Here is a 278200-nt window from a genome sequence, read left to right as displayed (position 1 = left end):
CAGAATGCTGCACTAATTTACATCTCCACTAGCAGTGTTTGAGATGTTTTCCAGAGCACTTGTCTATCTTGCCTACTAGTGGAGTTAATACCAATTATTTTTCCAAGAGAGTCAAAAAGATAATTTTAAAGCCTTATTTATTACTTGATAAGACATTTTAATTTACATTTTGGAGACCTATTTTCTTGTAAAAGGAGTAAAGGTAAACACAAGCAACTATTTTTGTGACCTTTCTTCCTTCAATTGTTCTTTGTCCATGGCTAAGTGAACATCCCATAGGATTTGTTCAGCTGAGGTATCATTTATTGACATCAAACATTTTACGGAAGCACTTGGAAGTCTTTATAACATCTTATTAGATTCACTGATGAGTTTTTTTATTTTTTGCAAAGCCCTTCGTGCTTTTCAAATGCTTTTCTGTACAGCATCATGTCCCTCATTCAACAGACAGGGAAACTAAAATTTAAGAAACTTTGATTAATGTAATTAGGCCTTTGGTTTTTAATATGCAAGAGTTCTCCAGAGCATCAGATTATTTCTATAACTCTGTAGAGATCTCAGAATAAATTTGTAAGTGACTCTCATTTGCTTGAGCTTCATAAACAAATTCAAGGAAGATAGACTTTCAGAGGCTGTAAAGATGCCTGCAGGGAACACCCTTCTCTCTTTCTAGTTGTATCAGCAATACTTGCTAAGGATCTACCAAGATTCTGTACTTAATGGGGGCTGAGAGCAGAGTTCAGGCGTGGGTGGGTGGGTGGGTGGTGTGTGTGTGTGTGTGTGTGTGTGTGTGAGAGAGAGAGAGAGAGAGAGAGAAACCACAGGGCCAAAGGAGAGGGGATGCTAAGAAGTAAGTGAGAGCGAGTCCTGGGAGGGTCTTGCTTTCCCATTGCATTCACAGTGTAATGTGGTAAGTGCTCAGTTGATTAAATGAGGTTTGTAGGAAAATAATGAGCATGATAGTCATGCTTGAGCATCCTAAAGTAACTTCAAATTCCAAAAGAACTCTTCTTAAATTCTCAAAATATTCTCCCTTCATCAAATATCTTTTAAACGCCTTTTGCATCTTATATTCTTTTTACACCACTTAGTATAAGATGTTGGGCTTCCCAGGTGGCGCTAGCAGTCGAGTCCACCTACCAGTGTAGGTGAGGCAGGTTCAATCCCTGGATTGGGAAAATACTCTGAAGTAGATGACAACCTGCCCCAGTATTCTTGCTTGGAAAATTCCACGGACAGAGGAGCCTGGAGGGCTGCAATCCACAGGGCCGCAAAGAGTCAGACATGACTAAGTGCACGCACACACACACACAGTGTAAAATGTGGGACACCTGGTTTTAGCAGTTTCTGACCCCAGTGGACTGTAGAACAAGGACTTTAGCCTCCCTGGTTACCGGTTTCCTCAACAGTCAAAGGAAGATTTTTGTATGAGACTTAACATGATATGATAAATGGAAAAACATGGTAAAGACACGATCTATTAATTTAGCAGTGTGGGGCTAATGGCAGGGGATCAGGCAAACCGAGGCTGGGCTGTTAAAACATCAGAGTTCTGGCAAGCATTGCCCAAGCAACCCCAGGAGGACAGTGCTCCATCCATTTCCTTAAATAAAGTCAGAGGTGGAGCATCTATACTGGTAATGAATTCCATGTTCTCAAGTGAAGTTTTTCTCTCATTGCAATCTCAGTACAAATGGAAACCATCTATTCGCTGTCCGCAGGAACTCCCTTCTTCATCTTAGAAAGCTTCTCAGGCAAATAGAGGTGTCACCTTCTATAATCTGGGTAGATAAAATCTCTGTATAGTTTATCTTGCAGAGGTGATATAAATGTTTGAAAAAATATCTTTTAAACCTAAAGGAATGATGATGCTATACTTGAAACTGGAAATCATGGCTACACATTCAATTTCAAAATATTTATTTCCTGGAACGAGGGTAAAGTCTCTAGAGAACCACTACTAGTTATTAGCTCATTTCTTTGCAATGTACTGGAAGAAGTCTGCTACAATGCCAGCATAGTTCTGACCCGCAGAATTTCATCTTTGGTTGAAACTCCTCCAAGCGAGACCATGTACAATTCTTAATTCATCATTTATCTTTCAGAACATGGTCTGGCACTTTTTATGACAATGATCAAAACATGTGTCAGGAGCCTTGATGGGCAAAGATGGCCTCACAGACTCCTAAGCTGAGCATGGTACTTGCAGGAGATCAGTATTGGAAGGAAGGTGAGAGAGGAACCAGGAAAATTCTCAAAAGACATAGATCCTACCCGCGTTCTCAGTAGAGTGGAAAGAGAGAGACTGTGGTGCAACTAAGTGGAGGCTGCCCCAGTCTGCAGGGACTTCATAGGTTCTGAGCAGCGTCCCGAGCTCACATAGGGCAGGGGGACAAGGTGCCAGGCAGCAAAGAGGGCAGAGTTGAGGTGGAGCCGAACCAGCTCAGGGACAGCAGATCAGAGGCAAAGTTGCTGCCTCTCTGTGTCACTTGCCTGCTGGAGTTCTTCCCTGAGAGCAGACTTCTGGCCTCGGTGAAACATGAGTTTATTCTGATCATGGGCTTGTGTGGAAACTGCATGCGTTGCCCAGAACTACAGAAACCTAAATAATACAGACAAAATCAGGACAGAGGAAAGCATTGCAAAGACTTTGAAGTCATATAGCTTGAAATCCTGGTTTTGCCACACCCTACTGGTATGACAAGGGCTTCGCTTGTGGCTCAGCTGGTAAAGAATCCGCCTGCAGTGCAGGAGGCCTGGGTTCGATCCCTGGGTTGGGAAGGTCCCCTGGAGAAGGGAAAGGCTGCCCACTCCAGTATTCTGGCCTGGACAATTCCATGGGCTGTGTAGTTTATAGGGTTGCAAATAGTTGGACACGACTGAACAACTTTCACTTTAGGCTTCCCTGGTGCCTCAGACGGTAAAGCTGCCTACAATGTGGGAGACCCGGGTTCCATCCCGAAGGGAAGATCCTCTGGAGAAGGAAATGGCGACCCACTCCAGTACTCTTGCTTGGAAAATCCCATGGATGGAGAAGCCTGGTAGGCTACAGTCTATGGGGTCGCAAAGAGTCGGAGAGGACTGAGCAATTTCACTTTCACTGGTATGACTGTGGGCAAATTACTAAACTGTTCTGTGCCTTTTGCATAAAACAGAATAATAATAGTGCTATTCTCAAATGATTATTATGGAGTCAATAAGACAAGGCCTGGAAGTGCTTAGCAAGGTGTCTGGTGCATAGTAAAGCCTGAATAAAAAAGTGAAGTGAAGTGTTAGTTGTTCAGTCATATCTGACTCTTTACAACCCCATAAACTTTAGCCCACCAGGCTCCTCTGTCCGTGGAATTCTCCGGGTAAGTATACTGGAGTGGGTAGCCATTCCCTTCTCCAGGGGATCTTCCTGACACAGGGAATCAAGCTGGTGTCTCCTGCATTGCAGGCAGATTCTTTACCGTCTGAGTCACCAGGGAAGCCCAAAACCTGAATAGGATCTATTAAATAATATTTTGGGGTAAACTCTTATCATTAGAGAAGGAAAATGCCACCAACCTTCACATTAGCCTTCCCTCTCCCTTCTCTTTTGCTCTTTCACTATCTATTAACTGTTCATCTTGCAGGACCCATCCCACGCATCATCTCCTCCAGGAAGCCTTCCCTGTCTGTTCTACATCCCCTCCCAGTGTGGGTCAGTTGCCCCGTCTCTGTTCACGTCATTTCCTCAAAATATCTCTAAGCGTCACACATTTTATTTTAAGTTTGTCTCAAGACTAGACGTTGAGAAACACCAGAGTAATGACATCTTAACATCTCTAGAACCTAGCAAAGGGCACTGACAGAGCAAGCTCTTTATCAAGGATTCACTACATCTGCCAGCTTGAGGTGGGCTTCTGGGGACAGCCTTCCCCTGCTGGCTCCTCAGCCTGGGCTGCACCATGGCCCAGGAAAGGTCCCTGACTCAGATGTACCTGTTTCTTGTTCTCTTCAACTAAGTAAAGCAGATAGTTGGGCCCTTATCGGGTTCAGGTAAGAGAAATCATCCAAAGCACATGTTTTTATCAGAGTTACCCAAATTGACTCCCTAGCCTGCAGTTACAGAGTAATTGCTAAATGTGGCCACAGAGTTGCTTCATTTCTGTTAAGTGGCTCCTCCCCTCCTGAACCTAGTACAGCTTAAAGCATAAAATTTACCTTTTGCCATGCCCTTAGTGGGCTCCCCTGGTGGCTCAGATGGTAAAGAATCTACCTGCAATGCAAGAGACTCGGGTTTGATCCCTGGAGAAGGGAACAGCTACCCACTCCAATATTCTTGCCTGGAGAATTCCATGGACAGAGGAGCCTGGCAGGCTATAGTCCATAGGGTCACAGAGTCAGAAATGACTTAGTGATATTCACACTTTTTCTCTTTCATGCCCTTAGTAGCTATACTAAACTTCAGCTGACCTTGCTGTAGTAGTCTTCACAGTAGGTTAAAACATTTGGACAGAGGGTTCAGAATTGTTTTTAAATCTATGTTCTGGATAATCTGCTGTCAACTCTCCTCTTGTTCCGTATGTGGAACGAAGAGCTGTGGGCATGCAGGAGACACACAGGAGACAAAACTCGTGCACAACTCAGTCATGAGTTTTACATGCTAGAAACTGTAATTTGGTTCTCAGGTTCAGGATATCCCTTTCTTAGGAATGAGTGGCATGGCTCCCTGTAGTTGGAGAAAGATTGCTGGGTTTGGTGTCAGAGCCTTGTTCCAACGCCAGCCTAGTGCAGCCTTACTACCTATATGTGACCTTGGGGATATCACCTACCAATTCATCACATACTTTTACACTTGGACTGTCTCTAGAATCCACTCACTTCCCTATGTATTTACTACTCACATCTAGTGCAAGCCACATCTCACATCTGGACTGTTAAAATATATACACAACTATTTTCCTGGTTTTTGCCCTTTTTCCCCTAACATACAGATCTAGTTAAGACCCAGATTAGTGCTTCTCTGCTCAAAACCCTCCAGTGGCTTCTTTTCATATTCAGAAGAAAATCCAATATCCTTCATGGATACCCAGAGCCTTGGAGGATACTTATCAGGTAGCCATCCCTACCCCATCACTTTTTAACCTTATTTCCAATCCTTGCTCCACTTGCTTACTCACTTCCAGCCACACGGGCCTCCTGGGCTGTGGAAAAGTAGATGTGATAAAATTGTGCTTAGAGTTTTGTAATAGTGCATATCAGGTCTGCCACTTTCTGACCATATGACTCTGAGAAAGTTGCTTAATCTCATGGATCCTGTTTTTCTCTTCTATGGATGCGAACACCACCCAACTCCCTGCAGGTTTACTGTGAAGACTAAATGAGATAGAAAATATTTAGCAGTTAGCCCCATGTCTGGCATGCCGTTGGCTCTAGATCAAGAATAGGGGGTGGTGGCTCCTGGAGTGAGGGGTGAGGCAGGGTGGAGGTGAAGGAGAGAGGGTGCTCCCAAGTGGGAAAGCATCAGTAGGTTTCCCCTAAAACACTAAAACAGGGTAACCCTCTCCCTCACCACCAGATCTTCAATTTCAGGCCCAATTTCTGCAGAAGTCCACCCTAATTTTCTTAATAAGAAGGACTGACCCTTTGATCAATTCCTTTTGATCTTCTTAGCAGCAGCAATATTTACACTCCTAACTATCACTTAGCCATCTAAATGCACTGTCAATCTCTCCTGTACAGCTGCCCTCCCAGCCCAGGACTCGATCACCAAACCATCAAAGAGTGTATTCCTCTGAAGCCTGACTGATCCCTGATCCTGATTGCTTTTTGTGGCCCTTCTCCAAGTTCTGCGTATCACCACTTAGCTGTGGGGCCCATTTAATAAAGGCTCCACTAATGCTGAAGGGGAGCTCCCGGCCTTTGCCAGTGAAATTGGCTCACTTTTCAGGATTCGTGGTGCTTCCCTGGTGTCACCGCTAGAGGAACACTGGTAGGCTGACAGCTCTGCCAACTCTGTGTTTGCTTTTTCAGCAGATACTCCAGGGCTACACTTACATTGCCAAAGAAGTGGCTAGTATTTGCTGTTCAGACTCTCACCTTCATACTGACATGGATCCATACCAGCCCAGTGTTTCATGGCTGCTAAATAATTTTTCTCTATGCAACTCTAAGTTCAAGACTTCAGTGATCCTAGTTCTTTTGTGCTATGGCATCTAAGAGCAAGTGGATTTTAGACCAGGTATCGTCTACATAATTAGAAGTTTATTAACCAAGCGAAATGAGCAAATAATATAAAATTGTGTTTAATAGCCCAGGGAATTGGGTAAATGCTGCCTATTGGACCTAAATAATAGCCCAGAATTATTCAGATAGTGAGTAAATCAAGAAAAAATAAAAAACTTCCCTCCAAACTACCTTGACTAGTTTTTAACTTCCCCCAATTAACCATATTAACTAATCTTTCAGAGATTAGAAAGGCCCTCAGGAGTCAGGAAATGCGAAGAGTGCTTTAAAATCATTGAAACTTATAACTCATCTAGTTCTTTACAAACCCATGACTAAAAGAAATCATGTGCTTAAACTAGTGCTCTAATTCAGTGGTTCTCAAATTTTATCATACTAGACAGTCATCTGAAGACTAAGGAGGCGTCAGAAATGACGATTCCCAGGGATTCCAATTCACCACAGCTGGGATCAGGACCAGAAATCTCTTTTATTTGCATCCTGAGGGATTCTGCAGCACATGGTCAGAGATCACACTTTTGAGAAACCCTGGGACAGTAAGAGAGACTTTAAGCAGCAGTTTCCTGATGAGTGATTCTGCCTCTGCGGGTGTTAATTTACAGTAGCTCTTATTAAGCTACTATTTATTTATGGAGAGTCTGCTGTGAGGGGCAGCTTGAGGAACATTATGTTTAGTCCTCACAACAACGGTACAGGGTGAACTATTCTCATTCCCGCTTTATCGATGATGCAGTTGAGGTGGCCAGAAAACTTTCCTAGGAGGCTAGTATTTGAACCCAGTTTTTAGATTTTTTTTTTTTCCTTCACCGCACACGTTACAGCAAAGGTTGAGGAAGAGAGGCAGGTGTCCAGGGAGCAAACCAACCAAGGCACACAGAGCGAAATCAGCCCTGGGGGCTCAAAAAGTTATAACCGATTGGGTCTGCTTTGTTTACACCAAAATTTCCTCTTACTGACTTTTTAGAGTTCCATGGAATCTTTGACCAAGATGCTATTTGGCATTCCCCAGTTGCCAGAATGTGAGTCAGTCCTCTGGATGAATGTACTTGGTACCCCACATCCGCATATTTTCAAATATTCAGACATTTTGGCGAGTCACAGAGACACTGGCTTGTGCCTAGTTTTGTAATTTTCAGGTCGGAAATCTGAGTCACTAAGTGACCTAGAGGCAGGGCTTGGTTTTTTTGGGGGGAGGGGGAGAGGCGTGGTATATTTTCTCTATCTGGTGTGCTAACTTGTAGGGGTATAACTGCTTCTTCCAAAATGGTAAGGAACCAGTATACTTGGTGTTGTTGGAGGTCATTGTCACATAAGAATCTCTTTCCCAGAGAGACTGACAACTGGAGATAAAGGGAATCCTTGTTAACAAGCATGCTCTCTGTGCCTCAAGAAAAGATTGCCCAAGCTGGAATCATAACATGAATGCTTTGACTTTTTTTGAATTGTGCTGTGCTTTTAAAATGGTAAAGTTTGGTGTAAGTAGAAAGGCTTCCTAGGTGGCTCAGGTGGTAACGAATCTGCCTGCAATGAAGGAGATGTAAGAGACCTGGGTTTGATCCCTGGGTCAGGAAGATCCCCTGGAGAAGGGCATGGCAACACACTCTAGCACACTTGCCTGGAGAATCCCATGAACAGAGGCGCCTGGTGGCTGTGGTCCACAGGGTCACAAAAGTCAGACACTACTGAAGCGATTAGCACGCACACAGAAAGACAGCACTAGGGAAAGACTGCTGTCTTGTGTCAGATTTCAGTTGATGCCTTAGAAGACTTCTCTTCCTTTCTTTTCTTTCCTCCAAAGAAAGAATGATAAGCAGGGTGACAAAGCCATTAGCGACTGAATGGCTAAGAGAGAATGAGCCTGGTAAGGCTGAAGCTTTGCTGATGGGCCTAATAGAGTGGCTTCAGCTCCTGCGTTGGATGTCGAGCCAACATCTTGGCAGATTGTTGTTTGTGTAGGGCAGCAGATCCTGGACTAGAAACTTTAGGGATGCTCTGGTAGAATAATAGCAAAGAGATTTGTTCAGCAGCTGCTTCTCTCATCCCTGGACTTGCCAAAGCTTCCCCATCTTTCATCTCTTGGAGCATAAAAATTCCTCTCTTGCAGCCGTACTTTAATTCTTTTTTAATATCTTTATCCATCAAATGGAGTTTTGCAGTCTAATTTTATTGCCTTACAGTGCACAAGCTATACTGCATATCACAACTATTTGTTGTGGACTGCTTTTTAGAGACACAAGTGACCGTTACGTTAGTCCTAAGATCTTCTGACAGTCACATGCGATTGGCCAAAAAGTTTGTTCGGGTTTATCTGGAACAGCTTATGGAAAAGACCCAAATGAATTTTTTGGCTATCCCAATATTTCATGAATTATTTTGTAATTCTTGGCCTAAACTGTTGCTCAAATGGGAGATTTCAAAACAGAGTAGGAGATAATTTGATTGTAGCTACTGTTGAACTTGTCCATCCAAATTTTTAAGGCTTCCTTTAACAGAACATAACTTTTAGCCATGGTGAAATGAGGAGAGATTGGCTAGATAAAAAAGCCTGTCTCTGCTGGTGTTTTTCCGCCAACTTTATGTGCTTCATTTTTACCCCCCATAACTCCATGTATGAAAGTCCCATCATTTCCCTTACTGAGGTATTCTGAGGCTCAGCAGGAATTTGGTGGGAACATCTTTTCCTGAGCATCTGCCTGAATTCCCTGCCTTGAATATTTTTTAATCTAACTACTTTTTGTCATGCTTGCAGGCTCCATGCCTACAGAATGCTGGAACAGTCTTTAGAGATCATGTCATCCGATACCCTCATTTAACTCTGAATCCAAATTCCTCTCCTTTCCAGCTTCTCCTTAGAGATGGAAACAAAAGTTATCTAGTTTGGGGCTCCCACGTGATTCTCAGAGAAACATCCGGGTCCTGCTAAATGATGTGCTTGCAAATGAGGCTTCTGTGGGATCACTGAGCTGCTCCCAGGTCTTCATGACACCATCTTCTCTACCTCAAATAGCCCTCAGCTGGAAACCCTAAAAGCAAACCTTGAATTCTGGCATTCTGTTTCTTTTTAGCTCGGTCTCTTTCTTTTGAACAAGGAGTTCCATCATTAAGAGTGGATTGTGAGCATGCTCAGTCTTTTCTGGGAACCCTTTGGGAGCTTCCATTTCCCCTGGGGAAAGCAAGATCTCTCAGGAAAAAAACCAAGACAATACTACTACCTGACAGAGAATTCCCCACCAGTTCAGTGGTTAAGACTCCGTGTTCCCATTGCAGGGGGTATGGATACAGTCCCTGGTTGGGAACTAAGATCCCACATGCCATGAGGCACAACCGGAAAAAAAAAAGTTACTGCCTGACATTTAGTGAACATTTATTAGGTGTCAGGCACCATAGGTGGGAACTTTCTTCAATCCTCCCTGCATCCTGTGAGTTAGTTATTACCATCCTGATTTCACCTTTGAGGAGACTGAAGCCTCACTCACAGTGCTTATAAGTGATAGAACCAGGATTTAAATCCAGGCAATTTAGCCTCAGAATATATATTCTTAATCATTATGTTATCCTGTCTCTAAAATACTGAGGTGTAAAGAAGAAGCCGTCTCAACTTATCAATTCAGGGAATTCGAAAAAAGGATCTGATCTTTTAAATATTCTACTCAAATAACTCTAATACCTCATCCTAACTCCAACAGGTGTGTCCTTCTCCCTATCATGGTAGCTTCTAGAATCTCAGTTATACTTCCTCAGCCTAAGGAGTTTTCTATTAGTATGGCTCTGGAGAGAGAACACTTTTTGTTTGGTTGAAAACTCCCATTCTTTTGGCTGTTGTGCCATTTGATGTCAAGGAAACACTGATGGTCTAGTGATTTGGTCATGAACCCCTATCCCCAGCCTGGCAGTCCTGGAACCCGGCACAACCCCTGGACACTGAAGAAGGACAGTGACATCAGGCCCCTACTTCTGTCCCTGGTGCAGCTGGGGTTCTCGCAGTATAGAGAAGATGCCTCTCTTCTGATGCCCCACTCTGGGTGCATTGTAGACTCGCCTTGCCCCCATAAACCCAGGTCCTCAATAATTTCATATGCTTTGTTCTGTGGCTTCTCTATTTCATGCATTTTCTCTCTTCCCCCTCTCCCTCTGTTTCTCTCTCACTCATACGCACATACAACCCAAAGCCATTTTTTCCCAAGACTACCTGCAAGGGCTTGGAGCCCGGAGCCAGCTCCTGCCCCTAGCTGTGCACTCCAGCCATGAAAAATCAGCCTCGAAATCTACCCTGTTTCCTGTTTCAGAATAAAAGACATCTCATCTAAAGAAATCCCCCCACCTTTACCGCCAACAACTCCATATTCAAAGTAGGACTTGAGAAAGTGCTACACTGCTTGGTAGCAGATGGAATGTCTTTACCATTCCTGATTCAACCCCCTGAGAAAACCATTCCCGGTTTTCATGTGAAGGAACTTTTCTACACTCTTCGGTCCAATTGCCCCACTGTTTATTCCCCCACTACAGAAATCAAGGCACTAGATGAATGAGGTTAGGAGAGTGCTGGGGATGGTTTTCCCTTGAGATCCAGCTGCCCTCAGCGAAGGGGTATTCTGCTCTGCTATCATTAGAGAATTTGGCTTATGTATGCGACAGCAACAGGGTTCCTAGTGATAAGCTCCAGAATTAGAATGGGCCCCTCATCCACAGGTGGCATTGGAAAGCTATATCCCTCCCCGATGTGGGGCTGCTCCTGTACATATGCTGCATGAGGCAGTAAAAGCTATGTTGTTTTTTAGTCATGTCCTACTCTCTGCAACCCAAGGACTGCAACACACCAGGCTTCCCTGGCCTTCATTATCTCCTAGAGTTTGCTCAAACTCATGTGCATCGAGTCAGTGATGACATTCATCCATCCCATCCTGTCACCCCCTTCTCCTTCTGCCATCAATTTTTCCCAGCATCAGGGTATTTTCCAGTGAGTTGGCTCTCTGCATCAGGTGGCCAAAGTATTAGAGTTTTAGCTTCAGCATCAGTCCTTCCAATGAATCTTCAGGGCTGATTTCCTTTAGGCTGGGTTGGTTTAATCTCCTTGCATTCCACGGGACTCTCTAGAGTCTTCTCCAACACCACAGTTCAAAAGCATCAATTCTTCAGCACTCAGCTTTCTATATGGTCCAACTCTCACAACTATACATGACTGATAGTAAAACTGTAGCTTTGACAATGTGGACCTTTGTTAGCAAATTGATGTCTCTGCCTTTTAATATCTGTCTAGGTTTGTACATAGTGCTGTAGTTGTCATTTATCGAATGCATCCCCAAGATCTGTGCATTATATTACCCAATCCTCAAAACATTCCTGAAGAAAATACTCCTCCTGTTTCCACATTAAAGACAAGGGAGTTGGAGCTTAGATGAGTCAAGTGATTCACCAAAGTCACACAGCTAGTGTCTTCACCCAGATCTTTAGGAAATAAAACTTACATGTCAACATTATTGGGGAATGAGATACAATTCCAGGGAATCACAAATGCAGGAAAAGAAGGAATAGACAAGGACAGAGGGGAAGCAAATTCAAAGTGGTGCATTACTGTGAGCTTTTCTTCAGAGCTGTCTGCTTGGTCACATGTGATTCTTCGAAGAGTCTGGACATCGTGCAGAACCACTGAATCCCATCATGAAGAGGGAGAGCATGCAGTTGATTTGCAGACTTCTCTTATCAAGATCTTTTTATCAATTTCTGTCCCATGTGACATTAATTTTCCTGCACTTACAGCTTGTCATCTGTCCCCTCTTGGCAACCATTGTGAAAAAGCAGAATTTCATGGATCCCACAGTTGGTCTGCAGCCACTGAGACTTCTACCACAAAGGGTTCAATGCACTTAGATACCACAGGTAGTGTCAGAGGAAATGACCTAGGTGAATGTGCTAAGCTGCTAAGAAGGTTGCAGAGCTGAGCACAAAAGATGAGCCTCATACAGTAGTAAGTGGCAGGGCAAAGTCAAGCCCAGAGCAGTGTTTTTCCACATAGAGCTCAATCTTGTGGCCACTTATACTCTAGCTCATGTTCAAGGGATAACCAACCCATTTAAGAAAATTCAGTTCAACCCTGTGCTTGGTGGACACTGTGAGGAGTACCAAGATGGAATCTTTGTCAGGGTTCTTCAGAGAAACAGCCAGTAGGATATATAGAAATACATAGAAAGAATTATTTTAAGGAACTTGCATACATGATTGTGGAGGCTGGCAAGTCTGAAATCTATAGCAGAGGCCAACAGTTTGGAAATTTAAGAGTTGATATTTCAGACTTGAGTCTGAAATCTTCAGGGCAGGCAGGCAGGCTAGAAACTAATGCAGGGTTTCTGTGTTGCTGTTCTGAGACTGAATTTCTTTTTTTATAGGAAATTTCAGTTTTTGCTCTTAAGGCCTTCAATTTATTAGATGAGGCCCACCACATTATAGAGGCTTATCTGCTTTATTTAAAGTCTACTGATTAAATGATAATCACATGTAAAAATATTTTCACAGCAACATTGAACCAAACAACAAGTACCATAGCCTGGAAAAGCTGATGAATGAAATTAACCATCACAGGATCCATCCTTCATCTGGAAATTGTGATACTGGGAATTATTCCCAATGAGCACTAAGAGATGTTAGAAGTTAGTAGACTAGAGGTGACTGCAATTTCCAAGAAGAATTACATAAGTTATTCATTCTTTTGTTATCATAAAGCTTCTTCCCAGTGTCTTGTGGCAGGTCTACATTCAGACTGAGAAGGACATTTTTAGGACTATCCAGGAATGAGGTTTCCTCATGTTTATATTTAGGTTTAGCTGCCCAGATGGGCTTTTTATGCCTGTACCCATAATAAAAGCTCCAAGGAAACTCTTAGATGTTTAAACTTTTCACTTAGAGAGTAGAAGGAAATGGTTTAAAAGGACATTGTGTCCTCTTGACACAGCCATCATCAGAGCAAAGTTCTTCAAACTGGTGACATAGTAGAGGATGTAACCATGGGAGCATGGCATAGTATCTTCCAAGGCAGCTTTGAACGTTCGTACAGCTGTGATGTTCTGAGTCTCAACAATGATTGTGATTATCACATCAGGCACTTGACATATAGGACTCAAAACAATACTAACTGGCGTTTAACAGATGATAAAATTTAGATATACAAAATTTCAGTTACTCACCCAAATTCCTCCAGTGAGTAAATGGCTGAACTAAAAAGAGGCATTTTCCATTGGAATTCCCTGGTAGCTCAGATGGTAAAGAATCTGCCTGCAATGCAGGAGACCTGGGTTCATTCACTGGGTCGGGAAGATCCCCTGGAGAAGGGAATGGCTATCCACTCAAGTATTCTTCCCTGTAGAATTCCATGGACTGAGGAGCCTGGTGGGCTACAGTCCCTGGGGTCACGAAGTCTGACACAACTGAGTGACACACTTTTTTTTCACTTTCACTGGAATTAAAAGCTGCTGGTTAACCGTTACAGCAGTTCTGGATGCCTCGAATCAGGGTAAATCTGCCTAGATTGTTATCTTGTTTAGAGTAGGCAAGAAAGCTAAGCAGTGAAGAATTGATGCCTTTGAACTGTGGTGTTGGAGAAGACTCTTAAGAGTTCCCTTGGACTGCAAGGAGATCAAACCAGTCAATCCTAAAGAAAATTAGTCCTGAATACTCCTTGGAAGGACTGATGCTGAACTTGAAACTCCAATACTTTAGCCACCTGATGCAAAGAACTGACTCATTGGAAAAAGACCCTGATGCTGGGAAAGATTGAAGGCAGGAGGACAAGGGGATGACAGAGGATGAGGTGATTGGATGGCATCACTGATTGGAGTTGGTGATAGACAAGCCTGGCATGCTGCAGTCCATGGGGTCACAATGAGTCAGACATGACTGAGCGACTGAACTAGAGTAGGCAAGTGAGTGAATGTCGCCAGTCAAGGCATTTTTACTGCACAAACAGCATTTTATTTGATTGAAGTCATTGAAATCTTCCCTGGAAGGGGGAATGGCAAACCCACTCCAGGATTCGTGCCTGGAGAATCCCATGGACAGAGGAGTTTGTCCATGGGGTCACAGAGAGTTGGACATGACTGAGCGACTTAACACCACACAGTGAAATCTTACACAAAAACTCAACATATGAGGAACATAATAGTGGAGCTGCTGCAGTTGACTTGAGGGTGGAGGAACCAGAGCACCAAGTGAGACATTGTTCTTATCTGTACCTACAGTCCCAGCTCAGCATGAGAAATAGTGTACTATTTATGTGAAAAAGTCCTCCTTTGGATAATAGGGTATTAACATGAACTCTTCCTATTTCAGTTTTGGTTGATGATAAATAGCAAATTCCAAATGAGACAGACCACTATGACTGAGAAATTGTTTTTGGTTTGGCTAAAACGTTCTTTTGAGTTTTCCCATAATATCTTGGGCTTCCCTGGTTGCTCAGACAATACAGAATCCGACTGCAATTCAGGAGACCCTGGCTCAACCCCTGGGTCAGGAAGATTCCCTGGTGAAGGGAATGACTACTTCTTCCAGTATTCTTGCCTGGGAAATCCTGTAGACAGAGAAGCCTGGTGAGCTACAGTCCATAGGGTCACAAAGAGTCAGATACAACCGAGCGACTAAGTGCACATACACAACATCTTACAGAGAAACCCAAGCTAACTTTTTGGTCAACCCAATGGAAGACTTATCTGCAATATATAGAATGCAGTAAAAGAGTCAAGCTGCTGGAGATTGGAAATGATCTTGTGAGGCAAAGGTTGGAGAGTCCCTTCCTTACTACTATCTCAATTCAAGGGCAAGAGGCTTCCTTTGGAGAGCTGGATGCTTGCCTTCTCTCCTTGGTGGGCACAGGGAACCAAGGCAGGATGAAGGGAGAGAACTCTTGGCCAGCTGCTGGCCAGGGCTTGTACTTCCCAATTATGAATATATAAAAGCAAGCACTAGTGGGGGTTTTCTTAGATTTTGTTCAGTGGCCACGCAAAGGGCACTGAAGCCTCAGTAGAAGAGAGACTGGAGGAAATTTTTCTAGGGTCATAGCAGAAAGTCACCGTCAGACTAGCTTGCATTCATCCAGGTCAAGAACTGCAGACATGAGACCACATGACAGAGAAACCAAGTACGACATTTCCTTCTCTACTTATCTTTTCTTCCTTCCTTTGCGTCTACCTGGAAAGGTCAGAAGTCATGGTAAGCAAACTGGGAGAGGAGACGCAACAAGGAGCAGGGAAACAAAGAAGGGCCACCCCCTTCAGTATCTGTGTCATCTGGTTTGAGGCTTTGTTTTTACTTTAAGTAGCTATGTGATTGTGCTGTTCAGTTGCTAAGTTGTGTCTGACTCATTGTGACCCCATGGACTGCAGCACACCAGGCTTCCCTGTCCTCCACAGTCTCCCACAGTTTGCTCAGGTTCATGTCCATGAACTTGTTCATGTCTAAGTAGTTATAGAACTTTCTTAAGAGAAAACAGAAAATCATGGGCTTGCCCCAGTTCTCATCCAGGATAAGGAAAGACTACTCTCAAAGAGCAGGTTTAAAGAGACAGCGTGAGAAAAAGTCAGCCTTTGTCTGTGTTTATACCCCCACAGTTGGCTTATCCAACATATTGGCTTTACTTATCTTCAGATGAATTATACTCTTTGTGACTTTTCCTTATGGATTCAAGCCCAGCCTGCAGGAACTCACAGACCAAGACTTTCCACATGACAGATCTTAAAACATTTGACTGAGGCTTGTCTAATCTCCCTTGAACTTCTTATCTCCATGACACTTTCTTGTGGAGCAGAGCTTCCCTCTAGTCTGGGCCCCCTCCCCTGGAACTGCTGCCATCTGACTTGCCGCTCATCCATTTGGAGCCCCAGCCTAGGTCCAGCACTTCATATGTGGAGGCTTTATTCCTTTTTGGTGACCGTGAGAAGAATTCTTAATGTTCTTTAATGGAAGATCAATCAAGGTAGAGTGACCCAGCTCCAAGCAGGTGAGGACTTCTGAGCTTTGCTTTCTCTTCTTTCCATCACTGAGCTAACATTCCCTATCCTCTGTTATAAAAACATTGGCTAAGATCTGGGTACCAGTGCCTGTGGCCACAGGTTTCAACTTTCAGCCCCCAGTACGAGACAGTTTTACCAATCCCCCTTTCAATGCACTATGAACATTGCCTGCTTCTCAGCATCTTCAGAATCTTTCTTTCCTCCTTCAAAGAGGATCTTACTTTCCTGTCTACTTATTTTGCATTGACTTTGGCATGTATAGCACTAACCATTCTTGACATCTTGGCCTGTTCTTTAGAAAACCCTCCTGCAACATTTCAACAGGAACTACCCTCCAGAAATGATGTCAGATAACATCTGCCAGTGTAGACAGCACCATTGCTATTTCCCAAGATATCTTTATGGGAAACAGCTGACTCCTGCCTGCACCATCTGACAGATAAATGGCGTTATCAAGACATGAGCAAGTTTCTTCTTCCTTGAAGGAAACAAAATACTGTATCATACAAATCATGATGCTTTCTTTTCTCTTGTTTTCTTATATTTAATCAAATTTCTAAAGAGATTGTTTACCATCAAAATTTCAATGATCTGAGTAGCCAAGAAAGCCATTAATTTATAAAAATATTATCAAAAATATAATTCAAGCCTTAAAGAGGAATCAACTAGCAGGTCATTCTATTGATCCCAGTACAAGTGGCACATGCAGCTGGTGTGTACAATGCAATTTATGGATGAAGTATCAGAAGCAAGTTTTCATTGTCAAGGCCATCAAACTCCAACTTTCCAGAGATTTTCAAATTTCACTGGAATTTGTAGGATAAATAGTATGAGATCTTGTCTGACTCTTTGCAACCCAATGAACTGTGGCCTGCCAGGATCCTCTGTCCATGGAATTCTCCAGGCAAGAATACTGGGGTGGGTTGCCCTTCCCTTCTCCAGGGAATCATCCCAACCCAGGGATTGAACCCAAGTCTTCTGCACTGCAGACAGTAAGCCATCTGAGCCACCAGGGAAACAACCCCCCCTTTTCTTTATAATTCAGTTCCGTTCAGTTCAGTTGCTCAGTGGTATTCAACTCTTTGTGACCCCATGAATTGCAGTATGCCAGGCCTCCCTGTCCATCACCAACTCCGGGAGTTCACTCAAACTCATGTCCATCGAGTCGGTGATGCCATCCAGCCATCTCATCCTCTGTTGTCCCCTTCTTCTCCTGCCCTCAGTCCCTCCCAGCATCAGAGTCTTTTCCAATGAGTCAACTCTTCGCATAAGGGGGCCAAATTATTGGAGTTTCAGCTTTAGCATCAGTCCTTCCAATGAACACCCAGGACTGATTTCCTTTAGGATGGATTGGTTGAACCTCCTTGCAGTCCAAGGGACTCTCAAGAGCCTTCTCCAACACCACAGTTCAAAAGCATCAATTCTTCGGCACTCAGCTTTCTTCACAGTCCAACTCTCACATCCATACATGACCACTGGAAAAACCATAGCCTTGACTAAACGGACCTTTGTTGGCAAAGTAATGTCTCTGCTTTTGAATATGCTGTCTCGGTTGGTCATAACTTTTCTTCCAAGGAGTAAGAGTCTTTTAATTTCATGGCTGCAATCACAATTTTTTATAATTACATTCATGTAAATTTAATTTAGTGCCAAATTCCAGTATATAACAAAAATACAAGTGAAACGCCCTCCAGTGATTCAACTTTGTTTTTTCTCCCCTCTGCAACTCCCCTGAGAGGTCTTCCTTGTCTACTAATGGCCTGTTAGAAAGCCTCATTTATCCTGTTGCTGATAACTTTTCTAAATGATGTATTCTCAAACTGAAAGTTTCTTAAAGCTTTGAGAATGAGTTATAATTTCCTCTAAATGTAACTGTGGTAGAGATTCCTAACTCGAATTGGGCTACTCACGTTATCTACCATGGACACTGTGGATAACATCAAGATGTATCTCAAAATTCTCCCACAAAAATTCAAAGAATGAATGTAAAGCTAAGTGTCATTTGGATTTTCCCACCACTCTCCTCTTTCTCCCAAGTAAGTTGCAGTGAAACAAGAATTAATGGAAAGAAAATCTAGAACAAATTTGTTATCCTCTGTCTTCAAAGTAGATCTTCTCAGTCAGTTCAGTTCAGTCGCTCGGTTGTGTCTGTCTCTTTACCATCCCTTGGACTGCAGCACTCCAGGCCTCCCTGTCCATCACCAACTCCCAGAGCTTGTTCAAACTCTTGTCCATTGCATCAGTGATGACATCCAACCATCTCAACCTCCATTGTCCCCTTCTCCTCCCGCCTTCAGTCTTTCCCAGCATCAGGGTCTTTTCCAGTGAGTCAGTTCTTCATATCAGATGGCCAAACTATAGGAGTTTCAGATTCAACATCAGTCCTTCCAATGAATATTCAAGACTGATTTCCTTTAGGATTGACTGGTTTGATCTCCTTGCACTCAAAAGTCTCCAACACCACAGTTCAAAAGCATCAATTCTCCAGTGCTCAGCTTTCTTTATAGTCCAACTCTCACATCCATACATGACTATTGGAAAAACCATAGCTTTGAATAGATGGACCTTTGTTGGCAAAGTAATGTCTCTGTTTTTTAATATGTTGTTTAGGTTCATCATAACTTTTCTTCCAAGGAACAAGTGACTTTTAATTTCATGGCTGCACTCACCATCTGCAGTGATTTTGGAGCCCCCCTAAATAAAGTCTGTTACTGTTTCCATTGCTTCCTCATCTATTTGCCATGAAGTGATGGGACTGGATGACATGATCTTAGTTTTCTGAATGTTAAGTTTTAAGCCAACTGTTCCACTCTCCTGTTTCACTTTCATCAAGAGGCTCTTTAGTTCTTCGCTTTCTGCCATAAGGGTGGTGTCATCTGTGTATCTGAGGTTATTGATATTTCTCCCAGATTGATTCTCCCAAGTTATTGATTCCAGCTTGTGCTTCATCCAGCCTGGCATCTCTCATGATGTACTCTGCATATAAGTTTAATAAGCAGGGTGACAATATACAGCCTTGATGTATTCCTTTCCTGATTTGGAACCAGTATGTTGTTCCATATCCAGTTCTATCTGTTGCTTCTTGACCTGCATACAGATTTCTCAAGAGGCAGGTCAGGTGGTCTGGTATTCTCATCTCTTTCAGAATTTTCCACAGTTTGTTGTGATCCACACAGTCAAAAGCTTTGGTATAGTCAATAAAGCAGAGTAGATGTGTTTTGGAACTCTCTTGCTTTTTCTGTAATTCAGCAGATGTTGGCAGTTTGATCTCTGGTTCCTTTGCCTTTTCTAAATCCATCTTGAACATCTGGAAGTTCACGGTTCACGTATTGCTGAAGCCTGGCTTGGAGAATTTTGAGCATTACTTTGCTAGCATGTGAGATGAGTGCAACTGTGCAGTAGTTTGAACATTCTTTGGCATTGTCTTACTTTGGGATTGAAATGTAAACTGACCTTTTCCAGTCCTGTGGCCACTGCTGAATTTTCCAAATTAGCTAGCATATTGAGTGTAGCACTTTCACAGCATCATCTTTTAGGATTTGAAATAGCTCAATTAGATTCCATTACCTCCAACCAGCTTTGTTCGTAGTGATGCTTCCTAAGGACCACTTAATTTGACATTCCAGGATGTCTGGCTCTAGGTGAGTGATCACACCCTCATGGTTATCTGAGTTGTGAAGATCTTTTTTGTATAGTTCTTCTGTGTATTGTTGCCACCTATTCTTAATATCTTCTGCTTTGTTAGGTCCATTCCATTTCTGTCCTTTATTGTGCCCATCTTTCAACAGCCAACCATTCAATATCACAGTAATCCAAGTCTATGCCCCAACTAGTAATGCTGAAGAAGCTGAAGGTGAATGGTTCTATGAAGACCTACAAGACCTTCTAGAACTAACACCCAAAATAGATGTCCTTTGCATCATAGGGGACTGGAATGCAAAAGTAGAAAATCAAGAGATACCTGAAGTGACAGGCAAATTTGATCTTGGAGTACAAAATGAAGCAGGGCAAAGGCTAACAGGGTTTTGCCAAGAGAACACACTGGTCATCGCAAACACCCTCTTCCAACAACACAAGACTCTACACGTGGACATCACCAGATGGTCAATAGTGAAATCAGATTGATTATATTCTTTGCATCCAAAGATGGAGAAGCTCTATACAGTCAGCAAGAACAAGACCGGGAGTTGACTGTGGCTCAGATCATGAACTCCCTATTGCCAAATTCAAACTTAAACTGAAGAAAGTAGGGAAAAATACTAGACCATTAATCTGTGACCTAAATCAAATCCCTTATGATTATATAGTGGACATGACAAATAGATTCAAGGGATTAGACCTGAGACAGAGTGGCTGAAGAACTATGGACAGAAGTTCATGACATTGTACAGGAGGCAGTGATCAAGACCATCCCCAAGAAAAAGAAATGCGAAAAGGCAAAATGGTTGTCTGTGGAGGCCGTACAAATAGCTGAGAAAAGAAAAGAAGATAAAGGCAAAGGAGAAAAGAAAAGATATACCCATTTGAATGCAGAGTTCCAAAGAAAAGCAAGGAGAGATAAGAAAGCCTTCCTCAGTGATCAATGCAAAGAAATAGAGGATAACAATTGAATGGGAAAGACTAGAGGTCTCTTCAAGAAAATTAGAGATACCAAGGGATCATGTCATGAAAAGATGGGCACAATAAAGGACAGATCTTCTTCTCAGATCCCCTAATTATATTAGTTGGGCCACTGTGCCTAACAGAGGAAGTACTCACTAAATCTTCCTTTACTGGAATTGTGCAATGTGTCTGAAATTTGCAACATCATTGATTTATTAGGTTTTACAGTTATTATCTAGTTCTCACAATGTCCCTTTTAGAGCTCTTTATACAGGAAGAGAGAGACTTAATATTTAAGGATACAGAGTTGTTTATTGGTAGATCTGGAGTTAGAACTATTAACATCATCTATGAACTAAAGTCATAATTTTCTTTTTAGATTCCAGTAATATGGCTCAGGTAGTAAAGAATCTGCCTGCAATGCAGGAGACCCAGGTTCGGTCCCTGGGTCAGAAAGATCCCCTGGAGAAGGGAATGGCAACCTACTCCTGTATTCTTGCCTAGAGAAATCCATGGACAGAGGAGCCTAGTAAGCTACACAGTCCATGGGGTCACATAGAGTCGGACACTACTGAGCAACTGACACACACAATATTATACATATATATAAGTAAAATTACATGTAGTAGTGTGTTTATATATGTTGGCTTCCCTGGTGGCTTAGATGGTAAAACATCCGCCTGCAATGCGGGAGACCCAGGTTCAATCCCTGAGTCGGAAAGATCCCCTGGAAAAGAAAATGGCAACCCACTCCAGTACTCTTGCCTGGAAAATCCCATGGACGGAGGAGCCTGGGAGGCTGCATTCCATGGGGTCGCAAAGAGTCAGACATGTCTGAGCGTTTATATTTGTTAATAACTTAAATAAAGAAAACCCAAGATATAAGAACACTCATATATTTTCTTTTTTTATTCATATAAGTTTACATGTTAGTAACTTAAGAAAACTTTTATATAAGTTAGTAACTTAAGAAAACCCAAGAAATAAGAATACTCATATATTTTCTTTTTTCTTTTATTGAAGTATAGTTGCTTTACAATGTTGTATTAATTTCTGCTGTACAACAAAGTGAATTTGCCACACGTATACATATATCTCCTCTTCCATGGGTTTCCTTGACGTTTAGGTCACAACAGAGCATTGAGTAGAGTTTCCTGGACTGTACTGTCCTCATTAGTAAGCTGTTTTCTACATAGAGTATATATGCCAATCCAAATCTTGCACTCCATCCTACCCCTTCTTTCCTCCTTGGTATCCATGTGTTTGTTCTCTATGCCAGTGTCTCTATTCCTGCTTTGCAGATGAGTTCATCTATACCTGTTTTCTAGATTCCACATATATACATTAATAGATGATATCTATTTTTCTTTTTTGGACTTACTTCACTCTGTATAACAGTCTTTAGGTCCACCCACATCTCTGCAAATAGTACACTTTTCATTCCTTTTTATGGCTGGCTAATATTCCATTGTATATATGTACCATATCTTTTTCATCCATTCCTCTGTCGATGAACATTTAGGTTGCTTCCAAGTCCTGGCTATTGTAAATAATGCTGAAATGAATATTGGGGTGTGTATATCTTTTTGAATTACGGTTTTCTCTGGGTATATGCCCAGGAGTGGCATACGCCACTGGATCATGCTGTTGGGTCAAGGAGTAGTTCTGTTTTCAGTCTTTAAAGGAACCTCCATACTGTTCTCTACAGTGATTGTACCAATTTACATTCCCACCAACAATGTAGGAGGGTTCCTTTCTCTCTATAGTCTCTCAGCATTTCTTATTTGTGGAATTTTTCATGATGGCCATTCTGACTGGGATTGGATTGAAAACTGACCTTTTCTAGTCCTGTGGTCAGTTTTTATTCCAGTCTCAAAGAAAGGCAATGCCAGAGAATGCTCAAACTACCACACAATTGCACTCATCTCACACACTAGCAAAGTAATGCTCAAAATTCTCCAAGCCACGCTTCAACAGCTTGTGAGCCGTGAGCTTCCAGATGTTCAAGGTAGATTTAGAAAAGACAGAGGAACCAGAGATCAAATTACCAACATCCATTGGATCATCGAAAAAGCAAGAGAGTTCCAGAAAAACATCTACTTCTGCTTTATTGACTATGCCAAAGCCTTTGACTGCGTGGATCACAAAAACTGTGGAAAATTCTGGAAGAGATGAGAATACCAAACCACCTGACCTATCTCCTGATAAATCTGTATGCAGGTCAAGAAGCAATAGTTAGAACTGGACATGGAACAACATACTAGTTCCAAATCAGGAAAGGAGTTCATGAAGGCTGTCTATTGTCACCCTGCTTATTTAACTTATATGCAGAGTACATCATGAAAAATGCTGGGCTGGATAAAGCACAAGCTGGAATCAAGATTGCTGGGAGAAATATCAATAACCTTAGATATGCAGATGACACCACCCTTATGGCAGAAAGTGAAGAAGAACTAAAAAGCCTCTTGATGAAAGTGAAAGAGGAGAGGGAAAAAGTTGGCTTAAAGCTCAACATTCAGAAAACTAAGATCATGGCATCCGGTCCCATCACTTCATGGCAAATAGATGAGGAAGCAATGGAAACAGTGATAGACTTTATTTTGGGGGGCTCCAAAATTACTGCAGATGGTGAGTGCAGCCATGAAATTAAAAGACGCTTGTTCCTCGGACGAAAAGTTATGACCATCCTAGACAGCATATTAAGAAGCAGAGACATTACTCTGCCAACAAAGGTCCGTCTATTCAAAGCTATGGTTTTTCTAGTAGTCATGTATGGATGTGAGAGCTGGACTATAAAGAAAGCTGTGCACTGAAGAATTGATGCTCTTGAACTGTGATGTTGGAGAAGACTCTTGTGAGTCCCTTGAACATTCAGTCCATCCTAAAGGAAATCAGTCCTGACTATTCATTGGAAGGACTGATGTTGAAGCTGAAACTCCAATCCTTTGGCCACCTGATGTGAAGAACAAACTCATTTGAAAAGACCCTGATGCTGGGCGGGATTGAAGACAGGAGGAAAAGGGGACCACAGAGGATGAGATGGTTGGATGTCATCACCAACTCAATGGACATGAGTTTGAGTAAGCTCCAGGTGTTGGGAATCCTGGCGTGCTGCAGTCCATGGGTTTGCAAAAAGTTAGATACAACTGAGTAACTGAACTGAACTGATTCTGACTGGTGTGAAGTGATACCTCATTGTAGTTTTGATTTTCGTTCCTCTGCTAATGAGTGATGTTGAGCATCTTTTCATGTGTTTATTGGCCATTTGTATGTCTTCTTTGGAAAAATGTCTATTTAGGTCTTCTGCCCATTTTTTCAATTGAGTTGTTTGTTTTTCTGATATTGAGCTGCATAAGCTTTTTGTACATTTTGTAGATTAATCCTTTGTCAGTTGCTTTGTTAGCAAATATTTTCTTCCATTCTGTGGGTTGTCTTTTAATCTTGTTTATGGTTTCCTTTGCTGTGCAAAAAAAAATGCTCATATTTTCTAGTTATGTTGATGTCATAGTTAATAGCCCTTTGCTGAAACTGAAGTCTCACCACAGTAATATCAAATATTAATAGTATAATAAAAATAATAATGGAACTATAATAGCTGACTTAATTTAAAATGCATTATGTCAATTAAGAAAAACATCCTCTCTAAATTGATGACATTTTTTATTCCCTCATCAGATTGTAAGTTCTCTGAGGGCAAACAGCAGGGTGTGTTTGTTCATCATTATATCTTTAGCACAGTGCTATGCTAGGGAACAGTGCTGAATGGGTATGAATACTGACCATTTAACCAACTGCTCAATGATATTTATCCATTTACTTTTCACTCATTAAAAGTGAGCTCCTTGCCAGTCCCCTATCAAAATAGGGGTGAATATGACATGGAATTCACAACTGAAGGAGGAAGACAGACTTAAAAACAGATATTTGTGACACAAAAAGTTCAGTGCTGTAGGCTTCCTAGGTGGCTCAGTGGTAAGAAATCTGCTTGCCAGTTCAGGAGATGCAGGAGATGTGGGTTCGATCCCTGGGTTGGGGAGATCCCCTTGGAGAAGGAAATGGCAACCCACTCCAGTATTCTTGCCTGGAAAATCTCATGGACAGAGGAGCCTGGCAGGCTGCAGTCCATAGGGTTGCAGAGTTGGACACACCTGAGTGACTGAGCGCACACCCACACTAGGAGCTGTTCAGCTGAACACAGCCAAGACTAGTAGCTTCACTCTGGGGAATGAGAAAGACTTTTCAGGGAAGGATTCCTTTCAGTTGCATCTTGAAGAATGAGAGGCCAGAGAAATGGATGGACTATGAAAAACCTCTTCAATAAAAAAAATATATATATTTTTACTCAAGAATTCAAAAGTCGAGACTGTCTAAATTGAGTTTGCTCTGTTTTGTCATTCAGGATCGTACAATTCAGTTCAGTTTAGTCTTTCAGTCATGTCCGACTCTTTGCGACCCCATGAATTGCAGCACGCCAGGCCTCCCTGTCCATCACCAACTCCCGGAGTTCACTCAGGCTCACGCCCATCGAGTCCGTGATGCCATCCAACCATCTCATCCTCTGTCAGCCCCTTCTCCTCCTGCCTCCAGTCCCTCCTAGCATCAGAGTCTTTTCCAATGAGTCAACTCTTCGCATGAGGTGGCCAAAGTACTGGAGTTTCAGCTTTAGCATCATTCCTTCCAAAGAAATCCCAGGGCTGATCTCCTTCAGAATGGACTGGTTGGATCTCCTTGCAGTCCAAGGGACTCTCAAGAGTCTTCTCCAACACTACAGTTCAAAAGCATCAATTCTTCAGTGCTCAGCCTTCTTCACAGTCCAACTCTCACATGCATACATGACTGCTGGAAAAACCATAGCCTTGACTAGATGGACCTTAGTCAGCAAAGTAATGTCTCTGCTTTTGAATATGCTATCTAGGTTGGTCATAACTTTTCTTCTAAGGAGTAAGCATCTTTTAATTTCATGGCTGCAGTCACCATCTGCAGTGATTTTGGAGCCCAAGAAAATAAAGTCTGACACTGTTCTATTTGCAATGAAGTGATGGGACCGGATGCCATGATCTTTGTTTTCTGAATGTTGAGCATTAAGCCAACTTTTTCACTCTCCTCTTTTACTTTTATCAAGAGGCTTTTGAGTTCCTCTTCACTTTCTGCCACAAGGGTGGTGTCATCTGCATATCCGAGGTGATTGATATTTCTCCTGGCAATCTTGATTCCAGCATGTGTTTCTTCCAGTCCAGTGTTTCTCATGATGTACTCTGCATATAAGTTAAATAAGCAGGGTGACAATGTACAGCCTTGACGTACTCTTTTTCCTATTTGGAACCAGTCTCTTGTTCCATGTCCAGTTCTAACTCTTGCTTCCTGACCTGCATACAGATTTCTCAAGAGGCAGGTCAGGTGTTCTGGTATTCCCATCTCTTTCAGAATTTTCTGCAGTTTATTGTGATGCACATAGTCAAAGGCTTTGGCATAGTCAATAAAGCAGAAATAGATGTTTTTCTGGAACTCTCTTCCTTTTTCCATGATCCAGCAGATGTTGGCAATTTGATCTCTGGTTCTTCTGCCTTTTCTAAAACCAGCTTGAACATCAATAATTTCACGGTTCACATATTGCTGAAGCCTGGCTTGGAGAATTTTGAGCATTACTTTACTAGCATGTGAGATGAGTGCAATCATGCAGTAGTTTGAGAATTGCCTTTCTTTGGGATTGGAATGAAAACTGATCTTTTCCAGTCCTGTGGCCACTGCTGAGTTTTCCAAATTTGTTGGCATATTGAGTGCAGCACTTTCACAGCATCATCTTTTAGGATTTGAAATAGCTCAACTGGAATTCCATCACCTCCACTAGCTTTGTTCGTAGTGATGCTTCCTAAGGCCCACTTGACTTCACATTCCAGGATGTCTGGCTCTAGATGAGTGATCACACCATCATGATTATCTGGGTCGTGAAGATCTTTTTTGTACACTTCTTCTGTGTATTCTTGCCACCTCTTCTTAATATCTTCTGCTTCTGTTAGGTCCATACCATTTCTGTCCTTTATTGAGCCCATCTTTGCATGAAATGTTCCCTTGGTATCTCTAATTTTCTTGAAGAGATCTCTAGTCTTTCCCATTCTGTTGTTTTCCTCTATTTCTTTGCATTGATCGCTGAAGAAGGCTTTCTTATCTCTTCTTGCTATTCTCTGGAACTCTGCATTCATATGCTTATATCTTTCCTTTTCTCCTTTGCTTTTTGCTTCTCTTCTTTTGACAGCTATTTGTAAGGCCTCCCCAGACAGCCATTTTGCTTTTTTGCATTTCTTTTCCATGGGGATGGCCTTGATCCCTGTCTCCTGTACAATGTCACGAACCTCATTCCATAGTTCATCAGGCACTCTATCTATCAGATCTAGGCCCTTAAATCTATTTCTCACTTCCACTGTATAATCATAAGGGATTTGATTTAGGTCATACCTGAATGGTCTAGTGGTTTTCCCTACTTTCTTCAATTTAAGTCTGAATTTGGTAATAAGGTGTTGATGATCTGAGCCACAGTCAGCTCCTGGTCTTGTTTTTGTTGACTGTATAGAGCTTGTCCATTTTTGGCTGCAAAGAATATAATCAATCTGATTTTGGTGTTGACCATCTGGTGATGTCCATGTGTAGAGTCTTCTCTTGTGTTGTTGGAAGATGGTGTTCGCTATGACCAGTGCATTTTCTTGGCAAAACTCTATTAGTCTTTGCCCTGCTTCATTTCACATTCCAAGGCCAAATTTGCCTGTTACTCCAGGTGTTTCTTGACTTCCTACTTTTGCATTCCAGTCCCCTATAATGAAAAGAACATCTTTTTTGGGTGTTAGTTCAAAAAGGTCTTGTATGTCTTCATAGAATTGTTCAACTTCAGCTTCTTCAGCGTTACTGGTTGGGGCATAGAGTTTGATTACTGTGATATTGAATGGTTTGCCTTGGAAACAAACAGAGATCATTCTGTCGTTTTTGAGACTGCATCCAAGTACTGCATTTCGGACTCTTTTGTTGACCATGATGGCTACTCCATTTCTTCTGAGGATTCCTGCCCGCGGTAGTAGATATAATGGTCATCTGAGTTAAATTCACCCTTTCCAGTCCATTTTAGTTCACTGATTCCTAGAATATTGACGTTCACTCTTGCCACCTCTTGTTTGACCACTTCCAATTTGCCTTGATTCATGGACCTGACATTCCAGGTTCCTATGCAGTATTGCTCTTTACAGTATCGAACCTTGCTTCTATCACCAGTCACATCCACAACTGGGTACTGTTTTTGCTTTGGCTCCATCCCTTCATTCTTTCTGGAGTTATTTCTCCACTGATCTCCAGCAGCATATTGGGCACCTAATGACCTGGGGAGTTCCTCTTTTGGTATCCTATCATTTTGCCTTTTCATACTGTTCATGGGGTTCTCAAGGCAAGAATACTGAAGTGGTTTGCCATTCCCTTCTCCAGTGGACCACATTCTGTCAGACCTCTCCACCATGACCAGCCTGTCTTGGGTTGCCCTGCAGGCATGGCTTAGTTTCATTGAGTTAGACAAGGGTGTGGTCCTAGTGTGATTAGATTGACTAGTTTTCTGTGAGTATGGTTTCAGTGTGTCTGCCCTCTGATGCCCTCTGGCAACACCTATCATCTTACTTGGGTTTCTGTTACCTTGGGCATGGGATATCTCTTCATGGCTGCTCCAGCAAAGGGCAGCCGCTGCTCCTTACCTTGGATGAGGGGTATCTCCACACCACCGTCCTTCCTAACCTTCAGGGTGGGATATCTCCTCTAGGCCCTCCTGCGCCCACGCAGCCACAGCTTCAACCTACTATTACCTCTTCTTCATTAATTAGATTCTTTTTTTTTTCTTGTATATTTTTGGCTCTGAACACAAAGCTGCAGACAGATTGTTCCCTTTAGCCACTTTCTCCCATGATTATGGCTTTTCCCCAAATCTGGAAATTGTGATTTGAAGTGATAGTCAAGCTTGACTCCATTTGTGTCCCTCTGCTTATTATGTTTTCACAACATTTCTCTCCACTTTGAAATGTAAATATCATTTCTCAACCAGATATCATTTATTTATCCGGCCCTAAATAAATAACTGCTCAAATGAAGTAATAAAATCAAGATTCTTTAAGATCAACCATCAAAACATTATTCATACTAGTCCAAAGGGAAGAAAGAAATTTAAAGATACACTTGGTAGAATCAGTTGTATTAGACCATGAAAATGTTGATCTTGTTCATTTATATTTGTATATTCAAGAACTGGAAGTTTCTCTTAGAGATAAACAAAGTACTACAATGTTTCAAATGTCTTAATCAATAATATAATCCTCTTTAGGAAAAAAGTCACCACGTTTTGTGCCAATAATAGTTCAACTGAGTTATACGAAGTATTAACATGTTTACTTAATATTTTGTTCAGTGAGTTGGATTTAAAAAAAAGAAAAGAACTGATTATGATGACAATTACATGACTTTACACATGTGTTAAAATTCATGGAATCATACATTTAAAAGGCTGATTTTATTGTATATAAATTTTAAAACTTATATTAAAAATTCTTTTCATGGGAAGAAAAGAACTGAGAGGGAAGGAGGACAGAAAACAGACTTTCAGTTTTATCATTTGGAGAAGATTTAACTTTGATCCCTTCCCTGACACTACTTTTGACTCCATTCCAGAAGAGGAACACTTGGTACATTTCAAGCAAAAAAAAAGAAAAAGAAAAATTAAAATTAATCACCCTTCCAGCCAGGCCAAGAATGAAAAGCAGAAAAGTTGGGATTTGACAAGAAGAAAAGAGATCTAAGACAGGAAATTGACTTGGTCAGACATGTGGAAAAATCAGGGCAACTCACAAGGCCATTAATGAAGGTCTCCATAAGACAGCCTCTGCCTCTGTACCCCGCCCTCAGCCCAGGCTCCCTCCAGCTGGGAGGATTTATTTCAGAGGAGCTGTGCCAGTATCTTCCAAGAGAAACAATCAGAGCACGTTTTCCCAAATGATGCTACAAAGGAGGTGCAGGTGGCCTACTGGAAGCATCTTCCTCTGGATGGAGAAAGGAAGCTAACCTTAGCCAGTGCCCCTGGTTTCTATCTAAGGAAACTGAACTCCATTGGACAAATACCCCAGACCCAAAGCTGAAAAGAGAAAACCCACTATGAAGGCTTCATCTTTTGAAAACAATAGAAGCAGTGTCTTTTTTTGCCTCCTATTACTAAAAGACATTGAGAGGCAAACTCATTAGGATGGTCATTAGACATGACCTAAAGATAATGAGACTGAAAAGCATTAAAAAGGATATGGAAGTGGACTAAAATCATTGGGTAGAAGCCAGTGTTAGATCAAAACTGCACGAGGATTAGTCAAAGAGAATATAGACTAATGCATTACCCTAAGCCAAGCACTTCTGTTAGCTCAACAGTCTCTGGGCAGCGTTAGAACTGATTCTCACAGAGAGATCTATCATTTTACATGAAAAGGAGGAAAAATACATATGGCTAACCTTCCAATACAAAAATAAAAAATTATTGCCTGTTTAAATCCTAGCTCTACCAATAACTAGCAATGTGACATCAGGTGGGTTATTTGTTTTATTCATGCCTCAGTTTCTTCATGTGGAAAATGATTAGTGCCTCTTTCATGCTAGTTGTTGTAGTAAGTGAGCTAATATATATGTGAGGTACTTGGAAAAGTGCCTGGTGCATAGTGAGTCTATAAAAATGCTAGTTAATATGGTTGTCATATAAAAAACATTCCAGATTAGAACTGGTCTTGCTATGCCAATACTAAGTATATTCTGAAATAACCCTGAAACCTGATCCAGGTTTATGGACCATGCAAAGAGACTTATTTATAAAATTTCTGAAGTTTACTTGCTAAGCCATTTTCTAAGACTTCCTTTGATTCTTTCATGATTTCTAGCATAACTTCCTTGAGCCCAGTTCCTCTATTCCTAGTTCCCAAGGCCTCTATTATTAGAATAATAGTGAAGTGGAATAGCCCTGTGTTGGGAGTCACATAACTCCCTGACTATTTAGCTGAGTTGTTTTTTTTTTTTTTTTCTGAGTCACCTATCAAAGTCACTTTCCCTTCCTGGGCTCACAATTCCTACTCTCATAGGAGAAGATTCAACTAGATAACTCGTGTTTCCTTTGAGTTGTGAAATCTTTTTCAATGCCAGCACTTTAGGTGTTTTATTACATTTCTTATTTGAATGTTTTTGGTACTGAGGCAAAGTTCAAGAGGTACTGAGGCAAAGTTCAAGAGGTACTGAGGCAAAGTTCAAGGGACTTTGCCTGTGATCTAATCTACTTCTCTAAATGCCTTCTGGGCATCTCTACTTGGATTCTCCCTGAAGGCTCCTTGACTTCTAGATGTGAAGGCAGGTTTTCTCCTTTCCTGTCATCTCATGCACCCTGCATTCTTTTCCTCCTGACATTCCTCAACATGACCCCACCATCCTCTCAGTCCCAGTGCAAAGTTTCAGATGTCCTGGCTGTCCTGAGGTGCGTTGCCTCCCCACATCTCTCTTCCCTATCGCCTCCCTGTCATTTTTGAGCAGCCTCCTGTGTTCAGGCTCTTCTCTGCCCTCCTTGGATGAGTTGGTCTATATTTTAATGCACATGCAGATTTGGATTCCGTAGGTCTGGGACAGCCAAAGATTCCACATTTGTAGCAAGTTGCCAGGTGCCAAAACTTCTGGTCCCCTACCACACTTTCCAAAGCAGGGCAAGTAGTCTTCTAGTGAGAGCCCTGAAGTGCAGATGTTTTCCTTCCTAATTCAATTTTCAGATTAGTATTCCTAAACTTTGATCCTTGTCTTCCTTGCTAAAATATTATGACTTACATAATTTGGTAGTAAATAAAACTCTTCACAATTAAACTTCAACCTGTGTTTCTGCCGTAACTCCTACAATCCCTAGCCTACCTTTAATCTAATTTATCTAACTAGTCTACATTTAATCTAACTAGTTGCCTTCGGAATGTGTTTTTGCTTTCTACCTTCATGCCTTGCTCAGGTTTTATACTTGGCCATCTTCCTCCTTTTATTTTTTCTGTTACTCAAGATCTTATAACTCCTTAAAGATCTAACACAAATAACACTCAGTCCTTGAAACAGTTCCATTTTCCTGGAAGTCATCCTCTCCTTTATTTTTTTTAATTTTTATTTTTACTTTATTTTGCTTTACAATACTGTATTGGTTTTGCCATTCATTGACATGAATCAGCCACGGGTGTACATGAGTTCCCAATCCTGAACCCCCCTTCCACCTCCCACCCCATATCATCTCTCTGGATCATCCCCGTGCACCAGCCCCAAGGAAAAGGGAACCCTCTTACACTGTTGGTGGGAATGCAAACTAGTACAGCCACTATGGAGAACAGTGTGGAGATTCCTTTAAAAAATGCGAACAGAACATCCTCTCCTTTAAATGTCCGTGGTGCTTTTTTTTCTTTTAATTTACATTCTGCTTTATAATTTACATTTATGCATCTGCCACCTCTCCCATCTGACCCAGGGTTCCTTTAGGAAATGCTTCATAGCAAGAATGAACTATTTAGAACAAATGAACAGAAGCATTCCATCGCTAATTATCCATAATTATTCAGGCTGAAAGTATGAAACAAATTCAAAAAAGGATCAAATAGTTTTGTACAGCATTGATCTGTTAGCTATTATTGAGAGTGATTAGGACTTTTGGGGCTTCCCTGGGTGGCTCAGATGGTAAACAGTCTGCCTGCAATGCAGGAGATCCAGGTTCAATTCCTGGGCCAGGAAGATCCCCTGGAGAAAGGAATGGCAATCCACTCCAGTATTCTTGCCTAGAGAATCCCCATGGATAGAGGGGCCTGGCTAGCTGCAGTCCATGATGGTGTGGAAAAGAGTTGGACACAACTGAACAACTAACATTAGACTCTCTCTCCATTAGGTCTTTTGGGGGATCCTTCCCACCTTTCATTCATTTACTCAACATTTGTTGAGGGCCGCCTCTGTGTAAAACCACAGGTGAAAGCTGTGACAGGGTCCACGGAATAAGGCAGTATCCTGAAGGCCCTTGCTCTCTGGCGGTAGTGACGTGGTGGAGTGGAGGGGGTGTGCAAGTGGCTGCTGACGGCTTCCACTAGGAGTTGCTTGGGTCCCTGCCTGAGGCAGAGTCTGAGACAAGAGAAGCTGCAAGTCTGGCCTGTGACATAATTATTATGCTCTGAAAGCCTATAGCTCTGGAGATAGCATAGTTATTAAACAAACACCATGAGGATTTGCCTAGAAATGTGCTTTCAATGTAATTCCATCTCTGCATTTGATAGCCTCCCTTTCCAACATTTATAGCCACCACCTGTGCATTCATTATTCACCCCAGTGTCTCCATCTGAGGCCAACACACTAACTTTACGGTTCCTCAAAGGAAAACAGGGAATTTCTCTCATGGACTTAAACCCCTCCATTCACTCATGAGTGACTCTCTTAAGAATTGTCTCACAGACACATCCATGACCCGAGTGAGGAAGATCAGAAAGTGTCATAGCTAATCATCAAGCTAAGTGGTGACTAGCCGGCTCGTGACTTCTGCCTCTCCTGAACAATTACATTGTTAAAAATCTTAAGTATGTGATTCCCAAACATTCCTCTTTATAATCTGAGAACTAGAGAATTTTAGCACTTGAAGGTAGTTTAGAGATAGACCTACTCATTCCTTCATGTCTTCCTTAATGAGGAAACTGAGGCCTATGGTCACGCATGAGCTTAGTGCCAGAGAAAGTGAAAATGTTAGTCGCTCAGTTGTGTTCAACTCTCTGCTACCCCATGGACTATAGCCCACCAGATTCCTCTGTCCATGGGGTTCTCCAGGCAAGAACATTGGAGTGGATTGCCATGTCCTTCTCCAGGGGATCTCCCCGACCCAGGAATCAAACCCAGGTTCCCTGCATTGCAAGCAGATTCTTTACTGTCTGAACTACCAGGAAGCCCTTAGTGCCAGAGAGAGGCCTTCTATGTAAGTCTTCTGAGCCTAGGGCTAAGTGCTAAATGGGCAAAAAAAAAAAAAAAAAAAAAGTATATGTATCTCCTTTGTGATGTGTCAGGCACTGTTTGGTGCTTTAGATGATATATCACATTAAAATTGGATATTACCACCCCAATTGCAAGAGGCAGGTATCACCCCAGTTTTAGAGATGAAAAAGTTGAGTTTCAGAGAGGTGAAGTAACTTGTCAAAGAGAACATAGCAAAGCTGTGGATGGTGCTCCATGCCCCTGAGCCTTTTCTCAAGGGAAGACTCTACCTGATGGTGAACAGCAAGGGACCCCACCAGCTGGTAGAATGAGAGAGAGGAGAAGAAAATGGTCTTTAACCTTAGAGGATAAAGGTATTCTTATTCCACCTTTTGGTGTGTCTCTGTCTCTCTCTTCTGATCTCTGAATCTTTTTGCTCTGTCCTTAAGGACACCCACAAAGGACCTTCCCCAGCCTTCATGCCTCCTGGTTGTTATCTTTTCTTTGAGATGGTATCTACTTCTGGAGCTTCCATTGTCCCCCTGCCTCAAACATTTGATATACTATATGTCAAGCCCCAGCTGTAGTCACCCATCAAAAGTTGCCTGCTGCTTCTGCCCCAACAGCGCACAAACTGACATTCGAAATACGGGACTCATTTTTCTTCCTATCCACCTCCCTTTCAGAATTCCCATTTCCTGATATTTTTAATATCTTTGTTTTTTTTTCAGTATCTTATGCCTACCTTCAATATCCTTCCAAAGACCATGTAAGTCCTACCTATTTGAAGACCTCACCTAACTCATTCACTTATTAAAGAAGCATTTAATGAGCACCTACTATACGACAGGCCCCAGATACAGTTGAGAATAAGACAGAGTCTGTGCCCTCATGGTGCTCACAGTCTAGTGGAGGGAGTAAGTAAGTAACTGGCATTTGAATGATCACTCTGAAGAGAAAGCATAGAGCAGGGACAAGCTATTATACTTTTAAAGCTTCCACACTGCCACCCATCCAGAAAGAGTTTAGTAACTATCTAGTTGATTTTTTTTTCCATATCTGAGAGAAAATCTGGAGACAGAATCTATTAGTGTGGCTTTGCACCTGTGAGTACCATTGCCAGTACTCTGGAGTCTTGATGAACTGGGACATCTCATAGGTGGTTGATAGTCAAATGGTCAGTCTCAGGTGGGAAAAATTTTTGGAGCCATTCTGCACAGATGGAAGCACAGCATGGATCAAGCAGCTGCTTCTTCAGGGACTGACTGGGTGGTACTGGCAGGAAATCCAATTCTCTGGAGCTTGAATGAAATGAACATGGCACACTTTAATGTAAATTTAGCTAAAAGCTGGCAGGGGAACAAATGACAGCCAAATAGCTTGCACTGCCATTGTTGTAAATCTTCTTTTTGAAGATTGTATCTCCAAGAGGTCTTCCCTTCAGTATCAGCATGTTGTAAACCTGATGAGGGCACTCAGTGTCTTGGGGAAATATAGCAGAATGTAATGGGAAACACTTTTGATCAGCTCTTATTTCTGTTCTTAATATTAAGGTAATTTTGGTATCTGGCTCAGGGTCTTATAAGGAGATAGTGATTGTTTTCCTGTTTCTAAGATAGTTTCCATATATGGGCACTTACTGTGTACTCTGCTGTGTGCTGGGCACACACACCACCCCACCTTCCTGACACACATGCCTTTGCACCTCTGTAATGGTGCAGGTACGCGCACTGCAGGTACAGTGCTTTGAGGCAATCAGGGCCCATCAAGAGTCCTCCCTACTTGTGGTTTATTTTCTGCTTTTAAATTCCATCAAGTACCATTGGAGAGTGACTATTACATAATGGCCCACATTTGGTAAAACGAGTTCAAGAGCAATTTATATGCCCAAGACAAAAATATGCAAAACAGCAACAACAAGGACGGCAAATTGTGTTGGGAGCAAACCAAAATTATTTTAAAAAGGAGTTCTGAATAGCAGCAAAAATAAATCAACTTTGTTTTTCAAAATAGGTTAACTTTAAAAACTCAAGAAATCATCTCATTTAAATGTAATAAATTAGGAAAACACAAGAATATTGTTAATATTAAAAGTTTAGTGTATTTTGTACAAGTTTTTGTTCCTTTATCTTTTTTTTTTTTTATTATTATATGCGTTCCCAAACATGAACCCCTCTCCCACCTCCCTCCCCATAACATCTCTCTGGGTCATCACCATGTACCAGCCCCAAGCATGCTGTATCCTGCGTCGGACATAGACTGGCAATTCGATTCTTACATGATAGTATACATGTTACAATGCCTTTCTCCCAAATCATCCCACCCTCTCCCTCTCCCTCAGAGTCCAAAAGTCCGTTATACACATCTGTGTCTTTTTTGCTGTCTTGCATACAAGGTCGTCATTGCCATCTTTCTAAATTCCATATATATGTGTTAGTATACTGTATTGGTGTTTTTCTTTCTGGCTTACTTCACTCTGTATAATCGGCCCCAGTTTCATCCATCTCATCAGAACTGATTCAAATGTATTCTTTTTAATGGCTGAGTAATACTCCATTGTGTATATGTACCACAGCTTTCTTATCCATTCATCTGCTGATGGACATCTAGGTTGTTTCCATGTCCTGGCTATTATAAACAGTGCTGTGATGAACACTGGGGTACATGTGTCTCTTTCAATTCTGGTTTCCTCGGTGTGTATACCCAGCAGTGGGATTGGGTAGTTCCAAATGTAAGGTAGTGGAACTTACATTTCTATTTGCAATTTTTTAAGGAATCTCCACACTGTTCTCCAAAGTGGCTGTACTAGTTTGCATTCCCACCAACAGTGTAGGAGGGTTCCCTTTTCTCCACACCCTCTCCAGCATTTATTGCTTGCAGATTTTTGGATCACAGACATTCTGACTGATGTGAAGTGGTACCTCATTGTGGTTTTGATTTGCATTTCTCTAATAATGAGTGATGTTGAGCATCTTTTCATGTGTTTGTTAGCCATCCGTATGTCTTCTTTGGAGAAATGTCTATTTAGTTCTTTGGCCCATTTTTTGATTGGGTCGTTTATTTTTCTGGAATTGAGCTGCATAACTTGCTTGTATATTTTTGAGATTAGTTGTTTGTCAGTTGCTTCATTTGCTATTATTTTCTCCCATTCAGAAGGCTGTCTTTTCACCTTGCTTATATTTTCCTTTGTTGTGCAGAAGCTTTTAATTTTAATTAGATCCCATTTGTTTATTTTTGCTTTTATTTCCAGTATTCTGGGAGGTGGATCATAGAGGATCCTGCTATGATGTATGTCGGAGAGTGTTTTGCCTATATTCTCCTCTAGGAGTTTTATAGTTTCTGGTCTTATGTTTAGATGTTTAATCCATTTTGAGTTTATTTTTGTGTGCGGTGTTAGAAAGTGATCTAGTTTCATTCTTTTACAAGTGGTTGACCAGTTTTCCCAGCACCACTTGTTTAAGAGATTGTCTTTACTCCATTGTATATTCTTGCCTCCTTTGTCAAAGATAAGGTGTCCATATGTGTGTGGATTTATCTCTGGGCTTTCTATTTTGTTCCATTGATCTATATGTCTGTCTTTGTACCAGTACCATCCTGTCTTGATGACTGTGGCTTTGTAGTAGAGCCTGAAGTCAGGCAAGTTGATTCCTCCAGTTCCATTCTTCTTTCTCAAGATTGCTTTGGCTATTCGAGGTTTTTTGTATTTACATATAAATCTTGAAATTATTTGTTCTAGTTCTGTGAAAAATATGGCTGGTAGCTTGATAGGGATTGCATTGAATTTGTAAATTGCTTTGGGTAGTATGCTCATTTTCACTATATTGATTCTTCCGATCCATGAACATGGTATATTTCTCCATCTATTAGTGTCCTCTTTGATTTCTTTCATCAGTGTTTTATAATTTTCTATATATAGGTCTTTAGTTTCTTTAGGTAGATATATTCCTAAGTATTTTATTATTTTCGTTGCAATGGTGAATGGAATTGTTTCCTTAATTTCGTTTTCTACTTTCTTATTATTAGTGTATAGGAATGCAAGGGATTTCTGTGTGTTGATTTTATATCCTGCAACTTTACTATATTCATTGATGAGCTCTAGTAATTTTCTGGTGGAGTCTTTAGGGTTTTCTATGTAGAGGATCATGTCATCTGCAAACAGTGAAAGTTTTGCTTCTTCTTTTCCAATTTGGATTCCTTTTATTTCTTTTTCTGCTCTGATTGATGTGGCCAAAACTTCCAGAACGATGTTGAACAGTAGCGGTGAAAGTGGGCACCCTTGTCTTGTTCCTGACTTTAGGGGAAATGCTTTCAATTTTTCACCATTGAGGATAATGTTTGCTGTGGGTTTGTCATATATAGCTTTTATTATGTTGAGGCATGTTCCTTCTATTCCTGCTTTCTGGAGAGTTTTTATCATAAATGGATGTTGAATTTTGTCAAAGGCCTTCTCTGCATCTATTGAGATAATCATATGGTTTTTATTTTCAATTTGTTAATGTGGTGAATTACACTGATTGATTTGCGGATATTGAAGAATCCTTGCATCCCTGGGATAAAGCCCACTTGGTCATGGTGTATGATCTTTTTAATGTGTTGTTGGATTCTGATTGCTAGAATTTTGTTGAGGATTTTTGCATCTATGTTCATCAGTGATATTGGCCTGTAGTTTTCTTTTTTTGTAGTATCTTTGTCAGGTTTTGGTATTAGGGTGATGGTGGCCTCATAGAATGAGTTTGGAAGTTTACCTTCCTCTGCAATTTTCTGGAAGAGTTTGAGTAGGATAGGTGTTAGCTCTTCTCGAAATGTTTGGTAGAATTCCGCTGTGAAGCCGTCCAGACGGCTGGGCTTTTGTTTGCTGGAAGATTTCTGATTACAGTTTCAATTTCCGTGCTTGTGATGGGTCTGTTAAGATTTTCTATTTCTTCCTGGTTCAGTTTTGGAAAATTGTACTTTTCTAAGAATTTGTCCATTTCTTCCACGTTGTCCATTTTATTGGCATATAATTGCTGATAGTAGTCTCTTATGATCCTTTGTATTTCTGTGTTGTCTGTTGTGATCTCTCCATTTTCATTTCTAATTTTATTGATTTGATTTTTCTCTCTTTGCTTCTTGATGAGTCTGGCTAATGGTTTGTCAATTTTATTTATCTTTTCAAAGAACCAGCTTTTTGCTTTGTTGATTTTTGCTATGGTCTCTTTTGTTTCTTTTGCATTTATTTCTGTCCTAGTTTTTAAGATTTCTTTCCTTCTACTAACTCTGGGGTTCTCCAATTCTTCCTTTTCTAGTTGCTTTAGTTGTAGAGTTAGTTTATTTATTTGACTTTTTTCTTGTTTCTTGAAGTATGCCTGTAGTGCTGTGAACTTTCCTCTTAGCACTGCTTTTATAGTGTCCCACAGGTTTTGGGTTGTTGTGTTTTCATTTTCAATCGTTTCTATGCATATTTTGATTTCTTTTTTGATTTCTTCTGTGATTTGTTGGTTATTCAGAAGCGTGTTGTTCAACCTCCATAGGTTGGAATTTTTAATAGTTTTTCTCCTGTAATTGAGATTTAATCTTAATGCATTATGGTCAGAAAAGATGCTTGAAATGATTTCGATTTTTTTGAATTTATCAAGGTTAGATTTATGGCCCAGGATGTGATCTATCCTGGAGAAGGTTCCATGAGCACTTGAGAAAAAGGTGAAATTCATTGTTTTGGGGTGAAATGTCATATAGATATCAATTAGGTCTAACTGGTCTAATGTATCATTCAAAGTTTGCATTTCTTTGTTGATTTTCTGTTTAGTTGATTTGTCCATGGGTGTGAGTGGGGTATTAAAGTCTCCCACTATTATTGTGTTATTGTTGATTTCCCCTTTCATACTTGTTAGCATTTGTCTTACATATTGCGGTGCTCCTATATTGGGTGCATATATATTTATAATTGTTATATCTTCTTCTTGTTCCTTTATCTTAACATCTACTTTTTGTATAAGCTGGGAAATATGCTGTGTGCTCCGATATTCTCTGTCTCTTTTTATCACAAATGCTAAATTAGCAATCTGAAAATATCCCTATGCTCCAAGCAAACCAAAAAAAAAAAAAAAAAAAAAAACCACAAAAAACTTTAATTCCTAAAATCTTTTACTAGTTTGATTTCTCTTGACCCCACCTACCAAAACACAGTGATATTTCAGGTTTCATATTATAGATGGCAAAATGATTCTATTCATCATTTCATCTAAATTATTCATCAGCTTACCTGGTGAGTTGAAATAAATACTGTAAGTATTTAAATGACATGGCATAAAATGATTTCTAGCCATTCCTTTCTTCTCTCTTTTATGGCCACCCAAAATTAATTAGGACCCACCAAAAGAAAGGGAATACTTGCTACTTTAAGTATGGTTTCTTCTCTGCTGATTGTATTTAAGATTGGTGGAACCATCTTGTTCTGTCTCAGTAAAACAGGAAGCCTCATAGAGGCTGAAACAGTCTTAAAGAAAGGCCTAAAGCCTGCAGTTTATCCAAGGCTTCCTGCCTGGAAAACTAGTGTAGGGATGTAGAAGGAAAGAAATCTTTTAACAGACATACAAAGACTTGTAGAGCAAGGTCTGCAGAGAAAAGCTACCACTCAGAAATAGAAAGTACAAATCCATGGGCTTAAATTTTGAAGGCTCCAGTTGTGCAAAATTGAATTTAAATGTTATTCAGTTTTCAGAATTACTTAGAGAACAAGTAAAGGTTAAGGGACTATAGAAATGCCATATGGTTTGCCAACTTCTCATATGTGGTTTATTGCCAAAATTTAAAATAAAAGAAGGTCATAGGAAGTATAAATCAGAACTGAAACATCAGTGGAATTTCCTTGGCTATTCAAAAGGGGGTCTGTCATGAGTGCCCCAACAACTCCAGCTTTGCTAAAGAAATCTTATGTGGGATTTGGAATGAAGCTCCAAGAAAGGAATGAGAGCCATCCATGTTCTGAAGACATTGACCCTGGCCTGGCATGAGAGTGGTGGTGGGAAGGCATTCCCACTTCTAGCATACATGCGCTTTACTGGCTTGTCAGAGAGGCCCACTTTAGCTGCCTGCTGCATAGCAGGGGAGTAAATTAAACCATCAATGGCACCGATAGTCCTCAGCCAAGAGAACACACTGTTAGTGGCTACCAGGTCTCTCTTTACCAGGTCCTAAAAAACAGGCACAAAGCACAAGCTCTCATAGCCTCTTCCTGGTAGCATTGTGAGGAGGAGGTTAGTTTCATTCTTAAGCAGAAAAAGTTCAGCCTTGAGCAGAAAAGCAGAACCTCAGAATAGTTCAATACTTTGCCCATGGTCACACAGTAACAGAGTGACTTGAAATCAAAACTTACCTGGTCTGGTTCAAAACCCCAACCTAATGCCTTTATGCTGTCTCTACTCCTGTGTTCTATCACTTTCCTGCTGCCCTAGTGTGGGTTCAGAATCCACACCTTCAACCTGTGCCACTCCATAGTGCAAACCAAGCTGTAGTTAGGGTCTTCATTATCATTCTTCCTTTACTTCTTGCCCCTCCATTTCCTCCCAAAGACCTTATTAGAGCCTTGATTTCTAATAAGCAAGGGAAAATGAGATTTAAAAAAAAGAGACTGAAATTGATATTTCAATGATATTTCAGGTTTCATATTATAGATGGCAAAATGATTCTATTCATCATTTCATCTAAATTATTCATCAGTTTATCAGGTGAGTTGAAATAAATACTATAAGTATTTAAATGACATGGCATAAAATGATTTCTAGCCATTCCTTTCTTCTCTCTTTTATGGCCACCCAAAACTAATTAGGAACTTAAAAAAGCTCAAAAGTGAATGGATCTTAATAGTTGTAAGGAAAAGGGAAGAAATACATGAGCTCATCAAGACAGCAAAGCTTTGACTGACATATAAGAACACTTACAAGAAGGGCAAATGTTTCTTTTTTGAGAAAATAATTTTAATCAAGGTGTAGCTGATTTACAGTTTATATTACTTTCAGTGGTACACCATAGTTAATTCAGTATTTCTATAGCTTGTAATCTATTTACATTTATTATAAAACAATGGCTGTATTGTATAGCGCCATACAATATATCCTTGTTGCTTATCTATTTAATACATAGTAATTTGTATTCCTTAATTCCAAACCCCTATCTTGTCCCTCCTCTTTCCCCACTGGTGACTATGTTTTCTATGTATGTGAGTCTGTTTCTTTTTTGCCATATACAATTTGTTTTATTTTTTACATTCCACATATAAGTTATATCACATGATATTTATCTTTCTCTGTCTGACTTATTTCACTTAGCATAATACCCTTGCCATGCAGTTCAAAGGGTAACGAATCTGCCTGAAATGCGGGAGACCTGGGTTCAATCTCTGGGTCAGGAAGATCCCCTGGAGGAGGGCATTCTACTGTGGTATTTTCCCCTGGGAAATCCCATGGACAGAGGAGCATAGAGGGCTATAGTCAAAAGGATCGCAAAGAGTTGGACACGACTGAGAAACTACTACCTAATACCCTTCAGGTCCATCCATATTGGTACAAATGGCACAATTTCATTCTTTTTACAGCTGAGTAATATTCCATTGTACATCCACTACATCTTCTTTATCATTCATCTGATGATTAACACTTAGATTGCTTCCATGTTTTGGCTGTTGTAAATAGTGCTGCTATGAACATTCGGGTGCATGTATCTTTTCACATTAGTATTTTATATTTTTGCAGTTATATACCCAGTAGTGGAATTGCTGGATTATATCATAGTTCTGTTTTTAATTTTTTAAGGAACTTCTGTAATGTTTTCCACAGTGACTGCACCAGTGTACATTCCCACCAATAGGGTACAAGGTTTCCTTTCTCCACATCCTAACTAACATTTATTATTTGAAGGCTTTTTAATGAAAGCCATTTTGATAGGTGTTAAGTGATATTGTTATTTTTATTTGCATTTTTCTATTAACAATGTTGAGGATATTTTCTTGTGCCTGTTAGCCATCTGTATGACTGAATGTATGTTCAGGACTTCTGCCAATTTTTTTGACTGGGTTGTTTACTTTTTTGATATTGAGTTAGGTGGGCTGTTTATATATTTTGGGTATTAACCCCTTGTTTGTCATATCATTTGGAAATATTTTCTACCAAATAGGCTGTCTTTTAGTTTTGTCAATGGTTCCTTTGTTATGCAAAAGTTTTTAAGTTTGATTAGAAGTGTTAGTTGCTCAGTCGTGTCCAACTCCTTGCGACCCCATGGACTGTAGCCCATCAGGTTCCTCTGTCCGTAGGATTTTCCAGGCAAGAATACTGGAGTGGGTTGTCATTGCCTTCTCCAGGGGATCTTCCCAACCCAGGGATCAAACCTGAATCTCCTGAGTCTTCTGCACTGCAGGCAGATTCTTTACACGCTGAGCCATTGGGGAAGCCCAAGTTTGATTAGGTCTCATTTTTAAAATTAAAAAAAAAAATTTCTTTGAGGGATAGTTGCTTTACAGACTTTTGTTGTTTTCTGTCAAACGTCAAAATGAGTCAGGCATAGTATATGTATGTCACCTCCCTTTTGAACCTTCCTCCCATCTCCCTCCCCATCCCACCCCTCTAGGTTGATGCAGAACTCCTATTTGAGTTTCCTGAGCCATATAGCAAATTCCCATTGGCTATCTATTTACATATGGTAATGTATGTTTCCAACTTACTCTTTCCATACATCTCACCCTCTCCTCCCCTCTCCCCATGTCCATAAGGCTATTTTCTATGTCTGTTTCTCCACTGCTGCCCTTTAAATAAATTCTTCAGTACCATTTTTCTAGATTCTGTATATATGCATTAGAATATGATATTTATATTTCTCTTTCTGACTTACTTCCTTTTCATGTCTGAGTAGTATTCCATTGTGTATATGTACCACAACTTCTTTATCCATTCATCTGTCAATGGACATCTAGTTTGTTTCCATGTTCTAGCTATTGTAAATAGCGCTGCAATGAACAATGGGATACATGTGTCTTTTACAATTTTTCTTTCCTCAGGGTATATGCCTAGGAGTGGGATTGCTGGGTCATATGGTGGTTTTATTCATAGTTTTTAAAGAAATCTCCATACTGTCTTCCATAGTGGCTATATCAATTTACATGCCTACCAACAGTGCAAGAGTGTTCCCTTTTTTCCAGCATTTATTGTTTTTAGACTTTTTGATGATGGCCATTCTGACTGGTGTGATGTGATATCTCATTGTAGCTTTGATTTGCATTTCTCTAATAAAAAGCAACGTTGAACATCTTTTCATGTGTTTGTTAGCCATCTGTATGTCTTCTTTAGAGAAATGTCTGTTTAGGTCTTTTCCCCACTTTTTAATTGGGTTGTTTTTCTGGTATTCAGTTCTATGAGCTGCATATATATTTTGGAAATTAATCCTTTGTCAGTTGTTTCATTTGCTGTTATTTTCTCCCATTCTGAGGGTTTTGTCTTTTCGCCTTGCTTTAGTTTCCTTTGCTGTGCAAAAGCTTTTAAGTTTAATCAGGCCCTACTTGTTTACTTTAGTTTTTATTTCTGTTACTCTAGGAAGTGGGTCATAGAAGATCTTGCTTTGATTTATGTCATCGAGTGTTCTGCCTATGTTTTCCTCTAAAAGTTTTATAGTTTCTGGCCTTACATTTAGGTTTTTAATCCATTTTGAATTTACCTTTGTATATGGTGTTAGGAAGTGTTCTAACTTCATTCTCTTACATGGAGCTGTCCAGTTTTCCCAGCACCATTGATTGAAGAGGCTATCTTGGCCCCATTGTATATTTTTACCTCCTTTGTCAAAAATTAGGTACCCATAGGTGCATAGGTTTATTTATGGACTTTCTATCTTGTTCCATTGGTCTATATTTCTGTTTTTGTACCAGTATCATACTGTCTTGATAGTATACTCTAAAGTATACCATACTGTAGCTTTGTAGTATAATCTGAAGTCAGGAAGGTTGATTCCTCCAGCTCCATTCTTCTTTCTCAATACTGCTTTGGCTATTCAGGGTCTTTTGTGTTTCCATATGAATTGTGAAATTTTTTGTTCTAGTTCTGTGAAAAATGTCATTGGTAATTTTATAGGGATCACATTGAATCTGTAGATTGCATTTGGTAGCATAGTCATTTTTGTAATATTGATTCTTGCCTGGAGAATCAATTGTTCTTGCCTGGAGAATCCCAGGGATGGGGGAGCCTGGTGGGCTGCCATCTCTGGGGTCGCACAGAGTCGGACACGACTGAAGCGACTTAGCAGCAACAGCAGCAGCAGGCATTAGCTCTTCTCTAAATGATTGATAGAATTCTCCTGTGAAGCCATATGGTCCTGGGCTTTTGTTTTTCGGGAGATTTTTGATCACAGCTTCAATTTCAGTGCTTGTAATTGTGTTGTTTATAATTTCTATTTCTTCCTGGTTCAGTCTTGGAAGATTGAACTTTTCTAAGAATCTATCCATTTCTTCCAGGTTATCCATTTTATTGCCATATAATTGTTCATAATGGTCTCTTATAATCCTTTGTATTTCTGCTTTGTCTGTGATTTGTTGATTTGATTCTTCTCTCTTTTTTCCTTGATGAGTCTGGCTAAAGGTTTATCAATTTTGTTTATCTTCTCAAAGAACCAGCTTTTAGTTTTATTAATCTTTACTATTATTTTTTTTTCATTTATTTCTGCTCAGATCTTTATGATTTCTTTCCTTCTACTAATTATGGGTTTTTTTTGTTGTTGTTGTTCTTTTCCCAGTTGTTTAGGTGTAAAGTTAGGTTGTCTATTTGATGTTTTTCTTGTTTCTTGAGGTAGGATTGTATTGCTATAAACTTCCCTCTTAGAACTGCTTTTGCCGTGTCCCATAGGTTTTGAGTTGTGTTTTTGTTGTCATTTGTTTCTAGAAATTTTTTGATTTCCCTTTTGATTTCTTCAGTAACATGTTGGTTATTTAGAAACGTGTTGTTTAATCTCCATGTGTTTGTGTTTCTTACACTTTTTTTTGTAATTGATATTTAGTCTCATAGCGTTGTGATTGGAGAAGATACTTGATACAATTTCAGTTTTCTGAAATTTACTGAGGTTTGATTTGTGACCCAAGATGTGGTTTATCCTGGAGAATGTTCCATGTGCACTTGAGAAGAAGGTGTATTCTTCTGCATTTGGATGGATGTCCTGAAGATATCAATGAGATCCATCTTATCTAATATAAGACTTGTGTTTCCTTATTAATTTTATTTTTTGATGATCTGTCCATTGGTGTGAGTGGAGTGTTAAAGTCTCCTAGTATTATGTTATTGTCAGTTCCTCCTTTTATGTCTGTTAGTGTTTGTCTTATGTGTTGAGGTGCTCCTATGCTGTGTGCATAGACATTTACAATTGTTATCTCTTCCTCTTGGATTGATCCCTTGATCATTATGTAGTGTCCTTCCTTATCTCTTATAATCTTCTTTATTTTAAGGTCTATTTTGTCTGATATGAGGGTTGCTACTCCAGCTTTCTTCTGCTTTCCATTTGTGAATATATTTTTCCATCCTCTCACTTTCAGTCTATATGTGTTTTTATGTCTGAAGTGGGTATAGACAACATGTATATGGGTCTTGTTTTGTATCCATCCAGGCAGTCTGTGTCTTTTGGTTGGAACATTTAATTCATTTACATTTAAAGTAATTATTGATATATATGTTCCTATTGCCATTTTCATTGTTTGGGGTTGATTTTGTAGATCTTTTTTTTTTTTTTTCTTTTGTATTTCTTGACTATATAAATCCCTTTAACATTTGTTGTAAAGCTGGTTTGGTGGTACTGAATTCTCTTAACTTTTGCTTGGCTGAAAAGCTTTTGATTTCTCCATTAATGTTGGATGAGATCCTTGCCAGATACAGTAATCTTGGTTGGAGATTTTTCCCTTTCAGTACTTTAAATATATCTTTCCATTCCCTTCTGGCCTCCAGAGTTTCTGCTGAAAGATCAGCTGTTAAGCATATGAGGTTTCCCTTGTATTTTGCTTGTTGCTTCTCCCTTGCTGCTTTTAATATTATTTCTTTGTGTTTAGTCTTTGTTAGTTTGATTAATATGTGTCTTATTTTTTGGTATCATTTTCAAATTCCTTCATCAGTGTTTTATACTTTTCAGTGTAGAAATTTTTTACATTCTTTGTTAAGTTTATTCCAATGTATTTTATTCTTTCTTATGCAGTTTTAAATGGAATTTTCTGCTTTCTCTTCCTGATATTTTATTGTTGTCCAGTTGCTCGCTGAGTTGTGTCTGACTGTTTGTGACCCCATGGAATACCCCATGGACTACCACACCAGGATTCCCTGTTCTTCACTATCTCCTTGCTCAAACTCATGTCCACTGAGTCAGTGATACTATCTAAACATCTCATCCTATGCTCTCCTCTTCAACATTTTCCTTCACTGTTTCCCAGCATCAGGGTCTTCTCCAGTGAGTCAGCTTTTTGGATCAGGTGGCCGAAGTATTGGAGCTTCAGCACCTGTCCTTCCAATGAATATTCAGGACTGATTTCTTTTAGGATGGACTGGTTTGGTCTCTTTGCAGTCCAAGGGACTCTCAAGAGTCTTCTCCAACACCACAGTTAAAAAGCATCAGTTCTTTGGTGCTCAGCCTTCTTTATGGTCCAGCTCTCACATCCATACATGACTACTGGAAAAACCATGGCTTTGACTATATGGGCCTTTGTCAGCAAAGTAACATCTCTGCTTTTTAATATGCTGTCTAGGCTTCTCATACCTTTTCTTCCAAGGAGCAAGCTTCTTTTCATTTCATGGCTGTAGTCACCATCCACAGTGATTGTGGAGCCAAAGAAAATAAAATCTATCTTTATTTCCACTTTTCCCCTATTTGTTTGCCATGAAGTGATGGGACTGGATGCCATGATCTTAGTTTTTGAATGTTTCGTTTTAAGCCAGCTTTTTCACTTTACTCTTTCACTGCCGCCAAGAGGCTCTTTAGTTCCTCTTCATTTTCTGCCATTAGAGTGGTATCATCTACATATCTCAAGCAATTTATATGTCTCCTGGCAATCTTAATCATAGCTTCTGATTCATCCAGACTGGCATTTCACATGATGTACTCTGCATATAAGTTAAATAAGCAGGGTGCAATATACAGCCATGTCATATTACTTCCCCAATTTTGAACCAGTCAGTTGTTCCATGTCCAGTTCTCACTGCTGCTTCTTGACTTGCATACAGGTTTCTCAGGAGACAGGTAAGGAGGTTTGGTATTCCCATCTCTTTAATAATTTCCAAAAGTTTGTTGTGACCCACACAGTCAAAGGCTTCAGTGTAGACAATGAAGTAGATATTTTACTGGAATCCCGTTGCTTTCTCTATGATCCAATGAATGTTAACAATTTGATCTCTGGTTCCTCTGCGTTTTCTAAACCCAGCTTATGCATCTGGAAGTTCTCTTTTCACATACTACTGAAGCCTAGCTTGAAGGATTTTGAGCATAACCTTATTAGCATGTGAAATGAGTGCAATTATCCAGTTCAGTTCAATTCAGTCATTCAGTCATGTCCTATTCTTTGTGACCCCATGGACTGCAGCACGCCAGGCTTCCCTGTCCATCACCAGTTCCCAGAACTTGCTCAGACTCATGTCCATTGAGTCAGTGATTCCATCCAACCATCTCTGCCAGGGTCCAGGCCCGGTGGATCCAGGGTGACTCGAAGGTGGGGACAGAGTCAGCGTCCTTGGAAATAACTTATTTAATTACAAATAGAGAGGGATTAGAAAATTAGCAGAGAAAAAGAGGCTGAATAACTTGGTTTACATGGAATACCAATCACCACCTATGTAGGTCGCAGGCGTCTTCCCGTTCTCCCGAAGGAGAGGAGGCACTGAGGGCCCCCCAGTCCGATCTTAGAAGCCCAGGCAAAATTAGCAGGCTTGGTGGGTACTCATGCACCAGATGAGAATTCAGCCAGAAGATAGTAGGAGAGAAAAAGAGGCTGAATAACTTGGTTTACATGGGATACCAATAAAATTCCAAGACAAGGAATTTGCACCATCTGCATTGGGCCGCTGGCACCACTTGAATATCGATCGGAAGGTGCCCCTCCTTGGGCTCCTTCTTGAGTGGGCTTGAAAGCCGGGACAAGTAAGTAGACATGGCGAGCACCCATGCTCCAGATGGGAATTCAGCCAGAAAAACGGGGAGCAGAAAAGAACATGAGAGAATCAGTCTTTCTGGAAACTGATCTGATTTCTTTATTTTTGGTTTTGCTTATATACCTTTTGTTACACATAGGGATGAATACAGAGTCACGTGGGGGTCAGCAGTCCTGACCTTTATCAAAATCAGGTGCTTTACATAAAAAAAAGATCTTAGGGGTTTTACATCATCTTCTGGCCATGAGGCCTGCTGACATTTTATGACCCTTTCTTTCTGATAACAAAAAAACTTATTTTTTCCAAGGGTGTTTTTTCTTAAACCAGGCATCACCCTCCAAATAAAGTTGCATTCCTATAGGGTGAGGGTGTAGTGAGTTACAATCAGGAAAGGAATTTATTTAACCTAAGGTTAACATGATTAATCTTAAAGGTTAATACTTATTTCTCCTATATGCTAGTTGTATTCATTATAAGAGAAGGGAATATGGAGATTTAGCAGCAAACATCTGCCCAACAAATGAAAACCCTTTACCAATGTTCCCCTTAAGATGTATTTAGTCTTAAGATAGTGATAAAGTTACATTTTTACATAGCAAGGACACAGTGATTTATAACAAAGTACAGTGATCTATAACAAAAGAGAAAATTCATTAACTCAAAAAGTCTAGTATTGCTAACCTTAAAAACTACTATATTTCCTTTTCTATATTCCAAATACATTGATTAATATATTCCCAGGTGCCTAAGGATATGGAGGCCTGGTGGCAATCATTGACTCAACAATGAGAAAAGCCCTATGCTAATTAAGACTCTCAAAATACTCCAAACTCTGTGTTGTTTATAGTTGAGAGGTAGTAAAGAATCATGTGTGTAGTGGCAGCAGTATGGCTAATCCTGTCACACAAGCTAGTTTGCCAGCAGAGAGGTTTGACCTGAGACACCCTTGTCACACCCAGGGCAGGGAATTAGCAGCAATTATTGGCACAACAAATGAAAAACCCTTCACCAACATAATTCCTAACCAACCCACTATACTAATAATTTCTAACTTCACAAAAGAATTTGCCTTTAGTAAGTCTAAAACATCTCGTGCCTCTCAGGTTGGGAGGCTGTAAACAATCACATGTGGCTGGATGAACCTGCACAGGCAGGCTAGATAACCTTCAGAGGAGTCCGTAAGTTGAAACACTCTTGTCATGCCCAGGAATTTTTATTGACTTGGAGCTGCACGTTTACTCCTTCTCCGAGAGAACCAGTGGGGAACAGCCCCCCATAAAGTCAGAGGTGTAGGCGAGAGCATGAAACAGTAAAGAGAAATATCAAAAACCTCAGATATGCAGATGACACCACCCTTATGGCAGAAAGTGAAGAGGAACTAAAAAGCCTCTTGATGAAAGTGAAAGTGGAGAGTGAAAAAGCTGGCTTAAAACTCAACATTCAGAAAACGAAGATCATGGCATCCGGTCCCATCACTTCATGGGAAATAGATGGGGAAACAGTGGAAACAGTATCAGACTTTATTTTGGAGGGGCTCCAAAATCACTGCAGATGGTGATTGCAGCCATGAAATTAAAAGACACTTACTCCTTGGAAGAAAAGTTATGACCAACCTAGACAGCATATTGAAAAGCAGAGACATTACTTTGCTGACTTAAGTCCATCTAGTCAAGGCTATGGTTTTTCCAGTAGTCATGTATGGATGTGAGAGTTGGACTGTGAAGAAGGCTGAACGCTGAAGAATTGATGCTTTTGAACTGTGATGTTGAAGAAGACTCTTGAGTGTCCCTTGGACTGCAAGGAGATCCAACCAGTCCATTCTGAAGGAGATCAGCCCTGGGATTTCTTTGGAAGGAATGATGTTAAAGTTGAAACTCCAATACTTTGGCCACCTCATGCAAAGAGTTGACTCACTGGGAAAGAGTCTGATGCTGGGAGGGATTGGGGGAGGGAGGAGAAGGGGACGACCGAGGATGAGATGGCTGGATGGCATCACCTACTCAATGGACATGAGTCTGAGTGAACTCCAGGAGTTGATGATGGACAGGGAGGCCTGGCATGCTGCAATTCATGGGGTCACAGGGAGTTGGACACGACTGAGTGACTGAACTGAACTGAGTTGATGGGCTTCCTGGGTGGCTCAGTGGTAAAGAATCCACATGCCAATGTAGGAGATGTGGGTTCAATTCCTGGATGGAGAAGTTCCCCTTGGAGAAGCAAATGGCTACCCACTCCAGTATTCTTGCTTGGAGAATCACATGGACACAGGAGCTTGGCAGGCTACAGTCCATGGAGTCGCAAAGTGTTGTACACAACTGAGTGACTAAGCACACATTTATGATATATTTTGGTGTGCATTTGTTTGGGTTCATCTTGTTTAAGACCCTCTGTGCTTGTGGTACCTGGATAGGCTTCCTTTATCAGGTTCAGGTTGTTTTCTGCCATAATTTCATCAAATGCATCTTGGCCCATTTTTCTCTCTTCCACTTTCAGGACCCTATAATGTGAATGTTAATATACTTGATTTTGTCCTATAAGTCCCTTAAACTATTCTCATTTTTTGTTTGTTCTGATTGGGTGAATTCCATTATTCCATCTTCCAGATCATTGGTGCATTCTTTTGTATCACCTTGTCTGCTGTTAATTCCTTTTAGTGTCTTTTTCATTTCAGTTATTCTTCAATTCTGACTAGATCTTTTTCTTATATTTTCTAGTTCCTTGTTAAAATTCTCATGGTGTTCATATATTCTTCTCCTGAATTTGGTTAGTAATACTTTGAACTCTATCTGGTCAATTGTTTATTTCTGTTTTATTACTTTGTTTTCCTGGGTTTTTCTCTTATTCTTTCAGTTAAAACAATTTCCTCTGTCTCTATGAAATTAGGTGAAAGAGTTAGTTACCAATTGCAGTCTTGAAGGAGAGTCCTTGTGTGGTAGATTCCCTAATACAGGTTATGTGTGCTCCATTGCTTTGGTGGGAGAACAGGATCTCATATGAGCATCAGTTATGTTTTCCCCCAGTGTGTGCTGGAAGCTTTCACTTTGGTAGAAGGCAGGGCTGGAGATGGGATTCCTTGGTGGCTCAGAGGGTAAAGAGTCTGCCTGCAATGTGGGAAATGTGAGTTCAATCCCTGAGTCGGGAAGATACCCTGGAGAAGAAAATAACAACCCACTCCAGTATTCTTGCCTCGAAAATCCCATGGACGGAGGAGCCTGGCAGGCTACAGTCCATAGGGTCTCGAAGAGTTGAACACGACTGAGTGACTTCACTTGCACTTTCAGGGCTGGAGATGGAGAGACGCCGGCCAGATCCAGGTGTGAGTCAGAGCTTATCCTCTGCTCAGTGGTCAGCACCACCCTACTGGGGCTGGAGGTAGATTCCAAGGTGCTGGAACAGAAACCCTGAGGTTCAGGTCTGAGTTGACCCCATTCCTTCTAAGTGTGTGCTCTCCCCACACCCAGAACCTTCACTTTGGCCCCAGAGGGGAGTAGTGGTGCAACAAGAGGGACTGGTCTGGGCACTCACCTTACATCTGGGCACAAGCTATATTGGCCCTAGCCAGTCAACAACCGAGACTGCTTCTGATGCTCTGCCTGTGTAAGCACCATAATGGCTGCCCCGGCCCACTTGAATGCCTGTCTGGGTCTGACCTACCTTTGTCCCTCATAACTGAGTTCTCTTGGCCACTGCAGCACTCACTCTAGTGCTAGTGTGGATTTGTGCTGTAGATCCAGTGGGGATCCAGTGGTGCAGTGCTTGGCATGGGTCAGGGTGCGGGCTGTGGCAGCCCTAGGTGCAGAGACTTGGAAGACCTCTGATGCTATGCCTGTGTCAGCACCAGTAATGGCTGCCCTCACCCCACTCAGATGCTGTTCCAGGTCTGAGTCACTTCCGTTCCTCACAGCTGAGACCTCACCTCAGCTACAGCAGCTCTCACCCTAGGGTAGAGCTGTGTCATGAAGCAAGTAGATCCGGAGTGGGTGCTAAGTTCAGGCTGGGGCCCACACCAGCCATTGGGAGAAACCAGCCAGTGTTCCATGTAGCTTTCATCTGCATTCTCTGCCCTGTTTTGGGAGGAAGGGATCTGCATGGTACTCATGAATTGGCTTCTTACAGCCTTCCTGTTAGTCCTACTGGTCTCCACCCAGTCAAGGGGACTCATTTTCCCAGTGTCTGACCCCAGGGATGGGGTGCCCAATATGTGGTTTTAAACATTCATTCCTTAGGAATGATCTCTGCCCTGTAATCTCCCTCTTCTCAGTTCGCTCTAAAGGGCACAGGTCCCAGAATGATGTCTTCATTTCCTACAGGATTCCATGTAGATCTTTTTTTACAGGCTTGGTTGTACAGTATTCTTTCTGTCAGTTTCCAATTAGTTTTCAGTGAGAATTTTTCCCACATGTAGATGTATTTCTGATGGGTTCATGGAGTGGGAGGGGGTGAATTCTCTATCCTCATATTCTTCCATCTTTATATCTTCCCCAGACAGATGTTTTTTAATCCCTTAATCATAAATCATGTTGGAACATCATTCTTTTTTGTTTTGGCTAAATACATCTATGTGATAGTTTTATTTTAACACAGTCTGCTTCAATGCTTTTTACTTGTTGTTCTTGTTCAGTTGCTAAGTCATGTCTAACTCTTTGTAACCCCATGGAATGCAGCACGCCAGGCTTCCCTGTCCTTCACCATCTCCCAGAGTCTGCGCAAATCCATGTCCATTGATTTGGTGATGCCATCCAACCATCTCATCCTCTTTTGTCTCCTCTTTCAGCCCTTGGTCTTTCTCAACATCAGGATCTTTTCCAGTGAGTTGGCTCTTTGCATCAGATGGCCAAAGTATTGGAGCTTCAGCTTCAGCATCAGTCTTTCCAATGAATATTCAGGGTTGATTTCCTTTAGGATTGATTGGTTGGATCTCCTTGCAGTCCAAGGGACTCTCAAGAGTATTCTCCAGCACCACAGCTTGAAAGCATCAGTTCTTTGGCACTCAGCCTTCTTTATGGTCCAACTCTCACATCTGTACATGACTACTGGAAAAACCATAGCTTTGACTATATGGACCTTTGTTGGTGAAGTGATTTTTCTGCTTTTTAATATGCTGTCTAGGTTTGTCATAGCTTTTCTTCCAAGGAGCAAATGTCTTTTAATTTCATGGCTACAGTCACCATCTGCAGTGATTGTGGAGCCCAAGAAAGTAAAATCTGTCATTGCTTCCACTTTTTTCTCCATCTATTTGCCATGAAGTGATAGGACCAGATAGCATGATCTTAGTTTTTGAATGTTGAGTTTTAAGCTGGCTTTTTCACTCTCCTCTTTCACCCTCATCAAGAGGCTCTTTCGTTCCTCTTCATTTTCTACCGTTAGGGTGGTATAATCTGCATATCTGAGGTTGTTGATATTCTCCCAGGAATCTTGATTCCAGCTTGTGGTTCATGCAGCCTGGTATTTTGCTTGATGTATTCTGCATATAAGTTAAATAAGCAGGGTGATAATATATAGACTTGTCATACTCCTTTCCCAATTTAGACCAGTCTGTTGTTCCATGTCCAGTAACTGTTACTTCTTGACTTGCATACAGGTTTCTCAGGAGACAGTTAAGGTGGTCTGATATTCCCATCTCTTTAAGAATTTTCCAGTTTGATGTGATCCACACAGTCAAAGGCTTTAGCGAAGTCAATTAAGTAGATGTTTTTCTGGAATTCCCTTGTTTTGTCTATGGCCCAGTGGATGTTGGCAATTTGATCTCTGGTTCCTCTGCATTTTCTAAACCCAGCTTGTACACCTGGAAGTTCTTGGTTCATGTACTGTTGAAGCAAAGCTTAAAGGACTTTGAGCATTACCTTGCTAGCATGTGAGCATTACCATGCTAGCTAGCCGAATTGTAGGGTAGTTTGAACATTCTTTGGCATTGCCCTTCTTTGGTATTGGAATGAAAACTGACCTTGAGTCCTGTTTCTACTGGTGGGTTTTCCAAATCTGCTAGCATATTGAGTGCAACACTTTAACAGCATCATTTTTAGGATTTAAAATAGCTCAGATACTGGAAAATTGAAAAATGTTTTTAATTACTGACTTCAAATCTGTTAGAGTTTCCTTTTTTGAATAGATTTTTGAATTGCTTTCAGAAGGTACCCCACTTTCTGTAACATTGCGCTCTTAGATGCTGTTAGAGGTATGTTTTTCTATATCCTCAACTATTCCTGTTCTCTCCTTGGATGCCAATGCTTTCCCCAATGTTTTCCCTTCATTTCCTTCTTTCTGTGCACTGCAGACACATATGCACCCTTCCATTTGGGTGGAAGAATATGGAGATTTCAGGATTAATCTAACAATGAATTAAGTCCAGGCTCACTTTAATTTATATGCAGAATGGAAACTTCTTTTCATTTGATAAGCCTCTCCCATCTTTGTTAAAATGTGGTGCTCTTAGTACCATGTATAGTAAAGGGCCAGAGTATGAAGATGTCCATATTTTCAAGTCAGCAGTAGATGGGCATTTTACTTCATTCACAAGATTGTTTTTTCCATTTGCTTATTCTGAATCATACAGTAGAAAAAAGGACTGTAAAAAAAGATCTGAGGTGTTAAAAAAAATAGTGACTTCAAATAGTAAAATTGAATTGATTGCTTTTAAATGTGTCACATAACAGCCCTCATTCTTCCCAGCATAGAAACCATTAGAGAAGATATTGCCAGTTTATATGCTGTTTCATTTTAAGCAATTGGAAAGTCATAAATGGGGAGAAGAGAACAGTTCAGTTTGGCCTGATAAATTTTAAGAGGGTCCGTGACTGTGACATCATCCTGATGCCCAAGGCTTGCATAAAGTGATACAGTTTTCATGAGTAAATGAATTTGTTTGTTTTAATGGGGGTTGGCTTTGTTTTGGGGTTATGATTGATTCACTAAGGACCGGAAGTAACTCAGTTAGGTTCTGAGAAGTTGTCAATACCCATTTTAGCACTAAGAGTAGAAACATAGTATATGAGAAGTAACTTTGGAGAAGTAATTTATTCCTACTATATTGGTAAGGTATTTCATCAATGATTTATTGAATTGTATTCTTATAATTATATTTTAAAACAAATATTTGCAAACATCTAAGAATAATATTTGCAAGAAACTGGAAAAAAATGTCAAGACACAATTTCATATCCATGGTCTGCAATAATGATTTTAGTTCAGTTTTGTCCCCATATCTTCTGCCAATAAAGACTGATTTATAAAGCATGTTCCTCAGTCCAGAACCAGATAATACTGAAGATAATTGCCATGCCTGGTTAGAGTTTAAGAGCAATTTCCTGAGACACCACTTGTAAAAGTGAAAGAACATACATTGGAATGAATGCTGGTCAGCTATACAGTAAAAGAAAATAAGGAACTGTTGCATGAAGTCTGCTTTCCAATATAAGTTTAAATAATAACTGCATTATACCTGATGATCTCACAGAACTTTTAATACTGTCAATTTACTGTGTGGAGTCACAATCTCGTTTTAAACTTTCTAGGCACATAGAAAAATCCTATCAGTCATTGTCCAATTTCAAACAATGTATTTACATATGTGATCAGTACTTTATCACCTAAAAGTGGGAGTTATTATTAAAATATAAAGCAGGATTTGGATTTCTTCTGGAAATCAAATGACTTTTTTTAAAAAAAATACAAAAAGAACCATTAGTATATTAACAAGCATGTTATTAGATACAGGACATCTTAAAATAACCCTGAGAACTGCAATATTATTTTATATTTTCATTTAAAGAAACCCATTAAATTTTAAAGAATAGTTAAGTTTGAAGATTTAATATATAATTCAATTTTAGAATAGACTCATACATTTGATAAGGAATATCTGAACCTAAGAAAAATTTTAGCTTGAGTTAAGCCAGTGATAGTGATGTTTAATATCACCTTAGAAAACTATTGTTAATTTGTGTTCACATTCTTTACACTATGTAAACTTATCCCTGCCTTTAAACTAATGAGATTTGCTTCTTATGAAACTGGCCAAAACCAAAAGAGGGACTGAGAAAACCTTTTGCAAATTAAAAAACGAACTAATTTAGGCCATTGTTTGGGTTAAAAAAAAAATCTATTTCTTCTCCATTTATCTTTGACTTACTTACTTTGCATAAATTATCAGCATCAGTTATTTGGTTTGGCAATCAACGCACAGCTAGAAAAAGTGAAAAACCATTTTAAAGATAAATCTAGACTTTAAAAGAAATCAAGATATTTGATACAGAGGAAATCTTGTCCTGGTAGGTGTGTTCCTCTAGCTTAAAGAAATGAAAATGCAGAGAGTTTTTTTCTTATCTAAATCTTTATTAGAAGAAAAAAACAGATTTAAAACAATGAGTAACAACATATCTCAGTAAATATTAAACACTTCAGTTATCAAAGCTGTTTAGACAATAGGTCCCTAATATTTCTGCATAGCAGAAGCACACTGATTACAGAGCTCAGACTGTCATGTGCTCATGTGAGTTCGTTTTTGGCATAAAAGAATATCCAAAGTCACAGTTAACTATGATAGTAGATAAACTGCTAGTAACTTACACAGTTGATTCTCAAAGCTTTCACAACTTATCACTGTGTGATTGACATTCCCTTAGGGTGATTGTTTTATGGACTCTTTCTATAACACTGAGTAACAAATTGAATTCATTTTCTTTCAAGTTAGCAGTACTAATAAAATTATTTAAAACTGAATTAGAAATTATTTTCCTGTTCATATTAGCACAATAAAAAAGTATCGTAAGTAAACTGATTAGTTCATATCAAAAGTTAGAGAATGGAAATAACATACTTAGTACACTCATGGACAATAAATCAATTGAAAATGGAACTATTCAGTACACGATATCTGTGAGCACCGTTTTTAAGGGGGTAAAGTTTCCCTTTGTGATTTCTTAAAGTTTCCCTTTCCAATCTGTGTAAAACACTGATAAATGTAGTCTTGTACCTATTTTATTTTCAAAGATCATAGAAAAGATTACATTTTAAATTCACTTTTAGTAAAAAAAGCAAACAAACCCAACAATTGTTCTTTCAGGTTTTTTTCTTGCGTGTAGTACACATTCATGAACGTCCACTAGGCGCGAGGGAAATTGTTTATGTTGCAAAATGTAGTCTATATAGTGAGACTATCAAACATAGCGAAATAACAAATGGTTTCCAACCAGTAAGCTAAGAGGAAAACGAATGCAAGAAGACTTGTTTTAATCACTAAACACTGCAGGATTTTTTTTTTTTAAACAATGTTTGTAAACTTGCCCACAAAAGCTGGGTGATATTAAACAGCCAGTAAGGCACTTTGTCAGAGAGGACGAAGTAGTAAAGGCTGGATGACTGACAGTTTGTTTAATAGGAAACAGTCTATACTTACAGCAGAATCTGGAGTGGAGTGCTCCTTTTACCGATTTACTGTCAAATGGGAGTGGGGAAAACTTTAAAATCTTCTCTTTCACTTTGCTTACCAATTTCCCCTGCAGAAGTCTTTTAGTTGTAATTTAAAAAATATATTAGGAGCTATTAGTTTAAATAATGTATCATTTTCAATCTAATATTTAAAACAATATTAACATATTCACTAGCATTTTCAAAACATCCAAGCCATTCTCTTTAAAAATGAATTACCAAACAGAAGATCTTAGTATAAAAAATGTTTCGTGTTATTAACAATTCCCTTGCAACTTCTGATGGCTTCACATATTACAATATAAGCTTTGGTATAAAACATGCAAATCAAAGCCAACAAGGTGGTGAATACAGGGTTCCGCACTTAGAGCGCTTATGGGAGAAGTGCAGCACAGACGCAGGAGATGAGCAAAGGTGACGCCGCTGTAGGATGGCCCGAGTTTGCACTTCTACTGCTTCTTGGTTTCTACATTTCGCCTGTTCATAATCTTCATCAGAGACTGACTCATGTAATAGGGTTTTTCGGCAGAACCATCGTTTCTTTCTAAATCTTCCACTAGGAGGAAGAATGGCACAGGGTAAATATCAAAGCACAAGTGTAAGAGAAGTAACATCGCCATCTGCTGTATACTTGCTTTACAGCAGCTCAAAATGTTATTTAAAAAAACGGCATAGTTTGGCATCAACGTTACTGTAAACATAACTATGAGAAAACAATCAGCCCTTGTTTTTATGTCAGTAAGATAGTATCTCATTCTGTGTACCAGGTCTGATTCTGCCAATAGCACCTGCCTCTCAGCTGCACAACTGAGAAAACAAGTTTTCTCTTCTTTTAGAGAGGAAACGTAATTATACAAAAATCAAGAGATATATGAGGAATTTTAAAATTCACCTTCACTTTCCTAAAACGTATTAGGTATTGAATTTGCCTTCTAACTTACTGTATTAATTCAAAATTGCTTTTGTGTTTCAAGCAACAATTTAAGCAGTCTAGTTTTCTAAAAAGATTTGTAAATTTTCAGTATATTTTAAGTCCTTGAACTGCAAATTTTGAGACGTATTGCATCATTTTCTCCATTTTTTCAGTTATTTAATTTCTTTCTAAGTGGCTTCCAAAGTTTTCTCAAAAACAACACCCATTTTTCTCTAAATATTTCAATTACACAGAGGTAATTGATGAAAAATACTTTTCTAACTAGATTAAGCACATAATATGGGTTAAAACTTTTCTGCTTAGAGCTTTCTAATTATTAAAAAATTATTAAGAAATACTGAACCAAACAACATTCCTTTTCCTATGATTTTGCACCCAAGAGTTATATTCTTATAGTCAAGTTTAGAATGTATCTCCATACTGTTCAATGAATACTTTTACTGTGGCGAGTCTTCTGGTCTAATCAGCAGTTTTAATGTTAAGCATTTAATACATGGGTCCCATCTAGTACCAAGAATCTAAAAATAGAAGTTTTGACTGCTAGCAATCTCCAAATGAATCTCCTTTGTCTTTCATAATTTTCTAATTCCTAGAATAGCCAAGAATATAAGTAGAAAATAAGCAACTAATTTCCCACACATTGATTTATGTTTTATTTATTTCTCAACTTTTATGTGCATCAGAATCACTAGAGAATTTTTTAATAATTCACAAGCTGCCCCACACAAAAATACTTACATCAGAGTCTCTTGGGGTGGGGAGCACAGGTAGCAATATTTATAACAAATTCTCAGAGTGATTCTGATACATAACAGAAAATTAAAAATCGTTTTGTTTCATCATTATGAATTTTTCAACTACTCCTAAAAGGGGACTTACTCCTTATAATTTTCAGCACTTAAGATAGAGGTAACTATTTTACTAGATTTTTGTTGTGAACCTTGTATTTCTTTTTAATTTTTTATTTTAAATTGGAGTATAGCCAATTAACAATGTTGTGATAGTTTTATGCACACAGACGAGGGACTCAGCCGTACATATGCATGTATCCATTCTCCCCCAAACTCCCCTCTCATCCGGGTATATTATTGAATAAAATAATAATAACAACTATCTAGAAATATAGGTTGTCACTCTTCTCTGAATTATACCTCAAGGAGCATAAGAGTGAAGAAGGCTTTTGCCAAGATATGAAGCCAAATGATGCTTTTGATTACAATCATAAAAGAAAGTAAGCCAAGAATAAGATGGGGGCCATATAAGGACCAATATTTTGAAACTCTCCCCTATTCATTGGCTTCTTGTTATTAAGCTGGTGGAAAGTCAATGACCCCACATTTCAGGGTTGTTAAATAAATTACTAGTCATGTTAATTTATAACACAGTTTTACATTTCTAACTCTCTTCTTGGATAGATGGATTATATCCAGATCATACTCCTTTTTGTCAAGACATAAATAATCCTTATACACAAACTTAGTGTAAAAGCCAAAAGGACACTGTTGACCCAGTACTCCTTTGGGGTACATTTTCACACTGTTCGCCATATCTTATGCTCTTGTACACAGGAGATGGATAGACAAGGTACGTGGGTGTCTGATTCATGCTTTGCTCCACCATGCAAAAGACTAAGGCATGGCTGACAGAGCCTGGTTTGTTGGTCTGGTCAGCAGAGGTGGAAGAATAACCTCCCTCCTGAACCCTTCAGGAAGAGATCTAATCCACAGTATGCCCCTTGTAAAGGTACCAGCTGAGGTACCTATGGAGGGCTAATGTTTCCTTAGGGTAAAATCTGAAGTCTTACTTATCTTTTCTCTTTTTTCACTGAAAGTTAAGCTAAAATTAAACCTTTTATAGAACAAACCCACATGATCTCTTTAATCTAGAAAACCAGGCATGCTCATAAAAGATTTAATCACTCTCTGAAACACATCCATACCCATTTCTTATATGATGGGCATAAAGATTAATCTCTATTTGGGTTATAGACAAAGGGTGCGAGTTATGTGGCCATCTCAGTTCTGCTCAGAATATTTTCATGGTGGCCTCTGGTTCATATCATTAAAGATGATATTCTAGAACTCAGATTCAACTTTAATTTCATGACAACAAAATGGCCTATGAAGGTTCCATGGTAATTTTTACCTAGTAATGCTCTCTGTGGAACCTGTATAACCTTAGCATCTATATGTTCATTATGGTCTTGAATCACTTACTGAAATATACTTCCCAGGGAACCATTAATATAAGTTTAATCACAGTTTAGGATGTTGTCCACTTGCTTGAACAGTATAAATATAACCATAGCACCACATTTACAAATTTAGTACCATATGCTGGTTAACTATAAATCAACCTGTTTATGGCTAATTGATTATACATTTATAGTGCTTTCAAAAATTTCCTGAATATCTTTTACAAATATACATTTGTAAAAAGAAAGGTCGTCAAACTGCTGCAATGGAAAACAGCATGCCAAGTTATAAAAGTTTGGAAACACTTTCAGCTATAGACTTTAAGAAAACGTGTGACGTTTACAGCTTGCTCTTCAGCTGGAACCACAGTCTATAAAGTATCCTAGTTCACAGAGGCTACTGTCCTCAACAGCCTGATACCTCAGACGGTACCAGGTTCTTGCTTTTCAGGAATAGGTACTGAAATTTCACATTACTTAAAAGCATCATTTTCCAATACAAATGACCTAATTTACAAAACTTCTACTTAAAAGTAAATGGCACTGTTGGAAGCTTTTCTACTTTTTCTGCTTCTGGGGAACTAGTTGCTTCTTGTTCAGAATTCCGTGCAGGGTAGGGGTTATGAAGTAGGGTTTTTCTGTTGATCCATCATTTCTTTCCAGATCTTCACCTGTATATGCAGCAGCCAAAGCAGGCAAAAGCAGCAAGCAGCGGCAGAATAATTATATGCATTTTTAGAATTTGGAGAGTTGAACAGGGAAAAACCAGAGAAAGCAGTGTTAGAAAGTCAAATATAAGACAAATTAGTGCAGTTAAGTAGCCAATGCTAGTCAAAGTTAGAAGCTTCAACTTCTGCCAGGAAGCACTAAAACTTCGTAAACCCCACCCACTCCCAAAGAGGTTTATTTTGATAGTTTAAAGGTTAATAAGATCTTTAATGTCCTTTCAAAGGTGTTATCTTTAAATTCTGCAACTGTTCAGTTCATAAAGGTAAACTGCCCTATCCTCTGAGATGAAGCTGAATAAAAAGTATGGCATGATACATGTAGAGAATACTTGAATTTCAGAGTTCAAAGTTGCTCTTAATGGTAATTCACACCCTAATGTTACAGATGAAGAAACTGAGACCCAGGGATGTCAAATGATTCTCCTAAAGTTGAAAGCTCTGGGGCAATCAGGATGAGGTGAGGACCCAGTTTCTAGACACCTACTTCAGATCTCATGCTGCTAACTAAAAGGTGCCCTGTCCTAAATCCTTGCAGTTTGCCTCAGATTACATTCAAAAGCTAATGCAATGTCTTATGACTTTTGTAATATATGAGTTTATATTCCTGCTTTGCTTAGGCTAATAGTAAGATGATGGGTATTCACTGAGCACACATCTGCTGGGTAGTTGGGGGAAAGGATCAGAATGATGCTGAGAAGCAAGGAGAAGTTTACATAGAATTAAATTTCTTGCAGATACATATAATTCACAACTGATAATACCTCAATAAATATATAAATGCAACTTGATTCTGTTTTTACTAGTATATTAAAATATTATATTATTTTTAGCCTTTATTTATTATGAAATAAAAGATAAGAAATATTATATAAAACCATATAGCATAATCACTTAGAATATTTCTAAGTTATTTTTCACCATACTCTCTTAGGAATGGTTGGATTATTGGTTTATCAGATTTTTACAATGGACCTCACAGTGACTCTCCTCAGCTACAAAATGAAAAGCTAAGGAGGAAACATCATAGACGCTGAACATTTTTGTTCTTTTTTCCTTAATCATATTTCTATATCACATATTTTTATATCATTATTACTTTTGAGGAATGGGTAGGAACTATAGTATCAATCACATAATAATGATAATAATCATTTACAAGTATTGTTTTCTCCTATCTTGGGGTCAGAATTCTCATTTCTTTGTAATGTTGAAAGGATGCTAAGTTACTATAAAATAGAGTATTTGCAAGTGGTTCGCATTTTTAAACATACCAGTTTTCTGGCAGTCAAGATAATAGGTATAAAGAGGTATGCAGAAACAACAACAACAACAACAAAAGGTACAGTTCCACACAATCAGAATTTGGTTTGGAATATCATTTAAGGAGAATATTTTCCAAAGTTAGATGTTGCCCAAAGTAACAGCTGGAGAGGGAAGAGAAACACAATTTAGTTTCTCTTGTTCTTTATTATCAATGACAAGAATATTGAAGAAAAAAAAAGTTCACGTTCAACACACGATGTTTTGAACAAGGCTGAAATTATACCTGCTTTTTAAGAACTTGGCAATATAGATGAGTAGAATATAGTAATATTGACAAGTGCCAAACATTTCTTCATTCTCAAATTTAGAATCCACTGTCAAAATTAAAATCTACAAGACTTGCCACAGCTTCCAAAGACTGGAAACTGGTAGGTTCTAGACATTTCCTTGGATACATTTTGAGAAAACTTTTCAGTTAAAAAAATGGGGAAGATCCCGGTGGGCTCTCCCAGTTTGACTCCCATAATTAGCATTTGAGATGAAAGCTTTCTGAACATTTGAAAGCTCTGTCTCTTCTATGTCTTAAGCTACCTCATTCCCGTGTTCCTTCTTCAATCTCATACCTGAGCTGAAGTTTGTTCATGTGGTATTTTGTAGATGGCTTTCCCTGACAAACCACTGGGGTGCTAGGAAAAGATTAAACATTCCCGTTCCATTTAACGCCAAAGGAAGAGCTTTGTGCACAAAGTTCTCCTGATTTCTTTGTCCAGTTATTGAAAATTGATTTGTAAATTTTCAGAAAGGAAAAAGATCCAACCATTTTCTAGAAGATTTTTTCCTTCAATATAACTCCCTATGAAATATATATACGTATATGTGTGTGTGTGTGTATGTGTGCGTGTGTGTGTGCTTAGCCGCTCAGTTGTGTTTGACGCCTTATCACACCATGGACTGTAGGCTTCTCTGTCCATGGGATTCTCAAGGCAAGAATACTAGAGTGGGTTGCCATGCCCCGCTCCAGGGGATGCTTCCAACTCAGGGATTGGACCCAGGTGTCCCGCATTGCAGGTGGTACACACACACACACACATACATTATCTCCTATCCTGACCCCAGTATGCAGTTGGTGCTATGAGTTATACCAAAAAACCCACTAAACTGTTCATTTTAAACAGGTGGATCACTCAGTAATGCACCATAATAGAATGTTTTCTCTGCTTCTCTTAAGAGGAATGTGCCAGAGAAATAATCTCTCAGAGGGTATTAGCTGTAGGGATAACAAGCTCTGTTCTTTCATCTGTTGACCTTACTTTATCTAGGCTGAAGATGACAACAGATCAAGCTCCTGATGGGCACTAGATTCCCCAGGGCTTTTAAGATGAGGTACTAATAGAAAACATACCCATTCTGTGTATGTGAGTAGCACATGCTCCATAGAGGCACAGTGCAGAAGTCAGTGATGAAAGCCCTAATGAAATATTTTAACGATCAGCATCAGAGTTCATCTAAACATTTCCAAGACATGCCTCTCTATTAATCCTATCTAACTGTCCTTGTGTTACCTAGTGTGAATTGGCTCCATGTATCTTTGAAATCGTTGCCAGATTGGCTTTATCAGAAACTAGAATGGCTCTCCTCAAGAGTTCCCAAAGCCCAGCCTCAAAGCCCAGTTAAGTCTTCAGGTGTTAACGAAGCATAACAGAAGCCAATCATTACTACAAATTTGAAAACATTTTCAGAAATTAAAAAATAATTTCATGCTAACACCATGCCATGATGCCTGACTCTCCTGTGCTTTGCAAATATCATCTCTCAGCTGTTAAGTTTTAAAAATCTACTAGACAGTGTCTCTTTCCAAATAAACACTGTTTTGTAGTTGCAGCCAGGTCATAGCAAATCCACAGCCAGCTAAAGACATGGGTGTAAACCTTTTCATCTTTCGGTTATCCACTGAAGACGGAAAACACATATACTGAAAACTTACAGAAGCAGATGAAAATTGTTTCAATACACATTGCATAGACGCTGAAGAATCCATGTGCAATTATGTAAGATCCAACAATCACTGTCTGTAAATGAGTAGAGAAAAGAATGAAGATGTCGTAAATTTGTCCAAAAGAACAATACTGCAGTTTTAAATGAAATCATGATAAGGAAGCTTTGAAGAACTCTTTGATGGAAAAGATTTCAATATAGAAATGTAAAAGATTCAATGATAATCTTTTGAGTGTATTTGAACTGAGATTTAAACAAAATGTACTAGATGGTCTGCCAGTTTTCTTTTCACTAGCCCTAATGCCTACCGAAAGCATCCCAGATCTAGGATCCTGCATACTGAGGCAGTAAAGCAGAGTTTTTTGTTTTGTTTCATCTTTACATGGAATAATCCTATTCTGTTTAAAATATTCATTTATTTTTGGCTGTGCTATGTCTTCATTGCCGCATATGGGCTTTCTCTAGTTGTGACAAGTGGGGGCTACTCTCTAGCTGTAGTGGGGCTTCTCACTGGGGTGGCTCCTCTTCTTGCAGAGTACAGGTTTTAGGTGCACGAGCTTCCATAGTTGTGGCTCACGGGCTTAGTTGCCCCATGGCATGTGGAATCTTTTCAGATCAGGGATTGAACCAGTGTCTCCTGCATTGGCAGGTAGATTTTTTTTTTTTAACCACTGAGCCACCCAGGGAGGCCCAACAGGTAGACTCTTAACTACTGGACCACCAGGGAAGTCCAGAGCATAGGAGTTAAAAGCACACACTGCCTAGGTTCAATCACAGCTCAGGCACTCATTCAACAAGTCACTTCATCTCTCTGTGCTTCCTATGGAAGATTGTTGGTGGGGAAGCAGAGAATGTAACAATGGTGTTTATGACACATGGATTGAGTGAGTTATTAATAATATACTGTAAAAGATCCCACAGGGTTCCTTCCAGGTCCTCTCCAGTTGCCACATCTATCTCCCAGTTGTTGGGAATGTAGGCAGGCAGCTGATGACTCAGCTGTTTTGTTCCACAGGACTTGCTTTTGCAGGGAACTGCCTCACTCAGGTTACACCATCATTCAGAGGGCAACCCTTGGCCAACGGCTGCCCGGTGCAGTATATGGAGGCCTAGCGCCTGTGTCAGAAATTCCTATAATTATGTCTGAGGCTTCAACTGTAATCGCAGCATGGATCAGCTTCTTTTTTTTTGCCCAGCCCTGTCCTCCTCACTTCCTTTCCAGTGTATCTCCGGAGAGCACTTCATAATAAGCCCTCTGCTTGCAATCCTCTGTCTCAGGGGTTGTTTCCAAGGAACCCAAGCTTCACAGCAGAATGAAGCTGGGCACAAAGTAAGACTAATCATGTTAGCTATCATTATTTCTCCTATTCCTTTTTGGTTTTTTATTTTGCCATCTCTCATAAATCAGAATCAATATTGCCCAGTGGCTATGGAATGAATTGTGTCCCCTCAAAATTCCTACGTGGAAACCTAATCCCCAGTGTGATGGCATCTGGGCGTGGGGCCTTTGGGAGGCAATGAGGAAACAAGGATGGAGACCTCATGAATGGTTAGTGCCCTTATAGGAGAAGATGAGAGAGGATCTCTCTTTCTACCCTGTTAGGATACAGCAAGAAGGTATGCCTTTGCAAATTAGGAAGGAAGCTCTGACTACGGACTGAATCTGTGGGCACCTTGATCTTGGACTTCTCAGTCTTCAAAACTGTGAGGAATAAACCCCTGTTGTTTAAGCCACCCAGTCTATGGTATTTTTACTGTAGCAGCCCAAACTTACTATCAGCTCTTACCAGCAAAGGTACCCAGTAGTAATTTAAAGATGTTGGTCCTTCTATAATCACTGGGAGTCTTTCGGTGAAAAGTAGAAAGGCCAGGACACCTGGAGCAAACGAATATAGCTTTTTGTCACAAAGAAGTTTTTCTTTTTTTTTTAATTTAAATTTATTTATTTTAATTGGAGGCTAATTACGTTACAATATTGTATTGGTTTTGCCACACATCAACATGAATCCACCACAGGTATACACGTGTTCCCCATCCTGAACCCCCCTCCTTCCTCCCTACCCGTACCATCCCTCTGGGTCATCCCAGTGCACCAGCCCCAAGCATCCTGTATCCTGCATCGAACCTAGACTGGCGATTCGTTTCTTATATGATATTATACATGTTTCAATGCCATTCTCCCAAATCATCCCACCCTCTCCCTCCCCCACAGAGTCAAAAAGACTGTTCTATATATCTGTGTCTCTTTTGCTGTCTTGCATACAGGGTTATCGTCTAAGCACCTGTTAAATTAAAAAAAAAAGCCTTCATTGTTGTTGTTATTGTTATTATTATTACTACTACTACTTACCTATACAGCCAGCAACTAGAATCTTTCCCAGGATTAGTACAAAGTCTGTCACTCTATCCATAACTGCAATTCTAAGAATCAGAAAAAAAAGTATAATTTTGTGTTTAACTTAGATTTGTTACTAGAAATTTATGAAAGTAAATAATGCATGAATTCATTTTGATGTGTCTCTGCTGAAATCTTACTTAGCATTTATTAAATGCAAGAAATGAAGGAACCCAGGCATGAAATTCTGACTTATTTATAAGGAAGTAAACAGAAAATGGCATTATAGGGCTGTCAGGTGCTTTTGGTGGTGTCAGCCTCTCTCACTCTAATTTGAGGACTATAGACACCCTGCATCCTGGGGATGGCTGCACTGGTTCTCTGATTTTGTTCACTCAGACTCTGTCAATTTTGGGAGAAAAGAAAAGTCAGAAATGTGATGATAGTGTTTGTGTGGGGAATTTCTTGAGCACAGGGTATAATAAAGATGAGTGAGTGCCAGTGGGTATAAAGGTATAGATGGATGATGGGAGCAACAATTCAAAGACATACAAAGAAACTAAAGGTATAAAGGAGAAGATTTAAATCTTTTAAAATAAAAGAAGATTCATGTCTAATAAAACCACCAACATGTGAAGTATAAATGCTCAAGATTCACCAAACCATCCACTGCAATGCTCAACCTGCTTACTTACTTTAAAATATTTCTCATCAGCAGATTGAAAGCATCTCTTGCTGACTTGCAGAAGTTTTTGCCGTATATTGCCATCTGAGGAAGACAGTTGATATTATTCTGATAACTTAACAAGACCAACAGACAATCCAATGACAGGAACATTAATTAATTCTCTGTCACCCATACAGTTACTCTCATTCATCTTTCCAACCTTAAGGCGTATGGGAGGCTGGGGAACCATGTATCCTCAATTCTGCACAACTCTTAGAGTCATTGACAATAAGGTATATTTCAGTTGCTATTTTCTCTTAATTCCATGGGAAATACACAAATTTAAACAGAGGTTCAGTTCAGTCCCTCAGTCATGTCCACGTCTTCGTGACTCCATGAACCACAGCACGCCAGGCCTCCCTGTCTATCACCAACTCTCGGAGTCCACCCAAACCCATGTCCATCGAGTCGGTGATGCCATCCAACCATCTCATCCTCTGTTGTCCCCTTCTCCTCCCGTCCTCAATCCTTCCCAGGATGAGCATCTTTTCAAATGAGTGAGCTCTTCTCATCATGTGGCCAAAGTAAACAGAGGAAGGTCTTCTCAAATCCCAGGTCACAGCTTGTCTTTGAAGCATTTGGCTATGATGTGTTGCTGAATAGGTGAAATGTTGTAGCATTCACATTAAAAATTCCTCTCAGGAAACCCTGTGCTTCCAATACACACTGGCTTTATTGATTAAGAGGCTCAATAAAATATTCTCACTGGAGTTATATAAATGACTCTTTGAATATCCATAACTATTTGAATCACACCATCAGACCCTATATCACTGTGATAATCAAGTGTTAATAAGGTTGTAGTTGCTAAATTTTAGAACAATATTTTTGGATCCCCTATTTTTTTAAAAAAATCTCTTTAGAAGCCTCCATATTCCTATTGGAAATAAGTAACAAATTCAGTTACATTATCAATTCCCACACATTTCAAAATAAGAATCATAGAAAGAAACAGACCCTTCCTTAAAAATGTGTAAAACCCAGAATTAGAAGAATATTTTCTTTTCATTGTGAAATCTAAACTAATTAAGCTTCCCTCCCATGGAAGTATGTCAAAGACAAATAATATTATTTTCAATCTAGCACATTTTTATATTCCTAAGGGAAATAATGAGCTTCCCAGATGGTGCAGTGGTAAAGAATCTGCCTGCCAATGCAGGAGATACAGGTTTGATCTCTGGGTCAGGAAGATCCCCTGGAGGAGGAAATGGCAACTCACTCCAATATTCTTGACTGGAGTATTCCATGGACGGAGGAGCCTGGAGGGCTACAGTCCATGGGGTTGCAAAGAGTCAGACATGACTGAGGGTATACACACACAAGGGAAATAATATTTTCCCTCTCCATAAAGGTATTGAAGGTAATAATGAAGTACAGTTAAGTTACTATCTCAGCTAGGAAAGCATAGCCCTGAATCATGCATTGGAGTCACAAATTCTTGTATCAACATGGTGATAAATTCAACTGCTTGATGTACAGTGCTTTTGAGATGGAAATACAGACATTGGGTTCGGGTGTGCAAAGAAGTTTAGTAAATAAAAATAATCTACTTACCATAACATAGGCATTTCTGTTCAAAAACTTTACTGCTTTTTCCAAACACCAGAAACAGCATCTCAGGCAGCATTTTAGGAATTTAGAAATGTTGCTCTGGGCCTCTATGAGAAGGAGATATTTAAACCTATTAATTATTTGTAGACTCTATAAATAAAAATAATAGTAAAATTTTAATTGGGCTTTTCGATTTAACTGTAGTAAAATATATATATAATTTACCATTTTAACCATATTTAAGTGTACAACTCAGTAGCATTAAGTACATTCACAGTATTGTGAAACTGCCATCACTATCAATTTCCAGAACTTTTCATCATCTCATAGAAACTCTGTACCCATTAAAACAATAACTCCTCATTCTCCCCTCCTCCAAGTCCCTGGTAACCTCTATCATACTTCTGTTTGTATGAATTTGCATCTTCTGGATACGTTATATAAGTGGAATCTTACAATATTTAACCTTTTGTGTTTTGCTTATTTCACTTAACATTAAATTATGAGGATCCATCTATTACATTTATTTTTGGAGCTGAATAATATTCTGTTGTACATATGTATGTGTGTGTATATGTGTGTGTGCGTGTGTATATATATATATACACACACATACAGTTTTGTTTTTTCTTTTACCTGTTAATGGAAATTTGGGTTCTTTCTATCTTTTGGCTGTTGTGAATAATGCTGCTATGAATACTGGTGCCCAGGTATTTATTTGAGTCCCTGCTTTCAATCTTTTTGAGTATATATCTAGAAGTGGAAATGCTGGCATATGGCAATCATATTTTTAACTTTTTAAAGTTAAAACAGTTCAACTGTTTTCCACAGCGGCAATGTGATTTTACATTCTTACCAGCAATACACAGGTGTTCCAATTTATCCTCAACCTACAAACATATTATTTTTCATTTTTTGATAGTAGCCATTCTATTGGGTATGAAGTGATAGCTCATTATGTTTTTGATTTGCATTTCCAAAATGACTAATATTGAGCATCCTTTCATATATTTATTCACCACTTATATACTTTCTTCAGAGTGATATCTAGGCAAATCATTTGCAGGAGGGACAAAGATGGCAACAAGGAGGTTCCTGAACTTCCTTCCTCTCACAGATGAACCAAACGTATAACTACACTGGGAGCTATTTCCTCTGAGAGAAATCCAGAAACAAGCTGAGTGACTCCTTCACATCAGGCAACTTAAAAACTCTAACAGTGAAATTGTAGGAAAGGCTGAGACACACTCACCATAAACCCTACCCCTGGCACAATGCCATACTACCAGGACAATACCCCCAACTCTCAGCTTCTCCCTGAGGAGTAAAGGGTTTGAGCAGCACATCAAGGATTCCAACTTTCCCACCCAAGAGACAGAGATTCCCACCCAAGAGACAGACTTCCCAAAACATTTAGCTCTGAAGCCAAAGAGGCTTATGGCCACAGTTCTATGGGACTATAAAAAACAACTATAGCAATCACAGAGACTAGCAAAGAGAAAGCAAGCAAAAATGCCCATCTTCCAGTCTTTTCCTGGGAAGGGACTGAGTGCATACTTTACAACACCCTGCCTAAAAGTTGAATTTCTAATTTGCATATTCTGGATCTACCTGTGGTCCTACAAGGAGCTAGGGGGAGCAGGTCACCAACTTCTCTTTGGCAGGAGTTTGTACACATGCCTGGTGACCCAGCTTTGTGTAGCTCTAGATAGGGCTTGTACTTATGAGTCTCACAGGACTGTAGAAAACAAAGAATCAGGTTTTAAATGGTTAAGGAGTGCCCTACCACCACTAACCACTACCATGGTTATGTATCCTGGTTGAGTGCTGAGGAAGCAGGCAAAAGCTTCCCTCCCAGTTTCTCCCTGAAAGGGGCTTAACTACACACTTTTCCAGCTGATGTCTGAGGGTTTAGCTTCTAATCAGCCTTGTCTAGGTTCTGACTGTGACTCTTCCCTTTGAGACACCGACAGGTCTAGTTACACTTTCAACTACTAAGAGCTACTTAACTATGATGGCTAGGACAATCACAAAGATTTGAGAGAATAAGAAGCTTGGGCTGGGCTGATTAATGAAGCTCATCTCCTATAGGAAACTAGTCTGTCAAATTGGGAAAAATGGCTGCTTTATCTAACGCACAGAAACAAATACAGAGAGTGAAGGAAAAAAATGAAGAAACAAAGGAATATGTCCCAAAGAAACAAACAAGATATATTTCCAAAACTGGTATTTATGAAACAGAGATCATTGACTTACCCAATACAGAATTCAAAATTATGGTCATAAAGATGCTTACCATGGTCAGGGAGCAATGAATGAACAAAATGAGAACGTCAGTAAAGAGAGAGAAAATTTCTAAAAATCAAACCGAATTTATAGAGCTCAAAATTACAATAATTGGACTGAAAAATTAAATAAAGGAATTCAACAGCAGACTAGATCTAGCGAAAGAAAGGATCAGTGAATTCAAAGACAATGCAGTGGGGTTTATCCGTTAAAGAAAGCATGAAGCTGTAAGAGACTAATGCGACACCATCAAGCAGACCATTATATACATTACAGAGGCCCCAGAGGGAGAAGAGAGAGCACAAAGGGGCAGAAAACATATACAAAGAAATAATGACGGAAAATTTCCCTAGCCTGGAGAAACAGACATCCAGATCCAGGAAGTTCAAAGAATACCAGTCTAAAGAGATCCACACTGAATCACATCAAGTTAATTTTCAAAAGTCAGGTAAAGGCATCAGGAAAGAAGAACTTCTTATATACAAGGAAATCCCCATAAGAAGATATTTTTCAGCAGAAACTTTGCAGGCCAGAATGAAGTTGAATAATATATTAAAAGTGTTGAAAGGAAAATCTGCCAACCAAGAAACTATCTATGTGGCAAAGTTATCCTTCAATATTGAAGAAAAGGTAAGAGTTTTCCAGACAAACAAAGGCTAAGAGTTCATCACCAGTAGAATAGCCTTACAATAAATATTAAAGGGAGTTTTTCAAGCTGAAACAAAAGGATGCTAATTAGTAACATGAAAATATATGAAAGCATAAAACTCACAGTAAAGGTAAATATACACTTCAATTCAAAATGCTCTAAAATTTTAATGGTAGTAGGTAAATCACTTAGAACTATAGTATAAAGGTTAAAGACAAGGTATTAAAAGGACTTTTTTATGTAAACTAAATAACTTGTTAATGGATCCACAACATAAAAAGATGTAAATTGTGATATCAAAAACATTGTAGCATAAAATATATGTGCATCGGGGATATAAAAAGGTAGAGCTTTTGTATGTATTACTAATTCACTTGTTATCAGCTGTAAGATATTTTAACTATAAGGTCAGTCAGTCAGTCAGTCAGTTCAGTTGCTCAGTAGTGTCCGACGATTTGCGACCCCATGAATCGCAGCACGCCAGGCCTCCCTGTCCATCACCAACTCCCGGAGTTCACTCAGACTCACGTCCATTGTGTCCGTGATGGCATCCAGCCAACTCATCCTCTGTCGTCCCCTTCTCCTCCTGCCCCCAGTCTCTCCCAGCATCAGAGTGTTTTCCAATGAGTCAACTCTTTGCATGAGGTGGCCAAAGTACTGGGGTTTCAGCTTTAGCATCATTCCTTCCAAAGAAATCCCAGGGCTGATCTCCTTCAGAATGGACTGGTTGGATCTCCTTGCAGTCCAAGGGACTCTCAAGAGTCTTCTCCAACACCACCGTTCAAAAGCATCAATTCTTCGGCGCTCAGCTTTCTTCACAGTCCAACTCTCACATCCATACATGACCACTGGAAAAACCATAGCCTTGACTAGATGGACCTTTGTTGGCAAAGTAATGTCTCTGCTTTTCAGTATGCTATCTAGGTTGGTCATAACTATTTAGTTATTTTACTGCTGGTGTGCTCAGTCATGGCTGAGTCTTTGTGACCCCATGGACTGTAGCCCTCCAGGTTCCTCTGTCCATGGAATTTTCCAGGCAAGAATACTGGAGTGGGTTGCTACTTCCTTCTCCTTTAGTTATTATAACTATAATATATTTTACATAAGCCTTACGATAACCACAGGGTAGATACAAGAAAGGAATAAAAAGATACCACATATAAAATGATAAAATCACAAAGAAAGAGAAGAAAAAACAAACAACTTTAAAACAGCCAGAAAACAGTTCAGTTCAGTTCAGTTAACAAGATAGAAATAAGCAAGTCTATAATTTTCAATAATTACAACTATGTAAATGAACTAAATTTTCCGGTCAAAAGACTGAGTGGCTGAATGGAAATTTTTTTAAAAGATTCAAGTATATGCTACCTACAGGAGCCTCATTTCACCTTTAAAGACATACTTAGACCAAAAGTGAAATATTAGAAAAAGATTTTTCCATGAAAATGGAAGCCAAAAGAAATCAGGTGTACCTATATTTGTATCAATCAAAAGAGACTTTAAATCAAAAGCTGAAACAAGGCACAAAGCTCATTCAGTTCAGTTCAGTCTATCAGTCATGTCCAACTCTCTATGACCCCATGGACTGCAGCACACCAGGCCTCCCTGTCCATCACCAACTCCTGGAGTCCACTCAAACTCATGTCCATTGACTCAGTGATGCCATCCAACCATCTCATCCTTTTTCTCATCCTCTTTCATCCCTTCTCCTCCTGCCTTCAATCTTTCCCAGCATCAGGGTCTTTTCCAATGAGTCAGTTCTTTATATCAGGTGGCCAAAGTATTGGAGTTTCAGCTTCAGCATCAGTCCTTCCAATGAATATTCAGGACTGATTTCCTTTAGGATGGACTGGTTGGATCTCCTTGCAGCCCAAGGGACTCTCAAGAATCTTCTCCAAAACTACAGTTCTAAAGCATCAGTGTTTTGGCACTCAGCTTTCTTTATAGTCCAACTCTCACATCCATACATGACTACTGGAAAAACCATAGCCTTGACTAGATGGACCTTTGTTGGCAAAGTAATGTTTCTCCTTTTTAATATGCTGTCCAGGTTGGTCATAACTTTTCTTCCAAGGAGTAAGCATCTTTAAATTTCATGGCTGCAGTCACCATCTGCAGTGATTTTGGAGCCCCCCAAAATAAAGTCTGTCACTGTTTCCACTGTTTCCCCATCTATTTCCCATGAAGTGATGGGACTGGATGCCATGACCTTAGTTTTCTGAATGTTGAGTTTTAAGCCAACTTTTTCACTCTCCTCATTCACTTTCATCAAGAGGCTCTTTAGTTCTTCACTTTCTGCCATAAGAGTGGTGTCATCTGCATATCTGAGGTTATTGATATTTCTCCTGGCAATCTTGATTCCAGCTTGTGCTTCTTCCAGCGCAGTGTTTCTCATGATGTACTCTGCATATAAGTTAAATAAGCAGGGTGACAATATACAGCCTTGACGTACTCCTTTCCCTATTTGGAACCAGTCTATTGTTCCATGTCCAGTTCAAACTATTGCTTCCTTACCTGCATAGATTTCTCAAGAGGCAGGTCAGGTGGTCTGGTATTCCCATCTCTTTAAGAATTTTCCACAGTTTGTTGTGATACAAAGCTCATTATACGATGAAAAAAACGTCCATTTGTGAAGAGTAGATAGAAATTATAAATATTTATGCACCTAACATTGGAGCACCTAAATACATAAAGTAGATATAAATAGATATGAAGGAAGAAATATTTAGCAATATAATAATAGCATACATTTTCAAAATTCCATTTTTATCAATGGGTTGTCCAGATAGAAAATCAAAAAGGAAGCATTGGACTTAAGTACATATTAACAAATGTTAAGATGGACTTAACATTTATAGTACTTTCCATCCAACCACAGCAGAATACTCATTCTTCTCAAGTATACATGGAGCATTCTCCAGGATAGATCATGTTAGGTCACAAAACAAGTACTAATAAATGCAAGACGTCTGAAATCATATCAAGCCTCTTTTCTAAAGACAATAGTATGAAACTAGAGGTCAATTACAAGAACAAAACTGGAAAATTCACTAATGTGTGGAGATTAAACAACATGCCACTGAATAATCAAGAGATGAAAGAATAAATCAAAAGTGAAATCAAAGAGTAACCTGAAACACAGGAAATAGAAACACAACAGATCAAAGCATACAGAATGCAGCAAAGCAGTTCTAAGAGGTAAGGTCACAGCAATAAACACTTATGTTATTAAAAGGGATCTCACACAACCTAACCTCACACCTCAAGGAATTAGAAAAAAAAAGAAACCAAGTACAAATTTAGTATAAGAAAGGAAATAGTAAAGCTCAGACTGGAAATAAATGAAAGAGACTGAAAAAACAATCAAAAAGATATATGAAAATACCAGCTGTTTTTTTGCAAGCATAGAATTGACAAACCTTTCACTAGATTAATTGATAAAAAAGGAGAGAATACTTAAATATTAATAAATTCAGAAATGAAACAAACATTATGACTGATATGTAAAGGATCATAACTGACTACTATGACTACATATGACTACTATTTTACACCGACAAATGTGACTACCTAGAAGAAGTGAATAAATTTGTAGAATCATATAACTTGCTGAACTGAATCATGAAGGAAATGAAAATCTGAACAGATCAATTTCTACTAAAGATTTTGAATCAGTAATCAAAAAACTCCCAACAAAGCAAAGTCCAGGATCAAATGGCTTTACTGGTGAAATTTTACCAAACATTCAAAGATAAATATAAATATAACTCTTCTCAAACTCTCAAACCACAGAGTTGGAGAGAACATTTACAAACTCATTTTATGAGGTCAGCATGACCCTGATACCAAACCCACACAAGGACACTGCAAGAAAAGAAAATTACAGGCCGGTATCCCTGATAAATATAAATGCAAAGATTCTCAACAAAATATTAGCAAATTGAATTCAATATGAAATTAGAAGAATCACATGCCAAAATCAAGTAGGATTTATACCAGGATGCAAGGATGGTTCACCATATGCAAATTAATAATATGTTCCACATTAACAAAAACATCTATTTCTGCTTTATTGACTATGCCAAAGCCTTTGACTATGTGGATCACAATAAACTGTGGAAAATTCTTCAAGAGATGGGAATACCAGACCACCTGACCTGCCTCTTGAGAAACCTGTATGCAGGTCAGGAAGCAACAATTAGAACTGGACATGGAACAACAGACTGGTTCCAAATAGGAAAAGGAGTATGTCAAGGCTGTATGTTGTCACCCTGCTTATTTAACTTATTCACAGAGTACATCATGAGAAAGGCTGGGCTGGTTGAAGCACAAGCTGGAATCAAGATTGCTGGGAGAAATATCAATAACCTTAGATATGCAGATGACACAACCCTTATGGCAGAAAGTGAAGAAGAACCAAAGACCCTCTTGATGAAAGTGAAAGAGGAGAGTGAAAAAGTTGGCTTAAAACTCAACATTCAGAAAACTAAGGTCATGGCATCCAGTCCCATCACTTCATGGCAAATAGATGGAGAAACAGTGGAAACAGTGGCTGACTTTATTTTGGGGGGCTCCAAAATCACTGCAGATGGTGATTGCAGCCATGAAATGAAAAGATGCTTACTCCTTGGAAGGAAAGTTATGACCAACCTAGATACCATATTAAAAAGCACAGACATTTCTTGGTCAATGAAGGTCCATCTAGTGAAGGCTATGGTTTTTCCAGTAGTCATGTATGGATGTGAAAGTTGGATGATAAAGAAAGCTGAGCACTGATGAATTGATGCTTTTGAACTGCAGTGTTAGAGAAGTCTCTTGAAAGTCCCTTGGACTGCAAGGAGATCCAACCGGGCCATCCTAAAGGAGATCAGTCCTGGGTGTTCATTGGAAGGAACTGAAACTGGAATTGAAGGAAAGAAGGAATTGAAGCTGAAACTCCAATACTTTGGCCACCTGATGCAAAGAGCTGACTCGTTTGAAAAGACCCTGATGCTGGGAAAGATTGAGGGCAGGAGAAGAAGGGGACAACAGAGGATGAGATGGTTAGATGGCATCCCTGACTCAGTGGACATGAGTTTGAGTGGACTCCTGGAGTCGGTGATGGACAGGGAGGCCTGGTGTGCTGTGGTTCATGGGGTTGCAAAGAATCGGACACAACTGAGTGAGTGAACTAAACTGAACATTAACAAAATGAAGGTGAAAAATCATATGATTATCTCAATAGATGCAGAAAAATTACTTGACAAAACTCAACCTCCTTTTGTAATAAAATTTCTCAGTAAACTGGTTAGGGAAGGCTTGAAGATAACCGAGACCATTTCTTACAAACCCACAGCTAATATCATACTCAATGGTAAAAAGCTGAAAGCTTTTCCTCTAATAATAGGTACAAGACAAGGATGCCCACTAATGCCACATTTTTTCAGTTTAGAACTTGGAACTCTCAGTCAGAGGAATTAGGCAAGTAAAAGAAATAAAAGGTATTCAAATCAGAAAGGAAGAAGATTGTCTCTGTTTGCAGATCACATGATATTACATAAGAAAACTCTACAGTCTCCACCAAAAAAACAATTAAAGCTAATACATGAAATCAGTAGAGTTTCAGGTAATGAAATCAATATACAAAAATCAGTTGTTTTTCTGTATACCAACAACTAATTATTGGAAACAGAAGTTGAGTACAACTTCATTTATAATTAACACAATAAAATAACTAGAAATAACTAGAAATGAAGAAGAGAAATACTTGTATATTAAAATTGTGAGCTATTGACAAAAAAGAATGAAGAAACAAATAAATTGAAAATATTCCATGTTCATGGATTGAAAGAATTAATATTGTTAAAATGTAATTTAATGTACATTTAAAATGTAATTCTTGAGCTTCCCTGGTGGCTCAGACGGTAACGAATCTGCCTGCAATGCGGGAGACCTGGCTTCGATCCCTGGGTTGGGAAGATCCCCTGGAGGAGGGTATGGCAACCCACTCCAGTACTCTTGCCTGGAGAATTTCCATGGACAGAGCAGCCTGATGGGCTACAGTCCATGGGGTCGCAAAGAGTTGGACCTGACTGAGTAATTAAGCACCACACAGCACAAAATGTATATAGTACCCAAAGCAATCTAAAACTTTCATACAATTCCTATCAAAATTTCAATGCCATTTTTCACAGAAACAGGAAAAGCAATCCTAAAATTTGTATAACATCACAAGAGATCCAAATAACCAAAGCAGTTAAGAAAGAGTAACAAAGCTAAAGGTCTTATACTTTCTGGTTTCAAACTCTTTTACAAAGTTAAAGTAATCAAAACAGTATGGTACTGGCATAAAAAAAGGGAGCCCAGAAATAACCCATGCATCTATGGTCAATTTTTGACAAAGAAGTCAAGAATATACAATGGGAAAAAGACAGTTTCTTTAATAAATGGTGTTAGGAAAAACAGATAACCACATGCAAAAGAATGAAATTAGACCCTTATCTTATACCACACAGAATAATCAATGCAAAATGGATTAAAGACTTGAATGTAAAACCTGAAACCATAAAATCCTACAAGAGTTTATAGTGGTAAGTTCCTTGACATTGGCCTTGGCAATGACTTTTTAGATTTTACACCCAAAAAAGGCAAATGCAACAAAAGCAAAACTAAACAAGTAGGCTACATTAAACTAAAAAGCTTCTGCACAGCAAGAAAACCATCAGAAAAGTGAAAAGGCAACCTACTGAATGGGAGAAAATATTTGCAAACCACATGTGATAAAGGGTTAATATTCAAAATATACAAAGACTTTATAGAATCCAACAGTAAAAAACAAATAACCAAATTAAAAATGTGTAAAGAACCAGAATAGATGTTTTGAAGAATACATACAAATGGCCAGTAGGTGCATGAAAAGGTGTCCAACATTACTTATATCAGAGATATGCAAATCAAAACCTCAATGAGATGTCACCTCATACCTGTTTACATATCTGTTATCAAAAATACAAGAGATACCAAGTATTGGTAAGAATGTAGTGAAAAGGGAACCCTTGTACGCTGTTTGTACGAATGTTAATGTTAATTGATGTATCCACTATGGAAAACAGTATGGAAGTCCCTTAAGAAATTAAAAATAGGACTGCCATATGATCCAGCAATTCTAATTCTGTATATAATTGAAGGAAACAAAATCACTATCTTGAAGAGATAATTGTACTCCAGTGTTCATTGCAGCATTATTTACAGTATCCAGTGTATGGAAACAACCTAAGTGCTATTCAGTTCAGTTCAGTTCAGCTGAGTTGCTCAGTCGTGTCCGACTCTTTGCAACCCCATGAATCACAGCATGCCAGGCCTCCCTGTCCATCACTAACTGCCGGAGTTCACCCAAACTCATGTCCATCGAGTCAGTGATGCCACCCAGCCATCTCATCCTCTGTCATCCCCTTCTCCTCCTGCCCCCAATCCCTCCCAGCATCAGGGTGTTTGCTAATGAGTCAGCTCTTCGCATCAGGTGGCCAAAGTATTAGAGTTTCAGCTTCAGCATCAGTCCTTCCAATGAACATCCAGGACTGATCTCCTTTAGGATGGACTGGTTGGATCTCCTTGCAGTCCAAGGGAATCTCAAGAGTCTTCTCCAACACCACAGTTCAATAGCATCAATTCTTCGGCACTCAGCCTTCTTCACAGTCCAACTCTCACATCCATACATGACCACTGGAAAACCATAGCCTTGACTAGATGGACCTTAGTCGGCAAAGTAATGTCTCTGCTTTTTAATATGCTATCTAGGTTGGTCATAGCTTTCCTTCCAAGGAGTAAGCATCTTTTAATTTCATGGCTGCAATCACCATCTGCAGTGATTTTGGAGCCCCCCCAAAATAAAGTCTGACATCTATTTCCCATGAAGTGATGGGACCAGATGCCATGATCTTAGTTTATTAGGTACATCAATCAATAAAGTATAGTATATATACACAATGGAATATTATTCAGCCATAAAAAAGAAAGAAATCTTACTTTTGCAATAACATGGATGAACCTGAAGGGCATTATGCTAAGAGAGGTAAGCCAGACAAAAACAAATATGCATGGTATTGCTTATACATGGGGGAAAGATTGTAATGCATGTAAACTGAATAGAATGTCGTTATCACATGCTGGGCATGGAAGAAATTGGGAGAGGCTTATAAACTTTTAGCTATAAGATGAGTAGGTTTTAGAATATAATGTAAAACATGATTACAGTTGATAATACTGCATTATATATTGAAATTTTCTAGGAGAGTAGAACCTAAGCATGCTCACCAAAAAAAGGAAAAAATGTCCCACCTTAAATGTGGGGATCCTTTCACAATGTATATATGCATTAAATCATCATTTGTACACTTAAAAATTACAATTTTATTTGTCAGTTATACCTCAAGCTGAAAAAATTTTACTTAAAAAATCCTTTGCCCATATTGAATTAGGTTGTTTATTTTTGAGTTGTAGGAGTTATTTATACATTCTAAATATTAGTTGCTTATCTGGTATATGACTTGCAAGTATTTTTTCCCATTCTGTGGGTTGTCTTTTTACTTTTTGATAATGTCCTTTGATGTACAAGCATTTAAAAAATATTGATGAAGTGTAATTTATCTGTTTTTTCTTTTGTTTCCTTTGTGTTGTTAGTATCATATCTAAGAAATCATCTTTAAATCCAGTGTTAAGAAGATTTATTCCTATACTTTCTTCTGAGACTTTTATAGTTTTAGCTTTTATGTTTGTCTTTGATCCATTTTGAGTTAATTCATGTATATGGTGTAAGGCAAGGGTTCATTCTTTTGCATGTAGATATCCAGTTTTGTTACATTAGTTGAAAGAAACTCTCCCACATTGAATAGTCTTTTTGTAAGCATTTATTTTAGGGCTCTCTAGTCTATCTCAGATCTATATGTCTGTTGTTATACCAGTGCCACACTGTATTGATTACTGTAGGTTTATATTTAGTTTTGAAATCAGGAACTGTATGTTTTCCAACTTTGTTGTTCTGTTTCAAGAGTATTTTGACAATTAATGATAAAATCTTTTAAAGTACATTCTAAACAGCTTATTTTTTGTAAACTGTATGTGTCATGTATGAGCAAATGACATCCACAATTTATATTTTAAGCCTGTGCTGTCTTGAACTCTAGACTAAAGATTTTAAAATTTAAAAATAAATAAATAAATAAACAGTTAGGAATTATAAAAAAAAAAAAGAGCTGCCTGACATTCCCACCATGCTTCTCAATAGTAACCTGTCAAAAACACACATTTTAATCTCTTTTTTGAATTGTGTTCCTTCTGGCTTCCATAATTTAGTAAGTAACATCACACACTTTTGAAGAAGGAAATGGCAACACACTCCAGTATTCTTGCCTGGAGAATCCCATGGACAGAGGAGGCTGGTAGGCTACAGTCCATGGGGTCACAAAGAGTCGGACACAACTGAGCAGCTTTCAGTATCACATACTTCTTCTCTTTTCTTTACCACTGCTCCTATCCCCACCCCCTCAACAAGTCCTGTTGGCTTTTCCTTCTAAACATCTCCCCAATCTGACCACATCCATCCCTATTACTGTATCCAAGTTACAGTCATTATGTCCCTCCAATCCCTGATCCAGTCTACTCTATTCACAGAAGTCAGGAAGTCTGAGAAAAGATGAATTCTAGAATCTTACTTTGAAGACGTTTGTCCAAGTATTCTAGGATTAATCTGAACATTTGAATTATTGCAAGAATTAAAGATCCAAATGCTAGGGATCCTGTGTGATATCTGGACAAAGATAAAATGAGAATAAAGGTTAAAATATTGTTACTAAGAACACAAAGGATGTTAGTTAATTTTTATTGTTAAAAGCGTTGATAGAAAAGAACTTCTACTCTCTTATTCAGATTGACAAAGGTTTCCATAGAGGCCTTTAAACCATATATATCCATTTTGTACTTCATCTACAAAAATGATACCAATAGCCTATCATTTTATATTGATTTTATGTTTGAGCTGAGCAATGAAGAAAGACAAGTTCATCCTTAATCTTTAATTTAGTGACCTCCCCTACTTTTTCACTCCAGTAACCTTTTAGAAGGATTGGCCTGAGTAGGGGTTAAAAATAAAATGATGGCTATAAAACCAAACAAAGCCATGGACATTCATGAATCTTGAATTATACCTTTGACCTCAAGTACTTTGCCACTTGAATTATAAGCACACTAATCATAACTGGGAAGATAGATATAGTGTTCAATGTGAAACTTACCTTATGGCTCGTCCAAATGCAGTAAAAAGTGGATAGGGTGGGATGTCATCAGGTTTTTTCAAGGCCCAATAATAAGAAGCAAAGGCACCAGCAAGGGCACACTGACCCAATGCAATGACAAAGTTTATAAGCCAGAGAAAGACGAATAGATTGAGTAACTGGAAGGTAGTGATGTATTGATGATATAGGCTCTTTCCACCATAGAAAGCAAAATGACACTGAGCCCCAGGGCAAGCTTTGGCAATTTCAGTTGTATTAAAACCCTGCACTCAGAAAAAAGAAACCAACAAGGATAATATGATAATAATATTCCAAGACAATGCCTTCCCTGCATTCTCTTGTGTAGCCCCCAACTGCTTGCCCTGCTCTTCTATTAGCTTCTGCTGTTATTTCTATTTTCTATAACATTACTTTGTACAGTTCTTTCTTGAGTTATGGAAAAGTATCTCATTTTACCATGACATGTTCATTAATCTGCATCTACTATAATTTTACCTGTATTAGTGTGGTTGTTGACTGTACATGCTTCCTAGGTATACGACACAAGTGAGCTCAGGCGATAGCAGTGTTTTCTCTCTGTTCTACTCACTGTTTTCGGTACTCTTCAGCTAACACCTGACTCACTCTCCCCTTCTCTACAGTGATCCTCATCAGTGCACAGGGTCCCTGTTACAGGATTATTCCTACAACAATTGTTGGATGAAACGTAGTAGAGTTCCTTATTAAAGTAAATAAAAGAATTTCTTTTACTTACCACTGGGTCACAGGTTTTATTTTCATGTTCACATTGCCCTTGTGGGGCTATGACTTTATATATAGGTGCCCCTGATGTAGCCAAGTAACTGAGTGAACTCTATTAAGGTTAAATTATTTGCTGGCAGATTGAAAATAAATGGACAAGAAAATAATGTGTGAATAACCCAAAAGTGTACTGAAAGACTAATTTCAAAAAACTTATAATCTAATAATTCATTCATTTTAAGACCCAGAGTAATATAACATGGGTCAGCTACACTGAGTGGCCCCTTAAAAACAATGAAATATAAAAGAGTTTTTTTCTTTTTAGGTATTGCAAAGGAGAAGTACCATATGTGAAGATAAAATAAAATCTACCATGTGACCTATTTGAGGGGAAATTCAGTTGGTTCACTTTTTTAGAGCTTAGCAGTCATCACCACCATCATCATCATCATTTCAATTATATCTTTAGGATGTTTCTGGTCTTTCCAGGATGGAAAGGCATATGAACTCCCAGGTTCTGAGAAATAGTATGGACCTGAGGTTTAAATAAGTCAATTAACAAAGGATACAGTGCTACCACAGCCCAGTAGGAAATGCAGACTGAGAGGAAAAAGAAAGTTAAAGCTGGATAAATTAAAGTACTAGGGATGTATCCAATGGCTCTGAAATAAAACAAATAGTTGAAATTCAAAATGATACAGTTACAATTTCTCAATTAAAATTTGATCTTTTAGAACTAGACTGAATTCATTCAAAGAACAGTGGTAATAACCATTGACTCTTGTTTGCTGGTATTAAGTAATAGTTAGTTTTAATTTTTATTTATTTATTAAATTAATAGCATTCTTTCAGTGCTCATGTTTGATTCCTGCCAAAACTTCTCCAAACCTTCTCCTCTTTGGTTATTTCTGTCTAACTCAGAAAGACTTCATGCATTATAATCATGGTATTTCTCCCTTTTGTTTAGACATTTAAAATTGCAGAGGATCTTGACAATCATATGATCAAATGTGAGAATCCATCTCTAATTCAAGAATCCCTTCTGAACTGTCTTCAGAACATGTTTCTTAGTCTCATATGACACAGTTTATTCTATTTTCTTAACAACCAAAGTATTAGGAAGTTCTCCTCCTGCCTGTAATTCACATCCACTACCTTCTGGAGAAGAAATGACCACCTTTTCCATACAGCAACCCTTCAAGTAACTCGTTCATTTTCCAAGATAAATGATTATTTTGAAATTTCCTCCTAAGATATGCTTTCTAAAATATTCACATCCTAGTTACTCTATTACTACTTTTGAATAATTTTTTAGCATATGACACTAAATTAACTCTGTGTTGTTTGATGTACCCACTGAGAACTACAATAGAACTATTTCCACTCCCAATGCATTGACACACTTTCTTCTTCAGTCACCCCATGGGGCATGCATAATCTTAGTTCCTGGACCAGCTGATGGGACCCTTGCCCGCTACCGTGGAAGTGCAGAGCCCTAACCACTGGACCACTAGGGAATTCCCACACTGACACATTTTAGATTCATTTTTTTATTTGTTACCTTCTCCACCTCACTATTTAGACTGTACTATTCTCTCTTTCCTCCAGACACTGATGTGAGTGAAATACTGGGCATCCCTATGATTACCTTGTATTCTCACGCCAATTTATTCCAGCTCTTATTTTCCTTTGAAAAAAAAATCTTTAATCTGTCACAGTAGTAACTGCTCTTTAACATGCACATGCATACACACACATTTAGAGGCATAGCAGTTGGATAAGTGAATTGTACAATATCATATTATTTAAGGAATAACCCAGCAAATCAGTAGCTTTCAGTGGCTAATGACAGGGCTTCAGTTATTGTGGGAAGAACAGATTTAATTTAGCAAATTGCTTGTTAACTATTTCAAACACTGGCTCTAGGTGGCACTATTATTATTATAGATGACGATTTTGTTAAAACAATCCTTAAAGACTGTTTAAAATAATTTGGTCCTTGGTCATTAACAACCCAGTTTCCATTGTTCTTAACAAAGGACATGATCTGTTGGCTTTTAGTAATACTTTCTTTATTGTTTCCATGCATTATTCAGAAGTTTAATGTATTATCTTCAAGTGACCTTTTGGAATAGTTTAGAAACTGTAGGTGTTATTACCTCACACCATGAATTTTATGAAAAATTGTGTTTATTTTGTAGCATTTTAAAATAAAAATGACTCTGGGTATACAATGTTCTTGAATTGAGGGCTGTAGATACAAAAACCTATAGTCTGGTGCTGCTAAGACCAATTACTCTGTCTACTGGCAAATTTTGTTACTTATACAAAACCAGCAAGAGCATATAATTGACTTCATAGAATTACAGTGATCTACAGTTCTACAAATGATCTCAACCATCAGTATTAATATATGACTCAGTATGGGAGTAATACAACATATAATGTAACTAACTTTTATTAACAGTCTATCATTTACTTTCATATAAGCTATTCTCCTAACATATATTTGGTGTTTTAAAAAAGTGCCAGTGCACAGACTACATGGGTTTTAGCTTTATTTTGCTCTAAGATAATCGACGTTTGGGGATTTTGAAAGACTTGTTAGTGTGAACTTTTTTAAATGTGGTAAAGTCTGAACTTGAACAAGTTTTCTTGAATGGAAAGCAGATTTAACAAGCCATCTTAAAGGGAAAAGAGTCTGGGGCATCTACAAATAAGCAGTGACTGATATGAAAGACAGATATACATTATGCGAGTCTCTCCATCAAGGCCTTACTTGCTCCCCTCCTTCAGCAGGGCGATGGAGATACGGATTCGGGTCCTGAGGAAGATCAGCATGAGGATGATGAACAGTTCAAGGAGGCAGAGTATTATCACTTTAAACAGGAAAAAAATATTAGTGTGCGATGCAAATCAAACCAAAGAGCAAACTTTCTGTGCAAACATTAGACTGATCTTCATGATGATTTCTGCCAGCTCTGACACTTCATGATTTAAGTAGTGCTGCCTCTCTCCAAAGATGCCAGTTTTAGAAATTCACTTTTAAAACCTCTGAGAAATGCTTTAAAAAAATTCCTGGATTAAAACTTTTAGCTAGAATTTAAACAACTGTGTTGGACAGGCTTCATTTTATCTATGGAAACATTTCACACCACTTGTAGAAATGAGAAAATAGGCATAGAAGAAAAGGAAGAGCTGCTTTAGACAACTCTATGTTAGATGTTTTCACTTGTAAACTTCCTTGAATAAGAGAATCATTACAGAACAAAGCTTTTGAGCTGCTGCCAGGCTCACAATGCCTCTTAACTGATCCTACTGACGGACGGGGTGAGGTTCTGGGATACCACAGTTTTAGTTTGTGACCCCACATTTTTAGTTTGTGCCTTGATAAAATCAGAGTGTAATGCCAACCCAAGCTGTGTAATAGTCTGAGAGTTAGAATTAAGGGACTCTAGTTCCGTTTTTTTTCCTGCTGTACCATCGTGAATCACTGTAAGTGTACATATAACCCCTCCCTCGTGAGCCTCTCTCTCACCCCTCAATCCACTCCTTTCTGTCTAGTTTGGTTTTGAATTGATGCTTGTGTGCCTCTTGAACTAAGAGTTATACACATTAACTGTGTCAAAACCACATTTATGTAAGGTAAGTGAACCTGCCAAGAAAGAATAAAATGTACGAGTGTAAAGAAAGAGAGCAAGGAGAGGAAACCTTGGCTCCATTTTGGCTTTTTGTTTCCTAGATCCAGGTCCACTTGGAAGTCCAGCTGCTTTTCTGCTATTTTGAGTTTGGTGAGACACTTCTCTGTTCTTAGAATAAATGCCTCTGCCTTGCCTCCAGCTTTGTTTGTTTTTACTTTAAGCCAAACAGCCCTAATTATTATATTCCTCAATTCTATGACATACCTTTAATTTAGTAATAACCTTTGAGGAAAAGTAAAAAATCCTTTATTAAATGTCTGTCTATTGATTATAAAATGCATCCTGACCTCAAAGATGTTAAAAAGTGAAAAGACGTGGAGTCTAAATTAAGGAATATAATATGGCTAATAACAGATTCTGAAATCATGAGAGAAACTTAACGAAAAGTTAAATTCCTACCCATGAAAAGATCCACTCTATAACATTCCTGTTAGTTATTCTGCTCATGTCTGAACACTTCCAATCACAGGACACTCATTTTATTCTATTGTTATACCACTAAGATTCAGATGTTTATCATACCTCTGTTAGTATCTCCAAGTGAGGAGAAACCAGTTAACCCAGAGATGTGGGAGGTTCTCAGTAATGTAACATCTCCCTGCTACATCTTCTTTTATTTCAACTGTGTATTTATGTTTTTATGCATAACTGATTCTTTCAAAGCTCCACTGAGCCCAAAACTGTGGAGTGTAGCCATATTAAACTAAAATCATTATCATCTTTGGATAAACTTAAGAATATAAATTGTGTCAGTCACTTTATGTTCCAAAATCTCATTGTAAAAGAACACTGAATATTAAATTTGTGCTTTTACAAAATTATATTATTTTAAATGGTTATATTAAAGAAATTTAGCACCTCTTTGAATTTATATATTCCCTCCTTTTGTTTAACAAAAAATAGAAACATATTTTTCGAGACCCTACAGAGAAGCTGGTATAAATCTAACCTTATCAAGGAGGCTGGGATAATTAATAGAAATGAAAATAGAACCATCTTCTAATACAATCCAAGACCCATAAAATGATAATTTTTATGTGTATTACTCCACATATTTTTAGTGTTTCTGTCAATAAGTATAATTTCACATGTATACCCTTGTCACTGATGCTGAGAATTATAAGCACAGAGCAAATAATGTCTGATATTATTTCATAATGGATTATGAAAGTTAACACTCATTTGAGGAAAGATAAGTATTCCTAGACTTGAAAATAAAAGCAAGCTCTGCATTTTCTTCAAAGTACCTCTCTTAACTTTTCCAATGGCATATTCTAATCATCTCAATGATTTTGTGTCAAAGATCCTTAAAAGACAGCAGTGGGGTGCCCATAGAACCTGTAACTAACATCCATCTGAGAGTAAAACTAGAGGTTTCAGTACATAATGGATGAGATTTGTCATCTTCAGAAATGATAGGTAACAGTATGTGGACTGCTGAGGGATATAGAATCACTCAAATTCAGGGAAAGGGATGAGGATATAAGTCCCAAGATGCTTGATTTTTATAGTCAAAAAAAAGAAAAAGAAATGGCTATCAATGAAGTTCTTCTGAAACATATTTGAAAAAACTAATGTGTTATATTATTAAAGGGAATTAGCTGCATGAGAGCTAGAAATGGGAACCCAAAGAGCAAAAATTTGGCACTTTGAGTTAGCACTATCCAAGGCACAGAGAAACACTGAATATAGCAGACACAGGAATCTGGCGGGGGCTTCTGTGCAGCCGGGGTAGGTCATCCAGCTTGGCATGAGCCTGAAGAAAACACCTCTCAAGACTATCCAAGGGTCTCTGCTAAAAAAACTTTCTCATTAGTAATCTTATTCGCCATGTGCCTTGAGCCCAGGAAAGCAGTGTCCTAGGTGGGCTATGTCTGCGTTCCGAGAGATTATCCTAATAGTGTAAACAAATACAGTGGCACTCTGGTGACATGCTGTGAGCCTGTCCCTGAAAGCTACCCAAATGACTTCTGGGTGAAATGGCAAAATTAAGTTTTCAGATTTATGTTAAGGGATCCATTCTGGAATCATGATGCTCTCCAAGAAGTTTTCAGATTTATGTTGAGGGATCCATTCTGGAATCATGATGCTCTCCAAGAAGTTTTCAGATTTATGTTAAGGGATCCATTCTGGAATCATGATGCTCTCCAAGATACTGCCCTCCTCTTAGGCTGTCTGGGCTCCTTACCAGGCTTCCTCAAGCTCGTCTTGTCTGGCTCTCTAACTTCAACAATATAGGAAGATTAATTTGTTTTTTAAAGCACCATGTAATTAGAGATCATTTTAAAAATATTGATTAAAGAACATGAATCTCTGTAAAGAACAAGGAATAGTATAATAAAAACTATTAAAGCCATCTACCTTTCAAAATTCTGTTACCCTTAACTAACTCAATCTAAATAAACACTAAAAATTGTAAATTTGTAAAAATTACTTATTATTCCAATTCTATCACAAGTAGTTTAAAAGTCCTGTCATGAAAAACTTGTTTCTTCATTTTCTTTTTTCTTTTTCTGTTTTTAAATACAAGTTTGAAATATCAAGCATTTTGTCCTTTTAAAATACCTTTCTTAGACATTAGATTAATGGCTATAAATGTCTATATCTGACTCATATTAAGTTGAAGGCAAATAGCTTGAGATCATTGTACAGTAATATTTTTTTAGATTATATAATAAATTCCCCTCATTGACTTTCCATTTACTATGGCTAGTAGTATTATAGATACTTATTTTAATGATGTTACTAATAGATGTATTTAACAAGTTATACCAACCCAAGTTTTCTTTACACGAAAAGATGCATTCTTATTACAGTTTTAACAAAGCAAATTTTTAAAATCCACTCACTAAGTGCGAACCATGTTTGTTTCAGGCGAAAGTACATGCTTATGTCAGTCTGAATCCCAATGGTATATGCATTTAAGTGAGAACCTGGCTGCTCCTCAAGACGGCTGTATTCTAGGTAACAGCGCCATATTCCTCGAAAAAGAGAGAAAAGTAGACTAATATAAAATGTTATTTTCTGAAATATAAGCATACATCTACATGAAATTGATTAGCATGGTCATTTTTACAAAGGAAAGATTCCTATTTACACATTAAATATTTTATGTGCATCCAACAGTGTAAATGTAGTATCGTATGCAATATAAATTTTTCCAGTATTTTTTTTGCATGACCACAGCAACACCTGATTTTAAATGTCCTTTTAACTAGAAACAAGTTTAATGTCCATCAGTAATGACTGGTTAAAAATATTATAGTATATTTGCACAGCAGAATACTGTATTTCCATATAATGAGGAGAAAGTCTCTAGTGATAGTGAATGAGCACTAGATGCTTTATTAAATGAAAAAAAGTAAAAAAGTAAAAAATTATAAAAATTATATAAAATATTCTATAATTCATATAAGAAGTAAAAATAATATATGTATTTTCTTATGCATACCTAAAGTATCTCTGGGAAGATACATAGGAATACAGTATTTTCTGTATCCCTTCACTTTCAAACTTCCAATTTCCTTATGTTTTTGTAACTTCTGTAAAGAGCACAGCTCCAATTTGTACGTTTATATTTTAATCTGACCTGATAATCTCTGTATTCTAATTGATGAGTTTAATATATTTAATGTATTGCTATATCTACTTTTGTTTCAACCTTCTTTGTTTTTGTATTTCCTGTTCTACTTTGTATCAACACTTCCAATTCTTGTCCTTTAAAAACTGATCAGTTTTTGTTTGTTAACTTATATTCTGTTTTCCCCCTTTACTGGTTTAGAGATATCTTCTATATTTTTAGAATAAATTACTCTTGAATATTGACTGTGTACTTACTAACCAAGTCTAAAGTCAATCCAGGAAATATAAGAACCTTACATTGTTCAGTAATAATCCCAGTCTGATTATTCCTCTGTATTTTACTTATGTACAGTTGTAACTCAAAAAAAATTGGATATTATCATTATTTTGTACAAAGTTTCTTAAGTTCTGTGCTATGCTGATAGTCCCTCAGTCATTTTCAACTCTTTGTGACCCCCACGGACTATAGCCTGCCAGGCACGTCTGTCCATGGGGATTTTCCAGGCAAGAATACTGGAGTGGGTTGCCATGCCCTCCTCCAGGGTATCTTCCCAACCCAGGGAATGAACCCAGGTCTCCTGCGTTGCAGGGGAATTCTTTACTGTCTGAGTCACACATTTACCAATTAATTTTCTCTGCTTACCTTTCATTCTTAAATCTCATACATTTTGGCTGAACCATTTTTCCCTCTAGAAGTAGGCACTCCTTTAGTATTAATATATGTCTTCTTGTAAACTCTAGTTTTCACTTATCTTAAAATATCTTCAATGTTACTCTCATTCTTGAAAGAGAGTTTTGCTGAGTGTATAGCTATAGGCTGACCATTATTTTTTTCTTAGCTCTTTGAAGGTATTATTTTGCTCCTTTGGTTGCTGTCAAAAAGTCTTCTTCAGCTTATCTGTTCCTTTGTAGGCAATCTGTCTTTTCTCTCTGATTGTTTTTAAAATATTTTGTCTTTGGTATTCTGAACTTTCACAGTGATTAATTTCTTGCTCTCTAATGTATCATTCCAAACAATATACAAACATATTTTCCTTTCTCCCACCTTAAAGAGTAAAACAAAAGAAAGTCTACTTTTGACGTTCTTACCCCTATTCACTGCCGGATTTCTTGTCCCTTGTTGCAATTAAAGTCTCCCAAATAGCCATGTATATTGTCTGTCTATCATTCCTTTCCTCCAATCTTCCCTCAGTCCACTCTAATTAGGCTTTTCTTCCTCATTATGATGCTAAGACTACCCTAATCAGACACCAATGATCTTGTCATATTTATGTGCCCAAAGTCTATTCTCAGTTCTTATCTTTCTTGACCTATCTGCTTCATTTGACATGGATCATCACCCCCTCCACTGTTTTTTTTTTTTTTTTTTAAACTTGGCTTCTATGACATCACATCCTTTTAGTTTTCAAAGAAGACCCGTTTCTCCTCAGTAGTCTTTGCTGTTCCATTCTCTTCTCTCTGACCTCTTAATGTTGCAGGGCCTCTGAACTCAGTCTTTGGTCCACATCTCTACCTACACCTAATTTCTTGGTGATCTCAGCCATTCTCATGGCTCTAATAATCCTGATTCCTAAATATATTTATTTAGGCTAACTATCTCTTTCTAACTCTGTACATTCAACTGTATATTCAACTGCCTATGTGACATCTCCATCTTAATGCCTAATAAACATCTCAAACTCCACATATTCAAAATTACACTTCTGATCAATCCCCTTTCTAATCCAAGCTTGCTCCACTCACACCTTTCCTGATGTGTGCATGCTAAATCACCTCAGTTGTATCCAATTCTGTGTGACTCTATGGACTGCAGTCTGCCAGGCTCTTCCATCAAAGGGATTCTCCAGGCAAGCATACTGGAATGGGTTGCCACTTCCTTCTCCAGGGAATCTTCCTGACCCAGGGATCAAGCCCAGGTCTCCTTGCAGGCAGATTCTTTACTGTCTGAGCCACCAGGGACTAAAGTCATGATCATTTCACATCTCTCCTCTGCTCAAAACCCTACCTTGTCTCCCTACTTCACTCAGAGTAAAACTAATCTAAATCTCTGGTGCTCCAGAAATGCCTCATCTCCTATTCTCCCCTTTATTTGGTACCGTTCATCCATGTACGCATTCTAACCATTTCTTCAACATGCTCCCATCTTTAAGACTTTGCTCTAACTGTACTTACTGTCTGGAACTTCTCCTGTATCTCCAGGGGCTAAGCCCGTTTTCTCCTTCAAGTGTTTTCTTGGATCTCATCTCAAAAATGCCTACCCTACTAATACTGGAGAAGGAAATGGCAATCCACTCCAGCACTCTTGCCTGGAAAATCCCATGGACAGAGGAGCCTGAAAGGCTATAGTCCATGGGGTCGCAAAGAGTCGGACACGACTGAGCGACTTCACTTTCACTTTCACTAATACTGCAATTTATACTCCTTGCCCTACCATGCTACTCTCTATCCCCCTTCAGTGTCTTATTTCTTTTTTTTCTGTGGCAAGTATCACCTTCTAATAGATAATTTGCTTAGGCTATGAGCATCAAGAGAGTAAGAACTTCTGTCTTTTTGTTTACTGTTCTTTCTCAAGAGCCTAGAATAGTGCCTATACATAGCAGCTGTACAACTGATATTTGTTAATGAATAAATGAAAAAAATACATGACTAGATGTGGATGTCACTTCCCTTATTCTTCTTGGTAGAGCTTCCTGTATCTTTGAATTTATATCTTTCATCAGTTCTAGAAAATTCTCAGTCAATACCTTTCAAATATGCTGATACATGTTAGGCTCTTCTCAATCTATTCTGTATCTCTCTTATTAAATACAGAATCATATTTTGTCCTTTGTTCACGTTCTAGTGTATTTTGAGTAATTAATTCAGAGTTTCATCTTTCAGTTCATTAATTATCTATTTTACTCTTTAACTTATTTAATTTTGAATATAACACTTAATTGCTTTGTTTTGAAAAGTTCTATTTGCTTCATTTTCATGTATGCCTGAATATTTTTGATGATTTCTTATTTTTTTAGTTGTATTTTTAATTCTTAAACATTAATTCATGTTCTGTATCAGCCCATATCTGAATTTCTTAGTGACCTCAATCTGAGGTTTATCATTTCTTTTGTTTCTTGCAAAAGACCGTTTCCATACATGTTTGGAAATCTTTGATTGCAACTCATACACTGTTCATTTTAATCTGTTGATACCTGGTGATCTGAATTGAAGGTGCTTCCATCTAGAAGGGATTCATATTTATTTCTATTGGCAACCAAAGGGTACTACCAAACTAGGGTCACTTTACCCGTTTTCCAGGATCCAGGACCTACTCCAGCAGTTTCAGGCCTGACCCTCTACTCTTCTGCTGGCTCTGAGTCTCCTGATTGTAGCACTGGTATGATCTACCCATAATCTCACATGTGCCTCCTGCAAAATGGTTTTGCTTTCTGGGATACTTCATTTCTAGTAAGCTCATGAAAAGAATAAATAAAACAATACAATATAACATGCCATCATTTCATAGCAAAAGAACCCTTTAGATTATTTAGTTCCTTCACACTACTGGATATGAAAGTCTCAGCAGTTATTTTCCAATTTATTTTTCTATTCCTATCTCATTCCTGTCCTAGTGTGTGTTTGTCATTAAAAGTATGTTCCCTGGGCTTCAAGTCCTCTTTCCTTAATAATATTCCTGCATAATAAGAAAATAATAAATACCATTTATTGAACAATTATTATGGTGGCTCTCTAAGTACTTTATATACATTGTTTATTTAATACTCAGAGATTCCTGTTATACAGTTGAGGAAACTATGAAATAGAGGACTATGTACTTGCAGAGAGCTGTGCTTTTTCCAAATTCCAAATACATATTTATATCCATGGTATTATATGGCTATCCCCTATGTAACTCTTAATTTTTTATAATCTTTGAGAATTGTTCACATGCTCAAACTCTAAGACAGAAAAGGGAAGGGGATACTCTGAGCTCTGAGGAAGAAAACAAAGGCTTTTTGACAAAAAGTTTTCTCGGGAGTTTCAGATTAGGAGACAGCAATTCTTATATTCCTTCATGAGGTTCACGGGCAGCTGCACAGCATGAACAGATAAGGAATGATACATGGAGTCACGCAAACAACTGTTGAGAAACTCTGAGGATAATGAGCACCATAATAATAACCCAAGACATACTGAGTATTTACTGTGTTCCAGGGACTGTTCTAAGACCTTTATATTCATTGTCTCATTTAATTCTCACAGTAATGGTATGATGGAGATACCATTATTGTGTTGATGATATGGATAAGGAAACTGAGTCTTATAATCATTCAGAAACTTTTCCAAGTCCTCCAGTTACATTATGGAGACAGGACTGGAATTCAAGCTAACTATAGATTTTGGGTATTCTACGTTCTTATACTGATATGTGTAAAGATCTTCTTTGGGTGACAGAAATGAGATAGTGTTATTTTGGTATCTGTGACTATAAAAGTCTCATTGTCGATGTAAATGGTGTTGTAGGAAAATCGTTCTTTTGAATAGAAACCTCTCAAACATTCATATACTGGCTCATACGTTTATTAGAAGACTGAAAAGAAGGGCTATACCGTTCACTGATTCTTTGCGACCCTGTAGACTGTAGCCCGCCAGGCTCCTCTGTTCATAGAATTCTCTAGGCAAGAATATTGGAGTGGGTAACCATTTCCTTCTCCAGAGGATCTTCCCAACTCAGGGATCAAACCCAAGTCTCCTGCATTGTGGGCAGATTCTTTACCATCTGATCCACCAGGGAAGCTCAATTCAATTTTTTTTTAATGTTCGAATTTCACCTGTACTGCATTTGGCAGAACTGAGTTAATAATTAGAGCTCAACCTAGAAGTAAAGTAACTCTCCATCCAATAAGTGTAATTCAGAATACTTGCCTCCAGAGGGTGATGGCCCATTATGGAGTACTGGCCAATTATTAAAGTGTGTGACAGTACCTGGATTAAAAGTCCTAAGTTGAAAGAGAAAAATAGATCTATCACACATCTATAACTGTGCAGACCTGGGCCTTTGATCAGATAAAAAGTAAAAAGACTAAAAGAAATGGTCTGAAATAGTTTTCATTAACCTAAAGGGGATTCTTTTCACCTCCTTCTTAATACTCATGAGATATGAGATCAAAGACTGTAGAGAAAAAGAGAAGAATATTTTGAGAGCACTTCCCCCCGCCCCACGATAAAGAAGAAAGAAGTAACAGAGACACTGTATGCAGAATTAAGTAATTTTTCTCAATTTAACACCTTTAGGAAGACAGTAAAGAAGGATTAAATTCACTGGAAGTAAAATGCTTTCTGGTAGTTGACAATGGCAACTGAAAAGAAAAAGATTATTTTGATATTTGGTGATTTTAAGACGGGTGGATACCTACCATAAGCTATGATCCCAATCACACCAAAGGTGAAGATCCAGAAAAGCAATCCAGCTGTGAACCTCAGGAGCATCACAAACATCCAGCTGAGGAACATGGCGATAGTCAGGCCACTGGAGGATAAAAGGCACAACAAACACAGGGGGCCAGTGTGCTAAACATAACAAACATAGCAAGACAACACTTATTTCTATTCAAAATAATTCTTGATTATTTTATCTGAGTGTAGAAACATTTATGACATTAAAAAGTATAAACAATTCTTTCTGGTAAGACTTTCAGGGGAAATAATAGGACCATCAGAACTTGATAAATGAATCATTTTTGGTGTCTAGGTAAACGCAAATTCTATGTCCATAGTTGTTTCAGGAAAAATCACAATTCCTATCTGCTGCAGTCCTATTTTTTCCCTTCATACTTATGCACCAAGCGATAAGCAACAAAGCATATCCATGAGACGTTATTGCTGCTCTATATACCTGGTCACTAATGAAAACCATATGTAATATAACTAGCAGTAAGAGAACAATCTTGGGGCAGAAAGACAAGCAAAATAATTGTCCTACACAGTTCCTGAATCCATGATTTTGTAGCCATTATCATTCTGGTCTAATTATCTCTAATCGTTTGTGATGTCTAACATCACCAGACACTTATTTCAGATCCCCAGTGATCTGTGGGCCATTATCTGGAACCGGAATAAGGCCTCTGTGTCTCCTGGGCCATGTGACTTTATCAAGCAATCAAGAGCATGACTATTTTCCTTGTTTTAATTTCTTCCTGGGGTTTGATTGAGTATTGGAGGTACTTTTTCACAACCCCACTATATATCCAGGTTAAAGTCATATTGGATTTTTCTAAGTGATTTCATCAAAGAGAACTCACTAAAATTGGAAATCTGGCTGATGCCTCTATTAAGACCTAACCCTGCTGGTGATATCTGCAAGTTTGCAAATAGCAAAAGACAGCCTGGCACAGTTACCAAGCTTATTGTCTTCAGATGTTATCTTTAAGAAGAAACTATTAATAATACTCTTACTGGATAGATGATAGCATGTACCAGAGTACCTTCTCAGTGCATAGTCTTACAGAGCCTAGGGTTTTAACTTAGAAGCAAACCATAGATACTTTACTGCTGAAATATGCAGTGTGATTGAAAAATTATTCTATGGCGTGAGACAAGAGGGTTATTAAAAAAAGATTGGGGCAGGGGGTGGGAGGCTTCCCTGGTGGCTCAGTGGTAAAGAATCCTCCTGTCAATACAGGAGACACAGGTTCAATCCCTGGTCTGGGAAGATCCCACATGCTGTGGGGCAACTAAGTCCGTGTGCCATTAACTATTGAGCCTGTGCTCTAGACCCCCAAACTGCAACTACTGAAGCCCTCACCCTAGAGCCTGTGCTCGGCAACAAGAGAAGCCAGTGCAATGAGAAGCTTCCACTTGCTGCAACTAGAGAAAAGCCTGTGTAGTCACTGAGACCCAGCACAGCCAAAAATAAAAATAAATAAAATAAAAAATTTAAAAACAAGATCCAAGGGGAAAAATAAGAAATATAGTTCTTGACTACTTGTGTTTTTAATTCCCACATAAAAATTCTGAGTACACTAAGTCCCAGCATGTCAGTGTTTGGCTTTATATGTATGAAACAGATGAAACAGAAGAGTTGATGATAAAGGGAGGTGTTTATGCGCTAGTGTTTAGTTCCTAAGTCCCTGATTTAGAGACTATTTCAGTGTGTGTGAGGAGGACAGGAGAATCTGTTATAAATTATGCCTTTCTCAGGTAAGAGTAGAAAAGCCAAAATACAGAAGAGAGAAATTATCTAGTGATATTCAGGTCTGACAATAGGGGCACCAGTTTCCTATCAAGTGTAAAACTACAATCTCTGCCATGGAGATATATCCTGAAATACACACTGAAAATAATTACTCTGTTTAAGACAAAGCATAACAATGTAAAATCTCATGAAATTATCTAGTTTTATAGCTCTAAAAACTGCTGCTGCTGCTACTGCTAAGTCGCTTCAGTTCCGCCTCTGTGCAAGCCCATAGGCGGCAGCCCACCAGGCTTCCCCGTCCCTGGGATTCTCCAGGCAAGAATATTGGAGTGGGTTGCCATTTCCTTCTCCAATGCAGGAAAGTGAAAAGTGAAAGTGAAGTCGCTCAGTTGTGTCCAACTCCTAGCGAGCCCATGGACTTCAGCCTAGCAGGCTCCTCCCTCCGTGGGATTTTCTAGGCAAGAGTACAGGAGTGGGGTGCCATCGCCTTCTCTAGCTCTAAAAACTACTCCCTAGTATTTTACACACAATATAATTTTGAGTTTATAAGCACCTTACTTAAATATATCTATCTTGTCCCCCTAGTACTTTTATAACTGTTTCTTAAACCCACATTTTCTATGTATCTCTACTGTCCAAGAACCATACTAGGACTCTGAAAAACAAAGAAAAGATAGACATAGTTACCATAGTAAGAGTTCATAGTTTATCAGAGGGAAAGAGACAGGTAAATAAAATACAAGATGGTAGGTGCTATATAGAAGATAGATATGTGTGTTTACATATATGTATGTACACACATATACATACACACACAATGAATGAGGAACACAGAGGTGTAAGTAATTTACTAAATCTAGTGAAGTTAAGAAGATATCATAAGTGACACAAAAGCTGATTTTAAAGAATGAGATGAAGTTTCCCAGGGCACAAGGGAGGATATTCTAGGAAAGAGAATAGAATGTGCAAAAACACAAGGGTGTGATGGTCTGAGAATGGGTGTGCTACTTGCCATGTTTAGAATATAGGGTTACTCAAGGAACATGGATGGAGATACATCTGAGAAAGTAACTTGGATAGGTTGTAAGAGTTCTTGTAAGTATCTGAAGAAGTTTCCACTTTATTCTTTGATTACTAGGGAATCATAGATGCCTTTAAGGTACTTAAGAGACAAGAAGGTGACACAAAAGCCAGATAGTAATGACAGCCTTAGGGATATCAAACACATGTACCTGCTCTGGAAGACTGACTACATTTTCCTTTATGTTTAAGAAATGCAAATCTTATGTCTGAAAATTTAAAACCTCTTCCTCCCTTCATTTATTTTTTTCAGCTTTTCATTAGTACAGTGAGTTTGATGATGATGATAACAAACATTATGTGGAAGGGCTGTGTTAAAAAATAAGAATGATCCTTTGGAGATTAAGGGAAGGACAAATGTTATATGTGGTGAAAGGCACACACATACCACAGTGAGGCCCCATGGGACTTGAAATATATAAATACTCTTACTAGTAATTTAATGAGTAAAATTAAAATTTACATTCTTATAACTTTCTGCTAATATTGGGCAGATTTCCAAATATTTTGGGTCTTCACCCTGTCTGAAAAAGAAACTGGCAGGAACTGAAATCTGAGTCAGTCTCTCATTTATGAATATGAACGGGGAATTTGATGAAAGAAATTCTACAAAGATAAACTCAGAACGGGGCTGGAGATGAAACACTTATGTTTTCACTTACATGAGAATCCAATACCATGTTGTTGCATAGTCTTCAAACACCTTCACTCCAATTGCCCTTGCATCAAGGGCTTTATTGATACCACTGAATTCAAAGAAGAAAAAAAAATCAATTATTTTTTGACTACCATTAACGAGAAATGTTCTTGTTATGATAAAAGGGACTTGGAAGCTGATATTCTTAGCATATCTTTAGAAACCATTTATTGCTAGTGACCCTTTTGCTAGCCACAGTAATACATGAGGTGTCACTTTGGTGAACCTACAAAGGTAGCTACAGCTACACACAGAGGAAGCATTGCTTTCAAGAGTGGTAAAGATACCACTTTTCCAACATATGCAACATGCCCTCAGTGTTGCAGAGACCTCACTATAAGACATGAATTTAAATAAGATCAGCTTCTAACTTATAAAACCCATAGAGCTAAGAGTGAATATGCTATTTAATTTCCCCTTCTTAATCTTCTGACACTCTGTAGCAGAAGGCACAAAGAGGCATATGCAGAAAAGTACACAAATCATTAGCATCCAGTTGGATGGGTTATCAAGGCAAACACACTTGGTAAGTACAACTCAGTCATTCCTTTCCCCCATGTGCTCCAATTACAATACCTCTCCCTTCCACTAAAATAACCATAGTTCTGACTTTTGTGATTATAATTTCCCAGTTTTCTTAGTTGTACCATATATATATGCATCATAGTGTAATTTAATTTAGTTGGGCTTCTCAGGTGTCACTAGTGGTAAAGAACCTGCCTACCAGTGAAGGAGACATAAGAGATGTGAATTCGATCTCTGTATTAGGAAGATTCCCTGGAAGTGGGCATGGCAACCCACTCCAGTATTCATGCCTGGAGAATCCCATGGACAGAGGAACCTGGCAGGCTACAGTCCATAGGGCCACAGAGTCGGACATGACTGAAGCAACTTAGCACACATGTGCTTACTTCAAAAATTTATCAATGGATAAATGTATTAGTACAATACATTTTTGCAATACATTTTTAATTTTAAATTCAACAACTGAGCTATGCAGTGATACTCTGTGTTTATATTTGTATACACACATCTGTGTGCATGAAAAAATTATATTTCCAAATAACATGGAACACCACGATGCGTACAGCCAAGAGAAACAGAAAATTTACTTCACTGTAAGTAGTAATAGAAATTCAACACAGTACTAACACAGCAGCATTGTGGTTGTTTCACTTTTCTTAAGGCTCCCTTCCATTTAAAACAGCTGGCAGCTTTATTATTTCAGTCATTTTTTAAAAAATGATGCTTTAAAAAATCATGGGTTTCTTAAATTATGCTCATCCAAAATAAATTATATTAAGGTGTTTCAATATGTTTCCTGATGTCTCATTTATGTACCTGTTCATGATGAAAGACTTCACCATTGTGAAAAACATAATTGTTCTTTCAAATTCATTCCGCTTTTTCCTTTGGTTTTCTTAACGAACACATACCAATTTCTCCAATCCACAGTGACATGAATATTTCAGAATAAACATAATTTTTCCTCTATAACCATTAACCTAACAAAGCTTTAGTTCAGGGATAATAATGGGGTGCATAAAATTGAAAATGGGGGTGTGATCTACATACTTTGCAGCTCTTCTGAGCTCTGCAGCATTTCTTGTCTTTCCACTTCCATCATCAAACACTGTCTTATTTCCTACTGTTAAAGTGCCATTTTTAGTAGAGAAGTCTGGGAAACATCTCTGGAGAACTGTAAAAGTAAATTAAAATTATGATAATCACTTTTCTTTCTTTACGATGTCCTCTCTTTCTTCAGCTTTCTGTTTTTTATAATCAAAACGCTTACTTGCTAGACACTACATAACTTGCTCAGTATAGATAACTGCCCATTATTTGATAATAAGACTTTTTGATGATTCCAAGACAGACATGGGAAGTAAATACAATCATAATCTGAAGCTACATTTAAACTTGATTATTTCATACATGATATATTCATTAAGTAGCCATAAGCAGGACACATAGCACAGGTTATATAATAATAATACCTCGCTCTCATACTAAACACATCTCAATAAAAAGCTACATTTACTTGAATTATTAGGTGAATTTAGTTTTGTTATTTTTTAAAAAAATTCTTAGATATTCCTTGAGTGAAACCTTGAAAACCAGAGTTTAGTGAATAATTCTTTGAGAAATAAGCATCAGCTCAAACTTTAGGCTACTAAGATAACCGAGTTTTTATTTATAAAATGTTAATAATTTTTCTCTCTTCCAGCTTTTTCATTTATTAGTTTTTTAGAGGGGCTGGAAATGGAAATATAAAGCCATCAAAAGTGGCCCATACTTTGTCAACTAGCATGATTTCTGAGAGTTTGTCATTCAATCTTTCATGTACTTTTCAATTCAACTGAATCTTTTCTTCTTCACAAATCTCTATTACTAAAAATGTTTTAAAACCTCAATTTTACAGGAAGAAAGAGGAAGAATCAGGAATTGTTTATCATTTTTTTTTTTACAAGAAGTATTATAGACTTTCAGGGGTTGATATGGAGTTTAAACCTGAAACTGTGAAAGTAGTTGATATAGAGAAAGAACTATGTCTTCATAAAGCTTTTCCTGACTTATCTGGCTTTAAAATCAGTTTGTCTAATCACCTTCATCTTCTGTATGTAGCATCTGTAATAGGGATGACTGCTTCAGTATCCTCTCTTTGTTCTGCTCCTCCCTGGCAAATTTGACATAGTCTCTACCAGATGATTCTATTCCCTCTCAATACAACCATATTTCTGCCTCCACCTCGCCATGGAAATTGTCCTCCCAGTGATTGCAATGACCCCCTAATTGCCAAAACTTCCAAATACTTTTTACTCTTCATCCTGCTGGAACCCATTACCTAGCACAGTGCTTGGTACAGAATGGAACTCAGTAAATCTTTGCTGTTGAATGAGTTAATTTTTCTGTTGAATGAGTCTTTGACACAGGAGACACCCCTGCCCTTTATAACTCTCTTCCCTTGGTTCACAGGCCCAGGTTCTCTCCAACCCCCTCTTCTGCCTTTTCGTGTACTCCTTTTCTTTTTGCTGCTTCAATGTGACTGATCCCACCTACAGAACCTCCCAAACTTGTTCTATGTAGTATTTCTGGACAGTAACTCATCTAGTCTGTTACCTTGAATTACTAAATATGCTCATTATATTTTTGGAATGTAGAGAAAAATTCTTGAAACAAGATACAAAACTGTACATAGTTTTATAAGCTACAGTGAACTATATTAACATTTTGGTACATTTCTTTCCAGTCTTTCTTCTTGTATACATTTTTTTTTGTTGAGAGTTATTAACTATACAGTACATGAGATATTGTCTGTTGTTTCTTTCTTTTATTATTACTTATTTCCATTTATAAAACCTTTAATGAGTGAATTTTGTTAGCTGCATAACATTGTTTCAAGTACTATCCCCCTATTGGGGGGATAGAAATTGATTTCAATGTTTCCTTTGCTAGACTTTGAAGGACTGTGCCTTATTCATTTTTGTGTCCCTAACGTGGGCTTCCCTGGTGGCTCACTGGTAAAATATCTGCCTAGCAATGAAGGAGATGTATGTTCAATCCCAGGGTCAGGAAGATCCCCTGGAGAAGGAAATGGCATCCCATTCCAGTATTCTTGGACTCCCTGATGGCACAGTTGGTAAAGAATCTGCCTGCAATAAGGGAGACCTAGGTTTCATCTCTGGGTTGGGAAGTTACCCTGGAGAAGTGAAAGGCTACCTACTTGAGTATTCTGGCCTGGAGAATTCCATGGACAAAGGAACCTGGTGGGCTATAGTTCATGGAGTTGCAAGAGTCAGACATGACTTAGCAATTAAACAACAACATCCCCAAAGTACATTTTATATTGTGTGATCTAAACAAAGTATAATTGTAAAGGCAGGGACTATGTCTTATATACCTAATGTATTTTCAGGGACTAATGATTCATTTTTACCCTTTTGCATAAAAATCTGTAACACTGTTCTTAACTAGAGACACTATTGCTCAGGGAATCCTGGTTAAATGCAGTTGCTTGCCAGACCCACAACTTTGATGGAGGGTCTTTAATGATCCAGAGAAGAATGATGGGAACATGTAAGACATTGTGTTTGATGGTTGCTAACTCAATGGTATCTGACTTTCTACTCAAACTAATGACTATTATCTTTCTTCCATTTTAAAAGAAATATGTACTCATTGTGGAAAAACAGATAAGAAAAAAGAAGAAAGAAGACAGAAAATGGCCATAGTTTTGCTATCTCCAAAATCAGTTCAGATCAGTTGCTCACTCGTGTCCAACTCTTTGAGATTCCATGGACTGCAGCACACCAGGCCTCCCTGTCCATCACCAACTCCCAGAGCTTACTCAAACTCATGTCCATTGAGTCAGTGATACCATCCAACCATCTCATCCTCTGTCATCCCCTTGTCCTCCTGCCTTCTATCTTTCCCAGCATCAGGGTCTTTTCCAAAGAGTCAGTTCTTCACATCAGGTAGCCAAAGTATTGGAGTTTCAGCTTCAATATCAGTCCTTCCTTCAGGACTGATTTCCTTTAGGATGGACCAGTTGGATCTCCTTGCAGTCCAAGGGACTCTCAAGAGTCTCCTTCAACACAACAGTTCAAAAGCACCAATTCTTCGGCATTCGGTTTTCTTTATAGTCCAACTCTCACATCCATACAGGGCTACTGGAAAAACCATAGCTTTGACTAGATGGACCTTTGTTGGAAACATAATGTCTCTGCTTTTTAATATGCTGTCTAGGTTGATCATAACTTTTCTTCCAAGGAGCAAGAGTCTTTTAATTCCGTGGCTATAGTCACCATCTGCAGTGATTTTGGAGCCCAAAAAAATAAAGTCTGTCACTGTTTCCACTGTTTCCCCATCTATTTGCCATGAAGTGATGGGACTGGATGCCATAATCTTAGTTTTCTGAGTTTCAAGCCAACTTTTTAACTCTCCTCTTTCACCTTTATCAAGAGGCTCTTTAGTTCTTCACTTTCTGCCATAAGTGTGGTGTCATCTGCATATCTGAGGTTATTGATATTTCTCCCATCAATCTTGATTCCAGCTAATTACTTAATATTTTGGCATATTTCTCTTCAATCTTTTTGTTTGAATATATTTTTGTTTATTCATTTTCACTTTTAGAGGCTTGTCATTAACAATGTATACAGTATTTTTCATTTTATTTAAAATTGTAACAATCAATACTTACCATATGTAAAAATTCTAAAATATTTCATTTAATAAATGCATCATAATTTATTCAGTATATTCTTGCTCTTAGATATTAGAATATTTCCTTTTCTTTTTTTGGTTGTTTTGAATAACATTGTGATGGACATCTTTATGTAAAGTTTTTTATCTGTAGTTAGAATTATATCCTTAACAAAGGAAAATGAGTGATTATCTCATTTTCTCCTAAAGTCAAGTTTTCAGGAGTTTAAATTTAAGTTTATAAATTTTAAAGAAATACAATGTCAATTCATTCAGGAGACATATAAGTATTTCATGTTTTAAATTATAAAGACAAATATATACCCCATTCTCACTCCCCAAGCAATTTTTCAACAAATTTTTTGGCTGAATTCAGGGGTAGGTGTGTTAGGGTATGTCTGTGTGTGGCTCATGTGTGTTCTTAGAGTAGCAAAGAATCAAACTGACTGAACTTTTAATATTCAATTTTCAAACCTTTCTGTGTACGTTTATGCCACCAAAGCTAAAACCTCACCAAGCTCTTGGGGAACACCCTAAGCTGGAGTCGGAAGAAGGGGCTTTGTAGCTTTGGCTTTCTTCTCAATTAACTCTGGGACTCTGGGCCAGTCATAGGACCATTCTGAGCCTCATTTTTGTCAATTGTAAAATAAGTGAACTGAATTAAATAACTTCTTGGTAGATCCTGTGTTTCTGAGGTAAAATAATAACCACTTACAAGGTTTGCTTGGATAAATCGCTGATGGACAATCATTATCCAGTAAAACTTGTGAGAGAGTCTAAAATTGAAGGAAAAGTGTGTTAACATTTCAAAGATTATGTGATGACACATCTTACTCAATATATAAATTGTGTCCTTTAAAAATGCAATTCCCTAGTAATTGCCTTATTCCAAATTACTCCCCTAGTAAGAGTAATTGTAAGATTATCATATACACACACTTGTTTGACAAACACTCTTAAATATCCTAACTGTAATTCAATTGAATCAACAATAATAAAGTCAGACATGCTGAAACCAAGGTACATCTTTGAACGTGTGTATCTTTTTCTTAGGTATAGCCTCAGTCTAATGCTTCTATTTTTTCCTGGAAAAATGGTATCTCCTCTTGTTTAGAAGCCATCACAACTAATGAACATAATAAGGCTTTAGAATTCCCTTATAAATCTTCAGTCTAGGTAGTGTTTGGGGATTTTTTTTCAAATGAGTAATTATCAAACCAGGTTTGGAAGTAAAGTTCTAGCTACTCTGTAGCCATGGAGCTTTATCACCACATTAATGAAATGGTGACTGCAAATGACATTTAACTCCTAGCTCTTGACAGCAAAAAAATCCATCCAAGTGGAGAATCTGTTGGTGTCAGGAAATAGTTGATACTAACTTACGAGACCTAATAGTCCTGTATAACACCCCAAGTCTACAAAATGATATGCTCTAAATTGTGTTATGTTTGTATATATACATGCATCTGTGCTTTAATGAAATGGTAATATTAGTAATAATTTCCTAGAAAATTTTGGAGCTTGTCCAGTTACAAATACGTTACATTTGAGATTGAAACAAGGTAAATTCTTCTCTAGTTTTAAGCTTAAACACACATACCTCCACAGGCTTAAGAAAAGTAGTCCGGCAGAACTGGCTGTAGTATGTCCAGTATTCACTGTCATTTTTGTACTTAAATTGTATTTCCATGAAAGTTAAAAATCTTTCTGGACACTTGGAGACACAGATCTGTGAAATAAAGAAACACAGTGGTAGGAATTGAGTTGATTTGAACAAACCAAGGAATTATCTACAAGGTTAGACTGCTAAATTACCCACCACAATAAAAAAGCAAAGCACCATTTTCCATCTAAGAAACTTAAATCAATTTTCTAAACATATTGTAAAAAATTAAATTTCATGTACCAGCTGTCAACCTCTACTCCTTGCCCTTGGATGCTAATGTGCTATTAAAACAATAAGATACTATACAATGACAAAATTATTTTTAACTTCTGATTTGATATAGTTGTAGATCTTCACACAGCTGTAAAAATAATAAATTCCATGTACCTTTCACCCAGTTTTGGCCAGTGGTAATAGTTCACATAACTATAGCACAGTATCACAACCAGGAAGCTGGTATTGTTACCATCCACTAACCTTATTCAGTTCTAACCAGTTTTACAGGTGTTCATGTGTGTGTGTGTGTGTGTGCGCGCGTGCAATTTTATCACTTGTACATGTGACATCATCCATAGGACAGAAATGAACTATTAATAATGATTTTCTGAATTAGTAGATAAGGGTTTAATCCAAGATTAATTTTGCCTGTGTAGTTTATACATTTTCAGGGTTAGAATCTCACCTTCTTTCCTATGTATGAATAGAATGGTAGTTAAAAATGCTCCAAACATTGATAACTTAAGCCACTAAGAACTATCAAAACCAGTGAATTCTCAGAACATAATGGGGGGGGTGGTTATTACCATAAGAAACTAACAAAATTAGGGATATTTGTGGTAATCAATCATTATTATTGTCTTTTAGCAACACTAGTCAAATGTGGGCAGAGAGGTCACTGATGCAATTATCTTTAATGAACTTTAGGGGCCTATTAATGCCAAATCAGATCACTGTGCTAGTCCACAGAGCTACTGTGGAGTGACTGCAATCCAATTAGTAACTCCACAGAGAGAAAACACAATCAGGGAGGAGGCATTCTGTTTGTTTTGCTTTCGTATGTAATAAAAAACCAGCGATCACATGATGTCATGAGAGCCGCAGTCAGTTCTTGAACATTCTCTCCTCTACCTTCAGTTCCTCCTTATGGAAGCCCTCTCAGCTCTGACTTGCTCCATCTCCCCACCGTATTGTGGTAACTATTCTCATGGGCCAGATTCTAGCTCAGCCCCCAGTGGCAATTAGGTAAAAACACAGCTGCTAAGCTGATATCTCTTTCCTATCTTTTAGTCAAGTTTCTGCTACATGAGGACATTTGGTATCAAGCCCACAGCTAAGATAGTAGGTGGATAACTAAATGGGTACCTCAAGTGTCATAGTTAATATTGTTTTGTAGCAGCAGCATTCTAACTTTTTTAGAAGTTTCTAAAAGGTAAACAACCCATCTCCATGTTCACACCTCCAGATGTATTTTCTGTTTCTTAGTCTCTTCTACACACTTGTGCACACACACACACACACACAAGTACACACACACATTCATGCATATCAGAGGAAATAATGAAAGTCTCACAGGTATCTTTCTATGAAAACTGAGAAACTGTTGACGGACATTCATAGCATCCAACATGCTCACATTTTGGGGAAGAAGACAGAGGTCACTGTCAACACAAATGTCCAAAGTTTACTCTAATTGGAGTTAAGCTGAAAAAAACCATTAACATGTTTGGAGCTAACTCACAGACATTTACCCTTTTGCAATTTACTTATAAGACTCTGGAAGATAACTGAACTAGCCCACTGTTTGATACACTTAAATGGATTTATAAAGACTGAATGTATTAATGCCTTCACTGGCTTTAAATGATGGTAGGAACGACTGAGCTGAGGCCATGACGATTTCTGCATTTATAAACACATACAGTGTATACTAGACACATAATAGTGCGGTTTATTTAACATGTGGACTTCCGAGGTGGCTCAGTGGTAAAGAATCTGCCTGCCAATGCAGGAGATGTCAGTTCTATCCTTGGGTCGATCAATCCCTGGAGGAGGAAGTGGCAACCCACTCCAGTATTCTTGCCTGAAAAAATCACATGGACAGAGGAACCCGCAGGGTTCTCAAAGAGTCAGACATGGCTGAGCAACTGAGCAAACATGCAATATATAAAAGAAAGTAATTTAAATGTTAAAAAATGTTTTGTTAAAGAGACTCACATCAAATTTCATTCCAAACATAAACGAGCGGTTAAAAAACAATATAGCAACTGCTCTTTACTCTCTATCAGATCTGTTTGTTCACTATAAATACAACACTGATTAGTAGCAATCAACATATAATTAGCCAAAAATGAAGGTCACATTGGAAGGTTGAATATCCTAATTGATCAAGGTTTGTCCTTTAAATGCTTATGACACATATCTGGACCATGCTTCAGTTAACGGAAAACATAATGCATAAAAATATGGCTTGGATCAGTAGATACATTATTACCTGGCAGACTGAGAGCAATTCTGCATTACTGGCAGCTGATATATATTCTGACTCATTTCTGATTCTTTGTGTAACCACAAAGGGGCACCTTGAATATAGTTCTTCATCATTATTTTTACATATTCTGTTCATATGCAATTAACACTCTAATATAAATTAGGATTTGGTGAGTGGAAGAGAAAATTACACTGAAGGTTAAAACAGTACAGTTCCAATGAAAGGATCTAGTAACTGAAATGTTTAAAAAGCATAGTGTGGAAGGATTTTTTGTTTCATCATGAGAATGATGGATTTGTATAGTATAGTGGAAAAATTTCTAGACTGGGAATAGTAAAATATTAATTTTCTCATTCATTCATTTACTCTTTAATTCAACAAATATTTATCAATCACCTACTCTGAGCCTGTTCTAGGCACTGGGGACACAGCAGTGAACAAAAGAGATTAAAAATCCCTACCCTCAAGCAATTTACATTCTAGTAGGAAGAGATGGATAATAACAAATGAGTAAAATTGTTTGCTGTCAGTATTCTTGCCTGGAGAATCCCATCAACAGAGGAGCCTGGCAGGCTACAGTCCATGGGGGAGCAAAGAGTCGGACAGGCTGAGTGACTAAGCACCCAAGATCGTAGTAGTTGTTACAGAGAGAAATAAGGCTAGAAGGAAGGCCAGATGGTGAATTACCAGGATTGGACTATAGCTTTAAACAGGTAGTCAAGGGAGGTCTCACTGAAAAGGTAGTATTTAGGAAGCCTAGTGATCAAACTGTAGTCATCTGGAGAAAGGGGAGGCTAGGCAGGGAGAACAGCGAAGTCTAGGTGCTTTCTTGGACCCTTTGAAGACAATGGATGGTCACCATGACCTGAGTGCAGTGAGCAGAGGGAGAAACAGAGCAAATGTGGTCAGTCAGGCATCCAGTGAAGGACCTTGGAGGACATTGTTAGGACTTTAGCTTTTAATATGAGAAAGTTGGGAGGCTATTGAGGGAAAGGGTCCTGAGCAAAGGAGGGATATAATGTGACTGATATTTAACAGGATCACACTGGCTGCTGGGTGGAGAAGAGACTAAGGGACTGGGGGCAGGGGCAAGAATAGAGGCAGAGAGACCAGTCAGGGGTCACTGAAACAATATACTGGCTCCTTGAAAAGAGGAGAAGATGGTTAAAAGTAATTTGGTCCTGGGTATATTTTGAATCAAGACCAGAGGAATTAGCTCACAGCTCAAATATGAGTACAAGAGATATGAGGGATCAAGGATGATTCCATGGTATTTAGTGTTGGCCTTAACTGAAAAAGAAAAGACTGTTGGGGGTTAGGGAACAATTTTAGGGATAAAGTCAGAGACTTTCAGGGATTGAGTTTGGACATGTTAAATCTGAGATGCCAACTAAATATCCATGTAGAGACATGACATAGGTGGTTGGATAGAAAGAACGGGAGTCCTGGGAATATACATATATAAACTAGGAAGGGCGGTATTTAGATGGTAGTAAAAGCAAGACTAGGTGTGATCACCAAAGGAGTAAATATATATTTTAAAGAAGGCTAATCCTGGTGGAGGAGGAAACTCCAGTGTTTACAAGGTGCTGGGAAGATAAGGAGAAACCATTAAGGAATACTGAGAGGGAGGATCCAGAGAATTAAGAGGAAAGAGAATGCTATGTCCTAGAAGCCAAGTGAAAAAGTACTTTAAGGAAGAGGGATTGATTAATTAAACAATAGTGTTGGATCAAATAAATATGGATGGATAATTGACCATTGGTTTAAATATATGGAGATCAATGGTATCATTTGGAGACAATGGAATAAGAATAAAAGCCTGAATGCAAGTAAGAAGAAAAGATTCAGACACATTGGATATAAATTATTCTTTTGAGAAATTTTGCAAAAAAAAAAAAAAGAAGCGCAAAGACATGAAGCAGTAACTGTAAGGGGATATGGGATCAATAAGAAAACTTTTTAATGTGGAAGAAATAACAGCCTGTTTTTCTACTGATGGGGATGATTTAGTAGAGAATGAAAATGGTAATAAAAAAATAAAGGAAGATTTCTGGAGTTGTGTGCTGGAGTTTGTGAGTGAGGATAAGATCTAATGCACAAGCAGATGGGCTGGCCTGGGGCACACAGGCTGTTCCTTCAGAGAAGAGCAGGGAAGGCAGAGTAAATACATGAACACAGATAACGGCAGGAAGGTCAGTGTGGGAAGCTGTAAAAGTTGTTTTCTGAATCCTGATATTTTCACAGTGAAATAGGAAGCCAAGTCAAAGGCTGATAGAGACTGGGAAGGAGGGCTTGGAGGTTTGAGGTGAGAGGAAAATGTGTGAAATTGTTTTCTAGCAGGGTAGCTAGTGAATGGACAAAGGGTCTCTTGTGTGATTGAGGGACAGCATTGAGGGGCCCCTGGAGGTTAGCAGCCCTCAGTTTAATGGACTGTTGTGTGTGTTTTCTGCAAGAACACACTACTGCCTAGGTTGAGGCATGGAGTAGGTAGAAAGTTGCATTTAGTCATGAATGAGTTTTTGCCAGGGAAGTACAACTAAATGAGAGGGGGCAAAAGAATTGAGGGTTTATATAAGGATGTGATTTAAACATTCTTTTCAAAATTTTATTAAAGTATAGTTGTTTTACAATGTTGTGTTAGTTTCTGGTGTACAGTTCAGTTCAGTTGCTAAGTCATATCCGACTCTTTGTGACCCCATAAACCGCAGCAGACCAGGCTTCCCTGTCCATCACCAACTCCCAGAGTCCACTCAAACTCATGTCCACCTAGTCGGTGATGGCATCCAGCCATCTCATGCTCTGTCATCCCCTTCTCCTCCCGCCTTCAATCTTTCCCAGCATTAGGGTCTTTTCAAATGAGTCAGTTCTTCGCATCAGGTGGCCAAACTACTGGAGTTTCAGCCTCAGAATCAGTCTTTCCAATGAATATTCACGACTGATTTCCTTTAGGATGGACTGGTTGGATCTCCTTGCAGTCCAAGGGACCCTCAAAGAGTGTTCTCCAACACCACAGTTCAAAAGCATCAATTCTTCGGCACTCAACTTTCTTTATAGTCCAACTCTCACATCCATATGACTATTGGAAAATCATAGCTTTGACTAAATGGACCCTGGGTGGCAAAATAATGTCTCTGCTTATTAATATGCTAGACAAGGTTGGTCATAACTTTTCTTCAAAGGAGCAAGATCTTTTAATTTCATGGCTGCAGCCACCACCTGCACTGATTTTGGAGCCCCAAAACATAAAGTATGTCACTGTTTCCACTGTTTCCCCATCTATCTGCCATGAAGTGCTGGGACCAGATGCCATGATCTTAGGTTTTTGAATGTTGAGTTTTAAGCTGATTTTTCACTCTCCTCTTTCACTTTCATCAAGAGGCACTTTAGTCCTTCGCTTTCTGCCATAAGGATGATGTTATCTGCATATCTGAGGTTATTGATATTTCTCCCAGAAATTAAGCTTGTGCTTCATCCAGTCCAGCTTGTGCTTCATCCAGTCCAGCATTTCTCATGATGTACTGTGCATATAAGTTATATAAGCAGGGTGACAATATACAGCGTTGACATATTCCTTTCCCAATTTGGAACCAATCCGCTGTTCCATGTCTGGTTCTAACTGTTGCTTCTTGACCTGCATACAGATTTCTGAGGAGGCAGGTCAGGTGGTCTGGTATTCCAACCTCTTGATCTCTGGTTCCTCTGTCTTTTCTAAATCTAGCTTGAACATCTGGAAGTTTATGGTTCATGTACTGTTGAAGCTGGGCCTGAAGAATTTTGAGCATTACTTTGGTAGCGTGCGAGATGAATACAATTGTGTGGTAATTTGAGCATTCTTTGAAATTGCCTTTCTTTGGGATTGAAATGAAAACTGACCTTTTCCAGTCTTGTGAGTTTTCCACTGCTGAGTTTTCCAAATTTGCTGGCATACTGAGTGCAGCACTTTCACAGCATCATCTTTTAGGATTTGAAATAGCTCAACAGGAATTCCACTACCTCCACTAACTTTGTACTGATGCTCCCTAAGGCCCACGTGACTTCACATTCCAGGACGTCTGGCTCTAGGTGAGTGATCACTCCATCATGATTATCTGGGTCATGAAAATCTTTTTTGTACAGTTCCTCTATGTATTCTTGCCACCTCTTCTTAATAACTTCTGCTTCTGTTGGGTCCATACCATTTCTGTTCTTTATCGAGCCCATCTTTGCATGAAATGTTCCCTTGGTATCTCTAATTTTCGTGAAGAGATCTCTGGTCTTTCCCATTCTATTGTTTTCCTCTATTTCTTTGCATTGATCACTGAGGAAGGCTTTCTTATCTCTCCTTGCTATTCTTTGGAATTCTGCATTCAAATAGAAATATCTTTCCTTTTCTCCTTTGCCTTTCGCTTCTCTTCTTTTCATAGCTGTTTGTAAGGCCTCCTCAGACAATCATTTTGCCTTTCTGCATTTCTTTTTCTTGGGGATAGTCTTGATCACTGCTTCCTGTACAATGTCACGAACCTCTGTCCATAGTTCTTCAGGCACTCTGTCTATTAGATATGATCCCTTGAATCTATTTCTCACTTTCACTGTACAATCATAAGGGATTTGATTTAGGTCATACCTGAATGGTCTAGTGGTTTCCTCTACTTTCTTCAGTTTAAGTCTGAACTGAAGAATTTGGCAATAAGAAGTTCATGATCTGAGCCACAGTCTGCTCCTGGTCTTGTTTTTGTTGACTGTATAGAGCTTCTCCATCTTTGGCTACAAAGAATATAATCAATCTGATTTCGGTGTTGACCATCTGGTGATGTCCACGTGTAGAGTCTTCTCTTGTGTTGTTGGAAGAGGGTGTTTGCTATAACCAGTGAATTATCTTGGCAAAGCTCTATTAGCCTTTTCCCTGCTTCATTCTATACTCCAAGGCCAAATTTGCCTGTTACTCCAGGTGTTTCTTGACTTCCTGCTTTTGCATTCCAGTTGCCTATAATGGAAAGGAAATTTGTGTGTGTGTGTGTGTGTGTGTGTAAGTTCTAGAAGGTCTTGTAGGTCCTCATAGAACGGTTCAACTTCAGCTTCTTCAGCATTACTGGTTGGGGCATAGACTTGGATCACTGTGATATTGAATGGTTTGCCTTGGAAATGAACGGAGATCATTCTGTTGTTTTTGAGATTGCCTCCAAGTACTGTATTTTGGACTCTTTTGTTGGCTATGATGGCTACTCCATTTCTTTAAGGGATTTTTGCCCACAGTAGTAGATATAATAGTTCTGAGTTAAATTCACCCATTCCAGTCCATTTTAGTTCACTGATTCATAAAATGTGGATGTTCACTCTTGCCATCTCCTTTTTGACCACTTCCAATTTGCCTTGATTCATGGACCTAACATTCCAGGCTTCTATGCAATATTGCTCTTTACATCAGACTTTACTTCCATCACCAGTCACATCCACAACTGGGTATTGTAGTGAATATATACACACACACTTTTCCATTGTACCTTATTAAAAGATTTGAATATAGTTCCCTGTACTAAACAGGGAACCTGTCTATATAGAACCCTGTTTATCTATTTTATATATATCTATTTTATATATAGTAGCATTTATCTGCTAGTCCAAAACTTATAATTTATCTCTCTTCTCCCTTCCTCTTTGGTAACCATAAATTTGTTTTCTATGTCTGTGAGTTTGTTTCTGATTTTTAAATAAGTTCATTTGTATCATTTTTCAGACTCCTCATATAAGTGATATCATACAGTATTTGTCTTTCTCTGTCTAACTTATTTCACTTAAGCAATGCCCTCCAAGTTGTTGCAAATGGAATTATTTCATTCTTTTTATGGCCGAGTCATATTCCATTGTATATATGTGCCACATTGTCTTTAACCATTCATCTGTTAATGGACATTTAGGTTGCTTCCATGTGTTGGCTATTGTAAATAGTGCTGCTATGAACACTGAGGAGCATGTATCTTTTCAAATTAAGAGTTTTCTCTGGATTTATACTCAGGGGTGGAGTTGCTGAATCACATGGTAGTTCTATCTTTGTTTTTTAAGAAACCTCCATACTGTTTTCCATACCTGCTGCACCAATTTACATTGCCGAAAATAATGTATGAGAGTTCTATAAAGGAGTGATTTTCAAGAGGGACCATGGAGTTTAAATCATATAAAGAAGGAGATGGAAACATGATAGAACTGAGGGAGACTTTGAAGGGCATCAGGTCAGTGGTTTGTAGGTTCCAGTGAGGTAGAGGAATAACTGGAGTTGAAATATTAGAGGGATTGAAATGATTAGACAGTAAGATGTTTGAAATTAAGGGTGGTAATTATTGGTACAGACAAGAGTGAGGGTTTGACCTTGGGGGTGAGTGACTATGATAAAAACAAGGGTCTGTGGTACAGGTGGTCACAGAACTAAGATGTTAATACCCCAAGATGGCTTAAATCTCAGCAGGAAATAAGATATCAAAAGTCTTTGAGGGACATGAGGAGGAAAGCAAGCAGATTTTCTAGAGAAGACCTTTGGCTGTGGTTTACTTGCACAAGGAACCAAGAGGAAGCAAATAAGCAAAATCCTACTGAGTTTTTGAGGTAGTTATACTGCTAAATTCATAACCTAACCTGAAAAGGCCTTTGACTATTAAAATAATCTTTGACATGATAAACTTGTACAACAGGAAGAGAGTTTCAAAGCCACGTGGCCTCTAAGAGGGCATATTTCCAGTGTTCAGTAGTGGTTAGTGGTATGGCCTGAGGTTGACAGACAGGAAATAACCTTTCAGTTTGTTGAGCGAAGGATCACAGGATGAAAGATAAGGAACTTCCTTCAGAGAACACAATCCAAAGAGAATAAAAGACTGTTCTCGTGCTCTGCACTAAAGACCACTGTGCACTTACGCCTCCTTCCTTTCTGAATGGGAGTTTGTATTCTAACTTCCCCAGCCCTGTTCCGCATTGTGCATTTAGTGTCAAGACCTGATGGACAGACTATCCATCATCCATAGATCCTAGACTGTGGGTTGAAGTTCAGTACCACACAGGACTCTGAGTTGTCTCCCTTGGGAAGAAGGGTCCTCTAGAGGACAGATGGATAGACTATACAAAACAGAATGAACTGCCCATTGATATCTGTGCCTCTTGTTTCATTTCTTCACGGTACAGAAGAGACTGCTCAGTCCACAGTTACATTGCTTTATTCCTTCTTTCCTTCCTTCTTGCATCTCAGGTTGAACATTTAAAACTTATAAGTTTATGGTATTTGAGTAGAAATACAATGTGTGACCCAACTGATCCAAGGCTTAGAGCAGGGGTGCTTTATTCAGCCTTTTGCTTCCTTCTGGCAACTGGATGCTGCTGCTGCTGCTGAGGCCTTAAGGGATGACAGAGCCACCAGACGAAAGGAGCCTGGAAGAGAGCTGCCCACTGACTGCAAACACCACCTTATACTATCATATGACCGAAAAGAAACTATTGTGTTCAGTCACTGGAAAACTGAAGTTCATTAGTTACAATAGATGGCTTTATTCTTCCTAATACTAATCTTGAGAAAAATATCTCCACTTCTCTATACTGCAGTTTATTCATTTATAAAAATAGGTGGTTGGACAAAATAATCACTGAGGTTCCTAGTGATACTAACTGATTAATCCCTGTTTTTATTGTATATGAACAAACATGAGATTATACTTCTGTCCTGTCACCTTCCATAAATTCATCATTAATCACACACATCCCGAATTCAAATAGAGTTTCTCAGTTCTGTCATCCAAGAATGTTTAAAATTGCTAAAACCAGTGAGGCATATTTTTCGCCTTACCTGTGTGGTAGGGCACTGTAGGTTTACCACCACGGAAGGACTGGTACAGGTGAGCATGTTAAAATAAAACAAAATGGACTTGTTCCTAAAAAAACAACATAATATTTTTAGTGACTGTGGAAATATTTCATATCATTTCATATCATCGGGTATACTTTAATATAACATGACCTTTAAAAATCTGCTTCATTTCCTCTAGAAATTTGCAACATATTCCCCAAATCCCCGTCAAGTGGCCTAACACTTAAAATAGCTTTGGGTAATAGTAAAAAGTCAAAATAATCAAATTGTCCATCAACAGGGGATTGGTTCAATAAAGAACTCCACATCCATAAAGTAAAAGATTATACTGCCATTGAAAATAATGTTGAAAAATATTTAATGGATGAATTTAGGAAGCAGGTTACTAAAGAGTATCAAAATATGATTTAATTTTGCAAAAACAGTTATAACACATTATATGCAGAAACAAATGATTATATCTGAATGATGGCATTATATTTGTTTAGATAATTTTGTATTTTATGGGTTTCATGAGATAAACATGTATTATTTCAGTGATCTGAAAAAAGATGAATTTAGTTATATTTTCTCTCTGTTTAAAATTATGTTCAGGGGCATAGTGGTGGGATAACTTGACATTTATTATTGGGGATCTTCCCTGGTAGCTCAGATGGTAAAGAACCTGCCTGCAATGCTGGAGACCTGGGTTCAATCCCTGGGTCAGGAAGATTCCCCTAGAGAAGGGAATGGCAACCCACTCCAGTAATTCTTACCTGGAGAACTCCATGGACAGAGGAGCCTAGCAGGCTACAGCCCATGGGGTCACAAAGAGTTGGACACAACTGAGTGACTAACACACACACACACACTTTGCTAGCAAAAGTGATGACTTTGCCAGCAACAGTGATGACTTTGCCATTTTGCAAGCCATGTTTCTCCTTAAAATCTCAATTTCCTCAGCAGTAAAATGGGGATAATACCAGCCTGACCTGCTGAATAGTGGTGTTGGGAGGACATAGGAAATGTGTGGTGGGCTCAAGACAAATGGGTGTCTAACTTTAGTATGCATCAGTGAACCTTGGGGTGTTTGTTGAAAACTGTGATTCCTGACTCCTTCTCAACCCTTCAGAACCCAGACCCTAGCAATCCACATTTCCCCCTGTGATCCCCAACTGATTCAGATACAGGTGGTCTACAAACAATATCTTGAGAGAACATAGCCATATACATTCAAGAAGAATGTTTCCAGAACCTTGAACAGTCCCAAGTTAACATGACTACATATACAGCATAAAATGTATAATAGGCTGTTGAGTTATATTTTTCCTGCTGACCCACAATCACCAAGTAGGATCTGAATCTAGAAACAAAAAGAGCTCTCCACAGAAAGTGTAGGCTAGATCCTTGGATCACTTCTGCTGCTTCTTGCTCATGTCTACATAAGCAAAAGATGAGTGAGGGAGGTGATTGGAGACAGTGGAATTGGCAGGATACAGTCATCAGAGTTCAGAGGATTTTTCCTCCCCTCCTCATTGAAAGGATGGATTATTTCTTCTGGGTTTCAAACCACACAGGCTCTGAGAGAATCTCTCAGAGAGACAGAGGGTGTCCCAGTTGGTTCTAGAGGTAAAGAATACACCTGCCAATGCCAAAGACATAAGAGATTTGCGTTCGATCCTGGGGTTGGGAAGATCTCCTGGAGGAGTATATGACAACCCACTCCAGTATTCTTGCTGAAGAGTCCCATGGACAGAGGAGCCTGGCAAGCTACAGTCCCAGGCTACAGCTGGGACGGTATGGCAGGATACCACAGGGTCTCAGAGTCAGACGTGACTGAAGTGACTGAGCACATGGGAAGGGCAGACCAGCATCTTGGTTTCCAGCTGGACACTGCTTTGTGTGGCAGACTTACTACAGCCCTCTGCCCGTTTTAGCAGAGAAAATGTGAGACCCCAAAACCACAAGAGCGTGGAAATAAACCAATGGTGCAGAAAGAGGACAGCACTGAAGCAGTCTGTCATGGGAGGGTATGGAGCCAAGGAAATGGGCTTGCACCTTCCTGGTTGTAACATCACCTGATAAGAGACTGGAGATGAATCCCCAGGGATGGGGCTGAAGGGGTTTGGTGGAGAGAAAGCCAAAACTGGTTTCTCAGATCAAAAGACTAGTCAGTAAGGACTTCCCCAGAGAATGTCCACTGGCACACCACGAGAGAGCCAGGCTTTGTCAAGGAGAGAGTTCATGGATAGTCAGTTACATCTTAGCTTCAGGAGCAACAACCATGTAGGACTAGGGCAGTGGCCAGGAAAGTAACAAACACTCGTTCTCCTTCTATATGTCACAACACAAAGACTAAAACCAGGAGGGAGGGAAGAGAAGGAAAATAACAAAACAGGCCTTCTCTCCCACTCTTAAGTTCCCTTGCAGAGTTCAAACCTGAGCTGGGGAATTGGAAGAGATGGATTCAAATTTTAAATGGACTATACTGTACTTTTTAACAGAAAGTGTTTAGAAAGCTATGGAAGATGCCCAAGATGCCAAAACAAGAGGAAAAGAAATTTGAAAGAACATCATTAAAGGCAATAATAAGGGGGAAATAAACTCACTTCATGTTTGTAATCCCATTGAGTTCTGATGGCTCAAGAATCTGGCTATAAATGCATGCACAGTATGCACAAGGCAACTTAAAGATTCCACAAGAGTGAATTTGGCTCTTTCACCACACAGGCAGCTATACATTCTACACAGTCTCATGGTGCATGTGACTCAAATTTGTACCTAAGTGAATGAATAAATTATTGCATGTCATGGATCACTGGAGTCCCTTAGGAGTAGTTAAAAGGCTGAATGGTAAATCAGCAAGTGTCAAGAGTCCACCATAGGTAAAACTGACTTATAAACTGCAAAATGCTGCATATACACAAATTATTCACCAGATTATGTAAACCTCAAGGGTAAAGTTTGTACCTTATTAAAGTTTATATCCATCTAATTTCCTAACACTTAGCCTACTACTTGGCCCATTCCAGGCACTCATCAGATGATGCAGGATGAATGAGATCAATTTCAGAATAAGTTTCTCAGTATCTGAGAATCCTCCTTAGTTTTTTGCACACATATGTACTCATTCTGTCAAAGCCTGCCTGATATCCTTAAATGTCAGTGGTCCTCAGATTCCTTACATACAAATCTGTGACCGCATGAACTGTATAGCCCACCAGGCTCCTCCGTCCATGGGATTTCCCAGGCAAGAATACTGGAGTTGGTGAAGTGAAGTGAAGTCGCTCAGTCATGTCTGACTCTTTGTGACGCTGTGGACTGTAGCCTACAAGGCTCCTCCGTCCATGGGATTCTCCAGGCAAGAATACTGGAGTGGGTTGCCATTTCTTTCTCCAGGGGATCTTCCCCACCCAGGGATTGAACCCAGGTCTCCCGCATTGGAGGCAGACGCTTTAACCTCTGAGCCACCAGGGAAGCCTTTCCAACCCAGGTATGGAACCTGGGCCTCCTGCATTGCAGGATGATTCTTTACCATCTGAGGCATCAGGGAAGCCAAATGGTAATTAATGATTGGAGAGGAATAATTCTGCAAAAGTGATTAAGGAAGTAACTCATTCAGTTCAGTTCGTTCAGTTCAGTCGCTCTGTGGTGTCTGACTCTTTGCGACCCCATGAATTTCAGTGTGCCAGGGCTCCCTGTCCATCACCAACTCCCGGAGTTCACTCAGACCCACATCCATCAAGTCAGTGATGCCATCCAGCCATCTCATCCTCTGTCATCCCCCTCTCCTCCTGGCCCCAATCCCTCCCAGCATCAGAGTCTTTTCCAGTGAGTCAATTCTTCGCATGAGGTGGCCAAAGTATTGAAGTTTCAGCTTCAGCATCATTCCCTCCAGAGAAATCCCAGGGCTGATCTCCTTCAGAATGGACTGGTTGGATCTCCTTGCAGTCCAAGGGACTCTCAAGCGTCTTCTCCAATACCACAGTTCAAAAGCATCAATTCTTCGGCACTCAGCTTTCTTCACAGTCCAACTTTCACATCCATACATGACCACTGGAAAAATCATAGCCTTGACTAGATGGACCTTTGTTGGCAAAGTAATGTCTCTGCTTTTGAATATGCTATCTAGGGTGGTCATAACGTTCCTTCCAAGGAGTAAGCGTCCTTCAGTTTCATGGCTGCAATCACCATCTGCAGTGATTTTGGAGCCCCCCAAAATAAAGTCTGACACTGTTGCCACTGTTTCCCCATCTATTTCTAATGAAGTGATGGGACCAGATGCCATGATCTTCGTTTTCTGAATGTTGAGCTTTAAGCCAACTTTTTCACTCTCCACTTTCACTTTCTTGAAGTGGATTTTTAGTTCCTCTTCACTTTCTGCCATAAGGGTGGTGTCATCTGCATATCTGAGGTGATTGATATTTCTCCCGGCAATCTTGATTCCAGCTTGTGCTTCATCCAGCCCATTGTTTCTCATGATGTACTCTGCATATAAGTTAAATAAGCAGGGTGACAATATACAGCCTCGATGTACTCCTTTTCCTATTTGGAACCAGTCTGTTGTTCCACATCCAGTTCTAACTGTTGCTTCCTGACCTGCATATAGGTTTCTCAAGAAGCAGGTCAGGTGGTCTGGTATTCCCATCTCTCTCAGAATTTTCCACAGTTTATGGTGATCCACACAAAGGCTTTGGCTTAGTCAATAAAACAGAAGTGAGTGAGTGAGTGAAGTCGCTCAGTCATGTCCGACTTTTTGCGACCCCGTGGACTGTAGCCCACCAGCCTCCTCCATCCATGAGATTCTCCAGGCAAGAACACTGGAGTGGGTTGCCATTTAAATAGATGTTTATCTGGAACTCTATTGCTTTTTCCATGATCCAGCAGATGTTGGCAATTTGATCTCTGGTTCCTCTGCCTTTTCTAAAACCAGCTTAACCATCTGGAAGTTCACGGTTCACTTATTGCTGAAGCCTGGCTTTGAGAATTTTGAGCATTCCTTTTACTAGCATGTGAGATGAGTGCAATTGTGCAGTAGTTTGAGCATTCTTTGGCATTGCCTTTTTTTGGGATTGGAATGAAAACTGACCTTTTCCAGTCTTGTGGCCACTGCTGAGTTTTCCAAATTTGCTGGCATATTGAGTGCAGCACTTTCACAGCATCATCTTTCAGGATCTGAAATAGCTCAACTGGAATTCCATCACCTCCACTAGCTTTGTTTGTAGTGATACTTTCTAAGGCCCACTTGACTTCACATTCCAGGATGTCTGGCTCTAGGTGAGTGATCACACCATCGTGATTTTCTTGGTCGTGAAGATCTTTTTTGTATAGTTCTTCTGTGTATTCTTGCCACCTCTTAGTAACTCATTATTTAATTTGAATTATATTTCTACCGTGAAACAATAAAATAGAAGCAACTACAAACTACTAGTTCAAGATGAGGTAAGGTTCACTTAAGCCCATCTCTTTCCTTCCTGAGATTCACGGTAACAGAAAAATAAAAATACAGAAAGGGATAAACACTGCCATACCAGCTAAGGATGTGCAGGATGGGATCTGCTCACAATTGCACATGAGAGGTCAATAATTTCTGGAAAATGAAGAGCATATGAGAAGTGTGTTGAGTGATGAATGCACTATAGAAAATATACAAAAAGGGTGGGATATGATATTCCTGTTAGAAAGCATGATACATTCTGGACTCAAAAGTGAGAAATGTTGTCTAAAGTGAAAAGATTAATTAAAGGTTTATATACAGGTCTACAGTACAAATCAGCACCTCTGTGCTTCCCCCATAGTCCTACACTTAAGACTTCTAGGATTCAGGAAAAACAGGCAAAAACAAAGGCCTCTTTTGTTGAATGATAGCAAAGGCCTTTGTGAAATTGGATACCCCAGTCTACAATCCTTCATATTCTGGCATTTTAAAAGTCCATGTCGGACAGTTAGCTTTGCACCAATTCATGTGGTAGTGAAATCTAATAGCTAATACAGTGTTCCTATCCCATACTAGGCAGAGGTCTCCTTGGAAAAACTGACCCAGTGACACAGCAGCTGAGCAAATTCACACAAGTGACCCAATTCTTTCTATAGTAAAAATGGATTATCAAGTAGCATCAGGAATTTAAGAGATCAGAAAATGAAAGGAAAGACTAAAATAAACAAACAAAAAGCAATGCTGGATAAAATAAAAATAATTCAGAGCATAGAAGGGATCTTTAAAAAACAGTATTTTCAGAGAGATTCAATCAGATTATTCATAAATAAAAATACTGTTATTATAAACAATTAGAAAACAAGAGGGCTTTAAGAGACTAAAAACATGATTAACAAAATCTAAAAATCAAAGGCAGAACTGGAAAAACTTGACAAAATCTTCTAGAATACAGAATAAAAAGCCATAAATGGAAAATATAAGTGGGTAAAAAAGGTATTGAGACCAATCAAGGAGGTCCAAGTTACGAATAAGAGTTCCAAAAAGACAGATGGAAAGAATAAAAATAGAAAAGAAATAACTGAAGAAAATTTTTCAGAGGTGATGAGTCATAGTTCTTTTGAATTAAAGGACCCATCAAAGACTAGACAAAAAGATTTCTTTTTAAAGTAAGACCTACATTGAATTGTGAGATTTCAGAACACCAAAAATAAATTATTTTAAATGCTTTCCCAAAGGCAAAATCTTTCAAAACAGAAAAAATGATTTCACCACAAGGTATGTGAATCAGACTAACATTAGACAGACTGGATGCCAAAAAACAACAGAATAACATCTTAAAATTTCTGACAGGAATTGTCTTTCAAGCTACATCTCTAAAGCTCGACCATCAATCAGTTGTAAAGAGGGAGAAGAAAACACTTCCAAGGATTTATCTTTCTATGCTTTCTTATCTTATGAAGATAGTCAAGAATGTTCCCCATCAAAACAAGAGTGTCCCCCATCAAAACAAGTGTGTCAACAAAGAAAAAAGGCAAGTTGGGATATAGAAAAAAGTTCATGGCACAAATTCAGGCTAAAAAAAAAATCCTTCTGTTTATCTGAAATCTAAAGTTAACTGAGCATTCTTTTATTTGCTAAGTCTAGCAGCAGGGTCCAATCTAATGAGGCAGATAAGTCTCAGAATTAAAGCTATGCACTGAGCCTAAAATTTGCCTGGTGCTGAGTGGAACAAAAAGCAGAAACTTAAGAGGGAGCCCTTAAAAAATAGTGGGGTTGGAAAGGCAGAAAACTGTTGTCCTGATCTTGCTGGCAAATAAAACATTATACAAGAATGTCATTGCTCTAAGTCAAAATACACTAAAATGGAGAATGATGCTAAGCTGCAAATAAAGTGTAAAATTTGGCTTTGATATCAGGGACACAGTAGAAATGAAAATGTAATGGCCAGACAGCGAATAAACTTTAAATAGCTATTACAAAGTACAAGTCTTATTTCTAAAACTTTTAGAGTTAATCTACCAATAGAATATGAACGATTCTGATGAAGTTGCAGAATTGAACTTTATTACAAACTCAATCAGGTAAAGAGTAAACATAGAAAGAGGAATGTTCACAGCAGCACTATTCACAATAACCACGACATGGAAGCAACCTAAATGTACATCAACCGAGGAATAGATAAAGAAGACGTGGTGTGTGTATACAGTGGAATATTACTCAGCCATAAAAAATGAAATAATGTCATCTGTAGCTATATAGATGGACCTAGAGAGTCTCATATTGAGTAAAGTAAGTCAGACAGAGAAATACAAATACTATATCATGTATCACTTATATGTGGTATTTTGAGAAAGGGTACAAATGAATTTATCTACAAAATAGAGATACAGATGTAGAAAACAAACGTATGGTTACCAGAAGATGGGGGGGAGGGGGAGAAGGGATAAATTGGGAGATTGGGATTGATATATAAAACTGATTACTAATAAACACATTGTATAGCACAGGGAACTTTACTCAACATTCTGTAATGGTCTATATGGGAAAAGAATCTAAAAAGAATGTATATATGTATATATATATATATATATATATAATTGATTCACTTTCCTGTACACCTGAAATTAATATATCATTGCAAATCAACTATACTCCAATAAAAATTTTAAAAAAAGAAAGTAGAAAGAGGAATGGAAAAGAAAGATGGAGAATGGTAGTGGGGATAATACCGTTTTCTTACATAAACAGGAGTCAAGACTCTGACAACAGAAGCAATAGAGACTCAGCATACTATGTTAAGTCATGAAAGTAACTATAAGAAAATCTAAAGGTAATAATTTAACTATCAAACATGGAAGGAGGAGGAAGATCAGGAAAACATAAAGTACATGAGTTAAATCTTCTATTTTTCATAGCAGGCTATCAATGGATACTATCTAAAATTAATAAAGCATGAAATGAAAGAATAAGAATATGATTCAATGTTATGCAAAAAACTTCCAGAAGAACTAAGACCAGTATTTATTCCCCTCAAAGTCATAGGTTAGAATCAACCCCCCAACGTGATGGTTTTTAGGAGATGGGGCCTTTGTAGGTGGTTAGGTCAGGAGGGTGTAGCCCTCATAAATGGGATTAGTGCACTGATAAAAGAGACCCAGAGATCTCGCTAATCCTTTCCCCCATTTGAGGACGTATAATAAAGATTCAAATCAGGGAATGGACCCTCTCCAAGAAACTGACCAAGCTGACACCTGACCACGAGCTTCCAATCCCCAGAACTGTGAGATGCAAGTTTTTGTTGTTTACAAGCTTAGTCTGTGGTCTTCTGTTGTAGCAGCCTGAAGTGTCTAAAGCAACCAGAAAGAGGAGAAATTATCTTGTGGAATGAAACTGTGGGTAAGGAATCTTAAGACAGGAGACCATGGCTTTTATTGCCTTTATTATAAGCTCTTCATTATTGTTTGGTTTACTTTCACAGGCATATATTATTTTGATACAGATTTTCAAAACTAAACCAAGTGGCAAATCTGGGCTTGTAGAATGTTCAAACAGATCTGTGAGAACTCTCTGCCATTTTGTAAGAGTTTCTTCAGTGAATTGCAGATGAAGTTACTCTTTCACTTAGATGTCAAATTAATGCAAAATTTAAATGGAAGTTTTATCCTCCTAATCTTCCCTGTTTCCCTTTCTGAAGTGTACTATGGGTATGATGGGTATTTCAGTCTGTCTAATTTGGCAGTTGGGCTGTATTAGAGAGTGTTCAAAGTGTTTTCAACCCACATTTTATAAACCGAAGTTTTTGTAGTAGCCAGAAGGTGGCATCAAAACCAATCAAGTTCTTGCAATTTAGTAGAAATCCCAAAGAAAAGGATCGTACCGGAGTATCGTGAATAACTTCCCTGCAACCCAAAAGTCAGAGAAAGTCACACATATCAAAAAAGCACCCCATTTCACTTAGAGTTTATCTCTTTTGGCATTTTAGAAAAATCCCAGTTTTTCCTTTGGAATCCTTTGGTTAGGCATGGATAAACGAAGCCCAGAATCAACAGATTCTATCCCAAACACTATTACACCACCTCTAAGCACAGAATTTTAAGCTCAGTTATTTCATTAATCATGAAATTGATGACTACAAATGTTCTGTTACAGTCTAACAAGTATGTCCTGGACTCAAATGTTCTGACTGTCTAAACTGCTTACGCATCCTACCAAAGATCGATTTCGTCTGCAAATGAACATACATACACACACATTCATTTGTAATAATGGTCCTTTTTTCTGCTTGGTCTATTTATTTTTTAGTGGAGGAAGGAAAAGAAGAGGAGGTTAAAACAATGTTTGGTGTCTGCTTCAAGCACTTTCCCAAAGAATAATGTTTCATTCATTATACATCATTATGGAAGGACAGTATTCTCCTGGCTTTCATGATGGTCTGAATTCAAGTGTTTTTTCTGAAATGAGGTGCATTTATTTGGACAATGTGGGTTGTCCCGTGTGTTCCTGTTCTTATATGAAAGCACTTTTCCTTCAAAAACAAATAAAAAATAACATAATACAATTTTGTTTAATTTGAGTCTGGGCTAATTACTTAAGGAACTATTTAGCAATAATGGTCAAAGATATTTAAATTCCCTATGATGCTGCAATTAATTAAGGGACTGCTGAACCAAAGATTTTTCCACAGTTTACTGTGATCCACACAGTCAAAGGCTTTGGCATAGTCAATAAAGCAGAAATAGATGGTTATCTGGAACTCTCTTGCTTTCTCCACAATCCAGTGGATGTTGGAAATTTGATCTCTGGTTCCTCTACCTTTTCTAAAACCAGCTTGAACATCTGGAATTTCATGGTTCACGTATTGCTGAAGCCTGGCTTGGAGAATTTGGAGCATTACTTTACTAGTGTGTGAGATGAGTGCAATTGTGCAGTAGTGTGAGCATTCTTTGGCATTGCCTTTCTTTAGGATTGGAATGAAAACTGACCTTTTCCAGTCCTGTGGTCACTGCTGAGTTTTCCAAATTTGCTGTGGAAAATTCTCAAAGAGATGGGAATACCAGACCGCCTGACCTGCCTCTTGAGAAACCTATATGCAGGTCAGGAAGCAACAGTTAGAACTGGACATGGAACAACGGACTGGTTCCAAATAAGAAAAGGAGTACGTCAAGGCTGTATATTGTCACCCTGCTTATTTAACTTATACGCAGAGTACATCATGAGAAACGCTGAGCTGGAAGAAGCACAAGCTGGAATCAAGACTGCCGGGAGAAATATCAATAACCTCAGATATGTAGATGACACCACCCTTATGGCAGAAAGTGAAGAGGAACTAAAAAGCCTCTTGATGAAAGTGAAAGAGGAGGGTGAAAAAGTTGGCTTAAAGCTCAACATTCAGAAAACAAAGATCATGGCATCTGGTCCCATCACTTCATTAGAAATAGATGGGGAAACAGTGGAAACAGTGTCAGACTTTATTTTTTGGGGCTCCAAAATCACTGCAGATGGTGATTGCAGCCATGAAATTGAAGGACGCTTACTCCTTGGAAGGAACGTTATGACCAACCTAGACAGCATATTAAAAAGCAGAGACAATAGTTTGTCAACAAAGGTCCATCTAGTCAAGACTATGGTTTTTCCAGTGGTCATGTATGGATGTGAAAGTTGGACTGTGAAGAAAGCTGAGTGCCGAAGAATTGATGCTTTTGAACTGTGGAGTTGGAGAAGACTCTTCAGAGTCCCTTGGACTGCAAGGAGATCCAACCAGTCCATCCTAAAGGAGATTAGTCCGGGGTGTTCATTGGAAGGACTGATGTTGAAGTTGAAACTCCAATACTTTGGCCACCTGATGCAAAGAACTGACTCATTGAAAAGACCCGGATGCTGGGAAAGATTGAGGGCAGGAGGAGGAGGGGATGACACAGGATGAGATGGTTGGATGGCATCACCGACTCAAGAGACATGAGTTTGAGTGAACTCTGGGTTTGGTGATGGACAGAGAGGCCTGGCGTGCTGCGGTTCACGGGGTCTCATAGGGTCAGCCACGACTGAGTGACTGAACTGAACTGATCCTAAGAACTATGCAATCAACAGGGAATGAGAGAAGAATTGCAAATCTGAATGTCAAATTAAACATAGAACATGGATTAAATATGGAACATCGAAAACCAATTTCCCTGCAACTCTATCAATGTGTAACCTAAGCAGCACAGAACTGCAGGTTAGAACATGCTACTTTTGCCTCTGAGTAGTCAGTTGACCCTGAATGCATATTTTAACCTATCTGAATTTGCTTTCAAATTTTGAAAGTCAGAGTAAAATAATGACACCTACTTAGCAGTGCTGATAGGAGAATCTGATTCATAAGAACTTTACACTTATCTCCATCTTGGGAGCAAATCAGTGTCCTATTTGTACTACCCCTTTATTCTGATTCATTTCACAATGAATATACCAGGTACTGACTACAAAGAAGTGTTGAGGATACAACAGCAAAACAGAAAAGAACGTCCCTGATGTCAAAGAACTTTGACTCTAGAAGAGGAAGATAAACAAGTGAAATCAATACTCAGGATAAATTCATGTAGTGGTGAGTACCCAAGGCATTAAATTAGGGTCTTGTGCCAGAAAGTAACTAGAGAAAGTGGGGGAAAATGTAATGTTTCAGATGGAATTGTAGGCATTACACTTTACTCTTTAGCCAGCATACTGTACCATACTAGATAGAAATCCATGGATTTCTTTTTTTTTTTTTTTGTCTAGATCTACTTGATTTTTTTTCAGTTTTATTGAGATATGCTTGACATGTAACACTGTTTTAGTTTAAGGTATATAGGATAATCATTTAATACATGTATATATTGAAAAATAATTACCACAATAAGTTTAGTTTACATCTATGACTTTGCCATACTGTACCTGTGTGCTTGCTCGTAGTGTCCAACTCTTTGCAACCCCATGGACTGCGGCCCACTAGGCTCCTCTGCTATGGAATTTTCCAGTCAAGAACACTGGAGCGGGTTGCCATTTCCTACTCCAGGGGACCTTCCCAGCCTAGAGATTGAACCCATGTCTCTTGCATCTGCTGCATGGGCAGGCGGGTTCTTTACTCCAGCGGCACCTGGGAAGTCCATGTTATGCACTGTTGTTGTTGGTCAGTTCAGTTCAGTCGCTCAGTCGTGTCCAACTCTTTGCGACCCCATGAATCGCAGCACGTTGCTCAGTCACTAAATCACATCCGGCTCTTTGCAACCTCACGGACTGCAACGTACCAGGCTCTTCTGTCCTCCACTATCTTCCGGGTTTGCTCAAATTCATGTCCATTGAATCGATGATGCTAACCATCTCATCCTCTGCTGTACATTACATCCCTAGAAACTTATAACTGGTAATTTGCACCCTTTGACCACCTAAACCCTTTTCCCACACCCAGACCTCCCACTTCTGGCAATTGTCAATCTTTTTTGTTTTTATTATTTCATTTTTTCTTGACAACACATAGCATAATGCACTAAGGGTCCATCTATCTTGTCACAAATGGCAAGATTTCCTTCTTCTTATGACTGATTTTAAAAAAATTAAATTTGTTTATTTGCATAAAATCACATTTTCTTTATCTGTATACTGATCCAATGACACTTAGGTTGTTTCTAAGGCTTGGCTATTGTAAGCAGTGCTGCTTATAATAGTGCTTCACTGAACAAGGGGGTGCACATGTCTATTCAAGATAATGATTTAATTTCTTTTAGATAGGTACCAAGTGGAATTGCTGGACCATGTGGTACTTCTCGGAGAAGGCAATGGCACCCCACTCCAATACTCTTGCCTGGAAAATCCCATGGATGGAGGAGCCTGGTGGGCTGCAGTCCATGGGGTCGCTAAGAGTCGGACACGACTGAGCAACTTCACTTTCACTTTTCCCTTTCATTCATTGGAGAAGGAAATGGCAACCCACTCCAGTGTTCTTGCCTGGAGAATCCCAGGGACGGGGGAGCCTGGTGGACTGCCGTCTATGGGGTCACACAGAGTCAGACACGACGGAAGTGACTTAACAGCAGCAGTAGCAGTGGCACTTCTATTTTTAATTTTTGCAGCTCTTCATACTGTTTCCTATAGTGGCTGCAACAATTTACATTCCCACCAAAAATCCACAAGGGTTCCCTTTTTTCCACCAACTCACCAGCACTTGTTTTCTCCTGTCTTTTTGATGAAAGCCATTTTAATCAGATGATAACTCATGGTTTGATATGCTGATGATTAGTGATGTTGAGCACATTTTCATATAGCTGTTGGCCATCTGTATGTCTCCTTTGTAAAAATGTCTATTTAGATCCTCTGCTAATTTTTTAATCATTTGTTTCACTGTTTTTTTGTTATTGAATTACATGGATTCTTTATAAATTTTGGTCACTAAACCCTCATCAGATGTATGATTCACAAATAATGGGTTGTCTAAAACGTCCAGCTTTTTCTGCAATATCTTACGGAAAAACCAAATGAATTTTTTGGCCAATCCAACATTTTATCCCATTCCATACCTGCTTTTTCATTTTGTTGATGATTTCCTTTGCTGTGTGGAAGCCTTAGAGTTTAACAGACATTTAGCTGTTTCCATTTTATTATTACTATTTCAGAGTACCTCAATATTGGGAAATTTTATATAAATTTCCACTAGGTAACTTTCTGGGAGAAAAAGTGCTGAATCAAAAAGAATATACAAATTGATAAACAGTTGATAAACTGTGATAAATCTTATCATATTTCACCAAAACCAGTAGAAAATTTGAATTCTTCCCCATACGTTGGTCAACCCTGGGAATTTTAATCTTTTTAATTTGACAGCTTCATCCTGGAGTCAAGTGGGGCTTAGGAAGCATTACTACAAAGTTAGTGGAGGTGATGGGATTCCAGCTGAGCTATTCCAAATCCTAAAAGATGCTGCCACTAACGTGCTGCACTCAACATGTCAGATTTGGAAAACTCAGCAGTGGCCACCGGCCAGGAAAAGGTCAGTTTTCATTTTAATCCCAAAGAAGAGCAATGACATAGAATGTTCAAACCACATACAATTACACTCATTTCACATGCTACCAAGCTAATGCTCAAAATCCTTCAAGCTAGCCTTCAGCAGTACATGAACCAAGAACATTGAGAGATACGTTCTGGGTTTCAAATAGGCAGGGGAACCAGAGATCAAAATGCCAACCTTTATTGGGTCATGGAGAAAGCAAGGGAATTCCAGAAAAACATATACTTCTGATTCATTGACTATGCAAAAGCCTTTGACTCTGGATCACAAAAAAACTGTGGCAAATTCTTAGAGATCAGATCACTTTACCTATCTCTGGAGGAATCTGTAGCGGGCCAAGAAGCAACAGTTAGAACCAGACATGGAATAACAGACTGCTTCAAAATTGGGAAAGGAGTATTACAAGGCTGTATTTTGTCACCCTGCTTGTTTAACTTCTATGCAAAGTACATCATTTGAAATGCCAGGCTGGATGAATCACAAGATGAATAAAGATTGCCAGGAATTATCAACAACCTCAGATATGCAGATGATGTCACTCTAATGGCAGAAAGTGAAGAGGAACTAAAGAGATTCTTGATGAGGGTGAAAGAGGACAGTAAAAAAGCTGTCTTAAAACTCAACATTCAACAACTAATATCATGGCATCTGGTCCCATCACTTCATGGAAATAGAAGGGAAAATAGTGGAAGCAATTAGAGATTTTATTTTCTTGGGTTCCAAAATCACCGTGGATGGTGACTGCAGCCATGAAATTAAAAGACACTTGCTCCTTGGAAGGAAAGCTATGACAAACCTACACAGTGTATTAAAAAGCAGAGATATAACTTTGCCAACAAAAGTCTGTATAGTCAAAGTTATGGTTTTTCCAGTAGTCATGTATGGATATGAGAGCTGGACCATAAAGGTTGAACACTGATTGATGCTTTTGAATTGTGGTGCTGGAGAAGAATCTTGAGAGTTCCTTGAACTCCAAGGGGATCAAACCAGTCATTCCTAGAGGAAATCAACCCTGAATATTTATTGGAAGGACTGATGCTGAATTTGAAGCTCCAGTACTTTGGCCACTTGATGCGAAGACCTGATTCATTGGAAAAGACCCTGGTGCTGGGAAATATTGAAGGCAAAGGAGTAGAGGGTGGAACAGGATGAGATGGTTAAATAACATTACCTACTCAATGGATATGAATTTGAGCAAGCTCTGTGAGATAGTGGAGGACAGAGGAGCCTGGTGTGCTGCAGGTCATGGGGTCACAATGTGTTGAACACAACTTAGTGACTGAACAACAACAATATCTATTAATTTGCATTTCTTTAAAAACTGGGATTGAACAGCACTTTCTATTATTATTGGTTATTATATCATGGTATTTTGTTTTTAATACTTTTTCCAACTTTTATATTGAATTAGCTTCTTTTCCTTTTCTGATTTTGTAAAAGTAGTTCATATAATAAAGCTTTTGACCCTTTGTCAGATATATATGTTGAAAAACATTTTTTCCTGAATTTCTGCTTACCTTTTAACTTTATATACCACTTTGTAGGTTAAAGTGGGTTTACATTGTATCAATATTCTTTAACATCTTTGTTACATTTTCTGGCTTTGGTGTCAAGTTTAGAAAAAGTTGTTTTCCCCATTATTCTATAAACGCGCTCTTGCATTTTCTTCTGTTACCTTTCTGGCTGTATATTTTGTATTTAAATTTCCAAGTGAAAGTATTCATTTTGGCATAAGGTATGCAATAAATATCCAGTTTAATTTTATATTTATGAATAGCATTTCAGTTGATTCAGTACCACAAATTTAATAATCCATTCTTTGGTACTGATTTGAAATCCCACCTTATCACATTCAAAATATATATTTGTAAAGGTATTTATTTCTTTCTGCCTAGTTTTGTGATAATTCCATACTGTTTTAATGATTGAAATGTGATATTTTCAGAAATATTTTCATTAACTACTAAAACCTCTCATAAACATTTGAAATAACCTGTTAACCTTTCAAATTAATACACATTTATATAAGAATTAAAACATTGGGAGGCTTAAAATATGTATACTGAAAAGCATAGATGGTTCAGAAACATATATATCAACATACCAAATGATAATAGTGTTATCAGAAATCAGGACAAACAGTATAGTTTTCAACAAATTATTCTAAGATCATTGGCTTTACAGCTGGAAAAGAAAGGAAGTTTGATTCTTACTTTATTCCATATACAAAAACAAATTGCAAGTGTATTAAGCAATTTATAAATTGTCATAAACATAGACATCCTGGAGAAATATAATTAAATGTTATTTTCAGGAGGAAGGCAATCATAATCATGAAACAAAATCCATAAACTATGAAGAAAATGAACATAGTTCAGTTCAATTCACTCAGTTGTGTCCGACTCTTTGCAACCCCATGGACTGCAGCATGCCAGTCCTCTCATCCATCAATAACTTCCAGAGATTATTCAAACTCATGCCCATTGAGTCAGTGATGCCATTCAACCATCTCATCCTCTGTCATCCCTTCTCCTCCTGTCCTCAATCTTTCCCAGCATCAGGGTCTTTTCAAATGAGTCAGCTCTTTGCATTAGGTGGCCAAAGTATTGGAGTTCCAGCTTCAACATCAGTCCTTCCAATGAACACCCAGGACTGATCTCTTTAGGATGGACTGACTGGCTGGATCTCCTTGTGGTCCAAGAGACCCTCAAGAATATTCTCCAACACCACAGTTCAAAAGTATCAATTATTCAGTACTCAGGTTCCTTTATAGCCCAACTCTCACTCCATACATGACTACGGGAAAACCATAGCCTTGAATAGATGGACCTTTGTTGACAATGTCTCTGCTTTTTAATATTTTGTCTAGGTTGTTCATAACTTTTCTTCCAAGTAGCAAGCTCTTTTAATTTCATGGCTGCAGTCACCATCTGCAGTGATTTTAGAGCCCCAAAATAAAGTATGTCACTGTTTTCATTGTTTCCCCATCTATTTGCCATGAAGTGATGGGACCGGATGCAATGATCTTAGTTTTCTGAATGTTGAGCTTTAAGCCAACTTTTTCACTCTCCTCTTTCATGTTCAACAAGAGGCTCTTTAGTTCTTCACTTTCTGCCATAAGGTGGTGTCTCTGCATATCTAAGGTTATTGATATTTCTCCTGGCAATCCTGATTCCAGCTTGTGCTTCTTCCAGCCCAGTGTTTCTCATGATGTACTCTGCATATAAGTTAAATAAGCAGGGTAACAGTTGAGCTATTTCAAATCCTGAAAGATGATGCTGTGAAAGTGCTGCACTCAATATGCCAGCAAATTTGGAAAACTCAGCAGTGGCCACAGGACTGGAAAAGGTCAGTTTTCATTCCAATCCCAAAGAAAGGCAATGCCAAAGAATGCTCAAACTACTGCACAATGGCACTCATCTCACACACTAGTAAAGTAATGCTCAAAATTCTCCAAGCCAGGCTTCAGTGATACGTGAACCATGAACTTCCAGATGTTCAGGCTAGTTTTAGAAAAGGCAGAGGAACCAGAGATCAAATTGCCAACATCTTCTGGATCATGGAAAAAGCAAGAGAGTTCCAGAAAAACATCTATTTCTGCTTTATTGACTATGCCAAAGCCTTTGACTGTGTGGATCACAATAAACTGTGGAAAATTCTGAAAGAGAAGGGAATACCAGACCACCTGACCTACCTCTTGAGAAACCTATATGCAGGTCAGGAAACAACAGTTAGAACTGGACATGGAACAACAGACTGGTTCCAAATAGGAAAAGGAGTACGTCAAGTCTGTATATTGTCACCCTGCTTATTTAACTTATATGCAGAGTACATCATGAGAAATGCTGGGCTGGAAGAAGCACAAGCTGGAATCAAGATTGCCGGGAGAAATATCAGTCACCTCATATATGCAGATGACACCACCCTTATGGCAGAAAGTGAAGAGAAACTAAAAGGCCTCTTGATGAAAGTGATAGTGGAGAGTGAAAAAGTTGGCTTAAAGCTCAACATTCAGAAAACGAAGATAATGGCATCTGGTCCCATCACTTCATTAGAAATAGATGGGGAAACAGTGGAAACAGTGTCAGACTTTATTTTTTGGGGCTCCTAAATCACTGCAGATGGTGATTGCAGCCATGAAATTGAAGGACGCTTACTCCTTGGAAGGAAAGTTATGACCAACCTAGATAGCATATTCAAAAGCAGAGACATTACTTTGCCAACAAAGGTCCATCTAGTCAAGGCTATGATTTTTCCAGTGGTTATGTATGGATGTGAGAGTTGGACTGTGAAGAAAGCTGAGTGCCAAAGAATTGATGCTTTTGAACTGTGGTGTTGGAGAAGACTCTTGAGAGTTCGTTGGACTGCAAGGAGATCCAACCAGTCCATTCTGAAGGAGATCAGCCCTGGGATTTCTTTGGAAGGAATGATGCTAAAACTGAAACTCCAATACTTTGGCCACCTCATGCAAAGAGTTGACTCATTGGAAAAGAGTCTGATGCTGGGAAGGATTGGGGGCAGGAGGAGAAGGGGACGACCGAGGATGAGATGGCTGGATGGCATCACCGACTCGATGGATGTGAGTCTGATTGAACTCCGGGAGTTGGTGATGGACAGGGAGACCTGGTGTGCTGTGGTTCTTGGGGTTGCAAAGAGTCGGACACGACTGAGCGACTGCACTGAACTGAACTGAACTGAACAACATACAGCCTTTACGTACTCCTTTTCCTATTTGGAAGAAGTCTGTTGTTCCATGTCCAGTTCTAACTGTTGCTTCCTGACCTGCATAGAGGTTTCACAAGAGGCAGGTCAGGGGATCTGGTATTCCCATCTCTTTCAGAATTTTCCACAGTTTGTTTTGATCTACACAGTCAAAGGCTTTGGCATAGTCAATAAAGCAGAAGTACATGCTTTTGTGGAACTCTCTTGCTTTTTCCATGATCCAGCAGATGTTGGCAATTTGATCTCTGGTTCCTCTGCCTTTTCTAAATCCAGCTTGAACATCTGGAAGTTCATGGTTCATGTACTGTTGTAGCCTAGCTGTCTTGGAGAATTTTGCGCATTATGTGAGATGAGTGCAATTGTGTGTTAGTTTGAGCATTCTTTGGCATTGCCTTTCCTTGGGATTGAAATGAAAACTGACCTTTTCCAGTCTTGTCGCCGTTGCTGAGCTTTCCAGATTTGTTGGCATATTGAGTGCAGCACTTTCACAGCATCATCATCCAGGATTTGAAATAGCTCCACTGGAATTTCATCATCTTTCGTGATTTGAAATAGCTCAACTGGAATTCCATTACCTCCACAAGCTTTGTTTTAGTGACGCTTCCTAAGGCCCACTTGACTTTACATTCCAGGATGTCTGGCTCTAGGTGAGTGATCACACCATCATGATTATCTGGGTCGTGAAAATCTTTTTTGTATAGTTCTGTGTATTCTTGCCACCTCTTCTTTATATCTTCTGCTTCTGTTAGGTCCATACCATTTCTGTCCTTTATCAAGCCCATCTTTGCATGAAATGTTCCCTTGGTATCTCTAATTTTCTTGAAGAGATCTCTAGTCTTTCCCATTCTATTGTTTTCCTCTATTTCTTTGCATGGATCACTGAGGAAGGCTTTCTTATCTCTCCTTGCTATTGTTTGGAGCTCTGCATTCAAATGTGTATATCTTTCCATTTCTCCTTTGCCTTTTGAGTCTTTTCTTTTCTCAGCTATTTGTAAGGGCTTGTCAGACAACCAATTTGCCTTTTTACATTTCTTTTTCTTGAGGATGGTTTTGATCAGTGCCTCTTGTACAATGTTCATATGTACCTCCGTCCATAGTTCTTCAGGCACTCTATCAGATCTAATCCCTTGAATCTATTTGTCACTTTCACTGTATAATTATAAAGGATCTGATTTAGGTCATACCTGAATGGTCTAGTGGTTTTCCCTACTATCTTCAATTTAATCCTGAATTTCGCAATAAGGAGAAAATCTAGAAACTATGAGGAAAATTAACATAATCAATTCTTAAAATTATCAATACAGATTTTTAATGGCTTCATTATATTTTATTAAATACAAGGGCCACAATTTACTGCCATCCACATATTATTAGATATCTGTAGAGTTTCCAATATATTGTTATTACAAATAATACTTTAAAGAACATATCAGTGTTACTCTAGGATTGTCTTTGAATGATCTTTAATATACTGAAATTTATGGTATCCCATTTTTGTTGAAAATAAGTGGGTCATTGGCTTAAGTCCAGGAAACACTGTTACAGAAGCCCTTTTAAAGATAGCCTATTTTAAAGAACTAGCGATTTAGAGATCTGTATGATCTTTTTACCACCTGGTGCTTTCTTTGTCCTTCATAGTGTGAAGGTTTTGTTGGCAATGTCTAGGATTTTTTGAGTTACTGAGGCTAAGAACTACCACCCTGGCTCAGAATTTACTTGTCTCTAATAGGCAATGAGGACCTGTGTAGACATCAACTTACATATCGTAAACTCAACCTGACATGATTAAATCATATCATTCAACCTCACCCAAATTTCTGGTTTTCTTAATTGCCCATAATAATTCTACCCTGTATTTTGTTAACACTTTCCTAATCTTATTTTTTAAATATGTTTTATATCTTGGAATAATGAGCTCTACAGTTACTGTTGGGTGACATGGGAACACAAGAGAAATATTCTGAGCCTTGTTTTTGCTGTTTTTGGTGGTAGAGAGAGCTGTTGTTTGTTTGTTTGTTTTTTTTACCCTTTCATTACCAACTTTTATAGAAACTAAATTGGTTATGAAGAATCAGGAGATCATATAAAAACTCAGGTATTACTAGAAAAGAAAAGGTCCAATGAGAAAGAAGAATTTTTTTTTCTAAAAATGTGGGTTTCTGTTTTGTTTTTTCTTTATGATGAAGAGATAGAAAACTTACTTTCAGAAATGAAAACTTCTGTTATGATTAACATTGGAAAGGAATTTGATGGAAGATTCTTGCTTGTTTGTTTCAGCTTCAGAGTTATTGTCAGCAGCAGGCTAGATGTCTTGAAAAGCCCACCTGCCACTCATTGAAGACGCTCAAGCTGTGCCCCTCATCTTTGAAAGGTGGAATGGTTTATCCATAGAAACAGTGACAAAAAACTATTCTAACTACTGTACCGTCTAGCTTTTTAGCAGCTACTCAGATCTCAGCCTTCCAATAGCTCATTTCATACAACATTTTAAAATATGACTTCTCATAAAGCTCACTGGTCCAATTTATCCATCACAATTATATTTTTTACTAACCAGGGTCTTCATGAATTTTAATAAAATTCTGCAGAATGATGACATCTTGTCTAAATCAAATAATATGAAATATCCCACCTATTTATAAACTGTCTCTGGGTAAAAGAGGATGGAAGACCTATTTTATGAATTTCAGTCCTCTTATGAAGTCTTAAGTAGGACTAATGCAAAAGTGATTTCCACATTCCAGCTTAGACAGTAAAATCAGCAAGGTGGCCATACTCACTCATTGGGGGTGCCCTTCTGGCCACAAAAGTAGCCCTGGCTGTCTGTAGGATAGGCCACTCTTCTGGGGTCACCATTGACCCAGGCTGTAGGAACAAGAAAAGACAAAACAATCAGCAACAGCTGGCTAAAGGCAGTCTGATTTGAGAAATTAGAATGCACCACTGCAATACACTAACCTCTCCCTTCAGTGACAAAAGATTATTGATTTTCTTCAAAGAGTAATTTCTTAATGAAAAGCAAAATAAAATACGGATGAATCAGTCAGAAAGCACATTTATTATTCTCTCAGGATTCATCTGGGTTGTAGCCAAAGCATGAGGTAACACATTTAGAAAATGACATTTATTAAAATGCGAATTAGAGGGCACACTACAAATGCTTGGTTGGCAAGAAGTCACTTTTGCTAGGGCTCAAAATGAAATGATTTCATATCAGAGCTAATAAATCTACAGTAAATACTATGATGTAATTCTTTTAGGCTATACATAAGTGAAGACCATTTCAAAATTTCAAGAAATGAAACTATAATGCCCAATTCAAATTGGCTAGTTGTTTATGATCTGTTATGACACTGTAAAGGCTAACAGTAGCAGCTTTTGAAGTAACACAATAAAAATTCAGTATACATTTTGTCTAGTAATCTCAAACTGCCTATAAATATCCAGTGTTTTCAAACTTCATAAAATTGAAGACTTGATTCTGTTTTCTTTGAAGATGCTAGGTAGGGTCATATAAATTCATCATCCTTATTTTCTAAGAATTATACACTTGCCAGCTATATTACAGAACCACACAAAGTAATATATGCTAGCTAAATTGGGAGATACTCTAATTCTAACTGAATGCTTATAATTTCTGTAATTCGATTAATGCAATTCTATGTGGCAACCTGAAAGTGAAAGTGTTAGTCGTTCAGGAATGTACAACTCTGTGTGACCCCCACGGACTGTAGTCCATCAGGCTCCTCTGTCATGGAATTCTCCAAGGAAAAAATATTGGAGCGGGTAGCCATTCCATTCTCTAAGAGATCTCCCAACCCAGGGATCAAACCCAGGTTTCCCACATTGCAGGCAGGCTCTTTACTGTCTGAGCCACTTTCTATCTCCCTAGGAACTTCCCTGGATTGGGAAGATCCCCTGGAGAAGGCAATGGCTACCCACGCCACTATTCTTGCCTAGAGAATCCCATGGACAGAGGAGCCTGGCAGGCTATAATCCATGAGGTCACAAAGAGCCAGACACGACTGAGCAACTAACACTTTCATGTGGCACGGAAGTTTGTGGGAGAATGAAACCATGTATATGTATGGCTGAGTTTCCTTGCTGTTCACCTGAAACTATCACAACATTTTTATCAGTTATACTCCCAATATAAAATAAAAAGTAAAAAAAAAAAAAAAGTTCCTAAAAATTTGGAAGATGCATTGGGTCACCGAACGTTTGCCTCTGCATATGAAAAACCTATCTCTGTCCTTTGCTTCTTTTAACATTGGCCCAGCTATCTCCTTACCCACATTGAATGGATTTGACAGTTCATGTTACAATTCAATCACTCATATATACACAGCCTGTGTGACTTGGAAAGATAAAAATAAATCAATTCTGAATGAGAATTTTAATATGGAAAAGAAATTTTTCTCAATTTTTATCATCCATCCAAGCCTTTCCTTTTAGTATCCAAGCACCCAGAAAAGTCTCCATTGTCTAATTCTTTCTCCAATGTCATAGAGACTAAATCAGTTTCATCTTCTAAATACCTTCTTATAAAATCTGACTCATTCAGGCAGTTCTCTCCCATCTTCATCTCCCAGAATAAAGAAAGTGGATTATAAATAAGGCATTTAAATGACAACTTAGTGTTCAATGTACAATGTCTCTAGACACTGTTTTATTAAATTCTGTTTTTATAACTTAGTTCATCAGATACCTAAGAGATCTAATTTTACAAACTCTATTTTCTGTAATATATTTCTTTAAACTTTATCCCTAAATGTTTTAGTCCTTTTTTACATGCCTAATTCAAAATGGGCGCCTAAAGAACCATTTCATCCTCTGTCGTCCCCTTCTCCTCCTGCCCCTCCCAAACTTTCCCAGCATCAGGGTCTTTCCAATGAATCAGTTCTTCGCATCAGGATGAGATGGTTGAATGGCATCACTGACTCAATGGACAAGAATTTGAACAAGCTCTGGGAGTTGGTGATGGACAGGAAAGCCTGGTGCGCTGAATTCCATGGGGTTTTAAAGAGTCAGACACGATGGAGCGACTGAACTGAAATGAAAGAAGCATTGGGATTGCAGCATTTGCTGCTTAATATTTTTATGACCCTGAAAAAGTCACTGAAATGTTTCAGTTGTGGCTTTCTAATTTGTTACTAAAAATGGTTATAGTAACACCCAATCCCAAAGAATGCTGAGAATATGAAAGAAGATAAAGTGGAATGCCTAATGTGGTACTAGGCATACAATGCGGACCTAATAATGCAAGTTCCTGTCTTACTTGGATTTCATGGAAACCAAACACTGATGCAGGTAGCTAATTAGCAAAGCGATTTTAGTTAAGTGAAAGTGAAGAGAGTGAGACAGGGAAGGGAGCAAAGTCAATAAAGGGCATCTTAATGAGTGGGATAATGTCGTGAGTGAGGTGACTCTGTGATGCTGGGGACCTTCTCAGGAACCATATAGAACATCAGCCCATGCCGCCATGTCAGTGGGCATGAGGAAACTATCTGCCATAGCTGCAAGCAAACTTAGAAGGACTGAGGGGTTGAGGGATTGTGGTAACACCTGCAATAGTTGTTGTTGTTGTTTTTTTTTTTTGGTCATCCTCAGTCATCCAATTAAAGAAATTACTAAATGACCTCTGTATGTCCTGTACTAGAAGTCAATACCGGTTTAGTTTATGTCAAAGTTCTCAACAAACACATGAAAATGAGAGAATAAGGTCTATAGAAGACTTGGAGACGAGGTGGGACCTGGGAAAGACTGGGAAATGACTAGGATTTGAGAAGGAATCGGGAAGGTGACCAGGAGTAGGGAAGGAATTATAGATTGATGAAACAGTGTCATAATAAGAGGCTTCAATTTATTAAATGCTTACATATATCAAGTATTATGCTAAATGTATTACATCCATTTCTCATTTGAGTCTCACAATAGCCTGTGAAGTGGATATTATTTTCACTTCAATTATTTGCAGCTTGGAGTTTTATTTACTTCTTAAGATCTCTCAGGTTTTAAGCAGCATAAACAAGGTTTGAACTTAGGAATGTTGCTCTCTAGGGCTCATGGTTTAAACATTAGAGTATAGTCGCTATACTGCTGTCTACTAAAAAGTAGATTAGGAGAGAGCTTGTTAACAGTGGGAAACTACAAGATATCAGCATAATGAGGATCAGCAGTATGTTAGACACATATGGTAGGAAAGGAGATACCACAGGTAATTTTGGAGCCTCTGCCATCTGTACAAAAGAGCTTTGTACTTGGCAGGACAAAGCATCTGGCTGACAGGGATCCAATGCCGAGGGACGATGGAGGGAAAGATGAAGATGGAAGTGTCAAGGGAAGAGTTTTCCTTGATTTTGTAGTTTTGAATTACTAAGTGGCTGCTATACCTTTCCATGCAGCCTCTAGCACAGAAGTGTTGCTGCAGACGCTCTGTGTTTGAGCTAGAACATCAAGACTTTGAGCTGAAAGTTGCAAGGGTCAGTTCAAACAAGTCACCTCAATCAAGGATATCTAGTTCTCTCTCTGTGTCTTTATTGAATTTATTACAACATTGCTTGTTTTATGCTTTGGTGTTTTGGCTGTGAGGCATGCAGGATCTTAGCTTGCTGACTAGGGGTCGAACCTGCAGCCCCTGCATTGGAAGGCAAAGTCTTATCCACTGGATTACGAGGAAAGTCCCTCTAGTTCTCTTGGTCTTCTTCATTAAGTCCACATCTCTCCGCACTTCCACTGGAGGAATATGGCGGGGGGTGGGGGGGTGGGGAGAGAGGCGGGGAAAGGAAATATGCAGTAGCAGTGATTCTGTCCCTTAGTACAGCAAGGGCTTCTCACATTTTACTCCCTTTCTTGCAATTTCTCTCCATGGAAATTCAAGAACTGTGCTGTCCAATATGGATAGCTACTAACCACATGTCTACTTCACACACAAATGTGGCTTATCTGAAGCGAGCCACACTATAACTGTGAAATATATTTCAGGTTTTAAAGACAGTATGAACGAATAACAAAAAAGAATGTAAATATCTCATTAATACTATTTATGTTGATTATATCTGAAATTATAATATTTGGTTATGGTTAATTTTTAAAGGTATATTATTATAACTAATTTCATCTGTTTCTTTTTACTCCCATAAATGTAGCTACTAGGAAATTTTACATTACATATATGACTCACTTGGGTTTCTCCAGGATAGATCTGTTTTAGACTATTTCCCCACAAACATCAGGGCTCCTCATATAAGGTAATTAACAGTGCCATAGCATCATGGCTATGTGAGTCCCTCTCAGCCCTATCATACTCAACACATCCTTTTTATAACAAATATTTGACAATGCTCCTTTTATAAAAATCTTGAAATAATATTTCTAAAACATAACTTATCTACCACAAATTCTTTTAAAAACAATAAAGTGTACTAACTGTAATGTAAATGATAAATTTAAAATTAATTTAAAATTAAACAGTATGCATATAAATATGCAAATGCTCACATGTAACTAAACTAGATGACACAATGGAATAGTCAGATGCTTGCACCTATAGATAGAATCATTGAATATAACCGTTATAATTGCCAGAGGATTCAAGCAATTGTGCAGGAGATTCAAATACTACAAGTGGTGTTATTAGTCACATGATTTTCCTAAATGAACAAATTTTATTAAATTACAACAAAAAATACAATCTTTCTTCAAATTTTCTTGGTAGATATTAAAACCACACAAAAATTAAAATGTGTGATTTTGAAACAGAAGTTCTAGATTCAAGTATTTAAAAGCAAATTGTCACCTACATAAGTGGGACATGGGAAAGTTGGCAGGAAGTGCAGAATTGTCCTATATATTGCCAGGCTTCTATCTTCCCTGGCTCCCACCCTCCCACCCACCCATCCTCTCATTAATAGATAGTAATACCTCCAAAACATTGTAACAATCAAAAAATCAATTTTCCCAAAGATCTCCTATGCAGTGGTATTGCTCCAGTTGAGAATCACTGATTTAGATGTTAATTCACATTCTGAAAAATCTAAAATATATATATATATAAATTTCACATTATTTTCTCCCAGATTGTTGGGGGGATATGCTCTCATGGAGTTATTATAATTTAATCCCATGTACTTGTAAAAATTCACTTGTTTATTTTTTTATAGTCCACATATAAGTGATACAGTATTTATCTTTCTCCATCTGATCTAATTGCTAAGTTACATCAGTCATGTCTGACTGTGCGACCCCATAGATGGCGGCCCACCAGGCTCCCGTCCCTGGGATTCTCCAGGCAAGAGTACTGGAGTAGGTTGCCATTTCCTTCTCCAACGCATGAAAGTGAAAAGTGAAAGTGAAGTTGTTCAGTCGTGTCCGACTCTTCGTGACCCCATGGACTGCAGCTTACCAGGCTCCTCCATCCATGGGATTTCCCAGGCAAGAGTAATGGAGTGGGTTGCCATTGCTTTCTCTGCCATCTGATCTATTTAACTAAACATAATTCCCTCCAAGTTCATCCTTGGTGTTGCAAATGGTGAAATTTTCACTCTATTTTATGGCTGAGCACTATTCCACTGTATGTATTTGTATATGCACACATAGACACACACACCACATCTTCTTTGTCCAGTCATCTATTGTTGGGCATTTAAGTTGCTTCCATTATCTTGGCAATTTATAAATAATGCTGCTATGAAGACTGCAATACACATGTCTTTTCAAACTAGTGTTATTGTTTCTTTGAAGTGGAATTTCAGGGTCATATGGTAGTTGTATCTTTTGTTCTTTTGAGAAACCTCTGCTCTGTTTTCCATAGTGGTTGCACCAATTTACAATTCCACTAACAGTGTACAAGGGTTCCCTTTTCTCTGAGTCCTCGCCATTTGTTATTTGTGTTCTTTTTTGAAAATATTTGTTCTTAAAAGTATGAGGTGATAACTAGTGGTACTTTTAATTTGCATTTCTCTGATGATTAATATGTTGATCATCTTTTCAAGTGCCCATTGGCCATCAGTGTGTAGTCTTTTTAAAACGATATATTTTAAAATTTGTATAGAAGAAGAAAATACTTCAAATAGCCAAGGCAATCTTAAAAAAAAGAACAGAGCTGGAGGAACCATGCTTCCTAACTTCAGACTATACAACAAAGCTACAGTAATCAAAACACTGTGGTATTGGTTTAAAAATAAAAAGACACATAGAACAATAGAGCAGAACAGAAAGTCCAGAGACAAACTCACACATTTATAGCTAATGTACAGGAAAGGAGGCAAAAATATATAATGGAGAAAAGACAATTTCTTCAGTAGGTGGTGTTGGGAAAACTGGAGACCTAGATGCAAAAGAATGAAATCAGAACATTCTCTAACACCATATACAAAAATAATCTTAAAATGGATTAAAGACCTATATGTAAGATTAATTCAGTTCAGTTCAGTCACTCAGTCGTGTTTGACTCCTTGTGACCCCATGCACTGTAGCACACCAGGCCTCCCTGTGCATCGCCAACTCCTGGAGTTTACTCAAACTTGCGCCCACTGAGTTGGTGATGCCATCCGACCATCTCATCCTCTGCCGTCCCTTTCTTCTCCCACCTTCAATCTTTCCCATCATCCCGATCTTTTCAAAAGAGTCACTTCTTCACATCTGGTGGCCAAAGTATTGGAGTTTCAGCTTCAACATCGGTCCTTCCAATAAACACTCGGGATTGATCTCCTTTAGGATGGACTGGTTGGATCTCTTTGCAGTCCAAGGAACTGTCAAGAGTCTTCTCTAACATCACAGTTCAAAAGCATCAATTCTTCTGTGCTCACCTTTCTTTATAGTCCAACTATCACATCCATACGAAACTACTGAAAAGATAGTAGCCTTGACTAGTTGGACCTTTGTTGGCAAAGCATGGCTCTGCTTTTTAATATGCTGTCCACGTTAGTTGTAACTTTTTTTCCAAGGAGCAAACATCTTTGAATTTCAGGGCTGCAGTCACCATCTGCAGTGATTTTGGAGCCCCCCAAAATAAAGTCTGACACTGTTTTCACTTTTCCCCATCTATTTGCCATGAAGTGATGGGGCAGGATGCCATGATCTTCGTTTTCTGAATGTTGAGCTTTAAGCCAACTTTTTCACTCTCCTCTTTCACTTTCATCAAGAGGCTCTTCAGTTCTTCTTCACTTTCTGCCATAGGGTGGTGTCATCTGCATATCTGAGGTTATTGATATTTCTCCTGGCAATCTTGATACCAGCTTGTGCTTCATCCAGCCCAGCGTCTCTCATGATGTATTCTGCATAGAACTTAAATAAGCAGGGTGACAATATACAGCATTGATGTACTCCTTTCCCGATTTGGAACCAGTTTGTTGTTCCATGTCCAGTTCTAACTGTTGCTTCCTGACATGCATACAGATTTCTCAGGAGGCAGGTCAGGTGTTCTGGTATTCCCATCTGTTTAAGAATTTTCCATGGTTTCTTGTGATCCATAGAGTCTAAAGCTTTGGCCTAGTCAATAAAGCAGAAGTACATGTTTTTTCTGGAACTCTTGGTTTTTCGATGATCCAACAGATGTTGGCAATTTGATCCCTGATTCCTATGCCTTTTATAACTCCAGCTTGAACATCTGAAAGTTCATGGTTCATGTACTGTTGAAGCCTGGCTTGGAGAATTTTGATCATTTCTTTGCTAGCATGTGGGATGAGTGCAATTGTGCAGTAGTTTCAGCATTCTTTGGCATTGCCTTTCTTTGGGATTGAAATGAAAACTGACCTTTTCCAGTCTTGTGGCCACTGCTGAGTTTTCCAAATTTGCTGGCATATTGAGTGCAATACTTTCACAGCATCATCTTTAGGATTTGAAATAGCTCAACTGGAATTCCATCACCTCCACTAGCTTGGTTCGTTGTGATGCTTTCTAAGGCCCACTTGACTTCACATTCCAGGATGTCTGGCTCTATGTGAGTGATCACACCATCGTGATTATTGTGGTCATGAAGATCTTTTTTGTACAGTTCTTCTGTGTATTCTTGCCACCTCTTTTTAATATCTTCTGCTTCTGTTAGGTCCATACCATTTCTGTCCTTTATTGAGCCCATCTTCGCATGAAATGTTCCCTTGGTATCTCTAATTTTCTTGAAGAGACCTCCAGTCTTTCCCATTCTATTGTTTTCCTCTATTTCTTTGCATGGATCACCGAGGAAGGCTTTCTTATTTCTCCTTGCTATTCTTTGGAACTCTGCATTCAAATGGGTATATATTTCCTTTTCTCCTTTGCCTTTCACTTCTCTTCTTTTCTCAGGTATTTGTAACACCTCCCCAGACAGCAATTTTGCTTTTTTGCATTTGTTTTTCATGGGGATGGTCTTCTTGTCTCCTGCACAATGTCCTTAATTCATCAGGCACTCTATTACATCTAGTCCCTTAAATCTATTTCTCACTTCCACTACATAATAATAAGGGATTTAATTTAGGTCATACCTGAATGGTCTAGTGGTTTTTCCTACTTTCTTCAGTTAAGTCTGAATTTGGCAATAAGGAGTTCATGATCTGATCAGTCAGCTCCCAGTCTTGTTTTTGCTGACTATATAGGGCTTTTCCATCTTTGGCTGCATAGAATATAATCAATCTTATTTTGGTATTGACCATCTGGTGATGTCCATGTGCAGAGTCTTCTCTTGTTTTGTTGGAAGATGGTGTTTGCTATGACCAGTGCTTTCTCTTGGCAAAACTCTATTAGCCTTTGCCCTGCTTCATTCTGTACGCCAAGGGCAAATTTTCCTGTTACTCCAGGTGTTTCTTGACTTCCTACTTTTGCATTCATCTTCTATAATGAAAAGGATATCTTTTTTGAGTGTTAGTTCTAAAAAATTTTGTAGGTCTTCATAGAACTGTTCAATTCAGCTTCTTCAACATTACTGGTTAGGTCACAGACTTGGATTTTCGTGATATTGAATGGTTTGCCTTGGAAATGAACCAAGATCATTCTATCATTTTTGAAATTGCATCCAAGAACTGAATTTCAGACTTTTTTTGTTGACTATGATGGCTACTCCATTTCTTCAGGGATTCTTGCCCAAAGTAGTAGATATAATAGTTCTGAGTTAAATTCACCCATTCCAGTCCATTTTAGGTCACTGATTCCTAAAATGTTGACATTCACTCTTTCTATCTCCTGTTTGACCATTTCCAATTTGCCTCAATTCATAGACCTAACATTCCAGGTTCCTATACAATATTGCTCTTTACAGCAGTGGACCTTGCTTCCATCACCAGTCACATCCACAACTGGGTGTTGTTTTTGTTTTGGCTCTATCTCTTCATTCTTTCTGGAGTTATTTCTCCACTGATCTCCAGTGGCATATTGGGCACCTACCAACCTGGGAAGTTCATCTTTCAGTGTCTTATCTTTTTGCCTTCTCATACTATTCATGGGGTTCTCAGGGCAAGAATATTGAAGTGGATTGCTATTCCCTTCTCCAGTGGACCACATTTTGTCAGAACTCTCCACCATGACCCATCTGCTTTTGGTGGCCCTACATGGCATGGCTCATAGTTTCATTGTTTAGACAAGGCTGTGGTCCATGTGATCAGATTGGTTAGTTTTCTGTGATTGTGGTTTTCAGTCTGTAGGTCCTCTAATGGAGAAGGATAAGAGGCTTTTGGAAGCTTCCTAATGGGAGGGACTGACTGAGGGGGAAACTGGGTCTTGTTCTGATGGGCAGGGCCACACTCAGTTCAGTTCAGTTCAGTTCAGTTGCTCAGTCATGTCCGACTCTTTGCGACCCCATGAATTGCAGTATGCCAGGCCTCCCTGTCCATCATCAACTCCCAGAGTTCACTCAAACTCACGTCCATCGAGTCGGTGATGCCATCCAGCCATCTCATCCTCTGTCGTCCCCTTCTCCTCCTGCCCCCAATCCCTCTCAGCATCAGAGTTTTTCCAATGAGTCAACTCTTGACATGAGGTGGCCAAAGTATTGGAGTTTCAGCTTTAGCATCAGGCCTTCCAATGAACACCCAGGACTGATCTCCTTTAGAATGGACTGGTTGGATCTCCTTGCAGTCCAAGGGACTCTCAAGAGTCTTCTCCAACACCACAGTTCAAAAGCATCAATTCTTTGTGGTTCAGTTTTCTTTATAGTCCAATTCTTACATCCATACATGACCACAGGAAAAACCATAGCCTTGACTAGATGGACCTTTGTTGGCAAAGTAATGTCTCTGCTTTTTAATACTCTGTCTAGGTTGGTCATAACTTTCCTTCCAAGGAGTAAATGTCTTTTAATTTCATGGCTGTAATCACCATCTGCAGTGATTTAGGAGCCCCCCAAAATAAAGTCTGACACTGTTTCCACTGTTTCCCCATCTATTTCTCATGAAGTGATGGGACCAGATGCCATAATCTTAGTTTCCTGAATGTTGAGCTTTAAGCCAACTTTTTCACTCTCCTCTTTCACTTTCATCAAGAGGCTCTTCAGTTCCTCTTCACTTTCTGCCATAAGAGTGGTGTCATCTGCATATCTGAGGTTATTGATATTTCTCCTAGCAATCTTGATTCCAGCTTTTGCTTCTTTCAGCCCAGCGTTTCTCATGATGAATGGGCCATGCTCAGTAAAACCTTAGTCCAATTTTCTGTCGACTGGTGGTGCTATGTTCCCTCCCTGCTATGTAAGATTGGAATGTACATTGGATTCCAATGTAAGATTGGAAACCATAAAACTCCTAGAAGAAAATAGGCTGAATAGTCTTTGACAAAAATGTAGAAGACTTTTGGAACTGTCTCCTAAAGCAAAGTAATAAAATAAATAAATGTGACCTAATTAAACATGACTGAGTGACTTCACTTTCACTTTTCACTTTGATGCATTGGAGAAGGAAATGGCAACCCACTCCAGTGTTCTTGCCTGGAGAATCCCAGGGATGGGGGAGCCTGGTGGGCTGCCGTCTCTGGGGTCGCACAGAGTCGGACATGACTGAAACGACTTAGCAGCAGCAACAAGTGAACTTAAAAGCTTTTGCACAGCAAAGGAAACCATGAACAAAATCAAAACATAACCTATTGAATTGGAGAAAATATTTGCAAATGATATGGCCAAGATGGGGTTAATATCCAAATTCTATAAACAGCTCCTACAACTTAACATCAAAAAAGCCAACAACTTGATTAAGAAATAGGCAGAAGACCTGAGTAATCTCATTTTCTCTTTTAAATTAAATTTTATAGGTGAATAGTTGTTTTACATGGAGAAAGAAATGACAATGGCACTCCAGTACTCTTGCCTGGAAAATCCCATGGACAGAAGAGCCTGCGAGGCTACAGTCCATGGGGTTGTCAAGAGTTGGACACGAGTGAGCGACTTCACGTTCACTTTTCCCTTTCAGTCATTGGAGAAGGAAATGGCAACCCACTCCAGTGTTCTTGCATGGAGAATCCCAGGAACAGAGGAGCCTGATGGGCTGCTGTCTATGGGGTCACACACAGTTGGACACGACTGAAGTGACTTAGCAGCAGAAGCAGTTGTTTTACAATGTTGTGTTAATTTTCTGCTGTACAGCAAAGTCAATCAGCTATATGTATACATATACCCCATTCATTTACTTTTATTCAGCTGATCACCATGTATAAGTTCAGTTCAGTTTAGTTTCTCAGTCATATCCAACTCTTTGTGACCCCATGGACTGCAGCACACCAGGCTTACCTGTCCATCACCAACACCCAAAGTTTGCTCAAACTCAAGTGCATCAAGTCAGTGATGCCATCCAACCATCTTGTCCTCTGTTGTCCCCTTCTCCTCCTGCCTTCTATCTTTTCTAGCATTAGGGTCTTTTCAAATGTCTCAGTTCTTTGCATCAGGTCACCAAAATATTGGAGTTTCGGCTTCAGCATCAGTCCTTCCAATGAATATGCAAGGTTTATTTCCTTTAGGATTGACTAGTTTGATCTCCTTGCAGTCCAAGGGACTCTCAAGAGCCTTCTCCAACACCACAGTTCAAAAGCATAAATTCTTCACCACTCACCTTTCTTTATAGTCCAACTCTCACATCCATACATGACTACTGGAAAAACCATAGCTTTGACTAGACAGACCTTTGTCAGCAAAGTAATGTCTCTGCTTTTTATTATGATGTTGTGGTTGGTCATAGCTTTTCTTCCAAGGAGCAAGCATCTTTTAATTTCATGGCTGCAGATCACCATGTACAGCAGCTTTCAAATATGTCTATAAATTATTTGACTTTTTTTTTTTTTCAGATAGTGTGCTTAATGTCCTATCCCTTGAGTGTGGACTGGACTTAGTGACTGTTTCTAGTGAATAGAATGTGACAGAATAACATTTGATGACTTCCTAGAATAGGTCATAAAAGGCAATGCAGCTTTCTCTTTGCTCTCCCTCTCTCCCTTTAGATCAGTAGCTCTATGGGAAGCCATATGACATGACATGAGGACACTCAGACAGTCCTACAGATAAAGCCCACATTATTGTCAGCAGTTAGTGAGAACTGAAGCTTCCCGCTAACATCCATGCAAGGGAACTATCTAGAAGGCTAATCCCTGACCACAGTCAAGCCTTCAGCTGATTGTGACTTTGGCTTACATCTTGACTGCTAATTCATGAAGAACTCAGAGCCAGAGCTACCCAACTTTAAGCTATTCCCAATTTCTGAAACTGTGAGATAAGAAATGTTTCTTTGAGTGATTTTCTGGTGACTGAGTGGTTAACAGTCTGCTTGCTCATGCAAGGAACATGGGTTGAATCCCTGGTCTGGGAAGATTCCACACACCCCAGGACAACTAAGCCCCATGCACCCAGCTACTGAGCCTGTGCTCCAGAGCCTGTGCTCTGCAACAGGAGAAGCCACCCCAATGAGAAGCCTGCACACCACTACTTGAAAGTTGCCCCCACTTGCTGTAAGTAGAGAAAGCTTATGCAGCAACAAAGATCCAGCACAGCCTAAAATAAATAAAATTTTAAAAATATTTTTTTTAATTTAAAGAATGTTTATTTTACCTTGCCAAGTTTGGGAGTAATTTCCTATGCAGCAATAGATAATTAACTCCCATATAGCTTTAAAAATCTTTTATATACTTAAAGGAAGCAGTTAAATCTTTCTCTCCTTCCACATAAATATTCATAATACTTAAATTTTATTTTCTATTTGATTTGTGTTGTCACATTTTGAACTCATAGCTACAACAGCTAGGATTTAATTATTTTTTGTTGCTTCACTATATGATTTAATACGTGGAGACTGCAAATTGATTTACAATATTCCTTAGGGCCTATCTAACCAATCATACAGTATCTGATACCGATTTACCGTATTTCTTTTAAAAAAGTTAGCAGAGGGATTTGCCTGAGGATCCAGGGGTTAAGACTTCACCTTCTAGTGCAGAGGGTGCAGGTTTGATCCCTAGCTGGAGGTCTAGGACCCCACGTGTCTCACACCCAGAAAACCAAAACATAAACCAGAAGCAATACTATAAAAGTTCACGCAAAAAGCTTTATCTTAAAGTAACAGTCTAGAATACAGCAAACTCCCATTCATTCATCTTTACTGAATTGTCAGTCATCAAATTTCTATTAACTATCATTCATTCATTCATTTGGCCTTACTATGAGATAGGCACATAAAGACTCTGAAAATATAGAGATGAACACATTTATACTTAGTAGAACACTAATTAATAATTAGCACATTGTCCCTAAGGAAACTATGTATCACCCTGTTTGGCCAGTGAAGAGGGAAGATGGTTTCTGAAGAATGATAATGGATTTGCTTAAGCTTAACCAAGTCACGCTCTTAATTTTAGCTACTGTTAAAGTTGTAGTCTCTCTACTAGAATAAATCAAAGCAGCTTCGGTCAGCTTGGACGCAGCAACTGATCTATTAATAACAAAAGCTTTCACAAATGCTTTGCCAGTAAGTATAAAACACCAGGAGCATTTGCTTTCACCTGGTAGGGATAGTGCTGCAGCCTCACTGTCTCCCCTCAGAGTTACATGACCCCCTCGCTCTTTGTCACAGTTTAGTCTGCAGGGTTTGAATAATATCTTTCTTCACAGGATACCACACAAGTCCCTCACACTGATGGCATCATGCTCATAAGATCTGGAGAGTACCGGATGGCATGCAATCCAGATGTCTAACAAAGACATATGTGTGCTCATGGAAGGGAGATAAATCTCATGAAAATAGTCCTTCAGTGAAGATCTAAGGGTCGGGCAGTGATATCTCCTCCAAAGTAAAAGATAAGCTGCTGTACCTTGCCCTGTCTGTTATTAAAAAAAGAGGCACAGCATTTAATGGCTGCCCCAAGAAATTAAGTGCTTTTCAGATAATCCAGGTTACTGTACTAGCAGGTCTGCCACTAGATCTGTATGGCAGAGTGGACTCAATGGTACTTAAAATATCCATCAGAGAGCAGGATGTTATATGTCAGCTGTGGCAAATGCCTATTAGAGGATCACAGATGTTCCTATGACTTTGGAGAAAATTCATATCCTTTTAGCAAATAACTGCTCTTCTTTTGAGAAGTAGCTTCTGAACCTTGCATAATCACCTAATGACATGAGAAACCCATCAGGGAACTGAATGCTATCTGATCCATCAAGCCTAAAGTTGGCTGTGCCCAACATTGCACTCCATTATTGAGTAGAAGTGCTATATCCATATAATGCTGGAGAAGGTCATGAAGGCACAAAGAAGTTACATAAGAAAATTGCTCAATATAACAGTCTGCTGACTCCTGAGGCATAGCTTCAACACATACCCATGGCTCATGGAAAGGTCCCTATGATTATTTAACTTAAGAAAAAAATCAAATCATATTTATAGATGGTTATGGAGGATCTGTTGGCACTGATCAGGAGGCATTTTTCTGATTATCTCCTTTGACAGAAAGAAGACATGAACTGAATCGCTTATCTATTCATAGACAGAGGCCAATGGTTTGACCACATTATCACAAACTGGAAAAGAAAAAAATACTAGGCAACCAATGGCAAGAAAGCTTAAAAAATATTAGAAGTACTGACCTCCAAATGCACTCAGAATATGAAGATACTTAGGTCTCATGTGGCTGCTTAGACCCCTCTATAGAGATAGTTTTCAATAACCAGACGAAAAAGTACTTGAAAGTGAAGAGGAACTAAAAAGCCTCTTGATGAAAGTGAAAGAGGAGAGTGAAAAAATTGGCTTAAAGCTCAACTTTCAGAAAACGAAGATCATGGCATCTGGTCCCATCACTTCATGGGAAATAGATGGGGAAACAGTGGAAACAGTGTCAGACTTTTTTTGGGGGGGGGGGCTCCAAAATCACTGCAGATAGTGATTGCAGCCATGAAATTAAAAGATTGTTTACTCCTTGGAAGGAAAGTTATGACCAACCTAGAGAGCATATTAAAAAGCAGAGATATTACTTTGCCAACAAAGGTCCATCTAGTCAAGGCTATGGTTTTTCCAGTGGTCATGTATGGATGTGAGAGTTGGACTGTCAAGAAAGCTGAGTGCCAAAGAATTGATGCTTTTGAACTGTGGAGTTGGAGAAGACTCTTGAGAGTCCCTTGGACTGCAAGGAGATCCAACCAGTCCATCCTAAATGAGACCAGTCCTGGGTATACATTGGAAGGACTAATGCTGAGGCTGAAACTCCAATACTTTAGCCACCTGATGCGAAGAGCTGACTCATTAGAAAAGACCATGATGCTGGGAGGGATTGGGGGCAGGAGGAGAAGGGGACGACAGAGGATGAGATGGCTGCATGGCATCACTGACTTGATGCACTGACTTGATGCACATGAGTCTGGGTGAACTCCAGGAGATGGTGATGGACAGGGAGGCCTGGCGTGCTGCAATTCATGGGGTTGCAGAGTCGGACACGACTGAGTGACTGAACTGAACTGAATCTTGACAACAGGAATGAAGACTGTATGTGGATTTTGGATAACACAGACTTTTATTTACACTGACTTGGATCAGAGCAATGCTTATGTGCAAATTTGTCAGGAGTGGATGACTAACACTCAACTCAATCAGCCAGAATAGCTAGTCTTATGGAACAAAATACCCCATGGAAGATCCAATTAATACACCACCTAGGAAGCAATATCTTTCAAGGTTGGGCTGCTGTTTTCTAGAATACAGAAGAATCCTAGCAGCAAATAGATGTTATACCCACATGAGATAATTGCAGCGAGTTCAATAAAGAAATATTTACAAAGGTATGAGCAGAGCTAAGGAAAAGAAGAGCTGGTTCAAAACCCAGAGGTTAGCTACAATAGAATCATTGTTACCTCTAGACCTGAAAGGGCAAAGGAGGAAGGAGTTCCCCAAATCCAGAGAGAGAAGCCAAATGGAAAAGAGTTGACTAACTGGACTTGGGCCTTATGTAGAGAGGTGAAACTCACCTGTGGTGACCTACCAGCAAGAGAGTCAGAGGAATAATTTCCATTAAGCCATTTCTCTTCTACTCCAATCTACCGGTGTTTTGTTTGTTTGTTTTATGTTAATTTTTTGGCTCAGCTGTGTTGCATGTGGGATCTTAGTTCCCTAATCAGGGATCAAACTTGCATCCCCTGCACTGGAAGTGAAGACTCTTAGCCTCTGGATCACCAGAGAAGTCCGCCCAAGCTATTGTTGATACCTGCCCCCTGCCCAGCGCAAACCAAGTAGGGAGCCAGTGGACAAGAGAGCCTGTTGGTGCCATCATAAATGCCAGCTTCTCAGGGACAGAGCAGGGTGAAGAGGCAGATAGAGAAGAAATCCAAAGGGAAAAGGAAAAATGCCCTGTTCATATTCTGAACAAATGACCAGCCTACTCACGGGGGAAACTTTAGATATATTCAGCAAGACATTTGGGACTCCATTAAAAACAAACAGAAAACTACCAGAGATATAATGTTTTCAGATTCTTTTGTCAGGATTTACTGCCACGTAGGGCAGCAAAAGGAAAGAACAGAAAGACACATATTCTAAATTTCAGAGTCTCTAAAATGGAAGGCATGAGAGAAAGAAAGAAGTAAAAGATGGGGAAAAGCAGATATTTAAAGCATATTTGTAACTAATAATAATATATAGAATTGAAGGAAAATAGAAAAACCACCAAATAACCAAGAGATAAAATTAGAGTTTTCACACCATCTTTTTTTAAAAATATTTATTTATTTTTGGCTACCCTGGGTCTTCATTGCTGCCTGAGGGCTTTCTCTAGTTTTACAGAGTGAGGGCTACTCTCTAGCTGCAGTGTGCAGGCTTCTCATTGTTGTGCCCAGGCTCTAGGGCACCCAGGCTTCAGTAGTGGTGGCACACGGGCTTAGTTGCCCCATGGTATGTGGGATCGTCCAGGATCAGGGATCAAACCCGTGTGTCCTGAGTTGGCAGGAGGATTCTTTACCACCAAGCCACCAAGGAAGCCCCTTTGTCATTTTTCTGTGTTAGCAGGTCTGACTCTATGCTTGCTATTAATGTATTCATATGCTTCTCTTTCTAGTTAAATAGATGTTCATCTACTACTATTTACAAGGTTTTGATCCACACTAAAGTGGTTGGAAACAATGAAAACAGAAAAATTTGTTCATTCTTTTCTTTATTCACTCTACAAATGCTTTCTGGGTGTCTACTATGTGGCAGCAGTATGCTAGATGCTGAGTATATAAATGTCCCTGCTGTCTCAGGTCCTACAGTTGACCGGGGGAAACAGATCTCAATGCATTATTCACACAAACATGAAATTTCAATTCTGACAAGCACTAGAAAGGAGCAATACATAGTACAAAGAGAGCGATTCATAGGGGCAGATGACCGAAAGAGGGAAGTCAGGGACGATGTCCCTGTGAAGTAAAACAGAACCAGGGATCTGAAAAATGAACAAAGTATAAAGAGACTTCCAGGAGACGGACACAGGGACAAAGGCCCTGTGAGGGGAGGGGCAAGATGGGTCCTGGGAATGGAAAGAAGACCAGTGTAGTGCACACATGGGCTGGAACATGGTCCAAGATAGGGATGGAGAGGCAGTATCTTACGTTATTTTATATAATGAACTACAGGGAGATTATTTTAGCATAACAGGATTGTTAGTGCCAGACATGCAATCCACAGGAGAGGCTCTGTTCAAGTGGGTCCTTCTCTTCCTATTTTCCTTGAAAAACGAATAGTCACCACACATTCAGTACCACTCATCTTGGTGTTTACTAGCTTAATTTTGGTTCTGTAGCTGGAAACCACTGCTTTATGTCAAGGAAGAGTTTTTCACTGCTTCTAAAAAGTGATGCAATTTATTTTATCTGAAAATGTACGTGTAATCTTCATTATTAATCTCTACTAGTAAATAAACTTTTTGGAGAGATCTATGAAAACCTTTCAGGTCTTCCTGGACCAAAAAAAAAAAGAAAAAAGCCCAAAGAATGAGATACTGTCTGACATAATTTTGTTTATAGCACACACATTGATTGAAAGAAAGAAACCAAATCTGTACTAATAAGTGTGGATTATCATAAAGAATATGCTCCTCTCTCTAGTGGGTACATAATAGAGGCTAATTTTGCAAATGATCACTGAATGTAAACAATGACACTGCAGCAAAGTGAATATAAACTCGGTCTCACGGAGCAAGGCTGCAGCTCTCAGATTTTTCATAATTATTGCTGCAAAATAACACCTGCTTTTCACTTATTCCTCTAGTGCCATTCTCTCACACTCTCTGTTTTAAGCCTAACTCTGTGGAATTAGATGAGGGAAGGGAAGGAGTGAGAGGAAGCATTTAGAAGAGTATCATGGTTCTGGTCTGGCCTCTCCCTCAGTAACCTTTATTACTCATCTTCTTTGTTAAATAAAATGCAGTATAGCATGGTGACTAATAGCACAGCTCCAGAATTAAGCTGCCTGGATTATAGTGGTGAATAGATTAAATGACAAAGTCACATAGCAATCAATAAAAATCAAGACAAACTATCTCTCCCCCTTAATTTTCTCACCATTGAAAAAAAAACCTTTTAATCTTACATTGAAGTATAGCTGACTAACAACGTTGTGATAGTTTCAGGTGGATAGCAAAGGGACTCAGCCATATATATATACCTGTGTGTGTGTGTATATAGTTGCATATATATATATATATATATATATATATATATATATATGTATATATACATATACATATACACACAAATGGATCCAATCTCCACCAGACTTCCCTCCCATCCAGGCTGCCACATAACACTTAGAAATAAATTTTTAAAAACCCTTTAAGTGTAGCTGATGTATGCATCTTTCTCTGTGTTGGGAGTGAGGAGAGACAGAAAGAGAAGAAGGGAATTATTTGTGAACTACTCCTATTTGGGTAATTCATAGCAGAGTAGCAAAGACTGGTAAGAGATGGGTGAAAACTTAATTCAGGCAAATTATCCTTTCACTCATGGTCAAGGCAAGGTATCTTACTAAAGTTCCAGGAGCAAGTAGTATTATCTAATATTTTCTCTTATATCCAAACATTTGCCAAGCATGTTCTGCTGTGCTCTAGGGATGAGTCAGAAGTTGCAGCCATTGCAAAGCCCTCTGTCAAGGAGAAAATGTGATTAGACCAACTGCTTGCACTGACACTTAAAAATTAACTGCAAATCTGTTTGGGGCAGCTAAGGCATTCCCTCAACACTTGCTGGCTGGGAATTTTGGCATTCTAATCATTACTTTGTATCCCTTAAAGGTACATTTTAACTGTTTTAATATGTGAGGAACAGGTCTGCCAAATTGTGCTTATGGCTTTTTAACACAAGCAATTTACAAATGCAATGAAGCAGGTAATAGGACACATGATACCGAATTTGAAAATCTGTGTTGATGACACTGCTGCTGGAGAAACACTTTTGGAAGCAGCCCTGTCTCCAGTTGCCTGGATAAGAAAAATGTTGTTTCTCATTTCACAGGTGGCCTCTTCCACCCAATAGTGAGCCTAGGGTCATGTCCTTGAGCATAAATCAGTCTCTTTCATGCTAACAATATTCCACTTGAGATCTTCTGGGACCCGTGCACTCAACAAAATACAACAAGCAGGAAAAATCTCACACAACATCAAAAAAAATCTGTTCGAGTAATGGTCAAAAATAAGTGCGTTCCTTTTAAAATGAAGACTTCCAAAGTAATGTATAATAGTTTTATCTGTAAACATCTGTATATTTATCAAGGGTGCAAAAGGACATTTAATACTGGTTCTGGTTATTTACAAATACAATAAATTCTTCATTAAGAAAAGTTTACTAGAACAATTTTAAAGACAATGGAACTGGAATTATTTAACTTTCTTACCTTTTTTGGGTAAAAAAGTAATTTTGCTAAAACAATGTTTCCAAGCTGTGATCTGACAGGCAGGCTCATTTTAGTTCCAAAGTAGAGTAAAGGTAGTGTGACTTCCTGTCATATTCACTTTTTATCACCAGTGTTCACTTACAGTGAATATTAGGATCATACCAGCAATCTCACAAACTCTAAAGGGATGACTCTGTAGCATAATCTTTATAATTATATTTGCTTATTTCTTTATTAGTAAGAGAGATTGCCCACTGCTTTTCTGCATAGAAAGAGGCAAAATGTCACCTTGGAATTATCTTTGTTTGTCAAAAGTTCACCTGAGGGATCTCTCAGTTACGAAAATATGGTTTCTCCCATCTTCATATCCCTTGGGAAAGGAAGGTTAATTAGCTTCAAAAAAGGGAAGGGACAAGAATTAAATTTTTCTTCTTGAAATTTCACTTTAGGATAGAATAAAATGACCCTGAACCATATCTATAGGCCAAAAGTAATACAAATACCCCAAAGGAGGACTTTCCATGAAGGCAGAGACTGGGCTGATGTCCTAGACTTGACAGAAGGGTCTAAGAGTAGGGACTAAATTCTCAGGAGGATGGGGGCATAGTAAGTAAAAACTACAGTTTTGGATCCTAGCATAGGAAACCACTATGAGTGGAAGGATCCAGATAAGCAATTCACTAAGAAATTATATCAAATGGCACCAAACAAAGCATCAGAACACCAGTCGACTATAAGATTTCTCTCTCCAACAAGAAAATGGAAACAAGACTGACCTCTCCTTGGCATTTCAGGGTAGTCCAGGTCAGAGTAGAGATAAAATGCTGGATTTCATTAAGAAATGAATGGAAAAGGAGACATGTGACTGTATTGTTACCCTAAGACAATGAACATATACTTTAATGCTAGAAATGATAGGATCAAGTTTGACTGTGCATGCATGCTTAATCACTAAATTGTGTCCCACTGGGCTCCTCTCTCCATGCGATTTCCCAGGCAAGAATATTGGAGAGGATTGCCATTTCCTTCTCCACAGGATCTAAACCCACATCTCTTGCATTAGCAGGTGGGTTCTTTACCACTGAGCCACCAGGGAAGCCCACATTTGATTATTAATTCAGCTATTTTGTTTATTCTCTACCTCATCCCATAAGGGTTTCCCAGATGGCTCAGTGGTAGAATCCACCTGCCAATGCAGGAGACGCAGGGGATGCGAGTTCAATCCCTGGGTCAGGGAGATTGCCTGGAGGAGGAAATGGCAACCCACTCCAGTACTCTTGCCAGAAAAATCCTATGAACAGAGGAGCCTGGAGTACTACAGTTAATGGGGTTGCAAAGAGTCGGACACAACTGAGCAACTGAACGTGAAAACTCTTCCATGAAGGATTTAAGACTGTATTATGTAAACCTCCTTCTTTCTATCCTTGGTACTTTTAGTCCTACTGTTCCCAGTCAATCAATGATGGCTTCCTTTAATCTTTTGTACGGATCTATAAATTACGTGCATTTTGGACTCTTTTGTTGATCATGATGGCTACTCCATTTCTTCTAAGGGATTACTGCCCACAGTAGTAGATATAATGGTCATCTGAGTTAAATTCACCCATTCCAGGGATCAAATTGCCAACATCCGCTGGATCATGGAAAAAGCAAGAGAGTTCCAGAAAAACATCTATTTCTGCTTTATTGACTATGTCTAAGCCTTTGACTGTGTGGATCACAATAAACTGTGGACAATTCTGAAAGAGATGGGAATACCAGACCATCTGACCTGCCTCTTAAGAAACCTATATGTAGGACAGGAAGCAACAGTTAGAACTGGACATGGAACAACAGACTGGTTCCAAATAGGAAAAGGAGTACGTCAAGGCTGTATATTGTAACCCTGCTTATTTAACTTATATGCAGAGTACATCCTGAGAAACGCTGGACTGGAAGAAGCACAAGCTGGAATCAAGATTGCCGGGAGAAATATCAGTCACCTCAGATATGCAGATGACACCACTTTTATGGCAGAAAGTGAAGAGGAACTAAAAAGCCTTTTAATGAAAGTGAAAGAGGAGAGTGAAAATGTTGGCTTAAAGCTCAACATTCAAAAAATGAATATCATGGCATTCGGTCCCATCACTTCATGGGAAACAGATGGGGAAATAGTGGAAACAGTGTCAGACTTTAATTTTTGGGGCTCCAAAATCACTGCAGATGGTGATTACAGCCATGAAATTAAAAGATGCTTACTCCATGGAAGGAAAGTTATGACCAACCTAGATAGCATATTCAAAAGCAGAGACATTACTTTGCCGACTAAGGTCCGTCTAGTCAAGGCTATGGTTTTTCCAGTGGTCATGTATGGATTTGAGAATTGGACTGTGAAGAAAGCTGAGAACCGAAGAATTGATGCTTTTGAACTGTGGAGTTGGAGAAGACTCTTGAGAGTCCCTTGGACTGCAAGGAGATCCAACCAGTCCATCCTAATGGAGATCAGTCCTGGGTGTTCATTGGAAGGACTGATGCTAAAGCTGAAACTCCAATACTCTGGCCACCTTTTGTGAAGAGTTGACTCATTGGAAAAGACTCTCATGCTGGAAGGGATTGAGGGCAGGAGGAAAAGATGGCTGGATGGCATCATCGACTTGATGGATATGAGTTTGTGTGAACTCTGAGAATTGGTGATGGACAGGGAGGCCTGGTGTGTTGCAATTCATGGGGTCGCAAAGAGTCGGACACGACTGAGCAACTGAACTGAACTGAACTGAATAAATTACCTGCACATCAAAGCCCTTTACTGTTGCATTTTGGCTTGGTTCATTCTCTATTAGAGAAGAAATCCCTAACTTCACTAAATTCAATGGGCAAGAACGAAGACTCCACCTCTTGATGAAAGGAGTAGCAAAGAGTTTGCAACCACGTGTTAAGACTAGGCAAAATTTTTACATTCCCTCCACAATCAAATACACGTTTACTCTCCCAGGATCCCCAGAAACCTCATTCAGTTACGATATCAGCCTCAGACACAAGGTCTGAATATCATCACTTAAGTCAGGTCCAAGGGTAGATGAGGCTCTTCAGGACTGGTTCATCTCTTAAGGATGGTCTCCTTAGCTAGATCATTGAATTCATTAGGTGTATTTCCTTCTTTCTACATCACCATTGGCAACAGTGTTGCCAAACTTTAACCACCACATAGCAAAGTGCCTTTTCCTCCTGTTTCTAATTACATGTCCTCATTTTCCATCAAACTTTCATCAACAACCTCAAATTTCACTAGGCTTCTGAACATGACCTGTTCTCCAAAATGAATGCCCCCATTTTAGATTTTGTTAAGCCACCATCCCACTTCCAGGTATCAGATTTTGTTTTATCTATTTTTGTACCCCCAAGCCCACTGGCTTAATACAACAATTTTAATTTGCTCAGGATTTTAGAAGTTAGGAATTTGGAGAAGGCTCAGCTGAGCCCCTTGGTGGTCTCTCATGCAGTCAAATGTTGAGTGGGCTTCAATCATCTGAAAACACTACAGGCTGACAGTAAACACTAACTGTAGGAGCTCACCCAGCCTAGTAACTAGGACACCTATATATGTCATCTCCATGTTACCTCAGTTTCTTACAGGATAGTGACGGAGCCTAGGCTTGTTCACATTAATTTACTTTCCTGTCTTCTCAACTAATAGGAATAATTAATCACTCCTGAGGAAGATTAAAAAAGAAAACCAAAAACAAGCTTTGAACCCTAACTACAATTGCTTCCCATGTAAATACAACAATGAAAAAACTAACTCTTTCAATTGGAAATCCATTTGAAAAGAAATAAAAAATTATTCAGTGTTAAAATTGTGCTATTATTGTATACATAATGTTAGCACAAGGATAGCAAGAACAATTTGCATAATAAATATTCCTACTCCTTTTTCCAGTTAGTGCAATAATTGAACAGCACCCATCAGTGAAGGAGGACAAAAGAGGGCTATTATCATAAATGTTAGTTTGATCTTTCAAAGAGATTTGATTACCATCTACACAGACTCCACTTCACCCACTGAAACATTGGTTCTGCCTTTCATCAGTCGAATGTCAAGTGCCTTTGTTGTATCCAAGTGTTACCCTAGCTGGCCATATTCTACATACAGGGCAAAGAACAGTTTTGTTGCTTTGTTTTCCCTTGGTAGAATTTGTAAGAAACATGTCTCTTTCATGGTAACATTCCTTATAAGAAACACAAGGATGAAAGATAAGCCTAAGAGCGTCCTGATCTAACACAAGATGCAAAGCTACTTACAAGACAAGAGTAAAACTGACAGCTTTAACTTTCTTCAAGTGAAGGGGGACATTCTTTCATGTTAAAAAAAAAAAAAAAAGCTTGACATTTCTGTTAACATCTGCCAAGTGTTTTCCTTCATTCTTCCTTTAGTCCAGTATTAGAAGAGTTAAATTTGTCTTAGAAATAGACTAGAATGGCTTTTAAGAGCCAACTCATTGGAAAAGACCATGATGCTGGGAAAGACTGAGGGCTACAGGAGAAGGGGGTGACAGAGAATGAGATGGCTGGATGGCATCACTGACTCAATGGCCATGAGTTTGAGAAAACTCTGGGAGATAGTGAACAAGGACAAGGAAGCCTGGTGTGCTGCAATACATGAGGTCTCAAAGAGTTGGACACAACTTAGCAACTGAACAGCAACATTTTAATTAGTAGCATAAGGATTAATTTAGAGGAAACACTAAATTCAATGTTGAACACAATTTTTCACTGAGGAACATTTGTATCCCAATTTCCCTATGTGAGTTAAGGCATTTACACACTGAATCTGGAGATCTTAAACAAAAAGGCAAATTTCTCATCTTGTTTCAGAGGAAATGACAGTACACATTCTACTGTGCTGACAAGGGAGAGAGTGGCAGTGGCATTCCCAGCTCTAGATAAGGACAGAAGGCATTTCTCCATGGATTGCAAGAGACTGGCTCTGAGATGGAGAGGAGAAACTCAATTATGACAAAAGGTCTCCTAATGGAAAGATTTCAGACACAGTAAGAGATCCTTATGAAGTTCCTGCATGCTTTCAAACTTTAATAACAAAAATTATGGGTTGCTAAAGCAACAATATAGTAAATTACGTTTAAAAGCAATTTATTAAAATTCAGAACAACTAGATTATACAATGGTAGCAAATGAAATACTGCCTTGTACTATTATGTAGCATTATTGGTATAGCTGGATATTATTTCATTTACTCCTCATAACAGCCCTCCAAAGTAGGTAGTGTTTCCCTATTTTACAGATGAGAAAATTGAGATTAAGAAAGTAGCTTATGTCCACCTAACCATATGAAGAAGCCCTAGATCTGCTTGACTCCAAACCCTTTCTCTCATATAACATATTTCACCTGTATGACAAAAAGTAAAAACAAACAAAAAAATGACAGTCACAAACATGTGTCCCAAACTCAGAGATACTAAAACACTATTAGTTGTATAATAAGAAAATTCACCTCATTTTAATATTCAATTTATTCACCTATGTATTGTGCTTGCGTGCATGCATACTAAGTCACTTCAGTCATGTTCGACTCTTTGCAGACCCTATGGACTATAGCCCATCAGGCTGCTCTGTCCATGGGATTCTCCAGCAAGAATACGGGAGTGGATTGCCATATCCTTCTCCAATGTATTATACTACTACTACATAAATGTTCAGAAATTAAAATGCATAAAAGAAATACCAAAGGAATCTTCTGAAGAACTTACAGTGCTTTATTTGGTTTTGTGGTTTATATTCCTTGGTTCTTCTCTTTCCCTATCTTCCTGCCTTTTTTTTTTTTTTACATTCTCATTATGTGTAGCTTTTGCACAGTATTACTCAGATGATCTTTTGGAAATTATTTTTAATTACTGTTCTCAAAGTATTTCTCTTTATTGGAAGACAAAACTGAAGAACAGAGAAGAATATTTTCCATTGTTCTCTAGATAGGCACTGCCTTTTTTACTGCTGATACAATCTATACACATTAAGTCTAGGCATTAATCATTTTTGCTAGAAGTTATCATCTGACTTTACAGTCCCCACCCTAATAATAATAATACAATAAAGTTCCCTAAGTCAACATCGAAGGGATAGGATGTAAGTCTCTGGCAATGAAGTGATACTATTCATAGGCAATGATGAAATCTTTTTACAGAAAATATTCACACCAGTTCCTGTGATAGTTTTTTTTTTTTTAATCAGAGTATAGCTGATTTACAAATATCTATTTTATTCATTTCCTCTCTGTTCTTTAATATTTCCTTCCTTCTGCTGACTTTGGATTCTGTTTATTCTTCTTTTACTAATTCCTTTAGGTAGTAGTTTAGGCTGTTTGAGATTTTTCTTCATAGAATTGCCTTAACTGCACCCTATAGAATTTTGAAGGTTGTATTTCCATTCTCATCTGTCTCAAGGTATTTTCTGATTTCCTCTCTGATTTTTTTCATTGACCCATTGGCTTTTTGGTAGCATGTTGCTTAGTCTTCACATATCTATTCTTTTCTCATTTTTCTTTATGTAATTAATTTCTAATTTTATACTGTTATGGTTGAAATAAATGCTTGGTATAATTTATATCCTTCTAAATTTGTTGAGACTTCTTTTGTGGCTTCGGATGTGGTCCATCCTGGGGAAAATTCTGTGTGCACTTGCAAAGAAGGTTCTGCTGTTTTGGATGGAATGTCCTCTAGATACCAATTAAGTCTAGCTGCTCTACTGTGTCATTTAAGACATTGTTTCCTGATTTATTTTTTGTTTGGATGATCCATTAGTATTGGTGGGATGTTAAAGTTTCCTACTATCATTTTGTTATTATCAATTTTTCCTTTTATACAAGACAGTATTTACTTTACATATTTATTTATTTTTCTTTATTTTTTATGAACCCCCCTCCCACTTCCCTCCCCATAACATCTCTCTGGGTCATCCCCATGCACCAGCCCCAAGCATGCTGTATCCTGCGTCAGACATAGACTGGTGATTCGATTCTTACATGATAGTATACATGTTACAATGCCATTCTCCCAAATTATCCCACCCTCTCCCTCTCCCTCTGAGTCCAAAAGTCCGTTATACACATCTGTGTCTCTTTTGCTGTCTTGCATACAGGGTCGTCATTGCCATCTTTCTAAATTCCATATATATGTGTTAGTATACTGTATTGGTGTTTTTCTTTCTGGCTTACTTCACTCTGTATAATCGGCTCCAGTTTCATCCATCTCATCAGAACTGATTCAAATGAATTCTTTTCAACAGCTGAGTAATACTCCATTGTGTATATGTACCACAGCTTTCTTATCCATTCATCTGCTGATGGACATCTAGGTTGTTTCCATGTCCTGGCTATTATAAACAGTGCTGCGATGAACATTGGGGTACATGTGTCTCTTTCAATTCTGGTTTCCTCAGTGTGTATGCCCAGCAGTGGGATTGCTGGGTCATAAGGCAGTTCTATTTGCAATTTTTTAAGGAATCTCCACACTGTTCTCCATAGTGGCTGTACTAGTTTGCATTCCTACCAACAGTGTAGGAGGGTTCCCTTTTCTCCACACCCTCTCCAGCATTTATTGCTTGCAGATTTTTGGATCGCAGACATTCTGACTGGCATGAAGTGGTACCTCATTGTGGTTTTGATTTGCATTTCTCTAATAATGAGTGATGTTGAGCATCTTTTCATGTGTTTGTTAGCCATCCGTATGTCTTCTTTGGAGAAATGTCTATTTAGTTCTTTGGCCCCTTTTTTGATTGGGTCGTTTATTTTTCTGGAATTGAGTTGCATAAGTTGCTTGTATATTTTTGAGATTAGTTGTTTGTCAGTTGCTTCATTTGCTATTATTTTCTCCCATTCAGAAGGCTGTCTTTTCACCTTGCTTAGAGTTTCCTTTGTTGTGCAGAAGCTTTCAATTTTAATTAGATCCCATTTGTTTATTTTTGCTTTTATTTCCAGAATTCTGGGAGGTGGATCATAGAGGATCCTGCTGTGATTTATGTCTGAGAGTGTTTTGCCTATGTTCTCCTCTAGGAGTTTTATAGTTTCTGGTCTTACATTTAGATCTTTAATCCATTTTGAGTTTATTTTTGTGTGCGGTGTTAGAAAGTGATCTAGTTTCATTCTTTTACAAGTGGTTGACCAGTTTTCCCAGCACCACTTGTTAAAGAGATTGTCTTTACTCCATTGTATATTCTTGCCTCCTTTGTCAAAGATAAGGTGTCCATAGGTGTGTGGATTTATCTCTGGGCTTTCTATTTTGTTCCATTGATCTATATGTCTGTCTTTGTGCCAGTACCATCCTGTTTTAATGACTGTGGCTTTGTAGTAGAGCCTGAAGTCAGGCAAGTTGATTCCTCCAGTTCCATTCTTCTTTCTCAAGATTGCTTTGGCTATTCGAGGTTTTTTGTATTTCCATACAAATCTTGAAATTATTTGTTCTAATTCTGTGAAAAATATGGCTGGTAGCTTGATAGGGATTGCATTGAATTTGTAAATTGCTTTGCGTAGTATACTCATCTTCACTATATTGATTCTTCGAATCCATGAACATGGTATATTTCTCCATCTATTAGTGTCCTCTTTGATTTCTTTCATCAGTGTTTTAGAGTTTTCTATATATAGGTCTTTAGTTTCTTTAGGTAGATATATTCCTAAGTATTTTATTCTTTTCGTTGCAATGGTGAATGGAATTGTTTCCTTAATTTCGTTTTCTACTTTCTCATTATTAGTGTATAGGAATGCAAGGAATTTCTGTGTGTCGATTTTATATCCTGCAACTTTACTATATTCATTGATGAGCTCTAGTAATTTTCTGGTGGAGTCTTTAGGGTTTTCTATGTAGAGGATCATGTCATCTGCAAACAGTGAGAGTTTTACTTCTTCTTTTCCAATTTGGATTCCTTTTATTTCTTTTTCTGCTCTGATTGCTGTGGCCAAAACTTCCAGAACTATGTTGAATAGTAGCAGTGAAAGTGGGCACCCTTGTCTTGTTCCTGACTTTAGGGGAAATGCTTTCAATTTTTCACCATTGAGGATAATGTTTGCTGTGGGTTTGTCATATATAGCTTTTATTATGTTGAGGTATGTTCCTTCTTTTCCTGCTTTCTGGAGAGTTTTTATCATAAATGGATGTTGAATTTTGTCAAAGGCCTTCCCTGCATCTATTGAGATAATCATATGGCTTTTATTTTTTAATTTGTTAATGTGGTGAATTACACTGATTGATTTGTGGATATTGAAGAATCCTTGCATCCCTGGGATAAAGCCCACTTGGTCATGGTGTATGATCTTTTTAATGTGTTGTTGGATTCTGATTGCTAGAATTTTGTTGAGGATTTTTGCCTCTATGTTCATCAGTGATATTGGCCTGTAGTTTTCTTTTTTTGTGACATCTTTGTCAGGTTTTGGTATTAGGGTGATGGTGGCCTCATAGAATGAGTTTGGAAGTTTACCTTCCTCTGCAATTTTCTGGAAGAGTTTGAGTAGGATAGGTGTTAGCTCTTCTCGAAATGTTTGGTAGAATTCAGCTGTGAAGCCGTCTGGACCTGGGCTTTTGTTTGCTGGAAGATTTCTGATTACAGTTTCAATTTCCGTGCTTGTGATGGGTCTGTTAAGATTTTCTATTTCTTCCTGGTTCAGTTTTGGAAAATTGTACTTTTCTAAGAATTTGTCCATTTCTTCCACGTTGTCCATTTTATTGGCATATAATTGCTGATAGTAGTCTCTTATGATCCTTTGTATTTCTGTGTTGTCTGTTGTGATCTCTCCCTTTTCATTTCTAATTTTATCGATTTGATTTTTCTCTCTTTGCTTCTTGATGAGTCTGGCTAATGGTTCGTCAATTTTATTTATTCTTTCAAAGAACCAGCTTTTGGCTTTGTTGATTTTTGCTATGGTCTCTTTTGTTTCTTTTGCATTTGTTTCTGCCCTAATTTTTAAGATTTCTTTCCTTCTACGAACTCTGGGGTTCTCCAACTCTTCCTTTTCTAGTTGCTTTAGGTGTAGAGTTAGGTTATTTATTTGACTTTTTTCTTGTTTCTTGAGGTATGCCTGTATTGCTATGAACTTTCCTCTTAGCACTGCTTTTATAGTGTCCCACAGGTTTTGGGTTGTTGTGTTTTCATTTTCATTCGTTTCTATGCATATTTTGATTTCTTTTTTGATTTCTTCTGTGATTTGTTGGTTATTCAGAAGTGTGTTGTTCAACCTCCATATGTTGGAATTTTTAATAGTTTTTCTCCTGTAATTGAGATCTAATCTTAATGCATTATGGTCAGAAAAGATGCTTGGAATGATTTCGATTTTTTTGAATTTATCAAGGTTAGATTTATGGCCCAGGATGTGATCTATCCTGGAGAAGGTTCCATGAGCACTTGAAAAAAAGGTGAAATTCATTGTTTTGGGGTGAAATGTCCTATAGATATCAATTAGGTCTAACTGGTGTAATGTATCATTTAAAGTTTGCGTTTCTTTGTTAATTTTCTGTTTAGTTGATCTGTCCATAGGTGTGAGTGGGGTATTAAAGTCTCCCACTATTACTGTGTTATTGTTGATTTCCCCTTTCCTACTTGTTAGCATTTGTCTTACATATTGCGGTGCTCCTATGTTGGGTGCATATATATTTATAATTGTTATATCTTCTTCTTGGATTGATCCTTTGATCATTATGTAGTGGCCTTCTTTGTCTCTTTTCACAGCCTTTGTTTTAAAGTCTATTTTATTGGATATGAGTATTGCCACTCCTGCTTTCTTTTGGTCTCTATTTGCGTGGTATATCTTTTTCCAGCCCTTCACTTTCAGTCTGTATGTGTCCCTTGTTTTGAGGTGGGTCTCTTGTAAGCAGCATATAGAGGGGTCTTGTTTTTGTATCCATTCGGCCAGTCTTTGCCTTTTGGTTGGGGCGTTCAACCCATTTACGTTTAAGGTAATTATTGATAAGTATGATCCCGTTACCATTTACTTTATTGTTTGGGTTCGGGTTTATACACCCTTTTTGTGTTTTCTGTCTAGAGAATATCCTTTAGAATTTGTTGGAGAGCTGGTTTGGTGGTGCTGAATTCTCTCAGCTTTTGCTTGTCTGTAAAGCTTTTGATTTCTCCTTCGTATTTGAATGAGATCCTTGCTGGGTACAGTAATCTGGGCTGTAGGTTATTGTCTTTCGTCACTTTAAGTATGTCTTGCCATTCCCTCCTGGCCTGAAGAGTTTCTATTGAAAGATCAGCTATTATCCTTATGGGAATCCCCTTGTGTGTTATTTGTTGTTTTTCCCTTGCTGCTTTTAATATTTGTTCTTTGTGTTTGATCTTTGTTAATTTGATTAATATGTGTCTTGGGGTGTTTTGCCTTGGGTTTATCCTATTTGGAACTCTCTGTGTTTCTTGGACTTGGGTGATTATTTCCTCCCCCGTTTTAGGGAAGTTTTCAACTATTATCTCCTCAAGGATTTTCTCATGATCTTTCTTTCTGTCCTCTTCTTCTGGGACTCCTATAATTCGAATGTTGGAGCGTTTCATATTGTCCTGGAGGTCTCTGAGATTGTCCTCATTTCTTTTAATTCGTTTTTCTTGTTTCCTCTCTGATTCATTTATTTCTACCATTCTATCTTCTATTTCACTAATCCTATCTTCTGCCTCCGTTATTCTACTATTTGTTGCCTCCAGAGTGTTTCTGATCTCATTTATTGCGTTATTCATTATATTTTGACTCTTTTTTATTTCTTCTAGGTCTTTGTTAAACCTTTCTTGCATCTTCCCAATCCTTGTCTCTAGGCTGTTTATCTGTGATTCCATTTTGATTTCAAGATTTTGGATCATTTTCACTACCAATATTCGGAATTCCTTCTCAGGTAGATTCCCTACTTCTTCCTCTTTTGTTTGGTTTGGTGGGCAACTCTCCTGTTCCTTTACCTGCTGAGTATTCCTCTATCTCTTCATCTTGGTTATATTGCTGCGTTTGGGGTGGCCTTTTTATATTCTGGTAATTTGTGGAGTTCTCTTTATTATGGAGCTTCCTCACTGTGGGTGGGGTTCTATCAGTGGCTTGTCAAGGTTTCCTGGTTAGGGAGGCTTGTATTGGAGTTCTGGTGGGTGGAGCTGGGTTTCTTCTCTCTGGAGTGCAGTGGAGTGACCTGTAATGGGTTATGAGATATCAAAGGATTTGGAATAATTTTGAGCTGCCTGTATATTGAAGCTCAGGGGAGTGTTCCTGTGTTGCTGGAGAATTTGCATGGTATGTCTTGTTTTGGAACTTGTTGGCCCTTGGGTGGAGCTTGGTTTCAGTGTAGGTATTAAGGCATTTGATGAGCTCCTATTGCTTAATGTTCCCTGAATTCAAGAGTTCTCTAATGTTTTCAGGCTTTGGATTTAAGCCTCCTGCTTCTGGTTTTCAGTTTTATTTTTACAGTAGCCTCTAGACTTCTCCATCTATACAGCACCAATGATAAAACATCTAGGTTAAAGATGAAAAGTTTCTCCACATTGAGGGACACCCAGAGAGGTTCACTGAGTTACAAGGAGAAGAGAAGATGGAGGGGGTAGTTAGATGTGACTGGAATGAGATGCGGTGAGATCAAAAGAGGAAAGAGCAAGCTAGCCAGTAGTCACTTCCTTATGTGCGCTCCATAGTCTGGACCGCTCAGAGGTATTTACGGAGTTATACGGGGAAGAGGAGAGGGAGGAAGTAGACAGAGGTGGCCAGGAGGATAAGAGAGAGGAATGAGAAAGAGAGAGACAAATCCTGCCAGTAACCAGTTCCTTAGGTGTTCTCCACCATCTGGAACACACAAAGATTCACAGAGTTGGATAGAGAAGAGATGGGGGAGAAAAGAGACAGAGGCCACCTGGTGGAGAAAAAGGAGAGTCCAAAGGAGGAGAGAGTGGTCAAGCCAGTAATCTCGCTCTCAGGTAAACTTGGGTAGTGAAGTTTGGGTTTTTAAATGTACAAAATTGACACCAAAAACCTAAGAGCAAAGATTAAAAATCTAGAGTAGAGGTTGGATTTTCAAAAATACAATATTAAAGAAAAGAAGCAGAAGGAAAAAGGAAGGAAGAAAAAAAAAGAGAGCGAGAAAAAAACAAGAATTATTTAAAAAAAAAAAAAAACCACCAACAACCATCCAAAGACTATATATGGTGTTTGCCTTAAAAAAAAAAAAAAAAAGTCTTTTTTTAAAAAATAGTAATAGTAGATTATAGAAATAAAAATTAGAGGAGAAATAGAAGACTTAACAATTTAAAAAAAGTTAGAAAAAAAAAGAAAAAAAAAAGGAATGTTTTTAAAAATAGTAAAAATATATCTGGCCCTTCTCTGATGTTGTGGGCCGTGTGGGATCACTTCCAAGGTGGTTCCCTCTGTTTAACTTCTTCTGTTTGCTGGTTTTTTAGGCTCACTAGTTCAGTCGCGCTGTGGGGAGGGGGGATACTGCAAACAAATAGCACTGTCGTGTGCACACAGTGTCTCAGCCCCACTTGACCTGTCCCTTCTCACGGCGCACAAACCGCTCCGGCTCTACAATGCTCAGCTGGGAACCATCTGGGGCCAGCCCTAGGCTGCATGCACTTCCCCGGTCCAAGCCGCTCAGGTTCGGTGCTCAGGTAGCCCTCAGAGGCACAGATTCGGCTGGGACTGCGCTTTGTGCCCTTCCCAGGTCCGAGTAGCTCAGGAGTTTGGCGAGCGCGATCACTGCGACTTGTCACCTTTTCTGCCGCTACTGCTCAGCTTTCTGGGTGGACCGCTGGCGCCCCCCGTGAGGCAGATGGTGACTGTCCAGCACCCCCAGAAGTCTTAGCAAAGAAGCCTGTTTGCAGTTAGGTAAGTAAAGTCTCTCCGGGTCTGCAATTGCCCCTTTCCAGTCCTTATGGCTCTGGCTGCCTGTCCCCGGCGGGGGATGGTCTGCAGCTGGCTTATTCCGTTCCGTCCTTTGTTCTGTGCTCAGTCCTGGCGGTGTCTTATGTTCGAGCTTTTCGTGCGATAGCTATCCCACAGTCTGGTTTGCTAGCCCAAGTTAGATCCTTCTGGTTGCGCGTGGGGCATTCCTGCCCGATTCTTACAAAGCACTGCAGCCCGCGCCTCCCGTGCTTCCCTGCCCTGCCCCCACTAGCTTGTGGCGGATACAGGCGTCTGTGCTGCTTTTCCGCTGGGGGAGTTACTGTTGGGCTTGTAATCTGTTGGTTTTAATTATTTATTTATTTTTCCCTTCCTGTTATGTTGCCCTCTGTGTTTCCAAGGCTTGCCACAGACTCGGCAGGGAGAGTGTTTTCTACTTTATATATTTAGACACTCCTAGGTTGGGTACACACATGTTAACAAATATCTTCTTCCCGTGTTGAGACTTTTATCATTATATAATGACCTTCTTTGTTGTTTGAAATAGCCTTTGTTTTGAAGTAATTTTTTCCAGTATAAAAATTATTACCCACACTTTCTTGCCATTTCTATTTGCATGAAGTATCTTTTTCCCTTGCCGGCCTTTCAGTCTCTGTGTGCCTTTAGCTCTAAAATGAATCTCCTACAGGCAGCACATAGAAGGATCTTTAAAAAAATCCATCAGCCTCCCTGTGTCTTCTGAGTGGAGCATTTAGTTAATTGACATTTAAAGTAATTATTGAAGGTGTGTACTTATAGCCATTTTATTACTTGTTCTCCAGTTGTTTTTAGAGTTATTCTCTGTTCATATTTCTTCATTTCGTTTCTTCTCTTGGGGTTTGATGATTTTCTTTATTAGTATGTGAGTGTTTCATTCCTTTCAACTTTTGCGGAACTGTTATAGATTTTTAATTTGTGCTTACTATGTGGTTCATATACGTTGATCAATAATAATATCAACTTGTTTTAAATTGGTAGTCATTTAAGATCAAGTACATTCTAAAATATCAACCTTTTTTTTCACTCCTACACCCACATTTTGTGCTTATGATGTCGTATTTTACATCTCATGTTTATCTCTTCAGTTCAGTTCAGTCAGTCAGTCGTGTCCGACTCTTTGAGGCCCCATGCACTGCAGCAAGACAGACCTCCGTGTCTATCACCAACTCCCAAAGTTTACGCAAACTCACGTCCATTGAGTCGGTGATGCCATCCAGCCATCTCATTCTTTGTAGTCCCATTCTCCTCTTGCCTTCAATCTTTCCCAGCATCAAGGTCTTTTCAAATGAGTCAGCTCTTCACATCAGGTGGCCAAAGAATTGGAATTTCAGCTTCAGCATCAGTCCTTCCAATGAATATTCAGGACTGATTTCATTTAGGATGGACTGGTTGGATCTCCTTGCAATCCAAGGGACTCTTAAGAGCCTTCTCCAACACCACAGCTCAAAAACATCAGTTTTTCAGTGCTCAGCTTTCTTTAAAGTCCAACTCTGACATCCATACATGACTACTGGAAAAAAAATAGCTGTGACTAGATGGACCTTTGTTGGCAAAGTAAATGTCTATGCTTTTTAATATGCTATCTAGGTTGATCATAACTTTCGTTACAAGGAGTAAGCATCTTTTAATTTCATGGCTGCAGTCACCATCTGCAATGATTTTGGAGCCCCCAAAATAAAGTCTGCCACTGTTTCCATTTTTCCCCATCTATTTGCCATGAAGTGAGGGGACCAGATGCCATGATCTTCGTTTTCTGAATGTTGAGTTTTAAGCCAACTTTTTCACTCTCCTCTTTCACTTTCATTAAGAGGCTCTTTAGTTCTTCTTCACTTTCTGTCATAAGGGTGGTGTCATCTGCATATCTGATGCTATTGATATTTCCCTCCCAGGAATCTTGATTCCAGCTTGTGCTTCATCCAGCCCAGCATTTCTCATGATATACTCTGCATATAAGTTAAATAAGCAGGGTGACAATATACAGCATTGATGTACTCCTTTCCCAGTTTGGAACCAGTCTGTTGTTCCATGCCCAGTTCTAACTGTTGCTTCTTGACCTACATACAGATTTCTCAAGAGGCAGGTCAGGTGTTCTGGTATCCCCATCTCTTTAAGAATTTTCCACAGTTTGTGGTGATCCACACAGTCAAGGCTTTGGCATAGTCAATAAAGCAGAAATAGATGTTTTTCTGGAACTCTCTTTCTTTTTTGATGATCTAGTGGATCTTGGCAATTTGATCTCTGGTTCCTCTGCCTTTTCTAAATCCAGCCTGAACAACTGAAAGTTTATGGTTCATGTACTGTTGAAGCCTGGCTTGGAGAATTTTGAGCATTTCTTTGCTAGTGTGTGAGATGAGTGCAATTGTGTGATAGTTTGCGCATTCTTTGGCATTGCCTTACTTTGGGATTGAAATGAAAACTGACCTTTTCGAGTCTTGTGGCCACTGCTGAGTTTTCCAAATTTGCTGCCATATTAAGTGCAGCACTTTCACAGAATCATCTTTTAGGGTTTCAAATAGCTCAACTGGAATTCCACTAGCTTTGTTTGTAGTGATGCTTCCTAAGGCCCACTTGACTTCGCATTCCAGGATGTCTGGCTCTAGGTGAGTGATCATACCATCGTGATTATCTGGGTCATGAAGATCTTTTTTGTATAGTTCTGTGTATTCTTGCTACTTCTTTTTAATGTCTTCTGCTTCTGTTAGGTCCATACCATTTCTGTCCCTTATTGTACCCATCTTTGCATAAAATGTTCCTTTGGTATCTATAATTTTCTTGAAGAGATTTCTAGTCTTTCCCATTCTATTGTTTTCCTCTTTTTCTTTGCATTGATCACAGAGGAAGCCTTTCTTATCTCTCCTTCCTATTCTTTCAAACTCTGCATTCAAATGGGTATATCTTTCCTTTTCTCCTTTGCCTTTCGCTTCTTTTTTTTTTTTTTTTTCTCAGCTCTTTGTAAGGCCTCCTCAGACAACCATTTTGCCTTTCTGCATTTCTTTTTCTTGGGGATGGTGTTGATCACTGCCCCCTGTACAATGTCACGAACCTCCATCCATAGTTCTTCAGGCATTTTGTCTATCAGATCTGATCCCTTGAATCTATTTGTCACTTCCACTGTATAATTGTAAGGGATTTGATGTAGGTCATACCTGAATGGTCTAGTGGTTTTCCCTACTTTCTTCAATTTATGTCTGAATTTGGCAATAAGGAGTTCATGATCTGATCCACAGTCAGCTCCCAGTCTTGTTTTTGCTGACTGTATAGAGATTCTCCATATTTGGCTGAAAAGAATATAATCAATCTGATTTCAGTGTTGACCATCTGGTGATGTCCATGCGTAGAGTCTTCCCTTGTGTTGTTGGTAGAAGGTGTTTGCTATGACCAGTGTGTTCCCCTGGCAAAAATTTATTAGCCTCTGCCCTGCTTCATTTTGTACTCCAAGGCCAAATTTATCTCTTAACTGTTTATAATAGTTGCTTTAGAATTATCTGTCTTTTAAACTTCCTATTGGCTTATGTAAGTAGTTGGTCATCAGTCTTTATTATATATTTACCTTTCCTGGGGATATTTTCTCTTTAAGATTCTTACTTTTTTTCCACTTAGAGAAGAGCCTTTAACATTTCCTTTTTTAAAAATAATAAGCTTGCTGGTTAGAGTATTTTATATTGCAGGATTTTCCCTTCAGCACTCTGTACATATCATGCCACTTCCTTCTGGCCTAAAAAGTTTCTGTGGAGAAATCAGCTGATAGCCTATAAGAATTCCCTTGCATATGACTCTTGTTTTCTCTTGCTGCCTTTAATATTCTCTCTTACTTTTGACTTCTGCCATTTGAATTATGATATGTCTTGGTGTGGGTCTATTTTAGGTTCATCATGTTTGGGACCCTCTACAAAAGAGTCCAAAATGCAGTACTTGGGTGCAATCTCAAAAACGACAGAATAATCTCAGTTCATTCTAAGGCAAACCATTTAAAATCACAGTAACCCAAGTCTATGTCCCAACCACTGATGCTGAAGAAACTGAAGTTGATTGACCAGTTCTATAAATCTACCACGCCTTCTAGAACCCCCCCCCCCCCCCCAAAAAAAAAAGAGCTGTCCTTTTCATCATAGGTCCAGGACTGGAATGCAAAAGTAGAAAGTCAAGAGATACCTGGAGTAACAGGCAAGTTTGCACTTAAGAGTACAAAATGAAGTAGAACAAAGGCTAACATAGTTTTGTCAAGAGAACACACTAGTCATAGCAAACACCCTCTTCCAACAACACAAGAGATGACTCTAAACATGTACATCACCAAATGGTCAATACCAAAATCAGATTGATTATGTTCTTTGCAGCCGAAGATGGAGAAGGTCTATACAGTCAGTAAAAACAAGACCTGGAGCTAACTGTGGTTTAGATCATCAGCTCATCACTGCAAAATTCAGGCTTAAATTGAAGAAAGTAGGGAAATACACTGGGGAATTCAGGTATGATCTAAATCAAATTCTTTATGATTATATAGTGGTAGTGACTAGATAGATTCAAGGGATTAGTTCTGGTAGACAGAGTGTCTGAGGAACTATGGACAGAGGTTTGTAACATTGTACAGGAGGCGGAGACCAAAATCATCCCAAAGAAAAAGAAATGCAAGAAGGCAAAGTGGTTGTCTGAGGGGGCTTTACAAATAGCTGTGAAAAGAAGAGAAGTGAAAAGCAAGGGAGAAAGGGAAAGATACACCCAACTACATGCAGAGTTCCAGAGAATAGCAAGGAGAGATACGAAGGCATTCTTAAGCGAACAATGCAAAGAATTAGGAGAAAACAATAGAATGGGAAAGGTAGAGATCTTTCAAGAAAATTGGAGATATTAAGTACACATTTCATGCAGGGATGAGCATGATAAAGGACAGAAATGGTAAGGACCTAACAGAGGCAGCAGAGATTAAGAAGAGGTGTCAAGAATACATAGATGAACTGTACAAAAAAGGTCTTAGTGATCCAGATAACCATGATGGTGTCATCACTCACCTAGAGCCAGACACCCTGGAGTGTGAAGTCAAGTGGGCCTTGGGAAGCATTACTACAAACAAAGCTAGTGGAGGTGACGGAATTCCAGCTGAACTATTTCAAATCCTATAAGATGATTCTGTTAAAGTGTTGCACTCAATATGTCAGCAAATTTGGAAAACTCAGCAGTGGTCACAAGACTGGAAAAGGTCAGTTTTCATTCCAATCTCAAAGAAGCTCAATGCCAAAGAATGTTCAAACTATCTTACAGTTATGCTCATTTCACATGCTAGTAAAGTTATGCTCAAAATCCTTCAAGCTAGGTTTCAACAGTACTGAACAAGAACTTCCAGATGCTCCAGACAACTTTCAGATAGGTTTAGAAAAGGCAGAACAACTAGAGATCAAATTGTTAACATTCATTGGGTCATAGAGAAAGCAAGGGAATTCCAGAAAAACATGCATTTCTTCTTCATTGACTACACTAAAGACTTAGACTGTGTGTATCACAACAAACAGTGGCGCATTCCTAAAGAGATAGGAATATCAGACCACCTTACCTGTCTCCTAAGAAGCCTGTATGTGGATCACGAAGCAACTGTTAGAACTAGACATGTAACAATGGGCTGGTTCAAAATTGGGAAAGGAGTACAACAAGGCTATATATTGTCACCCTGTTTATTTAACTTATATATAGTACATCATGCAAATGCTGGGCTGGATCAATTACAAGCTGGAATAAAGATTGCCAGGAGAAATATCTATAATCTCACATGTGCAGATGATACCACTCTAGTGGCAGAAAGTGAAGAGAAACTAAACAGCCCCTTGATGAGGGTGAAAGAGCAGAGTGAAAAAACTGGCTTGAAACTCAGCATTCAGAAAACTAAGATCCAGTGCCATCACTTCATAGCAAATAAGAGGGGAAAAAGTGGAAGCAGTGATAGATTTTATTTTCTTGGGCTCCAAAATCACTATGGACATGACTGCAGCCGTGAAACTAGAGATGGAGGAGTTAGAGCTGGAGCCCAGCGTGAGGCAGGACTTTCTCTCTGCTCAGTGGCTATCAATGTCCAGTCAGGGGTGGGGCCTGAGCCCAAGCTGCTGGAGCTGATACCCTGAGGGTTGGGCCCAAGCCGGTTCTGTTCCCTTTCAGTGTGTTTTCCCCTCTATCTGCATTGGGACCTTTGCCCTAGAGTGGGGAAGTGCTGAGATAAGTGGGGCTCGTGAGGGCTGTCTGCTCACACTGTCTGCAGACAGAGGTCCCAGCTATCTCTGACACACTGCCTGGGAAGGCACCTACAAGTGTTTCCTTTTTTCAGCTCAGACACAACCTGATGTGCAAGTCCCCCTTGGTCCCTCAGAGCACATCACTGTCCTCAGCCTCCACCATTCCCGCCCTTTCATTAAACCACATCACTGGGCTACATGGACACTTGGCACATGATTGAGGACAAGCTGTGGTGGAACCGCTGCTGTCTGAGACCTGAGACCTACTCGAGATGTATTGCCTGAGTAAGGTCAGTAGTGGCTGCCACCCTTTCACCCAGGGTATGCCCAGGGACTAGGTCAGCTCTGCACACCACAGCTGAGTCTTCTACCCACTCATTGCTGCCCCAGATCCAATGATACATTGTGATGTGGAATGAGAAGGACCAAAGCCTTTGCTCAGCTTTTGCGCATGCCAAAGAGGTTATGGGAAACCCAGTAGCCACTAGAGCATACCTCTCTCCACCCTGCCTCAGGAGCAAGCTAGCATATGAGTGCTCCTCACAGCTGTAGTCCAGGCTTCCCACAGCCATCCTGTTACCCCAGCAGTCCTCAACCAGCCAAAAGGGCTTGTCTCCTCTGTATAGAAACCCAGGACAGGGGCGCTCAATCTGTGGTTCTCATTGCTTTTTTCACAGGATGAGCGTCCACTTGTGTGATCTTTCTTGTCCTCTGAGGTCCGCTCCAGGAGCACACGACCTGACCTGATTGCCTTTCTTTCCCCTTCCTACCCAATTATGTGTGTATAACAGCACTGGAGTCTTTCTGCCAGTTTCCAGTGAAAATTGTCCCACATGTACATATATTTTGATGTGTTTGTTGCGGGAGGTGAGCTTCATGTCCTCTTACTCTGCCATACTGATTGATCCCTTTTGGTAGGGTTTTTTTTTTTTTTTTTTTAAAGAAAACAAAAAAAAAAAACACAAAGACTCTATTTGTCCTCTTTATTTTCATTTCCATAGAAAAACCTTTAGTTTAACAATGAACCACAGGCTATCTTTCTCTGGTAGGCAAAGACAATAGGACTTCTTATATGCCAATAAACTACTTGGTGAAATACTTAGTAATTGTTCCTTCTTTTTAATTTGCTTATAAAAAGAAAAGGTAATACGTTACTTAGACTTATCTAGGTTCTAATCTTAATTGGTAAATAATAACATGAACCTTGTTCAGTTCAGTTACTCAGTCATGTCTGATTCTTTGAGACCCCATGGACTGCAGCACACCAGGCCTCCCTGTCCATCACCAACACCCAGAGCTTGCTCAAACTCGTCCACCAAGTTGGTGATGCCATCCAACCATCTCATCTGTCATCCCTTTTCCTCCTGCCTTCAGTCTTTCCCAGCATCAGGGTCTTTTCCAATGAGTCAGTTGTTCACATCAGGTGGCCAAAGTATTGGAGCTTCAGCTTCAGCATCAGTCCTTCCAGTGAATATTCATGTTTGACCTCCTTGCCGTCCAAGGGACTCTCAAGAGTCATCTCCAACACCACAATTCAAAAGCATCAGTTCTTCGGTGTTCAGTTTTCTTTATAGTCCAACTCTCATATCCATACATGATCACTGGAAAAACCATAGCACTGACTAGATGGATCTTTGTCAGCAGAGTAATGTCTCTGCTTTTTAATGTGCAGTCTAGGTCAATCATAGCTTTTCTTCCAAGGAGCAAGCGTCTTTTAATTTCATGGCTGAAATCACCATCTGCAGTGATTTTGGAGCCCAAGAAAATAAAGTCTGTCACTATTTTCATTGTTTCCCCATCTATTTGCCATGAAGTGATGAGACTGGATGCCATGATCTTAGTTTTCTGAATGTTGAGTTTTAAACCAGCTTTCTCACTCTCCTTTTTCATTTTCATCAGGAGTCCCTAATTCTAATTAGTAAATAATAATGTGAACCTTATTAGCTGCTTAATAAAATTTCAAAAGTAAAAATGATTAAAAAGCAACTATAAGGGTTTTTCTTTCTTTTGTATAATTTTATCTATCTAAGTAATTTATAGACTTGCCTTTGAATAAACTGCTTTGTGTTTATTTTTCATTGCATCTCCTACCCAATGAGTCCTGGTGAGGTATACTCCCTCCACAAAAGACAATAATCAATAAGAAGAAGGATTTTGGAATGATTAATGTTAAAAATGTGACACTGACTTAGTCGTGTAAATAGTAAAAGTTAAATATCTTCTATACCTGTTCTTACTCACCTGCCAGTCCTAAAAGAATGTAGGCCATAATGAACAGCATGAAGACCATGCAGCACAGCACGTCTGTACAACTCCTAAAGACGAAGAGGAACAATGGATTAAAAGGGTCCCGAGAAGACTCATGTAGCATCCATTTTCCTCCCTCTTATGGACTAAACATGTCTCCCCCAAGTCCTTATGTTGAAACCTAACCCCCACGGTGATGGTATTAGAAGGTGTTAGAAGGTGGGCGGGGCAGGGGGGCAGTGGGAATTAAAAGAGATGCAAAATGACTAATGTTTACTGCAAAAATATACATAGGGAGGCATAAGAAAATAATTGAGCTTCCCTGGTGGCTCAGATGGTAAAGAATCTGCCTGCAATGCAGGTCACCTGAGTTTGATCCCTGGGTGAGGAATATCCTGGAGAAGGAAATGGCAACCCACTCCATTATTCTTGCCTGAAAAGTCCCTTGGGCAGAGGAGCCTGGCAGACTACAATCCATGGGGTTTCAAAGAGTCAGACACAACTGAGTGACTGAACACACAAAAGATAATAACAACAGTGATATGCCTTTTTATACTTAATAATTCTAAAAGGTAGATCAGATGTATTTCTACAATCAAAAACTTAAACAGCAGAGAGCGGTTATAGTTTTGTGATTAAAGAAGTTCCTCCAAAGCTGTTAGCATTTATTCTCTTGATTCTTTATTTGTAAATTTTTTTAGAAGTTATAATACACTAACATCAAAAAATTCTTTTATTTAAATTGTAATTTAAACTATTTGATTTTATAATTTTCTCCTTCATGCTTCCCAGTACATGACATAATAATTAAAAAAAAAAATAGCCATTTCCATTCCTCTCTCTCCATTATCTTTCTACATACACATATAAAGGGTACTCTGATTAAATAAAGGATTGACTACATAAGCTTTCTATGAGGAACAGAGTTGCAACTATTCAAAAAACAATGTCTATAATGCATTACGAAATGAAATGCTCTAAACTATAATTTTCCAGCTATTCTGTAAGCTGGATATTGTGAAATGAGATTTAGAGAAAATTTGGCTCAGAGAGCCATGGTAATTTTCTAAGGGATCACAAGTCAAACCAGTATCCAGTAGGTAAACTCAGGTTTTCATCTAAAGTATCTCCTATTTCCAAAATTAAATTTTGTTCAGCTTGTAAGCAGTCTAGAAAGTCAAAACTTGTCTTAAAAGTAAGAAAAAAATACAATCATTATTGAAACTTAATGAAGAATCTATTAGGAAAGAGACAGATCAAGGTATTTGACAAGATTAAAAGATGCACATGAGAATTTTCATAACAAAAACTTCTTGTTCTAGAGGTTAGATGGATATGTTCCAATCTTTTGGCACAGACAGGCTGAAGTTACATTCTATTTTTCGTGGTGGTAATAGCAATAATAATGAATAATAACTGTACAGGAACAGACACAGTAATACTTGTATATTGATAAAGCCCTGTTATGCTTTTACTGCTGTCACGTACATAAGTTTGTGAGTTTCCTACCTTTGGGTTTTTCAGGGTAGTGAGGTAAGTTGCCTTCTATAAGGCCCACGAAGCACAGGCAGACAAACATCTAAGTCTCCTATGCCCAATCTTTTCACTTAGTGGTTATTCTAATATGATTACAACTTTCTAGAAAGATTCCAATTAGTCATATTGAAAACTCCACACACATCCTTATTACACCACCTCACCACAGGAAATGGATCCATCATAGGGAAAGCTAATCATGGTCAATTCAGAAACAAACCATGACGTGTTTAAATCCAATTTCAACCCAGGAATTTAAAATTTCACTGAGACTGAAGAATTATGAGAATAATGAAAAGAGAAAAAAAAGATAATCTAGATTTCTTTGTTTAACAATCATTGAAGGCAAAACCTGCTAGAGGGTGAGGAAAGGATCTGGTTTATTTGCATTTTGACACATTTTGACACTTAAGATCAGTTCTCATCCTGTCAGGGCAGGTGCTAAATAGTATGACACCTAAGAAGGACTGCCTGCAGGCAAAGAACTAGGGAAGAGAAAACTAGAACACTGAGAAGCTTTTATTAGAAATCCTGAAGTTGTCAAAGCCTTTGTGTATAATCATAACTACCAAGGAGAGAGGGATATAGTCAGAAGCACCAGCCAGGTTGGCCAGTGTCCGGTAATATTATATGTATGATATGTTTGCATCTACAGGGTTATATCATGGATAATACACATTATAATACGTGTTTATAATGACTGTAATTATATAGCATTATAATGTTTTCTATTTCTATTATGTAGTCAGCACAGGAAGAGTTAAACATACAGGAAAGATGAGTAAAAGAAACTTAGCAATTAAAAAAGATACGGCACAAGGAAAGAAGCAGAGCCCAAAAGGAAATTTCTAAGAAATAGAACCCACAGTGCTCGGCTACTGGTCCTGATGAATGGTATCAATCAGAGTTTTGTTCTATAGGAGGTTTTCTAACAACAACAACAAGGGGGATTTATACTACGATTTCTCTTTCTTTCTTGTACCAAGAACATGCCATAGCACCAGGGGCTACTGCGCACCCACACAACCACTCTCTATCCACTCTAGCAGCCTAGTCTCTCACCAGAGAGGGATAACATTTCTCAGTAATTCACACCCGGAGATGTCTGGGGATTCTATTCTGGGACCAGGCAGGATAATGTATTCAAATCTACTTTCCTTTTCTGGACCATTGCTTTAGAGAAACAGCAGACCATACCACACACCATGGCCAGACTGGTTAATTTCATAGTATCTAAACATGGAAGAACATTAAACAAAGTGGAAGAGTTTGAAGAATTCAAGAGTTTCAAAAAGTAGGAAAGTTTTTCTAAATTAAAAATTCTTATTTCTGAATTTGTTCCTCTAGTGATTTCATTCCCTTTGTTGTTTAATTTTTTTTTCTTTTAAAATGAGGTGCGTGTGTGTGTGTGTGTGTGTGTGTGTGTGTGTGTGTGGTGTGTGTATGTGTGGTGTTTGTGTGTGTGGGTATGTGTGTGTGAAACATCTATTTCTTTCCACTTCTTATTTCTCTCCATATTCCCTGCTGGAAAAAAGTCACTGCTTAGAAAATTATTGGAAAATTAAATATAAAAAATATAAAATATAGCTTGGGTACCATTTTGGGAGTCAGCAACACAGCAGAAGCTTAATTCAAATTTTAGAAGTTATAAAGTGTCATTATTGTTTCTTTCTTTGATTTCAAGGCATCTTTACAATCTCAAATGCTCTGTGGAAAATGAGTTGTTTTTTTTTTAAATCAAGTACTTAGTTTGGATAATTTTGAAGACTCTTAAGATAGGCATTGAAGTAACGAGATGATACAAGCTTGCGGATTAAAATCATTCTGAATCATATTCTAGCTAGAGGTCTGTCATAGCTGTGCATTTTCCTCAGTTGGGTTCACTTTTACTTTTACAGTAAGTATAAACTAAGGACCAGTGTACTAATCTAAAAATGGATTGCATCCCACTGGATCCTAGAGGAAAGACAGAAAGAATAGTTTATAGAGAAATATATCAAATCCCTTATGATTATACAGTGGAAGTGAGAAATAGATTTAAGGGCCTAGGTCTGATAGATAGAGTGCCTGATGAACTATGGAATGAGGTTCGTGACATTGTACAGGAGACAGGGACCAAGACCATCCCCAGGGAAAAGAAATGCAAAAAAGCAAAATGGCTGTCTAGGGAGGCCTTACAAATAGCTGTGAAAAGAAGAGAAGCAAAAAGCAAAGGAGAAAAGGAAAGATATAAGCATCTGAATGCAGAGTTCCAAAGAATAGCAAGAAGAGATAAGAAAGCCTTCTTCAGTGATCAATGCAAAGAAATAGAGGAAAACAACAGAATGGGAAAGACTAGAGATCTCTTCAAGAAAATTAGAGATACCAAGGGAACATTTCATGCAAAGATGGGCTTGATAAAGGACAGAAATGGTATGGACCTAACAAAAGCAGAAGATATTAAGAAGAGGTGGCAAGTATACACATAAGAACTGTACAAAAAAGACCTTCACGACCCAGATAATCACAATGGTGTGATCATTCATCTAGAGCCAGACATCCTGGAAAGTGAAGTCAAGTGGGCCTTAGAAAGCATCACTACGATCAAAGCTAGTGGAGGTGGTGGAATTCCAGTAGAGCTATTTCAAATCCTGAAAGATAAGGCTGTGAAAGTGCTGCACTCAATACGCCAGCAAATTTGGAAAACTCAGCAGTGGCCACAGGACTGGAAAAGGTCAGTTTTCATTCCAATCCCAAAGAAAGGCAATGCCAAAGAATGCTCAAACTACCGCACAATTGCACTCATCTCACATGCTAGTAAAGTAATGCTCAAAATTCTCCAAGCCAGCCTTCAGCAATACGTGAACCATGAACTTCCAGATGTTCAAGCTGGTTTTAGAAAAGGCAGGGGAACCAGAGATCAAATTGCCAACATCTGCTGGATCATGGAAAAAGCAAGAGAGTTCCAGAAAAACACCTATTTCTGCTTTATTGACTATGCCAAAGCCTTTGACTGTGTGGATCACAATAAACTGTGGAAAATTCTGAAAGAGATGGGAATACCAGACCACCTGACCTGCCTCTTGAGAAACCTATATGCAAGTCAGGAAGCAACAATTAGAACTGGACATGGAACAACAGACTGGTTCCAAATAGGAAAAGGAGTACGTCAAGGCTGTATATTGTCACCCTGCTTGTTTAACTTATATGCAGAGTACATCATGAGAAACACTGGACTGGAAGAAACACAAGCTGGAATCAGGATTGCCGGGAGAAATATCAATAACCTCAGGTGTGCAGATGACACCACCCTTATGGCAGAAAGTGAAAAAGAACTAAAGAGCCTCTTGATGAAAGTGGAAGTGGAGAGTGAAAAAGTTGGCTTAAAGCTCAACATTCAGAAAATGAAGATCATGGCATCCGGTCCCATCACTTCATGGGAAATAGATGGGGAAACAGTGGAAACAGTGTCAGACTTTACTTTGGGGGGCTCCAAAATTACTGCAGATGGTGACTGTAGCCATGAAATTAAAAGATGCTTACTCCTTGGAAGAAAAGTTATGACCAACCTAGACAGCATATTCAAAACCAGAGACATTACTTTGCTGACTAAGGTCCGTCTAGTCAAGGATATGGTTTTTCCAGTGGTCATGTATGGATGTGAAAGTTGGACTGTGAAGAAAGCTGGGCACCAAAGAATTGATGCTTTTGAACTGCGGTGTTGGAGAAGACTCTTGAGAGTCCCTTGGACTGCAAGGAGATCCAACTAGTCCATTCTGAAGGAGATCAGCCCTGGGATTTCTTTGGAAGGAATGATGCTAAAGCTGAAACTCTAGTTCTTTGGCCACTTCATGCAAAGAGTTGACTCACTGGAAAAGCCTCTGATGCTGGGAGGGATTGGGGGCAGGAGAAGAAGGGGACAACAGAGGATGAGATGGCTGGATGGCATCACTGACTCGATGGACGTGAGTCTGAGTGAACTCCAGGAGTTGGTGATGGACAGGGAGGCCTGGCCTGCTGCTATTCATGGGGTCGTAAAGAGTCGGACACGACTGAGTGACTGAACTGATCTGAACTGATACCTCAACCCTCTCCCTTACCCTCCTTCTAAATCAAAGTCCAATTTAAAAAAAAAAAAAAAGTTGCTCACACTCAGAGTTTTTCAAAATACTCCTGGCATAAAAGTATTTTCAAAAGTTAAACTACAGATGTACCATTGCTATCTTATATGTATTTTTCCAAATTACAGTAAGAATAGGATCCCAGTCCTATACTCATTCGTAGACCTCCCTTTCCTTCCTAATTCTAACCTACAAGTATAGAATGCCTATAGTCACCTCAACTTAAACTCTTGGGCATTTCCTTTGAGTTTCTCTTTTTCTTAGATGATCTTTTATTTTATATCAATTAGTAAGTTCTCTCTGATGTGTCTTTCATTGACGCCTTCCTTTCTATTCCTGTTGCCTGGATTCAGTCCACGTTCTCTCATTCTCTCTTCTAACTGATGCTGTGGTCCCTTTATTGGGCTCCTGCATGTAGTCTCTGCCTGATCCAATTCATTCTGCACATCATTGACATTACTGAGAACAAACAAAGTCACTTTATTATTTTAAAAATTCAATGCTTCTCCACTACTTGTTTAATAATTTCCAAATGTCTTAGCTTTATGTTTAAGAAAATACAATTTCAATCCTACTTCAAGGCCCAGAAAACCTTTCTAGTTTTTCTCCCCCTATTCATCTCCTGTGCTTTAACCAACTTGGACTTTTTCATTCACTGCATAACTTATCAGTTCTCTCTTGACAACATTCAAGGTCCTCTCCTCCTGGTTGCTTTAAGACTCATTCTACTAGGATACAATATATCCCAATTTGCATGAAATAGCCAGGATTTATACCTATTATCCTGGAACAACAATCAACAATGCTCATTTTTACTATCAAAAGCACTCCAGTCTGGATCTCTACCCAATCTATTAAAATCCCATTCTTCATATAGTGGGATCCCCTTTATTTTCTGGGGCTGAATAACATTCCATTGTATGTATATGCCATACTTTTTTATCCCATTCATCTGTCAATGAACATTTAATTATTTCTGTATCTTGACTATTGTGAGTTATGTTGCAGTGAACATGCAGATACCTATTTGAGATCCTGATTTCAGTTCTTTTGAACAACATGCAGTGAACTTGCAGATATACATTTGAGGTTCTGATTTCAACTCTTTTGGATAACATGAATAAACCTAGAGGACAGGACCTTATGCTAAGTGAAATAAGCCAACCACAGAGAAAAATAACTGTAGAATTCCACTAGTTTGAGATATCTAAAATAGTCAGATTCATAGAAACAGACTCCAGGTGATCTTCCCAATCCAAGGATCAAACCCACATCTACTGAGTATCCTGCACTGCGGGTGGATTCTTTACTGCTGAGCCATAAGGGAAGCTGATTATAATCTAGATGGGGGTGCAAACTACAGCCCATGGGTCGAATCTGGCCTGTGGCCTGCTTTTGTATAGCTTTTTGTGAGCTAAGAATGGTTTTTACTTTTAAAAAATAGTTTTAAAAATAAGGAGTATTTTGTGATATAAGAATTATACAAAATTCAAATCTCAGTGTCCATAAATACAGACTTTTGGAAAATAGCTACATGCATTTACATATATATTGTCTATGCCTACTTTTGTCCCACAATGGCTGAGTAGTCACAACAGAAACCATCTGGCCTGCACAGCCTAAAATTTACTACCTAGATTTTTATAGAAATGGTTTGCTGACCTCTGATCTAGACCATAATGTCCTTTTACGGCAGCAGTTAAGCACAGAGTGTTGTGTGCTACAGACAAATTGCAATCTATGTCCTATGAATGATTAGTAAGACACACCCATAACTGACAGGCTAATACATCATAAGCAGGCTCTGGTGAAACTCAAAGTGCTGTATTTCAAATTTCAGATCTTCTTTTCTGGAAGGGGATAAGGATATGTTATCTAAGGATTTAATCTCGGGGTTAAGCTTAAGTCTAGACATTTCAAATTCCAATAAAATAAATCATAAAAAATTAAATTCAGAGGTAATAAGAGAGTTTTGTTTCTTAAGTTTACATTTCAGTTCCACACTAGTTCTTCTTTCCTACAACTGTCATTCTGCCTCTTTTTTTCAGAGACAGCTTTCTATCTTCATTCAGAAACTGATTCATTTACCAGTTTTCTTTGTGACAGCTGAAATTTCAGTGATATCAACCATCCTGAAAGGTTGTTAATATCAAGCATTAGAGCAAGAATGGAGGTCTTAAAAGTCATTTTTCTCTGACAGATCATCCATTCACGCCTAATGAGTCAGTTTAGGGACTGTCTACTGCCCATGAATTCATCTGATGATCACCTCTTATTTGAAAGTTCTTGGTGTCACCTGAGTACATCTGTCTATGACATGGCTGCATTGATAATACAGTTTAGAAGCACTTCTCTGTGGTTCGGTTGGCACCTGCATGATGCCATTAAGTCATCCGTTACCTCTCAGTTTCTTACTGCAGAAGTCTGTTCCAGAAAATTGAATGGTTGCTTCACTTCCCAGAGGCTTTATTAAAAGACAGTTAATTTGGGGGCCATTCTCTAAGCTCCACTGAGATACTTGGCAAACTGCAGAATGTGGCTTGAATTAAATCAAGCTAAATGATGCTTAGTCAGCAGACTCAAAACATTTGGGAGCTATGTGAGGTACACTTCTGTGTAAGTTAAAAAATTCTTCTATTCTTCCACTCAACTATTAATGGAGAATCTGGTGATTAGTGATAAGAGCATTTTCTAAGAGTTGTGTTTGAAGGAGTTAACTGTAACCTTCCCCTTTCCCTCCAGCTTCTCTTTTTTTCCCAGACATATTGTCTAAAAGTTCTCTACTGTTCTATTCCCACAGCTTTAGAAAATACCATATATACCATTTGGGGGTGTGTGTGAAAGTTGAGGTTTTAGAAATAAGCAAATTACACCAGCCATTTCTACAAGTATGATAAAAGGTTAAAAATTATCTTGAAGAATTACACTGTTACATAATCAGAAAATAGGAAAGCACAATGAGCTTTTAATCACATGAACTTGTATTTTCAGGTGCTCAAACTAAATACAAGTGTTTTAATTTTCTTTAAAAAATTTAAGAATGACTTTACAGTTATATTTACTTTAAAAGATAATTTTGACACCCAGTCATTGAGAAGAGAGTATTAGTTTTATGGGAGTGTTAGTTTTATCATTTTTTAGTACATGTTAAACTGTTGCTGAAAATGAAATATACCAAATAGCATAACACCCTAACAAATCATACAATGACACTGATCATTTCTTTTGAATTAATTAGAATATTTAAGATGATATTTCAGTATTGTACCTGCATTATTTAGCTCTTTTGGATAACTGAATCTTAAAAGCTTCCCCTATTCTCTATTTCTCCTATATTGTTTGCACTTGGGTTTCCAATGTCTTTAGACAGAAGCTTTAACTGGTTATAATTTATATTTTCTATCTGTAGAGGGGAAATAAAACTTCATTTTTAAATACAGAAGTTTAAGTGATGTCTATACAAATGTCTCTTTTGTTTAAAATGGAATAAGGTCAGACAAAATTGATCTTACTATATTATTCATCATCTTTATAAAACCTGCATTATAGTTAAGAATGTGTCAGTGAGAAGAAACTACTAAAATTGCTAGTAAAGTGAACACTAGATCATAGTTATTGCCCACAGTACAACTGGTATCATCAAAGAGGTCTTAAGAGAACCAGCTTAGAACAGCCTTGGGAATTGGTCCAAAAGTTTACAGAGACTCTGAAACAGTTTGGAGAAGGAAATGGCTACCAACTCCAGTATTCCTGCCTGGGAAATCCCATGGACAGAGGAGCCTGGCAGGCTACAGTCCATGTGGTCACAAAAGAGTCGGACACAACTTAGTGACTGAGAATGCACATATATCAGTTCAAAATGCTCCTTAATCTTCTTGGAATAGGTTAGCATCCCTCTACATAGAAACACAAAGTAGGTGCTCAAGAATATTTGTTTAAACAGTGAACTTCTGAAAATTCTCATGACTGGGATAGCTACAAAAATTCTATTAAAATTTATTTATAAATCATACTTCCTTAAATAATATGATAAACAACTAATATTTTTAGTAATCAAAGGCCTACATGTTAAAATGAAAAGATTACTATCTGTCACCCAAAATTTTAATGTGAAAAAAGGTACCTACAGTTGATGGGCACATTAGAAAATTATATGCCCTTTGACCTAGTAATTTCTTTTTTTTTTTAATCTTTATTTTACTTTACAATACTGTATTGGTTTTGCCATACACTGACATGAATCCACCATGCGTGTACATGCGATCCCAAACATGAACCCCTCTCCCACCTCCCTCCCCACAACATCCCTCTGGGTCATCCCTATGCACCAGCCCCAAGCATGCTGTATCCTGCATTGGACATAGACTGGCGATTCGATTCTTACATGATAGTATACATGTTTCAGTGCCTTTCTCCCAAATCATCCCACCCTCTCCCTCTCCCTCTGAGTCCAAAAGTCCGCTATACACATCTGTGTCTTTTTTTCTGTCTTGCATACAGGGTCATCATTGCCATCTTTCTAAATGCCATATATATGTGTTAGTATACTGTATTGGTGTTTTTCTTTCTGGCTTACTTCACTCTGTATAATCGGCTCCAGTTTCATCCATCTCATCAGAACTGATTCAAATGAATTCTTTTTAACGGCTGAGTAATACTCCATTGTGTATATGTACCACAGCTTTCTTATCCATTCATCTGCTGATGGACATCTAGGTTGTTTCCATGTCCTGGCTATTATAAACAGTGCTGCGATGAACATTGGGGTACATGTGTCTCTAACAATTCTGGTTTCCTCGGTGTGTATGCCCAGCAGTGGGATTGTTGAGTCATAAGGCAGTTCTATTTGCAATTTTTTAAGGAATCTCCACACTGTTCTCCATAGTGGCTGTACTAGTTTGCATTCCCACCAACAGTGTAGGAGGGTTCCCTTTTCTCCACACCCTCTCCAGCATTTATCGCTTGCAGATTTTTGGATCGCAGACATTCTGACTGGCATGAAGTGGTACCTCATTGTGGTTTTGATTTGCATTTCTCTAATAATGAGTGATGCTGAGCATCTTTTCATGTGTTTGTTAGCCATCCATATGTCTTCTTTGGAGAAATGTCTATTTAGTTCTTTGGCTCATTTTTTGATTGGGTCGTTTATTTTTCTGGAATTGAGTTGCATAAGTTGCTTGTATATTTTTGAGATTAGTTGTTTGTCAGTTGCTTCATTTGCTATTATTTTCTCCCATTCAGAAGGCTGTCTTTTCACCTTGCTTATATTTTCCTTTGTTGTGCAGAAGCTTTCAATTTTAATTAGATGCCATTTGTTTATTTTTGCTTTTATTTCCAGAATTCTGGGAGGTGGATCATAGAGGATCCTGCTGTGATTTATGTCTGAGAGTGTTTTGCCTATGTTCTCCTCTAGGAGTTTTATAGTTTCTGGTCTTAACATTTAGATCTTTAATCCATTTTGAGTTTATTTTTGTGTGCGGTGTTAGAAAGTGATCTAGTTTCATTCTTTTACAAGTGGTTGACCAGTTTTCCCAGCACCACTTGTTAAAGAGTTTGTCTTTAGTCCATTGTATATTCTTGCCTCCTTTGTCAAAGATAAGGTGTCCATATGTGTGTGGATTCATCTCTGGGCTTTCTATTTTGTTCCATTGATCTATATTTCTGTCTTTGTGCCAGTACCATCCTGTCTTGATGACTGTGGTTTTGTAGTAGAGCCTGAAGTCAGGCAAGTTGATTCCTCTAGTTCCATTCTTCTTTCTCAAGATTGCTTTGGCTATTCGAGGTTTTTTGTATTTCCATACAAATCTTGAAATTATTTGTTCTAGTTCTGTGAAAAATATGGCTGGTAGCTTGATAGGGATTGCATTGAATTTGTAAATTGCTTTGGGTAGTATACTCATTTTCACTATATTGATTCTTCGAATCCATGAACATGGTATATTTCTCCATCTATTAGTGTCCTCTTTGATTTCTTTCATCAGTGTTTTATAGTTTTCTATATATATGACCTAGTAATTTCTTTTCTAGTAATTTATAGCATGGAAACATGTATTGAAGAAGCAAGAATTAATTTATAAGGATTTAAAACACTGTTTATAATAAAATTTGGAAACAATTTTTAGAATAATAATTATATGAAAACATGGTCATAATATATTGAGAAAAATAGGTTATAAAACATATGTGTAATGTATGTACAGATATATAAACATATATGTAAATGCTTAATAATATTAAAACAATAAAAGGCTGCTGCTGCTAAATCACTTCAGTCATGTCCAACTCTGCGCTACCCCATAGACGGCAGCCAATCAGGCTCCCCCATCCCTGGGATTCTCAAGGCAAGAACACAGGAGTGGGTTGCTATTTCCTTCTCAAATGCATGAAAGTGAAAAGTGAGAGTGAAGTCGCTCAATCGTGTCTGACTCTTCGTGACCCCATGGACTGCAGCCTACCAAGCTCCTCTGTCCATGGGATTCTCCACGCATGAGTACCGGAGTGTGGTGTAGCCACTATCTCAAGGTGGTATGATTTTATATGATTTTGTTTTTCTTCCTTTGCTTTTTCTGTTTTTTTCAAAACTGTCACAATGAGCACAAATAGCATTTATAATAGAAACAAAAATCTAAGACACATAGATTGCATTTGACAATTATAAATTGATTGCTGCCTTATTTTATTATACAAAATTCTTTCTGATCCCCTCAAAATAAGCTTAAAAATGGATCTTCTGCTCTTTCACATTTTTCTTGATTATTATTGACTAAAATTCAAAACACATTTTTTATTGCCTTTAAGCAAAAATGATTACTAAAAAAGTGCATGACACAGTGACAGACTGTCTTCTGATTAATCTTTCTTATTGCTCAAACATTTCTAAATGGGGATGGAACTGAAAATACACATCCATAAATGCCTCAATAAACTTACAAATCAGACCTTTGTTTCCCAGTAACGAACATCTCACCTACTTTATAAGGCACAGACCTCCACTTCTTGTTTGAATCACTGCATATATGAAAACAGAGTTGGCCTTTTAACCTTCACTCATCAAGTCTCTCCGATTTGATGGTATGTCTCTCTTTTGTCATTTTCTTTATATCTATTTAGCAAATCTGGATAATAAAAATCCTTTTTCATTCTCCTCAAAATAATATGTATTCAGTGGTTTTCTTAGAACTTTGCCTCTGCTTAGAATGTTTATTAGCTATCTATACTAATTTTAAGCAGGTTGTCCTATATTTACCCTAGTGCTTTTGGAATATGAAATGAAAATTTAGTTTTGGAAATAAATTTAGCAAGGCAATTACCTCAGTCATAAAACATTTTATACTTCTAATCATTTAAGTGTCTATTAGATAAAAGAAGAAATTTTAAATAATTTAAAAGGAATCTAACTGTGGTATTGGAGAAGACTCTTGAGAGTCCCTTGGACTGCAAGGAGATCCAACCAGTCAATCCTAAAGGAAATCAGTCCTGAATATTCATTGGAAGGACTGATGCTGAAGCTGAAACTCCAATATTTTGACCACCTGATACGAAGTACTGACTCATTGGAAAATACCCTGATGCTGGGAAAGACTAAAGGCAGGAGGAGAAGGGGACGACAGAGGATGAGAGGTTGGATGGCATCACTAACTCAATGGACATGAGTTTGAGTAAACTCTGGGAGTTGGTGATGGACAGGGAGGCCTGGCGTGCTGCAGTCCATCTAGTCACAAAGAGTCAGACACAACTGAGGGACTGAACTGACTGATACAAGGAACTGAAAATAGTAGGTATATTAAGAAAGGGGACTGTGTGTCTGGGAAGAGATGCTGCTGCTGCTGCTAAGTCGCTTCAGTCGTGTCCGATTCTGTGCGACCCCATAGATGGCAGCCCACCAGGCTCCCCTGTCCCTGGCATTCTCCAGGCAAGAACACTGGAGTGGGTTGCTATTTCCTTCTCCAATGCATGAAAGTGAAAAGTGAAAGTGAAGTTGCTCAGTCGTGCCCGACTCTTTGCGACCACATGGACTGCAGCCCACCAGGCTCCTCCATCCATGGGATTTTCCAGGCAAGAGTACTGGAGTGGGTTGCAGAAGAGATGAGGTAGACCTAATTTTTATTGCGTATCCTTTTGTAACTTTTAAACTGTGTATCAAACACATGTATTACTCTAGTCAAAAACAATTTTTATAAGAGAAAATCAGTTGAGTATTGATTTTGCATATCTGAGAGACAGAAATAACGTGGGAAGTAACATCAACTATTAACCATTAAAATGAATACAGTAGGAAACAAAATTAACTTAATTTACTAGAAATTAAACTATAAACTATATAGATATAAAATCATTAGACACATTTCACACATAAAACCCTTAACTATGATATAAATTTACCTATTTATCTTGATTGAAAGATTGAATTTTGACCATTAATGATTTACATCATACCTGTAGAAAACAAGGTTTCTCCCATCATAAACATTTGTTTTAACTTAGAATTTGTTTTGGCAATAATTTCAGTTTTTAGAGGAAGACAAACACAACATGACATCTTGGGTTTAAGTAATATCTGGTATGACTATACAAGAATGTTTTTGGTAATTTTTTCTTTGAAATGGGAGGTCTGCTGACTTTAGGAAGAAAATTAACAATTTGTGAGATGGTATAATAAGAGATGGTAGTTTTCATTACATGTCCAAAGCAAAGAAGCCTAGACATTCAACTGGTGTCCAGTGAATGAATGAGTGAAAGTATTACTTGAACATCAGACATTAGTATACTCTAGACATTTTTAAAATGTATAAAACTGCTGTGTCCCTCTGTTCTCAAATTATTCAGCAAAAGGGGAAATTCCAACCACTTATCTAGAGCCTGAAGTACTACATGAACTGCTCATTCTTTTCTGTAAATATCTGCTAGAACATTTTATTCTACAAGCTGTTCATTCTGCAACAAAGCATTACTAGTAAGAATAGGGTGAGTATAAGTGAGTAAATGAGTGAAGTCACTCAGTTGTGTCTGACTCTTTGCAACCCCATGGACTTTAACCTGTCAGGCTCCTCCATTCATGGGATTTTCCAGGCAAGTATACTGGAGTGGGTTGCCATTTCCTTCTCCAGGGGATCTTCTGGATCCCCTGGAGAAGGAAGACTCTGTCTAAAGGCAGACTCTGTCTAAAGGCAGACTCTTTACCGTCTGAGCCACCAGGGAAGCCCAAGAACAGGGTGATTGCTATTAATTTTAAAGGGAACTTCATTAAACATTTTAGGGTTTAAGATAAAACAATGTTTTCTAAATGTTTATTGCTTTGTACTTACTAAATACAGTCTCTGTGTAATCCAATAGAAATCTGAACCTAACTGTATCAGTTTAAAATGTGTTCAGTTCCAAATACCAGAAAATTTATGCCAGAAACAGTGGCTTAAATTCCAAAGAATTTGTTTCATACAAGAAGTTCTGCAGTTGGAAGTCCTGAGCTAGTGTTGTGTGTCATTAAGTGATGCCTTTAGGGACCTAAGTAACTCAAATCCTTTTTCTGCCCCCTCTCATCTTGTAGGGGTTCATCTTCATGTTTGTACCTCATATCACAAGTTGACTGCTGCACTCAAGACACCTGTATGTCTTCAATAAAGCTTTGTCTTATTATTGAGAAAAGAAGGTCCCTCCTAGAAGACTTGCCCTTGAGCTCACAGGCTTGAACTGTGTCTCATGGCCATTCCTGCCTGGAAAGTGGTTAGGAAAATTGAATGTTTGACTTTTCAACTTCTACAGAAAGGAGACAAGGCAGAAGATGGTATGGAATGGATGTTCAGGGAGACAAATTACAGAATAGACCATGGTTACTAGTGAGATTCATTTAAACAATCATAAAAATAATAAGACTTTCCTATTCTAATAATTTTTAGACAACCCAAATGGATTACACCAAAGAATGTTTTTATCTGTGACTATCATTATTAAATATTAAATACATTTTATAAGAATAACATATGAAAACTGAATATTGTATATTCTCACAGAATTCAAGTAGTCAAAATGAGATTCATTTCCCAGATTAGCATATTCTAGAGCTGATAACAGTAAAATAGGAAGCTATAACATCTTATTTCTGAATAATTTTATATTTTATATTCAATAAATTAAATAATTCTTGACATTTGTGTTCAGTGGGAGACTGAAATTTAAATCCAGCCATAACAAATGTATGAAGTTACAGTTGTCCTAAGCTAAATATTGAAATAAATGTTTTTGTTAAGTTAATAAATATATTTTTAAAAATCATTAGATATAAAATATATCACAAATTATACCAATAAGTCTCTTTCATTTCAACAAGAGATACTCAGAACAGTATCTTAATAATAAGTCTGGAAGACATCAAGCAATTCTGTCCAGGAACTGTCTATTTTTTTAATATAACAAAGTATTACAATATGTACAAAATGGGTCTTAGTTCTTACTACTATCCTCTTTCCCATCATTCTGAGATAAAAATGGAGGACTCATATTTTCCCCCAGATTTAAGTCCTTCCTCCTCAGGATTTCAAAAAACCTCCCTACCAATTTTTCCAATAGCTATTTGTTCAGTTCAATTCAGTTCAGTGGCTCAGTCATGTCCAACTCTTTGTGACCCCATGAACCGCACGCAGCACGTCAGGCTTCCCTGTCCATCACCAACTCCCAGAGTCCCCCCCAAACTCATGTCCATTGAGTCGGTGATGCCATCCAACCATCTCATCCTCTGTCCTCCCCTTCTCCTCCTGCCCTCAATCTTTCCCAGCATCAGGGTCTTTTCAAATGAGTCAGCTCTCCGCATCAGGTGGCCAAAGTATTGGAGTTTCAGCTTTAGCATCAGTCCTTCCAATGAACACCCAGGACTTATCTCCTTTAGGATGGACTGGTTAGATCTCCTTGCAGTCCAAGGGACTCTCAAGAGTCTTCTCCAACACCACAGTTCAAAAGCATCGGTTCTTCAGCGCTCAGCTTTCTTAATAGTCCAACTCTCACATCCATACATGACCACTGGAAAAACCATAGCCTTGACTAGATGGACCTTTGTTGGCAAAGTAATGTCTCTGCTTTTTAATATGCTGTCTAGGTTGGTCATAACTTTCCTTCCAAGGAGTAAATGTCTTTTAACTTTTTTGTTAATGTATTTATTTACTATTAATGTATTTGTAATGTATTTATTTACTATTTGCTACTAAGGTAAGATATGTATATGTGTGTGTATATGGCGTCACTGACTCGATGGACACGAGTCTGAGTGAACTCCGGGAGTTGGTGATGGACAGGGAGGCCTGTCGTGCTGCGATTCATGGGGTCACAAAGAGTCGGACACCACTGAGCAACTGAACTGAACTGTGTATATGGTGGGGGCAGGGGGTGAGCGTGGAGTACAGCATGGGGAGGTAAGTCAAAACTGTTGGAGAAGGAAGGAGACATAAAGGCCCCCCCCCCCAAAAGAATATGACTCTAGCCCTTAAATACTCTAGTTTCATGGTATAAAAAAGATAAAAACATCTAAAAGATTAACATTAAAAATAAATACTCTCTAAAATGTAGAAGTAAAAGTAAGTACTACAATTAGGAAGAATCTAGATGGTTAGAGTAGAAAATGCTCAGTGTGAGTTAGAATATAGGAGACACTTTAATTACAAGGGATGAATCAAATTTTGAATTATGGAGATTTTTGACTGGCTGAGAAGAGAGGTCCATTCTAGGCAAAAGGAAATACAAGAACAAAGATGCAAAATTAAGTGCATGGCTGTTGGAAATGAGAAAGAAGTCACGTTAGTTGGAATTCTTTTTCAGTGGAAATTATGAAACAGATCAGTTAGTGTCACAGAATCAAAAGAAACTAACTCATTATTTTATTTTCATATATCTATTGGTACCTATTCTGTACCAGGTACTGCAGTACATACTACAAATACAATGGTGAACCAGACAGATATGGTACCTTCTTTCATGAAACCCACAATTTAATAAGGTAAACTAGCCATAAATACATAAAGGTCAACAAATAAGATAATGACAGATTTATGGTAGTAATGGAAGTTCTAGGAAGGAAATAAACATGATATTTGAAAAGAGTATAAGGACACTATGAAAGAGTAGGGAAGAACTCTGAAAAGATTGTTGGGTGTCATACTTTTTGATTAAAATTCACATGGAACCACAAAAGACTTTGAATAACCAAAGCAATCTTGAGAAAGAAGAAGTTGGAGGAATTTACTTCCTGATGTCAAAACACGCTATTACAAAGCTATAGTATTCAAAACAGTATGGTATTGGCATACAGACACATACATAAATGGAGCATAATTGAGAGCCCAGAAATAAACCCCCCAATCAATGGTCAACAAACAATTGATAAGGGAGCCAATATCACACAATGAGAAAAAATGATAGCTTCTTCAATTCATGGCGTTGGGAAAATGAAATAGTCACATACAAACAAACAAAATTTGACCCCTATCTTACACCACTCACAAAAATTAACTCACAATGGGTTAAAAACTTAAATGTAGGGCCTGAAACTATAGAACTCCAAAAAAAATTACAAAAATGGCTTCTTGACGTTGGTCTTAGCAACAATTTTTTTTTTAATTTTTATTTTTACTTTATTTTACTTTACAATACTGTATTGGTTTTGCCATACATTGACATGTATCCACCACGGGTGTACATGCGTTCCCAAACGTGAACCCCCCTCCCACCTCCTTCCCCATAACATCTCTCTGGGTCATCCCTGTGCACCAGCCCCAAGCATCCTGTATCCTGCATCAGACATAGACTGGCGATTCGATTCTTACATGATAGTATACATGTTTCAATGCCATTCTCCCAAATCATCCCACCCTCACCCTCTCCCTCTGAGTCCAAAAGCCCGCTATACATATCTGTGTCTCTGTTGCTGTCTTGCATACAGGGTCATCATTGCCATCTTTCTAAATTCCATATATATGTGTTAGTATACTGTATTGGTGTTTTTCTTTCTGGCTTACTTCACTCTGTATAATCGGCTCCGGTTTCATCCATCTCATCAGAACTGATTCAAATGAATTCTTTTTAACGGCTGAGTAATACTCCATTGTGTATATGTACCACAGCTTTCTTATCCATTCATCTGCTGATGGACATCTAGGTTGTTTCCATGTCCTGGCTATTATAAACAGTGCTGTGATGAACATTGGGGTACATGTGTCTCTTTCAATTCTGGTTTCCTTGGTGTGTATGCCCAGCAGTGGGATTGTTGGGTCATAAGGCAGTTCTATTTGCAATTTTTTAAGGAATCTCCACACTGTTCTCCATAGTGGCTGTACTAGTTTGCATTCCCACCAACAGTGTAGGAGGGTTCCCTTTTCTCCACACCCTCTCCAGCATTTATTGCTTGCAGATTTTTGGATCGCAGACATTCTGACTGGCATGAAGTGGTACCTCATTGTGGTTTTGATTTGCATTTCTCTAATAATGAGTGATGTTGAGCATCTTTTCATGTGTTTGTTAGCCATCCGTATGTCTTCTTTGGAGAAATGTCTATTTAGTTCTTTGGCCCATTTTTTGATTGGGTCGTTTATTTTTCTGGAATTGAGCTGCATAAGTTGCAACAATTTTTAAGATATAACATCTGAAGCACAAGCAACAAGAGGCAAAAATAAGTGGGACTACATCATACTGAAAAGCTTCACCACAACAAATGAAACCATCAGCAAGGTGGAAAGGCAACAGACAGAATGGGAGACAATATTTGCAAATCATATATCTAGTATGGGTTAGCATCCAAAAAATATAAAGAACTCATACAATCCAAAAGCAAATCCAAACAATCCAATTAAAAATGAGCAGATTTGCATTTCTCTTATAATGAGTGATGTTGAGCATCTTTTCATGTGTTTGTTAGCCATCCGTATGTCTTCTTTGGAGAAATGTCTATTTAGTTCTTTGGCTCATTTTTTGATTGGGTCATTTATTTTTCTGGAATTGAGCTGCATAAGTTGCTTGTATATTTTTGAGATTAGTTGTTTGTCAGTTGCTTCATTTGCTATTATTTTCTCCCATTCAAAAGGCTGTCTCTTCACCTTGCTTAGAGTTTCCTTTGTTGTGCAGAAGCTTTCAATTTTAACTAGATCCCATTTGTTTATTTTTGCTTTTATTTCCAGTATTCTGGGAGGTGGATCATAGAGGATCCTGCTGTGATTTATGTTGGAGAGTGTCTTGCCTATGTTCTCCTCTAGCAGTTTTATAGTTTCTGGTCTTCAGAGAAATGCAAATCAAGACCACAATGAGGTACCATTTCACACCAATCAGAATGGCTGTGATCCAAAAGTCTGCAAGCAATAAATGCTGGAGAGGGTGTGGAGAAAAGGGAACCCTCTTACACTGTTGGTGGGAATGCAAACTGGTACAGCCACTATGGAGAACAGTGTGGAGATTCCTTAAAAAATTGCAAATAGAACTGCCTTATGACCCAACAATCCCACTGCTGGGCATACACACCAAGGAAACCAGAATTGAAAGAGACACATGTACCCCAATGTTCATCGCAGCACTGTTTATAATAGCCAGGACATGGAAACAACCTAGATGCCCATCAGCAGATGAATGGTTAAGAAAGCTGTGGTACATGGAGTATTACTCAGTCATTAAAAAGAATACATTTGAATCAGTTCTAATGAGATGGATGAAACTGGAGCTGATTATACAGAGTGAAGTAAGCCAGAAAGAAAAACACCAATACAGCATACTGACACATATATACGGAATTTATAAAGATGGTAATGATAACCCTGTATGTGATACAGCAAAAGAGACACAGATGTATAGAACGGACTTCTGGACTCTGAGGGAGAGGGAGAGGGTGAGATGATTTGGGAGAAAGGCACTGAAACATGTATACTATCATGTTAGAAATGAATCACCAGTCTATGTTCAATACAGGATACAGGATGCTTGGGGCTGGTGCACGGGGATGATCCAGAGAGATGATATGGAGTGGGAGGTGGGAAGGGGGTTCAGGATTGGGAACTCATGTACAACTGTGGCGGATTCATGTCAATGTATGGCAAAACCAATACAGTATTGTAAAGTAAAATAAAGTTAAAAAAATAATAATAAAGGACATTCAAAAAAATAAATAAATAAAAATGAGCAGAGGATAGAAGTAGACATTTTTTCACAGAAGATATAAAGATGGCCCAACATATGTGAAAATGTGTTCAACATTATTAATTGTCAAGGAAATGCAAACCAAAACCACAGTGAAGTACCACCATACACCTATTAGAATGGCTACCATCAAAAATTCAAAATTTAATTATTACCAAGAATTTGGAGGAAAGGGGTCCCTTGTGCACTACTGATGGGGATGTAAATTGGTACAGCCACTGTGGAAAACAGTATGGAGTTTCTTCAAAATATTAAAAATAGAACTACCATATGATTTGACAATATCACTTTGGGGTATAAATCCAAACGAAATGAAACAGGATCTTGAAAAAATATCAGCACTGCCATGTTCATTGCAGTATCAGTCATACAAGCAAAGTATGTATGTGCGAAGTTTTCATACATGGAAACAATCTATCTGTTGACAAATGGATAAAGATATGGTATAATTTTATACAGTGGAACATATTCAGGCTTCAGAAAGAAGGAAAACCTGCCATTTGTTACCACATGGATGGAGCTCGAGGACGTCGTAAGTGAGAGAGTGTAGAACAAATACTATCAGATGGTGTAGAACAAATACTCCGTGATATCACTTACTTATCTAAAACTGGTGAACTCTTGGAAACCAAGTAGAATTGTGGTTACTGGGGGTCCAGGGGTAGAAGAATGGGGAAATGTTGGTCAAAAAGTATAAACTTGCAGCTAGAAAATAAAAATGTTCTGGAGATCTAATGGACAGCCTAGGGATTAAAGTCAAAAACACTGTATTATATACTTCAAAGTTTCTAAGAGGCTAGTCTTAAATGTTCTCACTGCAAGAAATAAATGGTAATCATGTGATAGGATGGAAGTGTTAGCTAATCATTTTACAACATTTAAGTGTAACTTAGATAAAGTCATATGGCAATTATATCCCAGTAAAGCTGGACTGAAGAAATAAAGAGGTGGTGGGAGTTATGTATTAAGCAGAAAAAAACAACAAACGCAAAGATCCTGAGGGCAGGTGAGACCAGGGCTGCCCTGTGATCTGACAGATGGTCAGTATGAACAAAACATAGAGGAGAAAGGGAGATAGCAATACAAGAGGAGGCCGGTGCAGCAGAATGATCGGTCCTCAGTTTGGACATGTCCATCAGGGAAATCCACAGTTACAGTATCTTATGTCTAAGGACTTGATGGTTTATGACTCATTTTGGCATATATTAACTTATTTGGATTATTAAAACACCTCGTAAAGTTGACATAAGAGCTGTTATTAACACATCATTTTACAAATTAAGTAACTGCTGACTACAATTTCAGCTTATTTTCGACTGGAAGTTCTTTGATAGAGGAGTAATAGGCCAAAAGCCGAATCTTAGTTACACATATCTGGCACTAGGATGGAGGATGAATTGGAATAAAGTATGTGGTGAATGCAGAAGGATGAGAGTTAGGGAAATGAGGGCTGAAATAGAGCAGTGGCAAGACAGAAGAGAATGAAACCAGGGCCAGTTCTGCTTCATCAGCATCACCAGCCTCCCACACACATCTGTTTTCCTGGGTCGCCAGGATACTGTCATGATAAATGCCACAGCAGGAAGAGAGTTTACAGTTCCACAAAGATTCTTCATGGACTGAAATAGATGTGAATGAATTTCTCCCTAACAGTTTCTAACACAGAGGGAGAAAGGATGCTCACAAAGCTCTGAGCAGCAAACCTTATATTTATCTCTCCTACGGTCTTCAAAGCACTCTGTTCCACTTTTTTATTGTATCAACTTGATAAAAATGTATTTTCTCTGAGCTTTGAGAGACCAAAGATCTTATTTTTCATTTTCTGGTGTGAATGTGGTTAGGTGACATCTGTCTTTTCTGTAATGGACATAAAGTGTTGCTCTATTGTTGGTTTTAACCTCCAAAGGCCACATCAAAAGAGAGCTGGCCTTGAATGCTTCTAGATGTGGATGTTGATTATTAACAAGCCATGTGACAAGTTATTCAATCATGTTGTTTCTAGCTCTTGTCAACTAGGTGTAAGCGAGCAAAGACAGGGTAAAGGACAAGGATGCAAAGAAAAAAAGTGACAACTGAAGACAAGATAAAATTGAGAGGAAAATAAGCTGAAAAGAGATTTAGGGAAGAAAAAAATGAGAGGAAGGAGTAGGGCCCCTAATTAAAGTCAGAAGAATCAAGGTAAAGGATGAAAAGGAAAAAGGCAAGAGAGAAGAAATCAGAGAAACAGGATCAATAAAAATGCATAGGACTTCCCTAGTGGTCCAGTGCTTAAGAGTTTGCATGCCAGTGAAGGGGACATGGGTTCAATCTCTGGTCCAGGAAGATTCTACCTCTTGGGGCAACTAAGCCCGTGCACCTCAACTGTTGAGCCTATATGCCTAGAGCCTGTGCTCCACAACAGGAGAAGCCACAGCAGTGAGAAGCCCATGCACTGCAGCTAGAGAGTAGCCCCACTCACTGCAACCAGAGAATGCCTGCACACAGCAATGAAGAACCAGTGCATCCAAAAATAAAACAAAAATTTTTTAAAGAAAAATGCAGAGAAAGAACCATTGTGGCATAAGGAAAGGAAAAGAAAATATAAAAAGGTTATCCATAAGAAAGTTTACTGAAGCTTTGATTTTGAAGAAAATCATAAAGCAGATACACATATCCAATTATAAAGTTAGTATTTCATAATATGTGAAAGGAGATAATGAGGGGTGATGGTTATTAAATTAATTGAAATTTACTGTCTCTACTTTTACTTTATAGTTTAAGTAATTTTAACAGTCAAATAATAAAGGATGTACACAGCAACAAAGTTTAAGGACATCTGTTCTTTGTATCTAGTGTTCCCCTCCTTTTAAAACACTTGCTATTTCCTTTCTAATACAACTATTATCTGCCAGCTGCCTACAAACCACTCAACAGACCCAACATGTCTCTTTCTGTCTCTCCTATTAATACACTTGGCAAATCTACCAAGTCTCCATGTCTGTGCAGCCTAGTCCCAGAAGAGTCACAGTTAGGACAACCTCCAATCTACTGCAGTTCACACTGGATAGCAGGAGCATGCCAGCATCATCATTCATATTTTGCTGTGAAAGCTGCATGTGTTCAGTAGTTGATTGTTTAAAAAGCTAGAAGATTTTCAGTTTCACTCTTCCTTCATCTTTTAGTGACTGGATAAATGTGCCAAAGTGTGTGGAGAAGCAGCCTGTCTTCAGATTTTAATCGACACAGGGGTTGCAGTAGCAGCAATAACAGCATCTGAGATATTGCCAAAAGACTTAAGGCCAAAATGAAATCTGCTGGACACAAAAAGGACTTGGGTTTACCTTAACAAATGAAAATACTTGGAAAGATAACCGGGACTCTTAAGACTGTCCAAGGCAATCATCAAATAACTCTGAACCATCCCCAACTTTTGATCATCACTTTCTGTAGGGCTCAATGGTAGCTTTTCAGAATTTCAAATTTATCTAAAACTTAGCAAATTAATATGATTGCTTCATTTTGTGTTCACGAAGAGCTTTTCTAGAAGAAGAAAATAACTGAGCTGCAGCTTTTAGGCATTCTCCTGGTCTCATCATGCTGCAAACAGAGGGGAAGTGGTCTGTCTTCAGGCTGGGCTTGCTCCATGAGGCATCAATGTGCCTTGAGAATCACAGTCTGGGAATCTAGGTTCTATCTTGTCTATCTGGCAAGTTTCTTTGTTGTTGCTGTTTGAGTCTCTAAGGCACACCTGACTCTTTGCAACCCCATGGACTATAGCCCACCAGCCTCCTCTGTCCATGGGATTTCCTAGGCAAGAAAACTGGAGTAGATTGCCATTTCCTTTTCCAAGGGATCTTCCCCACTCTGGGATTGAACCTGTGTGTTGGGGCTTGGCAGGTGGGTTCTTTACCCACTAGGAGCCACTTGGGAAGCCTCTCATCTCAATATTGGCATAATCTCAGGGCTTTCTTGGGATCCAGCTCATCTTTCAATTTTACCTGCTCATCTAAGGGGATTTCATCTATATCATGGTTTCTAGGGCATCAGCAATGAACAGCCTTAATTTTCTCCCAAATGCTAGCCCCTTACTTTTAAATTCAGTGATCCAAAATCAAGTTTACTATCTATTGCTCCCAGAGGTCTAAAAATTTGCTCTTTTCCTTACCTGTTTTTATCCACCACCCACTCTCTCACTCAAACTACAAATCCTGCCATTTTCGACTCCTTTCTCATCTTCTACATGTTTGATTGACAAGTTCTAAAATTCTCCATCTACAACATTCTGTTTCTTTTTCTACAATCTCTCTGCCACTGCCTAGGTTGAAGCCTCATTATCTCTTATCTGGCCGGATACCACAGCCTCCAAACAGCATCATGCTCTCTCTCACCCATCATCCACACTTTGTAAAATACAGAATTTGACATATAAATCCATTGGTCAGAACCTTTTAAGATTCTCAACTGCTTACAAAATAAAGTCCAAACTCCATAGTCTGGCCCTTACTAAACTGCTCAAAATTACTTTCTATTGTCCATTCACACTCACAAATAACCTTTGCTCTCTCAAATCTTATTGACTTTGTATTTGGTTGAACCATATGAAATTGGTGACATTTAACTATTTTGACATAAAAATGACAATTTCATACAACTTAACTAAGAATGCCTTTTGTCTCTGCCAGGAATACTCTTTCACCTGTCAAAACATCAAGACCCAGCTTAAACGTTGTCTCCTTTGGTAAGCAATCATTGACCACACTAGGCTAAAGAAATGGTCTCTCCACTGTGCTCCCTGACCACTCTGTCATATCTCTGTCATAGCACTGTACTTTAATTATTTGTACATACTTGTCTCTGCCACTGGAATATGGGAAAGTTGAGAGTAGACCCTAGGACTTAATTATCTCTGTATCTTTACTTCTAGTATGCCATTGCCTTCTCCAGAGGCTGTTCCCAACTCAGGGATCAAACCCAGGTCTCCTGCATTGCAGGAAAATTCTTTACCAGCTGAGCCACCATGGAAGCCCAAGAATACTGGAGTGGGTAGCCTATCCCTTCCCCAGGGGATCTTTCCGACCCAGGAATCAAACGGGGCTCTCCTGCATTGCAGGTGGATTCTTTACCATCTGAGCTACCAGGGAATCCCTAATGTCTAAATAGGAGTTAATAAATATTTATTGAATGAGAGACTAAATTTCCTTCTGAACTTGGTACACAAAGGAGTTGATAAATTTTTTTGGTTAAATTTGGGAGGAATGTTGGTATTATGATTTAATATATCATAGAATGCCTCTTTCCTCTTATTATATCACCTTCCCCCTTTTTCTTCCTACTGGCTGTGGATTTGATCTTACCAGCTGGATTTACTATGGCCATGAAAGAAATGGTTATACTCTACCAGAGCATATGGCCACTATGAGCCCTGCTATGCACATGTAACCCACATGAAAGCAGATGTATAATGTTCATCTGACAAAACTCCATGAGACAGCAAACAGACAAAGGTAGCAGCCACAAGGTAAATAATTCCTAAGCAAATCCTAACATTCAAACCAAAATTATTTTCTACCCACCAAAACTCATGAGGATCAATGAAACCTCTCTCTGAAAATGCATGGAGGACATTTACAGAAGTTGCAAAATGTGCAGGAGGCATTTTATACAGCAGGCATTTTTGCAAAGCCTATTAATGTCAAAAGAAATTGCAGCTCCAGAATTTTGCCCGTTTGTGGAATTAGTGATTAAAATCCCAAGAGCAATATAAATAAGAGATAAAGCCTGTTTGTATTTTAAATACTGGATTTTATATAGGACTAGAATATTAGATAGTCAAAAAGTATGATTTTAGACTGAGAGACTGTAAATGTTCCAATTTTTCAATCACCTCTGATAAGAGGAAGATGTCTACTTAGCTTGGACTAATCTAGATACAGACAGTGTGTGCAGATCACAAGCAGAGCACTGGGAAATCCAGGAGGGATCAAGACCACAGCAGGGCTTAGACATCAGAAGGACTCAAACAGAACGAGGACAGACTTGTCCCTCAACAACTTCCCCCACCTGTTAGTGACAGGCATCTGGGGATGATTCTGATGCCTACATAACTGACTCAATGGACAGGAATTTGAGCAAACTCCAGGAGATAGTGAAGGGCAGGGAAGCCTGGTGTGCTCCAGTCCACGGGGTCACAAAGAGTAGGACATGGCTTAGTGAGTGAACAACAACAACAATCTATCCTTAAGAACACTATCCTGATGAACAAAGTGAGCATCCCAGGTGTCTCAGCACAGGATGCTATAGCAAAATAAGACAGTTGGCATGATTGAAACACCAGGCGTTTGCTTCTCATTCTGGAGGTTGGGAAGTCTGAAGACATAGTTCCAGCATGGTGAGGGTCTGGTGAACACTCTCTTCCTCACTTGCAGATAGCTGCCTTTTTGCAGTATCCTCACATGGCAGAGAGAGAGAGAGAGAGAGGTGAGAAAGAGGGAGAGAGGTCTGCCTCTTTTTTATAAAGGCCCTAACCCCATCATGAGGAATTTATCCTAACAATGTTCTCTGAACCTGATACCTCCAAAGGCCTCACATCTCCACATATCATTGTGGAGGTAGGGCTTCATCATATGCAATTTGGAGCGACACAAACATTTAGTCCGTAACGTCAGGTAAGCAGCATTTCTCATGGTGCAGTGACAGAATGGAACCTCTTCCAGTTTAGGGGTGGCTTGCCTTTTTATTCATGCTGTACGGTATGCTCCGTTGTTCTGTCAGGTCCAGCTCTTTGCAACCCCATGGACTGCAGCCTGCCGGGCTCCTCTGTCCATAGGGATTCTCCAGGCAAGAATACTGGAGTGGGTTGTCAGGCTCTCTTCTAGGAGATCTTCCCAATCCAGGGATCGAACCCAGGTCTCCCCCATTGCAGGTGGATTCTTTACCATCTGAGCCACCAGGTAAGCTGAAGAATACTGGAGTGGGTAGCCTATCACTTTTCTACGGGAACTTCCTGACCCAGGAATCAAACCGGGGTCTCCTGCATTGCAGGCAGATTCTTTACCAACTGAGCTACTAGAGAAGTGCTTTTTATACCTAAAGGTCCCTAAAAATGTAGCCAAAGGAGGTCATTTAAACCTCCCACATAGACTAAAGGTAAAAATATATGCTTGAACACTTAACTTTTGTGAGCATATATTTAATTTGAAACAAGATGACCTGGTTTGTTTTATCCAAAAGCACAGGTAAACGAGTCATAGTCAAATGGTGTTCTATGACAGGTGCATATGGGTTTCATACAGTGACCTGAGGCTTCATGTCCTTGAATCTCAAGATAAATAAAACCCTGGAAGAGACAAAACATGCCAGACAAATGTCAGGTTAAGTACGCCGGCTTCTGACTTTCGATGCAGAAGCATCACCCTTGGCTGCCTCTTGAATATTCTAGTCTAAGCTTTCTTTTTGGTCCAGAGCTTTTTTGGCCACCATCAGTCTCTGTGGCTCCCTCATTCTTGGCAGCTGTCTGAGATGGAGGGGTGAGCACCAGAATAAAGTGAAGGACAAAAGCCTACTTCTTCTTCTTCAGCACCAGCATCCAAAGTTGGTTCAGCGTTCTTCGTTCCAAACAGCCAGTCCACATCTCTCCATCTCATATGTTCAAGGCCTTTCAGGATCTGAAAATCCTCAGAGGTGTGTGCTTAGTTGACAGAAGCACATCAAGACTATCATATAAGAAGGCCCCCATAAAAATCTAGCCAAGCTGACATTTAGATGCTAGGCTGGTAAACAGTGCATTATGCTGATTTTTATTTAGCTCCATATGATTCTGCAGAGACTTTTGTGTGCTTTGGGATGCATTAATATTTGTACGAATTGGAAATGTAATCTTTCCTTCTCCTCTCTCTTCCCAATCCATAGTCAAATACATCCTCTCCGAATATAAAAGCAGCAGAGAGGATATAGCATTTGTCCTAGATGCCATTTCAACTCAAGTGATAGAAAAATTTATAAACCTAATTCCAGACTCATAGGTTTCTTGAAATTTGTTATTAAACAGTTTCAGTTTGATTTTATGTGCAGCATGGGCCCTCTCTACTTTCTCAGAAGTGATACAAGAGGTCAAGAAAATTCTTGGCCTTATTAAAATTTTTATTATTGATTTATTTAAGTCATTACCAATTCTTCTAAAAGGAGTGAAAGAAAAGGGCCTTAGGCTCAAGACCTAAAATCTACCCTTTATTCTCCTGAATTTTATTCTAAAGTTCCCGAACAGAGCTAAGCCACCAGTGTATCCATGCCTCCCTGCTATCATCCTTCTGGCAAGGAGACAAAGGTGTGTATATTTAACTCTAATAATGTGTCTCATCTGGAACTGTTTGGATCATGCATATCTTAGCTTTCTTGCATTAGCATGGATCACAGGGAATAGAAGGTAAAATCATTATATATCCTGAGAAGCTCAGTGGAAGGCTTTATAATATAACAAGCAAAATAATAATGTATCCTAGAAAAAGAAAGAAGATTGTCATAAAGGAAACAGAAGATAAAGTAAATTACTTAAAGGTAGAAAACACTTCAAAGTTTTCTCATTTCGTCTTCCTAGTTACTATGTTAAGTACCTGGCTTTTTCACCTGAGTTGAAAAACATACTCTCCTCCACTTCCCATTTTCCCTCCCCTGTACTACTTTTTATTACTCTGATCTTTTCAAAGGTTTTAGAGCCTTCCGGTCTAAAGAAAAGATAATTACTTTAAACAGAAAACAAAAACTTATTATGTGGAATTCAAATATACTGGAAAGTCAAGAACGTATGGCATCTAAGTCTCAAGTGTAATAGGGTTTATAAAAGTTTATAGATGCTTATATTTAAATTTAGTAAAAGCTATCCACCAGAATGCTCAAAAAGAAATTTATCTTTGAAAAAATACCAGAGAATGCTATCAAGCTATATCTGACTAGCAAAAAAAAAAAAAAAAATCCATAAAAGCAATCAAAGAAATCCATAGAAAGAAAAATGAACAATAAAAGACAAGGGAATTCTTCATGCAAAACCTAGAAATGAAAGATATTTTAAAAACATGATTTTATAATTCATTTGCCCTGTAGCAAATATCAAAATTCTGTGATAAGTCTTAGAGACTGAGTACAATATGACATTAATTTGCATGAAAAGAAAAAAGGCAACACAACTAAAGAAAAAGCCAAAGATATGTATACATTTTTTTCTTATAAGCTTGAAGGAGGTCAAAACCATTCTATGCGCCTAAGGATATAACCTCATCTTTTAAGTTACAGCTCAAAGGGCTGAATATAAATGGTTGTCACCTTTCCCTGATGGGAGCAATATTTTGAAAGACAAATGGATATTCATTAGATACTATGGATCATTTAATTATATGAATGTCTTCCTAACTGCTTAATATTAGAGCTGTATGCGACCTAAATAATGGTTTGGGTTAGGTGACCTTGTACTTAAGGGTCTCTTTCTGTCCAGTTACCAGGCAAGCTTTTCAAATACACTCAAAGATTTAATTCACAAATCCCTTAAGAGCCTTCTGGTAAAAGATTGGGGCAACACAAATAAGCTAGTGATACATGACCTTATTTCAGAAAATGAGGCTGGGATTCTAAGCAAGTATGCTTATTTATCATTGTTGAATTGTTAAGTAAGGCAAAAGACAAAGAAATATGAATATATCATAAACATATAGGAGAAAATGAAAATTAGAACTCAGTATTATATTCTCTGGGCTTCCCTGGTGGCTCAGACAGCAGAGAATCTGCCTGCAATGCGAGAGACCTGGGTTTGATCACTGGATTGGTAAGATTCCTTGGAGGAGGGCATGGCAACCCACCCCAGCATTCTTGCCTGGAGAATCCCTAATGGACAGAGGAGCCCAGCGGGGTACAGTCCAAGGGGTCACAAAAACTCGGACACGACTGAGTGGCTAAGCACAAGCACATTATATTCTCTAAATCTATGACCCTGCTTCTATTTTGTTACATTTTGTCATTTGTTTTGTTTTTTAGATTGCACATATAAGTGAAAATTATATAGTATTTGTCTTTCTCTGTGTAACATTCATTTAGTGTAACATCCTCTAGGTATATATGTGTTACCACAAATGGCAAGTTTTCATTCCTTTATATGGCTGAGTAATATCCATTATATAGATTAAAAATGTGTACATATAGACACACACACATCAGTTTATTTTAAACCTATAATCAATACATTTTGAATATATTCTTAGAGCACTATATTTTTACTACCCTTCTCACATTTCATGTTTTTAAATCATAATTACATCTTCTTGCATATCCCTTTACTACTTACTGTAGTTATAATTGATTGTACCTTCATATTTGCTTTATAAATTGCTGATCTGGCGCCTTAACTAGAGACACCTTCCTACTGTCTTCACTAGAGATAGTTTTTTCTTTCATATATTTTCTTATTTCTGGTTATGACCTTTATTTTCTGCTCAAAAAACAACCTTTAACATTCCTTGTAAGGCCAGTTTAGTAGTGATGAACTCTTAAGTTTTGTTTCCCTGGGAAACTCTTTATATCTCTCCTTCAATGCTACATAGCCTTGTCAGAGTATTCTCTGCACTTTGAATATACTATCTGTGGGTCTTTGGACCCACAAGTTTCTGCTGAAATATTAGCTGATGTAACTTTTTTCTTTTGTCATCTCTAAAATTCTAAGTTTTTCCATTGTAATATGTTTTGGTGTGGATCTCTTTGGGTTCATCTTGTTCTGAACTCTTTATGCTTCCTGCTGCTAAGTCGCTTCAGTCGTGTCCAACTCTGTGCGACCCCAGAGATGGCAGCCCACCAGGCTCCCCAATCCCTGGGATTCTCCAGGAAAGAACACTGGAGTGGGTTGCCATTTCCTTCTCCAATGCATGAAAGTGAAAAGTGAAAGTGAAGTGGCTCAGTCGTGTCCAACTCCTAGCGACCCCATGGACCGCAGCCTACCAGGCTCCTCCATTTATTGGATTTTCCAGGCAAGAGTACTGGAGTGGGTTGCCATTGCCTTCTCCTAGACCTGGATATCTATTTCCTTTTCCAGATGAGGGAAGTTTTCAGCCACTATTTCTTCAAATAAGTTTTCTGTCCCTTGCTCTCTTCTTATTAGACCCTATAGCTGCAAATTTTGGTACACTTGATGTTGTCACAGAAGCCCCTTAAACTATCCTAACCTTAATTTTTTTTTCTTTTTGCTGTCTTGATTGGGTGATTTCCATTTTTGTATCCTCCCAATTGTTGATCCATTCTTCTGTATCATCTAATCTGCTATTGATTCTACCTAGTGTTCATTTTATTCTTCAGCTATGATTGGTTCTTTCTTATATTTTCCACCTCTTTGTTGAAGGTTTCACTGTGTTCCTCCATTCTTCTGAGCTTGGTGAGCACTTTATGACCATTTTTTTGAACTCTTTATCAAGTAAATTACTTGTCGGTTTCAACAGATTTTTTCTGGAGTTCCATTTTGTTCTTTTGTTTAGAACACATCCCTCTGCCTCCTCATGTTGTTTGACTCTCAGTGACTGTTTCAATGAATTAGGCAAAACAGGAACCTCTCCTGGTTTTATTAGTGTGGACTTGTATTAGGGAATCTTCTGGGTAAACAATGCACCAGGCAGCTTTGGTTGGCAGGCTGGGTGGATTTGGAGTAGGTACACACTAGGGCTGTCCCATGGTGCTCTGCACCAGGACCTAGCAGGAAAGCTCGAGCTGGGGTAAGCACAAGTATAGGGCAGGGGCCACCTTAGTGGTGTGGGTAGTGGTGGGGTGAGGGGAACATAGAGCTGATGTGGGAGAGGGCAGTCCTGGCAGATGGGCAGAATGCTTAGATCATGTTCCCATCTCATCTCAAGATGGAGGAAGAAGTTAAAAAAAAAATGGCACTTTCCAGGACCTCTGATCCTGGAGAGAGTTTGTGCAGTTCCCTGCCCATTTGGCAGACACTCTAGGTTTAGTAAATGTATTTCCTTCATGTATGGTCTGCTGCTGCTGCTGCTGCTGCTAAGTCGCTTCACTCATGTCCGACTCTGTGCGACCCCATAGACGGCAGCCTAGCAGGCTCCTCCGTCCCTGGGATTCTCCAGGCAAGAACACTGGAGTGGGTTGCCATTTCCTTCTTCAGTGCAGGAAAGTGAAAAGTGAAAGTGAAGTCGCTCAGTTGTGTCCAACTCTTCACGACCCCATGGACTGCAGCCTACCAGGCTTCTCCATCCATGGGATTTTCCAGGCAATAGTATTGGAGTGGGTTGCCGGTGCCTTCTCCCCATGTAAGGTCTAGGCACCCTTTAAATCATTGTCTTTTCACTGTGCCCCAGAGGGTGTAAATACACACATGGGGCCCTTCAGTGTCACCCTTTTCTACTGCAGATCACGTGTTGGGGGTGTGGCTCCTGTCAATATGACCTGTCTGTTTTTCCTATCCACCTCTACATGGTCCCTTTATTGTTGTTGTACAGAAGTTGTTCAATCAGCCCTCAGTTCTGGGAGAAACTGCTCGATGTATGTATAGATTCAGTGTTTCTATGGAGAAGTGAGTCCAGGTTCTTCCTACACTGTTATCCTGAACTGTCCCCTAGCCATGACATTTGAAATCAGATAGCCCTAACATTCTTTCAATGTACCAGCACTGTCACTAATGAGTTGTGTGCCCTTGAATAGTGACATGATGTTCCCAAGTTTCAGCTCCCTAATCTATACTGGCAGTTAGAAATAAATACCTTGTAGAGGTGTCCTGAGATTAAACTGTCCAGAAGATCAAGTGCCTGATATATATCCTTTGCAAAGAAGTCATATTCAGTGTCCTAACAGACTGCAAAATTTTATGGTGCATGTATTACATGCCAGGCAATATACATGATATTAAAGATACAGTGGTGAACAAAAGATCCACGGCTTATTCTTATAGAGTTCATGGTTTACAGAAGAGACTTTAGTCACATAATCCCATAAATAAATGTGTGACAGTCTTCCACGTGACAGTCTGGGCTCTTGACCTCATCCACTCAGAGGTTATTCTCAGCATTTCAGTCAATTCCATCAAAAGTGATCCAACTCCACAGTGGAATTGAGAAACAGACATTTGCTGACGAGTTCAGGGGAAGCAAAATAGAAGATATACCATACACTATATTCCAGAAACCAAAAACATTCCCCAATAGATATTTTTGTTCTCCCAAAGTTCCTCCTTATTTGCCAACCAGTTTCACTTTTTTCTTCTTCCTCCATCTTTTCCACAAATATGGTTTTCCTCTTTCTCTCAGCTTGCTTCTCCCACCAAAACACACTATCAAGCAAAATACTGCCATGAAATTAAAAGCAGCATATTTATTGTATGTCAGAGAAATACAGAAGAACTCTAGACGCATAACCTGGAGACCTAGATTCAAACCCCAACTATGCCACCAAATCATCAGGCAATTTTGGATAAGCATTCCCATGTATCCATGCCTGCAATCCCAAAACAGAATGCTGAAACAAATAAACTCTAAAGATTTTTTAAAAGTACAGGGATAATTATTATGATTGTTTCAATGAAACTATTAAATGATACTAAATCTTTTCAATTCTATAGTTGAATTCAATGTGTAATTACATGTTTAAACAAGTCTTCCTACTTTTGCTTCTGCGCCCTTAGATTTGGCGTCATTAGCTCAATTGCTTAACATGTTAACATCTATGTTTATGCATAAGGCTTAGTTTTCTGCAAAATCAGCTAAGCTTATTTTGGGTTAAAAAAAAAACAAAACGAAAACTATTGAACTCATTCAGCATGCTAGTATTTCAAAGCAACCAGCCAACAACTGCCATTTCCATTGTCTATTTTTCCTGTTAGGCTGAGAAGAATGAAATTTACTGCTGTTTTCCCAACCCCAGCTTTCCTACTGTTCAAAATGAATAGTTAAGCAGAACATTAGCAGAACAGTTTCATTTCTTACTCTAGCAGTGAAGACTTCCCTCTACTGTGACACAGAAGGATGCACACTTCAAGACAATGCATTTATTTAGTGGATATGAACGTCTTTTGACTAGAAAAAGAAATAACAATCATCTGCAGTACTTTAAATAGCAAACATCTGTTTTTCCTAACATATTTCAAATACTTTGAATTTCCTGATTAGTTGTTAAACGAGAACTGTATTTCTGAAAGACATAATGAGGCAGTTTAAAGATGAGTCTTAAAAGATCTTCAAAGCAAAATGAAGAAAAATGCTCATGCGTTCAGTAAGGATGTTTAAAACAGAACCACAAGCTCCATAATGGGAACAAATAAAAAATAATGCTTTCAATTATTTGCATTTACATCAAAAGTTCTATTAAATATTGCAAGCGAGGGAAGATGATATAAATGAACAGAGCACAGATAAATGAATATATAGCACTGTATTCTTACAGCATGGCAACAAAAGCCATGATGCTATTAAAGGAGTCTGCTTGACTAAGCCAAACATGAAGATTTCAGAAGTAATGACATGAAGCATCTTTGTGAGCAGTACACAAATGGGTGCATATATCATGGAGTAGGTTCAGGAAGTGTATATGCAAACACATCTACGAGCAATTGCTCCAGGCTGAGAGCTGTAGATTTATTTTGGCAATTGTCAGCGTTTCTTCAGCAATTGTTAACATAAAATGCATAGGATCATTTATTTTTCTCATAAAAGTTTATAAAAGGGGTACTGAATAAATATTTCCAGGTGACATATTTGTTTTATTTTTCAACCTAATTCTTTTCCTGCTCCATGGTTTAAGAAAGTTATCATTGGGGAGATAAGTATTCAAGTCAAATACCAAAGACCAACAACAATGAGGGGGAAATATGGATTCCATCAGCAATGAAAGTTAAGGGCCTAACGCTTAAAAAAAATCAGAAAAATATTTATTGAGTATCTATTTACATACCAGACTCTGTACCAGAGAATGAAGATCCAGAAAAAGAAGAATTTAAAGGTACTCACTATCTATTCGTGGATAAAAGCAGAAGAACAAGCAAACAAAAAACCTTTAATATTATGAGGGTCATAAACATAGTATATATAATTTACAAATTATTTAGAGAACGCAGACAAAAGAGCAATAGATTCTGCCAGAGAATAACTAAGAATAAGAATTAGAAAGGGAACGTGTGAACTTGACCTTTATATGTGAGTAGATGACAGAGAAGGGTATTGAAGACATATTTCTTCAAATTGTATGACTAACAACAAAATTTTGAGTTATATATTTTCAAGACCTCTTTTCAAACTCCTACGACTGCTCTGTATATACTGATGAACTGATTTACAAACATATTGTGTGTATAGAATGCTATTATAGCATACATTTATTTATAGAAAGGGATATACAAATATATGTGTACATATTAATATGTACACACAAATGTATACTCTTCAATGCATGCATTTATTTGAAAGGATACACAAGGCATTGATAATATTTGAATCTCAAAGGCAGAATTCTGAGGGACTAGGTTCTCTATGCCATTTCTGTACTATTTGAGTCATTTACCCAATCCCTATGTATTACCTATTAAATAAATGAATAAATTAATTAAAACAAAACAGTTTGGCTAATATAACTAGTAAATAACATATTTTTATTTTACTCCCAACATTCTCAGGGATGTAAAACCCATTTAGCATGTGTCATACTGGCTTCTGATTTTTAAGGGAACTAAAACTTAGTGGAAACATATACACTACTATATGTAAAAGAGATAGGCAGTGGGAATTTGCTGTATGACTCATGAAACTCAAACTGGGGCTCTATGACAACAAAGAAGGATGCAATGGGGTTGGAGGGAGGGGGCATATGTATACCTATGGCTGACTCATGTTGATGTATGACAGAAACCAACACAATATTATAAACCAATTATCCTTCAATTAAAAATAAACACATTTAAAAACAAAATGAAAAAATTTAGGTCTCAGGAGAAGGGTTGTGGCCAAAAGACTTCTCACATTTTGGCACACTTGGGCAACAAAGGTAAATCAGAAATATTGAGAGAAAATTACTGTATTCCTCATTAAGAATGCTGAAGCTATATCTACTCAATATGAAGACAATTATTCAATAAGATCAACCCAGCAAAAGAACTGGACCAGTGCAAAGGGGGAACAACCCAATTAAACAAGCTGTTTCATCAATAGTTGGGCCAAATTTCTAACTGCAAATGAGCTCAAACATGCATATATATTCATATATGTAATATATATTGACTTATGAAACCCCTCAAAAAATGACTATTTTTTGGGCTCCAAAATCACTGCAGATGGTGAATGCAGCCATGAAATTAAAAGATACTTGCTCCTTGGAAGAAAAGCTATGATCAAACTAAACAGCATACTAAAAAGCAGAGACATTACTTTACCAACAAAAGTCCGTCTAGTCAAAGCTTTGGTTTTTTCCAGTAGTCATGTATGGATGTGAGAGTTGGACTATAAAGAAAGCTGAGTGCTGAAGAATTGATGCTTTTGAACTGTGGTGTTGGAGAAGACTCTTGAGAGTCCCTTGGACTGCAAGGAGATACAACCAGTCCATCCTACAGGAAATCAGTCCTGAATATTCATTGGAAGGACTGATGCTGAGGTTAAAACTCCAATAATTTGGCCACCTGATGAGAAGAACTGACTCACTGGAAAAGACCCTGATGCTGGGAAAGATTGAAAATGGGAGGAGAAGGGGACAACAGAGGATAAGATGGTTGGATGGCATCACCAATGCGATGGACATGAGTTTGAGTAGGCTCCAGGAGTGGGTGATGGACAGGGAAGCCTGGCATGCTGTAGTCCTTGGGGTCACAAAGAGTCAAACACAACTGAGCGACTGATCTGAACTGAAAATACATTCATATTGAGATAGACACATACACATTCATTCAGGAAAGCTAAAAGAACTGAAGCCCTGTGATTAGGACAGTATTTCATGTACTGAAGACTCCTTGTCTTTATTCTGGGTATTTTTTAACGTGGAACACTTTGTCCTTTTCTTTTGAAAATTCATGTCTTACCCATCTTTTCAGGTACTTCAAAAGCTCTCTCCTACATTAAATCTGATATTTAGCACTTAACTGAGCTCTTTCTTCTGTAACTGGAAATCTTATTGCTCTTACAATCACCATCATGGTTAAGCACCAAACAACTCGCTAAAGTTTATGTGTGTTAGGATTAACTCTCCACCTGAATTGTAAATGATACAGATGGCCGAGACATTTAAGAAAATAGACGTGGTCTACTAATCCTAAACAGATCACAGAATCAATAAATAATACATCAACATTATCATAGCTAGTTTAGGGGAACCAAGAACATTGAAGAAGTTCATAAACTCAGCACAAATATTACACACAAACATCAAGATCAGGGTTTTAGGGAGGAATGAATGATAATGAGATAGGAAATCAAATGTTTTTCAGGAAGGAGGAGATGGAGATTCATTTCCTCTTTCATTGAACAATACAAAACTAAATTATGGATAATGCATATGGAGATGGTTTATGCAGTTGTAACTTTGATACCTGAAATCTGAAAAACAAGTTGTGATATCAAAGACACAACTGTAAAATAACAGTACCTTCGCTACTTACTGCAGGGAGCAAACTTTCCATTCTATTTTAGAGGGACCTATAAAATGTTAATGTACATTACAATAGACTGTTTTCAGTAAGAAAACATTAAGAAATAAGCACATGGAGACCACTACTGTGGATTTTTTTACTTTAAAATTTTAGCCAATATTATTTTTTTCAACTTTATTTTTTTTTTTTACCATGTCTGACAAAAAGCATCCTGTGAAGAATAAAACAACAAATTACCAAAAACATAAGATAAATAAGAATTTGGAGGGCCCAAACTTTACTAACATGAAGAAATTGATTCTTACAGACACTGGCCAAATAAATTGACTTCCAATTTGAAATAAACTCCATAATGATCTGAATTCACAAGCCAAAGCATGTAAAGTGACGTCTATGATCAAAAGTCATGAAACACAAAGACATCTTTGATAAATTTTTAATAAATAAATTTAAAGTGACAATAAGATGTGTGTTATTAGGTTTTAAATTTTATGATGCCTAGACTTTAAAAATGTAGAGCTGTGAGGTGTGCTCATTTGGGTTTATAAGACTAGTAATAAAAAGTTATTCTTAAAAAAAAAAATTCCTTTTCTCTGAGACTCTATATATGGAATTTGGGCAAACTCATACCAAGTGAAGGGTCTTTCTTGAGTGACGGCTTCATGACCAAAATAGGATGGCATCTCTGATAGTTGCATATACTAGGTATATAATAATTCCTTATTTAACTAACCAAGCAAAATAACCATTTGAAAACTAATATACAACTTGGAAAAGATTTAAACTAAATAAAAATATCCAGATAAAACCTGATATTATTTCCTCAGTAATTTTTCCATGAGTCTAACTAGAAAATAACTATGGCAGCGATGCCCTGCACAGTCATTACATTAAGAAGCAGTTAAAGTGGCATGCTAGTGAATGAATATGATTCTTCCAGGCTTGGCCTTTCTGCTTCCTCAAACTATCTTTATACTCTCAAGTCCTCTGTGCTTTTTTCTGGACTTGGTCACCTGCTCCACTGCTCACCTGCTCCACTTTCTGAAAGACTTAGAAATTCTACATTGGGATGCTGACAGAGTCCTCATTTAACATTCTACAGCCCAGTCACAGGAGGGCACCACACCCTGGGCCCAAATTCTTGGAAGCTGCCTGCTGCCTTCCACCCACCCTGGCTTCCTGACTGAGCCAATTCATGTCTCCTGCTCCTATTGGACACAGACTATTCCTAATTTTTAAATAGAAAAATCTCTCTCTCCCCATTCCCCTGCCAAAAGAATTCACTATCAATCATGATGGACTGAGAGCAAATGGAAAACAAATCAATTCAATGCCAAAACAGCCTAAGCACGAGAACAAAAGAAAAGTGAGTCTTAGTCACTCAGTTGTGTCCGGCTCTTTGCAACGCCATGGACTGTAGCCCACCAGGCTCCTCTGTCCCTGGGATTCTCCAGGCAAAAATACTGGAGTTGGCAGCCATTCCCTTCTCCAGGAGAGCTTCCCAACCCAGGGACTGAACCCAGATATCCTGCATTGCAGGCGGATTCTTTACCACCTGAGCCACTGCTGCTGCTGCTAAGTCACTTCAGTTGTGTTCGACTCTGTGCAACCCCATAGACGGCAGCCCACCAGGCTCTGCTGTCCCTGGGATTCTCCAGGCAAGAACACTGGAGTGGGTTGCCATTTCTTTCTCCAATGCAGGAAGGTGAAAAGTGAAAGTGAAGTCACTGAGTTGTGTCCAACTCTCAGCGACCCCATGGACAGCAGCCTACCAGGCTCCTCCATCCATAGGATTTTCCAGGCAAGAGTACTGGAGTGGGGTGCCATTGCCTTCTCCTCCTGAGCCACTAGGAAAGCCCAAAATACTTGAAAAATATATGCTGATATAGTCTTCTGACACAGGTATGTTTTAGCTTTTTCAAAAAGAGGGGCTATATGGGTCCCCTCAACACATTTTAGTTGTGATTAAAGGGGAAAGGATAGATGTCTGTGCTGAGTGAACCAACATAAACACTGTTATCCAAGAGCAAGGGATCCAACTGAAAATGGACATAGTGTGTGGTCTTCCCCACCCTTCGTTTCCCACTACCAAATTCATTAGGTGGCAGCTTGCTTTATGGCAACTATTATTTCTAAGAGGTTCTGCTGCCCTAGGTCCACTACCTGGAGTTCGTTCCTGAAAGCAGAGCACTCAAGCATTATACAGACCTAAGATCCTCATAGGAACAAAAACGTTCCAATGCTCATGCATGACTTGCAAATCATAATCCCAAATGATCTGTCCAGTTTTATTCCCCAAGGATCTTTTGCCCTAGTCTCTCTTCCAACCCCTCTGGAACCATGAGGGGACATACCATGCACTTATACATTATATCCCACACAAGAAGGAAGCTGCTAATGGCTACAGCACATATGGTTGCAGACAGTTTCTAGTTGACAGCATCTTCAGGGTCCGCTTCTACCACTTCATTCCTCCTGGGAAGCTCACAAATCAGGGACTGAGTCAGGTGGGCTCATAAAGGTGCAGCCATTTCAAAGTTACTCTGGACCCCTCAGCAGGGCAGTCCTTGCTCCAGAACTCCCTAAAATGTGGGCTGAGGTTTTGTGGGGTCTGGTAACAGACTGACATCTCCCTGTATGTAATTCTACTTCCTTCGTCTTCTTTTCACAGATGTTATTCCCTACCAGAGAGCTTGATCCCAAACTCCATCTCAGCATCTGGAAAACTCTATCTGCAACGTGCCCCCATGAGTCTGATTTTCTTCTTCATTCTCTGATTCTATTCCTGCAAAGTCCAGCTCAAATAATACCCTCAAGAAACACTCCTTGATCCTTCTAATCAGGAATAATTATTCATCTTACTCTGTCCCCTTGAATTGTGCTTTTACACCTCTACTGAGAAGCAGCTTTCTGTTAAAGCTAGTAGTTTAAATTTCAAGTTTATTGAGAGTACAACCTGTGTTTTATTCATTTCTGTATGTCCCACAGTGTATAACAGTTTAAAGAGTTATGAATGATGGAATAAATTAATGTATGATCTAGAATCTGCCTAAACCTCATTTTTCCCTCTCTATTATAACTGAAATGAAATCCTGCCAATATTTCACACACCAGATCCAACCCCTTCTATTTTTCAGCTATATTTTATATTAGCTTCTGCTTTCTGATCTAGTTAACCAAATCCACTTTGCATGATACACACTTTTCCTGTCTCATCTGACAGTATGTTCCTTCAAAATACTATTCCAGACCCTCCATCTGTGTGAGGCACCCCAGGTTACTGCCCTTCAATTCCAGCTATCTCAGTATCTGTGTCTAAAAATATTTATGCTCCATCAGAACAATATTCAGGTTCTCTTATCTTTCTAAGACTAGAATAATATTCTCTATATGGCATCGCCAACTCAATGGATATGAATTTGAGCAAACTCTGGGAGATAGTGAAGGACAGGGAAGCCTGGCATGCTGCAGTCCATGGGGTTGCAAAGAGTCAGATAGATCTTAGCAACTGAACAACAATGAACAATATGGGAAGTATAATATATATGTATACATTCTGCATTAATCATATATGCATGCTCTCTTCTCCACTTTCCAAAATGATTGTTTCATCCTTTCTCCTCTCAGTCCTTATACACCTGGGCCTGCCACTGCCACCACCACTACCAGCCCATCCCTGCCTGATAACTTATCTCATAATTCATCAAATAGTTAAAAGCAAGCAGTAAGAATCTCTCTTCATCACCAAAACTATTGCCACTCAATATCTCTAGCCTATTCCCTGCTTACCATCTTGTACCACGGACTAGGAACCCCTGTTTCTACCAAAGGCCAGACTCTCCAGTTTCGCGGTGGAGTCTATCTTCAGGACTTCATGTCCATAGGTTTCCCTTGTTCTTGCATTATCAGTGTCCTGGATCATCTCCAGCTCCACACACTACTGTGTCCTAGAATCGTTCCTCTTCAGAAACTCTACTTTGATCCCAGATTCCACTCACTCTCCGATAAAACTTACTGAAAGAGTTGTCTCTAGAAGGCCCCTCCAGGTTTTCACCGCACAGTCTCTAACTTACTGTCCCTTTCCAGATCTGAGTGCCCATGACATCACTGAGATTGCTTTGGATGAGGTCTCTGATGATGTTCCTGTTGCCAGATCCAGTGGTGGCTTCTCAGGCTTTATCTTGCCTGACATTTCAAAGCCATCAACACAGTTGGCAACTTTAAAAATAAGCAAATAAAAACCAAACTCATAACACTCTTAATTTCTATAACACTGCATTCTTTTGGCTTTTTCTAACTCACTGAGAGCTCCTTTGCCTGCTCCTTCATCTCTGCTTGACCTCCAAATGCTGTCAAATCCGGAGTTTTGTCCTTGGGCCTCTTCTTTACTCTCCTAAGTGATCTTATCCAGACACTCGGCTTTAAATATTAATATTATCTAAATGCCTGTGACCAACAGCTCTCAACCTCCCATTCTCACTTTATTCTTCACTGACCTCCAGACGCACATAGAGCATCATTACATGAATATCTACTCTGCACATAAAACCTACCAGCCAAAACAGAAGTCTTGATTTCTGAACCAGCACACCTGCACCTCCCCTAATCTTTCCATTCGTAGGAAGGGAATTGTCATACATCCAAATGTTCATGTCACACATCTTGTTTTTCAGCCACTAAGTTGGGTCCGACTCTTTGCAGCCCCAGTGGACTGTAGCACGCCAGGCTTCCCTGTCCTTTGCTGTCTCCTTTTGCTCAGACTCAAGTCCATTGAATCAGTGATGCTTATCCAACCATCTTATCCTCTATCATCCCCTTCTCTTCCTGCCTTCCATCTTTCCCATCATCAGGGTCTTATGCAATGAGTAAGCTCTTCACATCAGGTGACCACAATATTGGAGCTTCAGCTAGTCACAAGTCCAGCAGTTATCTTTGAATTCTTTCCCTCACCTTTCATATCAATAAACACTGCCACCAGAACATGTCTGAATCTGTTCACATCTCTCCATCTCCATTACTGTCACCTTAGGCCAAATCACTGACTCCTTCATGTCGATGACTGCAAAATCTGCCTACTGATCTCCTCGCTTCTGCTTTAGGACTCTTAAAAGCCATTCTCCAGTAGTTAGAATGAGCTTTTATAATGTATTAGACTAACTTACTCTCCAACTAAAACCCTCAAATAGCTTTTCCACTGCACTTGGTAGAATGTGCTTTTGGGGTTCTCCTAACAACCCACGCTCCCTCCCCACTTCCCTGCCCCCATCCACCATGCTGTGCTCACAGGGCCCTTCTTTTTACTCCTTGAGCTCAGAAGCTCATTCCTGCCTTAGGGATTTTACATTTTGTTCTTCCTCTATCTGAAATGCACTGTCTTCAGTCTTCCCATTGGCTGGCTTCTCTTTATCATTCAAGTCTCATTTCCATCGTCACCTCGAAAGAAAGGTCTTCCCTGACCAACAAATCTAAATTAATGCTCCCACTCACACTCCGGCCAGGTACTAGCACATCCTCTGTTTTATTTTCTTCTTCATACTTATCATCTTATGAAACTGTCATTTTCATTTCTCAGATGTTATCTGCCCCGTCTCTTTCCCCTTCCAAGGCCTGTCTTGTTCATCACTGTATCTCTGATGCCCAGAGGAGAGAGGGCACATAATAGATGATCAGTCAATAACTTCTGAGTGAGAATAAATAAAAATTAATCTTTGGAAGAACAGTCACATAAGGCATCCACTGAGAGTTAGGTCCTTCTCTCTTCCATGGCAGTACTTCGCACACTGAAGTAAACTCTTTTCCATTGACTATCTCTTTTACTATATGCTTGTTCTTTGAGGACAAGGACATTTTATCTTTGTATTATTACCAACTAGCATAATTCTTATCATAGAGTAAGGCGTACTACAAATATTTGTTGAAGGAACAAAAGAAAACAAGGAAACGATGTGACATAGATCCTATGAATAAGTACAAAGGTGACCCTCTAAAGAGGCTGGATAATGACCACAGCATTTGAGCCCAATCATCACAGAGAAGTGAAGCATTACATATAGGTTTAAACTTCAGGACTTTAAAGTCATTATTAACACTCTAGCCTATTTGAAGTTATGCAAATTCTACACCATTTTCAGATGACACTGGTGTGATACAGGGGTTCAAATTCCTAAACAAGATGCTCGGGTAACAGGAAGACAGTGTCAGAGTTCTCTGAGCTATTTAAATTACTAAAATTTATGGAATACATCTCAGACTATTTTTCAATTCAGTTAGTTTTATGAAATATCCACAGAAGGCATGACACTGTATACAGTGTGGACTGTGGATTTGAATATGCAATGTCAAAGCAGGTCAAAGACTTACAGGTCCCAGTGGAAAAAGTCAGCTTATTCTGTTTATTCCATTATTTTTGTGTCAGAGAAAAGTCATTAAAATGTTATGACCACTTGCTTGACCTGTGATCCAAGTCTGGAAAAAAATAAAGTCCAAATTGCTACAATTGGCACCCTGTAATAAAGGTCATGTACTATCTTCTCAAGACATGGAGAAAGGTATTGTTTAGTTTTTAAATAGAAAACTCAATGAAAGAAGATGCAAATTAAAGAAGCTTGACATTTTTAAGCACAGCCAATATGTGACCCATGAACTTCCAGATGTTCAAGCTGGTTTTAGAAAAGGTAGAGGAACAAGAGATCAAATTGCCAACATCTCAGACAGGAGACAGCAAGAGTGAACGTCGACATTCTAGGAATCAGAGAACTAAAATGGCCTGGAATGGGTGAATTTACCTCAGATGACCATTATATCTACTACTGTGGGCAGGATCCCTTAGAAGAAATGGAGTAGCCATCATGGTCAACAAAAGAATCTGAAATGCAGTACTTGGATGCAATGTCAAAAATGACAGAATGATCTCTGTTCGTCTCCAAGGCAAACCATTCAATATCACCGTAATCCAAGTCTGTGCCCCAACCAGTAATGCTGAAGAAGCTGAAGCTGAACGGTTCTATGAAGACCTACAAGAACTTTTAGAACTAACATCCAAAAAAGATGTTCTTTTCATTATAGGGGACTGGAATGCAAAAGTAGGAAGTCAAGAAACACCTGGAATAACAGGCAAATTTGGCCTTGGAATACAGAATGAAGCAGGGCAAAGAAAATAGAGTTTTGCCAAGAAAATGTATTGGTCATAGCAAACACCCTCTTCCAACAACACAAGAGAAGACTCTACACATGGACATCACCAGATGGTCAACACCGAAATCACATTGATTATATTCTTTGCAGCCAAAGATGGAGAAGCTCTATACAGTCAGCAAACACAAGACCGGGAGCTGACTGTGGCTCAGAACATGAACACCTTATTGCCAAATTCAGACTGAAATTGAAGAAAGTAGGGAAAACTACTAGACCATTTAGATATGACCTAAATCAAATCCCTTATGATTATACAGTGGAAATGAGAAATAGATTTAAGCGCCTAGATCTGATAGATAGAGTGCCTGATGAACTATGGAATGAGGTTCATGACATTGTACAGGGGACAGGGATCAAGACCATCCCCATGGAAAATAAATGCAAAAAAGAAAAATGGCTGTCTGGGAAAGCCTTACAAGTAGCTGTGAAAAGAAGAGAAGCGAAAAGCAAAGGAGAAAAGGAAAGATATAAGCATCTGAATGCAGAGTTCCAAAGAATAGCAAGAAGAGATAAGAAAGCCTTCCTCTGTGATCCATGCAAACAAATAGAGGAAAACAACAGAAGGGGAAAGACTAGAGATCTCTTCAAGAAAATTAGAGATACCAAGGGAACATTTCATGCAAAGATGGGCTCGATAAAGGATGGAAATTGTATGCACCTAACAGAAGCAGAAGATATTAAGAAGAGATGGCAAGAATACACAGAAGAACTATACAAAAAAGATCTTCACGACCAAGATATTCACGATGGTGTGATCACTCACCTAGAGCCAGACATCCTGGAAAGTGAAGTCAAGTGGGCCTTAGAAAGCATCACTACAAACAAAGCTAGTGGAGGTGATGGAATTCCAGTTGAGCTATTTCAAATCCTGAAAGATGATGCTGTGAAAGTGTTGCACTCAATATGCCAGCAAATTTGGAAAACTCAGCAGTGGCCACAAGACTGGAAAAGGTCAGTTTTCATTCCAATCCCTAAGAAAGGCAATGTCAAAGAATGCTCAATATACTGCACAATTGCACTCATCTCACATGCTAGTAAAGTAATGCTCAAAATTCTCCAAGCTAGGCTTCAGCAATACGTGAACCGTGAACTTCCTGATTTTCAATCTGGTTTTAGAAAAGGCAGAGGAACCGGAGATCAAATTGCCAACATCTGCTGGGTCATCGAAAAAGCAAGAGAGTTCCAGAAAAACATCTAAATCTGCTTTATTGACTATGCCAAAGCCTTTGACTGTGTGGATCACAATCAACTGTGGAAAATTCTGAAAGAGATGGGAATACCAGACCACCTGACCTGCCTCTTGAGAAATCTGTATGCAGGTCAGGAAGCAACAGTTAAAACTGGACATGGAACAACAGACTGGTTCCAAGTAAGAAAAGGAGTATGTCAAGGCTGAATACTGTCACCCTGCTTATTTAACTTATATTCAGAGTACATCATGAGAAACACTGGGCTGGATGAAGCACAAGCTGGAATCAAGATTGCTTGGAGAAATATCAATAACCTCAGATATGCAGATGACACCACCCTTATGGCAGAAATTGAAGAACCAAAGAGCCTCTTGATGAAAGTGAAAGAGTAGAGTGAAAAAGTTGGTTTAAAGCTCAACATTCAGAAAACTAAGATCATGGCATCCGGTCCCATCACTTCTTGGCAAATAGATGGGGGAACAGTGGCTGATTTTATTTTTCTGGGCTCCAAAATCACTGCAGATGGTGACTGGAGCCATGAAATTAAAAGACGCTTGCTCCATAGAAGGAAAGTTATGACCAACCCATACAACATATTCAAAAGCAGAGATATTACTTTGCCAACAAAGGTCTGTCTAGTCAAGGCTATGGTTTTTCCAGTGGTCATGTATAGATCTGAGAGTTGGACTATAAAGAAAGCTGAGTGCCAAAGAATTGATGCTTTTGAACTGTGGTGTTGGAGAAGACTCTTGAGATTCCTTTAGACTGCAAGGAGATCCAACCAGTCCATCCTAAATCAGATCAGTCCTGGGTGTTCATTTGAGGGACTGATGTTGAAGCTGAAACTCCAATACTTTGGCTACCTGATGCAGAGATCTGACTCATTTGGAAAGACCCCGATGCTGGGAAAGATTGAGGGAAGAAGGAGAAGGGGACGACAGAGGATGAGATGGTTGGATGGCATCACCAACTCAATGGACATGAGTTTGGGTGGACTCTGGGAGTTGGTGATGGACAGGGAGGCCTGGCGTGCTGTGGTTCATGGGGTCGCAAAGAGTCAGACACAACTGAGCCACTGAACTGAACTGAACTGATGGAAGAAATAACCCCTTTCCATGTACCAGAATGCCATCCAAGGAGAAGGTGCTCTAACTGGTGCTATATCGATCGAGAAGAAGAAAAAAGAAAGGCTTATCATTACCTACTTACACACATACTGAATGCAGATCTCTGTCCTCCAAGGAATTACAAATCAGATTATAAGACAATACGTGAGTACCAAAAGCTAAAAAGAAATCACAAGTATTATGTGCTGTATACCATCCATAGTAAAAGCTGCAGGATTTCAGTGGAGGGAAGGCATTCTGAGGCTGGAGGGCAGAGGAGGTGGGTCCTGAGCAGGGCCATAGAGCAAGGAAGACTACCACTTGAGGTGTCAATAAGATACTTCTCCAAAATGTGAGTGTGGAGAAAATAATACTGCTTTCTGAAACTTAAACTCTGATTTAACACATGATTAACGCACATAGTCACTTCAATGAGATGAAGCCTCCCAATCTAACAAGCCTTGATTCCAAACTTCTTGAATCTGTTAACATATCTAAAGAGAACTGCATGTGATGTTCAAACAGGTCTGCCCATCTGAGCACCCTCCAGATTAGGGCACTAAGACAAATTGAAATAAGGGTCCAATGTGAGGATGCCGCTCTGTCAATAGATAGCCAGGCTGGAAGAGCCTTGCCATTAGCCATTCCACTCATGTAATTTCCTTTTCTGACTACACATTCACCCAGGAACCTTTTTGATAATTAGGTTTCTTGTGTAGTTTGCCTAAAGGGAGCAATGTGCTGGTCAGGCCAAGGAACATCAGGCCTTCTCAGCAATTAAATTTCTCAATGTAAATGATTGCATTAACATTCTGGCTTGATACATCAGTCTCTTGTGAGCTTTGTTAATACTAATCATCATCCTTGAATTAGAGTAATTCTAAAACACGGACAAAATAAATTTTCAGACCCTGCAGAAATGCACATGACTTGGTTTGTCTCAACAGAGAGTTCATTCAAGAGTTTAGAAACCCCAGAGAGAGTATAGTTTAGTCAGATAACTTAAGACAAATTTGTGTCAAGATTTCAGCATCATGTTAAGGAATTTGGAGTTAACTTTTAGGCAGTGGGAAGTCATTTGTGAAATTTGAAGGGTGGGAGTGGCACGTGTAACATGCAAGAAGACCAAACCAGTCGATCCTAAAGGAAATCATCCCTGAATATTCATTGGAAGGACTGATGCCAAAGCTGAAGCTCCAATACTTTGGCCACCTGATGTAAAGAGCTTACTCACTGGAAAAGATCCTGATGCTGGGAAAGACTGAGGACAGGAGGAGAAGGGGACGACAGAGGATGAGATGGTTGGATGGTATCATTGACTCAATGGATATGAGTCTGAGCAAGCTTGGGGAGATAATGAAGGACAGGGAAGCCTGGCATGCTGCAGTCCATGGGGTTGCAAAGTGTCGAACATGACTTGGCAACTGAACAACAACAAGAACAACATGATTGAAACTGTTATTTATTATATATTATCTTTTATATTCAGCTCTATTTGGCAGAACTCACGGCTTAACTGAGGAGCTAGCCAAGCAAACAACGGATTACAACACAGTGTCCTAAGCACACAGAGTACTCTAAGGGCAACAAGGATAAGGTAGTATTTTTCAGAAGAGAAAACTTACACATTTTTCTTAGATTTAACATTCTATCTTCCCTTGCATTTAGATACTTTTTTAGTTAAAAGAACTATATCAATATTTCAAAGAGCTTCATAAGTATATTTCTGAATCTCTACTGAATACTCTTACCTGGAGAGGCCGTAGGCATTTCAAAACTCAACATTTCTAAAACTAAATTAGCTATTTTCTCTGATCTTCATAACCATTCCAGCTCTTCCTCATGTGTTCCCTACCTTCATTAATACAACCATAATCCTTCCAGTTATTAGTACAGTCATGCTAGACTATGTCTCCTATCCTCAGCATACAATCAGTCCTCAAGCCTTGTAGATTTTTTCCTTCTCATTACCTCTTAGATTTATTCTTTTCCAGAGCCACTGCTTCAGTCAAGGTTTTAATCATTTGTCAGCTAGATAACTGAAAATTCATCTAAATGGTATCCTGCCTTTGTTTCAACTAGTTTCTCTTCTCTCCAGGATATCCCTGGCTTTAAAGCTAGGATAATAGTTCATTTAGTCATTCACCAGACACATATTACATGTCAGGGACTTTTCTAACCATAGGGATTACACGGATGAACAAAACACTCAAGGTTCTTGCTGCTCACAAACCTGATCTTTTAGACAGGATATTAACTGTGAGAAAAAAATGAATAAAGAAATTCTCAACAATGATGAATATTATAAAGAAAGTACAATGAAATGATGTTGCAGATAGTGACTGGAAGACGAGGTTGTCATGAAGGGCTCTTGGGCAATGGCAGTTAAAAGCTGGATGACAAGAGGTAGCTATTCATGCAAAGGTCTGGGCTCAAAGTATTTCAGTCAGTGTACCCAGGATGGCTGCAAGTTTAAAATCTTTAAGAAATGAGAGGAAGGCAAGCATGGCTACAATAAGAAAATGAGAGAGAGAAAGAGTGGTACAGGATGATATAAGTGAGTCATGCAGAGGGCACTCATGTAGGACATGAAGTTGAGTTTAATTTACATAGATAGTATGGAAAGCTATTGAAAATGTATTAAAGAGAAGAGCTATAATTAATTCATGATTTGAAAGCTCACTGAAGGTTTTTTATGTAGAATGGATTATAGAAAAATAAGGAAAGAAAACAGATCATTCTAGAGTCTAGTGCTAAAGTATAAGTAGGATATACAGTGCTGTGGATGATGGTGACTGTAAAAAAGAGAAGTAGGTATTCTGGGGATATATTTTGGAGCTAAAGCCAATAAGACTTGCTGATGCATTCAATGTGAGAAATGGGGGGAGGGTGGGAAGAGGAAGCCAAGAACCTGTAACTTGAGTAACAGGGTGGGATACTGGTGTCACTTTCTGAAATGGAAAAGACTGATGAAGGAGGTTTTAGAGCTTTCAAGTGCAAGTAAGAAGCAAGAGTTCTGTTTGACCAAATTAAGTTTGAATAAGTACCATGAATTCAAATACAGAAGTCAAAGAGGCAGTTGCATAAAGAAACACGGAGGTCGACGGAGAGTCATTGCTAGAGATATAAAGCTTGGGAGTCACTGACATGTAGATAATATTTAAAGTCATTGACCTAGTGTAAAAGTAGACTAGAGAAAAGTGAAGGATGAGGACCAAGGCACTCTCATATTTGGAGAGCAAGTAGGGGTTGAGGACACAGAAAAGAAGACTAAAAAGGAAGTAGCAATGAGGTGCAGGAAGCATCCGGTGAGTATGACGTCAAGGAAACCAAGAGGAAAGACTGTTTCAAAAGGGAGAGAGGGGTCACACCAGTCAGAAGGGTTATCATTAAAACGTCTACAAATAACAAATGCAGGAGAGGGTGTGGAAAAGGGAACCCTCCTACATTGTTGGTGGGAATATAAGTCGGTATAGCCATATGGGGACTTCCCTGGTGGCACTAATGGTAAATCTTCCTGCAACACAGAAGACATAAGAGATGTAGATTCGATCCCTGGGTCGGGAAGATCTCCTGGAGGAGGCCATGGAGACCCACTCTAATATTCTGGCCTCAAGAATTCCATCGACAGAGGAAACTGGCAGGCTATATACAGTCCATGGGGTCCCAAAGAGTTGGACACGACTGAAGTAACTTAGCACGCAAGCAGCCAGTATGGAAGTTCCTCAGAAAATTAAAAATAGAATTACCATATGATCTAGCAATCCTGCTCCTGAGAACATACCTGGAGAAAACTATAATTCAAAAAGATACATGTACCCCTATGTTCATAGCAGCACTGTTCACAATAGCCAAACATGAAAACAACTTAAACGTCCATCGACAGATGACTGGACAAAGAAGATGTGGTGTGTATATAAAAGAATACTACTCAGCCATAAAAAACAATGAAATATTGCAGCAACATAGACTCAACTAGAGATTATTATGTGAAGTGTAGTAAGTCAGAAAGAGAAAGACAAATACCATATGATATCACTTATATCTGGAATCTAAAACATGGCACAAATAAACCTATCTACAAAATAGAAACAGACTCATAAACATAAAGAACGCACCTGTGGTTGCCAAGGTTGTGGTGGGGGGAGGATGGACTGAGAGTTTGGGGTTGGTAGATACAAACTATTATATTTAGAATGGATAAACAATAAAGTCCTAATGTATATAGCACAGGAAATTATACTCAATATACTATGATAAACCATAATGGAAAAAATATTTTTAAAATGTATATCTATATGTTTAACTGAGTCACAGCAGAGATTGGCACAACACTATAAAATCAACTATACTTCAAAAAATAAAAAATGAAAGTGGCAAGAGCAGTCACCTTTTTCAAATGCTGCTGTGAAATTAAAATAAAAGATGTTGCCCACTATACTTGGCCCGATGGAAGTCATTGGTGACCTTTTCAAAACAGTTTGAGGAGAGCTGTAAATAAATCTGTACTGGAGAGAATGTGACAAAGGGGAGAAAGAAGAAATGACAAATAAAGACAACTGAAGCAAATCTAACCATGCAACTCCCCTGACCTGAAACTAACACAGCATTGTTAATCAACTATACTGAAATATAAAATGAAATTTTTTAAGAAGAGCAGAAGCTTGCCATTCATCTCACGCCCTTTAGAATAAAGGTCAAACTCTGTGCCTTCAGATATACAATGCTCTTCAGTATCTGGGTTCTTTCAACCTAAGCAATTTTATCTCTCAACCATACTCTCCCTCTTACTACTATAAATACTAGTAATACTCTAACATGAGTCATGCAAAGTCTCTTCCTCCATATGCATCTCTGAGTTACTCCTTGCCCTTTCTTACATAAAAAAAAAAAAAAAAAAAAAAAAAACCTCTTATACATCCGTCAGTCCCCTTTGAGAATGACCATATCAGGCAAGCAGTGCCACTCCCTTCCATATGATTTACTCTCTCCTTAGAGCTTCCATCGCAACCTGAATGTCTACGTAGTGTTTACCTCACTACACTGAAGTCTTCTTTCTTTCTGAAAATTCATCCTTTATTTTAATAGAAAAACCCTTCAACCTTAAAGAATGACATTTGTTTTCATATTGTTGTAGAGAACACTTATAAGATATGAGCGTCTGCTACCAGTTCCAAAGATTTCACATATACTTTAGAAAAAGTATTGTTGGATTCAAACAAACATCTCTGTCTCCTCATTTTTCCATAATTTTACTAAATCATCACTACAAAAGCTGGTAATGGGGATATCACATAATTATGCCAACACTTGGTAATGACAGTGAAATCAGCCATCCCAATCCAGCTAAATTATAAAAACATGACCTTTAGTAAGGTCATGTACTCCCTTCTCTCATTTCTGGAACACAAGGGCTCTCCTTGATACCCCATGGGCCAATAGGAGACTTGAGTTATAATGTGTAGATTCCTTTCAGTTATAGTTGCAAAAGAAGTCTTAAAATTCTTGATGGTTTGACGTCTCTTGGAAAGCTAGGAGGCAGACAGCTGATCTGGATTTGCTCAGATGGACACCATTCCCAGATCTTTAAGTGATACATCCGAAGTTCTCTCAGTAAAGTTGTGGCCATGACTCCACTAGCTCTGGCTGTCTTCTTTGATTTTTAATGCCTATCATTCTTTACGATAGGCTGTAGCAGCCTACGATATTGTATATCTGATATAGCCTACAATAGGCTGTACCAGCTATAGCAGCCACTGCTTGGTAAAATTCTGCCACGAAGTCTAGCTCACTGACCTCTAGCTGCCTGAGAAATTCATTGCATTTCTGCTCAGCCCAACCTCCAAACCACTGATCCCAAAGACACAGCTGGCACTCAAAGATACAAGGTGGTTGGTTTGCTCTAGACTATCTAGCAGTGGCTGTAATTTTCCAGGTGCTGTAGAAAATATTCACGCTGAGGACCTGACCACCTAGCAAGTCAGTGAAAATACACTGCATCTCCTGGGAAGTGATGTAAGACATTGGGGGAGGGGAAGAGTTAGAAACATTGTCAGGCACTGAGGGTAAGGGAACGACAGCGGCATCGAAGGGGAAGATGATTCCAGTGGCATCCTCCCCTTTTTCTCACAGGGCACCCAGAAGCCACCACAAGAATGTTTAGACTCCAACTGTGACCACCACTTATATGTTTCTACATTGCAGTCTTTGCTTTGGTTACAACACTCCTCTCCCCTCACTCTATGACACAAACATAGGCAACAGAATAAGAACAACCTATAAAGTTTAGGAGCATTTCTAGATTTGTGTCCCTGGTACTGGATTTAGATCTTGTACAGAGCAGTGTTCTCCTAGCTTCCTAAACAAAAGCTTCTGAAAATACAAATTTCATTGTTAATTTCTTAAAATTCTTCAATCTCCTTTCTGAGTCTATAAAATTAAATACCAAACACATTAATATGTTGAATAAGTCCTTGATGATTTTGCTCATTGTTACCTCTTCAGCATCATTTCTCTCCACCTCATCCTGATCTTCACATACTGGGTGTACACCAAACCATTTCCAGGACAGGTTTTCTCAGGTTTCCATACGCTGAGGTGTGCTGCCAACTTTTCTTGGAATATCTTTAAGAACCAGCTCAAGGGTCACCTCTCCTCTTAGGTTTTTCCAGATTCACCTCTCCCTACTCCTAGCACACTAAACACTCTTCATTTGCCATGCCTGGGTCGGTAACTCTGTTATTGTACTCATCACTTTTATCCTTTTATCATCTTCTCTTCCTACTCATTTGCAAGCTCTGTTGAAAGCACCCAGTACCTTGCCTGACACACAACAAGCACACAGTTAATGAATACGTTTCTTTAAATCCTTTGATTTAAAGATGATTTCAAGTTTTAGTATTATCTTTTAGATTGATTATTTTCATTATTAGGAATAATTTGTAGGTGGTGACTATTTATTTATTTTTTGTAGTTATATTTTATTTTATTTTATTTATTTATTTATTTTTTATTTTCTTAATTTTAAAATCTTTAATTCTTACATGCATTCCCAAACATGAACCCCCCTCCCACCTCCCTCCCCATAACATCTCTCTGGGTCATCCCCATGCACCAGCCCCAAGCATGCTGTATCCTGCGTCAGACATAGACTGGCGATTTGATTCTTACATGATAGTATACATGTTAGAATGCCATTCTCCCAAATCATCCCACCCTCTCCCTCTCCCTCTGAGTCCAAAAGTCCGTTATACACATCTGTGTCTTTTTTGCTGTCTTGCAAACAGGGTCGTCATTGCCATCTTTCTAAATTCCATATATATGTGTTAGTATACTGTATTGGTGTTTTTCTTTCTGGCTTACTTCACTCTGTATAATCGGCTCCAGTTTCATCCATCTCATCAGAACTGATTCAAATGAATTCTTTTTAATGGCTGAGTAATACTCCATTGTGTATATGTGTGGTGACTCTTTAAAGTGCAAAAACATTAATAAAGAATAAATTCACTTATTGAGGAATACAAGGGATAGGCTATAAATTTTAAAGATGTCTGTTAGTCCACATCTTCCTGTGGAATACAGTCACAATGATAAATAATCGATCATGTTAGGCCATTTGTTCCAATCAAAATGAGGCAAATAAATGCCAAGTTAAAGCACATCTTCAATTCACATTTGCATTTTGAAGAATTAGCCATTCAGGGAAATTATTTGTTTTTATTTCCTTCCACATTTTGAGACTACTTACAAGTTTTCAAAGGAGTGACAAGACATAGAGTTTTTATTTCAAACTGTTTTACAAGTCAAAATGATTTTGAAACATTTTCAGACATTTTTATAACATGGGACCTACATTTTTTTATTGACCTTTGTGTACTTTTTTCAACAAACTTTTCCTCACAATTTTCCTTGATGATGGACCCCACTTCTAGACACATAAGTTCCCTCTACAGTGACAAGAGGGCTTCCCAAGTGGCTCAGTGATAAAGAATCTGCCTACCAATGGAGGAGACGCAGGTTAAATCCCTGGGTTGGGAAGATCCCCCGAAGAAGGAAATGGCTACCCACTCCAGTATTCTTTCCTAAGAAATCCCATGGACAGAGGAGCCTGGTGGGCTGCAGTCCATGGGGGTCACAAAAGAAGTTGGACACTACTTAGCAACTTAACAACAACAATAGTGACAAGACACATACTAATTACTTCAAAAAGAATAAAAAGTTCACAAGGACTGCATAAACTTATGAGACAGCACTGTGTTATCACAATAATTGAAGTTGTCTACTTAATAATGGCACTTTAGAAATTAAAAAGCTTTTGTTGAGCATCAACAGAGCTATATGTGTATATCACAAAGCCCAGAAGCTGAGCTCTTCCTTCTCTGCTTTGGCATTAAAAGTTGAATCATAAAGACAGGATGAGGTCTAAGACGATATAGCAGAGAGACCCTGAACTCATCTCCTCCCATGAACACACCCAATTTGCACCTATATACAAAGCAACTCATCCTGAGGGTTTATTGAACAGCTCTACAAATACAAGGACCACATAGAAATTGGTAGGAAAGACAGAGAAACGCTATACACAAAAACCTCACCCTTACCCTTAGCCACATGACCTGCAACAGGGGCAGGTATTATTGAGGGACCTGAGTGCAGACTCATCCGCCCTGAGATACAGCAAAAATATTAAATAAAAACAATAAACACACTACTTTAAAGAGCACCTAGATTATATGGAAAGAAATCCATTTACTAACCTTAGAGCTTTTGCTAAACTGGCAGAGAACTACTGGAACTCTCTCTAATATGAGAGGAACTGGCAAGTGCCATTGTTTGAATCACCTCCAGAACTCTCCATGGTCCACAGCCACCCCAGTTCCAGCCATTCTACCAAGATAGCCTCAACATGGCACACCCAGGGACTGCCCACAGCCAGAGCCTACTCCTATTCTAGCTGCTCCACCAAGGCAACTTCAGGATTGCCTCCAATTCATGCCCATCCTAACTCCTGCCAACTTGCCAAGACAGACTTGGCACAACGTACCTTGAGATTTCATCCGACTCACACCTGCTCCAGCTCCAGTTAGCCTGCCAAAGCTAGCAGGTGCAAACAGTCTACATAGTAGACAGTCACATACAAGGCCACTCCGTCAGACTAGGAGAGGTAGCTATTTTGCATAATTCATAGAAACAAATGCCAAGAGTCAAACAAAATGAAAAGACAGAAATATTTTCTAAGTGAAAGAACAAAATAAAACCCTAGGGAAAATCTTAATGAAACAGAGGTAAATATTTTACCTGACATAGAATACAAAGAAATAGTCATAAAGATACTCAGTATACTTAGAAGAGAAATGGAGAAATACAGCGAGATCTTCAATGAAGACTTAGAAAATACAAGACAGAACCAATCAGAGCTGATGAATACAATAACTGAAAAAGGGAATCAATAGCAGATTAGATAATACAAAACAGAAGATCAGCTACATGGAAGAGAGAATAGTGGAAATCATCCAATCAGAAAGGCAAAGAGAAGAAAGATTGTTTTTTTTAATAAAGGGAATTTAAGGGACTTCTAGAGAAAAATCAACCATACTAACAGTTGCATTATAGAGGTCCAAGAAAAATAAAAGAGACAGAAAGGGGAAGAATACTTGTTGAAAACATAATGGCTGAAAACTTCCCTATTCTAGGGAAAGAAAGAAACATTTAGGTATAGGAAACCTAGAAAGTCCCAAACAAGATGAACCCAAAATGATTCATACCAAGATATATTATAATTAAGGAAGCAAAAGATAGAGTCTCAAAGATAGCAAGAGAAAAACAAGCAATTCCATACAAGGTAAACCCCATAAGGCTATTAGCTAATTTTTAAGCAGAAACTTAACAGATCAGAAGAGAATGTCAGGATATATGTAAAGTGATGAAAGAAAAAATAATTACAGTCCAAAATACTCTATCTGGCAAAGTTACAGAGCGCAGAATTAAAGAGGGAAATAATTAAAGAGAGAAATAAATGCCAGTCAAGCTAAAATAAAGTTAATTACCACCAAATCGAACTTACAAGAAATGCTAAAGGATTTCCTTTAGTGGAAAAGGTCACAATAAAAATGTTTAAATATATGAAAAAAAAAAAACTCACTTGAAAAGGCAAATATATAGGAATGGTATGAGATTAGCTTTTTGAAAAGCTACTCTGAAAGTTAAAAGACAAAAGCAGTGCAATCAACCACAATGAGTTGGTACTCAAAATTAAAAGATTTTAAATATGATGTCAAAAACATAAAATGTGAGGGGAGTAAAAATGCAGTGCTTTTCAGTTCACTTCAGTTCAGTCGCTCAGTCATGTCCAACTCTTTGCAACCCCATGAATTGCAGCACTCCAGGCCTCCCTGTCCATCACCAACTCCTGGAGTTCACTCAGACTCACGTCCATCGAGTCCGTGATGCCATCCAGCCATCTCATCCTCTGTTGTCCCCTTCTCCTCCTGCCCCCAATCCTTCCCAGCATCAGAGTCTTTTCCAATGAGTCAACTCTTCCCATGAGGTGGCCAAAGTATTGGAGTTTAGCATCATTCCCTCCAAAGAAATCCCAGGACTGATCTCCTTCAGAATGGACTGGCTGGATCTCCTTGCAGTCCAAGGGACTCTCAAGAGTCTTCTCCAACACCACAGTCCAAAAGCATCAATTCTTCGGCACTCAGCTTTCTTCACAGTCCAACTCTCACATCCATACATGACTACTGGAAAAACCATAGCCTTGACTAGACGGATCTTTGTTGGCAAAGTAATGTCTCTGCTTTTGAATATGCTATCTAGGTTGGTCATAACTTTCCTTCCAAAGGGTAAGCATCTTTTAATTTCATGGCTTCAATCACCATCTGCAGTGATTTTTGGAGCTCAAAAAAATAAAGTCTGACACTGTTTCCACTGTCTCCCTTTTAGATGCTTTCAAACTTGAGAATATCAGCTTAAAATAGATGACCAGGTATACAAGTTGGTGTATACGAACCACATGGTTAAACCAGAAACTTAACAATACACAAAAATAAAGAGAAAGGAATCCAAACATAGCACTAAAAGAATACATAAAACCATAGGGAAGTAACCAAGAGAAGAAGATGAGAACAGAGAACAACTACAAAAACAACCAGAAAACAATTAACAAAATGGCAATTAGTGTACACGTACCGATAACTACTTTAAATGCAACTGAATTAAATTCTCCAGTCAAAAGATATGGGGTAACTTAATGCATTAAGAAGAAGACTCATCTAACAATAGTTTTCATTACAACCCCAAAGAAAGGCAATGCCAAAGAATGCTCAAACTACCACACAATTGCACTCATCTCACATGATAGTAATGCTCGCTCATGTAATGCTCAAAATTCTCCAAGCCAGGCTTCAGCAATATGCGATCCGTGAACTTCCAGATGTTCAAGCTGGTTTTAGAAAAGGCAGAGGAACCAGAAATTAAATTGCCAAAATCCGCTGGATCATCAAAAAAGCAAGAAAGTTCCAGAGAAACATCTATTTCTGCTCTATTGACTGTGCCAAAGGCTTTGACTGTGTGGATCACAATCAACTGTGGAAAATTCTGAAAGAGATGGGAATACCAGACCACCTGACCTGCCTCTTGAGAAACCTATATGCAGGTCAGGAAGCAACAGTTAGAACTGGACATGGACAACAGACTGGTTCCAAATAGGAAAAGGAGAACATCAAGGCTGTATATTGTCACCCTGCTTATTTTACTTCTATGCAGAGTACATCATGAGAAACGCTGGACTGGAAGAAACACAAGCTGGAATCAAGATTGCCAGGAGAAATATCAATAACCTCAGATATGCAGATAACACCACCTTTATGGCAGAAAGCAAAGAGGAACTCAAAAGCCTCTTGATGAAAGTGAAAGAGGAGAGTGGAAAAAGTTGGCTTAAAGCTCAACATTCAGAAAACGAAGATCATGGCGTCTGGTCCCATCACTTCATGGGAAATAGATGGGGAAACAGTGGAAACACTGTCACAGTTTATTTTTTGAGCTCCAAAATCACTGCAGATGGTGATTGCAGCCATGAAATTAAAAGACGCTTACTCCTTGGAAGGAAAGTTATGACCAACCTAGATAGCATATTCAAAAGCAGAGATATTACTTTGCCAACAAAGGTCCATCTAGTCAAGGTTATGGTTTTTCCAGTGGTCATGTATGGATGTGAGAGTTGGACTGTCAAGAAAGCTGAGCACCAAAGAATTGATGCTTTTGAACTGTGGTGTTGGAGAAGACTCTTGAGCGTCCCTTGGACTGTAAGGAGACCAACCAGTCCACTCTAAAGGAGATCTGTCCTGGGTGTCCTTTGGAAGGAATGATGCTAAAGCTGAAACTCCAATACTTTGGCCACCTCATGTGAAGAGTTGACTCATTGGAAAAGACTCTGATGCTGGGAAGGATTGGGGGCAGGAGGAGAAGGGGACGACAGAGCATAAGATGGCTGGATGGCATCACCGACTCGATGGACATGAATTTGAGTGAACTCAGGGAGTTGGCGATGGATAGGGAGGCCTGGCGTGCTGCAATTCATGTGGTCTCAAAGTGTCGGACACGACTGAGTGATTGAACTGAACTGATCATGTTGCTACAGGGGACTCAACTGAGCTCTAAAGACATAAAGAGAGTGAAAGTGAAGCGATACAAAAATATATTCCATGCAAATGGAAACAAAAAGAAAGCTGGGGGAGTAATACCCATATAAGACAAAGTAGACTTTTATAAAAGACTTTAACTAGAGACAAAACGGGCATTGCATAATGATAAAGGGGTCAAAGAAACAAATGAATACAACATATAATAACATTTATACACCCAACAAAGGAGCACCTGAAGAGACACAGATGTATAGAACGGACTTTTGGACTCTGAGGGAGAGGGGGAGGGTGGTATGATTCGGGAGAATGGCATTGAAACATGTATACTATCATGTAAGAAACGAACTGCCAGTCTATGTTCGATACAGAATACAGGATGCTTAGGGCTGGTGCATGGGGATGATCCAAAGAGATGATATGGGGTGGGAGGTGGGAGGGGGATTCAGGATTGGGAGCTTGTATACACCCATGGTGGATTCATGTCAATGTATGGCAAAACCAATACAGTATTGTAAAGTAAAATAAAGTAAAAATAAAATTAAAAAGTAAGTAAATAAATAAATAATAAAATTTAAATTAAAAAAATATAAACAGATATAAAGAAAGACACAATAATACAATAACATTCTACTTAAACCAATAGATCATCCATACAGAAAATCAGTAGGAAAATACTATGAACAGGCATATTCTTTTTGTCTGAGCCACCAGGGAAGCCCTATAAACAGTTGCCAGATGCCATCTAAGTGGATAACCTAGAAGAAAGAGACACATTCCTAGAAACATAAAATCTGCCAAGATTTCCAAGTCTCTATTTTCAGAATAAATAGAAAATTTGAATAGACCAATCACTAGTAATGATATTAAATCAGTAATTTAAAAAATAACTCTCCGTGTACACCCGTGGTGAATTCGTGTTGACGTATGGCAAAATAAATACAATATTGTAAAGTAATTAGGCTCCAATTAAAATAAATAAATATATATTTAAAGTAGTAAATAAATGAATGAACTAAAAAAAAATAATAACTCTCAACAAACAAAGGTCACAGGACCAAATGGCTTCACAGGGGAATTCTAAAAAACATTTGAATAGGAGTTATCTATTCTTCTTAAACTATTCCAGAATGTTGAAAAAAAGGGAATACTTTTGAATTTATTCTGTGAGTCCAGCATTACCCTGAACCAAAATCAGACACACAAACAGAGAAAATTATAGACAAATATCCCTGATGAACACAGAAACAGAAAGTCTCAAAAAAAAAATTTAGCAAACTGAATGCAATAACACATTAAAGTCGAATTTATTCCAAGAATTGAAGGATGGTTCAGTAGCTGCAATCAATGTAACACTACATTAACAAAATAAACGATGAAAGTCATATGGTCATCTTAATAAATACAGAAAAAACTTTGACAAAATTCAACATCCATTTATGACAAACACTCTTAACAAAGTGTGAATAGAGTGAACATGCCTCAACATAATAGAAGTCACATATGACAAATCCACATCCAACATTATGCTCAACAGTAAAAACATGGAACATTTTCTTCTAAGATCAAGAACAAGACAAGGATGCCCAATCTCACAACTTTGATTCAACATGGCATTGGGGAGTCTAGCCAGACAAGAAAAAGGAATAACAAAAAAAAACTAGAGGGGTAGGATGGGGTGTGAAGTGAGAGGGGTGTTCAAGAGGGAGGGGGCACATATACACCTATGGTTGATCTTTGTTGATGTATGACAGAAACCAACACAATATTATAAAGCAATTTATAATATTATTAAAAGGGTAAAAAGGCATTCAAATTAGAAGGGAAGCAATGAAACTATTACTATCTGCAGATAACATGACTACATATAGAACACACTAAGACTCCATCAAAACACTCTCAAAACTAATGAAAGAGTTCAATAAAGTTGCAGGATAGAAGTTTAATAGACATACATTTGTTGCTTTTCTATACACTGATAATGAAGTATTAGAAACGAAGAAAACAATCCACTCAATGTTGCATCAACAAATAAAATACCTAGGAATAAATTTAACATAAGAAGTAAAATATCTTTACTCTGAGAACTATAAGACATTGATAAAAGAAATTGAAGATGACACAAATAAATGGAAAGACACTCTGTGCTCATAGATTCTAAGAATTAATATTGTTGAAATGTCCATATTACCCAAAGCAATCCACAGATTCTGTGCAATCCCTTTTGAAATACTTAGAGCATTTTTCAAAGAACTAGAACAAATAATTCTAAAATTTGTATGGAATCATAAAAGACCCCAAAGAGCCAAAATCTTGAGAAATAACCAAGCTGGAGGTATCACAGTCCCTGATTTCAGACTATACCACAAAGCTATAGTCACTAGAACAGCATGATACTGGCAGAAAAGCTGACACACAGATGAATGGAATAGAATAGAGAACTCAGAAACCCACTCTAATATGGTCAATTAACCTACAGTAAAGGATGCAAGAATGTACAATGGAGAGAAACAGTCTCTTCAATTAATAATGTTGGAAAAACCAGATAACTAATTGCAAAAGAATCCAACTAGACAACTTTCTCACACCATAAACAAAGTAAACTCAAATGGATTAAAAGTTTAAATGAAAGATATGAAACTATAAAACTCCTAGAAGAAAACATAAGCAATAACCTTTTTGACACTCGTCTTAGCAATATCTTTTTGGATATGTCTCCAAATATCCCATGGCAACAAAAGTAAAAATAATAAGACTAGTTCAAACTAAAGAGTTTTTGCACAGTGAAGAAAACCACCAACAAAATGAAAATGCAACCTACTAAAATGGAGAAGATATTTGCAAACAATATATGTGATGAGGAGTTTATATCCAAAATATATAAATAACTCATATTATTCATCATCAAAAAATAAACAACCTCACTTAAAAATCAGTAGAAGACCTGAATGGACATTTTCCCAAAACAGTCAGATGGTCAACAAGCACCTGAAAAGGTACTCAACATCACTAATCATCAGGAAAATGCAAATCAAAACTACAATGAGATATCACCTTACACCTGTCAGAATGGCTTTATCAAAAAGGCAGGAAACAATAAAAACTGGCAAGGATGTATGAGAAAAGGGAAACCTGGTGAACTATCAGTAGAAATATAAATCAGTACAGCCACTTTGGAAAATAGCATGGAGGTTCCTTTAAAAACTAAAAATAGGGCTTCCCTGATGGTCCAGTGGTTAAGTATCTGACTGCTAATGGAGGGGACATGGGTTCAATCTCTGGTCTCGAAAGATCCCACATGCCATGGGGCAACTAAGCCCATGTGCCACAACTACTGAGCCAGTACTCTAGAGCCCACAAGCTGCAGCTACTGAGCCCACGTGCCACAACTACTAAAGCCCGTGCTCCACAACAAGGGAAGCCACCACAGTGAGCAGCCTGCACATCGCAGCTAGAGGATAGCCCCCTCATGCTGAAGCTAGGGAAAGCCTGTGTGCAGCAACAAAGATCCAGCACGGCCAAAATAAAAATGAATAAATAAGTAAATGTAAAAACAAAACTAAAAACAGAAGTATCATATGATTCAGCAATTGCACTTCAAGGTATTTATCTGAGGAAAATGAAAATACTAGTTCAAACAGATATATGCAGCCTATGTTCATTGCAGTACTATTTACAATAGCCAAGCTATGGAAGCAACCTAAGTATCCCATCAATATATGAATGGATCAAGATGTGGTGTGGTATGGTGTGGTATGGTGTATGTGTGTAATGGAATATTAGCCATAAAAAACTGAAATCTCACCATTTGTGACAGTACTATAGATATAGAAGGTGCTATGCTAAGTGAAATAAGTTAGAGAAAAACAAACACCATATGATTTCATTTATATGTGGAATCTAAGAGACAAAATCAAGGAAGAAACAAAACAGAAACAGACTCATAAATACAGAGAACAAACTGATACTTGCCAGAGGGGAGAGACATGGGAGGACAGACAAATGGTAAAGGGAATGAACACGGTATAAACCTCCAGTTATAAATAATTCACAGGAATATAATATATACATAGGAAATAAAGTCAATAATATTTTAACAATTCTCCATGGTGACAGATGGTAACTAGCATAATGAATAAAAAATATCAAATCACTATGTTGTATACCTGAAACTAATATAATATTGTATGCTAATTACAATAATAAAAAATATTGAATCACAGAGTCACAGAGTTTCAAGGTTGGAAAGGACTCAGAAGTCATTTAGTGTAAGTCCTTTATATGAATGAATCTCCTTCACAACATTCATAATAAATGACCCTTCAGTCTCTCTTTAAATCCCTTCATGATAGTAAATTTAACCTTTCCCCAGTGCCTCAGGTAAAAATAAGCACATCTTATTACATTCCAGACAGATTTTGTACCATTTATAATAATAGTTATTTTTGTGAAACCTATCAATTTAATTAGTATCAGCCATAGATCCTTCATCTACTTTGTATATAGAAAAGGGAAAAAGTCAATTATGGAACATTCAAGGTTTTCATTTCTATTTACCTGTCTGCCTATAAGCTGCTTCTTCCAAGAATGAATATTCTGACTTAGTGAAATGACTTAAAACTGGATGCAACAGCATTATTAAAATAGAAATAGAAATTCAAAATCTTAAAAACAAATGCTCAACTCAAAGGCCAATGTAGTTGCTGGCACTGAAATTAAATTATCAGTGGGCTTTCTACAAGTCAGGACAAAAGGAGAAACAGTAGATTTCAGTTCTCTTTATATAACAGAAGAAAGCACACTTACTTTCCATTAAATGAAAATTTTTCTTAGTTCTAAAATTGTGAGAGAGATTTCCTATGCATCAGCTTGTAAAAGAGATTTATTTCTTAGTTTTTTGTGTGCATTCATTTTTGCCCTCTAATGGTACTGCCAAGAATACTGCTAAACATCCCTTAAACTTTTAAAAAAATCTCACAACCTCAATCCAACGCTAAAATTCTGTTGAATATAGGAGACAAAGCACAGGCACTGGTTAACTACCTTTCCAAATGGGACTACCAAAAACACTGTTTGTGGAACTTCCCTGGAGGTACAGTGGTTAAGAATCTGCCTTCTAATATAGGGGACTCAGGTTTGATACCTGGTTAGGGAACTAAGATCCCACACACTGCAAAGCAACTAAGCCTGCATGCTGCAACTAAGATCCAATGCAGTCAAATAAATATTTCTTTAAGAATTGTTTGTTGTCAACATTATGGGACATTAGCTTCCATATATGCCCAATTCTTATCTTAGTTAATGTTGTTTAGTCACTAAGTCATGTTTGACTCTTTGTGACCCCGTGGACTGTAGCCCACCAGGCTCCTTCTGTCCATGGGATTTTCCAGGCAAGAATACTAGAGTGGGTTGCCATTTCCTTCTCCAATCTTCTTGGCCCAGGATCAAACTCCTGCATTGGCAGGTGGATTCTTTACCACGGAGCCAGCCAGAAAGTCCCTCTTATCTAAGTAGGTGGGGACAAATGAAAAACTAAGTTAATCTCTTCTATGGAATTACCATCGTTCCTTCACTTCTCTTGGAAATAACTACAGTTGGCTGATCACTGGGCACAAAATGATGTTCTTGTGAACTGAAGAGGTATACAGAACATTGTGAATGGTGAGCAGACAGTGCTGTGAAGGTCTGCTGGAATATCTGATAAGACTTGGGATCTCTCAAAAAGAAACTGACTTTATGTAAGTAACATGTTATTAAAGCTGGCCTTGATGCAGAGGTAATGTGAAGAAAGTGGGGTTTCTCACTTGCTCTTGAAACACCTCAACTATTTTCCCAGAAAAGGCATTATAAACCTCTGCATCTGAAAAGTTACCAATGAGCAAACTGTGTCTTTCTATCGTTAAGCCCCCATGGTTTTACAATACTTCTCTCCATTCTTAGACTAAAGAATTAGGGGGAAGGGGAGGTATACACAATGATTATTTTACCTTTGAAGGCTTTTTGGTGCTAAGACATCACGAAAAGCCCTTAGTAAAAATAGATTACTTTCTCACAGTGATCATCACAGTGCTTTAGACTTTACCTGGACCACCTGGTTCTGCCAGTACATTCTAAATAACTGAAGACAGATTTTAACCTCCTTCCCCACACCCACAGCCAGTCAGACCAAGCTCTGCTTTCTTCTCTATGGCTAGAAAAGGCATTAACTCTAATCTGTATTTCATCTGTGTAAATTTGGTAGCTCTTATTATCATTGTTTTTGTTTCTACTGTTGAATCTGGATTATATCTAGAGGTCTCTTGAGGTCAATAAGCTAGATGCCATTCATACAAATTAGTTACTATAAAAAGAATGCAAGCACAATAAAAGTAACCTCCATATCAAATGAGGCTGTTTGTACACTGGTCAATAAAATGTATTCATGGTGTTACCATGGAGAGAATGAGAGAGATTTCAGACTTACTCTAAAGAGGGCATAGGTACATCTTTGAATGAGTGACTCAAACAAATGACTTGGCTTCATACAGAATTAGAATAAACTAGATACACTTCTGTTTAAAGCTAGGATATTACAAAGACATAACAGTAATGCTAATATACGTGCTGGCAAGTGCAAATAAGGACGCTGATCATTATTTCACATTACAGTTTATGACATGCAACTGCCAGAAATCAAAGTCAATGCTAAGCCAAAAAAAAAAAAAAGCTGCCCACAGCATAATCTTCTCTTCATTTTTAGCCATTCTACCATGCAAGCTCCCTTTTGGACTAGCAGGAAACCTTAGAATAGAGGGTAGAAAATAATAATAAAAGAAGCCTGTGAATTATTGGATAATTTTTAAATGCCATGCCACCTTGCAGGAGAAACACCAGTTGAGACAAGCAGATATTTTCCTAAAGCAGTTTAAAATACCCTAAAGCATACATGTGGCATTGGTGAATGGATGACTCTGAGAAAGCTCTCCACTTTGGGAGGCTGAGTGGCACAAATACCCTGTGTGGAAGAAGTTGGCATAGCAACTCTGCATTTGCAGTGGCGAATCACAGAGTAAACAGGTGCATAAAACAACTACTGGAATGTGCCTGCTTCTCTACAAAGTGGTTAAATCTTGTAAAGCAGTTTTTTGCTTCTCTTCTCGAGAAACACAAACTCTTCAGTCTAATAAATTGAGGCAGTTAGTTTGCTGAATAGCAGAGGATATTCATGACTCACGGGAAGATTTATACTTACCCTGTATTAATAAGGGGACATTTATGCTAAAAATAAGTCATTTCCTTCTCATAGTAGACACAATTCTCTGTTGACCAGAAAATGATATATATATAAAAAAATAAGTTTTCTGTGTTTGTTAACAAATACATTCCAGAGAAAAGAACTGCTTACCTGTTGACAACGGGTCCTCTGAAATGTGGATCATGTGCCCTTGGAGTACCTGCATTTAAAATAAAGAACTTTCTAAGCATGTAAGCCAATGAAATGGCAAATAAATATACATAAAATATGAATAAAGAAAAATTTATATCTTAGGCAGTCCACTGCTTAGTGCAGTGTTGAATTCATTCTTTGGTCCAGTGAAACATCAATTATACCTTGGATATAGCTGTCAATCATTTTCCCTCTCTCCAGCTAGAAGCAAGTCTGGGAAGAGTTGTTAAGCACCATATTCTTAGGCACACTGTTCTCCCACTGTTCTGAGCAGCAACATCATAGATCACAGCCAAGAGAGCAAAACTTGAAGCCCCTCCAGTCTGCAAAAACGCATTCTACCATCTGCCATTTCCAAGTATTGCTGTGTATTTGTGAGGTGCACAGTGTAATAGAGATGTTTGCTTATCTCAGTTCTCCCTTTCCTCTCAGTACATGAAGCTTTCTTTTAAGAAACTGGAATACCAGTCACTATTGGTCGCTGCCATGTTGGCTATATGTTATGCAAAAATCATTATTATATTTTACTATACAAACATTATTTTTATTGCTTTTTATTGTTATTTTTTAGATCTACTGGCAGACTTCATACCATCTGAAGAAATGCCCTAGTCATTCACTGTTGTAACATGAATTGTCATATATTACCCTTGTCTTTAAACAATACAAAGTAGACACAGAATGGCCTTTTTCCCCACATGTACTGGGTACACCCAGTAACAAGTTCTGTAAAATCATTTCTGGCCAAAGGTTTATATTTTGCAATTCTCACCCTCTTGACTCTTCTCCCCCAACCAAAGGATTCCTGCTCCCTTCCTCTAGGCATTTGTCCCTATAAAAAGGCCTGAATTAGAGACAGAATTTCAAAAGGGTCTGGAAAAAAGAGGCCTGTGTGTCAGCAATCTGACTCAGCCTGTACTCAATGGGGAAATTAGACCTGAGGACTCCAAAGCCTCTTCAGTGTAATCACAGGCTGAGGGCAGAACAACAGGAAGGAGAGGACAGACTTGGAACAGAAATCCAAGAGCCAATCCGTCAGCAAATATTCATAAAGCACCTGTCATACGTTGAGAGCTCTGAGGGCATACAGAAGATACATAAAGGATGCTTCCTGTCTTGGAGACCTTACAGTTGGTGGGCAAGACTGACATATTGACTCATTCAACCAACATTTCTTGAAATCTTTATATATCAGGTCTTGTATTATAGTACACGAGCAATGAATAGACTGTATAAAATAATAAAGTACTAAATTGTATGGTATTGGCCTGAAGTGTTACAAGAGTTCTGAGAATGTAAGTTTCATCGACGACTGGAGCAGTCAAGAGCATCTCATTCAAGAAGTGAGATTTTTGTGAAAGATTGGAAGAAAATAAAAGGGAAAAGAGAAACATTCTGAATGGGTGATACTAGAATTCTGTTAAATTCAGTAACTACATATTGATCGCCCATTATGTGCTCTGCATTGAAAGAAGCACTACAGGGAATACAGGGTTTAATGAAACACAGTCTCTTTCTTCAACAGGCTAACAAAGGGGTGAGCAGGGAGAGAAATAAGAAAAGACCACAAGTCAGAATATGATACCATAAGGGGGGTACAAGAAAAGTATTAGGAGCATTCTAAGGAAGGAAAGGTCACATTCAGTTGAGATTAGTAAGGAAGAGTTCCTAGAGTCGCAGTATCTTGAGATGGGCAAGTATGAAGTCATAGAGTTAGAAACGAACAGCAAGTGCACAGCTATGGTGAAAAGATCAGCCTGATTAGAGTCCTAGATAATTGGACAGAAGGAGGAAAACATAACCCTAAACAAATAGTATGGAACCAGCCTACAGAACCCCTAAAAAACCGGGAACAGAAGGTATTTTATACATCCTAGGCCAACAGGGAGTCATAGAAGGATTTCTTTTTTTGCCTAGAACTATAACTTAATGCAAAAAACAGTATTTCATCTTTCTCATATGAAGATGAACCACTTTGATTCTAAATGTTACTTCATTCCCAGATCTCATGTAAGTTTTGTAACTTGGAAGGTAGGTAGCAATTTTAATCTGACTTTTCAGATGCTGGTTGCTCACAAGGACAAGTTATCTGAGGAAATACCCAGAGCTCAGAGTTGAGAAGGGCCAGTGGCCACAGGACACACTTTGGGGATCCCCCAGGATAGGGGAATGCTAGGCCTCAGCTTCTAGAATAAACCTTAGGTTTACCTTCATTATTTCAAGTTGTCACTTAGTTGGACAGGTCTCTTTCTGATACAAATTCTGCATATTTACATTCCACATCTTTGGGCTCCAGGTTGGGTATTGACAGTCAAGGACCTTGGGTCATAGAAGGATTTTCAAAAAGGAATGACATGGTAGAAGCAGGGTTTAATTAAAGAATAATCTAGTAGCAGTATATAAGTGCTATCACAAAGTACAAAGTCAAGGGACCAACTAGGAACCTATTGCAATAATAGAGGTGAAGTCATGTGAGCCCCACCCCAAATGGTGGTGGAAGTAATTGTAAAGAGAGATTCATCAGTCATCACAGAGCAGTCATGTGGCTTAGGGGTTAGGAGCAATGGCTCTGGAGTCAGACTGCCTATTCTCTGACACTTACTAGCCATGACCCTAGACAGATCATATCACTTCTCTGAGTCTCTGTTTCCATATCTGTAAAGGGTTAGTCACTTAGTCATGTCCTATTCTTTGCGACCCCATGGACTATAGCCCTCCAGGCTCTTTTGTTCATGGGATTCTCCAGGCAAGAATACTGAAGTGGGTAGCCATTCCCTTCTCCAGGGGATCTTCCCAGCCCAGGGACTGAACCCAGGTCTCCTGCATTGCAGGTAGATTCTTTACTGTCTGAGCCAACAGGAAATCCCATATATCTATAAATGGGGATGACGATAGTATCTATGCCATAAAGATATTATGAGGATTAAATGAATTAATACTTGTAAAAATGCTTAAAACAGTGGTTGATACTTAGTAAGCCCCTATGTATATCCATTCTTAGTCAGAATTACATGACAAAGATAAAAAACACTTGAATGGTCAGACTTAGGGTGTGAAAGTGAAATGTCAAAAAAAAAGACCAAATAAAGAGATTTCAGATCTAGAAATTGTGGTTCTCAGTTACTTCTGGTCTTTTGGGGCTTCCCTGGTGGCTCAGAGGTTAAAGCATCTGCCTACAATGCAGGAGACCTGGGTTCGATCCTTGGGTTGGGAAGATCCCCTGGAGAAGGAAATGGCAACCCACTCCAGTACTCTTGCCTAGAGAATCCTATGGGCGGAGAAGCCTGGTGGGCTACAGTCCATGGGGTCACAAAGAGTCGGACACGACTGAGCGACTTCACTTCACTTCACTTCTGGTCTTTTACCTCAGTTTAAGGTTGATTTTATTAAAACAGTTGGGAATGTTAGCAAGTGGAACAAACTGTAATGTTGTTATGAGAAAAAGAGCATGAGGCTGATTCAGCTCATGGGGACATCAATTGAAAGTCCAGTGTTCAACTTAAATCAAGAAACCAAAGTCTTATGGAGGAGAGGAATGAACTGGGAATTTGATGATGGGGGATAAAAGATATAACACTTAGAATGGATAAACAACAAGGTCCTACTGTAAAGCACAGGAAACTACATCCAATCTCCTGGGATAAACCATAATGGAAAAGAATATTTTAAAAAAGAATGTATATGTGTGTAAAACTGAGTTACTTTGCTATATACCAGAGGTTTGTACAACATTGTAAATCAAATATACTTCAATAAAAAAATTTTTTTAAAGAAATTGAAGTCTGGGTCAAACCTTGAGATAAATACTTGGAAGTCATAACTTTATCACATGAAAAGTAATAAATTCCATAAAGAATATCAGGATCTGTTGTTATAGTGAAAATAACAATAACAATAATATTTAACACATTTTCAATCATTAAATGTTAAGCACTGTTCTAAGTGCTTTCATGCATTATTTTGCTTATTTTGAAAAACAAATGTATTCTTTAGTTAGATTAAAAACTATTATTAGCCTCATTACACACGTGCAAAAATCCAGACATAGAGAGGCCAAGGTACCCACTGTCACCGACATGCTGTATAATGGACCTGGGAGCCATACTGCCCTATCTTATTGCAGCAAAACAGACTCCTCTGGTCATGCCCTACAAAGCCAACATGGGTTCCTACTCTGGGGGAAGTGAGTAGAATGTTTTCTGTTTGAGACGGCTGTAAATACTTCATTTCTGACACAATTGTCAGCTTCTCCTTTTCTGACTGCCTTGTCTGCCTCTACCTCGTGGCAACAAACACATTTCAGGGTGCCTAGTCACCATTTCTCTGGGAACTGACTTCCTCTCTAATCCACAGGCATGGTCTCAAGCCACTAAGCTTCTCCTTTGTAGCTGTTTCCTGGCAATCAGTGACTGTATCTAGTTTGGATATTACACCCAAACTAGGCCAGTCATTTCTGGTCACTCTATCCCAGGGATTAGAATTAAAATAGACAGTGAAAGATCAGAACTGCAAAATGTAAAGCTTGAAGACCGGAGAAGCAGAGTAAGAAAGCTTTCGGAAAGAAATCACTGAAGCCAATGTGTAAGAGCAGCAAAGATGGAAATCTTCATGGACTTCCGCTTTCTGTTCCAGTCCCGACCCAAGACCTGGGTTGAGTTTTGTGTGATATATTATATCCTTATACTGAAGTCCTTTATCTTGCTTTTCGCTAGTTCACATCTGTTACAGGCAACCAAAGACTACCACTAATACACTCCCTCTTTTGACCTGACTTAAGGTTTCAACAACTTTTTTTAACAACATTTATTATATTCTTGCAATAGAAAGTTGGTAGGGATTTGAGGAAGAATTCTGGAGACTAAGTCTGCTTTCACAAATCTCAACTGAAAATCAAAATATAAGCTTAAGACTAAAATTTCAACACTGGTTGAAATTTCAACATGCAGAGGGTTCTGGGGAGCCAGAGGGGTTCATGAACAGATAGGTCTCTTCACCTCCTGACTGATGCTGAACTTGGGCTCTACTTTCCACCAGTACTCAGGACCTGTGCATTGACTTGGATAATGAACACTAGTGCTAACATTCTTTCTGGTTCAAGATTTCCATCCCCAAACTGGCTGAACAGCTAAAATATACCAAAACCATTTTATCTAGCCCCTCTACACCAAATACTATAGTTCCAAAGGTCTGGGGTAGACTTGTCCTATCAGATAATTCTGATGCACAATCAAATTTGGAGACCACTAGTTCACTTGAGAGAATTTGAGAAATTCAGCAGTGGCCACAGGACTGGAAAAGGTCAGTTTTCATTCTAATCCCAAAGAAAGCCAATACCAAAGAATGTTCAAACTACCATACGATTTCACTCATCTCACACACCAGCAAAGTAATGCTTAAAATTCTCCAAGCCAGGCTTCAATAGTATGTGACCGAGAACTTTAAGATGTTCAAGCTGGATTTAGAAAAGGCAGAGGAACCAGAGATCAAATTGCCAACATCTGCTGGATCATAAAAAGAGCAAGAGAGTTCCAGAAAAACATCTACTTCTACTTTACTGACTACACCAAAGCCTTGACTGTGTGGATCACAAAAAACAGTGGAAAATTATTCAAGAGATGGGAATACCAGACCACCTGACCTGCCTCCTGAGAAATCTGTATGCAGGTCAAGAAGCAGCAGTTAAAACTGGACATGGAACAACAGACTGATTCCAAATTGGGGAATGAGTACACCAAGGCTGTATATTGTCACCCTGCTTATTTAACTTCTATGCAGAGTACATCATGTGACATTCTGGGCTGGATGAAGCACAGCTAGAATCAAGATTGCTGGGAGAAATATCAATAACCTCAGATAACGCAGATTACACACACCTTATGGCAGAAAGCAAAGAGGAACTGAAGAGCCTCTCGATGAAAGTGAAAGAGGAGAGAGTGAAAAAGTTGGCTTAAAACTCAACATTCAAAAAACTAAGATCATGGCATCTGGTCCCAATCATTTCATGGCAGATAGATAGGGAAACAATGGAAACAGTGAGAGACTTTATTTCCTTGGGCTCCAAAATCACTGCAGATGGTGACTGTAGCCATGAAATTAAAAGACGCTTGCTCCTTGGAAGAAAAGCTATGACAAACCTAGACATTATATTAAAAAGCAGAGATATGACTTTGCCAACAAAGATCCATCTAGTCAAAGCCATGGTTTTTCCAGTAGTCATGTATGCATATGAGCATTGGACCATAAAGAAAGCTGAGCACTAAAGAATTGATGCTTTTGAACTTGGCTGTTGGAGGAGACTCTTGAGAGTCTCTTGGACTTCAAAGAAATCAAATAGTCCATCCTAAAGGAAATCAGTCCTGAATATTCATTGGAAGGACTGATGCTGAAGCTAAAGTTGCAATACTTTGGCCACCTGATGCAAAGAACTGACTCATTGGAATACATCCTGATGCTGGGCAAGATTGAAGGCAGGAGGAGAAGGGGACAGCAGAGGAAGAGATGGTTGGATGGCATCACTGACTTTATGGACATGAGTTTGAACAGGCTACAGGAGTTGATGACAGACAGGGAAGCCTGGCGTAATGCAGTCCATGGGGTCACAAAGAGTCAAACATGACTAAGCGACTGAACTGAACTGCGGTCACTTGATTTCATTCTGAATTTTATTCTTAACCTCTGTTTCATTCATGCACTGTCCGTAATTCTAGCTGTACATAACAGACCAAGCCTAATGAAGTAACAGAAAAGCAAATCATTGGATATGTATGAGCTTTGGGAAACACACAATTAAGAGTAAGAGATAACAGTTATGGGAAGTGAAGCAGAAAGTGACATTCAAGAAAACTCAAGAATTTCAAGAAAGAAGGACTATAAATTCCACAGAAATATTATTATTAAGTGAATGCTTATTTGTACCAGGAACTGCTAAAACAGCTTTACACACATATGTGATTTTTTACAATTCTACACAAACACAATGTGAATAGTACCTCCTTGAACTATGCAATACAATAGCACTGGCATATTTATTTTGTCATTTAACGCTCTCAATAATTCTATGATGTATGCCACTGTTATCCTTCCATTTTATAGATGAGGAAGTTGAGTCACAGCTAATTTGCCCTAGGTCAGTGAGCTAACAAGAGGTGGAGGTGGCATTCAGTCTGACCCCAAAGCCTCTGCTGAGCTACCTGGCAGTTAATTTCTAGATAGTGACCTTAGTGAAATTTCTTAGATGAGTGAGGAAAGAAAATATATTGAAAGACGTTGGAAACTTATATTGATCCTATAATTATTCTTTTTTCAAAAAGATGGGCAAAACTGGTTTAAAAGTGTCTAGGCTAGCTTCCAATTTTTGTGTGATTTGTACCTTAGAAAGTGAAAAAGTGGATTGCAGTGTAAATGAAATGTTATTGTCAAATCTTCTGAAAAGCTGACACTTTTTGACTGTAATTTCTGGCTGCCTTATATTTCAGTTGCAAATATACTAAGACCCCAGTCAAATGATAAAATTTAGCAGATTTCATATAGTAATAGCAGCTGGAAAGTGATAACTTCACCCTGCCCCATGTGCTGACAGAATCTGTATTGTCATGCAAATTTTTTATTTCCTGAAATCAATACAGGGCATTGCTTTTTCTGAGGCTCTCATGTGCTCTAATTGCATCTCTGGAATAAATAGACTGAGGGACCAGCTAAGTAAAAAGAACTATAATGCTTCACTACCACATAGCTCAGCTAATTAAGTGCAATTCATATTTCTCACTTAAAGAAAAAGAAAAGAAATTAAAATTAGGTAATCATTTTAAAAGCTTCATCAGTTCTTATGACTCTCTGATCACCAAAACTGTTGTGGTAATAGAATCACTAAAAATTATTCATTATAGACAGTTGCACATTTGTTATTATAGCTAACAGTTTATATTGCAGGCATACAGTGCAATTTTTTCTTACTAGAAATAATTCCTGAAGATTATGAAAAACAGTCCAGGTAATTAATTCAGTTTATGGGTGCCAACTGCACATGACTCAGTCAAATGAAAACAGCAAGATAAAGCAGCTGGTCATGCCCAGACACTTTTCCTTCTTAAAAGCAATCTGTTTCTCAAAGAAAATGACAATATAACTACCATTGATCAGTTATTTAAAGCAAAAATCTGAGACATTTAATGTTATTCCTTCAGGTGTTCTCCTTCAGATAATCTAATGTGACTTAGAGTGTGAAGGGGGAACTAAGGTGGGGCAAACAAGTATCTGAGAACTTAGAACTATTATGAGCAAGCACATCAGATTACTTTCCAACAAGCATGGGAAAATAGTGTGGTACAAAGTTGTCTTACTTTAGTATTCTACAACAGTCAGTGGAGAATTGGGAATAATTAAATACTTGTTTTACTTTACTTTTCAATTATGTTTATGATGGTGTATCTATAAATGAGGACCTGTCATTTTATCAAAGTAAAAGTTTCCCTTCCCTCTAAGTCTCAATGAAGGACAAAGAGCCATATTCCTTGCCATTTCTTAGTGGACAATGTTGCAATTTCACAGCCCAAATGGCCTTTCTCGATCTGGCCCATTTACCCGCCTCATCTCCTGCCACCCCTCACTTCAAACTTGATCTTTTAGCAATTCTGAACTGCTATGGTTCCCCTCCAAAAGTGACTCAGCTGGTAAAGAACGGTGGATTCTTTACCATCTGAGCTACCAGGGAAGCCCAAGAATACTGGGATGGGTAGCGCTTCCCTTCTCCAGTGGATCTTCCCAACCCAGGAATTGAACTGGAATCTCCTGCTTTGCAGGCAGATTCTTTATCAGCTGAGCTAACCAGGGAAGCTCCTATTTTATACAGTGCTCTCTGAATAATAGGACTTTCCCCTCTTTGTTCCCTTGGCAATGGCTAAAGGAAGTCTACAGTTGTGCTCTCAAATTTTCCATTCATTTTCAAGACGGACAAGGACTAAAGACATTCTACCGGTCATTATGCCAGTAAGTGGAGCCCACTTTGACTGGCCCCTACATCACGGTAGCTAATTCCATTCATCTTGAGACATGTATTTCTATTATTGCACGTGGTATACTGTACTGTTGCATGTGGCATACTGTATCATCAAGGTGTTTGTTTACATGCTCTGGTAGATAGATGCTCATGTCCTGATCTCCAAACTTGTGACTATGTTACCTTACATGGCAAAAGGGACTTTGCAGATTTAGTTAAGTGGAAAATCACAAGACATAGAGATTACCCTGGATTATCTAGGTGAGCCTTGTATAATTACAAGAGTCCTTAAGTAGGGAAAAGGGAGACAGAAGAGTCAAAGGAGACGTGACAGCGGAAACAAGGTCAAAGTGAGGCAACACGAGAAAAACTTGACTGGCCATTGCTGGCTTTGATGACTGAAGTGAATGATGAGTCAAGGAACGTGGCAACCTCTAGAAGGTGGAAATTTAAGAAGACTGATTTGTCTCCCATAGAACCTCTAGGAAATAATGCAGCCCTGTCGACATCTTGATTTCAGTCCACTGAGACCTATTGTGGACTTCTGACCTCCAGAATTATAAGTCGGTGTGATTTTAAACCACCTCATTTGTGCTGAGTCATTACAGCAGCAAGAGGAAGCTAATACACATGACTATTCCTCCTATTGGATTGATAACTCATTTAGGGAAGAAACTAGACTTTGGGGATTGCTCTATTGCTATTACCTGCTTCAGTACCTGGTGTATACATAATAGGCATTCAATAAATGTTTATAGGGTAAGTTTAAAAATAATGTCAATGTAATTGTGAACTCTTCCCTGGTGGCTCAGGTGGTAAAGTATCTGCCTGCAATGAGGGAGACCTGGGTTCAATCCCTGGGTCACAAGATTCCCTGGAGAAGGGAATGGCAACCTGCTCCAGTGTTCTTGCATGAAGAATTCCATGGACCGAGGAGTCTGGTGGACCACAGTCCATGAGGTTACAGAGTCGGACATGACTGAGAGACTAACTATTTTAATTTAGGTTATAAAAATACAAATAGGAAATCAATCTTGACAATCACCAGCTAATTATTTTAGACAGGTTTCAACTTGGATTAAAAGCAAGTTAACAGACTCTTAAAAACACTTACATTAAAAAAAATGACTCCCCCATCACTAACATTGATTTATCATTCATTTTATAACATCAAGATCAGTAGGAGTTAACAAAGAAAGTAAGGGAGACAGTACCTCATACTGGTGAGTAAAAATTGCTATCAAATTACCTGGCATCAAATGTCATCTTTGCCACTACAAGCTGTGTGATCTTGAGAGAATTGCTTTTTTTCTCTCTGAAGTTCCATTTTGTCATTTACAAAGTGATAGTAGCAAAAAGTACAAAATGAAAAAAGAAGGAAACAATTTCTTCCTTCAGGATGACCATCTAACTGGAAAATAGTAAAGTATATGTAAATCACCCTTATAATGAAAGTCAATCTGTGTAGAATTAATGCAACCCAACTGTAGTTGGATTGTCACACTGACTATAAGTGACACCAACAATTCTAAATGCTTTCAATGACTAAGCTGGGTGTAACATTTATGAAGTCACTTTTTGAAAGAAAGAAGTTTTGAGCATGCTTAAAGGATAGAATCTTGTGTCACCTGGGAAAGCTGGACAAAAGCACATGCTGAGCCAAAGCAAAGAGAGAATCTGGGGGAAGAAACATGAGAGCAGTCAGCGGAATGATGCACACCATCAGGAGCTGGAGGATTTACAAAGCCCCTCAAGTCTTCTGGGAAGGTAACACAATTGTCACGTGTATGCTTCTGCAAGATGCAGAGGAAACGGAAAAGCAAAGGCAGAGGAACCAACACGAAGATTGCTGTCATATTTCAGACATGGGATGGTGGTAGGTGCCTGACTGAGACTGTAGCAATGAGAGAACATGAGGCAATTCCAGAAGCACCGCAGAGGAGTACCCTTGGTAGGGGTGAAAGAAAGGGCATAGTACCGTGCTTCATCACCTCGTGATGGCAATGTCTCTTGCAGAAAATGATGTGCATTCCAGAAACTCCTCTTGAGCAGAAACATGACCCCACATTGGACATGGCAAGATGAACAGATATGCAAATAAGACTCCTTCAGCACTGATCCAAACCAAACAATACTATGGTATCACGATCTTCTGATGGTTGTTCTTCCCCCATACTGAAAAACTTCCTCAACATATGAATGACAAAACATCCTATGACAAAACACTGGAATGTCAAATCTCTTGCTTTAAGATTATTTTTAAATCTTTTTTTCAAAGTTTTTTTTTTTTTTTTAGGGGGCTTCCCTTGGGGCTCAGCTGGTAAAGAATCCACCTGCAATGCGGAAGACCTGGGTTCGATCCCTGGGTTGGGAAGATCCCTTAGAAAAGGAAAAAGCTACCCATTCCAGTATTCTAGCCTGGAGAATTCCATGAATTGTATAGTCCATGGGGTTGCAAAGAGTTGCACGTGACTGAGCAACTTTTTCGATTTCACTTTAAATCCACAGGGTTGGTTTCTAAATAGCTTGCATCATCATTTGAAATAATCTGCCCTATATGAACACAAATTGTTAACATTCAGTTAGAATGTCAACCTTAGAAGAAATACCTTAAAAAACCAACCTCGTGTCAACTGAGCAAGCAAAAGAAAACATACATAAAACACTCAGGCTGCTTCCAAATAGACCAGTTTTATAGGCAATGCTAAAAGATGCACGGTTAGGGGACAATGGAAATGTACTTCTGAAAAAATGATTTTTCTTGACTACTGTGACAAAGCACTGAATTTGTGCTATAGAAGAGCCATGAATTACTGGATAACCACACATCTCAGAATAAATAAAATTATGAATCAATATTGATTTAAAAATAGTCTGGAAGCAAACAAGAAAATGAATTGAGTTTGAAGGTTATCAGCTTGGGTTTTCTAATATTTCTTTCTAGCCATATTTGTATTTTATTGCTCAACATGACGCACTTAAAAAAAAAAAGACCAATAACACACATTAATTACACTGAAGCAACTCCTTATTTTCTTCCAGTTTTCATAGGTTATATATTTCATTAGCATGCCAAGCCCTATTCCCATACCTCCAAGAAACTATAAGAACAATTTCACAACCAGAGATAGGAAAGAAGGAGCATATTTACTTATCCTAAAAATAAAAATAAGTGACTTCATCTGGCCTTTCCATCTACAGAGTTCAGGCAAGAGCACAGTGAATGAATAAGGGTTAGGGAAAATGATAGTTTTCATCATTATATAAATATGAACATTAACTTTTGTAAAACAAAAAAGGAGAAAATTACCTTTAAAGCTATAGTTGAGTAAAAGACTTCTGTTGAACTTAAGAATAAACACTACTAAAGAAAAATAGCAAGAATTGATCAATTTATCACAAGTGCATAAAGCATTCTGGTAGCTGGTGATAACATCTCCTCTACTTCCTAATATCACCCAGAGCTAATTTATGAGAACAAAATTAAACTGCTTACCAACTCTGACTTTTACTACAACTCAAGATGATAGAAGATAATAATCATTGGAAAAACATCCCTATTCCTGGGTCTCAAATGTAAGAACAAAAACATATTTTAGTGCATAATTTCTACCCACAAAGCATCATGACCAACAAATAAAAACTGCAGATGGAGTGCACTATAAGAATCTGATCATGCGGATGCCTCTACTTATAAGACAACCAGGGAAAAATTGTGGTAAACTATGGTTTTTAACCAACTGGTCAAACTAGTCACTTATAATGACCATCAGGGAAATAGCAGCCATCAGGGATACACAACCTATTTCATGACCCACTCTAAACTGTTAAATCTACTCAGAGAGAGAGCAAAAGAGAGAGACTGATGTTCTTTCTTCTTAGTGCCGTGGGTGGGGGTGTGTTACAGAACCAGATATTCACTTGGAATGGATGCCTGGGGACTTATCTCACTCCTTCCTGGAGTCCTGTCTCCTTGGATCAAGTCAAAGATAAAATAGCCTGGTTTTTATACTTGCAAAATCTATAGAACATATATGAGGCAGAAATGCTCATGAAGTTTTTTTCCTCTTAGAATGGATTTTTCACAAACAGAGTAAACATATTTTAAGTTCAATGTCAAAAGAAAACTTTGGGGGTTTATTTCTTTTACATTCTGCGCTGATTTAGATAAGGGAGCAAAAAAACTAGGGAAGGGAAATCCAGCATGAAAGACAACGACTTGACTAAATAATCTGCCATGACATTGTGTATGTGTGTTAGTCACTCAGCTGTGTCCAACTCGTTGAGACCCCATGGACTGTAGCCCACCAGGCTCCTTTGTCCGTGGGATTCTCCAGGGAAGAATACTGCAGCGGGTAGCCATTCCCTTCCCCAGGGATTGAACCCTGGTTCTCCCACACTGCAGGCAGATTCTTTACCGTTGGAGCCACCGAGGGAACCCTGACAGGCCATGGCAGTAGAAAGATGAAACTGAAGATTAAATCTAGACATGAAGGTCTGTTAGCTTCAGTTCCAAAAGCATGAGAGGTTCAACTGGTTTTCCTTTCTCTCTTTCTATAAAAACAACTAAATACTCTGACTATAAAGTTTAAAGAATATTTTTAGAGCACTGGAGAGCTGACAAAACACTGAAGAAATGCCAGGCTCAAATCAAAGTGAAAGTGAGAACCCTGAGAGAGGAGAATACAGCTAAAGTCACGATAATCCCAAGGATACTTAGCAACTTAGCAAATTCAAGAAGCAAAGGGGACAGAAGATCCAGGCCAGAGGCTGCTCAAGATGAGCAGGAAAGTCAAATAGGAAATCGTTCCTCTGCTAAGCTGGCACTTCAAAAGACTATACTCTCAGAATAAAATGGACCTTACCCTTTAGAAAGTTACCGTGACACTGAGTAAGATGGGCAAAAACACCCTCATTTGAATTTGCAGTATATGTGAAGTTAATCTGTATGGGTTCCTAAGAAACTGACAGACAATAACAAACTTCTGTTCAAATTCATCTTTATTCTAAGAATTCTCACAAATAATTTTCTAATGAAATAGGCACCTCACAATTAAAAAAGCAAATGATATAAGGAAACAAGACAAAACACACACACACAAAAACTAGATAATCAACACACAACAAAATTTGACAATAAAGTCTTTAAACATTTAAATCATTAGTCCCAGATTATAAAACAACTATGCTCACTGCTTTTCATAAATAAAAAGACAAGCTTGAAATTAAATGCGAAAAAGTATACAAAATTATTCTGCAGATTTGGAAATGAATCAAGTCAAATCTGGAAGTGAAAATACAGTAAATGAAATGTAAAACTTAGTAAGTTTGACATCAGATTAGACACAGCTGTAGAGGCAATTGGCAAACTAGAAAGTAAGTAAACATAAACTATTCAGAATGTAGCCCAAAGAAACTAAGAATGAAAAAATATTAAAGTATAGTTGATAACACTGAGTACAGAGTAAGAACTTTTACTATATGTCAAATCAGATTTCCAGAAAGAAAGATAGAAATGGTGGAGAGGGACAATGAAAGAGTACAGAAGTCTACATCTAGTGACATCTAGAGTCCCTATGTCATGTTCCCCAAAAAAGGGTGATGTAGAGACACTTTTCGAAAAAAAAAAAAAAAAGAAAAGCATGAAGGCTTGCCATTAGCAGCATCTCACTGAAATATATTAAGTGTATATATTCCTAAAAGAAGAAACAGAAAGTCAGATGGAAGGTCTTTGATGAAAGAAGAAATCTAAACACCTAAGAAGGGAGAACAATCAGTGGCTATAGAAAGCAACAATAATAGAGTATGTGGGGTTATATAAAACAAGAGAAAATTATGACAATTATAGAATGTAATCCCAGACTTGAAGTATTGTACACTTTTTGTATTCTGTAAATAGGAAATAAAATATTAATGAGTTTTAAATTTTAATGAGTATGCATACTATAATATTTTAAAAAGCAGAATTGGTAAGCATTACTTTGAAAATATTATAGGAAGGAAAATGGAATAAGAAAAACTAGCCAATCCAGAATCAGATAAGAAAGAGAAGAAAATCTTTACAGAACAGTTAAGGTAATGAAAAAGTACCATGCAGGTTTCCCTTGTTATCCAAAAGCAGAGCATTTCTATAAAAATTTTAGTAAGCCAAAATGGCATTAAGCAAAGAAGCAATTACCATAGGACACATCTTGCTAATAGATGCACAAAATAAACTGAGATAAAGCACTGATGCTCACAGGCACAGTTTAAAGCTGTGGCAGTGTGATGCTGAGACACTGAGGAAGGAGCCTGGTATGCCTCTCTTGCTGCCTAGAATGCCTGCTGCCTCTATAAGAGGTGCACTGCAAAACAAGTGCTGAATGTTATTTCCACTTTTCATCTCTTTTTATAAAAGTGAAAATCATCTTCTGATATCTTTCAGTTACTGAAAACAGATACAAATATAGGTCTGTCATAAAAAGCAAAGAGGTGCAAAGTGAACTTATGAAGAGTATGGTATACTTATATAAGGTGATGCATATTTTAATGGACTGAATCCTTGTGTCCTCCTCAAATTCATATATTGAAGTCCCAGCACTCAATATGATACTATCAGGAAGAAGGATCTTAGATGAAGTCATGAAGGTGGGACCCCCACAATGGGATTAACGTCCTCATAGAAAAGGAAGGAGCATTTCAGGTGGTGCAGTGGTGAAGAACCCACCTGCCAATGCAGGGGACGCAGGAGATGTGCGTTTGATCCCTGGGTTGGGAAGATCCTCTGGAGTAGGAAATGGCAACCCACTCCACTATTCTTGCCTGGAGAAGAGGAAACTGGCAGGCTACGGTCCAAGGGTCGCAAAGAGTCAGACATGACTGAACAACTGGACATGCACACATGCAAAAAGAGGAAGGCAGACCAGAGCCAGCTCCCTCTGCCATGTGGAGACACAATGAGAGGGCAAACATTGTCCCAAATCGGCCAGCGCCTTGATCTTGGACTTTCCAGCCACCAGAATTGTGAGGAAAAAAAGGTCTGTTGTTTAAGCCACCCAGTCTGATATTTTGTTGTAGCAGAAAAGACATATATAAACTCAAATATATTAAAAATTACATTCAATACAAATGGACTAAATGTGCTTGTGAGAAATAAAAATTTTCATACTAGATAAAAAAAATCCAACTATATGCTATATGCATATCCAAAAATAAGAATATAAGAAAGTTGAGGTAAAAAGATGAAAAAAGATATGGCATATAAATCATAACCAAAAGAAAGGAGTTGTATGTAGTCTCTGAAAACAGAAATTACAGTGAAAAGCACTACTAACATAAAGAGGGTCACTTCATAATGATAAAAGTTTCAATTAACCAGAATGCTGTAATAGTTTCAATTACATGAAATTAATGAAATTTTAAATGTACTTGTATAGAACTACCAGAAAAAAAGACAAATTCACATAGTAGGATATTTTAACATGCTTTCTTAGTAGTTTATCAACTACTATGATAAAACAGGTCATAAAACTCCAATGGATGTACATTCTTTTCAATAAATGTGATAGAACAATGGATATACACAAAGAAAAAATAATAATCCTTTTGGACTGCTACCTCACATCAGACATGAAAGTTGATTCCAGATAGAAAAACTTTAAGTGAAAGATAAAATTATAAAACCTCAGAGAGACTTATTGAGCAATAGGAAATAAAGGACTAGATAGAAGGGGAATGAATGATAAATTTAACTACAACAAAAGTAAGAAATTCTGTTTTCAAAAGACTCACTAAAAAGTGGGATAAGACATTCACAGAGGATGCTAGTAACACCTATAACACTGAGTTACTAATACCCAGAGTATGTAAAGAAATCCTATGGTTCAAAGAGGAAAAGACCAACCGAAAACTTCATGGAAAAGTGAGCAAAGGACTTGGGTAGGGACTTCAGAGGAAGAAATCAAAATGGTCAATAAATAATAAAGTAGTATTCTAGAAACAGTGAAGACTTTATTTTCTTGGGCTCCAAAAACACTCCAGATGGTGATTGCAGCCATGAAATTAAAAGACACTTGTTCCTTGGAATAAAAGCTATGACAAACCTAGACAGCATATTAAAATGCAGAGACATTACTTTGCCAACAAAGGTCCATATAGTCAAAGCTATGGTTTTTCCAGTAGTCATGTATGGATGTGAGAGTTGGACCATAAGGAACGCTGAGTGCCAAAGGACTGATGCTTTTGAACTGTGGTGTTGGAAAAGACACTTGTGAGTTCCTTGGACTGCAAGAAGGTCCAGTCATCCTGCAAGAGGATGACAGAGGATGAGATGTCTGGATGGCATCACTGACTCAATGGACATGAGTTTGAGCAATCTCCAGGAGATGGTGAAGGACAGGAAAGCCTGGTGTGCTGCAGTCCATGGGGTCACAAAGAGTCGGACATGACTGAGCAACTTAACAACAATTCCATTTCATTAATAATAAGGCAGATATAAACAAAAACCACAAAAAGAAAGAAATATATAACCCCAAAACACTTGTAAAAAGTAAAAAGCTTGATAATATGATGCTGACAGAAGACGTGGAATAATGAGATCTCATACACTGTGAGTGAGAAGGAAAACTGGTAGAACCACTTTTGGACAAGTTTGGAAAGTTGTTTTACTTATTGTCTGTCTTTTCCATTTGAATATAAGCTCTAAGAAGGTAAGGGCTTTGTTTTATCCACTACTATATGCCCTGCCACTCTGAACAGCAATTCTGACTCATCGCAGCTGTGGATTAAATATTTGTTATGAACAAATAATGGAATGTCACCTAGAGCTGTCTTTTTAGTTATCTGTGCCACTATGCTTTATTCACTCTCTAGCATAGACAGGCCAGTTCAGCTTTTCATAATGCTGCGCATGCGACTATTGACCAGAACACATCATAAAACTGACTTAAGAAGTGCTATACTTTCATATTTTAAAAGCTTGACTGCCTGCCAAATTTCAAACTTGCCTTCTACAGAAGAGACAATGAAAACAAATTCACAAGTCAGGGGGAATGTGTACAGTTCTCAAGCACATACCTGCCAATAGACATTTCCTATTGCTGAGGCAGCCAAGGATGGCTGCAAACTCCAGCCTCAGGTTCATCAAGAAGAAATAATAGTTTAAACCGGGGTTCTGCAACAAACTAGAGGGCTGGGATGGGTAGGAAGGTGGAAGGGAGGTTCAAGAGGCAGAGGATATATGTATACCTATGGCTGATTCATGTTGATATTTGGCAGAAACCAACACAGTTCTGTAAAGCAGTTATATTTCAATTTTAAAAATTAAAAAGAAAAGAAATAATATAGGGTAAGATTTGCCACACTCTTCTAAGGATGATTCTTCTTTTACAGTTTATTTGCCTCAAAGGCCTGTAAATTAATATATGACCTTTCCTCCCATTAGTAATTTTTGAAATAAGTGAATTACTTTAGAGAGATTTTAAAGTTTCTACTTCTGAAGAACACATATAGAGTCTACCTGTAGAATCACTGCAGTTGTTACTTTAGCCATTAAATTCACCTGGTTATCTCAGTGCAGTTGGAAAAGGCTCTCAGAGGATGGAGGTGGCACCCTTTAGAGCAGCTTTATGTAGAGGTCAGCACAGCTGTGCACAAGGGGGTGTTTTAGGCATTTTGAAGATAACTCAAGTTATAGCCCAATTCCAATCATTTCCAAGGCTTTACTATTAATGGGATGATACCTAATTTAAGGTTGATAGCTGTTTAGTCACTCAGTCATGTCCGATTCCCTGTGACCCCATAGACTGTAGCCCGCCAGGCCCCTCTGTCCATGGGATTCTCCAGGCAAGAATACTGGAGTGGGTTGCCATTTCCTTTTCTGGTAGCTAGAAGAGCTCAAAATATCCACTGGTCATCCAGTGGTCCAATCAACTCTTGAGTTCTTAATTAAAACCTTCTAGGTCTTCTCTTTCTTCCAGGAACTCTCTATAATTTCTAAGACTTTTATTTTTGACTCAGGTATATTAGGTAGCTCTATATTCTCAAGTAAAAAGGTTTGGACAGAATCTTTTCTATACCAAGATGATGAGAGTCTGCTACTGTCTCCCACTTTTCTGTTGTTTAGCTGTTAAGTCATGTCCTACTCTTTTGTGACCCCATGGACTATAGCCTGCCAAGCTAAGTCTATTGGAGTTTCCAATCAAAAATACTGGAGTGGGTGGTCATTTCCTCCCCCAGGGGATCTTCCAACCCAGGGATTGAACCTGCATCTCTTGCCTGGCAGGCAGTTTCTTTAGCACAGAGCCACCTGGTAACTCCCTCTTCCACATACGCCAACTTTAAAATCAGTAAACAAAGACTGAGATATACTCCCCCATTACCTCTGAAACTTATATCTACTTCTTTTTATTGAAGTACAGTTGATTTACAAAACTATGTTACTTCCAAATTACTGCAAAGTAATTCAGGTTCTTTTTCCATTATAGGTTCTTTTCCATTATAGGTTATTACAAGGACGAAAGTGAAAGTGAAGTCGTGTCCGACTCTTTGCAACCCTATGGACTGTAGCCTACCAGGCTCCTCTGTCCACGGGATTTTCCAGGCAATAGTACTGGAGTGGATTGCCATTCCTTTCTCCAGGGGATCTTCCCAACCCAGGGATCGAACCCAGGTCTCATGTATTGTAGACATACGCTTTACTGTCTGAGCCACCAGGGAAGTCCATCTTGTAGATTACAAGTATATCTACTTCCTAATGGTCACTCCTCCCCACTCTAATTGGTTAGAGTCACAAGTGAGAGAATAGTAAGATGTGCTTATTTATTTACCAATATATATTTAGTTAAAACTTTTAAATTATGATATTCTATTTTATAAACAAAAATTTCCGACAATAAAATATTTCCCAAAATAAAACCAGTGTTGATGCACATGAAGAAATAAAAAGCGCTTAACTGATTTAGAAGACACCTGTATAAAACAATTAAAAACTTCATTGTTGGTTTTATAACATAAAAAGATGTAGTAGAGAGTCAAACAAGAAACAAAACAACAAAATGTATATTCAAGTCTTAAGTCTTTTACTCAGTATGTAACTTTGAACAAATTTTGCCCTTTCACACCTTAGGTTCTGTAAAAGGAAGGAGGCAATCAATACACTGCCTATGCCATGGCTTGAAAAATCAAGTGAGATCATGATGTGAAGTCATTTATAAAAAGTATGAGTTATTTCCATAAATGTGAGAAGGCATTATGATTATTACAGTTTTACCCTATCATGTGTAACATGTCCGACACATCATAGATCCTCAATAAAAACTGTCCTTCTCCTTCCCCACTGATCTCCTAACAGGCCAGCTCAATTTTAATTCCCATATCCATGCCACTCACTCTGCCTTCCTTTACTTTACTAGTGAGACTTGAGAGAAAGGAAAGGATCACCTTTACATCTTCCTCTCTTGGCTTTAGCATCTGGTACCCTTCCAGCCACCAAAATGACCAAATGTGCCTTCACATAGCTCAGCTCCAAAGCCTCCTGAACTTGGAGGCTCAGGCAACCTGAAATACTCTTCACTGACCTAGTGCCCATAAATATAATGTGTCCTGACCAAAAAAAAAAACCTTCCCTTTAAATTGATTTTGACCTCTGAATATTTTTCTCTGAGTATTGAATTAGCACTCAGTCATGCCCAACTCTTTGTGGCCCCCTGGACTCTAGCCCACCAGGCTCCTCTGTCCATGGAATTCTCCAGGCATAAATACTGGAGGGGGTTTCTATGCCCTCCTCCACAGGATCTCCTGACCCAGGGATCGAACCCACGTCTCTTGTGTCTCCTTCATTGGCAGGCAGGTACACTACCACTGAGCCACCTGGGAAGCCCAAGTATTGAATAGAACTGATTTTATTTCACTTGGGCACTTCCACTGTGGGGCTCAAGTTGAATAAAAAACAAAGCTCCTTCTGTGAAGGAAATCTCAGTGTAGAAGTAGGAATACATCAATACTGTAACTCAGGAAAAACACCAAGAGTGCTCGAAGGTTAGTATAACAAAGGCCTTGGGAAATGTGAAGGAAGGATGATTCACATTCTGCTGAAAACACCAGGAAAGTCTTCAAATTAAGAGGTTGGCCTTTGAGCGAGATTTGATGAGAGCCTGGGCCCAGTGGGTGAAGAAAGGAAAATCTGGGATGGAGAAATTCAGTGTGTCGAGGTAATAGTGAATCACTGTGTAAATATGGTGATAACTAGCTTAGAGATTTATTCAGATCAGCTAGTTTTATCTTTCTTACTAATTTAAATTTAACTCTGTTCTCAAATCTCATTAGAAAAACCAACAAGTTTGATTGAATACGTAATGTCACACACCATTTCCAGAAAACCCTCTCCAGAACTTCAAAAGTTTTAAGGAAAATAAACTTGCCTTTAAAATTTAATATGACTTTGGGACTTGCCTGGTGGCTCAGTGGTAAAGAATCCTCCTGCCAATTCAGGAGACATGGGTTCAGTCCTTGGTCCAGGAAGATCCCACACGCTATGGAGCACCTAAGCCCATGTGCCGTAACTATTGAGGCTGTGCTCTAGAGCCAGGGAGCTGCGACTGCTGAGCCCATGAGCCCTACAGCCCTTGCTCCACAGAGAAGCCACTGCAACGAGAAGCCATGCAGCGAAACTAGAGAGTAGCCCCTGCTTGCTGAAACTAGAGAAAAGCCCGTGCAGCCAAAATAAATACATTCTAATATGACTTTTACACTCATCTGTTTCTAGTTCTCTGCTTCTTAAACACACACACACATACACCCATACACCCACCATTCTAGATTGTTTCTTTGAAAGCTTTTCACTCTATGCGCTACTTTATTTCATATGAGACACTGTACCCGATTCATAGTTTAAGTACTTAGTAAACATCCAAAGAGAAGAACAGAGCAGACAACAGGTAAGAGTTTGAGCAGTCAAGGTTCTCCAACAGATTCTTTAGGGGGAAAAAAAATGCTTGAAATTGTGTAAATCAAGATGTAGTCAATAGAGAAATAGAGAACAGACTGTGGTTGCCAAGGGGAATGAGGAGGGATGGAGGGGGACTCTGGGGTTGCAGATGCAAGCTATTATATGTAGGATAAACAAACAACAAAGCCTTACTGTATAGCACAGGGAACTATACTCAATATCCTGTGATAAACCATAATGGACAAGAATATGGAAAAAATGTGTGTTTGTGAATATACATATATATATATATGAATCATTTTGCTATACAGCATAAATCAACACCACATTGTAAATCAACTATACTTCAATAGATTATTTAAAAAAAAAAACAAAAATATGCAGTGAATATGTGAAGCAAAGAGGAAACTGGCATAAGCATGCATGTCAAATTTAGTATATTTAAAGTAGCGATAGAGATTACTGGGCCAATGGTATACTTTATAAACTTAAGACTCAATTAAGATGTTAATTATATAAAAAGCCAAATTTTTTGCATTGCACCTGCACATCATGCTCCCTGTGCTTAAGGAATACGTTGGTTTATACTTTTGCAGAAAAGCATTTAACTAGGTTTATAAAAGTTTAACAAATAACTAACAATTTTTTGATTATTTATTTAGGCTAGTGTATCACTAACCCAGGTATTTGAGTGAAATGTCAGTATTATCAGGAAATGTTGCTTTAACCAGAATTATCTTACAGAGTAACCAAGAAAAAAAAAAGGCCCCCTGCAAAGAATTACATTTAACAAGACCATCTGACCAATCAGGTGAAGGTTCTTACCATAAGCACTGACTTGAGTAATTATTTGTTCTGAAGTCCTAATGAGCTCTGACTTAGGTGGCATCAACTCAGTTTTTCTGGAAGATGTGTTTGTAAAATCTACTTTAAGTAGGTCTCTTGATATCATAACAAAATTGACTTTGGCTCTCCCTTTCTCACATGCCATCATATACACACCAATGCACACACACACACATGACACTCACAAATTCAGGACAAACTGGTATTTTGAATGCTCAAAATAAAATGTCCTGAAAATGTATACCAAGAAGTTAATTATTATTGTTTATTATTATTTATTGCAGCTCACTCGGTAAAGAATCTGCCTGCAGTGCAGGAGACCCAGGTTTGATCCCTGGGTTGGGAAGATCCCCTGGAGAAGGAAATGGCAAGCCACTACAGTATCCTTGCCTGGAAAATCTCATGGACAGAGGAGCCTGATGGGCTGCAGTCCATGGGGTCGCAAAGAGTCAGGCACGACTGAGTGACTAACTCTCAGTTCAGTTCAGTTCAGTCGCTCAGTCGTATCCGACTCTTTGCGACTCCATGAATTGCAGCACACCAGGCCTCCCTGTCCATCACCAACTCCCGGAGTTCACCCAGACTCACGTCCATCGAGTCAGTGATGCCATCTAGCCATCTCATCCTCTGTTGTCCCCTTCTCCTCCTGCCCCCAATCCCTCCCAGCATCAGAGTGTTTCCCAATGAGTCAACTCTTTGCATGAGGTGGCCAAAGTACTGGAGTTTCAGCTTTAGCATCACTCCTTCCAAAGAAATCCCAGGGCTGATCTCCTTCAGAATGGACTGGTTGGATCTCCTTGCAGTCCAAAGGACTCTCAACAGTCTTCTCCAACACCACAGTTCAAAAGCATCAATTCTTTGGCTCTCTGCTTTCTTCACAGTCCAACTCTCACATCCATACATGACCACTGGAAAAATCATAGCCTTGACTAGATGGACCTTTGTTGGCAAAGTAATGTCTCTGCTTTTGAATATGCTATCTAGGTTGGGCATAACTTTCCTTCCAAGGAGTAAGCGTCCTTCAATTTCATGGCTGCAGTCACCATCTGCAGTGATTTTGGAGACCCCAAAATTAAAGTCTGACACTGTTTCCACTGTTTCCCCATCTATTTGCCATGAAGTGATGGGACCAGATGCCATGATCTTCATTTTCTGAATGTTGAGCTTTAAGGCAACTTTTTCACTCTCCACTTTCACTTTCATCAAGAGGCTTTTTATAGTTCCTCTTCACTTTCTGCCATATGGGTGGTGTCATCTGCATATCTAAGGTGATTGATATTTCTCCCGGCAGGGCAAAGACTAATAGAGTTTTGCCAGGAAAATGCACTGGTCATAGCAAACATCCTCTTCCAACAACACAAGAGAAGACTCTACACATGGACATCACCATATGGTCAACACCGAAATCAGATTGATTATATTCTTTACAGCCAAAGATGGAGAAGCTCTATACAGTCAGCAAAAATAAGACTAACTCTAACTAACTATTATTTTTAAAAGGAATTCTGCTTCCTGAGGGATATGCAACTATAATAATATTTCCTATGTTTACTGTTTCCACACTCTGCCACAATCTACCCTATAACAAAGAGGTTTATGTACAGAACATGAAGTGTGCCAACCAGTTATAAACACATTAAAATCTGTCAGCAATACTAAACTACAGTTCAATGGAAATTTTCTTTGCAGGCACACATCTCTCTCATTCTTATGGTTTTATGAACAATATTCAAAGAAAGCAAGAGTGATTCATTTCTGTCTTCTTACCACTTATATACTTTGGCATAAAATAAATAATTGAATAAGTATTACATTAACATGGGCTTCTCTGGTGGTTCAGATGGTAAATAATCCACCTGGAATGCAGGAAACCCAGGTCCGATTCCCGGGTCAGGAAGATCCCCTGGAGGAGGGCATGGCAACCCCACTCCAGTATTCTGGCATGGAGAATCCCCATGGACAGAGGAGCATGGCAGGCTACAGTCCACTGTCCATGGGGTCACAAAGAGTCGGACACAACTGAGCCACTAAGCTCAGGTTAACCAATTACTAGGTTTCCAGTTGAAGGTTTCCAGTTGGTTAGCCATGACCTGCTTCCACCTCATGTTCTCAAACCTCAATTGCACTTTCCCATTTAAGCAATCCAGTTTTCTCATCAAGTTCTGAGCTGCTAAGATACTATTTATCTATGTTTAAAAATAAATTGAGTAGCTTAGCTTTTTTTTCTGCTAAGGGTGGTTCTAACTGAAGAGCTTTCTTCAATAAATAGAAAAATTATATTCCTCAATGTTCCACCCTCTGGTGTTAAGGCAGGCCTAATCATCTGGAAAAGAATGTCAAGCTCAAAAATGAACATTATAGGGTCTGCTTCATTTTCAGGAGAATAGAAAGAATTTCTGGGCTCTTTGTATGCATAGGCTATAATGTACACTTATGCCTATCTACATATGAGATTATTGTTTTAGAAAGAAGAGTATGACATTTTAAGGATTTGTTTACTGGAACTTCTTTTACTTTAAACAGTTCCCCTCTTTTATTACTTTTTTCATTTCTTCAACTAGCCTCAGGTAATATATTTTTCAGAATACTCTCAAGCATTACAAAAATATTCAAGGATGTGTGCTTATAAATGCCTAAAGGTGCCCCTTTCCATGCAATTTATAGATTGAGTACTCCTTACCTCTTGTTCTTATGCTAATGTGCTTTGCTCTCACCTTATCCTACAAGAGTAAACTAAACTGGGATAAAATGCAAACATAAAGTTACACAAGTAGAGAAATAAATGAGTGGGAATTCTTGGTAATATTCAAAAATATATTAAGAATCTCTGGAAACATAAGATAGGCATCGGGACCAATTTTGCAACCAGTTTTGCTTTATTAGGCATCCTAGCTATCTGGTTACAAAAGCAAAGAGATACTTACTGATATTTTTAAGCTTTTAGGGGAAATTTAAGAATATTATGGAAGCCTAAGAATAACCATATCCCTCAAATTAAAAGCATAAAGGCTGAAAAACATGGTGTTGAGAGATCACAGATTCTAAGCTCTGGGTCTAATCCTGGCCCAGCACTCACAATATAAGGGAAGCCCTTTAAACCCTCTGAACTTCAACCCTTCACCTATAAAAGGAAGATATTGAAGGTGATCCTCAAGGTTCCTTCAGGCTCTAAAGCTCTGGCATATGGATGGATCCTGAATAAATGCTGTTGAATAAAAATGCCTACAACTGCCAAAAGTCAAGAGATTGAAAATGCAGACTACAGCCTACCCACACTGCTCTGATCCAGAGTAGACAGAATGTAAATCCACTAGGAAACCAGAGTCAGCCTCATAAACCGTACAGAGCGGACAGAAGGAACAGCATTCAAACCAGAGCATCCCTTCTAGAGTTGTGACATGCAGTTGTAGTCAGAGCATTCAATCAAAATTCAGAGATGAACCTTGGTTTCCTGCAGAGATCAAACAGGAAGCTGAGCACTGCTCAAAAGAGAAGCTTTGACATGGGATCTGAGTGAGAATGAGGGAGCTATTGAAAGGAATCAATGCTGACAGAGACAGACAGAAGCAGGAATGGGAGGGAAAATGTAATTTCCCTGTTTAAGTGATAAGAAATAGAGTGTTTAACAAATCTTGACTGAATGTAGTTTGTCCCCATGAACTCCTTAATAGTATGACCAGTTATGTTGGTTATATGAATGAATATTCTGCATGTGTTGTAAAGAAGACCTAAACTAAGAAGTCTGCTGGGAAAGAGGATTGAGGCTGTGGTCTCAGCCCCATGTGGAGAAATCACTGCAGTTTTCCAGTTGGATCCACTTTCATCAAATACTTCAAACTTCTCTATCCACTTATGGGCAACAAGGATATGCCAATGGAAAATTACAGGCTCACCTCATTTCCTAAGGTGGGAAAATAAAAAGGTTTTTTTTTTTTAAATTACAAAGTCTTTTTTAAAATAGAAAACTTTATGCAATTTGTATCAGATTTTTACTGTGCTAGTTTTCACAAGTTACTTAACCTCTCTATGCCTCAGTTTTCTCAACTGTAAAATGGGGGAAATGAAACCAATCTCAAAGACTAGAGCAAGTAAATTCACATATGTAAAGCAATTAGAACAGTATCCAGCACATAGTAAGTGCTATGAAAACATTTTATTGTTACTGTTGTTGTCATGTCAACCCACCGAAAGACCCAAGTAGTGTTCTAAAATCCATGGCATTCAGCCTTCCTGATTCTCAAGAAAATGCCAAAATAAAAAGACATTTGGGAAATAAAATGAATGCCATTCTAGAATAGCCACCTTTGAGGGTGAGGGGTGGGGAGTGAAGTCGCTCAGTCGTGTCCAACTCTTTAGGACCCCATGGACTGTAGCCTACCAGCCTTCTCCGTCCATGGGATTCTCCAGGCAAGAATACTGGAGTGGGTTACCATTTACTTCTCCCGGGGATCTTCCCAACCCAGGGATTGAACCCGGGTCTCCCGCATTGGAGGCAGACGCTTTAACCTCTGAGCCATCTTTATCTATGTTTAATATTAATAATTTGGAAGAGTAGGCAGGCAAAGTCCAAACCATTTCAAGAATTATGTAAGATATATACATTTCAGTTACTTAAACCAAGTTATCAAAAACTAAAATAAAGGATGTCTTGTTGAATAGTGTGAGGAAATCATATATTGTAATCAGTTTCTGCTTCCAAAGGCTCTTGTTCACATAGATGTGGAATAGCTGATTGCAATATTCTGTGCCAAGAGGCACTCAATGCTATGGTGAGAGAGGAAGCCAGCTTGGGTTGCCAGGTGAAATAAAAGCTCCAAGGTAAGGAGAGAACACTTTCCCAGAAGTTAGAAGTCAATCTGATATGTTTTGCCTGAAAAACATGTGTCCTTTGCCCTTAAATTTACATTTGCTCCCTGCAAGATGCCTCTAGGCTTTCTGGAATTTCCACTTGAAGTCAAACTTGCTTTAGCAATAATTTTCCATTGTTACAGCTATAGCTAAAACTGATAGCCTGACTGAAGGAAAAAAAAATGTAGCAATTAAAAGTACAGCAGAATATTTTAACCCTGGCATTTTGACACTGTGGAAACATAATTTGACCCAAATAAAATTAGATTAGGTAGAAATTATCCTGAGAAATAAAACTAACAATGCTAAAGATAGGTACATAAATATGTACATATGTACATACATATTTATATATAAAGGGTTTTTTTCTTCTTTTTTAATAAAAAAGGTTTGAAGAATTGAATATTATTTTTATTTAAAAATT

General features: G+C 38.7%; 1 protein-coding gene across 1 annotated transcript; it reads right to left on the bottom strand.

Moving 5' to 3' along the window:
* Positions 1 to 58815: 58815 nt before the first annotated feature.
* SLC44A5 (solute carrier family 44 member 5) lies at positions 58816 to 225656 on the bottom strand. The gene is made up of 22 exons (XM_052638052.1): positions 225605 to 225656; positions 224679 to 224823; positions 182227 to 182300; positions 139393 to 139477; positions 117432 to 117516; positions 107074 to 107202; positions 106189 to 106249; positions 101847 to 101970; positions 100237 to 100320; positions 96717 to 96829; positions 90588 to 90719; positions 86817 to 86916; positions 84607 to 84699; positions 84051 to 84138; positions 83297 to 83559; positions 82718 to 82812; positions 70097 to 70200; positions 68511 to 68584; positions 67831 to 67901; positions 67268 to 67356; positions 65470 to 65554; positions 58816 to 58922 (listed from the first exon to the last, which is right to left on the bottom strand). The coding sequence occupies exons 1-22, from the start codon at positions 225654 to 225656 to the stop codon at positions 58816 to 58818; spliced, it is 2253 nt and encodes a 750-aa protein (XP_052494012.1).
* Positions 225657 to 278200: the final 52544 nt, after the last annotated feature.

The sequence above is a fragment of the Budorcas taxicolor genome, chromosome 3, assembly GCF_023091745.1.
Source record: "Budorcas taxicolor isolate Tak-1 chromosome 3, Takin1.1, whole genome shotgun sequence".
Taxonomy (NCBI): domain Eukaryota; kingdom Metazoa; phylum Chordata; class Mammalia; order Artiodactyla; family Bovidae; genus Budorcas; species Budorcas taxicolor.
This window is presented reverse-complemented; position numbering and strand designations above follow the sequence as displayed.

What these genes read in the sequence shown, in the direction of transcription:
- SLC44A5 (XM_052638052.1), bottom strand. Translation starts at nt 225,656, where the DNA reads ATGAAGGAGTCAGTGATTTGGCCTAAGGTGACAGTAATGGAGATGGAG. An exon ending in CTGCTGAAGGAGGGGAGCAA is followed by an intron (nt 84,700 to 86,816) that starts GTAAGGCCTTGA and finishes GTTTTATTTCAG; the next exon opens with AGCCATTGGATACATCCCTA. An exon ending in TACTGGGCTGTGGTAGCACT is followed by an intron (nt 84,139 to 84,606) that starts GTATCCTTTGTT and finishes GAGTTCACTCAG; the next exon opens with TTACTTGGCTACATCAGGGG.